The sequence below is a fragment of the Andrographis paniculata genome, unplaced genomic scaffold (genome assembly GCF_009805555.1).
Source record: "Andrographis paniculata isolate CXL003 unplaced genomic scaffold, ASM980555v1 Contig38END, whole genome shotgun sequence".
Classification (NCBI taxonomy): Eukaryota; Viridiplantae; Streptophyta; class Magnoliopsida; order Lamiales; family Acanthaceae; genus Andrographis; species Andrographis paniculata.
Window position 1 is genome coordinate 739,092 of NW_026137571.1, and position 265,908 is coordinate 1,004,999.

General features: G+C 30.1%; 36 protein-coding genes, 2 non-coding genes and 1 pseudogene across 57 annotated transcripts; 29 read left to right on the forward strand and 10 right to left on the reverse strand.

The window, feature by feature from the left end:
* The first annotated feature begins 21,334 nt into the window (after positions 1 to 21,334).
* On the forward strand, positions 21,335 to 25,699 carry LOC127251059 (rop guanine nucleotide exchange factor 7-like). Of its 2 annotated transcripts, XM_051274615.1 has the most exons (10): positions 21,335 to 21,403; positions 21,570 to 21,625; positions 22,313 to 22,382; positions 22,801 to 22,881; positions 22,966 to 23,082; positions 23,186 to 23,340; positions 23,473 to 23,547; positions 23,625 to 23,918; positions 24,720 to 25,076; positions 25,182 to 25,699. In XM_051274615.1, exons 1-10 carry the CDS (start codon positions 21,358 to 21,360, stop codon positions 25,506 to 25,508), a joined length of 1,578 nt encoding a protein of 525 aa, XP_051130572.1. In that variant the 5' UTR covers positions 21,335 to 21,357; the 3' UTR covers positions 25,509 to 25,699. The 2 variants fall into 2 exon arrangements, with proteins under 2 accessions (XP_051130572.1, XP_051130570.1); XM_051274613.1 differs by lacking the exon at positions 21,335 to 21,403 and having other exon boundaries at positions 21,521 to 21,625; positions 22,313 to 22,881.
* Positions 25,700 to 27,161: 1,462 nt separating this feature from the next.
* On the forward strand, positions 27,162 to 27,233 carry TRNAD-GUC (transfer RNA aspartic acid (anticodon GUC)). The gene has a single exon. It is a non-coding gene; the product is annotated as a tRNA-Asp (tRNA).
* A 1,624-nt stretch (positions 27,234 to 28,857) lies between these two features.
* Positions 28,858 to 31,364, reverse strand: LOC127251060 (uncharacterized). Its single transcript, XM_051274616.1, has 6 exons — positions 31,023 to 31,364; positions 30,164 to 30,233; positions 29,916 to 30,076; positions 29,339 to 29,399; positions 29,193 to 29,238; positions 28,858 to 29,092 (listed from the first exon to the last, which is right to left on the reverse strand). The coding sequence occupies exons 1-5, from the start codon at positions 31,149 to 31,151 to the stop codon at positions 29,222 to 29,224; spliced, it is 438 nt and encodes a 145-aa protein (XP_051130573.1). The 5' UTR covers positions 31,152 to 31,364; the 3' UTR covers positions 28,858 to 29,092; positions 29,193 to 29,221.
* A 3,784-nt stretch (positions 31,365 to 35,148) lies between these two features.
* LOC127250819 (ras-related protein RABB1c-like) lies at positions 35,149 to 35,775 on the forward strand. Its single transcript, XM_051274245.1, has one exon. It carries the CDS (start codon positions 35,149 to 35,151, stop codon positions 35,773 to 35,775), a length of 627 nt encoding a protein of 208 aa, XP_051130202.1.
* Positions 35,776 to 44,976: 9,201 nt separating this feature from the next.
* Positions 44,977 to 46,236, forward strand: LOC127251140 (uncharacterized). The gene has a single exon (XM_051274739.1). The coding sequence runs from the start codon at positions 45,095 to 45,097 to the stop codon at positions 45,971 to 45,973; it is 879 nt and encodes a 292-aa protein (XP_051130696.1). The 5' UTR covers positions 44,977 to 45,094; the 3' UTR covers positions 45,974 to 46,236.
* Positions 46,237 to 61,311: 15,075 nt separating this feature from the next.
* LOC127250773 (protein NRT1/ PTR FAMILY 5.6-like) lies at positions 61,312 to 67,521 on the forward strand. The gene is made up of 5 exons (XM_051274192.1): positions 61,312 to 61,612; positions 62,589 to 62,806; positions 63,549 to 64,102; positions 65,408 to 65,960; positions 67,045 to 67,521. Exons 1-5 carry the CDS (start codon positions 61,426 to 61,428, stop codon positions 67,345 to 67,347), a joined length of 1,815 nt encoding a protein of 604 aa, XP_051130149.1. The 5' UTR covers positions 61,312 to 61,425; the 3' UTR covers positions 67,348 to 67,521.
* A 2,746-nt stretch (positions 67,522 to 70,267) lies between these two features.
* LOC127251022 (protein MIZU-KUSSEI 1-like) lies at positions 70,268 to 71,384 on the reverse strand (the record flags this gene model as incomplete). The annotated part of the gene is made up of 1 exon (XM_051274551.1): positions 70,268 to 71,384. A coding segment is annotated over one exon (819 nt), but the record flags the coding sequence as incomplete, so codon positions are not given.
* Positions 71,385 to 74,493: 3,109 nt separating this feature from the next.
* On the forward strand, positions 74,494 to 77,698 carry LOC127251134 (PRA1 family protein A1-like). 2 transcript variants are annotated; one of them, XM_051274731.1, is made up of 8 exons: positions 74,494 to 74,871; positions 75,207 to 75,247; positions 75,780 to 75,858; positions 76,648 to 76,734; positions 76,809 to 76,897; positions 76,986 to 77,057; positions 77,149 to 77,273; positions 77,358 to 77,698. In XM_051274731.1, the coding sequence occupies exons 1-7, from the start codon at positions 74,714 to 74,716 to the stop codon at positions 77,250 to 77,252; spliced, it is 630 nt and encodes a 209-aa protein (XP_051130688.1). In that variant the 5' UTR covers positions 74,494 to 74,713; the 3' UTR covers positions 77,253 to 77,273; positions 77,358 to 77,698. The 2 variants fall into 2 exon arrangements, with proteins under 2 accessions (XP_051130688.1, XP_051130690.1); XM_051274733.1 differs by having other exon boundaries at positions 77,390 to 77,698.
* Positions 77,699 to 81,917: 4,219 nt separating this feature from the next.
* LOC127251050 (uncharacterized) lies at positions 81,918 to 82,928 on the forward strand. The gene has a single exon (XM_051274605.1). It carries the CDS (start codon positions 81,934 to 81,936, stop codon positions 82,777 to 82,779), a length of 846 nt encoding a protein of 281 aa, XP_051130562.1. The 5' UTR covers positions 81,918 to 81,933; the 3' UTR covers positions 82,780 to 82,928.
* Positions 82,929 to 84,783: 1,855 nt separating this feature from the next.
* On the forward strand, positions 84,784 to 86,848 carry LOC127250966 (CASP-like protein 5B2). Its single transcript, XM_051274479.1, has 3 exons — positions 84,784 to 85,340; positions 86,298 to 86,430; positions 86,517 to 86,848. Exons 1-3 carry the CDS (start codon positions 85,210 to 85,212, stop codon positions 86,715 to 86,717), a joined length of 465 nt encoding a protein of 154 aa, XP_051130436.1. The 5' UTR covers positions 84,784 to 85,209; the 3' UTR covers positions 86,718 to 86,848.
* Positions 86,849 to 86,859: 11 nt separating this feature from the next.
* LOC127250967 (wall-associated receptor kinase-like 20) lies at positions 86,860 to 89,450 on the reverse strand. Its single transcript, XM_051274480.1, has 3 exons — positions 88,542 to 89,450; positions 88,390 to 88,446; positions 86,860 to 87,940 (listed from the first exon to the last, which is right to left on the reverse strand). The coding sequence occupies exons 1-3, from the start codon at positions 89,329 to 89,331 to the stop codon at positions 86,865 to 86,867; spliced, it is 1,923 nt and encodes a 640-aa protein (XP_051130437.1). The 5' UTR covers positions 89,332 to 89,450; the 3' UTR covers positions 86,860 to 86,864.
* A 9,417-nt stretch (positions 89,451 to 98,867) lies between these two features.
* On the forward strand, positions 98,868 to 104,607 carry LOC127251061 (transcription factor LHW-like). 2 transcript variants are annotated; one of them, XM_051274617.1, is made up of 11 exons: positions 98,868 to 99,075; positions 99,876 to 100,429; positions 100,803 to 101,009; positions 101,589 to 101,676; positions 101,767 to 101,808; positions 101,922 to 101,981; positions 102,208 to 103,416; positions 103,506 to 103,610; positions 103,792 to 103,938; positions 104,067 to 104,192; positions 104,314 to 104,607. In XM_051274617.1, exons 2-11 carry the CDS (start codon positions 100,332 to 100,334, stop codon positions 104,371 to 104,373), a joined length of 2,142 nt encoding a protein of 713 aa, XP_051130574.1. In that variant the 5' UTR covers positions 98,868 to 99,075; positions 99,876 to 100,331; the 3' UTR covers positions 104,374 to 104,607. The 2 variants fall into 2 exon arrangements, with proteins under 2 accessions (XP_051130574.1, XP_051130575.1); XM_051274618.1 differs by lacking the exons at positions 98,868 to 99,075; positions 99,876 to 100,429; positions 100,803 to 101,009; ... (1 more) ...; positions 101,767 to 101,808; positions 101,922 to 101,981 and adding an exon at positions 101,997 to 102,122.
* A 5,437-nt stretch (positions 104,608 to 110,044) lies between these two features.
* LOC127251047 (zinc finger protein 11-like) lies at positions 110,045 to 111,216 on the forward strand. Its single transcript, XM_051274603.1, has one exon. It carries the CDS (start codon positions 110,277 to 110,279, stop codon positions 111,048 to 111,050), a length of 774 nt encoding a protein of 257 aa, XP_051130560.1. The 5' UTR covers positions 110,045 to 110,276; the 3' UTR covers positions 111,051 to 111,216.
* A 7,546-nt stretch (positions 111,217 to 118,762) lies between these two features.
* LOC127251041 (uncharacterized) lies at positions 118,763 to 121,648 on the forward strand. The gene is made up of 3 exons (XM_051274596.1): positions 118,763 to 119,713; positions 120,636 to 121,187; positions 121,305 to 121,648. The coding sequence occupies exons 1-3, from the start codon at positions 118,856 to 118,858 to the stop codon at positions 121,416 to 121,418; spliced, it is 1,524 nt and encodes a 507-aa protein (XP_051130553.1). The 5' UTR covers positions 118,763 to 118,855; the 3' UTR covers positions 121,419 to 121,648.
* A 1,435-nt stretch (positions 121,649 to 123,083) lies between these two features.
* On the forward strand, positions 123,084 to 126,514 carry LOC127250821 (ribulose bisphosphate carboxylase/oxygenase activase, chloroplastic-like). Its single transcript, XM_051274246.1, has 5 exons — positions 123,084 to 123,563; positions 123,659 to 123,764; positions 124,751 to 124,836; positions 124,904 to 125,376; positions 126,222 to 126,514. The coding sequence occupies exons 1-5, from the start codon at positions 123,241 to 123,243 to the stop codon at positions 126,512 to 126,514; spliced, it is 1,281 nt and encodes a 426-aa protein (XP_051130203.1). The 5' UTR covers positions 123,084 to 123,240.
* A 297-nt stretch (positions 126,515 to 126,811) lies between these two features.
* LOC127250916 (L-type lectin-domain containing receptor kinase S.4-like) lies at positions 126,812 to 129,271 on the forward strand. Its single transcript, XM_051274390.1, has 2 exons — positions 126,812 to 128,297; positions 128,376 to 129,271. Exons 1-2 carry the CDS (start codon positions 126,911 to 126,913, stop codon positions 129,035 to 129,037), a joined length of 2,049 nt encoding a protein of 682 aa, XP_051130347.1. The 5' UTR covers positions 126,812 to 126,910; the 3' UTR covers positions 129,038 to 129,271.
* Positions 129,272 to 130,246: 975 nt separating this feature from the next.
* Positions 130,247 to 131,227, reverse strand: LOC127251042 (subtilisin-chymotrypsin inhibitor-2B-like). The gene is made up of 2 exons (XM_051274597.1): positions 130,729 to 131,227; positions 130,247 to 130,614 (listed from the first exon to the last, which is right to left on the reverse strand). The coding sequence occupies exons 1-2, from the start codon at positions 130,778 to 130,780 to the stop codon at positions 130,394 to 130,396; spliced, it is 273 nt and encodes a 90-aa protein (XP_051130554.1). The 5' UTR covers positions 130,781 to 131,227; the 3' UTR covers positions 130,247 to 130,393.
* A 1,959-nt stretch (positions 131,228 to 133,186) lies between these two features.
* Positions 133,187 to 135,685, forward strand: LOC127251081 (L-type lectin-domain containing receptor kinase IV.1). Its single transcript, XM_051274647.1, has one exon. The coding sequence runs from the start codon at positions 133,676 to 133,678 to the stop codon at positions 135,683 to 135,685; it is 2,010 nt and encodes a 669-aa protein (XP_051130604.1). The 5' UTR covers positions 133,187 to 133,675.
* On the reverse strand, positions 135,568 to 139,661 carry LOC127251085 (hsp70 nucleotide exchange factor fes1-like). 4 transcript variants are annotated; one of them, XR_007838834.1, is made up of 9 exons: positions 139,344 to 139,661; positions 138,986 to 139,128; positions 138,836 to 138,886; positions 138,550 to 138,771; positions 138,355 to 138,457; positions 137,699 to 138,265; positions 136,208 to 136,730; positions 135,969 to 136,060; positions 135,568 to 135,706 (listed from the first exon to the last, which is right to left on the reverse strand). XR_007838834.1 is itself a non-coding variant. In XM_051274655.1 (7 exons), exons 1-6 carry the CDS (start codon positions 139,427 to 139,429, stop codon positions 137,740 to 137,742), a joined length of 1,131 nt encoding a protein of 376 aa, XP_051130612.1. In that variant the 5' UTR covers positions 139,430 to 139,661; the 3' UTR covers positions 136,155 to 136,730; positions 137,699 to 137,739. The 4 variants fall into 4 exon arrangements, 2 of the variants coding, with proteins under 2 accessions (XP_051130612.1, XP_051130613.1); XR_007838833.1 differs by having other exon boundaries at positions 135,969 to 136,083; XM_051274655.1 differs by lacking the exons at positions 135,568 to 135,706; positions 135,969 to 136,060 and having other exon boundaries at positions 136,155 to 136,730.
* LOC127251086 (thaumatin-like protein) lies at positions 135,854 to 136,915 on the forward strand. Its single transcript, XM_051274657.1, has 2 exons — positions 135,854 to 136,000; positions 136,067 to 136,915. Exons 1-2 carry the CDS (start codon positions 135,946 to 135,948, stop codon positions 136,744 to 136,746), a joined length of 735 nt encoding a protein of 244 aa, XP_051130614.1. The 5' UTR covers positions 135,854 to 135,945; the 3' UTR covers positions 136,747 to 136,915.
* A 181-nt stretch (positions 139,662 to 139,842) lies between the features above and the next one.
* LOC127251087 (uncharacterized) lies at positions 139,843 to 140,846 on the forward strand. Its single transcript, XM_051274658.1, has 2 exons — positions 139,843 to 140,218; positions 140,572 to 140,846. Exons 1-2 carry the CDS (start codon positions 139,929 to 139,931, stop codon positions 140,714 to 140,716), a joined length of 435 nt encoding a protein of 144 aa, XP_051130615.1. The 5' UTR covers positions 139,843 to 139,928; the 3' UTR covers positions 140,717 to 140,846.
* A 150-nt stretch (positions 140,847 to 140,996) lies between these two features.
* LOC127251082 (amino acid transporter AVT1D-like) lies at positions 140,997 to 144,572 on the forward strand. Of its 5 annotated transcripts, none has more exons than XM_051274651.1 (11): positions 140,997 to 141,396; positions 141,738 to 142,006; positions 142,292 to 142,506; positions 142,612 to 142,635; positions 142,729 to 142,909; positions 143,001 to 143,220; positions 143,325 to 143,460; positions 143,585 to 143,750; positions 143,851 to 143,894; positions 144,002 to 144,067; positions 144,157 to 144,572. In XM_051274651.1, the coding sequence occupies exons 1-11, from the start codon at positions 141,212 to 141,214 to the stop codon at positions 144,244 to 144,246; spliced, it is 1,596 nt and encodes a 531-aa protein (XP_051130608.1). In that variant the 5' UTR covers positions 140,997 to 141,211; the 3' UTR covers positions 144,247 to 144,572. The 5 variants fall into 5 exon arrangements, with proteins under 5 accessions (XP_051130608.1, XP_051130609.1, XP_051130605.1 ...); XM_051274652.1 differs by having other exon boundaries at positions 144,005 to 144,067; XM_051274648.1 differs by having other exon boundaries at positions 144,002 to 144,572.
* Positions 144,573 to 145,227: 655 nt separating this feature from the next.
* On the forward strand, positions 145,228 to 146,933 carry LOC127251084 (aspartic proteinase PCS1-like; annotated as a pseudogene).
* A 2,620-nt stretch (positions 146,934 to 149,553) lies between these two features.
* LOC127250778 (probable protein S-acyltransferase 16) lies at positions 149,554 to 153,261 on the forward strand. Its single transcript, XM_051274196.1, has 7 exons — positions 149,554 to 149,976; positions 151,556 to 151,648; positions 151,741 to 151,842; positions 151,922 to 151,990; positions 152,339 to 152,437; positions 152,517 to 152,612; positions 152,693 to 153,261. The coding sequence occupies exons 1-7, from the start codon at positions 149,704 to 149,706 to the stop codon at positions 152,825 to 152,827; spliced, it is 867 nt and encodes a 288-aa protein (XP_051130153.1). The 5' UTR covers positions 149,554 to 149,703; the 3' UTR covers positions 152,828 to 153,261.
* A 1,159-nt stretch (positions 153,262 to 154,420) lies between these two features.
* LOC127250781 (protein FAR-RED-ELONGATED HYPOCOTYL 1-LIKE-like) lies at positions 154,421 to 156,118 on the forward strand. The gene is made up of 3 exons (XM_051274202.1): positions 154,421 to 154,621; positions 155,181 to 155,797; positions 155,880 to 156,118. Exons 1-3 carry the CDS (start codon positions 154,569 to 154,571, stop codon positions 155,951 to 155,953), a joined length of 744 nt encoding a protein of 247 aa, XP_051130159.1. The 5' UTR covers positions 154,421 to 154,568; the 3' UTR covers positions 155,954 to 156,118.
* A 673-nt stretch (positions 156,119 to 156,791) lies between these two features.
* On the reverse strand, positions 156,792 to 159,035 carry LOC127250963 (laccase-17-like). The gene is made up of 6 exons (XM_051274473.1): positions 158,916 to 159,035; positions 158,676 to 158,827; positions 158,361 to 158,605; positions 158,157 to 158,285; positions 157,121 to 158,083; positions 156,792 to 156,930 (listed from the first exon to the last, which is right to left on the reverse strand). The coding sequence occupies exons 1-6, from the start codon at positions 159,033 to 159,035 to the stop codon at positions 156,800 to 156,802; spliced, it is 1,740 nt and encodes a 579-aa protein (XP_051130430.1). The 3' UTR covers positions 156,792 to 156,799.
* LOC127250964 (probable WRKY transcription factor 49) lies at positions 158,930 to 164,780 on the forward strand. Of its 3 annotated transcripts, none has more exons than XM_051274477.1 (6): positions 158,930 to 159,036; positions 159,826 to 160,703; positions 161,603 to 162,166; positions 163,317 to 163,527; positions 163,634 to 163,795; positions 163,985 to 164,780. In XM_051274477.1, the coding sequence occupies exons 4-6, from the start codon at positions 163,373 to 163,375 to the stop codon at positions 164,451 to 164,453; spliced, it is 786 nt and encodes a 261-aa protein (XP_051130434.1). In that variant the 5' UTR covers positions 158,930 to 159,036; positions 159,826 to 160,703; positions 161,603 to 162,166; positions 163,317 to 163,372; the 3' UTR covers positions 164,454 to 164,780. The 3 variants fall into 3 exon arrangements, with proteins under 3 accessions (XP_051130434.1, XP_051130432.1, XP_051130431.1); XM_051274475.1 differs by having other exon boundaries at positions 161,709 to 162,166; XM_051274474.1 differs by lacking the exons at positions 158,930 to 159,036; positions 159,826 to 160,703; positions 161,603 to 162,166 and having other exon boundaries at positions 162,255 to 163,527.
* A 1,385-nt stretch (positions 164,781 to 166,165) lies between these two features.
* Positions 166,166 to 170,659, forward strand: LOC127250788 (ATP-dependent zinc metalloprotease FTSH 8, mitochondrial-like). Its single transcript, XM_051274208.1, has 8 exons — positions 166,166 to 166,496; positions 166,574 to 166,793; positions 167,009 to 167,080; positions 167,161 to 167,285; positions 167,542 to 168,024; positions 168,114 to 168,881; positions 168,957 to 169,184; positions 170,027 to 170,659. The coding sequence occupies exons 1-8, from the start codon at positions 166,440 to 166,442 to the stop codon at positions 170,471 to 170,473; spliced, it is 2,400 nt and encodes a 799-aa protein (XP_051130165.1). The 5' UTR covers positions 166,166 to 166,439; the 3' UTR covers positions 170,474 to 170,659.
* A 7,184-nt stretch (positions 170,660 to 177,843) lies between these two features.
* On the forward strand, positions 177,844 to 179,767 carry LOC127250954 (uncharacterized protein C24B11.05-like). 5 transcript variants are annotated; one of them, XM_051274452.1, is made up of 9 exons: positions 177,844 to 177,917; positions 178,128 to 178,207; positions 178,321 to 178,386; positions 178,470 to 178,605; positions 178,689 to 178,776; positions 178,861 to 179,145; positions 179,214 to 179,279; positions 179,368 to 179,556; positions 179,641 to 179,767. In XM_051274452.1, the coding sequence occupies exons 2-8, from the start codon at positions 178,144 to 178,146 to the stop codon at positions 179,521 to 179,523; spliced, it is 861 nt and encodes a 286-aa protein (XP_051130409.1). In that variant the 5' UTR covers positions 177,844 to 177,917; positions 178,128 to 178,143; the 3' UTR covers positions 179,524 to 179,556; positions 179,641 to 179,767. The 5 variants fall into 5 exon arrangements, with proteins under 5 accessions (XP_051130409.1, XP_051130410.1, XP_051130408.1 ...); XM_051274453.1 differs by having other exon boundaries at positions 179,647 to 179,734; XM_051274451.1 differs by lacking the exon at positions 179,641 to 179,767 and having other exon boundaries at positions 179,368 to 179,609.
* Positions 179,768 to 179,831: 64 nt separating this feature from the next.
* Positions 179,832 to 182,452, forward strand: LOC127250952 (uncharacterized protein At5g02240). The gene is made up of 7 exons (XM_051274450.1): positions 179,832 to 180,112; positions 180,729 to 181,000; positions 181,107 to 181,143; positions 181,229 to 181,326; positions 181,427 to 181,488; positions 181,948 to 182,071; positions 182,161 to 182,452. Exons 1-7 carry the CDS (start codon positions 179,866 to 179,868, stop codon positions 182,281 to 182,283), a joined length of 963 nt encoding a protein of 320 aa, XP_051130407.1. The 5' UTR covers positions 179,832 to 179,865; the 3' UTR covers positions 182,284 to 182,452.
* A 2,675-nt stretch (positions 182,453 to 185,127) lies between these two features.
* Positions 185,128 to 186,571, forward strand: LOC127250955 (expansin-A4-like). Its single transcript, XM_051274457.1, has 3 exons — positions 185,128 to 185,331; positions 185,432 to 185,756; positions 186,076 to 186,571. The coding sequence occupies exons 1-3, from the start codon at positions 185,178 to 185,180 to the stop codon at positions 186,383 to 186,385; spliced, it is 789 nt and encodes a 262-aa protein (XP_051130414.1). The 5' UTR covers positions 185,128 to 185,177; the 3' UTR covers positions 186,386 to 186,571.
* Positions 186,572 to 189,921: 3,350 nt separating this feature from the next.
* LOC127250908 (probable serine/threonine-protein kinase PBL10) lies at positions 189,922 to 192,550 on the reverse strand. Of its 2 annotated transcripts, XM_051274384.1 has the most exons (6): positions 192,171 to 192,547; positions 191,694 to 192,007; positions 191,454 to 191,589; positions 191,239 to 191,381; positions 191,020 to 191,143; positions 189,922 to 190,502 (listed from the first exon to the last, which is right to left on the reverse strand). In XM_051274384.1, the coding sequence occupies exons 1-6, from the start codon at positions 192,226 to 192,228 to the stop codon at positions 190,033 to 190,035; spliced, it is 1,245 nt and encodes a 414-aa protein (XP_051130341.1). In that variant the 5' UTR covers positions 192,229 to 192,547; the 3' UTR covers positions 189,922 to 190,032. The 2 variants fall into 2 exon arrangements, with proteins under 2 accessions (XP_051130341.1, XP_051130340.1); XM_051274383.1 differs by having other exon boundaries at positions 191,239 to 191,589; positions 192,171 to 192,550.
* A 2,213-nt stretch (positions 192,551 to 194,763) lies between these two features.
* LOC127250909 (uncharacterized) lies at positions 194,764 to 197,320 on the reverse strand. Of its 2 annotated transcripts, XM_051274386.1 has the most exons (3): positions 197,155 to 197,320; positions 195,063 to 195,567; positions 194,764 to 194,991 (listed from the first exon to the last, which is right to left on the reverse strand). In XM_051274386.1, the coding sequence occupies exon 2, from the start codon at positions 195,538 to 195,540 to the stop codon at positions 195,085 to 195,087; it is 456 nt and encodes a 151-aa protein (XP_051130343.1). In that variant the 5' UTR covers positions 195,541 to 195,567; positions 197,155 to 197,320; the 3' UTR covers positions 194,764 to 194,991; positions 195,063 to 195,084. The 2 variants fall into 2 exon arrangements, with proteins under 2 accessions (XP_051130343.1, XP_051130342.1); XM_051274385.1 differs by having other exon boundaries at positions 194,764 to 195,567.
* A 924-nt stretch (positions 197,321 to 198,244) lies between these two features.
* On the forward strand, positions 198,245 to 201,768 carry LOC127250976 (kinesin-like protein KIN-10B). The gene is made up of 12 exons (XM_051274491.1): positions 198,245 to 198,606; positions 198,701 to 198,869; positions 199,200 to 199,593; positions 199,680 to 199,885; positions 199,969 to 200,249; positions 200,330 to 200,393; positions 200,463 to 200,514; positions 200,596 to 200,822; positions 200,901 to 200,947; positions 201,052 to 201,073; positions 201,262 to 201,324; positions 201,423 to 201,768. The coding sequence occupies exons 1-12, from the start codon at positions 198,380 to 198,382 to the stop codon at positions 201,519 to 201,521; spliced, it is 1,851 nt and encodes a 616-aa protein (XP_051130448.1). The 5' UTR covers positions 198,245 to 198,379; the 3' UTR covers positions 201,522 to 201,768.
* Positions 201,769 to 203,320: 1,552 nt separating this feature from the next.
* Positions 203,321 to 203,393, reverse strand: TRNAK-CUU (transfer RNA lysine (anticodon CUU)). Its single transcript has one exon. It is a non-coding gene; the product is annotated as a tRNA-Lys (tRNA).
* A 5,475-nt stretch (positions 203,394 to 208,868) lies between these two features.
* LOC127250786 (probable protein phosphatase 2C 4) lies at positions 208,869 to 211,851 on the forward strand. Its single transcript, XM_051274206.1, has 4 exons — positions 208,869 to 210,359; positions 210,462 to 210,575; positions 210,724 to 210,988; positions 211,540 to 211,851. Exons 1-4 carry the CDS (start codon positions 209,019 to 209,021, stop codon positions 211,653 to 211,655), a joined length of 1,836 nt encoding a protein of 611 aa, XP_051130163.1. The 5' UTR covers positions 208,869 to 209,018; the 3' UTR covers positions 211,656 to 211,851.
* Positions 211,852 to 222,451: 10,600 nt separating this feature from the next.
* On the forward strand, positions 222,452 to 223,223 carry LOC127251006 (uncharacterized). The gene has a single exon (XM_051274525.1). The coding sequence runs from the start codon at positions 222,617 to 222,619 to the stop codon at positions 223,070 to 223,072; it is 456 nt and encodes a 151-aa protein (XP_051130482.1). The 5' UTR covers positions 222,452 to 222,616; the 3' UTR covers positions 223,073 to 223,223.
* Positions 223,224 to 228,600: 5,377 nt separating this feature from the next.
* LOC127251052 (uncharacterized protein At3g17950-like) lies at positions 228,601 to 232,194 on the forward strand. 2 transcript variants are annotated; one of them, XM_051274608.1, is made up of 5 exons: positions 228,601 to 228,790; positions 228,942 to 229,172; positions 230,582 to 230,790; positions 230,877 to 231,014; positions 231,703 to 232,194. In XM_051274608.1, exons 3-5 carry the CDS (start codon positions 230,779 to 230,781, stop codon positions 232,192 to 232,194), a joined length of 642 nt encoding a protein of 213 aa, XP_051130565.1. In that variant the 5' UTR covers positions 228,601 to 228,790; positions 228,942 to 229,172; positions 230,582 to 230,778. The 2 variants fall into 2 exon arrangements, with proteins under 2 accessions (XP_051130565.1, XP_051130564.1); XM_051274607.1 differs by having other exon boundaries at positions 228,954 to 229,172.
* Positions 232,195 to 232,217: 23 nt separating this feature from the next.
* Positions 232,218 to 234,564, reverse strand: LOC127251051 (putative E3 ubiquitin-protein ligase XBAT31). The gene is made up of 8 exons (XM_051274606.1): positions 234,291 to 234,564; positions 234,139 to 234,198; positions 233,950 to 234,021; positions 233,711 to 233,832; positions 233,488 to 233,628; positions 233,295 to 233,402; positions 232,870 to 233,131; positions 232,218 to 232,782 (listed from the first exon to the last, which is right to left on the reverse strand). Exons 1-8 carry the CDS (start codon positions 234,468 to 234,470, stop codon positions 232,408 to 232,410), a joined length of 1,320 nt encoding a protein of 439 aa, XP_051130563.1. The 5' UTR covers positions 234,471 to 234,564; the 3' UTR covers positions 232,218 to 232,407.
* Between the last annotated feature and the right edge of the window lie 31,344 nt (positions 234,565 to 265,908).

A 265,908-nucleotide genomic window follows, 5' to 3' on the forward strand; every position in this document is an offset into this window, starting at 1 on the left:
AGTGTTATGTATAGTAGTAGGAGTAATTTTTTTAAAAATAAATTTTTAATTTTTAATTAATTTTGAAGGGAAAAAAATTAAATAGAAAAGGAAGGGTAATAGAGGTGGCGACGTGTAGGCGCCTATCGTAAATAGTGGTACACGAAGGAACGGACATTTGTCGTGCCTCATCCCACGTGGCAGTAATTCTTCGTAAGTAAGCAATTACATTCTTCACTTTGTTTTCTTTTATTTTTAGTTTATTAAATAATCTTGTATTGTATAGTAGAATTTGTTTTAATCCGTTTATTATCGCATCGCATCCGTATTAATCGTATATATAATTAATTTAAATTAAATTATTCTTTATCTTGTTATTTAATTTTTATTGGTTAAGTTTAATATACAAAATAAATTAAATTAAATTATTTAAAATTTAATTTAATTTAAATTAATATATGATAAAATTATTAAATAATTATTATTTTAAATATATAATCAATATTAATATATTATAATCGGATTGTTATACTGTATTTGAATTGAAAGTCTCAATTCTAACCTAATATGTTTATTATCGTATCAGGTTTGTGTTAATCCGTATATATAATCGGATTGAAATTTTTTATCAAAACTCAATTATTTCGGGTTCAAGTTGAAAATCTCGATCCTAATTCAATCGGTTTATTATCGGGTAAAATTTGTGTCAGTTCATATACATAATTGGTTTTAAATATTTGACTTAAATCCAATTATTTTATATCTGACAATTTTTGCCAGCAGTACGAATTAGAGAACGTTCTAGTGTGATTTATCTTAAACTATATTTGAAAACTATTAGATTTAGTCAATAATTTATTCTAAAGCACTCGAAAAATAGTACTTTGAATTCTCACATCATGCAAAAAATATATATTTCCCCGTCCAACTTAAATTGTCATATTTAGTTTAGATACAAAATTTAATTTTAGGTATGAGATAATTAGTAAGTAATTAAAAGATATATTAGTAAAAGTAAATATAATTTAATAAAAATAATTATAATTAAAATTAATATGACTAAATAATTTAATTATAATAAAAAAATTATAAACTATGAACTTTAAAATGTGATTATAATTTATAATTATTTTTATAAAAATAAATAAACAAATTATGTAGAACGAACAAAATAGTTGATAAATTAAAAAAATATATAATTATATTTTAAAAAAAAAGAAAAATTATATAGAACAAGGAAAAATAGTTGAATGTAAAATAAATTTATAATATAATATAAAAAATAATAATTATTTGATGTGATATTTTTGGAGGAGAAAATCTGAATAGTAAAAATATATTTTTAAAACCACAAAGAACATAACCTTATGGTGTGTTTGTTTGAAGAATTTTTTGTGAATTTATACTAGTTACACAAAATTTTCAACTTAAAAATATCAAATTAAATATCTATTTTTTATTTTTTATATTATAATAAAAATAAATTTTACATTTAAAATATTACATCATAAAACTATTTAAATTCAAACTCAAAATCCAAGCATCCGTACAAACACAACCTTAATTAAGGTTGTAATCTAAACTTGTGTCTAGAAAGATCGGAGCCGTTGACTGAGTGGGGCCCAATGCCGGACCATGCGCCAGAGAAAAAAATCTACGGTTTAGATACCAGCAATCCAACGGCAGGGATAATTCCGGTCCCGAGATCCATGGAGCTGCTGAACATAGCCTCAGGGATTTTTGTAGTGTACAGTGGTGCAGTTAAAGCAAAAGGGGTCTGCAGAAAGATACTGTAATTTGGAGTCTGCACATACACCACACGGATTTGGCAATCCCACGGCTTAAAGCTGCCTCGCGATCTGTCCAATTTGCTTTAATTCAGACCTTCTTTTCTCATCGTCGTCTTCGTCCTTACCGGTCGCCGGTCGGTCTGTTTTCAGGTAACTATCGACTATTGTGTTCGGACGGGATTTCTACTAATGTAATTACTTTTTTACTTTTTCCGCATAATTAATTATTAATTCGATTGAACTTAGCGGCGGTGGTTAAAGAAACGCCGGAAATGGTGCGTATGTTGGAGATATTCTGGTCAGATCGAAGGAATCTAGCCATGTTAAGGTTTTCCTGTTCGTTGATTTGATGGTTTTATAATTAATTCTATTTTGCTGTTATTGTTCCACTAATCCTTGTCTGATCTTGAGTGTTGTCTATACCTTAAATTAATCAATCGATTCGATCCTGTTCCTGTTCCTGCTGCCATGTTGATTTTCGAATTTGCTGGAATGTTGTCGTGTTATTGCATTACAGTCTACAGAGCCTGAAATTTGAATGAATGGTGGGAAAAGGAGGAGTGTTAGAAGGACAGTAGGAGTTTGTATGCTAAGATATTTTTTCAGACAATCTCAGTATATATATATTTCTATTTTTATTATAAAAATTAATATTAAATCTAAAATATTAATTTTATATTATTGGTATAAATTTTTATATTTTATATAAAAAATAAAAATCAATCAAAACACTGAAAAACAAACTCTGGTTTTCTTTTTTTTTAATTTTTTCCAAAAATTATAATTTTATTATTAATACTCCCTCGGTCTAAAATAATACTTTCACTATCCAATTAGAAAACATACGAATTTATTTTGGTACATTCAATTACAAAATAAATATTTTATTATATATCTGATTTTTTTTCTTCACAAATATCCTTATTTTACATTATATCATTACTTTTACATAAAAAAACAAAGGCAAAAATATCATTATTAAGTATCTATTATAATTAAAAGTAAATGTTTACTTTGTATGTGAATCGAGGGAGTATGTGTTACTGTAGATACTAAAATTTAGGTAAAATATAATTATTAAATAATATAAAAATATAGCATTAAAAAATAATTATTGTATAATAAAAATAATTATAAATTAACATTAATATAACTAAATAGTTTAATTATGATTAAAAAATATAAATTATAAAATTTAAAATGTAATTAAAATATATAATTATATTTTTTTTAAAAATGACAAATTATGTTAAATAAAAAAAATAAACAATATGAACATTTTATATAAAAAGGAATAAATATATAATTATTTTTTATTATATCAATACAAATACTTTTAAATAAAAATGTATGGAATATAATATTTAAAATAGTATGAAAAAAATCTAAAATATATATATTTTTATAAAAATAAAATAAACTATATATATAGATGTATTGATTCGGCAAAAGATATTTATATTTATTTTTCGTTAAAATTATATTACTCTATTTCCTTTATTGTCCATTAAGTTCGTATATAGTTTATTTATAATAAAGAATTTGTATACACCAACAATTTTATTATTTTTATTTTAAATAAATAATAATCAAATTTTTATTACTATTATAATAAATTGTTTAAATATAATACTTTCACTTTATTTTTTTTATATGCCATAATTAAACATTAAAATATTTTCAGTTTGTTTTTAAATTTTAAATAGTTTAAAAATATTTGTCTGGGTGCCTTTAAATCCGGCGGCTCAGACCGCTTTCCGTCCGTCGTTGTCACTGCCGGCATCGGACGGCGCGCAATGCTTCCCGCCTTTTCTCGCGGACGCCAACCGTCGCACTTAAATGGATTGCATCATTTTATTTCGCGTACGCATTCTTTTTTGGAAATAAATAAATAAATCTAACGTAAATATTAAAATAATAATATTCCTATAATTTTATATATATATATATTTGCCGAATTGGAGGCGGAAATTGTTACTAAAATGGTTAGCTCCTATTGCAATTTCCAGTCAACGCTTCAGTGGTTGATTGCTTTTGCTTTTAGGGTGTGTTTGTACGAGGGATTTGTTTGAATTTTACTGTTCATTCTATTTTTTTTGTGTTTGTACGAGGGATTTGTTTGAATTTTTACTGTTCATTCTATTTTTTTTCTAAAAATATCAAATTAAATATCTATTTTTTATTTTTTATATTATACTAAAAATTAATTTTACATTCAAAATATCACATCAACCCTTATTTATATCACATCATACAACTATTCAAATTCAAAATTTTTACTATTCAAATCTCAATCCAAAATCCAAACCCCCAAACAAACACACCCTTAATAAAAAAAAAAATACATATGCTTTGGTGAAATTACTTTGAAGAAATTACTTTTAAAGAGATACTCACTTTGTCGCCTTTAATTATCGTTTTGTTACATTGTATTTAGCAATAAAAATATTTTTATAAAATAGAAGTATTATAAGAAATTAATATAAATATTTTTGTAATTTTTTTTAATTTATACTATATTTTGATATAATAATTAATATTCAAATATAAAACATGCAATATAAATGAGACATTTAGATTGGACGAATGTAGTAGTTTTTATATTTGGTATAAAAAATTGTGTACATGATAACAAAATTACAATATAAATAAAATAGTACTCCCTCCGTCCGTCCCACGTTCCATATCACTTTTCTTTCTTGAAAAATGATTACACACTTTAATCTCGTTTTAAACTTTTTAATTTATTTTTTAATTTTAATTAATTTACAGTTATCTTAATCTTAATTTATAATTATTTATATTACAAGAAAATTATTTTTATTAATACATTTTAATTATCTACTAATTACACCCATTCTAAAATACCGTGTATACAGTGTAACAGACACGATATATGAGACGGAGAGAGTATTAATTTTTTTATAGAAATATATATATACATACTAGCATTTAAACCCGTGTTATGCACGGCTGTATATATAATTAAAATATTTTAAAAATAATAAATACAGTATAAATAATTATTATTTAAAAATAATGTTACATTATACATGTATATTTAAATATTAATTTTTATTTAAAAAAATTAAAAATTAAATATATTTATTATTAAAGTAAAAATGATATTTTTAATTTCAACGTAAATATAAATTTATTAAACTATTATCTATGTACTTTTTGTATACTAATACATTCTAAATAAAGTTATTACTCGATTATGTCTAAATTAAAAGAGATAAAATAACTGCGATGAAGGGAGTATTAGATAATTAAAATACTAATATAAAATTATAAGATTGCATTATCGATCCAAATAAAACATGCAAACAACTTATTAATGCAAAAAAAATAAAAAATAAAAATAATAGAAGTACTTATCATTTTATATATATATATTCTTTTTTTTTTTTTTTTTCATGTATTCTAACAAATAACACATTATAATGTATACAATGTATATATAAATATATGTAATAAAAATAAAACATATTTTTTATATTTAATTTTAATTTATCAAAATAGTAAATAAATATTTGTTTCAATTTTATATTGCAGATATTTAAATAAGTAAATTATCAATTTAAAATATATAAAATTATTAGTAGATAATCATATAACACTTATTCAAAATTGCAAAAATCACAAAAATATATCAAATAATTATATTTATTATGAATGTTATATTTTTATTTTCTATATATATTTCACAAATAACAAACTACATATTATAAAATCATAACATAAAATAGAATAATTTCAAATTAATAAAAAAAATTTAATTTCAATTAAATCTATTACTAAAATTTATATTCAATTAATAAATATATAAATTTAATTTGAAATAATAGATAATTCATTATCAATTAAAATATTTGAATGATAAAAATATGTAAGGTATAATTAAAAAAATAAGAGAAATAAATAAAATAAAACAATCTTTATCAAATAAATGTTGTCTATATTATTGTTTAAAATAAAAAAATAATTTATATTAAATAAGAAAAAAACTAGTTTTTCTAAAAAATTAATATATATAAACTAACTAATATTATTTAATGTGTTTAAATATTTGTATTTTTATATAAATTATTGTTTATCAATCTTAAAAATTAAAATAATTAGGCATAATTAATACTAAAAATAAAATAAATAAATAAATTTAATTTTAATTTTAATTGTAATTTTTTAATTCAGTAAATATAAAAATATACCAAAAATAAAAAAATTTAAAATACATAGAACAATATTATATTATCCAATATCTTTATATATTTGTAGACAACAAAAATAAAAGTTATATAGAAAAAATATAAAACATAATTATACTTCCTCCGTCCATTAACAATCTATTCATTCTTCATTTTGGTCCGTCTCATAACAAAGTATCAATTTTTTTTAGTAATTGTACAATCTACCTAACATTACAAATATCCTTCCAATTTACAATTTACAATATATTAAGAATATCATATCATACTAATAAAGTTAATTTAGTCTTTTTACCTTTATTTATACTTTATCCCAATATAATAGTAATATTTCTAAAACTCCGTACAAAATATAAATATGGAACGAAGGGACTATTATTTAATAGTTATAATTTATTAAGTATATATTCATATGAATATTATATTTATATTTTATTGTATAAATATTAGGTGTTTATCTTCCCCTTGTATAGATGTGATTTGTTTGCAAAATAAATAGATTAAAAATTATCCGTAAAATATATCAAAAAATAAATGAATATTATGTATTATCTTCTTCTTCAATATATCGTGATTTATTTGCAAAGCAAATAAAATAGAAAATATTGGCAAGTGTTCACCTTCTTTTAATTCTTTAGATCTTAATTTATCTGCAAAATATATTAAAAATAAAATTTATCCAAAATTGATTAATCAAATCTAAAAATAAAAGCAATTTTTCTTATAAAGAATGCATTTGAAAATAAATGTAGAAAGGGTGGAAGAGAGAGTCACCAAATCATTGCCGAGCTTTTGTCGGACTTTCAACACACCTTTTCGAAATCCAAAGCCGGAGACTAATCGTTGATATTCTAATTTTGCTAAATTATTGAGAGAATACATATGTGCATTCGTATTACCGTATTTTATAAAATATGATACACAAACTGAATTAAAAAATAAAAATAAATTAAAAAGCTACTCCAATATTTCATTATTTAAAAAATAAAAAATAAAAAAAATTGTAATTGATTAACTGGAAATTGTATCTATATATATATGTTCTAAAAAAAATTATTAGAAAATATTTTAAAAACCTAAAAAAAAAAAGGAAGATCGCATAAATTAGAAGTATGGAACCCACGCCCTTGTGCTATAGTAATATATTATATCTTATAAATACGAGTTTGTACGGATCTGCCACTTGAAAAGTCTATCTTACCCCTCATTTCAAAAATGACAATTTAGCCCTTAACCTACCTTTGTACTAGCTTGAAAAGACGTTTTGGAACCGTCGTCAACCGTCCAAGACGAAACGTTTTGGAACGTCGTCAGGTCAGTTACATCAACCGTCTCGCCAAACGCTTCCACCAGTTCCAGAACTCAAATAGCCCACCAAACCAATCCAGAGACCAATCGGTAGACCAAAAGACTCCTTGGCCGCACCCACCAAGCGACCTGTCTATCCGCCTGCGGACCAGCTGATTTGCCTTTGCGACCGCAGACCAGCCGACCTACTTTATCCGACCGCAGACCATCAGAAATGTCTGTCCGACCTTCTGACAATCAGACATGTCTGTCCGAATGCTAACCATCCGACCGAGGACCAACCGACCAGATCAACCGATCGAGGACCTTCCGACTTGCCTATCCGACCGCTAACCAACCGACTTGATCATCCGACCGAGGACCAACTGACCAGACCAACCGACTGAGGACCTTCCAACCTGCCTATCCGACCGCTAACCAACCTACCTGACCATCCGACCAACCGACCTGAGCGCAAATTTTTCTCCTTTTCCACCCGACTTCGTGTCTAACTTCCTTTAAGATCCTGCTATCCTTATTATTATTATTATTATTATTATTTGTGCGTAACAATTATCAAAGTTGAAATATCATTGCTATTTTTGACATTTCAAAACTCATAAAGAGATGCAGGGTCACCCTTCTTATCTCAGTCTACCCGCCTGCGGACCAGCTGACTTGCCTATCCGACTGCAGACCACCATCAGACCTGTCTATCCGACCGCTAACCATCCTACCGAGGACCAGCCGACCATACCAACCGACCGAGGACCTTCTGACCTGCCTATCCGACCGCTAACCAACCGACCTGATTATCCGACCGAGGACCAACCGACCGAGGACCTTCCGACCTGAGCGCAAATTTTTCTTCTTTTCCACCCGACTTCGTGTCTAACTTCCTTTAAGATCCTGCTATCCTTATTTTTATTTTTATTATTATTATTTTTTGTGCGTAACAATTATCAAAGTTGAAATATCCTTGCTATTTTTGACATTTCAAAACTCATAAAGAGATGCAGGGTCACCTTCTTATCTCAGTCTATCCGCCTGCGGACCAGCTGACTTGCCTATCCGATCGTAGACCAGCCGACCTACTTTATCCGACCGCAGACCATGAGACATGTCTGTCCGACCGCTAACCATCCGACCGAGGACCAACCGACCAAGGACCTTCCGACCTGCCTATCCCACCGCTAACCAACCGACCTGATCATCCGACCGAGGACCTTCCGACCTGCCTATCCGACCGTTAACCAACCCACCTGACCAACCGACTTAAGCACAAATTTTTCTCTTTTTTCACCCGACTTCATGTCTAACTTCCTTTAAGATCCTGCTATCCTTATTTTTATTATTATTATTATTTTTTGTGCGTAACAATTATCATAGTTAAAATATCCTTGCTATTTTTGACATTTCAAAACTCATAAAGAGATGCAGGGTCACTCTTCTTATCTCAATCTATACGTCTGCGGACCAGCTGACTTGCCTATCCGACCGCAGACTAGCCGACCTACTTTATCCGACCGCAGACCAGCCGACCTACTTTATCCGACCGCAGATCATCAGACTTGTCTGTCCGACCGCTAACAATCCGACCGAGGACCTTCCGACCCACCGCTAACCGACCGACCAGACCAAACGACCGAGGATCTTCCGACCTGCCTATCCGACCGCTAACCAACCCATCTGACCATCCGACCAACCAACCTGAGCGCAAATTTTTCTCCATTTCCACCCGACTTTGTATCTAACTTCCTTTAAGATCCTGCTATCCTTATTTTTATTATTATTATTATTATTTGTGCGTAACAATTAGCAAAGTTGAAATATCTTTGCTATTTTTGACATTTCAAAACTAGAGATGCAGGGTCACCCTTCTTATCTCAATCTATCCGCCTGCGGACCAGCTGACTTGCCTATCCGACCGCAGACCAGCCGACCTACTTTATCCGACCACACACCATCAGACCTGTCTGTCCGACCTGCTGACCATCAGACCTGTCTGTCCGACCGCCAACCATCCGACCAGACCAACCAACCGAGGACCTTCCGACCTGTCTATCCCACCGCTAACCAACCGACCGAGGACCAACCGACCGAGGACCTTCCGACCTGCCTATCCGACAGCTAACCAACCGACCAGACCAACCGACCGAGGACCAACCGACCTGAGCGCAAATAATTCGATTGTATTTTTGTTTTACAGTTTATATTTCAAATAAATAATGTTTCACTACATTACATTATAGAATAGTCGCGCGGTATACCGCGCAAGAGCGTGTTCTAGTGTGTATATATATATATAGAGGATATATAGGATTTTCCAGAATGAACAAACATTTGCACAAATTATCATTTAAATAAGTACATATATAATAAATACTATATTCTTTCACTTTATAAATATATAATCTATCAGTTCACTCAAAAGGTCTATATTACTTTAATTATATGAACTTTTAAAAAATATAATTAATAAATAATTAAAAATAATTATTATATAATACAAATAATTATATATTAAAATTATGATAACAAAATTGTTTAATAATATTAAAAAATGATCCATTTCTAATTTTAAAATATTATTAAAATAAATAGTTATATTTTAAAAAATAATAAATTATGTAAAATGTAAAAAAAATACAAAAATTAGGTACTTTACGTGAAATAGGGGGATTACTTACCAATTTTTTTACATATAATTTAATAAATAATATATTTTAATACTACCTCCGTTCCGTCTAAATTTTCTTATTTTATTCATATAGATAGTTTTAGATATTATATAGTTACTAAGTAATTAAAAAGTGTATTAATTAAAATAATTATAATTTAATAAAAATAATTATAAATTAAGATTAAAATGACTAATAGTTTAATTGAAATAAAAAAAACATATTATAAGTTATAAATTTTAAATATGATTAAAGTGTATAATTATATTTTAAAAAATAGATATAATTATGTGAGGCAAACCGAAATAGAAAAAAAAAAAAAGACAAATTAAATAGGACAAATGGAGTAATAATTTGTGATGATTTTAAATTTGTTTCTTTAATCCCAAATTCCAAAATTTTATTATTCAGATGTTGAAAAATATATATATATATTTTTTTTCATAAAACATCTCATTATACATTATTTTAATATAAAAAACAAACCAAAATTAATTACATTAAAAAGAAAACATACTCAACCTTATATAAAAAAAACTAATTTACCCCCACGATATATAAAATTGTTGTAATTACATTGATGTAAATTTATATATGAATTGGAAGGTATCAGTAGCATGTAGTGGAGTCAATTATTATTAAAAAAAAAAATATTTTTTATTTTAACAACAAAAAATCATAAAAAGATATATTATGGTCCGTAAGGGATGATTCGGTGGCGTACGGGTTGGACTTGTGACCGTAAGGACATGAAGTTCAAACCCTGACAACTCAAGTCACCTGCCACACATGGTTCGTATAGTGTAGTTTTTTGGATAGTACGAATGCAATTAAACTATTTTGATATATAAATTTTAGAGTTATAAAACAAATTAAAATAATAAAAAGTTAAGTATTTAACGTAATACTCATTCTATTTAAAAAATATTGCGTCACCCCTAAAAAAAGATTAAAAAATTTAATATAATTTATATAATTTTAAAGTTACATGTAACAAAAAAATTTAAAAAAAAAAATTATATATAAATTTGTTTTTGTACCAAATTTTTTTATCTTAAAAAATACTAAAATTTTAGTGTATTAGAATTTTTAGTGTGATCTAATATCATATTAAACTTTTTTAATACAGTAACAATATATGATTTAATATTTTTAGTATATTTGTATATATAAATAACTTAATATATTGATACCAAAATTAATATTTTAAATTTTAATATTCGGATATGAAATAATATATATCGATACTGTATCAAAATTTTAGTATGATATCAAGATATGCATTTATTATACCATCAATATTTCGGATTTTCAAAAAAAAATATAAATTAGTCTCTCTTTATTTCCGTTCTGATTCTGACGCTGTTTACTAAAGGTGTCAAAAGTAAACTCGATCCGAAAAATCGAACCCGTTCGACCTGAAATTTTTCAGGTTCGGGTTTGGGTATTTCGGGTTAAAAAAAATCAGGTCGATCCAAACCTAAAAATTCGTGTCGTATTCGGATTGACCTGAAATTTTTATTATTATTATTTTAATTTATAATATTTATATTATTTTAAATATAATTAAAATAAAAATAATATTTTTTAGGTTAATTTAATTTTTTTAAATTTTCAGGTCTGATCGTGTCGGGTTCGTATCGGGTTTGTTCGGGTTTCGAGTGACCTGAAACTAATTCAGGTCAACCTGAACCCGACTTGAAAGAATTCGTGTCGTGTTCGAGTTTAGGACTTCAGGTCAGATTTCGGGTTCGGGTCGGATTCGGATTGACAATTTTTTTGTTATCCTCGTTGCTCAACCGGACATTAACACGAATTAATAAAATCATTATCTTTTAAATTATTACAAATATATATATATATAGAAACGTTGAGTTGGATCATCAAAATTTGGAAAAATACGTACATAATAAAAGCCGTGGATTTTGTGGCCAAACTGTGTTGCCAGAAAATCCTAATTGGGACGTTACGACAATGTCTACAAATTTGTCTGAAATTAAAAAAAAGCAGTTCCATGTGGGTGGGCCCTACTAGACTACACTATACTAATACTATTATGCTACTGCTACACTAGACTAGACACAATTCATTTGTTGAATTGAAAGTAACATTTTTGTGCCGTTTTATAATTAATTATCCGTTTGTCTTTTATATGAATTTTAATATATATTAATATTATATTAATATATAATATGAATAAAATAAAAATAATTAAAATAATCTTATTAGCATTGTGCGATATAAAGGTAATATTATTTGTGTAAATATATTGTAAATTATAAAAATATTTGTAATACTGGGTAAATAATATAATTACTAAAATAGAAAATTGATATTTTGTTGTGTGACAGATGAAATATTTAAAATTATTTAGTTTTTTTTATACTATAAAAATAATCATAAATTAATATCAAAATACCCGAATTTTTTACATAAATTAAAATATACAACATCTCTCACAAGAGATAACATGATACTGTAGAGATCGCTTGACTGTAAATTATGGATTTAAACTCTGATGGTTACAGACTCATATAAAGGAAATATTATTACACATATATAATACCGAAGAGAAAATTATCAAAACTATCTTATATATTTTTATCAAATAATAAAATATTATTACTTTCGTTCGATTTTAAGAGTTCAATTTACTCTTTGCATATTGATTAAAAGAAAATGACAAAAATATTTTTATTAGTGTCTTATAATATTATTACAAAGACATTTGTGCAAAATATTATACAAATATAAAAATCTTTTTAATGTTAAGTAAAACGATGCAATAATAAATTAGAACTTTAAATCCGGACGAAGAGAGTATTATTTTTTTTAATTTACCATAAAAAAAAGGTAATTAGTTTAAAGTGTGATTGTTTTGTAAAATAATTTGAATAGACCTTCTTTTCGGATGAAATATAGAAAATATAATACTCCCTCCGTCCCAAATACCATGTCCCCGTTGCCGTTTATATCCATCCCACATACCATATCACTTTTCTTTTTTGAAAAATGATTACATACTTTAATCTCATTTTAAATTTTTAAATTTTATTTTTTTAATTTTAATTAAACTAATTAGTTATCTTAATATTAATTTATAATTATTTATATTATAGCATAATTATTTTCACTAATATATTTTTAATTATCTACTAATTACACTCATCCTAAAATACAGTGTCTACAGTGTAGCAAACACTGTATCTGGGACGGATGGAGTATATTATTATTTTTATTTTTTTAAAAAAAGTGAAAACAACACACCATTACTACGAAGAAGTACTCCCTCCGTCTCAAACAAGGTGCAACATTTACTTTTGGCACTGGTTTTTAGGTGGGTAGTATTAAGTAGGATAATTTAGAAATTAGGTGATGTGATGAAGAGAGAAATATATATTTTATTTTTTTATTTGAATGATGCGAAGGGGATAAAATGTGGGGTACAAATTATATAATTACTTATTTCTAATTTTGAAAATATTACAAGGTGTTTGGGACATATAAAAAAAAAATATTTCATATTTGGGACGGAAGGAGTATTATTTAAGAAATTGATAGGGAATTTATATCCAAGATTCACAAATTTTGCTTGACGGACAAGATACAACTTGAAGTTGATAAGAGTTATCAATCATTCAGCCACAATAATTAATTAATTAATTAATATATATATATATATTTTATGAAGGAGATCGAATGTCTGATTTTTAAGAAAACGATTGACATTTATTTGTATTTTGCTTTAAAGAATCAATCTTGTCTTGTCCCCATATGATGATCTCTTGTAATAATAACTTTTTAATATAGGGTTTGCAGATTTTATTTTTGCAAAACACTGCACAAAGATTGCGGAATATATATATTATTTTAATATAAGTATGATACAATAAATATTATATTATAATTCAATATATAATATCTTATAATATAAGATATGTTGTATTATAAAATATGTTGATTATTTTTATATAATATATTGATCCACTTCTAAACAAAATATTGTATTATTTTTAATAAAAATATTATTATTATTTTTTATAAATATTTGATTAGAACGAAAACAAATGGTTCTTATTTTTTTATTTTTTTATTCATTCAATTTTTTTTTTTCAAAAAACATCAAATCAAACATTTTTTTTTTATATTATATTAAAAATTAATTTTACATTCAAAGCATCACATCAACACTTATTTATATCGGATCATATAATTATTCAAATTTAAAATGTCTACTATTCAAATTCCAACTTAAAATCCAAACCTCCAGACAAACACACCCATATTGTATTATCTTCGCCCCGTAATAGAAGCATCGTTTGTTTTTATACATAATTTTTTTAATATTAATCTTATATTGGTTTATAGTAAAAAAGAATAAAATACCGCTATTAATATTGTGTAATATACAAGTAATGATATTTGTGTAATATATATTGTAAATTGTAATAATAATATTTAAGTTAGGTAGTTAGGCCATCTCCAATCCATCAACTCCATTTATCCAGTTTTAACTCCAAATATACAGTTGCTACAGTATTTTTACTTCAACTATAATTCTATTTTTCACTATTATTCTTAAAATATTCATTTTTTTATACTCCCTCCGTCCAGCTAGAAAGTATACATGTTTCTATTTTGGGACTTCCAATTACAAAGTAAACATTTCATTAAATACCTTATTTTTTTCACAAATACCACTACTTTACATCACATCATTACTTTTACACCAAAAAGCAAGGGCAAAAATGTCATTACACTACTTTTAACCACCCATTATAATTAAAATATTATTATTTCTTAAACAGCGCAAAAAGTAATTGTATACTTTTTTTGTGGACGGAGGGAGTATTATTTTAAACAAATTTTTATTTTTATAATTTAAAATAAAATTTTTAAAAATTAAATTTAAAAATTAAATTTATAATTTTAAAAATTTAAAAATAAATAAATAAATAAATAAATAAAACACCGTCAATTCTTTGCATTGGATTTTGCATGGATTGGAGACAACCCACGCCAAAAAAGCCAAATGGCGCTGGGTTGGAGATATACTTAGTGCAATTATTAAATTATAAAATTGTACTCTTATTTTGAGACGGACAAAAATATAAAATTATGTCGTTGTTTAAGACAAAGTAAGTATTACAATTTGCTTACTTATAGATCATTAATTCTATTTTTACTATTTAATTAATTTATCTAATTAAATATATATACACATAACACAAATTTCCTACTCAAGACATCAATTTGAATTATATCTACATATAAATTTTATATAAAATTATTATTTTTTAATAATATATATGAGTATAATTTATTTTTTTTTCATATAATAATAATAATAAAATCACCAAAAGATTTAACAATTCACAGGTCTATATTCATGTCATGCGTTATTATTTTTTGCAATTAAAAATAAATATTTTGTTTATACATATATTTCTAACTTTTTAGCAGTGTTTATCAATAATATATATCCAAGAAACATTAAATTAAATATTTTTTCAACATAATATTATATTAAATCATCATTTTTTTAGTATTTATTTATTTTTTTATTCAAAATTTATAAAACTCCGAAAACCGTGAAAGGAAATAATTAAAACTCTGAGCGTGGGGGGGCAAAATTATTAATATTATTATTTTCCACATAATTTATTTACTGTTTTTGCAAATTTGTTTTGGCGGATGAGCAGAAATCGTGATTACAAAATACTGCTGTTGTAAAAAGCGTGCTAACAATTTTAATTTAAATGAAAAATAAAAGAAACTAATTAATTAAGCGGCCCCACGCAATCAGCAAAAAATGGCTAAGGAAGAAGTGGGGTGAGGAAAATAAATAAATAATACTCTCTCCGTCCTGTGTAAGGGTGACGTTTATTTTTTACATATAAATTTTTGAATATTAGTATTATATTAGATTGTAGTTAAAAAGACAAAAATACTCTTATTAATGTAGTGTAATATAAAAACAATGACATTTGTGTAATATAATGTAAGTTGAAATGATATTTATTATGTTAAGTAGAGGTAGTACAATGACTAAATTAAAAAATCGTAACTTTGTTTTGGGACGGACGAAAATGAAAAATAGTAACCTTTTGATCGGACGGAGGGAGTAAATGACAAAAACAATATTCTTAGTTAAAAGTGTCACGATTGATATGTTGTAAAATTATTACTCCTTTCGTCCCAAAAGAAGTGTCTTATTGAGAGTTGGCACGAGAATTAAGAAATAATAATATTTAATTTAAAGTGAATATAAAATAGAATGTAAATAACTAAAATGCCTTTGCTTTTTGAAAGATTTGAAAGAGTATGTTAGAGTAATAATTAGATATAGTATGGAAAATTATGAAAATTTTTGTTATAAAGTGGAGACCACGGCTACTAAATAAGAAAATAAGATAATTGTTTTGAGACAGACAAAAATAAAAAAACAAGACAAATATAGTATGTTAGTATATGTATTTTTTATTTTTTATTTTTTATTTTAAAAAAGCAATCATAATAAAGGTAATAATCAAACATGAATAATATCAATTTTCACGAAATTCATTAAACCACTGGCCCACAAATTAAATAATCCACTAGTTGCCAGATTTAGAAATATCTAATAAATAAGGGATCGTAATGAAATTTAAGCGTCATATCAATGGGACCATTTATATTAAAATAAACATCCCATCATGTGTTTTATTTAATATATTGAAGATTGATTGGTACCATGTTATAGTATATGATATTGTTTAGATATTATTTTTTTTTAGTCTTCAAATTTTGAATTATTAAAATAATAAAAAATATATTTTTGAAAAATTTATTATTAGTGTTAAATCTGGCACATGACTGTATGAATTGAATAGAATTGATGGGTATAAAGCAGTGAGTGGTTGTACCTGCCGGCCGTGCAGAGCATGTTGTACGTAGTCCATCGCACGTTAATAATGTATATAGAAATATGAAATTTAGATTATTAAATTAAATTAAATAAATTTATGGATAGGTTAGGTGTCGTGTAGTAATGGGACAAAATTGCACATGGGAATGTATCCATTTGCGTTAGATCTGCCTCTCTATTTTTGTGTTCAATGTTTCTGCATTCATTTGTCCGGAATACACTTTCGTTTTTATTTTTTTATTTATTTGTGCATATTTAAAAAATATTAGGCTTTTTTTTATATTATTTATTTCCTTTCTACAAGTTTTTCCCCCAAAATTAATACACTACCTATATTCACTAATTTTATATTTTTTATACAATTTTCTATACTTCATATAAAAAAATTATATTATAATAATTTTACAAAACAAACACACCTCTTTCTGTTTTATATTATTTGTCAATTATTTCTATTTTTGTTATTTTTTCAGTCCATTTCACTATATTTGTCATTTATTTTTCTAAGAAAAATAATTATATATTTAAATATATTTTAAAATTTTTAATTAATAATTTTTTAATTAAATTAATAATTATCTTAATTTTAATATACAATTATTTTTTATCGATATATTTTTTAATAATTTATTAATTATACTTTATATAAATTATCATATCTATAAAAAATTGGACATAAAAGGTGAGACGGATGGAGAAATATACTTCATTCGTCCGCCTCTGAAGATCTCATTTATTTTTTGTGTGTTAATATTTAAATATATTGTGCAAGAATACTGTATTGATTAAAATATTTTTAAAAAACACAGTTGATAATGAATTCTAAAATTGTAATTTTAAGTTAAATCTATACATATTTTATTATTCATTTTGTCCATCAACTTCAACTTATTTTCTCTGTAGATTTACAAAAGAAGGAATACAATTAAAGAAAGAACTCCATCCGTCCAAAGGATAGTCTTATTGTATTGGATATGAAATTTAAAAAATATTAATATTATATTAATAATCGGTAAAAAAAATAATAAATGACTTTTTTACTCTTGTGAGTATATTAGTGTAAAAAGTAGTGACAATTGTATAATAATAATGAAAAAGTAGAAATAATTTAATGGTAATATAATTATTTATGAAAATAATACTATTGTTTTTAGACGGACAAAAGTAATAAACAAAATTAGTATATTAGAACGGAATGAGTAATATATTAAAATCATATTTACTAAATTAGAAATTTGACATTGATTGTAGACAACTCTAGATACATTTATAGTGGACAATATTACTCCTTCAATCCCACATAATTTGTCTCTATTTTCTATTTTCGTCTATCCCACATAATTTGTCCTTCTATTTTTGGAAATATAATTATGCACTTTAATCGCATTTTAAATTTTATAATTTTTTTAATTTTAATTAAACTATTTACTTATCTTAATCTTAATTTATAATTATTTTTACTAATATACTTCTTAATTACTAACTAATTATACTTTACTTAATTCTTGTGTCTACAGTAATACACCCATATTACATGGGACGGAGGGAGTACTTATTTTTATAAATATATATACATATATATATATATAGTCAATTATTATTGACAGGATTTATGTTGGGATTTTATTTATATACAATGTATTTTGAAAAGGATAAATACATCATTCCAAATGTATTTAATTTTATTTTACAAAGCATGATATTAATGTTTAACCTTTCAATTTCCTTGAAAAATTCAATTTTTCTTTTTTTAAAATTATATCTAAACTAAGTATGAAATCAAAATAAAATTCTAAAATAAATTAAGAAGTAATATAAATTGATTGTATTTTACAAATATAAAATATTTGTAAAACTTATTCTTATTAATTTTGTTAATTTTTATTTTTTAAAATAAAATCAAATTTTAAAATGTGTCTGCCACGTGGCGATGACTTGGCCTACGTGTGTCCGCCAACATGCCACGGAAGTGCCACGTAAGCATTCAAGACTATTTCAAAACAATTTTTAGTTACAGAATTTAAATAATAAAAAAGTTCAGTTACAAAACAAAAAATAAACAGTTTACTTCTGTACAAAATATATTTTTAAAAAAATATCTCAAATTATAATTTAAAATGTATATTGATCAGATAATACAAATTTAAAATTATAATCACTGTATAAGGGATTTATTTTATTTTATTTTTTTTTTTATTTTTTTTATTTTAAAAAAACTATTTATAAATTTGTGTTAATACATATAAATTGTAGATCGAGTAGACATGAACAGTTTCTATTACAAATTCAATGTAACCAAAGTTACAGTTCAATGAATACCCACTTATCAATTTTATATTATTCTGTATCTATCCTCTAGATGATTTATATATATTTAAATAAAAGCTAAATATTAAATAATATTTAAAATTACAAAAAAATATTTAGAGGGTGTTTGAGAAATAGCTTGTTAGAGAGTTTTTTAGCTTATTGAACAACTTTTAGCCGTTTGATCGGTCAAAAAACTAATTTAGGTATTTGGTAAATTAGTTTTTTGAAATAGTTTTTTGGACCTAAAAAAACTAATTTCTTAAAATCTAATTTACCCAAAAAGCTAATTTTTTAAGAACTAAAATATATATACGCAAGATTTATTATTTTATATTTTACATAATTTTAATAAATTTTTTTCTCAAATCTAAATAATAAAAAATAAATATTTTATAATATTTTTATAATTTTTAATAATTAATAACAAAAATTCTCATAAATTTCAAATTAAAATGAACAAAATTAAATATTTTAAAAATAACATATCAATGTCCTTAATAGTCATTTTATGTATAAATAGTTAATATCAAACACCTATTTTACCAAACACTTGAATACAAACCGCTAATTAAATCAACTAGTTAAACAAGTTAATTTATTCAGCTAACAGTGAAAAACTATCAACTAATTGATAAACGCACCTTAATGTAACCTTATTTATCATGTCTTTATTAGCATCCAAGAACATATTTGTATTGTTTGATTTGTATACTTAAGGGTGTGTTTGTTTGGGAGTTTGGATTTTGAGTTGAGATTTGAATAGTAAAAATTTTGAATTTGAATAGTTGTATGATGTGATATAAAGAGGCGTTGATGTGATGTTTTGAATGTAAAATTAATTTTTAGTATAATATAAAAAAATAAAAAATAGGTGTTTAATTTGATTTTTTGGGGAGAAAAAATTAGATGAATAATGGGATTAAAATCCAATCCCCAAACAAACACAACCTTAAAATATTTGATGGATCCAAATTTATTAGTTTAGGTTTAGAAGTGTTGGGGAACTGTCCCTCTTTGCACCCGCCAACCAATTAATATTAGTATTATTTTTCTTTATTTTATTTTTTTTAAATTTCGTTTTATACAAAATTGTACTTTAATCATAATTCATTCATATATTTGGCAATCCATTTAATTAAAAATTTATAAAATATCATATTATAATATTAATTATATTAAAACTTAAATAAAAAAAACCTAAGTTCAAACCTCAAGCAAATGAAGCCATCATGTTTTATAATTGTATTGTCTCGTGAATAGTTATATTGTAAAATGAAACATATTTGTTGTATTTTTTATTTTATTTTATTTTTATTTTGAATACTTTATGTCCCATAATAAAATATCTATTTTTCTATTTTAGTTCGTCGCATAAAAAAAATATTTTTTTAGTAATTGTACTATTTATCTAACATTACAAATACCCTTACAACTTATAATATATTATATAAATATCATTACATTTATATCACACATATTAATAAGATTATTTTAGTAATTTCTACTTTATTCTTACTACATCCTAATATAATACTAATATTTTTAAAATTATGTGTAAAAAACAAATAAATATAATATCTAATTATGGGACGGAAGGAGTACACTATTTTATATGAAAAGATTAGGTATGTTTATAAAAGAAAAGTATGAGCTACTTATATTACAGAAACTCTCATTCACCAGATATTTGTTCGTTTGGATTGAACATGAGTTTTAATAAATATATTATTATATTAATTAATTGTGATATAAGGTAAAAGTATTTTGAAAAATATATGAGTAAGTTAATAATGTGAGAATTTTTTTTTATAAATTAAATGTGTAAATAGTAGTAGCATATTTATAAATAATAATTATTTATATATAAATAAAAAAAATACACATATATTTATATTTATCGATAAATAGAAATGAAAAACAGGCATAGCGGACGTGCATATATTGTAAATTGCAAATATTACTTTGGGTCAATTTGAAACAACCGGGCCGAATTTATAATATGGTCTAATTAGGGGACCATTAGAAAAATTGAATTAGGCCCAAAATATTTACCGGACGAGGCCTGGTTCAGTTTGGCTACTTACAGCTCGACACGTGTCAAGCCGTTCCCGCTCTGAATTTTGCCGACGGAGGATTGAATGGCAGTAGCGAAGAACACGACGGAGAAAGGCAGGGAATTCGTGGGGGCGGCTATGGAAATCGGAATCGGAATCGGAATCCTCATCGAGGCGGAAAGAGGTATCGTAAATGCATTTCTATGAAAGTATAATTGAATGGAAATTTTGACTACTGTTGATCGATAGATATCGCGACAATAATCAGATCAAGTTTTGAGCACCGGCAGCGCCGGCGCCGGCGAAAACTGCGTGAAGCTTATGGTGAAATTTTTCATGATTTGAAGCAGGACTTGCTGGTAGTTACTGGTTGGATATGGCGAATTCGGTGGACCGTGGACAGTCAGTAAGTTTTATTGATCCTAGTAGAATTTTCATTTTTTTTTTTTTTAACAATCATCAAGTTAAAAATTAAAATAAATCTGATGAGTAATATACGATCTCAGTGAATTCCAACGAACATGGTGGAGGTGGTTGGGTATAGCAATTTCTTATTAGAACTACCAGCACCATTAGGGCTAATTGGTAACTTAAAAGGCAAGATTTGAAATCCGATTGGGTGTACAAATCTTTGATTTCAATTCATGGATATCATATGAACACAATGTTTCTTCCTCGAGAAAACTGTGATAGCATTGATTACTAGCACTATGTTTGTATGTAAATTGGAATGAATTAGAATCATGAATAGCTGTAATACTTTTGAATTCTTGGTTACAAGATTTAACAGAAGACAGTAAATCCTCAATAAGTGAAGAAATACTTTTGAAAGTTAGAGAAACAATTCCATTCCACAGCTTTTCTATATTTTATAAGTGATGAGAGTGTAGAAATACTCAATAAGCACTTAATTCAAACAGGGATCTGTAATAATTATGCGTGATATGATTTTCACGGCTGTTTTGTTTCCTCACTAATTAAATGACTGTTCATAAATCCTTCAATTATCACTCTCAAGCATTCTTACACTCCATAGCTGACAATTATTACCATTTTTATCTGATTTCTGTTTTTTAACTTCAACTCTTTGAAGAGCCAAAAATGGTTGAAGCCAAAGCTGGGGCCCTATGGAAAGAGGTTTTTCAGCCGGAGAGGCAAGGGAGGTCGTTGTCATGAACCAACCTGAGCTTCAGACTTCATTTTATTTGAAGCAATCAAATTCGAAATCCTCTTCTGCATTGTCATTTTGGGTCTCAAAATCAGCCAAATTCTTGAAAAATAGAGGTGGGTTGTTCCAGAATAGGATTTGCAGTAAGAGGTTTCACTTTGATGGAATGGTAGTTAATAACTCTATCTATTCTGCTTCTCCCAATTGTCTCCAAATTGAAATGGAGGCTTTGGTGATCGAAAATGAAATAGAGGAAACAGAGGGGATATGTGAGAATGGATCAAAAGTTGCCAAATTTGGGGATTCCAACGAAGAAGAAAGTGGGGAAATTAGTTCAAGTTTGAATTCTGAGTTTTTGGCTCTGCAGAATTATGATCATAGTAGCTCTGAGGATTCATCTTCTCCCTCTTCAGTTACTTTCAGAGTTCCTGAGGAAATGGATAAGCCCAAATTGGACAAAAGGCAATTAGAGAAACAAGGTTCATCACTTTCAGGTGATTTTTCTTCTATCCCATCTTTGATCACTGCTTCAAAACTTGCTTGTGATTAATTCATTTTTTCGGATTCGACTATTGCAGAAACTGAGATGATGAAAAAACTATTCTCAAAGTTGCTACTTGGTGAAGACATGTCTGGTTTTGGCCAGGGATTTTGTCCTGCATTGGCCATATCGAATGCTATAACTAATCTCTGCGGTAATTTAGTTCCTTGTGGTTATATATAAACTGTGCATTGGTTACTTTTGTATGTCTGGATGTTCTACGGTTGTTGATCTTTTAGTCCTTTCAATTATACTAGCTACAATATTTGGTCGAGTTTGGAGATTGGAGCCTATATCGTCTGAGAAGCGCGAAATGTGGCAAAAAGAGATGCAATGGCTTCTCTGCGTTAGCGATCACATTGTGGAACTCGTACCCGATTTTCAGACATTTCCTGATGGAAGCAAACTTGAGGTGAATATGGTTTCACCCTCATGACTAGCTCCATCATTTTCGGCAAATATATGCAAATGTTTATGGTTTGTGCGTAGATTTTGAATTTGAATTTAAATTTTGTCACGGCTTAACATCTTGTTCTTGATTCAGGTCATGACTTCGAGGCCGCGATCAGATCTATACGTTAACCTTCCTGCATTGCGCAAACTAGACAACATGCTACTCGTAAGAAACAAGACTAGTCAGCGTGGATTCCTCGATACATTTGTAATAATAATTCTGGTTTTGCCTCGTTCTTGTAGGAGATACTTAACAGCTTCAAAAATTCAGAGTTTTGGTATGTCGATCAAGGAATATCATCGGCTGTTGATTCTGATGGATCATCCTCCTTCCACAAGCCCCTTACAGGTCAAGAAGACAAATGGTGGCTTCCCGTTCCTCGTGTTCCACCTGGTGGCCTCGGACAAGACGAGCGAAAAAGGTTGGATGACAAGCGCGATTGCACGAGCCAAATCCTCAAAGCTGCAATGGCGATCAACCGTATTGTTCTAGCTGAAATGGCAGTACCCGATTCATATCTACAAGCTCTCCCAAAGGTATCAACCTTATCATCCATTTCCATTTTCAAGAGAGGTCGTTATTTACTCTTTAAATGACTATTTTACCTAAATATTTAAGTTAGTATAAAAATACCTCCTCACGTTCATCTCATATGAACGTTGTCATTGGCTAACTTCAATCCGTCGAGTTAACCGTACTCCCGTTAGCAACTTACTCTATCGGCTATTTAGGCAAGCTTTTCGACTTGAGTAGACACCCGCAAAAGGCTAAGGACTTTTTAGAGAGAGAAAGTATCGGAGAGAATTTGAAAGATTGCATTGCAAATGAAAACTTTAATGTATTTGTTTGTGAGTTTTGGCTCTTGGATTTGGATTTTTGAATAGTAAAGAGTGAATTTGAATAGTTGTTTGATGGGACGTTTCGAAGGTAAAATAAATTTGTAGTATAATATAAAAAAAAAAAAGTAATTATTTAATTTGATATTTTTGGAGAGAAAAAAAAAATCTAAATAATAAAAACCAGCATTAAAATTTACAAAAGACCACAATAGTTAATTACAAGTGAAGGGATTTTATTGATGAATGAATCTACAATCTTCTAATCTATATGTACAACTATCTACAAGAATCCATGGGGTCCAATTATTCGACCTAGAATTTTCTAAAAAGTTAAAAAGTTTGAGTGAATTCTAGTGCACAATAGAAAGTTCTAGATAAAAATAAACTGTCGGATCGAGACTCCTTCCGTGACAACATGGCGAAATCTCCTAATTTGATATCATGTTAAATAATCATTTCACATCTTAATTTATTTGATTGTTACTATTGTTTTTGCAGAATGGAAAAGCAACTGTGGGAGACGCAATCTATCATCAACTAACTTCGAACAATTTTTCGCCCGAATGCGCGCTTTGTTCCCTCGACTTATCCTCCGAGCATCACGCCATCGAGATTGCCAATAAAATCGAAGCAGCCATTCACGTGTGGCGCCAGAAAACGAATCCGAAACATCCACACACCACGCAAAGATCCACCTCAAAGTCGTCGTGGGAATTAGTCAAAGATTTTGTAATCGATGCCGACAAAAGGGACCTTCTTGCAAGCCGAGCAGAGTCCCTTCTCCTTAACTTAAGACATCGATTCCCTGGATTGCCTCTGACAACCTTAGACATGGCTAAAATCCAATTCAATAAGGTTCGATAAAACTTCAATCCCGGTTTTTGATTCGATCTTTAATTTGCGCTTACATTCGTGTCCCCATTGTGTATGTTTTTTTTTTTTTTTTTTTTTTTTTTGTAGGATGTCGGAAAGTCTATCTTGGAGAGTTACTCGAGAGTCGTCAAGAGCATGGCGTTCAACATTGTTGCGCGCATTGACGACGTAGTTTCGGTGCATAACTTGTCGAAGCATTCGGATCAGGTCGTGTCGATATCGAAAATCGGAACAATAACTCATGGGGGTAAGATGAGTTCATCGTGTCCTAACTTTTGGTGTTCTTCGCCATTGATGATCCACCCTGCAAGTTCAAGCTCAAGCTCAAATGATGGTGAAGGTAGAAGAATTAACCTTAGCAGATTTGGTGTGGGAAGAATTTTCACAGGAGGTTATTTGAATACCAATCTATAACAACCATTATTATTACTACCTGAAATTTTGCTTGTATTTCATTTATGAACTGTTCAGTAAATAGTATTATTATTATTATTTTATTTTTTTATAACGTTGTTGTTGTTGTTATTAGTAGTAGTGATATTATATGGTAAGTAGTAATTTTTTGTTTTTGTATTTAAATATTAATTTTATTTTTTTTCGTATAATAATAAGGGCGTGTCTGTTTTTGAGATTTTTATTTTAGTTTTATTATTTATTTTTATTTTTTCAAAAAATCAAATCAAAATATTATTTTTATTTATTATATTATATTAAAATTCAATTTTAAATTCAAAATAACATATTAATACTAATTCAAAACTTTAAGATTAAAATCAAAACCAAAATCAAAACTCACAAACAAACACCCACCAATAACATGATATTTGTGAAATGGATACTTTGTTATAAACGCATTCGGGACGGATTCTTCAGGCCCCGAGACCCGCCCCGCTAGAAAATATTAGGCTCCGAGACCCGCCCCGCCCCGAACCCGGAGGGTTTGGGGCCAACCCGGCAAACCCGTTTTTTTTAAAATATATATAATAATAAATATTTTTTTAACAATCGAATACTAAAACAAATAGCATTAAAAGTAAAAAAAAAAAAATCTAAAAACAATCAAATATTGATCCATAAAAATAAGATAAATAAATAAATAATATATTTTTATTATATAAATATATATATATTAGGTATAATAATTATAAAAAATTATTTGGAGCAGACGACTAATTGAATTTTATATTTAAAATTATTTAAATAAATAAATAATATATTTTTATTATATAAATGTACATATATATTAGTTATAATAATTTTAAAAAATATCTGGTTTCGGGTCCGGGTCCAGGTTGGGGCTAGTTTTTAATAAAACCCGTAACCCGCTCCGAACCCGGCCGAATTTAAAATTTTAAATCCACAACCTGCCCCGAAATATATTATTTAGACCCGAATCCGCCCCATTAAGAGCGGGTCTGAGCGGATCCAGGGATAACCCGCCCCATTTGACATCTCTAATTAAGGGAGTATATTATATAACATAATTTTTATTTTTTATCTTAAATTGTTAGCTTTTGCTAAATCTTTGTATCATGTCAAAAAAAAGTAAGTCTAAGAATCACACAAAAAAAATTGCTCCCCTACTGTAAAAATAAAAGTATCTTCAAATATAAATATATATTAACTTACACAACAAGAGCAACATATTATTTACATACCAAACTACTAATAACAATTACTCCATCCGTCTCAGATACTATGCCCACGTTGCCGTTTTTGTCCATGTCACTTTTCTTTTCTGAAAAATAATTACACACTTTAATCTCATTTTAAATTTTTAAATTTTATTTATTTATTTTATTTTAATTAAACTAATTAATTATCTTGATATTAATTTATAATTATTTATATTATAGGATAATTATTTTCATTAATACATTCTTAATTATATACTAATTACATCCCTCTTAAAATACCACGTCTACATGTAGCAGACACGGTATCTGGTACGGAGAGAGTATTAAAAACCTGATATTTATTAAACTCCCCATCAAAAAATTGTAAATATATACATTTCGAGAAATACTAAAACTCTATATATAATTGAGCTTAACGTCTTATCAACAAGTCGTTGTAGTATAGTGGTGAGTATTCCCGCCTGTCACGCGGGTGACCCGGGTTCGATCCCCGGCAACGGCGAATATTTCTATTCTTTTTTTTCGCCGGAATCTGTCGCCGGCGCCGAGAAGAACGGAACGGCGGCGGAGCATTTGGCTTCAGAATGACATTTGGCCATTTCTTCACTATGTTAGAAGATTAAATAAAACTAAACTCCACCAGCTTTGGCAGAATCGACCAATCGAACTGATAATTTAATTAAATCAACAAACATTTCTATGGTTAGGGATTTGGGAGAGTCGTCGTCTTCGTCGTATTCAGACATTATTATTCATTACAGTATCCAAGCAATTAGGGGATGCAAATTAAATTAAAATTAAAATTAAAGCACCAGATTCCAGACTGTATTGTTAATTTATTATTCCAAGCCACCAAAAAAAAAAAAAAGTAGCAGCGATGAAGATCCATCCGACAGCAATCCTCAAATTCTGGTGGTCCTGAATTCTGATTCCTAGTCAAACCCCCTTTCCCTGTGGCTGTTCATATCCCTAGGGGGCGGTTAGGGCAGTTAGGTGTCTAACCCTAACAATAAATACGGGAACGTATGAATTCAATAAAATTATACTCCCTCCGTCCACTCACAATGTTTACATATTTTTATTTTGAAACTTCCAATTACAAAGTTAACATTTTATTAAATATCATACTTTTTTTCCACAGATACCTTTACTTTACATCACATCGTTACTTTTAAAAAAATAATAATAATAAGGGCAAAAATATCATTACACTACTTTTAACTACTCACTACAATTAAAATACTATTATTTCTTAAACACCACGCCAAAGTAAATGTAAATTTTGTAAGTGGACGAAGGAAATATATATATTACTACGTCCACCAGAGTCTTATTTACTTTTCGCTCAAAATATAATAGAAATTTTTAAAAAATACAAAAATATTTTGACCAGTGTTTTATAATAGTATTAATAGAAATGACATTTTTATAAAAAATTATACAAATACTTGCTCTGTCCCATTAAAAGCTTGTTACTATTTTCTATTTTTTTCGTCCCAAAACAGTATTATCATTTCTTAATTTAATAATTGTACTACACTATCTAACATAATAAATATATTTTCGACTTACACTATATTATACAATACTAATAGGTATTTTCGTCTTTTTCACTACAACTCATTATAATACTAATATTAAAAAATCACTAAACAACATGATGTGACCTTAAGGATTGAGAGAGTATTATATAGACTATTACCACAGTTATCCAAGTGTCAGAATATATTGTATAAATTGTTAATATCCATAATTTAGATTAATTTGTAGTACATGTTTGGATAGTATGTAAAAGTAGTTTACACGACATATACTATACATTTGTATGTTATAAAATGCACAAGATGCTGAGATCAATTGCACGTATACTTTATACTCACTCTGTCCCGTCACAAGCTATTAATTTTTTCATTTTAGTCCGTCGCATAACAAAGTATTTATTTATTTTTTTTTTTTAGTAACATTACAAATACCTGTCGTTACATTTATATTACACAATACTAATAAGATTATTTTAATAATTTCTACTTTATTTCTACTAAATTTCAATATAATACTAATATTTCTAAAACTCCGTATAAAAAACAAACGAATATCTAGTTATGAGACGTAGAGAAGAGAGTATATGTAATAAAATGATCAAAGGCAGCACTTTAAAGCTACATATATTATATGTATGTATATATATATATATATATATATATAAAACTCTCATTGTATATGTATCTACTAACTCTGTTCTCTTAATACAGAGACACGATGGATATAAGCTGTTCTTGCTCTACATATATAAAATATACATACACATACCTACATATATTTTAAATATATATATATATGTATATATGTATATATAGCTTCCTGCAAGACAACAAAAATAAAGCATATTTTAAATATATATATATATATAATACAAGAAACTAATAAATAGATGAAATTGTGGTAGGAGTTCTTCGGGTACCTAGATGAAGTTCTTCATGGGAAGAAATCTCAGTAGTAAAGAGATCCTGCCACAAAAAAAAACAAAAATTAATAAAAATGTCGAAATACAATTAATATTTCAGTGTCTGTTATGGTAATATTATTACAAGCGCGATCGGAACATACCCTGCCACCAGTTCCCTCTCGAAGCACTTCCGGCGTCGTCTTCTCCCCCGTCTTTACTGAACTAATTAATACAACAAACACATATGTCCGAGAATAAGTTTGCGGCTCGACAATTATAATCATAAATTCTCTCAAATGCATATATATATATATATATATCAAAAGGTGGCAATTATTATTGTACCGAATTTTATAATCCAGCACAGTGCTGACAATATAGATATAATGACAGCCAACGTCGTAATTTATGTTGACATAATATAAAAATTATTCATACAGCACACAAACACGACAACATCTATAAATATAAAGTGTTAGCATATTAATTATACATATGTTGTGTTAATTGAAATCATATGATGTCTGTCTGTTTTTATGTGGCGGCTAGGGCAAATCTATTATGGGGTGTGTTTGTTTGTGAAATTTTAGTTACGATTTTAGCATTTCAATTTTTTTCCCGCCAAAAAATCAAATCAAACACACAACCTATGCTGATTTGCGCTGGTTAGCGCATAATTTCTATCAAATTGAATTAAATTTTTTAAATCGATTGGATAAATAAGAGAATTTCACTCACGGTAGTTAACCCCGGGTTTTGAGGATCTTGCGGCCGAGAATACACATCCTGACCACCATAGTATATCGAAGAGCTGTAATGAAACGGCTGCACTTTCTGCTCCTCTTGATAATACGGCGGCGCGTGGCTTTGGCCTTCTTCACTTTGTAAAGGATTTTTATCTAAAAAAAAAAAACAAACATAGAATTGAGACATCATTGTATCATGTCTATAGTCCTAAATTATACTTAAGATCATTCGAAAACTACTTGAGATTGAAGGATTCCTCGACTCGTTGTTCTTCGTCTCGGTTTTTGTTGAATGTTCGGATCCCAAGCCCTGTTCCAAAGACAATGAGTGTCTTTACTAGTGAAATTTGATTTTCGATTTTACTATTCTAATTTTTTTTCCCTCAATTAAATATCTATTTTTTATTTATTATGTTACGGCTAAAATCAATTTTTACATTCAAAACATCGTATCAATATATATTTATATCACATCAAATAGCTATTTCAATTCAAAATTTTACTAATCAAAATCGTAAACACACCCAGTGAATTAACACAAGAACATACACAAGAACATCCCAAATTCAATAGGGATCAAATTCAAAAAAAGTTCATTAGGACAACATGAAATCAAGTGTAAGAAAATGGCTAATAAATGGAACTTTGAGCAACAAGTTTTTGCTCTTTCAATTCTTTTGGACCAAAACAACATAGAAGATCTTCAATTAGTGTTCTTATTAGTACAAGATTCTCCAAAAATACTATAAAAAAAAAAATCAAATATATACATATAACAATAAAAGTAGCTTTGCGATTATTCACACATGTCCATATTCACGAAAACTACAAATACTAAACAAACACTCGTTACCAAACAATAAAAGCTATATTCAGTCAACCTTAGGAACTTAAGGAAAAACAAGGAAACAAATCTAATCATTACAACTGATTCTACAACAAACTGAAACAGAATCTGTTCATCAGCAACCAAAGTTCAAAATCAAGCCTGTAAGAAATCAAATTAATTGAATAAATAACTAGAAACTTCCAATTGCAAATTACAGCAAATAAAGGGGGGGAAAAGTAAAACAAAGAGGGGTTTAATTTTGAAATTTACCTTAGGAGGAGGGGCAAAAATGGAACCGAAAATTCCAGAAGAAGAAGAAGGTGCAGAGGAGGAATCCTTCGAACCGAAAAGATCAGAAGCAAGTGAAGAACCAGACGAGTTCTTTCCCCCTTCTTCCATTGATTCGGAAATTTATGTAACTTGTTGTCCTAAAATTAACGATGTAAGAATGCGATGGAGGAGAGAGGTGTGTTTGATTGAGAGCAGAGCCCCACTGATACATACATATATAGATATAGATATGTATGTATGTATGTATAGAAAGCCCACCGTCAAGAAAACGTAACCGCCGAGAATCTTTTCACAGAAACAAACAGAAACCTCTGAAAGAAGAAAAGGCGAAATCGAAGAGAAAAGGTGAAAGCAAAATCTCAAAATTGATTAATAGTAATAAATAAGTCGGTAATTGTTTTATTTTTATTTTTAGAAAAAATAAAATTATATTATCTCTGTCCAAAATATTTATGCATTTTTTAGTTCGGGCAAAGAACTAATGAAATTTAATAATTTCAAAATTTTCAAATTTTACGATTTGGACTTTGCGTTTCTCGAAAAAAATATTGTTTTTTTTTTTTTTTTCACAAAACATCTTATCAAACATTACTTTAATACTAAACTCAAACCAAAATTTTACCAAACTTATCAAAAGAAACATACCCTTAACTTATTTGAAATTGGTGCCGACATTAAAAAAATAATATTTTATTGAAAAATAAAATGGTATTTGAAATATTTTTAAAATTTTAATTAGTAAATTAAGAAAAAAATATAAAATATGCTAGGAAAAAATTAAAAGAAGATATTATTGATAATTTATTAAAAAAGGTAATGTAAAAATATATATATGTAGTATCAAAGATGGAACAAAATTCTAAGTGAATAATAATTATTTTGAAATAATAATTATTATTATTATTATTTTGTTTTTATTGTTATTACTATTATTATTATTTTTTTTTTTTAAAGGGGGGAAAATAGAAAAGAAATAATGCAGCGGGTTAGACACGTGAATGATGTATTTTATTTTTATTATATTGACAATAATTATAGAAAAGAAATGTTCCCAAGAGGATGAAGAAAAAGAAGGCTGTATAAAGGTGGGCTTCTTTTATTTAATTTAATTTTTATTTTTGGCACGATCTAAAAGATGTACTTTTATCTATTAAACTTATCTAACTATTTTCTCGCACTTCATTAAATTTATATATTTTTATTTATAATAAAAAAATTATTTATTTACAATGTTATTACCATTCTGTTAACATATTAATAAAAATTTTACTAATGTGTTTTTTAATTAAATTTTATTAATTTTTTATTATTCATTAATTTTTTTTTAAAAAAAATAACAAATTAAACACATATTTTTTATTTTTCATATTATACTAAAAATAAATTTTATATTCAAAATATTGCATCAACACTTATTTATATCGCATTATACAACTATTCAAATTAAAATATTTTACTATTTATATCTCAAATTAAAATCCAAATTCACAAACAAACACACATTTTACCTATCTTATTTTTTACAATAAAATGCTACTCCCTCAATCCATCTCTAAATCTCTAAAGTTACATTTATCGTATTTAATACTAAAAATATATTTATATGTGTATAATTTTTTATACAAATATCATTACATTAATATTATAAGATACTAATATAAATATATTTTTTAATATTTTCTTAATTTGTACTACTTTTGATATAATAATTAATATTTAAAAAATATCACCCTTAAAGTCGGACGGAGGAAATATTACGCCCTTCGTTCCATATCTATTTATTCATTTGTTTTTTTGCACATAGTTCTAGAAATATTAGTATTATATTTTGATGTAATAGAAATAAAGGTAAAAAACTAGACTAATATTATTAGTAATATAAAGGTAAACATTTGTTCAATATATTGTAAATTATAAATGTATTTGTAATGTTAGTTATACAGTACAATTACTAAAAAAAAATAGATATTTTGTTATTGGACATTGGACAAACCAAAATGAAAAATAGATAAATTGTTAAGGGACATAAGAATATTTTTTAGTCTTCATGCCTAAACTGCCACACAAATCTACGGGTGTCTTTACTTGTGAAATTTTGCTTTTGGGTTTCGATTTTACATAGTAAAATTTTGAATTGAAATAGTTATTTGATGTGATATAAATATATTTTGAATGTAAAATTAGATTTTAGTTTAATAAAATAAATAAATAAAAATTGAATATTTAATTTGATATTTTTTTAAAAAAAATTAAAATAATAAAATTATAAGTAATATCCCACTAAATAATATTCACATGATCTGGTTATATATATATATATATAATATTTAAAGTGTAAGTTTGCAACAATTAAAATATAAAAGAAACTTTCAGCGATTATTCATAAATTTTATTAAAAAATAAATATATATATTATTAATTCACAAAATTAATAATTTAATTCAAAAATATTACATTTTATATTATCAATATAATTTTTCATATCTAACATAAAAATACATTCATTCAAAATACAAAAATACTTTTAAGTAATAACTAATACAATTATTTTATTAAATTTATCTATTTCGTACTACTAAAAAAAAAAGTTTACTATTTTTTAATATTTTAAATTATTTAAAATTATTACTCCTCGTACCATAACAAAGTATCAATTTTTTCATTTTAGTCTCTCCCATAACAAAGTATCCATTTTCTTTTTTAGTAACTATACTATTTACTTAACATTACAAATACCCTTACAACTTACAATATATTACACAAATGTTATTATCTTTATATTACACATACTAATAAGGTTATTTTAGTCATTTTTATTTTATTCCTACGACATCTCAATATAATACTAATATTTTTAAAATTATGTGTAAAAAGCAAATAGATATTTAGTTATGGGACGAAGGGAGTATAATATTTTGGTAATAATATATAAGTTTATAAGATTTTTTTAAAAATATATATATATATGTGGAAAGTAACAAAAAAATAAAACAAATAAATTAATTTGGAAAGAAGCAAAATGATAAAATAAATAAATTAACTTTTGATAAAGATGATACTCATAATAATAATAACAATAACTCTATTATTTATCTATATCTGAGTGGTGGACGATGATGTTTCCTTTCACATCTCAACCTACAATTTAGTTATTTTATTTATTTATTTATTCTAAAGAAACAATAAAAGAATATGGTTAGGGTTGTTGTTCCATTTGATTACTTCTTCTCTGTCCAATTTTTTGCTTATTTGATTGGTCCGAGTTTTAAAAATAAATAAAAAAGTAGAAAAATTTATTTCTTTATAAAGAAAAATTAGAAAAATAATATTTTTATTAAAAAAATAAAAATAGATGACAATTAAATAAATAATAAAAAAAAAGAGATAATTTTATGGTTCAGTTACGGTTAGTCAGTCGACGTTATTTGTTCCATCCATCGAATCAACTCACAAACCTGTCCGAAATCGAACAGAGACTCGCCACGTCGACCAATAATTAATTAATTATTTATTTATTTATTATTATTATTTGGATGGTACGGTGGGGTGGGTCGTAGGTTTCACCTCCCAACCTTTTACTGCCACGAATACCTAATGGATAATAACCACTTTCTTATATCTTAACAACCATCATCACGTCTTCTCTATTCTTTTTCTCATTTATTTTTTAAAGTTTATAAATTTAAAATATATATAATAAATAAAATAATACCCGCTAACGTATATATTTATTACTTCCTCCGTTCAATTTTTATTATCGTAAAGTATATTTGGACGGTGATTGTCTTTATGTTATGAATAAACAAATTTGTCCTTAAGTGTATATAGTCGATATTAAAAGTAATCAATGAATGAGAGATAAAAATGTAAAATTTGTGTTTAAAAAAAAAATATAGGATATTAGTCTGTGGACGGATAAAGTATTTTACATATATAGTTGTCACATATTTTAGATATTTAATTTTTGATTTGATAGATTTAGATTTAAATTTAAATTTATCAAAATATCTTTTAACGATGCCTGTATATAAGTTGTCCGGAAACTAAAAAAATAAAAATTAAAAGTTGCATAGTTTAATTTCGAAAAATTTGATTTAGAGAAAACATGTCTAATTATGCCTACCTCTTCAAGTACATTATCATCGGTGACACGGGTGTCGGAAAATCATGTATGTTATTGCAATTTACGGACAAACGGTTTCAGCCCGTGCATGATTTAACGATTGGTGCTGAATTTGGGAGTAATACGGTGACAATCAACAATAAACCAATAAAGCTACTGATTTGGGACACGGCTGGTCAAGAATTATTCAGGTCTATTACAAGGTTTTATTACAGAGGTGCTGCCGCGGCGCTTTTGGTTTTTGACATCACGAGGAGAAAAACCTTTGACGACTTGACAAGTTGGTTGGAAGATGCGAGAAGAGATGCGAGTCCGTATATGACCATAATGCTGGTAGGAAATAAATCTGATTTGGCCGATAGAAGGGTCGTCAGCGTGGAAGAAGCGGAACAGTTTGCTAAAGAACATGGATTGATATACATCGAGGCTTCTGCCAAGACGGCTCATAATATCGACAAGGCATTCGTAAAGACAACCTCGACCATCTACAAGAAAATTCAGGATGGAATTTTCGACGTTTGTAATGAGACTAACGGGATCACAATTGGATATGGAGAAAGAGATAGTGTTGTTGCTGCTAAGAGACGAGGCTGCTGCCGCTGTAGCTGAACACTTTAAAGTATTAAATTGTTTAGATTTAATTGTTTTGATTTGAATTTATTGAATCTTGCTTATACATAGGCACCTATTCTAATTACGAATATAATATAATTTTTTGAATAATTTGCAATTTCTTTCTCACATTCTATTTTGCTATCGTATCATTACAATGCGCTTAAATAATAGTAACGCCAGATTTTTCATGTAATATACTCCCTCAGTCCCAAAAGAAGTGTGTCTTATTGAGAATTGACACGGGAATTAAAGAATAATAGTATTTAATTGAAAGTGTGTATAAAGTAGAATGTAAATGACTAAAATGCCCTTACTTTTTAAAGAATTTTAAAAAGTACGTTAGAGTAATAATTATGGATAGTATGAAAAAATAAGAATAATTTTATTATAAAGTGGGGACCACGGCTACTAAATAAGGAAACAAAAACAATTGTTTTAAGACGGACGAAAATGGAAAAACAAGACAAATCTTTTGGAACGGAGGGAGTATATATATATATATAGTGGTTTGATGATATGGGATGAATCCGTAGAATTCGGATTTAAATCCCCTAAGCAGCATCTTAATAGACTCCCACAAAACTTAACTTTTCTACTATTTGAATTATGCGTTTCTCTAAAAAAAAAAATATTTTTTTCTCTCACAAAATATTTTATTGTACATTATTTTAATATTCCCTCCATCTTACTTATCATGTCCATCTTTCCATTTTCGTCTATCACACTTATTTTGTCACTTTTCTTTTTTGAAAAAAAAAAATTATACACATTTTAAAAAATTTAATTTATAATTTTTTTAATTTTAATTATACTAATAAGTTATTTTAATTTTAATTTATAATTATTTTTATTATATAATAATTATTTTCACTAATACATTTTTAATTATTTATTAATTATATTCTTCTAAATTTATGTATTTATAAAAACGGACAAAATATTCGAGACGAATGAAATATCAAATTTAAACCAATTTTTTTCAACATCGCCAAAAGAAACACACCTTAAATAACGTTAATTAGGTCACCTCCTCTACTGTGTGACGACGAATTAAAACAAGCATTAATTATAGGCACAGTCGATCACAGCAGCACCCCTCGTGACTGTCTTGTCTTCGTTAATTACAGTATATATATATATAATAATGCCGAACCATAATTAAGTTCAATAAAATGATTTTTAAATATTAATTATTATATTAAAATATAATAAAATAAAATAAAATTCAATCCCATATATGACACGATTTTAAACCAGGTTCGGTCATTCTAGTTTTTAATTTTCTTTTATTTTAAATTTGTTTTGTGTACTTACAATAAAAATAAATTATATTAATTTAAATAATATAATTATAATAAAACAATATTTTTATTATTTATTACAATTTTAAATATTAAATATATAATTATTTTTTAATTTAATTTTATATTTAAATATATAAATACAAAATTTATTTGATAAATCGTGCCAAACCATACGCAACCCGGTTAATGGCCCGGCGCAATTTGCACAAGCCCAAACAAGGTTTGGATTTTCAACAATGTCGGGCCAATCTAATCCGTAAATTTTTCCGGCATAATTTTGAAACCCAATCTTTATTTTTTGGGTCGTGCTCGGATCGATTTTTCGGATCGACTTAATTATTTTTATCAGCTATACAAATATTAGACTTCTATATTATCTTTAATGAAAACATATTAATAATCTACATAATACTCCTTTCGTACCGATCTAAATGGATATGTACGATTTTATAGTAAATTAAAAAATAAACAATATTTTATTATTTAGTGAAAATATTTATTATAATTTTACCATTTTTGCCTATTGTATTTCATATATAAATTAATTGTACAAATAATTATATATTTTTAATTTATGTAAAAATTAAAAATATTTTAATATTAATATATTTACTTTTATTATAATAAAAAATTAATACTTTTAAGTGAAATAAACGAAAATAATATTTTAATTAAAATATATAATAGTATAATATAATTGATTTCAACATAAGATTATACGCTAGTATAATAAAACCATAGCATAAACTGATAACATATAATAAAAATTCATATAATATAGTACAATATTAATATTCTATAAAATTATACATATGTTTATAATGTTAATACTACCTTCATTCCGTAAAAGTAACATTATTTTTTTTTAACGTAATTTTTTTTAATATTATTATTATATTGTTTTATAATAATAAAAAAATATCTCTATTAGATTATGATATAAAAATAAATAATGTTTATATAATTACTAAATTAAAAAATAATATCTTTATTTTGAGACACACAAAAATAAAAAATAATACTATATTTATTGTGGGACAAAAATACTATATTTTTTTTTTGGATGACGTGGGCTGCAGTCGCTACCCGAAAGTGCACACTGAGTAAACCCCGACTGAACCTAATACTTTGCAAACCAGGTTCGACAAAAAAGTCACACTAAAGTCACAAATCCAACATCTACACCACCAGACCATCCCTTACGGGACTATATAATATTATATATTGATTTATGAAGATGGACTCTTAGTTAAGAGATCATAAAATATTGAAACCATATACATGGGCCTATATTATTCTCCCTCCGTCTCAATACAATAGTCTTGTTTACCATTTTTATCCGTTTCAAAATAATAGTCTCATTTTCATAAATAATCATGTCATTATAAAACTATAATTACTTTTTCATTATTATTTCACAATTGCCACTACATTTTACCCTAATACACTCACAATGGCAAAAAAAAAATTTACCTGTATTTTTTATCAACTACTAATATAATATCAATATTTCTTTAATCTCGTACCAAACACAATTCAGACTATAATCCTGGAACGAAAGAAGTATTGTTTATGTTTAAAATAACTTTACATTTAAATTATTATTTGAATAAAAGAATAATTTTTTTAAAAGAAAACAATCCATATATATATACAACATTTGAAAATTCTTAGTATGTTTTATACTAATTATATTTTTCTTTTGTTAGTAAGATTTGTTCTTTTTTTTTAATTTTTTTTTATCAATAATTTTATCTAATTACTAATTGTGATAAATTTAATATATTAATATTTAACTATTATCCATAATTTAATATTTATTTATAATAAATATCACCGTCATTATTATACATTATTTACATTCTTTCAATTCTTTTTAAATTTCTATAAATACATTCACCTACCTTTATACTTTTATTACATTTTAATAAAACTATTTATTTTTTGAATTTTCATGTCAATTCTAAATGTGCTAGGATTACCAATGACTGACGTGTCATTTAATGATTTAAGATCGTGGATTTGTTTTGTTCTCATTAGAAATAAAATTAATACCATTAAATTAATATGATTTTCAATAAAGATGTGTTTGTTTGGAAGTTTGGATTTTAAGTTGGAATTTAAATATAAAAGATTTTGAATTTGAATAGTTGTATGATACTCTTTCCGTCCATTTACAATGTTTACATATTTATATTATGTGATATCCAATTACAAAGTTAATATTTCATTAAATACCCTATTTTTTTCCACAAATACTCTTATTTTACATCACATCATTACTTTTACACAAAAAAGTAAGGGCAAAAATGTCATTACACTACTTTTAACTACTCACTGAAGTAAATGTAAACCTTGTAAATAGACGGAGGGAGTATAATATAAATAGGTGTTGATGTGATGTTTTGAATGCAAAATTGATTTTTAGTATAATATAAAAAATAAAAAATAAATATTTGATTGATATTTTTGGGAAAAAAAATGGGATGAATAACAAACACACCCTAAAAATATATTATTTTATTTAATAAATGATTATATTAAATATTTAAATTTAAATTCAAATCAAAACCAAATAAATTAATTTTAATTTGTGTAGTTATCCTTATGATCTTTGCTTTTTAATCCCATTATATAATAAAATTATTTAGATGTTGACAATAGAAATGACTGTATGATGCATGTAATAATTGAGTTAATTAATAAGAGTCTGCTTGAATGTATATTGGCTTCGATACTGTTATGTTTTGTTTTTGTTTTTAATTATATATATATATATATTTATCAAATTAAATATTTATTTTTATGATTTATAATCTTCTTTCTTAATGCCTGGCCAGTTGTGCACTTGAATAATCAATCTTATCAACTATTATATATATATATTAAATTGTTTATCCAATAAATTATTGCTAACACATTATTTCCATAATAATAATAAATATATATATATATATAAACATCTATATAATATAAATAATATATTATTATATTTTCTCATCAAAATTTGATATTATTTTTTATCTTATAAATATTATTTTACATATCTTAATAAATAATAATATATAAAAAAGCTTCAATATTTCATATTTAAATTATTGGTTTTTTTTCCTCAACGTTTTTTTATTAGATTGATTTTTTGTATGTGGTACGAAAATTTGTATTCCGTTCGTTCAATTACTAAAAAATATTATTTTGGAGTGGAGTTTGTGTGGTGTTTTGTGGTATTTGTGTATTTTTATTATTTTTTGGGATATATTGTGTAATTATATTTTTTTTGAAAAATTATGTATACTTTTATTTTTTGAAAAGTGATATAATTTTATTTTTTTAAAAATAATGTATAATTTTATTTTTTTAAAAGTGAGATATAATTTTATCTTTCGAAAAATGATATATAATTATATAGTTTTTTAAAAATAATGTGTAATTATATATATTTGGGTTATATTGTAAAAATAAAATAAAATTGGGGTATAATTTATAAATATAAAAAGTTATGTAAAATAATATAAAAGAAGAATATATATGGAATATACTTTTTAGAGTGAAAAATTGAAGTTTATGGTTGGAGTAAAATTACTGTAGATCAACTGCATTTTTACTATAGCTACTGCAAAAATGAAGGAATGGGTTGGAGATGGTCTTAATATGTGTGATATAAAGGTAATTGTATTTGTGTGTAATATATTTTAAATTGTAAGAGTATTTGTAATGTTAGGTATATAGTACAATTACTTAAAAAAAAAAGAAATTGATACTTTGTTATGAGACGGAAGATGTATTAAAAATATAAAAATATATTCCGTATTATTGAATATTTGACTTTTTGTAATAAGTGTTAATTTTTATTTTTTTGAATTTTTTTTATATATAATGTAGATAATTGTGTAAAAAAATATAAAATATTATTTTAAAAAAAATCGCAATTAAAAAAAATTGAAGAAACCCATTAAATAATAATAATAATAATAATAATAATAATAATAATGATAATAGAGAGTAGGTGCAGATTGGTTGGTTATATTTACTTTGCACCACTGAGAATCGCCGCATGCTGTCCTCGTCATCATTATTCATTATACTTTTAATTATATATATATATATAAATATTTTCTACTAAGCACAATCATATGTGGTCTAAATAATTCATATAGTTTAAGATATTTTATATCTAATTCAATAAATTTTGTATTAGCGAGTGTAATTATTTACTCCCTCCGTCAACTTATAAAGTTTACATTTATTTTTGGCACGATATTTAAGAAATAATAGTATTTTAATTATAGTGAGTAGTTAAAAGTAATTTAATGACATTTTTGTCGATGTGATGTAAAATAAGGGTATTTGTGGAAAAAAATAAAGTATTTAACGAAATGTTAACTTTATAATTGGACGTCCTAAAATAAAAATATGTAAACATTGTAAATGGACGGAGAAAGTATTATTCAACAATAATTATACTGTATTTAATAATTTAATATTATTATGGTTTTAAAAAGTACTAATATAGTTGAAACGTTTTTAATTTTATTTTATATTTTAATAAATTTATCGATTTTAAATATATTTTATAAATATAAATCAATTTAATTAAATTTTTAAAATTATATAGAATTATTAAAAATTTATTTATTTATGTTAATTATAAATAAATAAAAATATTTGTTTATTTAATTGTATTATATAAAATTTTATTTTTTTTACAAAATAATATCTATATTATATATATATATTTTAAGATATAGAATATTTAAAAATATTTGAACATATATTCTAAATTTTTTTATTCATATATATTAATATTTATTTCAAGCATACCAACAACGCTAGTTGCACATCAAATAATAAAATAATATTGTAATATATTATAATTAATTTATATTTATTTTTTAAATATCGTATCACTAATCAAAATGATCAAATGCATCAACTATTCCGATAGGAGGGATAATATTTTACATAATTCAATTTATTTTGAATAAATCATGACAATATATTTTAAAATTAAATCCAACATTGTTGATATTATAAAAAAAAAATAAAAATTAAAATATGACATACATAGATAGGAAGGAATTAAAAAAAAATAAAAATTATTGGGTATTTAATGCTCTCCACCTAACACCTAAAAGTTGAAATGAATTTCCTAAGTTCAGTTGTTATTATCAAAACGACGACGTAACATTAATGATGTCACACTATCTTTTAGAGCTGGCAAGTTTCTTGCCACACTTCAACGGAATTCTAATTAAAAATATACTCCCTTCCGTCTCATATACCGCGTATGTTACACTGTAGACACGGTATTTTATGAGATGTATAATTAGTAGATAGTTAAGAATGTATCAGTGAAAATAATTATTTTATAATATAAATAATTATAAATTAAGATTAAGATAACTAATTAGTTTACTTAAAATTAAAAAAATTTAAAATGAGATTAAAGTGTGTAATTATTTTCCAAAAAATAAAAGTGACATGGTATGTGGGACGGACAGAAACGGCAACGTGGACATGGTACCTGGGACGGAGGGAGTATTAGTGAAAATAATTAACCTATAATATAAATCATTGTAGATTAAAATTAAAATAATTAATTAATATAATTAAATTTTTAAAAAATTAAATTAGAAAATTTAAAATTAGATTAAAATATTTAATTTTTTTTTTTTTTAAAAAGTGACATGACATGTGGAACAGACATAAATGATGGGACGGAGGAGTGCTATTTTATTTGAAATTTTTGGAAAAATTTTATGTTAATTATAGAAAATAATGAAAACATTGTGGAAACTTGTTTGCGTTAAGTAGTTTTTTATTATTTTAATTATGAAATAAAATATTGTATATTATTGAAAATATTGGTAAATTATTTTTATTGAAATTTGTCTATGAAATACAGTTAAATAGTTCTTTTGGCTTTATTTATTTATTTTCATAATATTTACAATTTTATGTAAAATATTTTATGCTCTATTATAAAAAATATAACATCTAAATATATAATTACTATCTAAAGAAATTAAAATAAATACAAAGTAACAAGTGGGCATCGATCAATTATAGGTCAGAAATTCACCACTTAGGTCATTTTTTACCAAGTACTCCATACTTGTAATTGTATGTTGATTTGATGGATATAAATTTAATAAAAATAAGTAATAATTGTTATTTTTTTATAGTAAAAAATATAAAATATTAATACTTTTTTATTTTAGAAAAAACGATAATATTTTTTATAAAAAATTAAAAAAAATGAATATAATTTGAATGGCAGAAAAATATTATTTCAGTAAATACATATTTTATAATTTCAGGAAATATAAGTTTTTTTTTTTTTTTTTTTATTATAATAATCTATATATTATCAAGTAAAAATATCTTTATTATTGTTATTAATCCATCCCTTTTAAACAAGGAGCAACATTTGTTTTTGGCACGGGTTTTTAGGTGTGTAGTATTAAGTATGATAATTTAAAAATTAGGTGATGTGATGAAAAAATATATATATTTTATTTTTTTATTTGGATGATGTGAGGGGATAAAGTGTAGAGTAAAGATTAAGTATAATTAATTATTTCTTATTTTAGAAATATTGCAGAGTATTTGGGATGTAAAAAAAAATGTTACAAGATGTTTGGGATGTACCCAAAAAAATTAAATATTGCAGAGTGTTTGAGACGGAGGAAATATTAATTTTTTGAGCTTGATTATTTGTTACCTCTAAGTTGACAGTTGAGCCCATTTTAAAGTAAGAGTCTTTTGAGATATGGTACACTTTAGTATTATCATGAACTTATGGGCTCAAACTCCAAATTTATTATTTGTTTATTTTCATAATTCATTTCGGGTGTGTTTGTTTGAAGGATTTTGGTGGATTTTTACTATTAATCCAATTTTTTCCCCCCAAAAATATCAAATCAAACACCTATTTTTTATTTTTTTATATTATACTAAAAATCAATTTTACATTCAAAACATCACATCAAACCCTATTTATATCACATCATACAACTATTCAAATTCAAAATTTTTACTATTCAAATCCCAACTCAAAATCCAAACCCCAAACAAACACACCCTTAGTCTACAAAATCTATGTATTTTTTTTTCTCCACAAAAATTATGGGGTTTAGGATTTTAAGTCATAGTCAACCTTTTATTTATTTATTTTATTTTTCACATTTAATTTATGTTTATTTGTTAATTTTATTTACTATTATTTAATTTTAATGATTTTTATATTATTAAGATTTTGTAAAATAACATATCTAATTATTAAAATAAATTATCAAATTAAAACTCTAATTTAAAAATACAATAATATATTTTTCATCCAATTTATCATTTTTAGTGGTCGATTTACTTTTTTTAACTATCAATATATAGTATATTCTTTTTATATGTTGTAACTTATATATAGATATATATATATTTAACAACTTAATTATCTTTTTACTAAACAAAATAATCCATTTTTATTACTGAATTTCTTTTGTCTCAAATTCCATTATCTGCTATTATTTGTCTGCAATTTTATTTTTTATATCAAATTCATTGTAAAATAATAATACTTTATTCGTTATGTAAGATTATGTCTATTTGATCCGATACGAATTTTAAAAAAAATAATTAAAAATATATATTTTTTCTTTTATGATAAAAAAGTAGAAAAAAATAATATTTTGTACGAATAAGTTTGAATTATAAAAAAAAAAAGAAAAAAACTTAAAATAAATTTAGATCACATAGAAGTAAAAAATAAATAAAGCCCATATTACAATTTAAATAATCCCCAATTAAAAAGCCCATAGCGAAATTATATCAAAGCCCAATTAAAAAGCCTATACTATAAATAATCAAAGCCCAATTAACTCTCGCCAAGAGATTATGATTTTCCATTGTTCGTCGTCTTCGCCACGCCATCGATGCCTGATCTCGTCTCCACTGCAAATTTTCTACCGAATTGAAGGTTTAGTTCATACGATTTACAGAGAGAGTTCACGATGTCGATTCCGATCTCTGTACCGCTGCAATCTCTTTCAGCAGTGAAATCCATGTCGATTTGCGGCGATTCAGTTACCCTAACCCAAAAACTCTCGCATCTATCGATCACTCCTTCTGGTTCAATCCGTTTCAAATCAATGCCGATTCAGATGGGCGGCGGGCCTCGGACGTACCCCGGAGGTGTCTCGAAGTGGCAGTGGAAGAGAATGCAAGCGAAGAAGGCGAAACAGCTGCTGAAAGCTCGTTTGGCTCGAGAGCGCCAAATTTACGAAATGAGGAAACGCGCGGAGCTTAAGGCCGCCGTTTCCGAACTCGAACGCCCTTGGGAAGTCGTCGAGAAGCCACCAAATCTGTTCTCCGTCAGCGCTGATGAGCAATTGAAGGTGCTTGCGGATAGGTTTCAAAAGCCGGGCGGACTCGATTTGTGGTCTGAAAACGACGGCCCCGAGCTGTTTCGGCCTGATAATGGCTTGCCGTCGATGAGGTTTTTCCCCAAAGGCGTTGTTCATAGCGCCAAGCCTTACGGGAAAATTGATACAATTGATGCTACTCCTGATGCAATTGAGCCTTCTGGTTTGGAGGAAGATTCGGTAATTGCAGGGAAAATGGATCTGCAACGAAAGAGGAATCGTAGAAACTCTAGGGCCAGCCATGGCAGCTCAAGTAAGGGAGAAAATGTGAATGGTAATAATCCTGAGTGTAGAAATAGTTTGGCAAGTGTAGCAAAAGAAAAGGTTCGAATTAAAGGCGGTAGGAGAAAGTATTTAGGTGATTTAGAAGGGAAGAATTATGAGATGAAAATGGATTCACAAGTGTTCGACATGAGTTTGCAAAACGATGGGGTTTATGGATTCGAATTGGATGACTTAATTGAGTGATGTTTATGCAAATATGGAGCTGAAGTCGTGGCTTGATCTTCGATAATCTTTGTTAAATGAAGTGTTATGGCCGAAGATACAGATTGTTAATACAAGTTTGTTCAGTTCTTAGCTTGTTCTGTCGAACGGAGATTGGATGATCAGGTATCGTTGGCTATTCTAATGTATTGATCGTTGTTTTGGAAGCCATAGATGTTCATGTTCAACTTTATACCTAAAGCTCACTTTGGAATAATATTTGTGCGGAAAGTGTTTATAATTCAGTGCTTGATCACATTGTTGCTCTATTTTGTGCTAATAAACAACATTATATGTTTGAATCCTAGCTGCGAATCACATTAGTCGTAGCATATGATTAGTGCTCCACTAAATTGCTCGGCGCCCTTAGTCAATTTCAGTGATTATTGAATTCGATGGACTAGAGAAAGATAATATGTAGTTTGAACCTAGAAAGTTGTCTATATCTATTTAGTTTTTATAGTTTAAGTATTTTTATTGCAGAGGTATGAAGAATCATCAAAATATTATAGAGAATGATGTTTTCTGTACATTTTTATTGATATTTTTGTGGCATCGGCAATTTAAGTGATTATTGAATTCAATAGACTAGAGAAAGATAATATGTAGGTTGAACCTAGAAAATTGTCTTTGTCTATTTAGTTTTTATAGTTTTAAGTATTTTTATTTCGAGGTATGAAGAATCTTCAAAGTATTATAGAAAATGATGTTTTCTGTACATTTTTATTGATATTTTTATGGAATCGTCCACTTATGTGATTATTGAATTCGATAGATTAGAGAAAGATAATATGTAGGTTGAACCTAGAAAATTGTCTATATCTAGTTAGTTTTTATAGTTTTAAGTATTTTTATTACAAGGTATGGAGAATCGTTAACATATTATAGAGAATGATGTTTTCTGCATTTTTGTTAGACTTTTATTGTTATGTGTTTATATTGTACATTTTTATTAATATTTTTGTGGAATTGCGTAGAAATAAGGCATTAAGTGAACTCACAAGACTATTGTAATTTTCTAAGTGATGCTTCTAAAAATTTGAAAAATAGAAGCCCAAACTTGGAGTCTTTTATTTTTATGTCTATATATTATATTTTATATTAATATTTTTTTATTTTTTTTGTGGAATTGTGTAGAAATAACATATAATAGGGTGTGTTTATTTGGGAGTTTGGATTTTGGTTTGGAATTTGAATAGGAAAAATTTTGAATTTGAATAGTTGTATAATGTGATACTTTGAATGTAAAATTAATTTTGTTTAGAAAATAAAAAATAGGTGTTTGATTTAATATTTAAAAAAAAAAATTGATGAATGGTAGAAATTCGATCAAGTTTGATATAAGAACAACACACACGACTATTATAATTTTCTTGGTGATGCTTTCTTGAAGCTAAAATATGAAGAAACACTTGAACTAGTATACTACAAATCTGTGGGCAATTTTACAATATAGAAACTCATTTCTTTTTCATCACGTAAGTATTTTGTTCGATAATGGTTAGTCTGCAATCGTCTTAGTGTCTAAATTGTCGCAACAATGATGGCTTAATGTGGAACACGGTCAATCCCCGCATGATGCCCTTCCCTTTCTGTCGGATTCATTCCAAAGTTTGTGTCATGCAATCATGATGATGGCTTTTATTTATGATATTTGTATCGAACTTTGTCTAATTCTTCAGCTTACTGCGGATAATGATCGATAGCGAGAATTCGTAGGGGATCTTACCTATATTTTGCTACCATTAGTGGTACCATGTAGGGCTGCTGCACTTGCTAAAATTTTTGTATATTATAAGTGATCCTGAGTTTGACAAAATTTGATCTTAATGATTCTCCATTATATGGAGTGGCATATCCATTGTTTTACAGCTTGCAATTATGCAATTATTTCTTGGATTAGTGGGGGACTAATATTTAATCTGGTTATGGATCTTCTGTGTCGAGCAATGTGTCGTAATTTCTTTAGTTTGGAGATACTTTTTGATTAATTTCTGCAGATTAGCTTTTCTGTGAAGCTCTTTACTTATATAGATTTGCTGTATTAATATATTTTTTGCGCCGAAATCTACTGTTGTATTGTGTTACATGTGACTGCTGCGACTATGTTAACATAATTTATGTATTGTCTGTCTCTATATGTCTCTATATGTGGCTGACTTTGTAATAATTACTTTGGTTGTGTTCTTTCGAGGGTTTTACGACATATTTTTACTATTAAGATTTTTTTTTTCTTTCAAAAATAGCATATCAAATACTACCTCCGTCCGGCTCTAAGGTCTCATTTACTTTTTGTGTATTGATTATTATATCAAAACGTAGAGCAAATTAAGAAAAAATTGTAAAATTATTTCCATTAGTGTCTTATAAATACTAATAGAATGACATTTGTAAAAAAAATAAAAAAAATAATACAAATATAGAGATATTTTTAATATTAAGTACAATGATACAAAATGTAAATGTGACCTTGGAGGCTGATGGAGGGAGTAATTATTATTATTTTTTTAATATTATACTATAAATTTATTTTATATTAAAAATATTATATCAACCTCTGTTTATATCACATCAAACCAATTTTTTACTATTCAATTTTTACTATTCAAAAATTCAAATTCAAAAACGAAAACTCACAAACAAATTCGTCATCAATTCTATCGGTTGACTTCATAATAAATAAATAATGTATTTATATTATGTTAATAATTCGTTGAATTTTATTTCATTATATCTCAATATTGTAACGTCATTGTTTAACTCATATAAAATGTGTAATAATATTCTCTCTGTCCTACCTTATTCGGTTGTCTCATTTTATTTGTTTTGTTTTTTAGAAAAATAATTTAATCATATTTTAAATTTATAATCAATCATTTTTTTTTATTTTAATTAAATTAATTAATTATCTTAAATTATCGTATTTATGGCATAACAAGTGGGATGAAGAGAGTAGATTATGGGCAGATCTTCTAAATACAAATCTATTGTGAAAGAATATATGAGTATGTTCTTTTAACAATAAATACACACATTTTATAAAAAATATTAATATTATTGTACATATTCATTATTTTTATTTTTTTAACATAATTTTTTATATTCCACGTTCAAATTATTTAACAAAACAAATATACCATAAAATTTCTAAAGTGAATTCATACCACATAATGTGAAAGGGAAGAACAATTGTTGTTTCTTTTCCGAGTGTTTATTTTCATTTATTTTTACTTTTATTTATTTATTTTTTTAACAGAGAATATGTGATAAAAATGCAGTGGCAATTGCCACATGAAATTGGGTCGAATGTAGAGTTGTTAACGATCCGAGTCGAGCCAAATTTTAAGTATTTGTTAACGTTTACGAACAAGACTCGTGTTTGTTCGTTAAGCTTTCGAGCTCGTTCGTAGTGTTCGAGTTCGGCTCGTTAAAAATTTTTGTTATTTGAACTTGTGTTCGTATTCGCTTCGTTTAGGTTCGTTCGAGCTCGTTTGTCTTATTTTTTAAAAATTTATATATAAATTATAAAGAAAGTTTAAAATTATTTATTTTATTTATATATTTTAAATTAATATTTTATTTATTTATAAATTATAATTTTATATGTATATATAATATTTATAATAAAAATATTATTTAAACGAACGTTCGCGAACAAAGCTCGGGCTCGTTTGTTAACCAAACGAGCCTGTTTATGTGATTCGGCTCGACTCATTAACGTTCGGGAACAAGCTTTAGCCGAACCGAACCGAGTTCAAGAACGGCTCGTTTCGTTTAACACTAGACGAAGGTTAAATTCAATGGTGGGATATAACAGGAGCCATTGCTAACATTGTCGGAGATTCAGTGAATCGGTGCATATTTTATCACATTAATTTATGTCTGAATAAAAACGTGTTAAATGAAAATAAAGTTTAATATAATATAAATATAAATATATATTTAATTTAATATTTTACATATATTTTTTTATATTTTTATACTTCTTCCGTCCAAATTGAAGGTACCAATTTTACCATTTTCATATGTCCAATTTCAAAGTTTTTTTTTATTTTGAAAAAAATAATTCGAATACGAATACTAAAATATCATTAACTTTTACTTACATTATAAATATACTATTATATGTACAATTACTTTATACAGACAAAAATATAAAATCTCTTATACACTTTCGTTAACTAATAAACCCTTATATGATCTCTTGCAGTTTTTTAGAATTATGAATATATTTGCTTGAGTTTATTAAATTGGATTTTTGTATTATTATTTTTATTATTGCTACATGTTAATCTTTCTTTTTATTTTTTTATTTTTTTATTTTTTATTTCTCTAAAATATCACTTTTAATATATATAGGTTTAGTTCATCTAACTATTTTTTTTAAACATGATTTTTAATATATATAATATTTAGTATATTATATTATCTTTTAATAATTAACATAAAAGATTATTTTTTATATTATTGATATGATTTTTTACATTAAAAATTATTTAAATTAAAGTATTAAATAAATAATATATTATTATTTTATTTTTTTACGAAATATTGCATCCAATAGTATTATTTATGTTAATTAATATATATGCAGCATGCTTCTTTGTATTTCTAATCTTATTTTTGCATAATATTATTATCAGTATTAATAGTAATAATATTATTTAAATATTAAATTCAATATTCTTTTATAAAATATAATATTAAATATTCCTTTTTTTAGTATTTTAAAATATTTCAAATTTTCAAACATTTGTATTTAAACTTAACCTTTATATTCATTTTATTTAAAAAATAATTTTACTTTTTAAAATTAGTACAAAGTATGGTAAAATAGTAAACACAAACAGGCACATCCTTAATTTCGACTATTTTGGGATTTGAGATGCAATGAAAGTCAAGGCTGGTAATGATTTAAGAAAATGAATAATAGCCACACATTTATGGTCACGTAGTCACATTTCTGAGTTGCTTAGGGAATGTTTTTTTACTATAATTTTTTTAAATTTTTCTATTTGAAGTATGTCTTTTTCGAAAAAAATATATATATACTATTTTTTATAAAATATCTTATCAAATATTATTTTTATATCGAATCTAAATCAAATTTTTTTAAATTTATATAAAAAAAAAAAACACACCTTTAAATTCTCGTGTTTCGAATATTTTGATTGTGAATTTTGTCCGGGTCAAAACTTTTAGATGTAGATTTTGAACATCAGCATGCGTTATATGTACAAACAACACACATTAGTATTATACATAACATATGTTGTATATAATAAATGTACGTGTTGTTTTTAATAATAACAAGTGTGTTGTATATAAGTATATTATGTGCTAAAATTAACTGTTTTGTGTGTTGTATAAAATTATAGCATTTGTTGTTATTTCATATACAATGTGTTGTCTGTAATAATACTGTGTGTTGTTTGTACTAATTTTTTATGTTGTTAAGACTATAGCATGTGTTGCTATATTTGTATTATATTAACATATACTATGTGTTGTCTGTAGTGTAATATGTTGTGTTGTTGAGACTATAGAATGTGTTTTTTGTTCATGTGTTGTATCTGTATTATATTAACATATACAGTGTGTTGTTTATAGTAATATTATGTGTTGTCTAATAACATACGATGTGTTGTTCAGTACAATACTGAATTTTAAATTCAATACTGTAGCTGTCGCCGTAAGTATATGACTTTGTGTAAATCTCTTTGCGTCTCTGTTTGTATTGTTTGATCATTTTTATTGTTATTTGCTTGTTGTGAGATATTTAATCGAATTTATAATTTACAATATGTAAAATTAATGTAAGAATATTAATGTAAATAAGTACAAATATAATAATATTCGTAATATTTATTAATGTCATATATATATATTAAAAAAGAAAATAAATATTTTATAGTTAAATTATAAAAAAAATAGTAAAAGTATATACTTATCAAGTAAATGGAGTGAGCTACATCAAATTCTTTAATTTCATTTAGTACATACAACAAATTTTGATTTTCAAAATCAATTGTTAATTTTCAATTCATATTATTTAATATTTTAATTATTAGCAAATTTTAATTATAAAATATTTTATCAAGCCCTCAAATTTAAATAAAACAAGCATTAGTTAATAAATTAATTGGCCATTAATTAGTGGGTTATTTCTCCCACTTCAATTTAAATTACTAATTTCGTAATTAGCCACAAAAATCACGTGGGATGGAGTAATAAATTTGTATATTAAACTAGATTATGTCAATTGAATTATAAAAAAAATAAATAATTATTTGTCATCATTGAAACCACACAAATATTTTTTGTTTATATTTCTAGGTAATGGAAAGCATAATCATTACTTCATCTCTCTCCTATACTTTGTCTCTATTTTCTATTTTATTTTTTTCCACATAATTTTTTTTAAAAAAATAAAAAATAAAATTACACTTTAATCATATTTTAAAATTTTAATTTTAATTTTTTTTATAATTTTAATTAAATTATTTAGTTATTTTAATCTTAATTTATAATTATTTTTAGTATATAATAATTATTTTTACTAATATATTTCTTAATTATTTACTAATTATACTTTATCTAAATTCTCGTTCATATTATTTTGGACGGAGAAAGTATATTATTCGCTGCAATAATAATAATTATTAGTATATAATAATAATTATATCAATTTTAGGGTTTGACAATTAGGTGGTGGAATAAGTACTTTGATGGCATTATCTATAAGTTGCTGAAAAAGGCTTATAATTGAATCCCCACTCTACCATTTTTGGTAAGTTTGGACAAATTAAAATAATACTTATGTGGATGAAAATAGCCACTAATGAAATTTTTTTATAATAAAATTAATAATGCACCTACAAATTGTATATATTTTAATTAGGGTGTTGATGAAGATTAATTAATATATAATTAATTATTTTTTAGTGTATATCTAGACACTAAAAATATATGTCTAAAATCAATTAAATATTATATATTTTGGAAGAAAATAAAATTCTAATAAAATAAATATATGATTTTTAATTATGCACATATGTTAATTTTTGTACAATAAATATCAACCATTAATGCAAAAATCTGCTTAAAATGGAAGATATCGTACAAATATTACGTACATAAATAGAGCCATAATAAATTTGGCAACAAAATAAATTAATCTTGTCAATAAAGGAAGTATATAAATTAATATCTTCCAAAAAAGGCAATGATATAAAGATTTTGGCGAGAAAGGAAGGTGCACAATCAAATCCGTCGAGAATGGAAAACATCATCTGATGAAAAAGGAAAGATTATAAAATCTTTTCATATACGTGGCACCATCCGAAAAGGAAGCCAAGGCCATCCATCCCCTATAAATAGGAGCCATGGCCAATTTATTTGAGACACCGAAGTTCATTTGAAGACTCGCGCAAGGGTAAGTCTCTTTAGACTATTTGCAATGTTCTTCATTGTTCTTCGTGTCCTTCGAAGCGTTCTTCGTCGACAAGTCACCAATTTGGACAAATGATCTAATATTGGTTGACGAATCGATAGAGTTGACGTTCTTCATTGTATGTCCGAGCCGAAAGGAGAATGAAAAGATCCATTTAGAAAATAGGATCCGCTTTAAATTCAAATCAAATATAATTTGTATAAATTTTGTGTTTATTAAAAATAACACAATTTTTTATCCACTGTATGAAATTAAAATTATATATGGGGTTTGAATTACTATCAAATATTATTTGTTTATATTATTCGTTCGTGTTATATTAATATATACATTATGATGAGATCAACTGTAACATATATTGTATAAATTATTATCTTATATTGTCGCTCAAGATCCAATACAAATAGACGGTTTATTATATATTTATATTAGGGTAAATTATATAACATATTCTTATATTCTAGTGAAAATGCACAAATACTATGTGTTTTACTTATTGTTTGAAATTCATTTGTGTTAATATAAAATTTGCATGTAACACCATCTTTGTCCAAAATTGATATTTAGTTGTAAATTTGAACATAATTATAAAAATTTTATAAAAATAAAAGAGGTAAATATATTAATTAGTTATTTCTGAATATAATAAATAAGTAAATAATCGATTAATCCTTTATTTTTATAGTAAATAAGTAAAATCATATTCTCATCATACAAAAATATTAAAAGAGATTTAATACAATATTTTTTAAAGGATACGAGACGTTATACAATTTTTAAAATATACGAGGATATATTCTGAGTTTTGAGATCAATGAAAATTATGAGCAATTTTACAAAAAAATATAGTATATTATACATATATATTATAATAATATATATCCAAAAATACTAAATAAATAAAGTCGTATTCTCTACTATGATATTATTCAACAGTAAAATTTAATTTCCAATTAACTTCCGACTTACAATCATAAGCACTTTTAGTCAGATATAAATATTACATATGAATTTAATTTCAATTAATTAATAATGATATCACAAAATTAAAATGTGAACATATATCACTAAATTCAATTTTGCTCATAAAGTCAACCAAATCCAATCATCATCTCCAGTTATCCACGTTTATTAATATTTTAAAATATATGAAAATATTTTATTGTGTTTTTGTTAAAGATAAAAATAAAAATTGTAAAATTCAAATAAATTTTGGAATTTGAATTTAAAAAAATGAGGATGTATTGTAAAATAAAGAATAAATGTCCTAGTGTGATTTTCCCATCGGATTTGGTTTGCAGGGTATTAGGTTCGGCCGAAGGTTTACCCAGTGCACACTTTCGGGTAGCGACTGCGGATTCCACGTCATTAAAAAAAATCAAAAATAAAAATAAATAATTGTCGGTAGGCTTCATTTTGACCATTGCGATTAGTCAAAATCTACTCAGTCAACATACGCCGTATTGTAAAAGATACGGCGAATATTTTTTTATATAAATTTATTTCTTAAAATTTATATTCCTTTTATATTTTCTTTTTAAACTTTTTCTTTTATCATTTAATTTATCTACCAAAATATGCTATGCCATTACTTAAAAAGGAAAAAAAATACTCTCTCCTCTCACAAACTAATGTCTTACTTTTCAATTTGGGACGTCCAACAACTATTGTCTTACTTCTTTTTTTTAAATATACATTTTACATTTTTACCTTTCATTCATTTATTAGTTTTAATCTCTACCATACAATTAAGGGCAGATTTGTCAATTTATAACAAAAAGACAATCACTTAAAAAACTATACAAATATACTTTAGGATAATAAAAATTAGACGGAGGGAGTATTTGTTTAAGATTTTCTATGAATAATATTAATAAATACTAGTATAATATATACACATTCATATAATATCCCACTTGAATCTAACTTTCTAAAACTTTTTAATAAATTAAAAAATAATAATTAATAATATTTATATATTAAAATTAAAAAAATTAACTACATTACCGTAAATACGAGGATTTAGTAATATATGATTAGTAAATAATTAAAAATATATTAATAAAATTAATTATAATATAATACAAGTATTTATATATTAAGATTAAGAGAACTAACCATTTTAATTACAATTTTAAAAATATATATATAAATTATAAAATTTAAAATGTGATTATAATATATAATTATTTTTTTAAAAAACAAAGCTACATAAAATGTGAGATAACAAAAATAAAAAATGTAATATTATATGTGGAAGGGATGGAGTATTATATCGGTTTATTATCGCATAAAATAATAATATTTTGGGAATGGAGTATTTTGGAAAATATTCAATTTTTATTATAATGAAAGTAGTCTATATATAAATATCAAATACTCTTTTAATTTTATATAAAAATATTCATTCATATGTACTTGTAAGAATAAAAATATCAAAATTATCTTATACATTGCAATTAATCAATAAAATATAATCATTTTTTAATCTTATATATATAAAAAAATAGATACTTTGAATCGCGGTGGAACAATAATAATTAATTTTTCACTATTTTTTCTACTAACTACTTTATTGTTAACTTTTTATTAAATTTTCTAGAAGAGCACCACTTTACTTTATATATATATATATATATCCTAATTTTACATTAAAATAAAATTATTTTTTAAGTTTTATGTTCAAACGTTATTGTATAAGAAAATTCAACTCTGTGCTGAAAAATACGCTATGTGCTAACGAACATCACACGGTATAACTACAAACAACATGTGTATTAATATAATACAAATACAATATATGATATATTCTCAATAATACATACAACAGTTGATTTTAGCACATAGCATACTTTCATACAATACACGTTATAATTATGAACAAACAACACATGTCTTTATTACAAATAGCATGTGCTATATGTAATATAGGCATGTGCTGCTGTTTTGTATTTTTTAAATTCAGCACCTTAACCCTTTCCCATAGATTTATACTTCTTCCGTTCTAATTCAAAGTACTCTTTTTATTATTTTCGTCTATCCTACTTCAAAGTATCTCTTTTATATTTTAGAAAAATAATCATAAAATAATACCAAAATCCCATTGACTTTTACTTAAATTACAAATATATCATTACAACTAACATTAGTTTATATAGAAAGTAAAAAAGACAAAAATATCAAAAACTCTTACATATTTCTACTGACTAATAAAATACTCCCAAAAGAGTTCTCTTGTTTTTCCATTTTCGTCCGTTCAAAAACAATTGTCTTATTTCTTTATTTAGTAACCGTGGTCCTTACTTTATAATAAAATTATTTATATTTTTTCAAACTACTCATAATTATTACTCTAAAACGTTCTTTTTAAAATCCTTCAAAAAGTTAAAGTTAGGGCATTTTATTCTTTTACATTATACTTTATATCAACTTTCAATTAAATAGTACTATTTCTTAATTCTCGTGCCAACACTAAATAAGACGTCACGGAGGGAGTATTATTTTTCAATTTATTATAAAATCTTAAAAGACCCTGTCGGCCTGGTTTGCAGGGTATTAGATTTGACCGGGAATTTACCCGACGCGCACTATTTGAGTTATTAATTAATGGTCAAATTATGCTTACAGGAATTTTGTTTTTTTTTTTGTTTTTTTATAAGTAAAAATAAAATTTTATAACCACTCATATGGTGTGGCAGCTATCAATATATATAATGTACTATAAAATATTGATAGAAACAATACGAACAGCTTTAAGCTAGATTTTGTAGGGTTTTGTATTTCAATACTTTTGAATAAAAAATATTTATTTTTAATTGATAGTGGAAAAACAAGTATAAAAATAAATATGAATGCACACCAAAATATTCCTTTTTCTTGATTGGAACTAATCAGTGGTGGATATGATTCCAAATCTTGTAAAGGCGAGTTGGAAGAATAATGGTGGACGGAAATTAAGAATAAATAAATAAATAAGCATAAAAAAATTGTAAATTTCTATTTATTATTATTATTATTTTTATTGGAGAAGAATTGGTACAAGCTTTAATAATTTATAATAATATTTATATCATTAAATATAAAAAATATTCGGAAAAACAATGAGTGTGAAAATTTTAGATGTGATTTTATTATTCTTTTTTTTTTTTTAAAAAAAAATCAAATCAAACACATATTTTTTATTTATTATATTCTACTTACTTCGTTCGTCTCTAAAGATCACATTTACTTTTTGCGTCATTGTACTTAATATTAAAAATATTCTTATATTTGTATAATTTTTTTTTGTATAAATATCCTTCAACTAATATTATAAGATACTAATTAAATTATTTTTGTAAGTTTTTCTTAATTTGAATTATATTTTGATATAATAATTAATATTCAAAGCACAAAAAGTAAATAAGACCCTTAGAGCATAACGAAAATAATATTAAAATTTAATTTTATATTTAAAATATCATATCAATGTATATTTATATAACATCAAACAACTATTTTTATTTCGTAAGTTCACTTAATAAGTAGTATATCTTTTTTATTTTACTTTTGGTTATCCAAACACAAAGTACCACATGATGAATAATGCAAATGTGAGTTTGAAATAATAATAATAATGATTATAAACCACAATACTTATGAAAATTTTGATACTATTCGATTTTTTTTAAAAATATTAAATTAAGTATATTTTATTTTCTACAAAAAAATTTTATCAATTACTAACTTTTTTTTATTTTTATTACACAAATTATCACTATTTTTTACACTAATACACTCATAACGAAAAAAATTTCTTTTATTTATACTTTTTACCGACTACTAATATAATATCAATATTTCTTAAATCTTGTAATCAACCCAATTAAAACTATAATTGTGGAAGAGGAAGTACTATTTTTGCATCTCAATTTATTTGTTAATTTTTATTCTAGTATAATAATATAATATTAATAATTTTTAGAATTATTTTGGCCTTAATTTTTGTTTTGTAGCAATTTGATAAATTGCATCAATAAGAATATATAAAGTAAAAACTAAATAAAAAATTTATAAATATTTTAGAATATTCCAAAATGAAAGTAATGGTACACTTGGTGAAACCAAAGTAAATATTATAATGAAAAGTTTCTAGAGGTAGATCAATAGAATCAACTAGATCATATCATGTTATTTTATAATGATATATTTCTTTCATCTCCCATAATTATATTTATTTTATTTTATTACTGTTACTTAAATTTATATATAATTTATTTATAGAAAAATATTTTATTCACTTACAATTTAATTACTCATATTTTAAAAAACATAATAAGCGAATTGTCATCTTTTTTTTTATAGTTATTTCATTTTTTTTATTATTTTAAATAAATTTTCTCTAATACTCCAATTTTATTTTTATTTTATTTTTTAATACAACTTTTATATTAAAATACTACTCACTCGGTCAAAGAATAGTCTCATTTTTTTTATTTTTTTTTTCATTCGCTTCCAAAATAATTCGATTTTAAAAAATAACAATATCATTTTAAAATTATCACTATTTTTTAATCATTAATACACAAATCCTATTACTTTTATACAAATATATTCACAAAAATATTTTAGTCTTTAATTTACTGCTATTTTATACTCAATTTCAATATAATATTATTATTCCTTAAATCCCGTGTCAAACTTTATCGAGACTATTAATATTATTTCTTTTTGTACCCAATCAAACAAATATAAACATAGCAGGCGGAGATAGTATTATATATTGTTATATATTGATATACTCTCTCCATCTTATATTTATATATCCATTTGTTTTTTGTACGGAGTTTTAGAAATATTAGTATTATATTGGAATCAAGTAGAAATAAAGATAAAAAGACTAAATTATCCATATTAGTATTGTATGATATAAAGTTAATGACATTTTTATAGTATATTGTAAATTAAAATGGTATTTGTAATGTTAGGTGGATGATACAATTACTAAAAAAAAATGAAATGAATAATTTTTTATAAAACAGATTAAAATAAAAAAATGAATAGATTGTCAAAGGGACGGAGGTAATATAATATATTCTGAAATCGTATATTAATATAAAATGAAATTTGTATAATATATTCTATATTAATATAAAATGAAATTTGTGTAATAAGTCTGTGATAGGATTTGATATGTATTGATATCAACAATAATATGTGTAATGTAAACTATTGTTATGTTATTATATTTATATAAAATTTATATTGTCTATTTATTTGTTATATGTTACCCATATATATATATATATTTAATGTGTTGTTAATAAAATGTTCAATGGTATCACTCACCACCCAACGCCCCAATTAAAGTACTATTTTTTTTTTCTTTTATCAAATTTATCTATCATCAATTTTATATGTCACATTCAAAATTATTCATTATATATCATAGTAAAAATAATTACATAATAATACTAAAGACAATTAATTTTATGTAAATTACATATATCTATATATATCATTATACATATACAAAAGTAAAATATCAAAACCATCTTACATATTTCTCATAACTAATAAAATACTCCTCCCTCCGTCCAGAAGCATATATATATTTCAATAAATATCTCACTTTTTTTTTTCCACAAATACCTTTATTTTACATCACATTATTACTTTTACACCAAAAAGTAAAGGCAAAAATGTCATCACACTACATTTAACTACCCCGCGCCAAAAGTAAATGTATATTTTATATGTGGACGGAGGGAGTATTATTTATTAATCTAATATAAAACCCCAGATATATACTTTCATTTGAGACAATATACTCCGTTCGTCCTACAAAAAAGTGTCTATGTTACTGGAGACACAAGAAATTAGGTAAAATATAATTAGTAATTAATTAGGAAGTGTATGAGCAAAAATAATTATTATATAATAAAAATAATTGTGTATTAAAATTAAGATAACTAAATAATTTAGTTAAATTAAAAAAATTTTAAATTACGAAATTTAAAATGTAATTAAAATGTACAATTATATTTTCAAAAAAAAAAGGATAAATTATATGAGACGGACGCAAATAAAAAGAATATACACTTTATATGTGACAAAAAGAACATTTATTTTTAACATGGAGTTTAAAAATAATAATATTTTAATTAAAATTATAATTAAAGTACAGTAAATATAATTTTATCTTTATTTTTTATAGAAAAATAATAATGTAATTATAAAATAAAAATATTTATATAAAATAATAAAGCTATAATTACTAAAAAATATATATATTTTGGATGAAAATGGAAAAAAAAATACATTAAGACGAACACACAAAGAGTATTACTATTTCCGACCGGTTCTAAGCATCTAATTTACTTTTAACATGTTGATATTTGAATATTAATTATTATATGAAAATATAATATAAATTAATGAAAAAAATAAAAATACTTCTATTAGTGTCTTATAATACTATTACAATAACATTTGTGCACAAAATTATACAAATATAAAAATACTTTTAATGTTAAGTACAACGATGCAAAATATAAATAGGACCTTTACAGTCGGATTAGAGAATATTTTTTATCTTACTGTAAATTTGTCTAGTTTATTTTTTTTATTTGATTATTTATTATTTATTATTTAATATGTATATATATATATTTTAATAATAATACAAAAATACATTATTTATTCAAATAATAAAATAAACGGTCACCAACCAAACCAGAGATCCTTGAAATCTAACAACGAGTCAATAGTTGAATAACGGCCCATCACAGTCAGAAAACAAGATTCGCCACCGAGATTCCGCCCTGCCCGCCCTGCCCTATAAATACTGCCCGCAGTTTCCAATCCTCCACTCAATCTCTCTCTCTCACTTATCCTCACACGGATCAGATCACAAGATTTATTTTATTTTAATTTCCGGTGGGTATTGTCAGAACCAGACAAAAAAAAAAAAAAAAAAAACCCATTATATATATATATAAATATGCAAATGGAGGAAATAACCAAAAAGGAAGCATCAGCAAAAGCAGCTCCCGCCGCTATCGCCGGCGCCGTCGCCGGCGCCGGCGTGGATGAGAAGAAATGGGTGTACGATTCTTCAACTGATCGGAAAGGAAGAATTCCTCTCCGGGCGTCCACCGGCGCGTGGAAGGCCGCCTTCTTCATTATCGGTAACCAATAATTAATGGATTGCTCTTAATTACGGTTACACTTACACCCATCTCAATTCATTTGATCTTATATTAATTATTACTCCTCTTGTTTACAAAAACTAAAAATTAGTACTTTTTTTTTTTCTTTTATATATATATATATTGTGTCTATTAAAGTGGGTTAATATCACATTTAATTATTATTGAGCACAAAACTTAAAAAATAATCGTATTACTCCATTTTAATATAAAAAAATAAAAAAATAAAATAGAAGTATTATAATAAATTTATTATAATTAGAAAAAAATAGTTAAGTAAATAAAAATATAGTAAAAAATGATTATTAATTATTAACTAATAAGATGATCCGACGTTATCTATTAAATTATGCATTTAATCGATAATAAAGAAAACTGCATAATTATCCTAAAAAAGGGAGTATTTTTCATTTATTTTTTTTTTAAATAATTAACTTATTACATATATATATATATATAACCTATAATGTTATCAACCTTACTTTAATTAAAATTAACCCTAAAAAATTTAATTTTATATTTATAAAAAATTATTATTAAAATATAATTCAAGGTACTATTTTTATCATTTTTGTTTATCCCACCACTTCAAAGTATCCATTTTTTATTTTGGAAAAATAATCATAAATTAATACAAAAATATTTTTAATTTTAATTTAAATTACAAATATACAATTAAACCTATAATTAATTTATACATAAAATTAAATGATAAATATATTCAAATTTTTTATACACTTTTACTAATTAATAAAATATTATTATTTCTTAATAGTAAAATTCCAAAAGACCCGTTTGATTTGATACGGAGGGAGTATATATTTTCTATGTTTTTAATCAACTTGTCCATAATTATATTTTTTTCCATCGCTCATAATTTGTCCATTTATTTTATTTCTATCCATAAGTAATTTGTTATTTTATTTTTCTGAAAATATTTTTATTGTACTGTCAGGAATTGAGTTCAGTGAGAGGTTGAGTTATTTCGGAATAGCGACAAGCTTAATCATATACCTGACCAAAGTGCTGCAAGAAGACCTCAAAACTGCCGCCAAAAGTGTCAACTATTGGTCGGGGGTCACCACTCTCATGCCCCTCCTCGGAGGCTTCTTAGCCGACGCTTACCTCGGCCGATTCGCCGCTGTTCTCGCCTCCTCCATTGTCTATCTCCTGGTATCATTAATTACTTCATTAATGCTGATAAATAAATAATTGATTAATATTTTTTTTAAATTTTTTAAAAATAAATTATTATATAATTTTTCGAAATAATTAAAAATAAATAATTGATTTATTGTTTATTTATTTATTTATTTATCTTATTCAAAAATCTTATATAAGATATTTTTTATTTTTTATTTATATAAAATTTACGTAATTTAAATATTTATTTAAAATCAAACATCAGTTTTGGATAACAATGGTATTTCATACAAATTTTACATTAATACAAATTGTTTCGCGCAATAAATAGGTATGTTCGTTTATAGTATTTTTCCAAAAATTTACTCCCTCCATCCCATATCTATTTATCCGTAATTTTAAAAATATTAGTATTATATAAGATGTAGTAGAAATAAAAGTAAAAAAAAAAGACTAAACTAATTTTATTAGTATTGTATAATATAAAGATAATATCATTTTTGTAATATATCGTAAATTAGAATGATGTTTGTAATATTACATAGATAGTACCCTTAATAAAATAAATAAATACTTTATTATGATAGATAATTTATTAAAAACAAAGAGAGTATTATTCATAGAAAAAACTCTCCTAAACAAACACAGTCATAGTTGTTTGAGCATTTTTACTAAAAAACAGTTATATAATTTACCTTAAATTAATTAATGACCTTCTATTCGATTTACTCGTGTAATATTAATTACTAATTGACACTTAATTAATTAACAGGGTTTGACTCTCCTAACGTTGTCAAGAACGGTCCCAGAACTGAAGCCCTGCAGCAATGAATCTCCGGCGGCTTGCGCCGAGCCGCGCCGGATCCACGAGATATTCTTCTTCCTGGCAATATATTTGATTTCAGTCGGCACCGGCGGGCACAAGCCGGCGCTGGAGAGCTTCGGCGCCGACCAGTTCGACGACGACCACGCCGAGGAAAGGAAACAGAAGATGTCGTTTTTTAACTGGTGGAACTTCGGGCTTTGCTGCGGGCTTCTGATTGGCGTCACGGCCATCGTTTATGTCCAGGATCACGTCAGCTGGGCCGCCGCTGACGTCATTCTGTCGGCGGTGATGGCCGTCAGCATCGCCGTGTTTTGGATCGGAAGGCCCGTTTATAGGTTCAGGAAGCCCGCCGGAAGCCCGCTGACGCCGCTGGTGCAAGTTCTAGTGGCGGCGATAGCCAACCGGAATATTCCTGCTCCGGCGTCGCCGGAGCTGCTCTATGAGGTTCCTGAATCCGACAGGTCGCCGGGGAGGCACCTGGTTCACACGGACAGGCTCAGGTAATTAATTAATTAATTAATAATGGAAAGAGTTTGTTTTTTGTTCGGTATATATCAGTCAGTACAAAATCAACTGTAATAGTAATTTTATTATTTTTTAATAAGAAAAAAATCATAACAAATATATTTATGTTTTATCACAAAACATAATTATATAAGATAATATACTTTTTATTATTTCTAAGTTTTTCTAAAACTCAGAAAATTGAAACGCACACGAATTTGAATGAAAAAAAAAAATATAAGATGATTACTTTTGCATAATCCACATATACTATACATTAAATTTAGGTTTTGATATATACAATTTTTTGAAATTTTATTATTAAGATTTAAAAAAAAAAATATCACATCAAATAATTTCTCGATCTAGCCCGTATATTCCCTTAATTAATTAATCAGTTCGAATAAATTTAAAGTGTGTTTTTTTACTTTTATTTTATTTTTTCAAATCAAAATCAAAACTATATTACATTCGTCATTGAATGCAAAAAGATATGAGAAGATATTTAGATGATAAATGAAGTATTTATTAAACCTTTAACAAGTGTATTATTAAAAATAATTATGATTTACTAAAAATAATTTTAGATTAAGATTAAGATGATTAAATATTTTAATTAAAATAAAAAAAATTATAAATTATAAAATTTAAAATGTGATTAAAGTACATAATTGTATTTTGAACAAATTATATGAAACGGATAAAAATAAAAATAATAGACAAATTAAGTGAGACGGAAGGAGTATAATAAAATATTAAATCAAATATCTTTTATAATGTGAAAATTGCTCAATCATTTGCTGATATTTGAATATCAATTATTATATCAAAATGTAGTACAAATAAAAAAAAAGACAAAAAATACATTTATTAATCTCTTATAATACAAATATAATGATATTTTTGAATTAAATTATACAAGTACAAAAATAATTTTAAAGTTAAAATACAATAGCCCAAAAAATACATATTTATTATAGCAAAATCCCTCTATGGAGCCTATTCTATTGCTCAATTAATTAATTAATTAATCAATTCGAATAAATTAAAGTTAGCCTGGGCCCTGAAATGCTGTTCTGATTAGACAGAAGTTTGCGGAGAGTTTTAAAATTTTGAAAATTAAAAAGAAAATAAATAATATTAATATTTAATTTGATATTTTGTTAAAAAAAAAAATTGAATAAAATATTTTTTTAAAAAAATAGTGTTTTATAATTAAAAATTGTTTACGTAAACAGAGCTGAATCAATGTATCAAACCCGACAACATGGTTGATGTAATAATAATTACAATTTGTACAGGTTTCTCGACAAAGCCGCCATTGTAAGAGACGTGGAGGAGAAGAACAAGACAGACATCAATCCATGGCGTCTAGCGACTGTAACAAAAGTAGAAGAAATGAAGCTGATCGTAAACATGATCCCGATCTGGCTCACCACAATCCCCTTCGGCATCTGCATAGCTCAGGCGTCCACCTTCTTCATCAAGCAGGCCGCGACCCTCCGCCGGAATGTCGCCGGAACTGAGTTCGTCATCCCGCCGGCGACCATCTACGCCCTGGCCGCTATCGGAATGATCTTTTCCGTCCTCGTCTACGACAAGATTCTCGTCCCCTTTTTGCGACGGATTACGGGGAACGAGAGAGGGATCACGATTCTTAAACGAATCGGCATCGGAATGTCCTTCTCCGTCGTCACGATGATCGTCGCCGCCGTCGTCGAGAAAAAGCGCTTGGATTCCGTACGGTCGCCGGCGCCGGCGATGAGCGTTTTCTGGCTGGCGCCGCAGTTTCTGATCATCGGAATTGGTGACGGCTTCGCGCTCGTCGGCCTGCAGGAGTATTTTTACGATCAGGTGATATTATTACTATTACTATTTCTTATTTTTTATTTTTTAAAATTATTATAAAAATCATAGCATATTCTTATAAAACATACTCCATCCCTCCCAAAAAAAAGTACAATTTTTTATTTTTGTCATAATATAATTAATCTTCTTATAACTTATAATATATTACACAAATTTCATTAATTTTTTATCACACAAACTAATATGGAGATTTTTGTCTTTTTTTTTTACTATAAATCAATATAATACTAATATTAAAAAATCTACATCCAAAAAGTAAATGTTACTCTTCTTTCAGGATGGAGGTAGTACCATATTTTATTCGTCTCAATTCAAAGTATCATTTTTATTATTTTAGTGAATTTCACATGTATTTATTTCCTATTTTTAGTAAAAATAATCGTATAGTAATACTAAAATAGCTCAATTACAAATATATTATTACACATGAAATTATTTTATTTAAGTAAAGTTAGAATGCCAAAATTTCTTACACATTTAAATCCATTACAAAACTCCAAATAGCCAATTTGGAGTGAGACGAAATGAGTAATACTCCATATTTTAATAGAGCACACAATTTTAAATTTGAACAGATAATGGCATGCTCTTATTTTACAGAAAGTATGCTACTTGCAACTTTGATCTATGTTATCTGCACTTCTTAACTAGTACTGTCGAATCCGTCAAATTTATTTTCACTTTTTCTTTTTAGTCCATTCTTCAAATTTATCCTTCAACATTTATTGTTAATTTTTGCAAAGTCAACTAATAAAGATTTAATTATTATCATTCATTCAACATTTATTTACAACAAATACCGTTAACGTTATTACATTATATCTCTTCATTTATTTTAGTAATTTCTAACTAAATTTCCCAAAATACTTCAATTATCTTTTTATTTTTATCAATTTTTTTTATAAAAATATATATATTTTTTCTTAATTTACATTTCGAACATAAATGTCTTGTTAATTTTAATGAATGAGGGAGTACTATTTAAAAAAAATTAAATGTGTTGATTCTAACGGTAATCGAATCGCATATCATATCTTTAGTATTGATAATAATATTAATATCTCAATAGGTTCCGGATTCGATGCGAAGTTTGGGGATTGGGATGTACCTGAGCGTGATCGGCGCGGCGAATTTTGCGAGCGGCGCATTAATAACGGTGGTGGATCGGGTGACGGAAAAGGGGGGAAAAAGTTGGATAGGGAAAGATTTGAATAGCAGCAGGTTGGATTATTTCTATTGGCTGTTGGCGGGGATCACGGCGGCGAATCTTGGCATATACACGGTTGTCGCGCGGCGATATTCTTACAAGAATGTTAAGAAGATGGTGGTGGCGCCGGTGGCGGATTGTGGGAATATCGAAGGAATGGCTTAGATAATTATTACATCATCTGTCAAATATATATTTATATGTATGGCGCAGATTTTAGTATTGAATCAGCACTTTTATATATAAATGATACAAAATATTTATCGTGTTTATTAATATATGATACAAATACATTATATGAACTCGTAATACATGGCACTGTATTATCATTAATTTCAATATATAAAATGACAACAGTTATTATGATTAATTTTAATTTGTTAGATTATGTTTTAATCTAAAATATTTAATGATTAATTAGTTGGTAAAGATGTAATATTTTGTCATTGTTTTTCTAAATCTCCTTGGTTAGCTATAAACTCTAATATTGTGTTCCTTCATTTCATGTATTTTTATGAATTTCTACTATTTATTAAATTTTTTTCTTAAAAAATATCCAATATAATATTTATTTTTATTTTATCAGCAAAATAGTATAAAACTTCTCTATGGTTTGATGAACTCCGCTGAAATCCTCTGTGCTCTAAAAATTCTATAAAATTTTGTGGTTTTAAAAAGGTTGCAAAAAACCTCATTTATGATAGGATTTAACGGAAAATGCACACGCACAAACTACGATTTTTATTTTTTATTTTTTTACAAAACATGATAAATAAAATGAATAGACGAATGTACGATTTTTATTTTTTTTTTTATTTTTTATTTTTTAACACCGTAAGTGAAATGAATTAACGAATGTACAATATTTTAAAAACCACAAGTATGTTTTATAAAATTTTAGAATTTTCAGAAAATTCATCGAATCACCTGCTATTTTGCCTATTTTTTATATTACACCATAACCTTTTCTTATTACTATTATTATTTTTGTTAGCTCCTTATTTTGTTGATCAATAACACAATCTCATTATCTTCCCTCCAAATTTGTAACATGGTATCAGGACTTATTTTTTCTCATTCCGTAGATATAGCCTACCAACCCGTGTTTCTCCGGGTATATTCAACCTGGATAGTACCCGGAGGTCTTGTGATTTTGAGTTCATGCCTTTGCAAGTTGTCTTTTTGCAAATCTGTCTCGTCTCGTCTCTGATCTGTCATCTGTCCGCTGCTTGTTTGTTGCTTCTATGCAATCTGAAATTTTCGCTGCTTGTCTGTTGCCTGCGAGCGATCTGAAACGATTTGTCATATGTTTGTTGTCTGTCTGTTGCTGCGTGCGATCTGCCATTGTTGTTACCTGTTTGTTACCTGCGTGCGATCTGCCATTGTTGTTGCCTGTCTGTTGCCTACGTGCGATCTGTCATCTTTTGTTGCTTATTTGTTGCCGAAAATCTGTCTATGATCTGCCATATGTCCGTTGTTTTTCTGTTGCCTACATACGATTTGATCTGTCCGATGTTTGCGATTTGTCTGTTTTCGGCTTCGGTGAAGTCATATCGTTTTCGGCTCCGGTGGAGTCATGTCGTTTTCGACTCGGGTGGAGAGTCATCTCGTTTTTTGCTCCGATGGGTGGAGAGTCAACTGCTAATTTTATTTATTTTTTTTTTTTTTTTTTTTGCATTTATATTCAAATTTCTTATCAAACTCAAGTTGGTTTCGGTTATACCACTTGAGTTTGAGGGGATGTTGAAATATTTTAGATATTCAGATTTAGATTTAGTAGATTTATATCTAAATTTGATCATATTCATAGACAGATTACTTAGATTTGAGTCTATCAAGTCTGTTTTGTATTACCTATATAGCTCATCAATAACACAATTTTATTATTTTCTCCCCCAAAATTTCTATCATATATTATTATTATAAAGATGTAGGGATGATAGTCTCATTGCAGAAAGAATCTTCTGCTTTTAACAAAGACGAGAGTTGAGTTCTTTTTTATAAATTAAAATGAAACACATGACAAAAGGGTCTCTTTACGTGACATGAATAGATTTGAAATTATTAAAATTAATTTAATAAATAAATAAATAAATAGCAACTTTTGCATGCAAATAATTAAGGATATATAGACAACTCATATAACTTATTTAAAACACACATCACATGCAAGTGTGATAATCATCCTTCAAAAGCAACCAATCTCCGCTTACCTCACTTCCCTTTACAACCATACACATAAATAATAATAATTGTTTATATTTTGGGGGATGAATATTATAAATTTTGAATTTTAATAATCGTTTGATATAATATAAATTGGTATTAATATAATGTTTTGAATATAAAATAATTAATTTTAAATATAATAGAAAAAAAATTAATTTGATATTTTTTAATGAAATAAAAATAAAATAAAAATTGTGAATGATCTTTAGTAAAAGTATCAACCAAGTGGATCTTAAAGAATTAGTGAATTACTGAACATTCATGCCCAACATGAAAAGTTTTTATATTTAAATAGTAAGAAATGCAATATATTTAAAGTGGAATACAATCAAAACGTTTAAATAAATTAAAAAATCCTATAAATTTCTCAAATAAATATCATAATTATAATATATATATATAAATATATCTTAACAACGATAATTGAACAACATATTAGGTTTTAAATTAACTTCTATTAATTTTTGTCAAAATTTTGGTTGATGCATACTAGTGAAAATATCTTATACTCCCTCCGTCTGGTTGGAAAGGTGACGTTTGCTTTTTACACGTAGATTTTTGAACATTAGTATTATATTGGATTGTAGTAAAAAAGACAAAAATACCCCTATTAGTATGGTGTAATATAAAAGTAATGGCATTTGTGTAATAAATTGTAAGTTGAAAGGGTATTTATTATGTTAAATATATAGTACAGTTACTAAATTAGGAAATGGTAACCTTGTTTTTGGACGGACGAAAATGGAAAATGGTAACCTTTCAATAGAAATAAGGGAGTATTTATATATTTTGATGGTTGTTACTGTACTGATTTTAAAAATTTACAAAATATTAACAATACATCATATGATATTATCACAGACAATATATTGTTTGTATTAACATAATACAAATATATTACATAAATTAACAACACATGATATACTCTAGAAGCAACTGAGTTTAGGACATAACATAATTAACAAAATTGTGCACAATATTGATATAAGTAATTTAATCGATCCACCCTAATTTCGGAATTTCACTAGTGTGGAGTAATAAAAAATAATAAAAAAAACCCTCATTTCATCATTCCAACCAAATTGAAGAAATTTCAGACATGATTTTTTGATCATCTTACAAATAAATTTTAATTAATTAATTAATAGGATGGATCATCTGGACCTGAGTAAGAAAACACTGAGTTCCTGACCAGGACCTTCATCAGGATTAATCAAATGGAAAGATTCCGAATCTGCATTACCCACAACACACTCATAATTCGCCCGTATGTAGCTGATCTCGCCCGAACCCGACCCGTACCCGCACCCGGGAATCATACCCGCCCCGACTGTAATGCTCCGCATCGTCTTCAGCATCGCTTTGTTCTCCGGCGTCGCCTTTCGCCGGACGGCGAATCCGAGCTTTTTTCCGTTGCAGTATAGCGTCCAGAGGGGGATCGATCGGAGAGGGCAGTGGCTCAGCTCCGACGCGGCGGCGACGGCGGCGGCGGTGAATTCGAGGGCGATGCGGACGAGGCCGCAGCGCATTTCGTGGATCAGAGTGGAGATTGGGATGGAAAGTTCTAGAAGGAGGGCCGGTCTGGAGGTGAGCCGGTTCAGCTGTATGCAGAAGAACACATGGCGGCCTCTCCGGTGGCCGAAGATTGTTCCGATCACCATTGTCCGGGAGGGGCGCGGCGGCGCGTATGGGACGGCGGCGGTGGTTGTGGTGGGGCTTGTTGACGATGAGGACGACGGTGAGTGTTCTAATTCGAAGCTTTCGTCATTGTCGTCGAGATCCACGCGGAGGGAGGAGCTGAGGCGTTTTTTGGCGACGGCCGGAGAGTTGGTGGGAGCGGCGGCGGTGTGGCGGAGGCAGGGGAGGAGGAAACGCCGGAGAGCCTCCATCTTGTTTAATAGTAACTTCTTTTTTCTCTTTTGGATGCAGATTAGGGTTTGTGATTTTGATTGTGCATGTATATATATATTTGATTCGAAGAAATGTATTTTGAAAGTTTTGATAATAAATAAATATAGAATTCTGTACACTACGAGTGTAGTATTTTATATAATAATATATTTATAATTTATATAAAAATTAAAAAAAAAATATTTTAATATTAGTGTGAAATAAAAGTATTATTTAATCTTAATTCCAAAATAATAATTTTACTTTTTAAATTGTCTGTTTTAAAATAATTATCCAGTTTCAAAAAATAATCGTACAAAATTAATAATGCATTAATTATACTATTTTCATTCCATAAATAAATAATCATTTGCTTTTTGTAAGAATAAAATAGAAATAACTAAAATAACCTTATTAGTACGTGTGATATAAAGGCAATGATATTTGTGCAATATATTGTAAGTTGTAAGGATATTTGTAATGTTACGTAGATAATACTGTTATTAAAAAAAAATAAATAAATACTTTATTATGAAACAGACTAAAAAAATAATATTTTATTATGGGACTGATTACATAACTAAATAAAATACTATATAAACATAGTATTTTTTTATATTATTTTTTAAATATACTATGTGCTTTGTTAAATTAAAATGTATACAATAATATTTTATTATATTATATATGCTGACTAGAAAAATCAATTTAATGTTAGTTTGTTCAATATAATCATTCCAAAAAATCAATAATAAATTTTTGAAAAAAAAAATAGGTCAAGTATAAATACACTGACCAAGATTCTATCATCAGGACAGTGGTGTTTGACCGTTGACCAAATGTCAGTACACGTGTCACCTTTCTGTAGGGGCCCTTCATTACAATGTTCACACTGTTGAACATTTTATTTACTTTTATTTGTCGTTTTTTGTGTGTTACAATTTAAAATTAAATTTAGATAAAATAATATAATACTCTATAGGTATCAATACAATAGTCTTATTTACTATTTTTGTTCATCTCAAAATAATAGTCTCATTTTCATAAATACTCATGTCACCGTAAAATTATCTTTACTTTTTCACTATTATTACACAAATGTCAATTACTTTTTATACTAATACATTCACAAGGGCAAAAAAATATTTTATTAATACTTTTTACCAACTATTAATATAATATCAATATTATTTAAATACCGTGTCAAATTCAAATAAGACCATAGTTTTGGGACGGAGGGAGTATGATGAATTATTCAATAAAATTTATATAAACTATTTACTATTCCCTCCTAGGGCTGGCAAACGGATCATGTCGAGTTGAGTTCAGGTTCGGGTCAGCTTAAACGGGTTACAAAACTCTTGATCTGAACCTAACCCATTTAATTAAATGGGTTGATATTTGCCACCTTAACCTGACCTTTTATTAATCGACTCAACCTGAATCTGACTCATATAACCCGTTTAAATCTAAAATATTTAAATTTTAATTTAAAATTATAATTTATATTAACAAAAATTTTAAATGCATAGTATATATACATATTAAAGCAAAAAAATTATTTATTCATATCATGAAACCGATATTCAAGAATTGAATTAACAAACACTACATAATAGTACACAACACAATCCTTTATTTTTTATTATTTATTTTTATGAAATTGGCCATAAATATTGAATTGTATTGATAAAATTTAAAAAATATATTTAAATTTAAAATAATATTAATTAAACAAGTTAGACGGGTTATTTTTAGGTCGAAAATGTAGACCTTAACCTGACCCATTTAATTAAATGGGTTAAACGGGTTTGACCCAATTATTAATTAGGTCCAAAATCTCAACCCAAACCCAACTCTTTCAGGTCAGATTCGGGTCGGGTTATCACGTGGGGTTAATTTTTGCAATGCCTAATCCCTCCATCCCAATACAATAGTCTTGTTTACCATTTTTATCCGTCTAAAAACAATAATTTTATTTTCATAAATAATCATATCACTATAAAACTACCATTATTATTACAAAATTGTCACTACTTTTTACACTAATACACTCACAAAGGCAAAAAAAAATTTTACCTGTACTTTTTACCCATTATCAATATAATATCAATATTTCTTAAATATCGTGTCAAACATAACTCAAACTATAATTTTGAGACGGATGGAGTATTTGTTTATATATATATATATATATATATGTTCTCTTGAAATAAAAACCCTTGCTAATAAGTATAAGTAACAGAATAGTACCTATTTATGTTATCCAAATTTTTGCTTTTTAAAAAATAATAATAATAATTTTGTTTTTCTTTTCAATAAAATTTCCTATCTATTTTTATTTTTTAGTTTTTTTGTATTATTTTTATTATTGAAGAAAAAAATTGTCAATCATTACTCATCCACATTGAAACTTATCTCATACTCAAAAGTATGTGTATGATTTTACATGGAGAGAGTATTGGCTTTCCAAAAAATACATATTACTTTATATCTTCATCAAATTTATATTTATTTATTTTTATTTGTCCATAAAATATATATTTTATATTTATAACAAAAAAATTTTTACACACTTTTTGTTTTTATCTTTCAGAATTAAATTTATTCACAAATGTGTCACAATCATTTACATATTTAATATATAAATATATATATATATATAAAATCACTTCATTAGCTTATACATATACTTCCTAAAATACTATTACCTCACATCTCAAATAATAAATACTCTATTCGTCTCAATTCAAAATATCTTTTTACCATTTTATTTAGTCTCATTTCAAAGTATTTCTTTTATATTTTAGAAAAAATAATCATATACTAATATCAAAATATTTTTTAACTTTTATTTAAATTACAAAGATATTATTATATATAATAACTTTATACATAAAATCAAGAAAAAAAATATCAAAAATTCATACACTTTCACTGATTAATAAAATATTATTATTTTTTAATCTATTATAATTATTTTTTATTAAAATCCACGAGCATATTTTTTGAGGAAACACTTCAATTAAACGAGCCAGTGGGTGGGCTAACTTTAATGTTTGAAACCCTAATAAATAAATCAGCCCAAATTTGTATTGGGCCATTTTAAAAATTAAAAAGTTGGGCCGACATGATGTGTATTGGCCCAATGTTGAATATAATTATTAATTATTAATTGAAGAAGTTGAGCTGCGTCTCAGCGGCCATCTTCAAAGCTTCGCAGCGATCTGCAATCCCCAAATTGATTTTCGGAGAGAATTGGCGGATTATTCCAAATCGCAGTTTCTCGAACTCTCCTCTACCGAACCGATTTCTTCTCTCTCTCTCTCTCTCGATTGTTCTTCGCTTTTGTTCCAAAACCTGAGGTTTGTGGCGGTAAATTTGTCCGTGATTTTTTATTTTTTGGAGTTAGATGGATTGGGGCAACGTTACAGCTGAGGACCTGATCGAGGCGCTACGAGAAGTCGACTGGTCATCTCCGCCGCGTCCGCTCTCGGAGTTTTTCTCCAGATTCACTTTGCCGCGTTCTTATGCTAAATGGAACAGTCGCCTCAAATGCAACCTTTATTAGTACGGTTGATTCCTTATACTCTTTAAGCACAATCGCATATTTTTGTTTCGGAATATAGAAGAAGAGTTTTAATTTCGTTTTATTTAGAGTATGTTCGTGTGTTTATCACTGTATATTCCTGATTTCTATATGTGTGTAGTGAGGATGACGAGGATGTTCGTTATCTTGACATCTTGAATTTTGTGAAGTGCAGAACTAAAAGTGAATTACAAACTGTGTTTTGTTGGTATTGAAATGATTTGGAAATGTTTTGTTTTTCTTCAGATTAATTACTTCGTATTGCTGACTTGCAATGATTTTGCTTGAATTTTTTTCATTTTTTTTGTTTTGGCAGCTATCGGACGAACTATTTCATCATGATAGTGTTCATTCTTGGTAAGAGGATTAAATGATGATCAAACCTTGTATTGATTGATTGTAATAATATGTTGGCAAAATTGTTTATAATTCACTTGGAGTTTTAAAAGTTTGTACCATACTCTTGTTAGATTTAGAAACTTAACAAGAGGTCGGAATTTAGAAAACACTACAAGAATTCCTTTTTAGGGAATTTTGCACAATATTTTCTACACTTTTCTCTCTTATAATTTAGATAATGCACGAGACTCACGTAATTTTGTAAAACTGCATGGTTCTCCCTCATAATTTAGAGACCGTATTAGGCTTCTTCGTACTTTAGAAAACATCGCAGAATTGTACAGTTTTAAAAATTGCATGAGATTCTTTTTGTATTTTCGAAAATATTGCATAAAATCCCCTCAAAAGGAGATCTGTACAATGTTTTTGGAAACACATCGTGAGGGAGAATGGTGCAAACATTTCAAACAACATGGTGTGTTATAAGCGATTTTACCTAACATGTTTTATGATGTGATTATTACTGATATTATCTTTGCTGTTTGTTCAGGATTGGGCTTTCTAAGGAGGCCACTGTCAATTTTAGCTGCCTTAGCCACAGCTCTGAGCATTGCCTTTCTAAATGATAGGTGTGCATTTAAAAGTTCTGCTCTCTTAAACATGTCTATTAGTGCGTTTATCCATTTTCACAAAACATTCTGTTAACGTTCACGAAGAGTACCAGTGTGTCTTTAAAGTTTGAGTTTGTGGTTCCGGAATAGTAAGAATTTGAATTGATTTGAGATGTTTTAAAAGAAAATTCCTGATTGAGACCAAAACTTGACCTTAAAGAAACAGACCCTCGAATTCAACCTTGAGTTTGCTGTACTCCCTGCCGTACATTCTAGTTTTATATAATATAGATGACAGACTCATTTTCGATTCAATAGAAATCCTCTATCAAACAGTAAACCTACAACCTGATGATGAATTAGACTTTTAATTATCGGCAAGTATGAAAATTTATAATTAGTCCTTGGCGCACCTACTAGAACCCACGACCGTTCAATCTACAGAAAATGCTTTGTTCTCCATATAAGCAAGCATGTCACTTATGGTGAGGTAAACTGAGGATAACTGAAAAAAGTGTTGTATCCAATTTCCATGTTCTGAGTATTGTCTACCCAACAACCCCATTAAATTATTTACCAGAATTTTCAGGAAAAAAATGCTAACTCACCTTTTGTCTCGGTTCTAAAATCCTGAAAATCGCGAATTAAAAAAATTGTAAAATTTGTTACTATAGCCCAGGTAAAATGGGATTATAGCAAGTCTTCATTTTAATTAATAGCTCACTATCTTGTGTCACAACAATGGTAGAGTGAACTTTCTAGCACTGTCATTTTTGCTTTCTTATGTTTCGATGTTTGCTTCTTTAGCTTTGCAGGCACATTTAGTGAGAAGGCCACAAGAACTGTCAGACAGTTTTCTCCACATCTAGCTGCTAAAATGAGACCTCCGCTAACGTAAATACATTTGGAGCACTTCAATTCTAATCATTTCAACCCACACTTTGATGTTTGTTTTTAATTTTATTCAGTCCTGTAATTCGGGGGCGACCATCTGCAAGAAGAACAATACATATTTGTGGGCAGCCTCGATGGATGTTTGTTTTGATATTTTCTACCGGTAATTAATTACCCTCTTTCATGGTCTTTTAAACCCTCCCACCCCACCCCCTTTTTATAAATAAGGATCAATGATTGTTGTCCTGCAGTGAGTTTCATCCTCTGGTTCGTCTCTTGTGGCATTATTACGGTCTCATGGGCACTCGCTGCTGGTCTTATTGGTAATCTATGCTTCAGCTCGAGGTTCCTTTTTAGTTTCCATTTTATTCACTGTTTCTATAACCCGGCTGTGTCTCTTTCTCCTTCTCAAAGCCACTCTCGTCCATGCAAGCTTTCGGACGCCAAACCTAAAAGCTCGTTTGAACACATTCCGTGAAGAATTCCGCGCTGTGTGGCGCAACTACAGCGAGCTGTAATTCAAGAATGATAGTTGGCGTGTTAGTTTCTGTTTTCTCTGCCTCAAACTACATTTACCGATTTCTCCTCAATACATTATGTCATTTCTTGATGTTTTGTGGCAGTGTTAACATTTTGTTTACCGCAAAACTAGCAGAGTTTTGGTGCAATCCGAATGAATGTTGGGCCGAAGGGGAAGGTACGGAAGCTTCTAGAATTCACCCTATAGAATTAGTTTTACTACTACTGCTTGTAGTGGATCTGGAGCCATGAGCTAGAGTTGGCTTTGGTTGCACCATTGTTTGTGAAGAAGATCGAACCATTTATTTCTATGGATCGATCTTTTGGTAATGTTTTTAGTGCTGCATCTGCTTCTAGATTAGATTCTGCTTTGTTTTTGGGCTTTGGTTTCATAATAATATATGACGTTGACGATGGAATTAATGAATGAATGAATAGTTATTGATGTGGGAGACTTTTGATTTGAGTAATATGTATATGTAAGATGCAGTTAGGACTAATCAGCACATAGCACATGAACAATTACTTCTTTTGTGTGGTTGAAATGGTTGAAATTCGAACATGATATACTGTGTCGATTACTATTGCGTTGTCTGCTTGGAATTAACTACCTGAAAGTGTACACTGGATAAACCCCCGACTGAACCTAATACCCTGCAAACTAGGTCCGACAGATAAGTTACACTAGGCAAACAATGTGTGGCAGGTGACTTGAAGCGTTGGAGGTTTGAACCCATGATACAAGTTTAACCCCTACACACCGAGCCATCGCCATCCCTTACAGGACAAACGGATTAGTGTTTTGATTTGACCAAGTGTTGATGGTGTTTCTAAAGTAGGTTCAATTGTTTGTTTGGTATTGTCAACTTGGATTATTTATTACTCTCTTCGTTTCAAAACCGTCTCCCTAATTTTCATTTCGACATTCAAGGGTTTGTTTGTATTGTGTTTTAATTTAGGATATATATATATATTTACATGACATATAGAAAATTATATAAATAATATTTTATACTCTTTCCGTTCGTGTCCGTTTTACCGTAGACACGAGAATAATCGAAAATTTAGGAGAAATATAATTAATAAATTATTAAGAATGTATTAATAAAAATAATTATTATTTTATAAAATAATTTTAAATTAAAAAAATTAAAATAATTAATTAGTATAATTAAAATTTTAAAAAAATTAAAATAAGATTAAAGTGTATAATATATTTTCAAAAAAATAATAATAATAAAATAAGTGGGATAGAAAATAATAGAAAAATGGACACGATAAATGAGACATAAGGTATATTTTCTCATGTAGAAATATTACCGTTTACTTTTTGTACGGAAGAAAGTTTACTTTTTTGTACCTAAGAAGTAGTACAATTACCAAATAATAACTTTATTATAAGAGAGGAAAATGATTATGTAGAACTATTGGAAAACCTCGGTGGCTGGAAAACAAGAACATGTCCAAAATAGGAAGATGAAGTAAATTCAAACAAGGAAACTGGGGTACACGTGTAAGCACATTAGTGGCTGCTGCAGACCACCTAAAAAGGCATCCTTTTTACATAGATTCTTCTCGTTAGCTTTGCCAGCTCTACTGAGTTGTTTAAATCACAACAATCAATTAAATAATGCACATACATAGAGAAGAAGAAATAAATCAAGTGTTACTAATTTAAATTGAATTATTATTTTCCACAGCACTGGCAACTCTGACGCAATGTAATGCATTGCTTCCAAGCATTACATTACATCAAATATCTATCTCCTAATAATCAAATAGCATTACATTACCAAGATTTCATCTTTTGCCAGGTCTTTAAACACATAGATTTCAATTAACGTTCCCCACAGCCTGGCCAATCCTTTCTTCCTAACTTTCTAGCTAGGCCCATGTGCCCCCCCCGCCCCCCGCCCCCCCCCCCCCCCCCACATCAATTCCTATTCTCCACACACACAGTCACACAACATATATATACACGATTCTATAAGAAGACTTAATTCAATACAACCATTTCTCCAACCATTTTGGGGCACAATGAAGGCATAGAATTTGAGATTCAATATAAGACACACAACATATGAATAGCTAGAGAGAAATTATGGTGTATTACTTACAGTGGGCTCAAGCTTTAGCCACTGCTTGTGGCTTCATGCTGTTGATCGGCTTAACTTGCTGCTGCCTTAGCAGCAAACCACGGTCTCAGGGCGACAACAGCGGCAGCAGCACCGGAGCTTGTAGCTGTGATGGTGCTTATTTTGGCGTCTAGCCTCGTCGGTTTGGTTTCTTGATTCTCTCATTTCCTTTGTTCCGTCATCACCTGTATAGATTATTTGGTATCAATATGAATACAATTAACATATATTCAACAACAGCAAGAACTCAATCAATGTTTGCACTATTGCATTGATCCATGAAAGTTTTTAGATAGGAAGATTTGTTTCTCGATTTCGCCTGAATTTACCACCAAATGTATCGATTCACAGATTCTGCATCAGACAGCACATAAGTTTCATCACAGAAGATTGGTACAATATCTCAAACTATGTTGATAAAAGTTTGAAACTCCAATACGAACCGAACTTTAACTCTACGTATTTGATGAGTATTCGACCCTGTCTTTCTCCAATAAATTATATATAGCATCAGCTGCTGCTATGATCTTGCAGAACCAACTTTGGACATATTTAGGAAATGGTTTCCATTTTTCACAGTTATTTCGTAACAAAAGAATAAACAAATGAAATTCAAATCATAATATCTGATTTCCTTTAGAACTAAGTCCACCACTGCTGATTTTTTATGGTTTCTCTGGTGAGGGTTGTGCTGACATTGTTACAAGCTGAGGCGAAGTATTTGCCTAACTGTTAGAGTCACAATTCATTCAGTTCATAGTTGAGGCAGAATACTAGATGCCACACTTCCATGAAAGGATACTAACTGTTTTTCAGGTAGAAATCTATTTCCATGTATTTCTTAGATTGTGCAATTGGCATTTAAATAATAGGTTCAGCCATGGAAGGGCTATATAGAATTTTCTATTGACATGTTTTTCTATTCCCAACCTCGCTAGAATAGTTCAACAAGAAGAAAAATTATACAGCTTACAGCATGAAAGCAGAACCAGAGCATTGCAATTTGCATTTCATAGTCAATGGATTAGGATGTAAAGGAATTAAGAAATACACTTGAAATATATAATAATCATCTATGTAAAACGTCAATTTCATTGTCCAATTCCGTTGCTCAGCAGTCAATGTCGAGAGAAATCGATCGAACAGAAGGAGGCTGGTAATCTAACTAATACTGATGAATACATTACATCTACATATTTTCACATACAGAAATTGAACTTACGGAAGATTACGCCATGCGTAAATCCAGTGCTTGATCAACGAATGCTTCGCCCGAACACCTACAGATAAAATCCAACACAAGGAAGAGAATTTTCCCTGAACCTAATTCAAAAATTGAATGAACAAACTTCAAAACCGCCCCTAAAAACATAAGACTCCCTCCAATTCGCCATGAAAACAGCAAGAAGGTGAAAGAGATGAGCAAATTAGGTCTTTTAATTTCTTAAATTCATGGAGCGTAATTAGAATACAATTTTTAACATTACTAATTATATTAAAAGAGGTGGAATCAGGTGCGGCGAGGTGCAGGGGAAGTTACAGAGTAGATGAAATGAGAGATGATCGAACGGCCACCAAAGCACGCGATGGATCTGCATATTGTTCACTTTTGGTATATATGTACACGTGTTTCTCACGTGGTTTTCGCTAAAGTCGCTATTTGCTCTCCTGCGTTTTTGAAGTTGTCAACAACCACGACTTTAATTTGCCGTGGACTTCAATACACGCCAATTTGCAAAATAAGTAGTCGACAAATTCAACAAGGTCTATTTTCTTGATTATATTTTTAAAAAATAATAACATTACAATATTTTTATATTTTAGATTCTATTGGGAGATTTTTAAAGTTCTAGCCAAAAAAATTGAAAAAATAATAAAAAAATTATATATTGGATATAATATTTTATAACATATATATTTAATAGAATATTTTGTGAAAAATATTAATTATTATATTGATAAATAGTACTAAAAAAAGTTTAAATCATTATATTTTCAAAATTATTGGATGTACTTAACAAGTCAATTCAAAGTTGGATCTCAATAAGTATTTAAAAATATATTAATTGGATTCAAATAATAAAATTACTATTAAAATTATTAATACATCTAATTCCAACTATTGTAAATTTAAATTTGCATTTAGAGTTTGGACTAGAAAAATTTGGATCGAAACAATATTTTAAATATTTGAATGATATTTTAAATGATAATTTACTTTTTATGTGATATATAAATTAATAAAAAAATCTAATTAAAAAAATTGATATAGTGTAACACCAAATTCAACCCTTTAAAAACACACATTCTACGAGCCCCCCGGACCCCAACGCCCAGTTCGATCTACACCACTCATTCAATGACGTTACACCAATTAACGGCCGTGATCTAATGTGGAGTCGCAGTCCCATCCGATCCCAATCCAATCTAACAAAGTCAACCTCACAACAAAGTCAACCAAGTCTTCGTCTCCAACTCTTACAAAACAGCCAAACCCTAAATTCGATCTGTAACCCTAAATCCATCAGACCAGAGAACTTCTCCAATGGCTCCAATCCCCCCAAAAAACTCCATCAACCATTTCACCCATCCAGGCCACCAACTAACCCCCCTCGACGGCGCCGACTACCTCTGCGACGGCTGCCGGACCACCGGCTCAGGGAGGAAATTCCGGTGCAGCCACGGCTGCGACTTCGACCTCCACGAATATTGCGCCACGTGTCCCCTCCAACTGATCGCCTCCACAATGCACCCGGCCCACGCCCTCACGCTGGTGATGCGCAAACCGGACGGCTCACGCCGGCTCGACCGGGTCTGCGACGTCTGCTCCGACCCGGTCGAGGGGCTGTTCTACCGGTGCAAGGAGTGCGAGTTCGACGTGCACCCGCTGTGCACCCAACTCCCGGACCTCCTGAGCCACGCCCTCCACGCTGTCCATCCCCTCCACCTCAGCTCTCCGGGAAACCCTAGTTTCTGCGCAGTCTGCAGAGGCACGTGCGACGGATGGCGGTACACGTGCCGGGGATGTAATTTTGATATCCACCTAGAATGTGTCCTCGTACCTGTCGTCGTCCCTGCCGTGACACGTCAGCGTGGCGTTCCGAGGAGGTATGGAAATGGGAATATTCCTAATTTCGGGCCTGGAGGAAATGGGAACTTCTTTAATCCGTACAACAATGGTGATCAAATGAATTATTATTATTATAATAATTATAATTATAATTATCCAGGTTTTATTAATTATTACCAGCAGGTGGGTGGTAATGGTAATGGAAATGGTAGTACTGGGAAGAAGAGGAAGTCGATGTTTGCTCTGGTAGGACAGCTGGGATTTGGTGTGATATCGAATATGGTATTTGGAGTCGATTTAACTTCTCTTTTTACTGGTTGACAAAATTAATGATGTTTCTGTTGGGACAGGATCAACTCAAGACTAGTGGAGTTTTGGTGGGATTTATAAGGTGTTAAATTTTTCACTAATTTTTCAATGTGAGACTTGAATTTGCATTCCTACAGCTTCCTTCCGGTTGTATGATTTGATTTGTCCATTGGTTCGATCAATTTCGTTCATATATAATATGGTTTTATCTATATTAATACTTCCTCCAATATATATATTTGATATCGAACATGAATATTAATGTTAGTTGACTCCCGTTCGTAGATAAATAAATAAATAATGTGTATCTTAACACTCATTTATATCAGCTAACATGATATCAAATGCTTAGGTCTTATGTTCGAATCTTGATCACCGATTGTAAATGGCCGGATCTTTGATATTTTTAAACCATATAAAACTACTGCATAACTATCCAATAACTGCTTTCATCGATTATTAACTACTCATTCAATTTCCTTTAAATAACTAATGGCGATAAAAAAAAAAGATTATGCATCTTCAATCACACGTTAGTTTTTTGAAGGAATTTATTAGAGATCATCATTTTAAATTATTGCATCATTTACTTTTTCGTATCTCTATAATAGTTTAGGATTTCCTTTTCTCAAGTTATAAAAATCAAATTTGAGCTTTTTATCCAAAATTTACTATTTTATTTTTAGATTTTCTCATTTAACAACATGACATTAATTATAAGTCAAAAATAAAAATTTACATTAATATAATAATTATACAACAAATGGACTTGACAATATGTGACAATAATTAGCACAACACATATTATCATTAGTCTCAACACATTATATCAATATAATACATCTTACATATTGACTTTGGATTCTCACGTTATTAAATAATAATAATAATAACATAACACCTATATATATTTGTTGTGGGACAACAATTTATCTTTTTTTTTTTAAAAAAAAAAAGGGTAAAATTTTACAAAATAATATTCATATTTGTTTTGTATTTAAATTTGAATTTTGAATTTTAATAATAATAATCATAATAATAATAATAATAATGTGTTTTTAATATAATTAATATTTTGGGTCTTAATTATTATTTATATTATTTAAAAAATATAAAATAAATATTTAATTTAATATTTTTTCAAAGAATAAAATTATGAATAATAACATTTAATTAGGTAAAGAAAATCCGCTTCCGCGAATAATAATAATAATAATAATCTATCGTTCAAGTGATGATTACTTTAGTAAATATGTTTACTTTAAAATAATTGCAATAGAAACAATTACTACTAAAGTAGCTTATTTTTTATTTTTTGAAAAAAATAAAAAATTAATATTTAATTTAACATTTTGTGAAAAATTTTAATTATTTAATATAAGTATTTTTTAAAATATATATATAATTAGAGTGTATATATGTCAGATGTGAACTAAATATCTAAATAAAATATAATGACTTACTATTTAACCCTTGCCGTATGTTTGTTTGGATTTTGGATTTTAGCAGTAAAAATTAGAATTGAAATAATTATATAATATGATATAAATAAATTTTGATATAATATTTTTAATTTAAAATTTAATTTTAATGTAATATAAAAAATAAAAAACAAATATTTAATTTTATTTTTTAAGAAATCAATCAAAATCTTTCAAACTAACCCACAATTTGAGTATATATCTCACATGTGAATTCAATATATCTAAAACCTATGGCAAAATTGGCAATTAGTTAAATGTAATGGGGTACAAATAATAAACGACCGAAAAGATCCAAACTTTGTCCCGACAGAAAGTGGGACCACATGCCAGCGTGGCAGAAAGAGATTCCAGCTTCAGCAAAACGACACTCAAGTAGGTTTCCGACACTTACTCACCAAAAACTATATAGAAACGTAAAACCAAATAACCAGAAGGTCCTGGGTCCTCACTCCCAAAAACCTTACAATCCGAGGTCCACAAAATCAACGGTCCAGATTCATCCGGCAATCTAATTCCACGGAGCAGATAATAACCCCCACAAAGCCCAACTGCTAAAGCAAACTGTTACAGCTCAAAATCGAAATCGAATTCGCTCAAAGAAGATGGCCAACAGCTCGTAATCAATCCACTGCTTCAAAACTCGTGACTACGGATTAATTTAATCCGATTAGCCAATAATTACGAGTACAATACTCCCAAGCCCATTCACGATTCAGCCATTTTTAAAGCAGTTTTGTTCTTATCGCAATCGTGGGGATGAATCTGCAAATTGACCTCTGATATTCGAATTCGATTCGAGATTGGGATATTATACAAATCAGAGTGCGCGATTGACGCCGGACGGCGGCGATTTTCACCGCGGAATAGTATGTTGAATGTTGCGGAAATCTAGGGTTTGAAGGGGGCCCTTTTTGGATTTTTAGGGAAAGGGCCCTTTTCGAGGAATTTAAGGAAGAAGATGAAGGAATTGTTGGGTAGTCCGGGAACAGTGAGTGGATTGCTGTTAAGATCTGGCCAGTTTTTGTTCGCTTCGAGTTCGATTGGAGTTATGGTTTCTGCTCTTGGTTTTTCTAATTACACTGCTTATTGGTACGTGCTTAGCCTTTTGTGGTACTTTAGCTAATCATAGTCTCTTGCATCCTGTTTGTCTATAATTTGTTTCTCAGATTTGATTGAAAATGAATGTTTCATTTTGTGGTTTATCTAGATTTGGATGGATTTACAAACTTGGTTATGGCTGTGTGAAAATTGGGGATTGTTAGGTTGTCTTTAAATGTCTGTTGGATTTGTTTGTTAATAGAATGGTCTCAATTTTGTGAAAATCTACATTTGTTGTTTTTAAAAGTCGAGAATCCTTATGTTGTTTCTTCAATTGTAGTTTAGTTTCCGAACATCTGCACAAAGGGTGAAGTTTCTTATGAACAATTCTGCCTTGTCATCGAATAGGGAATGAATCTTTAAGTACATTTCAAATACAGCTATTTGATTGCTTCAATTTTCAGAAAATCTGCAAAAGGGTGAAGTTCCTTGTGAACAATTTTGCCTTATCATCGAATAGGACATGAATTTTTAGGTGCTTTTCAAATACAGCTCTTTGATTGCTTCAATTTTCCGAAAATGTGCACAAAAGGGTGAAGTTTCTTGTGAACAATTTTGCCTTATCATCGAATAGGGGATGGATTTTTATGTGGTTTTCAAATACAGCTCTTTGATTGCTTCAATTTTCCGAAAATGTGCACAAAAGGGGTGAAGTTTCTTGTGAACAATTTTGCCTTATCATCGAATAGGGGATGAATTTTTAGGTGCTTTTCAAATACAGCTCTTTAATTGCTTCAATTTGCCGAAAATGTGCACAAAAGGGTGAAGTTTCTTGTGAACAATTTTGCCTTGTCATCGAATAGGGAATGAATCTTTATGTGGTTTTCAAATACAGCTATTTGATTGCTTCGATTTTCCGAAAATCTGCACAAAGAATGAAGTTTCTTGTGAACAATTCTGCCTTATCATCAAATAGGGAATGAATCTTACTTTGGTTTTCGAATACAGCTATTTGATTGCTTCGATGGGGCTTCAAGCATTGTGGAGCTTTGGACTTGCTTGTCTTGATATCTACGCTCTGCGCGTTAGAAGAGATCTTCGCAACCCGGTGTTAGTTAGCCTATTCGTAGTTGGCGATTGGGTACACTTTCTTTTCACCGTTGTTTTAGTTTCCTTGTAATGTGTTTTGAATTCTTGATAACGGTTTGTATGTTGTTGTTAATGTAGGTGACAGCTACGTTGTCGCTTGCTGCTGCTTGCTCGTCGGGTGGGATTGCAGTTCTGTATGCGAAAGATTTGAAGTTCTGTACAGGTCCATCAAAGTTCCCGTGTAGCAGATACGAGTTCTCCGTAGCTTTGGCCTTTGTTACGTGGTTTCTTATCGCGATTTCTTCTCATGTGATGTTTTGGATCTTAGCGTCGTTATAAATGTTTTTGTGTGTGCCGTTTGTATATCTGATTTGCTGCTGATATTATAACTCTTTGTTTCGTTGGTTGTTGGAATTGTTTGATGTTTCGATCTTCCTTGGTAAGAAGAAGTTTTCGTAGTATTCGGTTTACATTTCTTGCAACTGACTATGTTTTCGAAGCGTTTGCCGCGATGATATTAATGATGATTTGGAGCTCTTCGGCGACTTCTTTCATCGAAGGACGATTCTGCCTCCGATCGTCGAGACATGCGGCGGCGAGGTTCCCAACAGCTTTAATTGTCTCGATTTCGATTTCAGACGCCCCATCTCGAAGGATTGGATCGATTACGGACAAGAGCTTGTCTTCGTGGAAAATCCGTTTCATGTACACCACCAGGTTAACATCCTCTTCTTCTCGATTAAAATCGATGGCTTTTTTACAGGTGAGGAGCTCGAGCAGCACGACGCCGAAGCTGTAGACGTCGCTCCTGTCAGTTAGCTGAAGATTGAGGTAATATTCGGGGTCGAGGTACCCGAGCGTGCCCTGAGCCGAGGTGTGTATGTAAGTCGAATCGTTTTCGCTAATTTCGGCGAGTCTCGACAGCCCGAAATCGGACACTTTAACGTCGAGGTTGTCTTCCAGGAGTATGTTGCTCGATTTGACGTCGCGGTGGAAGATCGGGGGCACGGCGGAGGAGTGGAGGTAGGCAAGGCCGTCCGCCGTTTTGTGGGCGATGAGCAGCCGCTGCAGCCACGTCAGCGGCGTTTTCTTGCGGGTTTCGGGTCGATGCAAGTGGTCGAAGAGCGTTCCGTTCGGGACGTACTCGTAGATCAGGAGCGGCTGCTCGAGGTCGTCGACGCAGCAGCCGAGCAATCGGACGAGGCTGCGGTGGTTGACCTGGCAGAGGATCCGAACCTCGTTGAGGACTTGCGCCGTGCCTTTGGCGTTACCCGGCTTGGCTCGCTTGACGGCGATGTCGGTGCCGTCCTCGAGGATTCCCCGGAAAACCTCGCCGAACCCGCCGGAGCCGAGTAAGTTCTTGCTGCAGAAATCGTCGGTCGCTCTCTTGATTTCTTTCCCCGAAAATAGCCTCGACGATGTCCCGCTGGCGCTGGCGGACAGGATTTCCTCGCGCTCTTTGATTAGTGACTTCCTCGCCGCGGCGATGGTGGTTTTGTGCTGCCGGTGTCGCGACACGATGAATCCGATTACGGCTAGGATCGCAATCAGCGCTGCCGCGGCTGGAGATACGATGGATTGTGTTATGATCAACAGGTAAATGTAAGTTTGGATTAGTACTAGAGCTAGTTCGGTATGATATCGAATTTTATATCGCATGCAGTATGTCGTATCGAGATTTTTTATAACCGATACGGTACCAGAAAATCGATATACCAAAAATTCTATATGGCAGTATATGTACCATATTGATATAATTCGGTATATCGAATTGTTCGTACAACATCGGTACATACCGTTTCATAGTGATTTTTTTTTTACCTTTTTTTTTTTTTAAACCTGTCTAATGAGTACACAATTGGACAAAATAAGGGAATATATTAAAAGTTGTAAAAATATTAATTATGTTAATTAGCATAGTATTATTTTTAAGGGACAGAGGGGAGTGAGTAATTCGATATCTTTTTCCACCCTTATATTCGACTAATTATCTTAGAAGTTTCGTACTTACATCCATAGATTGCACCTTGGCTCTTGTGGCGTTTGCAGCCTTTCTCTTTACGACATCCTACGGTAAGCAAATGACATCGTATTATATCCTCAAATCTGCTAACAAAAGAGTTCATATTGTAAGAAAAAAATGAAGTCTTTCGACGTCGAAACCTTGACATTCGCCATTTACAGGATCCCAATTCCGGCCGTTCTTACAGAGGCACCTTCTTTGACGGCCGCCGGCGGGGTCCGGCGAGCACTCGGAGAATGGCAGGACATTACAGTCTAACGACGTCGTGCAGACAGGCTCTAACGGCGCAGTCCACGTCACTTCCAAACTCGGCGCTGGCCATTCCGAAAACGGCCGCGCCGGATCCAAATCGACGTAGCTTTGGTATGCCAAGCAGCCATTGGCGTCGATTCGGACAATGCTCGCATTGTCCGAACCGCCTGTCTGAAAAGAGCAGCACGGCGGCGCCGCCTTCTTACAGGCGGCCGCCGGCGGCGCGTTGTCGGTGTAAGTCCGGCAGGGGGAATTGTTCGAACAGTCGATCGGCGAATGCCGCGTGTTTTCAGTGCAATTCAGTAATAGAATCGTGTTGCTGCCGGAGATTTCGAACGGCAGCGATTCGTCGAGGCGGAAGCCGCCGCCGGCGAAATCGGCGGATAAACAGGCGCCGGGGATTAGGGACGGCGGCCGGAGAATCATCCGGCGGGAGTCGGCGGAGATGGACTCGATTGGATACAACACGCCCGTGTTGGATATGAAATGGAGTTCGGCGGTTGTGGAATTGCAGTGGAGTTTGTAGGCCTGGTCGCCGCAGTCGGCGGCGGTGCTGAATGGGTACGGCACCGCCGTCTCGCCGCCGCAGAGGCCGCAGCGCAGTTCGGCGGCGGCGGCGGAAGCCGATGAGAAGAGAATGAAGTGAAGGAGGAATGGGTGGAATTGAAGACGAAGCATTATGGAAATTGTGCCACAGCAGCGAGATCATCCATTATATATGATATAAATAATATATGCATGTATATATATATATATATATGTGTGGAATTTGGAAATGGTTGTCTGTTTGGGAGATTGGAGCGAGCCAGCTGCAAGTGTGGTGATTCCCATTCCCGATGCCTTGAGATCGAGTCGGGAGGGGAACTCGAAGAAGATGAGATGAGATAACCTAATTTTAATGGAGGGGAGAGGAGACAGTTAAGGTCCGCCATGGATGGATGAGATGGATGGTTTTCTAGGGTTTCTTTCAAAACCAGGCGACGATTTTTGAGGAAGATGGTGCTGATCAGAAATCAATTATCAATGTCCACGTTGATCGTTTGTGTTGTATTTGGGAGAATATAAAAATTTTAAATTAAAATAATTATCTACTACGATATAAATTGAATAACTAACGAAACTCGTCGAGTAGTGCGATAACAGTTAGCCTTTTTTTGTAAAACTCACTCTCTTCATGTACAAGCACTGTCTAGACAAAATTGCGTTTCCCAAATTAAATTAAAGTGGTTGTTAAAAAAATAAATAAATTATAAATTAGGGTTTATTTGATTTGAGTTTTAATTTAAATAAAATTTTGATATAATATTTTATAATGAGTTTATTCATTTTATATATTTTTTTTAGATGTAAATGTTTTTTTATATTAGTTATTAAAAATTATATTAGTAATATAAAAAATAATATTTTGTATAAATTATATTTAATAATATTTATGAAAATTTATTTTATTTAAAAATGTTAATGGAATAAACCCAATCTATTTTTATTAAGGACACATTACATAGTATAGTTTTGGAATTGAAATGCAAAATGGACACTCTTTTAGTTTGCTTTGTCCGGTAAGGAATAAACCCTAAACCCGTGATTCGTCAAATGTGATTTTCCTGTCGAACCTGGTTTGCGGGGTATTAGAATTGTTTGTTGTAGACTATAAAATTTTATATTATATAAATAAATAAATAAATTATATTACATTATTTATTATTAATATAAATTAATTTTATAAATAGAGTATTTTAAATTAAATAAAAATATTTATTTACTCCTGAAACAGATAAAAATAAAAGAGTTTGAGTGATTTCTACATAATATATGATACTCCCTCCGTCCCATAAAATATTCATTTGCTTTTTCACATAATTTTAGAAATATTAATATTATATTGAGATATAATATAAATAAAATAAAAATAACTAAAATAACCTTATTAGTATGTGTGATATAAATGTAATAACATTTGTGTAATATATTGTAAGTTGTAAGAATATTTGCACTGTTAGGTAGATAGTACAGTTATTAAAAATAAATAAATGGATATTTTGTTATGGGACGGACTAAAATGAAAAAATGAATATTTTGTTATGGGACGGATAAAATATATAATATTATATATTATAAAGTTAATTAAATTGATTGATATTTATTAAATATATTTTAAATTAATAAACATTTTGTTACGAGACAAAATATATTAGTAAAAAAACAGATAAGAAAATGCAATTGACCCTAAAAAATTTACTATTATAAAATTTAAAATATTAGTAAAATATATTAAAATTTAAATTACTATGATTGCTATCCATCTGATAGCCATTATTCAGATTACTATGGTGGCCCATTGCGCCCTACTGCTTCTTGGGAGCTCCGGGATCCCAACACCAGACCAACAAAGATTATCTTAAAACAAGCTTAATTAATATTCCCTCCGTCCCAATATCGAGTGTCAGCTACACTTTAGACACGGTATTTTAGGAGGGGTATAATTAGTAGATAATTAAGAATGTATTAGTAAAAATAATTATTCTATAATATAAATAATTATAAATTAAGATTAAGATAAATAATTAGTTTAATTAAAATTTAAAAAATTAAAATTAAAAAATTTAAAATAAGATTAAAATGTGTAATCATTTTGCAAAAAAAGAAAATAACATAGTATGTGGAACGGACAGAAACAGCAACATTGACATGGTATCTGAGGACGGAGGGAGTAATTACTATTTGACCACGATATTAATAATTAAATGCACTAAATAATTAATTACAATTATTAAATATATATCCATTATGGGCCCAATTATGATTGTAAGCCCACTTCTGTAATATTCATTACACAAAATCATTGTTGGCCTTTTATATGCTATTTTAACTATTCCTACAACATTATTTAAATGCTATACTGTATTTCATAAAAATATATATTTAATTTATTATATTAAATTTAAGAAATATAATATTTAAATAATAATCGGGCAGGTAATTTGTTTATAAAAATTTTATTGTCTTTGTATTTTAATACTCTCGGTCTCAAACACCGTGCAATATTTGTGTTTGGCAAAGAAATTTAGGTGGAGAGTATTAAGTACGGTAATTTGAGATAATTTGGATATTAAGTAATGTGATTGGAGAGAGAAATAATTATTTGTTTTTTATTTGAGTGATGTAACGAGATAAAGTGAATTGTATATTAATATATGTATATAAATATTACTCCCTATGTCCCAAAAGTATAGTCTTATTGTGTTTGGCACGAGATTTAAAGAATATTGATATTACATTGATAGTTGGTAAAAAATAAGGATAAATGATTTGTTTGCCTCTGTGAGTATGTTAGTGTAAAAAGTAGTAGCAATTGTGTAATAATAATGAAAAAGTATGGATAATTTTATGTTGACATGATTTTTTATGAAAATGAGACTATTGTTTTGGAACGAACAAAAATGGTAAACAAGATTATTGTATTGAAACGGAGAGAGTATTAATTATTTCTAATTTTGAAAATATTGTAGTGAATTTGAGACAAACAAAAAAGAAAATTTTGCAGCGTGTTTGAGACGGAGGGAGTATAATGTAACTAAATATTATAAGTTTAACATATTTGTAATACTTCCTCCGTGATGCAAATGTGCGCTCATTTGACCAGACACAAATTTTAATAAAAGTAAGTAATAATTGTTATTTTTTCATTTTATAGTAAAAAAAAAATACAAAAGTGTAATCATTTTTTACTTAAAAAATAAATGAGAATATTTTTATATGACAACTCTAAAAGAAAAATGAACATAAATTTGAAGGATGGAGTATATAATAGAGTTTGTACTTACTAAAAATATATAATGTGTTTTGACAAATATAAATAGCAAAATTCATATTTTGCGAATAAACGAAAACAATATTATTTGTATTTAATTCAATATATATTTAAATTCTAAATAATTTAAATAAGATTTTCTTATTTAGTCTCAATAAATTTATTATATCATACATTATAGATAGAGAAAATGGTATATGATGATGACTACTTTTGGGGATGGTCAGAAATCCAGACAACGCATCATTTTTACCTTCAAAAAGCTAAACATTAGCTTCAATTAAAGCAGCCCAATATAAATAAATAAATAAATAAATACACCAGCATGCACTAATAATAATAATAATAATAATCCAGCTATTTCTAAAAATGTATCGATTTATTATTTTTATGTCTCTTTAAAAAAATATTGTTATTATTTTTATTAAATAAAAATAATATAATATTTTTATTATAAAAGATAAAAAATAACCAAAAGTAGCAATCGAAATGTCACACATTAGAATTTGTACTGAAAATTTGTTAGAATTTCCGCTGTCCCACCACAATTGACACTATTTTTATTTTTGTATGTCTCATAATAATTGACAATTTTCTATTTTTGGTAAAAATGATTAAACAAAAATATATTTAACAAATATAAATCAACTTAATTAACTACATAATATACAACATCATAAATGACATAGACCCACTCAAAACCCTTTTATTTATACATTTCTCTTAAAAAAAAATAAATATTTTTATCTACATTTAAAACTACACATCTTTTATAAAATTATATTAATTATAAATAAAAAAAAATATTTTTTTATTTACTTGTATTTTAGAAGATTTTATTCTCTGCAAAATGATATTCATATTGCATATATTTTTTAATTGCTATATAATTTTTAAATATTTAAATATATATTTAATTTTTTAATCATATATATTAAATTTATTTTAAAAATATAAATATTATTAATTATACAAAAAATAATATAATAATACATAACTAATTATTATTAACTAATTAAACATCCTTACCTTAAATATTGTGTCCCTAATCAAATGGTTCAATTCCTGTAGACGGATGGAGTATATTTTTATGAGATAGAAAGAGTAATATTTTATAATAATAATAATAATAATATTCAAAATCTATTATATACTATATATGTTTTCAAAAGAATATCAGTTACAAGTTCTCATGCCTTCGAAACAATATTTTCTTCTAAGAAGTTTACCCAGTGCACTTTCGAATGGCGACTGCGGATTTCCACATAATAAAAAAGATAAATAAATAAATAAATAAATAATTTTTCTAATTTTATATTCAAACATGATAACACAAATTTTAATTAGAGTTAAATATAAATCAATTTTTTTTCTTCAATTGATAACATATAATATCATTCTATTATAATTTAAAATCCATTCAAAATCTTTTTATTTGCATTTTTATTTTTAATATTCAAATATTTTTATTTGTTTTCAATAATACAAATATTTTTATCTATATTTAGAATTATATATATTTAGTTTATGTTGATTATAAATAAATATATATTTTTATTTATTTGTATTATTTGAAATTTTATTTTTTACAAAATAATATTGAGTGGATTTATTTATACAATTTTCCACATAATTTTACTATTTCAATTTTTTTTTAAAAAAAAATTAAATCAAACACTTATTATTAATTTATTTTATTACAACAAAATTTCATGTTACATTCAAAACATCAGATTAATACATATTTATAGCACATCAAACAATTATTTCAATTCAAATTATACTATTCAAAATCAAAATAAAAAATCAAAATGCTCTAAGTAACCACACTGATTCATATTACATATATTTTATTAAGATATCATATTTTAAATATTGAAACACATATTTTAAATTTATTTTAATTACACATTAAAATTTTGGAAAAAATTATTTTTGGTCCCAATATAACCAAAATTCATCAATTTTGGTCTTAATATAAAAATATTATCAATTTTAGTCACAATATAACCAAAACTCATCATATTTGGTCTCAGTATAACCAAAACTCATCATATTTGGTCCAAATATAAATAAAACTCATATTTTTGGTCCCAATATAATCAAATCTTATCTTTAATTGGTCTCACCGTCAACAGACCGACAAAAAATGCTGACGTGTACTTGCAAGATTGTGCAATTTTTTCAAATATAAATATAAGATAATGTTTTCACGTCAATATTTTCCGTCGGTTTGTTGACGGTGGAACAGAAAAAAGATAATGTTTGATTATATTGAGACAAAAAATGATGAATTTTGGTTATATTATGACTAAAATTGATAAAAATTTTATAATTGGACAAAAATGATGATTTTTTGTTATATGGGGACTAAAATTAATAAATTTTAGTTATATTGAGACCAAAAATAATTTTTCTCCTTAAAATTTTTATTTTAAAACTATAAAAATATAATAATAAAATAATATCAAAATTTATTGTTGCTAATTAATTAAATATTCTAAAGTGTCTCCTAAATCAAATGAACCATTTGAAATAAGACAAGTGTAATTTTATAAATATATTTTATTATTTGGCTATGTACTACAAATAATCCTACATAATTAAATTTAAATAAAAATGATCACTGCCACTAGATTATAATTATTACAATTAAATTGACGGTTTAAAAATTAATTAGAACCACCTCAGCGTATTTTTTATTTTTATTTTTTTTATTAGTTGAAAATTATTAATAAAAAAAAACATTTATTTATTATTATTTTTTTTTTTTTGTAGAGTGATGTAATGATGGAAAACGAATACTGCTTTATTTTCTCTTCTTATAAATAATGATAATTATTAATGATGTCGATGGCTTTGCTGGGCCAGGCTCCTCTCCTACTTGGCGTACATTATAATCCAACACCACCCAATCATATTCCGCCACGTGTTTTACCAGCATAGTGGTGCATGCACCGCACTGCTTACCCACTTGTCCCTTTAAATTTTATTTATTTATTTATTACTCTGACTTCGATTAATTAATTACTAATTGATGTTTTACTTGCACTTTGTATTATCGACTTGATTTGGATATAAAAAAAATTAAATTAAAAACATATTAGTTGTGATAGTAATGTTTTTATGTATTTAAAATTATAAAAATTTTAGAAGTAAAGCAATGTTTTGATGTGTTAAGTTTTGAATTAATTTAAATAATTGTATGATTAAGGGTGTCTTTTGCTGTAATTTGAATTTAAAATCAATTATTGGTTATGTAGATAAAATAAATAAATAATACGTTCTAAATAGCTTAAGTTTTTAGGTAAAACAATTATTTACATCATTTAATATAATATCATACTTTTAAAAAAAATTAAAAGTATTTATAAATTGTATGAGTGATTTGATTTGGATATTTTGAGTAAAAGTTTACATTGAAATAATTAATTGACCTGATATAATAATAAGGGGTATGTTTGTTTTGTGAAATTGTTAAATTTTTTTTTTTTTTTATTATTTGATAGTATTGAGAATTATGTAAAGAATATAAAAATAATGAATGTATATAAGTATATTATTGTTTTTGAAAAAATATGTAAGAAAAAATTATTAAAAGAACAAAACCAAACTTTTGTATGAAACATGCATAATTAAATACGTATTTATAATCACATCCGTCCCATATCTATATATTCATTTGCTTTTTACACGAAGTTTTAGAAATATTAGTATTATATTGAGATAAAGTAGAAATAAAGTAAAAAGATTAAATTAACCCTATTAGTATTGTATGATATAAATGTAGTGTCATATGTGTAATATATTGTAAATTTGAAGGATATTTGTAATGTTAAGTAGAAAGTACAATTACTAAAAAAGTGAAATAAATAATTTGTTATGAGAAGGATCAAAATGGTAAAATAAATAGATCGTTAAGGGACGGACCGAATATTAACTTTGAACGAAGAAGATATTTTATGTATATTTTAATTTAACACAATTTTTTTTTTTACGTAATAAATAAAATACAAGTATTTTATATATATTTATACTAAAATTCAAGGAAATGTTAGTATAACTTACCTTTCAATGTATAATTATTTTGTAGTTTTTTTTTTTAAAGCCACAAAAACACGTCAATGCACTATTGCACTCTTTATATTTGTTAAAACGACGGCGTTTTGAAGTGGAAAAAGAAAAGGTAAACTGGTAAAGTTATGGTGGAAATTTTGTTCGTTGACTAATGCATCAATAAATATGACGTAGAAATTAATTATTAAAAATTAATGACGATTAGTTCATTATTAATCATTAAATGCAGATATCACTGTTGGTTGGGCGGCGACCAACGGCCCACTCTACTATATTTTATTTTATTTTTTATTTATTAGACTGTGCCAGCATTACGTCAAATATGAAAATGACTGTTTATCAATTTTATTAAATAAAATAGGCAGATGTATGGTAATTCCGATTTTTTTTTTTAAATCTAATTAACTGTAAATTCATAATAATTTAATATCTAAATTAGAAATGAAATGAAATTCGATATTAATTGCTTTCAATAAAATAATAATAATAATACTCAGTCCGGCCCATTAGAAAAGTAACGTCTGTTTTTTGCACGAAATTTTTTGAATATTAATATTATATTAGATTATAGTATAAATGACAAAAATACCTCCATTAGAATGGTGTAATATAAAAGTAATAATATTTATGTAATATATTGTAAATTGAAATGATATTTATTATGTTAAGTAGATGGTATAATTACTAAATTAGGAAATAATAACATTGTTTTGAGACGGACAAAAATAAAAAATAATAACATTTCAATGGAACGGAGGGAGTAATAAAAACCTTCTTTACCAAATTTATTTGATATTCTTATTATGTCAAATATTACTTCCGTAAATTCATAAAGCATATATTTATATTTTGAATTCTTCAATTATAAAATAATTATTTTAAAAATATTTTATTTTCTTTATATTTTCAGTTCACCAAATACTATATCAAATATTAAAAATATATTAAAAAAATATCTAATACTCCATCAGTTCACAAACTAATGTCCTTTTTTCCTATTTGGAACGTCCAACAACTATTTTTTTATTTTTTTTCAAAACACAAATTTTATATTTTTATTCTTTATTTATTTATTACTTTTAATCTCTACCATACACTTAGGAGCAAATTTGTCCATTCATAACAAAAAGACAATCACCTAAAAAATCGGTGCAAATATATTTTAGGACAATAAAAATTGGACAAAGAAAGTATCATAATTTGAAAAAAAATATAATAATAGATGTTTTAAAAATATTTATTACAATAAAATCATAATTCTTTTTAGCAGAAAAGTTATTATATTTGAATTATTACATAAATATTTGAAAAACTTGAATTATTACATAAATATTTGAAAAACTAAAAAAAAAATCTCATTAATTTGTCAGCGGATAGAGAATTAGTTGACTGACTTATATACAATAATCGGAGCGACGACGTCGTTTTGCAGATTAGGTCAATAGTTATATTTTATCGTGGTCGTGATTACTTTAAACTGGACATTTATTATTAGGTGACGCATTATTAATGAAAGAAAAAATTAAAAAAAAAAATTGAAAATTTATCGAAAAGTAAATAAAAATATTCTATCTCCAGTTCCACATATTATGTTACTGTTCCTATCACTTTTTATTTTTGAAAATAACATATTTTTTAATTATATTTTAAATTTATAATTATAGTTATTTTAATTTTAATTAAATTAATTAATTATTTTAATTTTAATTATTTATTAATTATAACATTCCTAATTTTTTTTTTGTCTAAAGTCATTATGATTATTATTATATGTAAAACAAAGGAAATACTCCGTCTACATGAAATAATTATATTTTTTATTTTTGTCTTTTTTATATAATTTATTTTTTTAAAAAATATAATTATATTTTAATTTTTATAATTTATAATTTTTTAATTTTAATTATAATATAATTATTTTTATTATATATTCTTAATTAGTTATTAATTATATTTTATCTAAAATCATGAACTATAGAAATTTCCGTATACGAAGAAATGAAAATAACAATTTATATTTTTCTGTAGATGAAGAGGGTATTTTTTGAATTATAATTTCATAAAATTAAGGTAATTGAATAATGAGAAATTAATTGAATTAAAATAAATTAAAATGAAGTTGGTGGGCCCGGAATCCCACTTCACTCGAGGAATCATTAAATCCAATTTTGGACAGATTTGAAATCCGGATAACGACAAGAATGGAAAGCAAAAGGCCTTCAGCCAATCACTATTCGCCCAGTTTTTGCCTTTTGTTTTTTTGTCGCAATTAATTAATTAATTAATTATATATATATGTATGTATCTATTTATCTATTTATGTGTGTGTAAATTGTAATGCAATGCGACTTAGAGCATTTTTTGTCGAAGTCTAACCACCAAAAAGCGCAAAAGCAAGTCGCTGCTTCGTTCCGTTGAGAGTCTGTGATCGTGCCTAAGTGAGAACGCCAAGATTCTGCGTCGAATTGTTGGAAAATGGAGGCCAATGAGTTCGAACTTTATCACGATTCCGTTATTTGAAGTGTGATTTCAGCGTAAGTTTCATATTTCTTCGTGTTTGACGATGAATTTCGCCTTTTTTTTTTTTGTTTTTATTATAATTAAAATTAGAGTTTTCACGCTTTGTGGTGTCGATGAATGGGGTAAATAGAGAATGCTTTGCCTGTATCGTTTATATATATATATATTGTGGTGGATGTACTTGTGCATTATTATTTATTACTGTTTGATGCATTTATTCCTTGGTGACGTGTTGGTTTGAAGATTTTCAGTGAATATGCAATTGAGATTTGGGGAAAATTTGTTGTCTAGTATTGGCGAGTGAAATTCTGCAATTTTTTGGTGGATGTGCTTTTGACATTTGATTTACTTTTGGTTCAGAACTGAAGCTCTACTGAATTGTTTGATTGAAGTAACCCATTCTGTTCTGATTACTTTATGCTTTTGCCTGTCAAGATAGATACTTTGTAAAAGAGTCCATGATTAAAATTAAGATTTTCCGTTGCTATCATTCGATCAAGGCTTCAATCTATTATTTAAGGTAATGAATATATTTCCATGGTCTTGGTTTCATCATTTGAACATAGGTAGGTATGATTTTTGGAAGAGAATTTTATCACTCTGAATGACTTTATGAAGAAAGGAAGTTTTGTTAGCATAAGCTTCATGTTTCCGAAGAAATTTTCTTAATATTTGTTCTCTGGAAGAGAAAAAGACAGAAACATATACAAACTGATTCCCTGATTTTTAGAATTTGGTTTAAAGTGTAAATACTTTTTTTTTTTTTTCTCTCTCTCTCTCTCTCTAATTCCTTTTTATTTTCTTTCATTTGCAGCTAATTGTGCTAGTACTTTGTGGTTCCAAGTTTTATAGTTTTGCTGGTTCTTAAAACAGAAGCAGATTTCGTGCTAGTCATTATCTTACACAAAAAGCAGTTCTTGGATGCTTTTGGTTGATTGAGTTTGGATCTTGTTACACACCATCAGTTTCTACAAACCAATTGCCGACAAGATCATGGAGATTTCTGGGAAGAAAGCCTATGCTCTGTCCTGCTATTTATTTAGCCTTTAGTAATCTTTACACTGTGCGATCAGCTTTATTCGTAGTGGTAGAAGGGTCTACAATGTTGGAGTTATTGAAACCAATGGAACCACCTATGAAACGGAGAGCTGGTTTATTTATTGTCCAAGCAGGCAGAGGTTCATATCGAGGAAGTTAGTAGTTATTCTGGTTTAATTGGTTGATTATTTGTTTTTATTGGAAAAGTATTTATTTTTATAACCTACAATCGATGGGGACTAGTTTCTTGCGGCCATTCCTGCACAGCCTTTGCTGCAATTCACCTTGGAGTTATGCAGTTTTCTGGAAGCTTGAGCATCAACATGAAACGTAAGTCAACTCTTGACTTACTATTGTTTTTGTCTGTCTCCGTACCTTGGCTGAATATGGTTCATGAAGACTTTCCCATTACAATTCTCAATTCTCTTCTTTTTCATGCTAGGACACTATATTTACCTTCATCACGCATTGGTTCCTCAAAATAAATATTTGAAAACTTCGAATGACTTTGTGTTAGGTGTATCAATATTAGAGAGCAATCTGTTATATATGTATGTGCTTGCATTGGTGGAGTTTATGGGTCACCTCTTGAATCATTACCAGGAAGCATATTTTTGGTGGAACTCTAAGATTTTCCTGCACCATAATAAGATGGTTTCCCCCTCTGATGTGAAATTAAAATAAAATGTTGTTTAAATTTCAGGATTTTGGTATGGGAAGATGGCTTCTGGGATAATCCCAAGCCAAGGTATCCCACAGAAAAACGAATAGAAGGCTTTTACTTGGAAAGATCCAATATGATCAATCCCTCTGGTTTTACTTCAAGTATGCTTGATGAAACTCCAGGTGACTATCCCATTGGATTGGCAGTAGCTGAAATGTCAAGAGCTTCTCATGTAGTCGGAAAGGGGTAGGTTTTTTGTTCATTATTTATAGTAATTTGCAACTAGAATTGATAGGGATGTGGCTGATATCCTTCGTGTTGTGATACTATCTTTTAAGTTTTTAATGTGTTATACTTGTGTCTTAAACTTAGGCTTAGATTATCCTGCGTAATCTTCTTCCTTTTTTTTTTTTTTTTTTCTGTCAAAGTGATGTCAACCAAAGCTTCATTACATCGTGACAAGTTGAATTTGATTATCTTTGATTTGCTTGTCACAAGCCAATGAATTGCCTGACATTACAGACTGAGTTATATATTTGGCTGGGTATTTTTAATTCAAAATATTTATGGAATGTAAACTCAGCTTTGTCATTGCATGCGTAAAAACATGGGAAGCGATGTTTCATGCCTCAATTCAACAGCACGTGGTCTATGGTTGCCATATTGTCTTGTTTACACTTTTTTTATGCTCAGGGAATGATCTTCATGAACATTAGGAGGCAGAGATAGCAAGCACATTCATAATGCAATGCATTGCTTGCCCTAAAAATTAGATAGAGGAACCATATGTCATTTTATAAATTCCTATTGTTCTGCAATGAACAGGATTATTGGCGAAGTGGCATTAACAGGGAATGCTCGCTGGATTTATTCAGACGCCTTAGCAACCAACATATTTGATTTGGTTCCTGAGGTTAGCCTTTTAATACAAATCTGTGATTTTCATTTGCTTTTATGTCAATCATGAAATAAATATTTTTTTGCCCCCTTTGTTTCTCAACAGTGTCCAAGTGAATGGTTGCTTCAATTTGATGCTGGCATTAAGGTATCAAATGACCTATGAATCTTGTGCTTCAATTTCATGCTGGCATTAAGTCTTGTGGGTTGAATAAGAACTATTTAATCAAGGCATAATGATTCGTATCTGTGCTCATGCAGACAATTCTGCTTTTGCCTGTTATTCCATATGGGGTTCTCCAGCTTGGATCAAATGAAATGGTTTGTGTTTCTCTTTCATCAAATGTTTTCTAATTTATGGATGATATATATGATATATCATTCTGTTTCTGTTGTCCAGTTATGGTTCTTTACGATTCAAATTGTATCAGATCAAAACATCGTTTTCTTTCTTTCTTTGAGGTAATTTTTTGTGTAGGTTGGGGAGTAGGAGTAAAATAATCTGCCTTTGCTTTGTTGATCTTTTGGTTTTCTAATGATCAAATAGGTTTTGGAAGATGAAGCATTAATTGCAAATGTCAAAGATAAGTTCGAGTCTCTTAACAAACCAGAAGGAGATGGCTGGAGATATCCAATTCAGCAGTTCCCTTTTGGGTCTACATTCATTGACAACTTAGAGGAACCATCAACTCTTACCTCCGAGATGATACTGGAGGGTCAAAGTGCCATTCATTCTTCGAGGACAAAGGATTGCAACTTAATTGCCAATCATATGATGCCGATGTACATGATTCAAGATTTTTGCAATACATCCATGAGGCAGGGGACAGATACTCTTGGAAATGCTTCTGGATGTGAATATAGTCAGCACTCATTGGGTTTGATTCATGTAGCCGGATCATCGTGTCACCTATCATGTGAAGATTATACATCTTTGATAGCAAAGGATTGCAATGTGGATCCATATTCTGACAATTTTGAAAGGAGGATATATGGGAATATCATGAATGAATTGAAGGACATTCACTTTGATGAAGGTGTTGTAGAATCAATTTCAGTTATCAATGACTTTGATAGTGGTATTTATGACAGTGGAAACAACTTTTTGGGCTTTTCTGAGGACTGTGAGCTTCAAAAAGCAGCTGAAGCAGCTGTAATGGGTAATCCATACGAAGGCACCTATGGAATGGGCATCTCAAGTCATGATGTAGATTACTGGTCAAATGGTAATGTAGAGCCCCAATATACCATGAGCATTTCCGGTGGGGAGTCTGTTGGTTTTCACATGAAAGAACTGGAAGTGGAGCACCTCTTAGAAGCTTTTCTTACGAATTCGAGCAACAGTTCTGATAATCATTCCTCTAATAACTCTGATCTGACTTGTTTTAGCATGCCCTCAGAGAAACATTTGACTTCCTCCAAAAGACGTCGCCAATCAGAAGACAGTGCTTCTTTAGAACACGATAAACTTCCTAGCAACTTCTCTGCATCTGGATTAACTGGCCTTGGAACAATATCTGCATCCAATCTGTCATCTTCGGTATCTTCTTTCAGAAACAATGTTTGTGAGTTGAACGAAAAACCACCACATAGAAAAGGATCCGATTCTCTTAAAGTGGGGAAGCTATCAAGGCCATCATATGCTAATAAGAGACGGTCCCATGCTGGGAATAATCAAAGATCTAGGCCACGAGATAGACAACTGATTCAAGAGCGAATCAAAGAGCTTAGGGAGCTTGTCCCAAACAGTGAGAAGGTAATCACTATATGCCATTTTAAGTATTTTCACTTAATGTATTTTATCTTTTCAGATTGTTATTGATGTATCCTCCATGTTGAATTCAGTGTAGCATTGACGGGCTTCTTGACAAGACTTTACAGCATATGCTTTTCTTAAGAAGCGTAACTGATCAAGCTGATAAGTTGAGACAACAAGAAGATTTTGAAGAGGTATGAGTGTTGCAAAACAAAACCTTTATATTATTCTGGAAGACTACCCCGGGATGTCACAGGGATCTTGTTATTGCTTTCAAAAAATCATGACTGTTATCCGTTCTGATAGAGTCCCCATATTTCTTCGACCGTAGGACAGCTTTTATGGTGGTGCTCATTTTATTGTTTTGCGTCGTAGGAAACTGATCGAAAGACAGAGAGAACAGGTGAAGCCAACTATAGCCATCAGAACGGCACGAGCTGGGCTGTAGAATTAGGAAGTGATCAAAAGTTGTGCCCCATAGTTGTGAAAGATCTTGACCGCCCCGGCCATATGCTTATCGAGGTGTGTTCTAGTGATCATAACCAATAACACCATTCTTGTTATCTTTCGTAAGGCTGGAAAATGAAAGGCATTTTTCCATTTTAGTATTTGATACACTTGCATTAAATTTAATCATGTTGTTTCGCCAGATGCTGTGTAGTGACCACGGTCGCTTTCTGCAAATCGCTGATGTGATTCATCGTTCGCAATTGACTATCCTCAAGGGCGTGATGGAGAAATGCAGTCACAACCCAATGGCCCGCTTTATTGTTGAGGTATCACTTTCGTCTAGTTGCAATTTAATAGTTACATAATTTGAGCATCACAAATTCATTAGTTTCAAACAAGCACGCCTGCAATTGTGTAGCTCATCGACTCACATCCCATTGACTGCAGACTTCTGGAAGCTTCCATCGCCTCGACATATTCTGGCCATTGATGAAACTCTTGCAATGAAGCTAGCAACTCCTCCGATCCCATCCTGGGTACGTCCGTATTTTTACATCCTATCCGGTGTCGATAATCTAGTATTGTACGTGCTGTTGGTTGTGTTATTAAATTGCATAAAATTCTAGAACCAAGAAAACTAAACTACTGATGCTGTTATTGTGTGGTTTGGGTGTAATTAAATCAACAGCTCTAGTTGTATGAACTTCTAGAAATTCTTGATTGATTTTCTTCTCAAAACCATCAATCTTAGCCACATATTTATACATTCATTAGGATAGATGATATGAACTTACCTGTTTCATTATGTGCCGACAAATTCAATCTAATCTCTAAGAATCAATGTGTAAGTGCAGAATTAATTTAAATTTACAGTCCCCACAGAGGGGATATATGAATTTTATACGAGGAGGGTACAATGATAGCTTGTCTAAAATATTCATATAATTATGGGTATATACTGTTTACCTACCTGTCTTTTCATCAGACAAAACAAGATTCGGATTATTTGTTTATTAGATCACAATTTTGAATATGTGACACCTAGAGGCTAAATCAATTACTGTCACATTCATTACATGTACATTATCATATATATCACTGACCCATAAGTCTTGATTAGTTATTATTGAAAATGGATTGATGGATGTGTGTAGTGTTGTTTGTTTCTTGTTTGAGAAAAACAAGAAAAAATGAATTTGAACAGTAGCTAGCTAGAGGGGGTTGAATTGGGTCAACTGGCAGCAGGCATTTTGTTTATTTATTTATTTATTTTTATTCTTACAAGTTGAGAATGAAGACATGCGTGTTCAGTGGAATGTCCTAATGGTGACAATATTCTGTGTACCATATTTTATGTATATATATATATATATAATTAGTATATACATTTGAGGACAGACAGACAGACATTATTGAGAGTTTTATGTATTAGTTTAAGTGTGCAGAAAATTGGGTGTCTCTATTGTGTCTTTTCTTCTGGATTTGCTTTTACGAAATTGACCACTATTTTATTTTGACTTACTCTTAGATATATATGTTGAGATTAATTGTGTCATATTTATGTGTTCCTGTTACTATTTTATTTTTTATTTATATACGAAAGAATTGGTTTCCAAGATTAATTGTTGAGTTTGGTGCCTTATATGTTTTTTTGGAATAATTTATTGCTGATGGTAAATTGTTAAATTGGAATATTTACTGTTTCAGTGGATTTATTTATTTTGAGGGGTTTCTTGTTTTAGTGTTTTTTGTCAGTAGTGATTTTTCTATGTGACTTGTGTCAGTGTTTCTTGTTTTAGTGTTGTATTTTATTGAAGTACTTCCAATCTGTAGAATCTTTCTTACAACTCTTGTGATTATCTCTGTTTCCTTCCAACATTACTATGTATCGAATCTTGGATTAAAAATGGAAATTGAACTAAATTGTACTTTTATAAAAAGGGTTTATATATATATATATATTATATTTTAAATTTATTTCAGAATGGTGCTATTGAAACATACAAAAGATATTTCTGAATTACATGGGAAATACTTTGGACCACATTTATAATATATTGCACAGTATAAGATATCAGTAGAGTGCAAATTTGTCTAATATATTCAAGTACATTGTAAATTTATTGAACCATAAAAAATAATAATGAGATGTTATCTTTTATATTTTGCAATTAACAGCCTTTCATTTTTAATAAAATAATAGGCGTGTTTGTTTTTTGTTTTGTTTCCATTTATATAATACAAATATATATGCATTCTATTATTCTATGATTTGCATTAAATAAATATATATATATTTCTATAAAATACTTAATTTTCAATAATTGTTTTCACTTAAAAATATCAAAATTAAAATAAATTAAGAACACACTTACATTTCATGTATAAATTCATTATATTTAGTTAAAGAGGATTGAATCTCCAAATCAACAAGGCACTAATTTCCTCCATAATTTTTCTTAAATTACAATTGCCAATTAGTAAAAATATACTTTCCATTTCCGCTTAATAATTTTTCATTATCTTTTGGTTTACAATACTTTTTGCATGTAAAGGATTTTTGTCAGTGTATTTTAATTTAATATAATGATATTAACTAACAGCGGTTGCTCATCATAGCAGCAGGAACCGCTCATCATAGCAGCAGGAGAAGAGTAAGCAACAACTATAATTTAAAATAAATTATAGAACTGGCAAAAATTGACCCAATACGACAACTCGATATGACCTAACACGAAATAATTGGATTTGAGTTCAAGATTTCAACCCGATTATATATACGGATTGACACGAATCCGACACGATAATAAACGGGTCGGGTTAGGGTTGAGACTTTCAACTCGAACCCGATACGACAACCTGATTATAATATATTAATATTGATTAATATATTTATTATATATGTAAAATAATTATAATTTACTAATTTTCTCATAAATTAATTTAAACTAAATTCAATTTTAAATAATTCAACCGCTCAAACTAATAAAAACTAACATAACACGACAACACAATAAAAAATTATTTAATTTGAATCAAGAAATTCGACTTAATTATGTATACGAGTCAACACGAGTCAACTCGAACTCAACACGATAATAAACGGGTTGGGTTAGGGTTGAGTAATTTAACCCGTTTAAAGTATTCAACCCGACATGAATTGACCTATTGCCGGCTCTAATTTAAAATGTTATTCATTATTATTTTTACATTTTAATTTTTAAAATTAAAATTAAGTTTAATTTTAAATTTATATTTTTTCTTCTTCGTAATTATCTAATTTAATTTTAAAATTAAAATTTAAACTCTAATCATATATTTTTTTCCTATTTGTTCTTCTTAATCATACATCACTCTATATTTTCAAATTTCATGATCGTTTATACTTCTCTACCTCACACAATGTTGCACTGTGCCCACCAGCTCACACCAAACCGGTCTCACCTTCTCTCTTCTCTCTCTCAGTTTTCGTTTTTTTTAACCTCCAGACAATTTGTTTTTTATCTTCTTTTATTAAATCGACACTGTTCAAACCGTCACGTTCAACGTCTACTTCTGTTTATTAAGTTACTGAAATAAACAAGATAAATATATCTACTTCTGTTTATTTATTATTTGTACCAAATACACCATCAATTAAATAGGATTGCATATTAATATAATATAATATTTTATTTATTTATTTTAATTCAAATATTATTTGCATAACAGCTAAAAATATTCAAAACACAAACAAACATTCATCAAAATCGCTTCAATATATACACGTAATTGGATTTTGATTTGTTCTTCCTTGATTATCATATGTATTATATAATTTAGAATATGAAACCCAATATATTTCTTCCACGTAGATTTTTAATATTAATATTATATTGAATTATAGTAAAAAAACAAAAATACCTCTATTAGTATAGTGTAATATAAAAATAATGATATTTGTATAATATATTGTAAGTTGAAAGTGTATTTATTATGTTAGGTAGGTAGTACAATTACTAAATTAGAAAATGATAACCTTGTTTTGGGACGAATGAAAATAGAAAATGGTAACATTTCAATAAAACGAAGGGAGCATTATTTTTTTATAAAAATTATAATATAAATTAGGCTGTATAAGCCTGAAAAGAATTTGCATGTGCATGGACAGTGGGATGATTCCAACAATTAAGATGATCATATTATCCTCACCAGACTGGAAAATTAATATAATCTGTTAATTATTAATTAAATAATTTCAAGTTAATTTGTCCTTAGGGTAATTAAATTAAATAAAATAATTTTTAATAACATATACATATATATATGTGTTGTATATATCGTCAGCCAACGTGCATGTATATATATATATATATATTAACCTAATCAATTCTCTTGCTAAGCTTTCACTACATTGGAATAACAGAAGAATGTAATTAGAATATTTAAAATTCGAATTAATTTAATTAATATAGTATAAAATGAAATGACTCTAATTATAAATTAAATAATCCATAATTCCACATTTTAATTTATTATGTCAATAACTCCCATGATCTGAATTTCTACAGCAGGGACCCACACGGAACCCACGTTTAGAGGGTGTTTGACAAAGAGTTTTCCGAGAATTTTTAGTTTATTGAACAGTTTTTATCTGTATTAGAATGTCCTCAATTGTTATTTTACGTATAAACAGCTAATATCAAACTGTTGTTTTACCAAATATTTTCATACAAATTAAATAGCTAATCATATCAGATAGTAAAACCAGCTAATGAATTAGCTAACAACTATCAACTAGTTGAATCAGCTAACAGCTAACAACTAATTATCAAACACGCCATAACCAAATTCCAAGTTCTAAACACCGCTTATATACACATTTTTTTTTTTTATATTATTCATAAACAATGATATATAGTCACTCGATCGCCTTTAAGGTCACATTTATCTTTTGCGTAATTGTATTTAACATTTAAAATATTCTTATATTTATATAATTTTTGTACAAATGTCATTTTATTAGTATTATAAGACACCAATAGAAGTATTTATGTAATTTTTTCTTAATTTGTACTACTTTTGGATATAATAATTAATATTAAAAAATTAATACGCAAAAAGTAAATGAGATCCTTAGAGACGGATATAGATAGTATAATTTTTTTCATAAAATATCATATCTTATATCAACCTTGTTCTAAAACTTTTCATTAAACACGCGTCTTTTTTTAGAAGAAAATAAAAAAAAAAATTTATATGAAAAAGCATACTCACTTGTCTCTCAAATTTGTGCTTAAAACTTTTCGACACAAGTTAATTTAATGTAATGAAGTTTTGATTGAGATATATATATATATTTGTTATTTTTTGATTTTATAATAAGAAAATTATAAAAAATAGAACAAAATTGTACTAAATAAAAAATAATAATAATATTTTTTAAGAGAAACAAGAAAATAAAAAAGAGCACATTTATAAAAGACAGAAAAGAATATTTTCTACTCACTTTTAACTATTTAAAAATTATGTATACACATTTAATAAATTTATATATATATATTATAGAATAAATATGTTTAATAAATTTATATCATTAAATATATAGTATTTTATCTTCACTTTTTTTTTTTAAAAAAAATCCAGAATTCTAAAAGCATATCCCTTTACTGTATGAGTTTTAAGTTTTAAGAATAATAAAAAATTTGAATTGAATTAATGTTTAAATTTAAGTGTGTTTGGTTTTGATTTAAGTTTGAGACTTTATTTTGAATTTTTTTAAAAAATATATATTTTGATGTAATATTTTAGAAAATAAGATAATGTAATATTTTTATTATGAATCCAACATAATAGCAAATAGATTTTGGTTTGACTAATAAGTAAACATATCCTACCCATTTTTTAAGTAATAATAATAATAATAATAATAATAATAATAAAGGACTAATAGATAGTGCAAAAATAAATCCAAACCCTTAAAAAAATAAAAATAAAAATAAAAATAAAAATAAAAATAGTCCACTTACTTTCAAAATAAATCTAAATACAATCCTCCCCTAATTCAAAAACAAATAAAAAAATAAAATAAGATAAAATAGTGAATTAATGTGTCCAAATTAAGACAAATAAAAAAACCCTACTAACAAACAAATATTAGCTGCATGAAAACAGGAAAACTTAGAATAGAACACCTCATTTCATTTTCAATTTTCTTTCCTACATCGATCTTCTCATCTCTCTCATGGATTCGAGCACTGTGAATTAACTCATCCCCCTCATTAATCCAGACGTCGACACCTCGCCAAACATCCCTTCATCGAAATCGATCGATCATCGATCCTCTTATAACAAACCCTAGAATTACCCCCAAATTCCAGTTAGGTTTTCTTTAAATCAATCAATTTCTGCAGTTCAATTACTCGATTGAAATGGAGCAAACGAAGCAATGGATTTGGGGAAATTCCAGAAACCCTAATTTCAGCCCTCTTATTTCAGCCCCAGCCATGAATTCTTCTTCTTACAGCGATTCCAATTGGGAAGAACAGGCGTTTGCAGAAGATGCAGCAGGAGCTCTCGGAGGATGCGTATGGCCGCCCAGATCTTATTCTTGCAGCTTCTGCAGAAGGGAATTTAGGTCTGCTCAAGCTTTGGGAGGCCATATGAATGTCCATAGAAGAGATAGAGCTCGATTGAAGCAATCATCATCATCGTCATCATCTCCAGTTCTTGAATCTGATCATCACCATCTTCATCGTCTTCGTCGACCTCAGATTTCGAATCCTTACTCTTCTGAACATATAGCTGCTTTCTTGTACAACACGCCTCTTAATTCCGATTATTCGACGCCGCTGAAATCGCCTCCACTCCGGCGAGTAATTAGGGTTTCTTCGTCTCCTCCTCCGGTCGGGAATGGCGATAAGGGCTTGAAAATTTCGTCGTTTTCGGAGAAAATCGATCGTTGTTTTGTTGTCGATTCGATCAAGAAACCCTCGATGGACTTGAATTTAGTGGTGTGTAGAAAGCGCGCGAATATGGAGAGTGATCGCGGGGAAGAAGATAGTTGCAAGAGGAGGAAAATTGAGGGGAAAGACTCGGGTTTGGATCGATATCGATTGGAGGAGGTTTCGAAATCGTGTTCGGGTTCCATTTCGGGGGAAGTTTTGGATCTTGAATTGAGGCTTGGGAATGGTCTACAAAGGTGAAAGTTAATTTAACTTTGGAAGAATTGGAAAAAAAAAAAAATTGTTACTTTGATTTGGTGTTTGTGTGTGTTTCTAATTATCTCAACACAAATGAATTCCTCTTTTGTTTTTATTTTTTTAGTTGTTATGGTTAGAATTGAAGATCATGAAGCCTCCATGATCATTTTATGGAAGATTATTGTTAGTGTTATATATATATATATATATATAAATGACGAATTTTCTTGTTCATATCTTCAATTTGTGTAAGTAAATGATTTACTAGTGTGTATATATATGTGTGTTCAAAATAGTGTTTGAGATTAATTTACAAGTTGAGGGGTTTTTTTTTTTTTTTTTACCATCAGAACTCAAATTTTTATAATTCGGATTCTATATTTTTAGAAAAAAAATATTTCATCGGTCCCATATTAGTATTATATTGAGATGTAGTAGTAATAAAGTAGAAATGACTAAAGTATTGTGCGATATAAATGTAATGACATCTGTATAATATATTATAAGTTGTAAAAGTATTTGTAGTGTTAGGTAGATAATACAACTACTAAAAAAGGAAATGAATACTTTATTAAGAGACTGGACTAAAATAAAAAAATAAATAATTAGTTATGAAATGGAAGAAGTATATTTTTTTTCTTCTCACAAAATATTTCAATGATATATTATTTTAATATCCATCCAAACTAATTTTTTCTCAGACTCACCAAAAGAAACACATAGCCATCTTAGAAGAAGATATATATGTAGAGAGAGATAATTAATAAGGATCTATAAATTGTAATTTTTATTTTTTTTTACTATATATGAGTGAGAAAGAAATACAAATAAATCATATATATGGCAATCTCAAGTAGGTACATATACAACACAACATGGATTCCCTTTTTCTTTATTTTGTTATTATTATTATTATAATATTAATTTATCATATTTGGTTCCTTCATTCATTTATAGCTTATTATGTTAATTATTCTTCAATTATAAATTCCCAATATGATGATATCCTTCCAAAAATTGGCACCAACTACAAAGAGAATCAGTGGATTTAAGTATTCCTATATATATATATATATAATTATTTTATTTATTTTTTTTGTATTAATTCAGAGAGAATAATATTATCACTCACACTTTACTATGCTTCTTTTGTTTCTTCCTCTGTACACACTTCACATCCATATCATATATATATATATATATATAATACTGCAGTTTTCAGTTTCCATTATTGAATATATATATATATAGTTCTTAGTAACTAATTAACTCAGAAAGAATAAAGAATATTTGGTATTCCTCATCAAACCCTATCTCTCTCTATATCTAAACCCAACCCCAATATTAATTAATTTATTTATTAATAATTAATTAATTAATTGCAATATACTATAAAAATACAAACCACAAACCCTAGCTACGGTTTGTTTCTCATACAAAATGATAATAATTCTTGAGTTGGTTAATGATATTATTATTTTTTTTTCTTTGAAGTTTGGTTTTAATACTTGTTTAGATGTAATATATTTTGTTAGAAAGAATAATGAGAATCATAAAAATTAAATAAATATAAATATAAAGATATTTGTAATATGTTGTTGAGTCTGTATATTAAAAATAGAAATAAATTCTTTGTAAATAATTGGGATTTACTAATTTCCATGCACAATATATATATATATATATACATATCAATTATATTTTCATAAACATTTTGTTCAATATATTCTTATATATTACTTACTCATCACAGGTAAAATACTGTCTTATTTAATATTTTTCTATTTTGGTATTTTTTTCACATATTCTGCAATATTTTTAAAATATAAAATAATTAATACAATTTATTTCATCACACTATTCAAATAAAAAAATAAATATACAAATTTATATCTCATCACATCACATAATTTTCATTTTATTCTACCCAACTAAATTCTCGAAATTCAAATATTACTTCTTATATAAGCCGGGGAGTAATATTCTAAAATTTTAAAAATAAAGGGATACATAAATTCTAACTAATACTTCATCTGTCTCTTGACAATTTATCTATATTTATATTTTGGCTTGTCTCATAACAAAGTATTCATTTCTTTTTCTTTTTTTTAGTAATTGTACTATCTACTTAACATTACAAATACCCTTTCAATTTACATTATATTACACAAATGTCATCACCTTTATATTATACAATATTAATATTAATATGATTAATTTAATTTTTTACCTTTATTTCTACTTTATCCCAATATAATATTAATATTTCTAAAATTCCGTGTAAAAAGTAAATAAATACTCCCTCCGTCCCTTAACAATCTATCCATTTTTCTATTTTGGTCCGTCCCATAACAAAGTATTTGTTTCTTTTTTTTTAGTAATTGTACTATCTACCTAACATTACAAATAGCCTTCTAATTTACAATATATTACACAAATATCATTACCTTTATATCATATAATACTAATAAAGTTAATTTAGTCTTTTTACCTTTATTTTTACTTTATCCCAATATAATACTAATATTTCTAAAACTCCGTACAAAAAGCAAATGGATATATAAATATGAGACGAAGGAGTATACTGAGAGCGTATTTGCACTACCTTAATATGTCTCATTGACATTAATTACCTCGAAACGCACACATATATACATATACATATCTATATCGATGCCTATATATGTATCATCACTTTGATTTTGTTGAAATTTAATTTCGCCCCACATAAATAAATAAAATAAAATAAAAGCGAAATTAAAGAGGTAGGGTTTTAATTTTAAAGTAATTGAGAATTGTCTGTCCTCTTAAAGTAAAGAATGCAAAAAATGGTTCTGATCCAAGGCAGAGAGATTTTAAGTCCTTATTATTATTATTTTTATTTTTGTAATAAAAGAGATCTCAGAACCACATGGGAGTATCAGATCCATGTCTCTTTCCAACCTATTAATTTATAAGTATTTATTTATTTATTATTAAAAATTTTATTTAATGCAGTGAAAGGGAATGGTAAGATTATAAATTATAAACTGAAGAGTATTTTCCAAATTCCAAGATATTCAATTCATTAAAGTATGAAAGAAACCTACAGGAATTATTACTATTATCATTTGATTCCATAATTTAATTTAATTTAATACTAGTCTTTCCTTCTCAAGGGTCTTTTTTAAAAAATAATTAATTAATAAATAAATAAATAAATAATAAAAATCACAGGACTAACTAGTTAAGATTTTACTATTAAAAAAAAATACTATATCAAATAGTTTTTTTTTTTCTACTAAATTTTACATTTGTGCTATTTTCATATTGAATGAGTGATCCTTATATTTTAATCCAAATGATAATATGCCGATTTATAAAAATGTTTAAATAAATGGGCCAATGTTTTTATTTTGGGCTAAAATTATTTTTCATCCTGGCCCACAATTTTTTTTATTGTACATAAACCCATATTGTGTAAATACTTTATTATATAATTGATAAAATTATTATTATTATTATGAAATATCATTATCTTTATTATAGGTGTATTTTTGTATTTTTTATATTGTACTTATATACAAATATAATTATAATATTAAAAAATTTATGTATAAAAAGTAAATGAATAATTAGTTTCGAAATAGAAAGAAATACACAATTCCTCCCTTAATAATTTATCCATTTTTTTATTTTGGTCTGTCCAATTATACAATCTAACTAACATTGCAAATATCCTTTCAATTTACAATATATTACATAAATATCATTACCTTTATATCATACAATACTAATATGATTAATTTAGTCTTTTTACTTCTATTTCTACTCTATCCTAATATAATACTAATATTTATATAGATGTGAAACTGAAGGAAGGACTATTATTTAAATAAAAACTTTAATTGAAATCAATACTAAATCAAAAAATATATACTATTTATTCTTTGAAAATATTTGAAAAATAATATTGCCTTCTGTCCACTGAAATTGATCTCACTTCATTTGTAAAAATACTTAAGAAATAAAAACAATTATTTCAAACTAAAATATTTTAACAATTCTCAACACACTTTTACCAATATCTAAAATAGCAAACGACCAATAGCGTTGACGTTTGCATTAATTGGGTGTCAATGCAGGCACGCGCGCATTAATTAATTAATAGTACATAATAAATGAAACCACACCTGGGCTTGGTCGGATTTATCAACTCCAAATTATTAGCACGCTTCCTTTTGACCTAATACCATAATTAATTCCATTGCACTTTCCCTTTCTTTCATTTTTTTTTTTAAAAAATAAATAAATTGATCGATTAACCATATTTACGAACATGCTACATTTACTTAGACAGTCAATATATTAAAAATATATATCCGCAAACAGGTAGTGATTCGAACTCGAAATTTAAGGCTTTGATACCTTGTCGGATACACAGAATTATCATCTCACTAAATTAAAAGTTTAAATTATTAAAAAAATGATCATTAATACTCCCTCCGTCTCATTAATAAGTATCCAATTACTTTTTACGCGTAGTTTTATATATATTAGTATTATATTGAGATATAATAGGAATAAAGTTGAAATGACTAAAATAACCTTGTTAGTTTGTGTGATATAAAGGTACTGACATTTGTGTAATATATTGTAAGTTGTAAGGGTATTTGTAATGTTAAGCAGATAGTACAGTTACTAAAAAAAAAAAAAAAAAGAAAATATATACTTTGTTATGGGACGGACTAAAATGAAAAAATAGATACTTTGTTATGGGACGAAGGGAGTATATTTATCCAACCAGAATCACCAACATCAATATAATATTGAAAATTATAAATTAAAAATATATATAATTATTTATTATTATTATTATATGCTACCATGCATTTTTGGCTTTTTGCTATTAGTATACTTATATTTTATATCAGTTCGTCCCACTTAATTTGTTCGCTCTTTTTATTTTCGTCCGCCTCATATTATTTTTTCTTTTTTTCTTAAAAAAATATAATTATACACTTTAATCACATTTTAAAATTCATAATTTATAAACTTTTTATTTTAATTAAATTATTTAGTTATCTTAATCTTAATTTATAATTATTTTTATTAAATCATAATTATTTTCACTAATATATTTTTTTAATTATTTATTAATGACACAATACCTAATTATCTGTATCTTAAACTAAATAACTAAATAAAACAATATAGCTTGGACCAAGGAGTAACATATATATATATATATATTATTGTAATGTATTGTTCTTTTATATTTTATGTATTAATTAATCCACGCCAACACCATAGCAGCCTCTACAAATAAAACATACAAACAAATCCTCAATTCAGTGTCCAAATCATTACAAATCTTCGATCAATAACAATAATTTCAGAAAGTCTATGGACAGCAGCAGCAGATTTTCACTTATGAAGATTATGTTTCCATTTCCATGGAACACCAACCTTAACGGCGACGAAGATCGAAATCTTGCCCGAAAGACAACAACGACAACGACGACGAAGAAGAAGACAATAACGACCGCCTGCATTAATTACAGATGCAGTTTCTGCCGGCGACGGTTTCCGAACGCGCAGGCCCTCGGCGGACACATGAATGTCCACCGGAAGGACAGAGCTTCTAGAATCAACCGCCATCCGCCGGAATATTCTTCCGTCACCGCCGGCCACCGGAAAATGGAGCTGCCAAAAATGGAAGAGGTAAAGCTACAAGTTAGGGATATTGTCGATCAGAAATTGGATCTTGAGCTTCGATTAGGGCCCGGGCCACAACTTAATTTAAATTAAATTAATTAAAACATTACTATATATATATATATATATATATTCGTATGAATTAATGTATTAGGACGAAATACATATAAAATAAAATAATAGTAACAACAATCTACACAACAAATATTGTATTAATGCTGAAAGTTTAAATTACAGTGGTTATTAGTTCTAAGTAATGATGATTTGTTTGATTTTGATTTAAATTTTATTTTAAATAATATGAATGATTTTAAAGCCTAAACAAAATAATTCTTCACAATTTTGATTTTGAGTTTTAATATTAAATAATAATATTTTCAATAAAATAATTATTTGATGCGATAAAAATATGTATAGATGTTGTTGGATTTGTGTTTTGGTTCGACCAACCCAACCCAACCCAACCCGATCCGATACATACTTGACCCGATTTGATTTGAGATTATCTCACAAATCATCTTGAATGTATCTGTCGAGCGTGAACGAATGGGTGAAGGAAAGGGATTGAGTTCTTTGTGCTTTTTTGTTAGACCTTGTTCTTACCTAGTTTCTTTATTGAAATTCATTTTCAACTTGTTTGGTGCTTGTCCTCGGTATTTCTTGTTTTGCCCTAAACACTTAGGTTGTATTTTTTGGATTTTATTACATGTTTTTACTATTATAATTTTTTTTTAAAAAATAAAAAATAAAAAATAAAAAATCATATTAAACAATTATTTTTTTATGTTATACTAAAAATTTATTTAACATTTAAAACATCACATCAACCTCTATTTATATCAAATCAAACAACTATTCAAATTCAATTTTTTACTATTACAAAATCCAAACCCAAAAACTAAAATCTATAAATACGTTTGTGTTTGTTTGTCCGATTCTTTGTAGATTATCTTGGGTTAGTACTGCTTGTTGTCGGTACTGGATCAATTTCTTCACATCTGTGTTGTTGCCTCGTAGGAATATTTGGAGATGATGCAAAGTGAATTGTCATCTAAGTTTACCAAAATTTTTCCATATATCTCGTTAGATTATAGTATTATGTTTTCCTTTCGATTTTTTTTTTTTTTTGGTTCAAATTAATTGTTATTTATGGACTAATCTTGCAAGTAAGCTTTCTTGGTAAAAATTATTGGTTGCATAAACATCTGAGTCCATCCTATCAAATTAGAATTTCTAATTAATACTCCATTCGACACACATATCATGTCTACGTTGCCGTTTCTGTCCGTCTCATATTCCATATCACTTTCCTTTTTTGAAATATGATTACACACTTTAATTTCATTTTAAACTTTTTAATTTATTTATTTTTTAAATTTTAATTAAACTAATTAGTTATCTTAATCTTAATTTATAATTATTTATATTATATGATAATTATTTTCACTAATACATTTAAAATTATCTACTAATTACACCCCTCGTGCAACTAAAATACCGTGTCTACAGTGTAATATGAGACTATTAAAATACCGTGTCTACAGTGTAATATGGGACAGAGAAAATATAATATTTTAACATAAAATTGAAATAGCAAAATCAACATAAAATCTTACAAGTCAACGCACTCTTGTAAGTCCTAATAATTACTCTATCTATTCTTAATGAATATATATAATCATTTTTGTGTTGAGGATTATTAATGTTCCATAATTACGAGTGGTAATGGTTTCCTTCATTCAACGGATATTAATTACACGCATTAATTATATATATATATATATATATATATTAATTGAAGTAGATATAAATAAAGAAGCTAACTTTAGATTTTCATTCTTGGAGAATAATCAGCACCCCTAAGTCCACTGAATATCCATTTTCTTCCACATACTATTTTTTCCCGATTCCAAACCATTAATTAATATGGATCGCAAAAAAACAGGCAACCAATAGATAAAGCACCTATTCGATTCTTCCTTCCTTCCTTCCTTCATTCCCAAAATTATCTTCCCACAACAACCTCGTACTTCCCGCATGTCGAACATCCTCATCATTAATTAATCAATCAATCATCGTCTTCTCCGAACAAATCCATTAATAAATACGAGATGCCTCATTGCTCCGCCATTGACGACCCTGTAAAACCCTTCAGACACCTTTTCTCCCCACGCTCCAAATATTCCTCGTACTCAACCGCCAATTTGGTCAAATTCGTTTTTCTAGCGATTTGCGCTGCCGCATTTTTGTCGTTTTGCTATTTCTCAATCTCCACGGGATCGAAATGCGGATTCAGCGCCGCCAATTGCGAAAGGAACATCATCCATTCCTCATTCCATGAAATTAACGGTTCTTCCGCCGCCGGCGAGACGACAATTTCGCACATCCTATTCGGAATCGGCGGCTCCGCCGGAACGTGGAGCCGCCGCCGCGAAATCTGCGAGCTGTGGTGGAAGCCCAACGTCTCCCGCGGCTTCGTCTGGATCGACAACGAGCCGTTGGGCGGCGCTCAGGGGTGGCCGGCGACGTCGCCGCCGTACCGGGTTTCGGCGGACACGGCGGCGTTCCGGTACACGAGCTGGGGCCCGCGGGCGGCGGTTCGGATCGCCCGGATTGTGAAGGAGAGCTTCGAGCTGGGTTTGGACGGCGTGCGGTGGTTCGTGATGGGCGACGACGACTCGATCTTTTTTACCGACAACCTTGTAACGGTCCTCAATAAATACGACCACCGGCAGATGTATTACATCGGCGGCAACTCCGAGAGCGTCGAGCAGAACATCGTCCACTCTTATTCGATGGGCTACGGCGGCGGCGGCTTCGCCGTCAGCTACCCTCTGGCGGCGCAGCTCGTCAGGATCCTCGACGGCTGCATTAATCGGTATGCCGAAATGTACGGCTCCGATCAGAAGGTCGGCGCGTGTATGGCGGAGATCGGCGTGCCTCTCACCAGAGAACTTGGCTTCCATCAGGTCATTACTCTACGATCTTAATTTATATATAAGCGAAATTGCACAAACTTCAATTGTAATTTGTAATTTTAAAAAATTGTGTCAAATTTTCTATATTTCTAAACTTACTTTAAACTTTATCATTGTTTTATAAATTTTGCATTTAACCACTTGGTCATTGTTATTTAACAGTGTTTAAGTGCACGTATCCAATCCAACCGGCCAATAAGTTTGAGAATGTTTATTTCTAAATATGTGAAAATTACAAATATACTTATTATTCTTAGTTTAATATCAAAGAACAGTAAATATAATCAAAAATAATTTTTTTCTCTAATTTTAAAAGTTTTTTTTACTGTTCTTTAAAAATAAATACAAAAGAGAAATGAATATATTTGTAATTTTAAAGGTTTATAAATAGAAATTCTGAAATTTATTGCAATTTGAGCACATGTAGGTCGAACACCCTTAAATAAAGACAACCGGGGTTGGACGCAAAATTTAAAAAAACTATAAAGGAATTTGACGAAATTTTAAAAATATAAGCTATTTGACGCAATTTAGTGAAACTATAGGTGGGTTTTATGCAATTTAAAAATATATACTACCTTTGGCCCTTAACTATCTATCAATTTTTTTATTTTGATTCGTTCCAAAACAAAATATATATTTTTTTAAGTAATCCTAGTACGTAATGTTAAAATTACCTTTAAATTTACAACATAGTACAAATATATCGTTACAATAAATTGTTACTTTGAGAATATATTAATTTTTTTTACTTATATTCTTATAATATCTCAATATTATCCTAATGTTATTAAAACTTTCGTTTAAAAAAATCAAAATATGGATAGATATGAGACTATTTTTTTGTTCAAATTTTTATTATTTTATATATTGATGATATCTTATCGTTACATGGAATCTTGTTGGGGGACAGCTGGACATACGAGGAAGTCCGTACGGAATCCTATCGACGCATCCATTGGCGCCATTGGTGTCGCTGCACCATCTGGACTACCTCCAGCCCCTATTTCCGGGTACGAATCGGGTCGAATCGATTAAGAAGCTGGTGCAGGCGTACAAGCCCGATCCGACCCGTATACTTCAGCACACGTTCTGCTACGACCTGACCCGGAAATGGTCCATTTCGGTGGCCTGGGGCTACACCGTTCAGGTCTACCCGTTTCTGCTGACGGCGAAGGAGCTGAACACGCCGCTTCAGACATTCCTCACGTGGGGCACGTGGAGCCAGGAGCCCTTCACGTTCGACACGCGTCCCATGGCTCTCGAGCCCTGCGAGCGCCCGGTGCTGTTCTATTTAGACGGCGAGGTCCAGAGGTCCCGCGACGGCAGAACGACGGCGTCGTGGTATCCGAGGTCACGCGCCGTCCGGTGGAAGGAGTGCGAGAGGGAGCATTACAAGGCGGCGTATGTGGTCAAGGGATTCAATATCACCGCCGATGTTCTCGATCCAAAGTATTACTACAATGTAAGCGATTGATTTTTATCAATTAGGGTTTTGGAATTTGGGGATTAGGGTTAGGGTTTTTTTTTTTATTTTGGGAATTAGGGTTTTGTGATTTGGGGATTTTGAATTTAATTGCAGGCGCCGAGGAGACAGTGCTGTGAGATAACGAGCGGGTTGGAGCAAGGAAACGGCGTCGTACAGCTGAGGATTAGGGATTGTAGTGAGGAAGAATCAGTGACGATACCATTTTGAGGATTGATCATCGATCGATCGAATCGGACGGACGAGATTTCTCGGGATGGATCATTAGGGTTGGTTATTATTGTTAAGTCTGCCATGGAAGATTGATTGATATATGGCTCTCATGATGATGGAAATTATAAATTAATTAATTACTAACATGAAACGATTGGAATATACTGTACAGAAAAAATAAATTAGGCTAGCTAGCTTTCTAATTTTGTAATTAATTTATAATTGGATTAACCTTCGTAACTAGTTTCGTTTTCGGACATCTTTTATACAAATATAAACATTGGTTGTATAATTGACAATACATTTTATTGAGTATTTATATATATATATATATTGATACTATCTATCAATATTAAATAATATTATTTTTTAATCAATTCTCAAAATTTTAAAAAATATGCATGAACAACAATTAAAAATTAATGGAATTAAATTTACGAACAATTTGATTGATTTAAGACTCTAGTTGCCATCCTACGTAAGCTCAATGACAGGAATACTGAATACTTCCAAAAATCAAACAAACTAACCATCAAACTAATCACTATTGCACACTTCGATGCAACAATATTTGCTTTTATAAAAAGTTGGAAATACAATATTACAGCAATAAAAACCACATCGTATCGTGTGTTATATGGCAGTATAAAGTACTCTCTCCGTCCCAGATACCACGTCCACGTTACCATTTTTTTCCGTCCCATATACCATGTCACTTTTCTTTTTTGAAAAATTATTACACACTTTAATCTTATTTTAAATTTTATTTTTTTAAAATATTAATTAAACTAATTAGTTGTCTTAATTTATAGTTATTTATATTATAGAATAATTATTTTCACTAATATATTCTTAATTATTTACTAATTTCATCTCTTCTAAAATACGGTGTATACAGTTTAGCAGACACGGTATCTAGGAGGGAGGGAATATTATTATATATAATGTTAATATTCTTTTTGTTTTTTAATAATTTATTTATTTATTTTAGCAAATATATTTTCTATTAATATTAAAAATACTCTTACAACTTACAATATATTACACAAATATCATTACATTTTTATCACACAATACTTATTTTAGTCTTTTTTTTTTCTTTTTACTTATCAATGCTATATTTCAATATAATACTAATATTCCAAAATTCCATAAAAAAAAAAAACAAACGGATAGATAGATAAGGAACTGATGGAGTATAATATAAATATAACACATAAACTAACAACATATGTTATAGTTATATATATATACAGTACACACAACAATTATTTTAGCATATGATATATTCTTATACAACGATTATAAACAAACAACATATTTTTTTATTACTCACAATATGTGTTATATATAATAAGAACATATACTCTCTGTTTTATATCTATGTACCCATTTACTTTTTGCAAAAAGTTTTTAGGAATATTAGTATTATATTTAGATGCAGTAAGGATAAAATAGAAATAACTAAAATAACCCTATTAATATTGTGTTATATAAATATAATGACATTTGTGTAATATATTGTAAATGATAAATGTATTTATAATATTATATAGATAATAAAATTACTAAAAATAAATAAATATTTTGTTATTGGACAGACAAAATGAATAGTTTGTTATAATCATTCTCTTGTAAGAGCCCCACTCACGAATTCACACCTACATTCAAACATGGCTGCCATTCCTGGATCACCATTTTCCTCGAAAACATCGATCTCTCCTTCTATTACAAGAAACGCCCCCTCGTTTTCATCGAGCAAAATAAACTAATTAATTTCTTCATTTTTCCATCGATCGATCGATCCATTAAAATTAAGATGGCTAATTCTATAGCAACCACAAACCCTTTTCTCGGCAGCTCTCTGAATAATAATAATGCGAATCCACGACGAAACCGAACTTCCACCGCCGCCGTCAGAAGCTTCCAGGTGGTCGCCCGCAGCGGCGGCGGCAGCGGCGATCGGAAGCCGGCGGCGGACGGAGACAGGTGGCGGAGCCTGGTGACCGACACGTCGGACGACCAGCAGGACATCGTCAGGGGGAAGGGAATGGTCGACGCCCTCTTCCAGGGCCCTGTCGGCGGCGCCACCCATGATGCTGTCATGAGTTCATATGATTATGTCAGCGCCGGTCTCCGACAGTACGGACGCCTAGGAATCTTTCCAGGGAAATTGAATTCCAATTTTAATTTTGATTCGATCCTGCTGATTAATTGCTGTTTGTTTGGTTTTTCAGGTACCAAATTGACAACAATGTCGATGGATTCTACATTGCTCCGGCGTTCATGGACAAGATGGTGGTCCACATCGCCAAGAACTTCATGAATCTTTCCAACATCAGAGTACGATGTTGTTTTGATTATTTGAGATTTAAGTAATTATTGTGTCCATAGTCAAATTTGTTTTTCTAAATGCACTCAACCCGGAATATACCTAAGATTTCCTAAATTTGATTTCGAGCTGCTCGATCTCACAAAACTTTTATTTTTATTAGGGTACACTGTTTTTTAATTTTGTATCTGAAAATAATTTTGTAAGTAAAATTTTTTCTCTAAAATAGTCGTCTGATGCCGGATTCGCCACATTGGACCATCGTTGCTGATATGACGCTAACGCATCTGATATCAGTGACACGTTGAATGAACCATTTTAGCGAAAATTATTTACTTGGACTATTTTTACACAATGTCCATTTAAAGATCTAAATTAATAAACAAGAAGACTAAAAAATAATTTATCAAGACATCTTATAAAATAAAATAATAAAAATTTTATGTGTCGTTAATGTGGCATTACGTGGCAATGACATGTCAATCACATCGTCACCATGTTAGCAACAGCGGATCAATCCGACGAATTTGGCACGAAAAACTATTTTAACAAAAAAAATTTAGTTTAATATTATCAGATATTATCTATTTAAAATGGTAAAATAATTAAATATGTGATTTAAAAACAGTTTACTCATATTATTATTAATAATACTACAAACTTTTTAAATTTTATAAAATGTAGTTTAGGGTGTGTTTGTTTGGGGGTTTGAATTTTAAATACACTGTTCATCCTAATTTTTTTATCCAAAAAATATCAAATTAATCACCTATTTTTCATTTTTTATATTATACTAAAAAATCAATTTTACATTAAAAATATCACATCAACACTTATTTATATCACATCATACAACTTTTCAAATTCAAAATTTTTAGTGTTCAAATCCCAACTCAAAATCCAAACCCAAAACAAACACACCCTAACAATTTCCTTCAATTCTTGGTAACAAGAAAGTCCCTGAATTTATTCCCCTGTAAAAAAAAATATATTTCAGGTCCCACTGATTCTTGGCATCTGGGGAGGTAAGGGACAGGGCAAATCATTCCAATGTGAGCTAGTTTTTGCCAAAATGGGAATCAGGTAAAAATCCACTTCAACTAATCTTACTACAAAGCCAATCCACCTTTTATAACTGCCTTAATTCCAGCCCCATTGCAATGAGCGCCGGAGAACTGGAGAGCGGCAGCGCCGGCGAGCCGGCGAAGCTGATCCGTCAGCGCTACCGCGAGGCGGCCGACAGGATCGCCAAGGGGAAAATGTGCGCGCTCTTCATCAACGATCTCGACGCCGGCGCCGGCAGGCTCGGCAGCGCGACGCAGTACACGGTGAACAATCAGATGGTGAACGCAACGCTGATGAACATCGCGGACAATCCGACGAACGTTCAGCTCCCCGGAATTTACAACAATCGGGAGAATCCCCGAGTCCCCGTCGTCGTCACCGGAAACGATTTCTCGACGCTTTACGCGCCCCTCATCCGCGACGGTCGTATGGAGAAATTCTATTGGGCTCCGACGAGAGATGACCGGATCGGCGTGTGCTGCGGAATCTTCCGGACTGACGATGTGCCGCGGCGCGATGTCGTAAAGCTCGTTGACTCCTTCCCCGGACAATCCATCGGTAAAGCATAATATTTGTTGAAAGATTATACTCCCCCATCTCTTAAGTAAATATCCGTTTGATTTTTGCATGAAGTTTAAGAATATATTAGTATTATATTGATATATAATATAAATAAAGTATAAATAACTAAAATAGCTTTATTAATATTGTGAAATATAAATGTAATATCATTTATGTAACATATTGTAAATTGGAAGTATATTTATAGTGTTAGGTAAATAGTAGAGTTATAAAAAAATAAATATTTCGTTATAGGACGGATCAAAATGAATAATTTATAAAGTAACAAATAAAGTATATAATATATGTTGAAAATATTGTGCTAACTCTGAAAATTTTAGAATAACACATTATAAATAGATAGACAATACATAATTCAACTAATATAGTTTATGCTGACAACTTGTGTTAGTTGAAATGCTAATAATATCATATTAATCATAGGAAGTGTCTGTTTACTTTTATATATAAAATAATTGTAATAGTAACCACACGTTTGTAGTTTAGGTAAAAGTCAAAGAGTATTTTGGTACTTTGGTACTGGTGTAAGATTATTTTTATTAAAATAAGAAAATAATATTTTGAAATGTAACAAACGAAAATAATAAAAAATTGTACTTTAAATTGGGACGAAAAAAATATTATTTTATTTGTTAGTAAAAATATGCAAAATATTTGAGTTGAAATAAATGATAATATATACTGTTGTAAATTTAAAGATTCAGCAGCCTAACTGCAATTAAAGAGTAATAATGCATATCCTTATTACAAGTATAAATTTATAAGGTAAGATCGCTCATTTAACATTATACGATAAGCCTTTTTCTTTGATGAACATTCAGATTTCTTCGGAGCAATTAGGGCAAGAGTGTACGATGAGGAAGTAAGGCAATGGATTGCGAGCGTAGGAGTCGAGAACATCGGGAGAAAGCTCGTGAATTCCCGGGAGAAGCTCCCGGAGTTCAAGCAACCAAAAATGTCACTCAACAAGCTCCTCGACTACGGAAACATGCTCGTCGCAGAGCAAGAGAATGTGAAGAGAGTCCGCCTATCGGAGAAGTATCTTAACGAGGCAGCCCTCGGAGACGTAATCGACGATACGATCGAAATCGAGACCGAAACGTTCCTCGTTTAATTCATCACAATCAATTTCTTGAAGACCCGTTTGCGGATATATATAATTAATGGTTGCGTTTATCCGACAGTTCTAGCTTTTTAGGCGAAATGATGTGAATAATTTGATTCCAAACAATGAATCCAAAGTCCAACCTGGCAGAAATATGGGCAGTCATTCTTCAACTTGTAATAAAAAAAAAAAAATCAGAGACAGACCTGACAAAATTGATGGTCGATTGAATGTTAATCTGTACGAAAGTCTTTGAATCGCACAAAGACATCACTACAAAGATCTCCTGCAATCTCAGCCGTTGAATCACAGCCGTCGCCATTAAAGCTCCCAACCTAACACCACCACTTACCTGAATATCTCCTTAGTTTCATCCTTCAAAGACTCTGTTTGAATTTCTTTCCCATGGCTGTTTACCCCGTACTCCTCGTCTCCACCCTTTTCGTTTCAGTCCAACTTTCAGTGTCCCAATTCGATGATTTTATCTACGAGGGTTTTCGAGATCCCAAAACTAACCTGACCTTAACAGGCGTAGCCCAGATCGACCACAGAGGAGTTCTTCAGCTAACCAATGATACCAGCAGATTAATCGGCCACGCCTTTCACTCTTCTCCGATCAGATTCAAGAACTCCACCGCCGGTGCCGGCGTCTACTCCTTCTCGACAGCCTTCGTCTTCGCAATTCACCCAGAGTACCCCAAGCTCGGCGGCCATGGCTTCGCCTTTATAATCTCGCCGGACAACAATCTCAGATCAGGTCTCCCCAGTCAGTACCTCGGAATGCTCAACTCCTCCGACATCGGAAATTCCTCCAACCACATCTTCGCCGTCGAATTTGACACCGTCCGAGACTTCGAATTCGACGACGTTAACGACAACCACGTCGGCGTAGATCTCAACAGCTTAAAATCCACCCAAGCCAAGCCGGCGGCGTACTTCGCCGGCGCCGGAGAATTACCGACTGAAATCAATCTCAAAAGCGGAAAACCAATCGTAGCCTGGATAGACTACGATTCAACCACCAATTTCATCAATGTCACAATCTCCCCAACCTCATCCAAACCTAAAACCCCTCTCCTCTCCTTACAGTCAGATCTGTCCCCAATTCTTCACGAAACTATGTACGTCGGCTTCACAGCTTCCACAGGCCTCCTCGCAAGCGCACATTACATCCTCGGTTGGAGCTTCAAAATGAACTCTAATGGCGGATCCCAATTTCTAGACCTAACCTCTCTCCCCTCCGTTCCAGGCCCCAAAAAAAAACCTAATTCCACATTCATCATCGCCCTATCAATGGCGGCAATCCTATTCCTCCTAATTTCAACCCTAATTGCACTTTACCTAATCCGAAAATTCAAAAATCGCGAAGTAATCGAGTCATGGGAGCTCGAAATCGGCCCGCACAGATACAAATACCACGAGCTCAAAAAGGCGACCAGAGGATTCAAAGACAGCGAGCTTCTAGGGTTCGGCGGATTCGGCAAAGTCTATAAAGGAAAATTCCCAAATTCCAAAACCCTAATCGCCGTAAAACGAATTTCTCACGAATCGAAGCAAGGCCTCCGCGAATTCGTGTCGGAGATTTCCACCATCGGGCGGCTCCGCCACCGGAATCTCGTCCAATTGCTCGGTTGGTGCCGCCGCGGCGCCGATCTCCTCCTCGTCTACGATTTCATGCCTAACGGAAGTCTCGACAGATTTCTGTTCGATAAACCTAATTCTGTTCTTAATTGGGCTCAGAGAGTTTTGATCATCAAAGACGTCGCTTCGGGCCTTTTATACTTACACGAAGGTATTATTTTTTTAATTTTTTTTAAATATTTATATTTTAATTATTTTAAGTAAAAAGAGCTATTATATTCGGCCGAAGGTTGTGAGCAGATCGTAATCCACCGCGACTTAAAGACAAGCAACGTATTGCTCGACGGCGAAATGCGCGGCAAAATTGGCGATTTCGGACTTGCAAAGCTCTATGATCACGGCTCGAATCCGAGCACGACCCGCGTCGTCGGGACGTTGGGTTATTTAGCACCTGAGCTGCCGAGGACGGGACGTGCGACGACGGGATCGGACGTGTTCGCTTTCGGGACATTATTGCTAGAAATGACGTGCGGGCGCCGCCCAATCGAGTCGAGACCTGGGGGCGGCGACGATTCCGTGTTGGTCGATATCGTTTGGAATCAATGGCGGGAAGGACGGATTCTCGACGCGGTAGACGCTCGAATGGAGGGCGATTTCGACGAGAATGAGGCAGTCGTAATTCTTAAGTTGGGGATCATGTGCTCGAGCAACGATCTGGCGGCGAGGCCGTCGATGCGGCAAGTGGTCAGCTATCTCGAGGGCGAGACGGTGGTGCCGGAGAAGTTGCAGCCGCCGTCCGCCCCCGGGGACGAGAAAGGGTTCGAGGATTACGTGCATTCGTACGCATCGTCGTCTTTCGACAAGACGAGTAGTTCGATTGTGGATCGGAGTTTCCCGTCGTTCTCGACTTCGCCTCTGACGCCGCTCGGCGGCGCTGAGGCGGCGCGATGATGGATTGACGGTTGGTTTCATATTGTTAGTTGTGTCAAAAGATTCAAAAGCATTTATTTATATAAACGCAAAGATAAAATTATTAAACAAATATCGGTGGCGGAACCAGAGATTTTTTGTCGACAGGGTTTAAGGGTATTTTTTGTCAAAAAATTAAATATTTTTATCAATTTGAAGTAGAATTGATGGTAAGAAATGTATTAGTTTGTTTGGGAGTTTGAATTTGAATAGTAAAAAAATTGAATTTGAATAGTTGTATGATGTGATATAAATTGGTATTGATGTAATGTTTTGAATGTAAAATTGATTTTTAGTATAATATAAAAAATGAAAAAATAGGTGTTTAATTTGATATTTTTTAAGAAAAAAATGGAATCAACAGTGGATTGAAAATTCAATCCTCCAAACAAATACTTAAATGTATTTAATTAATATAAAAATATTGTTTTGATAAAATTGTTCGAATCTGACTGAACGGACAATCTGTATAGTCAACAATATAATCGACGTATATGCCATGGTTGGGGTGGCTCGTTAGTGACAAATAGGATATATAGACTGATAACACAATACAGTAATTTATATGGTATATACTTTTGTTGATCTCATATTACAAAATATATTTCATACACTACACCTTACGACAAAAACATACAACATTTTATTTAAAGGTATTTATTGTTAATAATTTATTTTCGATGTCCTCCAAAAGGCCTCGTCTCAACAATTCTTCCCTCAAAACAAGAACTAACCAATAAACCTTCTATGCCCACCTTGTATGGATCCGGTCCGTTTTGGGCTAAGTCCATACGGATTTCTTTTTAAAATTCACTTAGACTTATAAAAGTGTGTAATTTTCTTGACTTAGATTTGCACCCCAACAATAACAATATATACAAAAATATATAAATATATGTTTATCGATCAAATCTGCATAAGTGTCCTTTATATCAAGAGAGACCAGTTGATTGTGTCCCCTTTGTATACATTTACAACGTTAAAATGATCCAACAAGCCTACAACTGCCGACACCATTAGATGGACGACACGTGTGGGTTTATTTTGATCCAACGGCGCAGAACAATCAAATCCAAGAGCGTGCAATTCCGCCGGAGAATCTGTCAAAATTAAATTGATTCCGCCGGCGTTCGCCGGAACGATTCAATTTCAGGCACGACAGGTCAAAATCTTTTCCACCCAATTCCCATATTCAAACCTCAATATTTGAAAATATTGTCACATAAATTTAGTTTAACTGCAACTGAATTATCACAACAAATCTCCATTATTGGGTATAATAATTGCAACGACAAGACTTTTCAGACACCAACAACCAAATAATTATTTTTTTATTTATCACCCAATTCTCGGCGGCTTCGCAACTTTTCCGGCCGGATCGGCGAAGATCCGGACCCGGTCAACCCGGTACTCGGATGTGGTAAAGGATCCGGGCGGAACCACCTGGACAATACGGGTCGCCGGTGATTCTTCCTTTATCTTCGTCTCCGCTGCTTCTACTGTCTGCCCTACTAATTCGGGCCAAGTTGATTTCCCCAAAATGCCCCTCACTGTTCCTTCTATAATCCTCACGGCAAAAAACGTGTTACCAATTTGTATGAGAAATAGAAACGCGATTTATGTAATAAAGACAGTAAAAGCGTTATTGAGTATTTCGTGTTGTAGTAAATAACCTTCATCTTTGTGGGAAGCTTCCTCTTGTTGATGAATTTCCTTCTCAGCCATTTCAATTTGTAGAAAATTTAGATAAACTGCTGATCTACTTATAAGATTTTGACATTTTCAATAAATGGTTTATTTTATTTTATTTTATTTTATTTTAAATATATATATTAGCTTCGATTATATCGAAGCTAAAATCAGAAAGTTATTTTATCTTGTAAAATAGTGCTAGTAAAATAATAAATGATACCGCGCGGCATTCGTAAATAACAATGCCAAAATTCAACAATTCATATAATTAAAATTTTGTTTAGATAAAAAAATTTGTATGTTTAAGAAAAATTACAAAATTTTAAAATTTGTTCATAAATTTAAATTTAGTTTGTCACTTCGCTGAGCTTTTACAGGAATTTCACTGAGTTCGTCTGATTTATTTTTTTGGTTTATTTAAATAGATTTAAAGATATAAAATTTGTGTCTTTTTACGTTCTGTTTTTTATTGATCACTAATCTTAATCTGTTACAATAAAATTTATATGCAGAAAGAAATCGCAATTTTTGAATTGAAAATGCAAATTACAGCCTTTTTTTTGGATTTGGAGTTTTTTTTTTTTAAAAAAAAAAATTAAATTTATATTTAAATAATATTTTGTTATTATTATTATTTTTTAAAATACAAAATTTAAATAATAAAATTTATGAGAAAAATATCAAAAAAAAGAAATTACACGTCTCATTCATTGGACATATTATTTAATCTCGTCAATTAATTTAACTTTAAAAAACAAGGCATAAAAGTATTTTATTGTATTTTAGTTTTAAACCTTCTACAACAAAGTGTTCAAATGGTTGGACCAGTTGGTTTATACTTCTAAAACTTTTTTAGATAATAATTTAAAAAAAAATAGAGAAATTCTGTTTGTAAAAATATTAAATTGAAATTAAACCTTAAATTTTGATTTTGTTTTGAATTTTGGTTGCAGTTCCAATTCAAACTGATAAATAGAAAGGGAAATAAAAAATTTATCAATTTTTTTTTTTTATGACGCAGCAACTCGCAGCCGTTATCGAAAGTGCGCGGCCGAACATAATACCCTACAAATCAGGTTCGACGGAAAAGTCACACTAGGCAAACCGTGTGTGACAAGTGACTTGAGGCGTCGGGAGTTTGAACCTATGACCTCACTAGGTAAACCCCCAGCCGAACCTAATACTCTGCAAACCAAGTCACCCTAGACGAACCATGTGTGGCAGGTGACTTGAGGCGTTGGGGGTTTGAACCCATGATCTCACTGGATAAATTCCCGGCTGAACCTAATACCTGCAAATCGAGAAAATCACATTAAACAAACAATGTGTAGTAGGTGACTTGAGGCATCGAGGGTTTGAACCCATAACCTCACGTGAATTTAGTAATATGAGTTTGAGAATCTGAATCGATCATCTCAAGTGATAATCTATTTTCACACCATCAGATCATTTTTTACTGCACATATAGTTTAGTAATATGACAGTTGGTTAGAGAAGCCTTTCCCACACAACTACCCTTCGATGCACAAATAATTAATACTCAGAGGAAATAAATAGCATAAACCAACTTATGAAATAAGTTTAGATTTAGTCAAGAAGTTCTGCCTTTCCACATAGTTCTGGAAGGTTTATGGTGTATTTCTTTTATCTAAATTTTATTATTTTAACTTTGTGTTTAAAAAATATATTTTATATTTTACAAAATATTTTATAAAATATTATTTTAATATCAAATTCAAATCAATTTTTTTTTTTTATCAAATAAAAAAAACTCCCACGATTTCGATCTCCCATACTTAAACTAGACATTGTCTTTAATGACTTGAATTGGTAGAATTGCCATAATCTATCAGTTAGGGTGTGTTTTTTGGGTTTTGACATTAGTCTCTTAACATTACAAATATCCTTCAAATTTACAATATATTATACAAATGTCATTACTTTTATATATACAAATATCCTTCAAATTTACAATATATTATACAAATGTCATTACTTTTATATATTTCTAAAATTTCTTGCGATAAGTAAATGAATATGTAGATATAGAAAGAGAGAGTATAATATAAAAAAAAATAAAAAATAAACATTTAATTTGATATTTATTTTTTTATAAAAAATACTATAAACAAACAACCTGTTTCGAACTTGGATGATCCCCAGTTTGAGAATGTGAAGTAAGCACAAGAATAATTAAAATAATAATTTTTTATATATTATAAAAATAAAAATAAAAAAATGATTGAATATTGCTAAATATATGAAACTCTCCATAATATTAAATTGTTGAATATTGTCTTGCTAAATATATGAAACTCCCCATCACCTTTTTAATATGATATCAAAGTGAAATGTCACTCCATATATCACGAATTATTTTAAGTCGGATGTGGATCCTTTGTTAACAAAGATATTTTCATTTTTTTCACTTAGCAACCATTAAAGCAATATTTGAACTCAATGATTCTTCTCCGCCATGGTCAGACCAAACCATCCAATCATCTCTCTCACCTATTCTATATTACTCCTACTACCGCCATTAAAACACCTAGCCCACACCTGCACTCCGTTTCCCACAAGGAATCCATGGCCGCCATTAATCCCTCTCTCTCTCTCTCCGCCATTGTCAACACGACACACGTCCTTTCCTCTGCCTTCTTCTCCGGTCAATCCTTCGATCCATTTCTCACCAGGTAAGGTAAAAATTCAATCACAACTTAATTTGTTCACCAGTCAATTTCATACGATTTTGTTTATATTATCCATCTCTACGTCTCCCCTCCTTTTTCCTGATTTTTAACCCTCTCTTCTCGAAGATCTCCATTAACGTCCTTTTCATGATGTAAACAACGACACCAAAATTCAATCTCCCTTCACAATAATATTCATAAGAAGAAGAAGAAGAAGAAGCAACTCACAGTTTCAACAATGTCTGCACTAATCATGCTTTTACCATTTCTCCACTTCGCACTCGCAGCTGCAGATCCTTCCTCCAGCTTCATCTTCAACGGATTCGAATCCGCCAATTTGAGCCTCTCCGGCTTAGCCAGAGTAACCTCCGGCGGCCTCCTATGGCTATCCAACGCCACCAGACAGCAAACAGGTCACGCCTTCAACCCTACCCCTTTCATCTTCAAAAATTCCTCCAATGGATCCGCCTTCTCTTTCAGCACATATTTCGTCTGCGCCATAGTCCCTGCCTCTCAGCTCCTCGGCGGCCACGGCATGGCTTTTGTAATCGCTCCGGCGCCGGCGCTCCCCGGCGCGCTTCCGAGCACTTACCTCGGCCTGTTCAACGAATCCAGCAATGGCAACAACTCTACACATGTTATAGCTGTTGAATTAGACACTCTTAAGAGCACCGAGTTCAGAGATATCGACGACAATCACGTCGGCATCGATATCAATTCTCTCGTCTCCGTCGCAGCGACTCCAGCCGCATATTACGACGAGTCCGGCGTCGTTACAAATATGACGCTAAACAGCAGTAAACCAATGCAAGTATGGATCGAATACGACCAGAGTATGGCTCAATTGAATGTGACTATAGCTCCAATCCATATGGTTTCCAAGCCAAGTATTCCTCTCCTGTCGTTGGATCGCGATCTTTCGCCGGTTTTGAATCAGATTATGTACGTCGGATTCTCCGGCGCGCCATTGCTCGAGTCGCATTACGTGCTCGGATGGAGTTTTAGCGTCAACGACACAGCTGCGCCATTAGACATCTCTCGACTGCCAAAGCTGCCGAGAATCGGGCCTAAGAAAGAATCCATGTTCATGAGAGTCGGTTTGCCGGTGATCTTAGCCGCTTCGATCTTGCTCGGGATTTTCGGATTGGCTTACTACATTCAACGGAAGCGGAAGTTCGCCGAAGTGATCGAGGCGTGGGAGCTCGACTACATGACGCATAGGTTCCGATACAAGGATTTGTACGTCGCGACGAAAGGATTCAAGGACGACGGGTTGCTAGGAGCCGGAGGATTCGGGAAGGTTTACCACGGAGTGATGCCGGATTCGAAGATAGACGTCGCCGTCAAGAAGGTCTCCCACGAGTCGAGACAAGGGATGAAAGAATTCGTCGCGGAGATAGTTAGCATCGGCAGGCTCCGCCACCGGAATCTCGTGCCGTTGCTCGGCTACTGCCGGCGCAAAGGCGAGCTGCTTTTGGTGTACGAGTACATGCCAAACGGGAGCCTCGACAAGTATCTTTACGCCCAGCCAAGATCGATGCTCACTTGGGATCAACGTTTTCGGGTCATCAAAGGCGTGGCATCAGGGCTGCTGTACCTACACGAGGAATGGGAACAAGTCGTGATTCACCGCGACATAAAGGCGAGCAACATCTTGTTAGACAGCGAGTTGGAGGCGAGACTAGGCGATTTCGGGCTGGCAAGATTGTACGATCACGGATCCGATCCGCAGACGACTCACGTTGTTGGAACGATCGGGTACTTGGCGCCGGAGCACACTCGAACCGGCAAGGCAACGACGAGCACCGACGTGTATGCGTTCGGAGCGTTTCTTCTCGAGGTCGCCTGCGGGAGGCGGCCCGTCGAACCAAACGCGATACCCGAAAAGACAGTCTTGGTAGAATGGGTGTTCAATCTTTGGAGTAGAGGCGACATTGTTGCAGCAGTTGATCAAAACTTGGGCAGCAACTATGCCAAGGGAGAAGCTGAAATGGTGTTGAAACTAGGCTTGTTGTGCTCGCATTCGCGGCCGGAGATGCGTCCGGGAATGCGAGAAATCGTCCGGTTCTTGGACGGGACGGTGGCCTTGCCGGAGCTGTCGTCTTACGGTGTCTCCGCTGACGGCCTTCCGTTTGTGTATTTCGAAGGATTCGACGACGTAAAGGTCTCGTATACCTCGTTTGGAGGGAACACCACGTTCTCCGGATCGTCGTCCGTCACCCATTCCCTCCTATCGTCGGGTCGATAATAAGATCGAAACAGCAGCAGCCTACAAGAAGAAAGTTTTTGTGTAGTGTTAGAATAAGAATGGTATCAATGACTTGGCAGATGTTTGAGCTACAAGAAAGGAATGAATGAAGGCAAGATACTAAACCTAAGTTAGAAGGAATGTACTAAAAAAGGGAGAAATAAATATGTTTAAAATAATGGTTACCTCAAATTGAAGTTTGTGTATAAATCTGATGCCAAATTGCAGAAAAATTAACAATAAGCAGGCTGTGTAGAAATATGGCAATTTTGTCCATTATTACCTGTCTGCTTCTTCTCTCCATCACTACCACAGGTAACTGATCCATCATTTTCTTGAATCTTGACAAGCAGGTTCTTTAATGGCTTTCTTTCTCTGCAGATGGGAGTGGGCATCAGCTGATATTAGTAAACAACTGTAATGAAGATATCTGGCCAGGAATTCAGGGCAGTGTAGGGCAGGAAGTACCTAATGATGGAGGGTTCCTCCTAAGCAGTGGCCAAGAAGTGGTAATGAATGTACCTGAGAAATGGTCTGGCAGAATATGGGGAAGACAGATCTGCAACTTTGATCGGAATGGGAAGGGCACCTGCGCCACCGGAGACTGCTCCGGGCAGCTGCGCTGCCGGGGGCTGGGCGGGGTGCCGCCAGCAACGGTGGTGGAAATGACTCTAGGCTCGGCCACTTCGCCGCTGCACTTCTATGATGTGAGTCTGGTCGATGGCTTCAACTTGCCAGTGTCGATGAAGCCGGTCGGCGGAGGGATTGGCTGCGGCGTGGCGTCGTGCGAGGTTGATTTGAATGTCTGCTGCCCGTCTGCGCTGGAGGTCCGGGTAGGCGGGAGAGTGGTGGGCTGCAAGAGCGCGTGCTTGGCGATGCAGTCGGCTAAGTACTGCTGCACCGGGGAGTATTCGAGCCCCAAAACTTGTAAGCCAACGGTTTTTGCAAATCTGTTCAAGGCCATCTGTCCCAAGGCTTATTCTTATGCATTTGATGATTCCTCCAGCCTCAACAAGTGCAGAGCTTCGAGATATCTCATCACTTTCTGCCCTCCACATTGAAGATGAGATTAAGAAATAGTTTCAGAAAACAGCAAGAGATGCAAGTTAGCATTTAGCATGTATGGAAAGTATTGATGTAATGAACAAAAGTATTACATTTTGCACAATTCTGTTTTTATTATTAAAAATGAAATCAGTTGCCTATTTGCAATACAAACACTAACTAATCTAAATAGTAAAAATATCTTAACATCCAATGTTAAAAAGTCATTTTGTTTGCTAAGAGAGATCGAATATGACGTAGTCAAAATTAGAATTAGAAGCAACACTTACAACTGAGTTAAAATCGAAACAGAACTCGCTCATACCTGAGTAGAGTCAGAAACATGACACTCATAACAGTGTTAAGAGTCGAAAACAAAATGTTAAAGTCGCAAACACAACTCAATCACAACAAAGTTAAGAGTCGGAAAAAAAACTCTCAACGCAGTTCAAATAGAACTTTGAATGGAATCACAACAAACAATCAAGGCCGGACATAAACTTAATTGAAACTGAAAAACAACTTGACATACGAATAATTGCAGGGAGAACAAAGTTAGATAGATGCAATACACGCAATAAAGACTCGATAAACTCAAATAATAACAATTTAATCTAATAGAAATAACTAAATAATAACGAACTAATCTCAATAATAAAACATATAATGTAAACCAGAATTTAAATATCTAATATATTAACAAAGAAAAAGATGTTCCAAATTACACACTGGCTATCATTGCATCAGTTCATTGTAGCATTTGATCATACAATCATAGAAAGAACCAACAATCTTACACTATACAAACCAGCTTCAAGAACATATTAACCCACATATCGAAGTCAGATAGCATATTGCTTGCTGGCAGATGAAAACGTAACCATATATAACCTATGGTTATCGCGCGCACAAACCAGATGTAATAATCGTGTAGCATATGAAATAACATCAAAAGAGTATAGAAAATACCAAACCGACTGTGATATCAGTGCTCTACTCCTACGGCAGCATCAAGAAGCACCGTTTGCTGGGGGTCCAGGACCTATTAACAATGGTGCTGCTTGTTTTTCCTTGTTTGATTTTGAATCAGGGTTCCCATTTGCAGCTGCTGCCGCTCTCAAACGTGGTTGAAAATGCTGGCTGGCGACATCCGGTGGAAGGTCATCTTCCCCGGGGAGAGAAAGAAGTCCTTTCTCATGAAGAGAAGATGGTTCGTTATAACAGGTTTCCCAAAGGGAGTCCACAAGCTGTCTTTCCTCTCTGGCAGCCCCGAGATCATCAAGAGACATCTCACCAATAGCTTTAATCCGTTCTTGAAGAATTCGCTTCAGTTTATCGTCTTCTTCAGATGATATATCATTAGCTTTCTCCCTGTCTCGTGCTAGCTCAAGGAGCCCTCGAAGGGCAGCTTCTCGTACATCAGCATCCTCACTCGATGCTAGGTGCAATAGTATGCGAGGAATCCCAAGCTCGGTTGCGATTACAGTGTCTGATCGGTTCTCTTGAAGTAAATAATGAATCAAGTTCAGAGCTTTCCTGCAGATGATCAATTTCACATGAATTTGCTACAGAGATTCATTCATCTATCAAAAGATATTTCTTGAGAAGAAAAATCTAGTCCCTACCTTTGAAATTTCAAATTTTCGGAACTTAAAGCATCTCTCAGAGCTGCATAACCATTAGCCAGGCGGAATGCTGCAACCCCGAGCTTATTATGCCTGATCAAAGCTGAAGGCACAACACAGATAGAACAGAACATAAAAAACTGATCAGCCATACATCGCATCAATGAATTAATATTCAATCGAGAAGACACTTACATGAAACTGCACCAAGTGCTTTGGTGCGAACAACAACATCAGGATCAGAACTGAAATTCGACAAGAGCGGCTCAAGTCCATTGTTTTCCATGACCAATTGTTGACTCCTTGGGTTGTTCTGAACGATTGTGGTGACAACTTCTGCAGCTTTTGCTCTGATGCTAGCATGAGAATTCTTTAGGTAACCAAGAAGAGGAACCAGACCTCCAATGGAGTGAAGATCTGATAAACAACAACATACAGATTAATAAGAAACCAGTTAAAAACAGAACAGCAGGAAACTAACCATTGGCCATGTCAATGGACTCCACGTGTTCTTGCAGTTCATCCAACATATCTGAAAGCAAGAAATAACATTAATCAAGATTCCAATTATTTAGGAAAGTAATCAAATCCCAAGCAGCATAGCAGACACCAAATTTTCGAAAATAAACACCTTCAATATCTTCAGCTGTCACTCCCTGAGACTCCAAAACCTGCTCCGGCGTCTGCATAACAACTGTAATCTCTTTCATTCTCTTCACAACATCAACTGTCTGCGCTTGCATCGCCTCCATAAACCATTTCCTATCCTCCTCACTGATCCCCCAAAATTAACCAAAATTAAGAATCAATCCACTTTGAGAGGATTACACACACAACAATGCACACGTTTACAACGCAAACTACACCAATACGCACACCACAATTCAAGAACCAGCGCATCCACACCAATCCATCAATATAACCGAAACCAAGAAACAAACGTTGCTTGAAAAACGAACAAATCCAAAAAATTACACAATAAATCATACCTTAAATTACGAGAGGCACTAGTACCATCGGAATGAGAAAGACTCCACTTCAGCAAGCCTTCCCAATTAGGACCTTCCTTCGCCATCTCCACTCCAAATCAACAATACAAAGTCCAAAAATATCTTCCAGAACTAAAAGCTAACAAATCAGCTTTCTTAGAAATCAACCAAACATATCCCAAATTTATAGCTTCTGCAAGAACTCGCAGAGGACTTCTCGAATATACTCGAACGCTCGAGATTGCACAGCCTAAATCCACCGCCGCCTTCAGCGAAGAAGTCACAAAGGCGATTCAGTATGGGCCGCAAAACCCCATAGGCCCAATAACTTGTAATGGGCTATAGTAATAGGCCCAAATAATAATTAATGGGCTTTTTATTTGGGCCTAATAAAATAGTATCTTGAAAAAGTGGGTCCCACTTTATCCAATACGATTGGCTAATGGCTGTCACTGATGTGTTCTTATCCACTTTCTTCGTCTCCAAAAATCTGTGATCGACTGATCGCTATCCGTCGTGAAACGCTACAAAACTAGAGTCAATTTTGTGTCAGTTCAATTTCGAGGAACCGAGGAAAGGTCGTCCATGGCGTCCATCAGCGTTAATCTCGCGAAACCAGCCGTCTTCGCCGCCAACTCAGCCAGGAAGCCTTCAGCTCCGTGCAGCTCCGCCGATTGCAGAACCACAGCGTTCCTCGGATCGAAGATCTCTTTCTCGCGCGACGTGATGCTGAAAAATAAACAGAGAAAGCAGATGACGGTGGTTGCCGCAGCCGGCGACGTCTCGGCGAACGGAACGACATACCTGATCGCTGGCGCAGTCGCTATCGCGTTGATTGGAACCGCCTTTCCGATTCTCTTCCAGCGCAAGGATCTGTGAGAAACATATTTTCAAATTAAATTGGAGAATGCACAAAACTTATTACTCATTCTAAATTATGTAGAATGCACAAAACTTATTACTCATTCAGATTTATGAATTTGTGAATGCACAAACTTATTACTCATTCAGATTTTTGACTTTGTGAATTCACAAAACTTATAACTCATTCAGATTTATGGATTCGTAAATGCACAGAACTTACTCATTCTAAATTATGTAGAATGCACAAAACTTATTACTCATTCTAAATTTATGGATTTGTGAATGCACGGAACTTACTCATTCCAATATGTAGAATGCAGAAACCTTATTACTCATTCAGATTTACGGATTTGTGATTGAGCAGGTGTCCGGAGTGCGATGGAGCAGGATTCGTGAGGAAATCAGGATCGACGTTGAGGGCGAACGCTGCGAGGAAGGACCAGGTTCAGATCGTATGCGCCCGGTGCAATGGTCTCGGCAAGCTGAACCAAATCGACAAAGTCAAATAAGTCACAGATATTCTGTATGTAAAGTTTCCGTACAGTACACGAGTACAGTGTGATCTCAAGTTTGTATAATTGTACGGTACTTTTGTGAAGAGTTTATTTAATTAAGGCCCAATTGGTAATTTGCATGAAAGCCCATTTCTATATTGGGCCCGGCCCAACATGGGAGTTGGATGGTTAAGCATCAAGATAGCGAGGGGAAGGCGGAAGGCTTGTTCGTTGACTGGGATTCAGTTATTTTTCCCACCATGAGAAATGGGAGCAGATGAATTATCCTCTTTTACGTTGCCTTACGTTTCTCGTTCTGCATTCTTGTGAATTTAGTGTCACATTGGATTCGAGTGCAACTGGAGGCACTAACGTCTGTTGTTCTTTCTGTTCATCTCTTCGAAATTTGTGGATTTTTCGGTTTTCGACTTTTTGTGGCGTTATTTGGTGACGTGTACGTGTGTGTGTGTGTAATGGTTGTTGAAAAGCAGTTTATTGAGAGAAAAAGTTATGAAGCAGCTGGACCAGGAATTCGGTCAGGATCGCGCGATCGAAATTGAGACGGATGATGAAGAAAACGAAGCTCAAAGGTTTTGTGATGAGAACGATTCTGAATCTGATACTTGCGCCTCCCGTGGATGTTCGAATGAATGTCTCGCCGGTGATTCTCAACCTCCTTGGCCTCAAAGTTACAGGTATCTTCCTGCATTGCACAGTTATGAGCCTTTCTTAACCTACAAAGTTTTTTATTTTTTCAGTGTTGAATCTCTGTAGTGATATGATTCCATACATTCAAAGGTGCATTTCTAGTAGATTATACGCTGCATGTATTCTGTTTAATAAAATTGATTGTTTTTAACTTCCTTTGTTAAATTGTTGGTTCTATAAACATATGTATATATACATATATATTGACAATTGTGGATAGATCAGTACATTTGATGTTCACACAGATAAACATAAATTACTAGTAGCTTCATGATAATAATTTTTTTGACGCTACAGCCAATTGATGATCTTCTGTTCAATAATGAAGGCGGTCGATGGACATGTATACAAGTATGGCACCTCCACCTCTCAGCTACCTTAAAAGCAATTCTTTTGTGGCTTCAGCGGACAAGGGATCGCCGAGATCAGGTCCTGAATCTTTGTTTCAGCCCCTTGTACCATCAACATATTCGGATGAGGAAGATGTGCCTCCCTCCATACTTCCCGTAAGCCTGTCTGGCACTTCTCAGTCAAGAACTTCTGTTAGTGAACTGCCCTCATCTGAGCTGTGTTCATATGCGCAGTCAGTTCTTAATGGTAATTTTCAAGCACTATCATGATCTAGGGAGTGTTTGCTTAAGAAAAATTCTATTTATCTCCTGCAGTGAATAGCTTTATGTACATGCACAATTTCATAGAAATTAGAACCATACATTTTCTTCAAGTAATTGAATAGCTCAAAAGCAAAGGTTCTGTCTTTAATAGTCCTTTTAGAATAATAGTAACACTAAATTCTGGATGAAATTAAAAGCTGGATACATTTGCATTGATCTATTTGCATTTAAATCATAGCATATGACTTTCGAATTCTTTTAAGTGCAGCCACAAATGTTCTGTCTGGCATTGGAATCCTATCCACGCCTTATGCGCTTAAAGAGGGCGGGTGGCTCAGCATCCTGCTTCTCTTTATATTAGGAGCTATTACATGTTACACTGGGATCCTGTTAAAAAGATGTTTAGACAGCTCTTCTCTACTCCAAACGTATCCAGATATTGGACAGGCGGCGTTTGGCTTTGGTGGTCGAATATGCATTTCTGTGAGTAAAACTTAAGCCTTAATAGTACCAAGAACTTATTTCTATTAACAGGTATATATGAAATATTTGACGACTCACTTACTGAGTTGATTTGGAAAATTGCAGGCCATCCTGTACATAGAGTTATACGTATGTATACTTCCCATCTGGTACATAGTTTAAGATTTCCTTAATTTTTTTTCATCTTCTGTCACATCTAAGCTCAAAAGTTCCATGTTGTAGTCTACATGTGTGGAATATTTGATCATGATGAGCGACAACCTGTCTGCCAATTCCCCGAATCTTCATATGGATGTTGCTGGATTGCATTTGGACTCTTATCAAATCTGTGCAGTTATTTCCACTCTTGTTATTCTTCCAACTGTTTGGCTCCGAAATCTTGGCTTGCTTTCATACATTTCAGGTTTCATTTTCCTTCACATCTTAGGACCAGCTTTTAAAACATGTTTAGAAGGAAGCTCAACTTTTATCTGTTTCAATTTTCATTATTACAGTTGGCGGAATTGCGACTTTGATCCTTGTAGCGTTTTGCTTGTTATGGGTTGGAGTGACTTCTGAAGTTGGATTCCATGCAAGTGGAAAAGCATTGAACCTCACGAGGTTACCCATCGCAGTTGGCATATTCAGCTTCTGCTATGGTAGCCATTCAGTATTTCCGAATATATATTCCTCCATGAAAGAGCCTTCTAAATTTCCTTCAGTTTTGATCATCAGGTAAGCTATTGGCATTGACATGTCCTTACTTCTTAAAATTCTTTCAAAACTTGTTTGGCTGTCTGCTATCGTGTATGTTCCCATAATAGATGATGGAAATGCAGCTTTTTAGCGGCTGGCTTACTATATGCGGGCGTTGCAGTATGTGGACTTCTGATGTTTGGTGAAGACACAGACACTCAATTCACACTAAATCTGCCCGAGAATTTGATCGCCTCTAAGGTTGCTGCATGGGCTGTGGTAAGAAGAGAAGACTATATGATCTTTCCATATCTACAACCATTTATTTTGCTATTTTCCATAAAATACTCTCCAATTAAATTTCGATTGTCTACATACTAACTATGTCGAACCATGTTCTCAGGTCATTATCCCTGTAACGAAGTTCGGGTTTACAATCACCCCTGTTGCACTAGGCCTGGAAGAACTACTTCCAGCAGCTAAACATGGATCATATTTCGCAAACTTGCTCATCAGAACATGTTTGGTTGTTTCAACCTTGCTTGTGGCATTGACAGTTCCATATTTCGGTAAACACCTCCGTAAATGCATTAACGTGCGCGTTTAACTGCAAGAAGTCTGTCCACTCCCTTCTAGATTTACCCATCCATTGCATTTGACAATTTGCAGGGTCTGTGATGGCCTTGATAGGATCCTTTCTGGTGATGGTCATGGTAAATTATTATCTACCTTTACCCTTTTTTCGTTCTATGGTGAACTCAGTCGACTTAATTTAACCTTATTCTAACGCATATTTATCGATCCCCAACATGTTGCTCAGCAGTCTATAATCCTACCATGTGCTTGTTACATGAGATTAGTCCAAGAAAGACATGGTAAACTCCAGGTACACATTTCTATCCATTTCTTTGTAGATTCTTTTTCTCTATTAGACAAAGTTGTCATTTTTAAAACTTTCCCTGATTTAATCCTCAGATTGCGACTTGCTCCCTGTTAATTTTTGTGGGAATAATCTGTGCAATAGTTGGCACATATTCAGCAGTCTCTAGCATGAGTGGTAGATAGCAGGATCTTAGTCGAAAAGGTAACAGAAAAAAAAAAATCAATATTACAATACACACCAATGTTTTGTTTAGCCAATTTCAATATTGTAAAGAAATGATTTCCCATTTTCATTGATTAGCTGAGGCATGAATTGGGCACAAATTGTTCCTGATAGGACCACCCCACCCCACCCCACCCCACCACCCCACAGCACAGGCAATTATGTGTTCATTCTGTACTCAAACCAAACACGTGCCTAGGCACGTGCACCGTATGCACACCAGATTCTGGCTAAATGTATTGTACGAGTCGAGTCCTGTGTTGAATACATCGATCTTTTCATTTAATCAGTAGCAGTTTTAGGTCTCAAGTAATAAGTGAGATGCCTGTTTTAGGTACCTAACATAAGAGTGAGCGAATGAGTGAGGTGACAGACACAGACAGAGACAGTAACTAATAAACATCTCCCTCCCACTAGCCACTAATTTTCTTTCCTTTTCCTTCTCCAGCATTTAATGCTCCCAACTATCTTCTTCCCCAACACTATATGAATAATGAATTGTTTTTTTTAGTGGTAGTATAAAATAATATATTCCAATTTATCAGTTCATTTTATTTTGATCCGTACAAAATTAATATTTTCATGTTTTTTTTTTTTTAATTATGTCTCCGCAGAAAAAAATAAAATTAAAATTTCAATTATTATTATTATTGTTACTACAATATAATTTTAACTCATTCAAAGGTAAATTTGTTAATTCTATCAATTTATTACATATAAAAAGTAAATGGATATACTAATTCCAGAAACAAAAGGCATATATATTGGCCGCTGTTTTTTAACATAATACTTTCGGCCATTCGATATATAAAGCAATAATAAAATGTCCGACTATTCCAAATTTTGCCTGACACATTTAGTTTGTACAGAGTAATTTGTTTTTATTGAATCTAATTTTCAGATTATTAAATTCGATAAATGTTTATTCAGAATATAATTTGTCTAATGTAATTTATTTATTATTAGATTCGATCGAAAAATCTATGAAGGCGCCGTTCCCATGTAGTCATATTATTAGTACACTCCTCTCAAGTCACAATCAAGGAGATGACGTATTGTCACATGGTCCCTGTCACCAAAATCTTGAACTAAAACCCAAACCCAGATCCATTTCAATCGATCAATCTCCTCCCCCCTGCCCTCCACCATGAACATCCAAACCAGATCTCAACTCTCCATTTCTCCATTATCCCTATTATCATCACTATTATTCATCTCACGTAAATCTCTGGGCTATAAGCCCCTGGCCCTCCCTCTCAAAACCCAACACACACCCATCCCCACCAACCTCCCCTTCCTCCACAACGCCACCCTCATCGTCACCATCGCCGCCGGAACGCCGCCGCAGAACGTCACCATGGTGGTCGACACCGGCAGCGAACTCCCCTGGCTCCACTGCAGCAACACCTCCTCCTTCAACCCCACCATATCCTCCTCCTACTCCCCAATCCTCTGCTCCTCCCCCACCTGCACCACCCAAACCCTAGGCTTCTCCATCCCCACCTCCTGCGATTCTAGAAACTTCTGCCACGTCATCCTCTCCTACGCCGACGCCTCCTCGTCGGCCGGCAATTTAGCCCTGGACAATTTTACCCTCGCCGGCGCCGCCGTGTTCGGCTGTATGGACTCCGTCTCCGGCGCCGAGACCGCCACCGGACTTATGGGTCTGAACCGTGGGTCCCTCTCCTTCGTCTCGCAAATGGGTTTGGGTAAATTTTCGTATTGTATTTCCGGGTCGGGTTCGTCGGAGGTCCTTCTCTTCGGTGAGTCCAACTTTACGTGGCCTTTGAATTATAAGCCTTTGATCCAGATTCCGACGCCTTTGCCTTACTTTGATAGGGAAGCCTACACCGTCGAGGTGGAGGGCATTAAGGTCGCCGGCGACTGGCTCCAATTGCCCAAATACGTATTCGAACCCGACCACACCGGGGCGGGTCAAACCATGGTCGATTCGGGCACCCAATTTACTTTCCTCCTCGGCCCGGCCTACGCCGCTTTGAAAAACGCCTTCGCTAATCGGACGGCGGGTGTTTTGCGACGATTGGACGATCCAGATTTCGTCTTCCAGGGGGCGTTTGATTTGTGCTTTCTTCTGGCGTTGAATGCGCCGGCGCCGGCGGCGCGGAGATTACGGTTTCCGATGAGCGGTTGCTGTATACCGTCCCCGGCGAGGTTAGGGACGGCGACGAGGTAAGATGCTTCACGTTTGGGAACTCTGATTTACTTCCGATTGAGGCGTACGTCATCGGGAATTATCATCAGCAGGATTTGTGGAGAATTCGAGGCTTGGAGTAGGTCGAGCTCGGTGCGATTTGGTTGGGCAGAGATTTGGAGTTTTTGGTTGATTCCTCCGCCATTTTTGATTTATTGGAAAACGTAGGCATAATCTGCCATTTCCGGCGATAATGCTGCCGGAGACGAAGAGAAGCAAGTGTGCAATTGCTGATGTAGGCAGACACGTGTGTTCGTTTATAACATTTTACTTCTATTTTTTCATAGAAAATTTTATTTTAATACTAAGATATCAAATTTATTTATTTATTTTTTTTTTTTAGTGACGTGGGATCCAAAATTAGACTCATAGGCGAACCAGAGGCGTGGGAATCTATGATCTCCCGATAATATGTCCACCCCAAGCCACTAGACGGGACAATATTTACTTTTTATTTTTTATATTATATTTAAAAAAAATTAATTGTGGTCTTATTATAAATTTTTTTTTTTTTATCAATTTTAGTTCGTTATAAATAATTTCAATTCATTTTGGTTTAATTATAAACAATTTCAATTAATTTTGGTTTCACCTCTAGAAAAGTAACGGAAATGGTTGAAGCGGACATAATGAAGGTGACGTGACAGCTGATCCTGAAACTACACGACCATGCATATTTCAGTGTATAATTATACATGATCATGTTGTTACATAATCGTCATGTAGCACATGTCGGGTACATTTCTGTTTTGATCTAAAAGTTTATTTTTTTGTTATATTTTTTAAAAAAAAATTATTTTGAATTTAAAATAGTTGATACGGTTAAAATACACAAAATCAATAATAATTATGATATAATTAAATATAAAATTTTATAATATATATTCTTTTAAAAGATTTTGTCTAAAATTTTATTATTCATTAAAAAAAATTCTCTTTCAAACATCCAATTACACATCTATTTTTAAATTTTGTATATTATAATAGTATTAAAAATTAATTTATGAAAAAAAATCAATTTTGGTCTCAGTAATTTTGATCTCAATCATCAATTTTAATCAAGACGTAAATGTGACTGTTAGAGGCGGATCAGTGGGACGAATGAGTATCAGTATTAATTTTTTTAAAAAAAATTGCAATTGATAAAATAATATTGAAAGAACAAAGTGTACTTGGTCATACTTATTAAAAAGAAATTTGATAGTATTTTTTCTTTTTTCTTTTTTTAATTTAGGCAATAAAAGTGACAAAAATTAGTATATATTCATCTAGTTGGATTGAAAGAATATATTTTTTTATATTAGGTGTTAATTAAAATTATGTATTTGACAATTTAAGTTTATTGTTCTGTAATTTCAAATTAAAATCAACATTGTTCATTCTTTGTATTTTTATTATTCTTAATAAAGATATTATTTTATTTTATTTTCACAAAACTTTATATTAAAATATAATTAAATAAAACTTCAAATAATATTTTCTTTTAAATCAATTTCAAACTAATATATTTTTGTGTTGAAATTAAATATTGTAATCGTACCACAGATACATAGGTCAATATACAATCTTTTAACATGTTTTTGTCTTCACTTATGCGTACATTCACATGATTTTGGCAAGTGGACTTTTGAAAAGAAATTTGCATATTTTTAACATAAGAAATTTAATCAATCTATTTAATATATGTTTAATAATTTAATTTTTATTCAATCTTGATACCTAATTTCGGTTGAACTCCTAGGTATCATAATAAATGTCTCCATTACAATTTTTTATTTTTTATTTTTTATCAGAATAGTTGATATATTTTTTATTGTAATATGTTTAGTAACAATTGATATGTTTATAATTTTAGTAAATTATAATTTTAAATATAATTAACAAATAATATAAATAAATTTAATTAAATTCTTAATATTTCAAGGACTGATTCAAAATCATTTTATTTGTATTCTTCCATAAATAATAGTAGTATGTTAAAACTCTTCATTTCTAATACAATTAGTTTATATTAATTATAAATTATTTCATATAAAATATTATTCCTTCTGTGTTAGTTCATATTTTTTATTTTAGTTTATCTCATGTATTCTTTTTTTTAATAAAAACTAAATTATATTTTTTTAATTTAATTTAAATTAATTAATTATCATAATTTCAATTTACAATCATTTATATAATATAATAATTATTTTCATTAAATTATACTCGCTCCTGTCCATTTCAAAAATATTTTTGTGATTTTATAGTAAATTAAAAAATAGTAGTATTTTATTATCTAATAGAAGTGTGTAAGTGATTTTGACATTTTGTCATTTGACTCATGTATAAAATAATTATATTTATAATTTAAGTAAAAATTAATAATATTTTAGTATTAATGTATGATATATTTTTTTAAAAAATAATAATATTTCAAAGTGAGGCGGACGAAAATAGTAAAAATAATTTTTTCAATTGAAACCGAAAGAATAATATTTTTAAATTGCAATATCTACGTAAACTTGAACAAGTAAAATAAAAAAGAGAGAAAATTATTTTATATTATCAATATAGTATTTTTATTTAGCGTAAACTGTTTTTAATCTTGTAATTGGACCCTTATCATTTTAGTCCGTAAGTGAAGCATGTCACAAATTAGTTTCATAAGTGAAAAATTTTCGATGTTTTAGTCCTCCGGCGTCGGAGACCCTATGTGGCTTGCCGGAGTCCACGTGTCCGACATTTGGCGGACATGTAGATTTTATTTTATTTTTTATGTTTTAATTTTTTTTAATTTTATTTGCATTTTTTTTATTTGATCCAATTGAAAAAATTTTAAAAAGATTTAAATAAAATCCACGTGTCCGCCCGGTGTCGCTGACTTTGCGTCTCCGGCCGCGGAGGATTAAAACAACGAAAGACTCTACTTACGGATTAAAATGACAAGGTCACTTACGAACTTAAAAAAAAATAGTTTATCCTTGTTTTTAATATACATTTAATACTATAAGAAAACAGACCACATTGTAAAATTGAAACAAACACATCTTAAAGAGCCTGGAAACCCAATTATAGTAAATAAAGCTTCTAAATTTCCATCCCAACCCAAACCACGCCACCGGTCCACCGCACCTTCCACTAAACCCCAAATCCAATTCCCCCACCGCCGGGGACGCCGTCGTAATCCGCCGGTGTCTCCGCCGAGGAGAGGAGAAGATCCCAAATGACGAGCCGCTGCAAGTTCTCATTACCCGTCGCCGTCGTCATTGTCGCGATTATATATATCTATTTCTCCACCGTGCTCGTCTTCATCGACCGCTGGTTCGGCCTCAGATCTTCTCCCGGAATGTTACACGCCGCCGCCTTCACTTTCCTCGCCCTCATGTGCGTCTCCAGCTACCGCCTTGCCCTATTCGCCGATCCGGGTCGGGTCCCCGGGACCTTTATGCCCGACATTGAGGATTCCGATAACCCGATCCATGAGATCAAACGCAAGGTTTCTTCTTCTTTCTATTCCATTCCATTCTTGTTTGCTTCTTTGATTCCCGCATGTGTTGTGTTTCCTATATATATATATATATACATATATATTGTGATAAATTTGTAGCTCGTATGTGTATTTTTGGGGGTTTTGGTTGATTGAGCATTATTGTCAGATTGATTATAGGTTTCTGTTAAATATCAATTTTGTTGTTTAGTTATATGCTTTTATTTGCTATTGAATCAATATATTGTTATGATCAATTTTATTATTTAGTTTTCAGCTATTTATGAACTAATTTGTAGGTTTCGAATGGATCGATTGTAAATTTGGGATCTAATACTACTGTATGATGCATATTGGCGTTGGCCTCCATTTGGTTTTTGAATTTTGTGATCAGGGATTGATACTTGCCTTAGAATAATGAAATTGTGCTCCATTTATGTTGATTGATTAGTTTTAAGCTATTTATGAACTAATTTGTAGGTTTCGAGTGGATTGACTGTAAATTTTAGGATCTAATACTACTGTACGATGCATAGCATTGGCCTGCATTTGGTTTTCGAATTTTGTGATTAGGGAGTGATACTTGCCTTAGAATAATGAAATTGTGCTCCATCTATGTCGATCGATTAGTTTTAAGCTAGTTATGTACTAATTTGTATGTTTTAAATCGATTGATTGTAAATTTAGGACCTAATACTATTGTGTGATCCATATTGGCGTTGGCCTGCATTTGGTATTTGAATTTTGTGATTAGGGATTGATACTTGCCTGAAAATAATCAAATTGCACTCCATTTACGTTGATCGATAGCTATGGCATTTCTTTGTTATGAAAATTTTGGAATGCAGTAGGTGAAAACTCTTAAATCTTAAATAATGTAATAGTCTTGTCATGAGTTGCTGTAGCTGTTGTTGGTGTCTTCTCTTACGGGTTAATAATGGTATCTTTAGATTCTTGGTTTATCCATCTGCCTTGTATCACCCACTAATGTTTTCGATCAAGCTGTAATGTCGGGTTGCTGGTATTAGTTCCCAACTGAATCCTGTTTCCAGAATCAACGTTTCCCTTTTTCAATATGCTGTTTTTGACCTTGGAGCAAAGATTATTAAGTGATTGTATTTCTTGATTATGTGTTGAATATAGCAATTGACTGCTAAGAAGTTTGTCTCCTTAAATTTCTTCTTTGAAAGTTAAATGCCTGTTAATTGATGTATATATATATATATATATTTTGGAGATTTGTAAGTGGCTCAATATCATCAAGGGCCAGTCAAAGTCTAATAGGTATAGGCATTGGGTCGGATGAAACCTCCTGGATTCGGGGGGTGCAGGGTGGGTCAAGTGACCCGAACTTGTGAACTTTAGTGTTAGGGTTTTTCTCTGTTGCTATTAGCAACCCTAATACAGATACCGAGGATGTAGGTAGTTTGCCGAACTTTGTTAAAACTTGTTTCCTTTCATTTTTTGGTTTTACTTCCATTTTAGATCTTTCTTGAACCCTTACTTTTACAACATGAGATCTTATTGAACAATAAAATGATACTTGAAGTGCAATAACTAAATAGTTTCGGGAAATAATTTTGTGCAGGGCGGTGATTTGAGATACTGCCAAAAGTGTTCCCATTATAAGCCCCCTCGGGCTCATCATTGCCGCATATGTAATCGGTGTGTTTTAAGAATGGTATACCCAATCCATGTTAGTGTTCTTTGTTTCTCTTTCTTTTTTGGAATTCTTCGATAATGTTTTCAAACTCTTGCTCTGTGTGATGCAAGGATCACCATTGCATTTGGATGAACAATTGCGTCGGACATGCAAATTACAAGATCTTCTTTGTTTTTGTGGTTTATGCCGTAACTGCCTGCGTATACTCCTTGGTAAGGTTTATTTCCTTCCAATTCCGTTCAATTTCAGAAATCATATTATTCGATTCCGTTAATACGCCTCTTATTTCAGGTATTGCTTGTTGGTAGCATGACCGTCGATTCTCAGCAAGATTCCGAAGACTCTTTAAGATACATACATGTATGTGCTCACGCATTGTTCATTTTCCGGTTCGGTTTTTTCCTTCCAGGAAATATATGTGTTTACTTGTAAGATTTTGGTTTTGAATAGTAAAATTTTAAAATGAAATAGTTGTTTGACGTGATATAAATATGTATTGAACGTTCATGTTTTGAATTTAAAATTTAATTTTAGCGTAATATAATAAACAAAAAATAGGTGTTTAATTTGATATTTTTAAGGAGAAAAAAAGTTGAAATAGAAAAACCGAAAATTAAATCCCCCAAGTAAACACTCCTTAATTGCCATAATTGCACATTAGAATACTTGATGTTTATGTTATTTAGCTCCTACATGATTTATATTCAGGTCATTTCGGCATTACTCTTGATCCCGTTAAGTTTGGCGCTGGGGTTTTTTGTCGGCTGGCACATCTATCTCATCGTGCACAACAAGACGACAATCGAGGTTTTTAGTGCTATTTGGCGCCGTTTACGCGTTCCGATCCCGATGCATTACAGTTAATTCCGTTTACGTCTTGTTGCAGTACTACGAAGGCGTTAGGGCCATGTTGCTCGCAGAAAAAGGCGGTCATATCTATTCAAATCCATACGATATCGGTGTGTACGACAATTTGACATCAGTAAGCGATTCCCCTCAACAATTCATTCAAATCGAGTTAGCACTCTCGTTCTTTATCTTTAATTTGTTCGACTGCTGCAGATTCTTGGCCCGAATCTTCTCTGCTGGCTGTGCCCCAACTCAGGGCATGTCGGTTCCGGCACTCGGTTCAGGACAAAGTACGATAAACTCGTCGGAACCTCGACTCCTGATCCTTTGTCGAAACCATACTCATGACAGTTACATCTGCAATCCACTCACCTCATTCTGCTTGTACCGGGATAAAAGGTTAGGTTTCGGACATCCTTAATTGTGTTGTTTTATGTTTTCTTTCACGGCCATATCTCGACTTACTGGAACCCACGAGTATCGAGCCTCTGTTTTTCTGCTCCGGAGGCAACCTAGACTAGATAGGGTTCCGGGTTATATATATATATATAGAAATGTGTTTCTGTATGTATAGAAGTTCATATGCTGACCCCAATCCGATTAACCCGCAAACGCTAAAAATGTGAGTAAAGTTAAAAACTTGTCGAACTGTAACATTGTCGGCTATACATATTTTGTTGTAGTATTCTGTTGTGTTTTGTTCTTGAGCTCTATGAGTCGAATGAGACCACTTGGGATTGGATTTGTTGCTATGTAATGGTATTTAATCTCAGTATTTTTTTATGTATGTGGTTATATTATCATGTCCAGTTAATTTTTATTATAAAATTGAGCTGTTTTTATTTATTTCGTATTTTGGATTTAATTATAGTATGTGTTGTATAGACTACACATTTTGTTACCGTTTATGTCTGTTTATATATTGTATTTATATTCTGTTAATATATGTATTGTGTATTACATCTGATTGTTGGATTATATTTCATATGTTTGTATATGTAATACACATGTAACTGTGATTGTGACCATGATGTATGAATATGAGCCCTGTTAGTGTTGTTTCGGTTCGAATTTGTTCTTGGATTTTATTCTTGCCTTTTACATTTTTTTTTAAAATTTTATAGCGGGGAGTGGTTTACCTATTATATCAGGACTATTTTATCGAGTGGAAGTTAAATTATGGTTAATATATATATAAGTAAAATGAATCTAAAATATAGTATTTCTGTGCACAGTCTAAAGTTTCATTTACTTTTTTGCATTGGAAAAAGAGAAAAATGTTTATTAATGTTAAACACAATAACGCAGGTAAATGGACCCTTAGAGCCGAACTATGGAGTATTTGAAATGGTTAATAATTGTATTTTCAATAAATTTATTTAATATGAATATTATATTTAAAAAATAAAAAATTATAAAATAATTTATATAAATATATACTTTTTATATATAATTCATGTAAAATTTATATTTGGAAATGTAGCACTTGCAGAATCTCTTTTTTTTTTTTCCCCACTTTTTCTACAAAATTAGATTCGATAAAAATAAAAGATAAAAATTTAAATTGGATAAGATAAGTCATATTTAACATATGATGTGTGGCAGACAAAATAAATCATCAATTGCAGATGTCCCTCGAAAATTCTTCTATTTGTCATTCATTATATGATGTCCCATTTTCTATCACTAACTCATCCCTACATACAATTATTTGTGAACATAAGGGTTTGTTTTTTTACTGAAAAATTAATCTACTATATATTTTTATTATTTTTATAATATCTACATAATTTTTAGGTAAAAAAATTTAAATCAAAACACAAAACAAACATAGGCCACATAAATAGACCACAAAATATTGTGTGTTACGTTATTTAATTTTGGGAGAACAGAACCAATTAGTTGGAAGGCTGGGAGTATTAATTTACAGTTAAGGCGGACACGTGTGAGTTGTGAGATGTAAAACTCCATCCATTCCCCCATGGACTTCTTCACGTGGTCGTGTCCTGTCGCGTGAACGCCACTCTCACTCAGCTCGAGGCTTTCTAACCAACTTCGATCCGCCGAGAAGACGAATTTGTTTCTACTCATGGAGGAGGAGGAGGAGGAGGAGTTTGAAACCAACTCATCTCAAATCAAAAGGTCGATTTTCTGATTACTTTACTTGGACAGTTGCTCTCTATTTGCGCATAGCTGGTTCTGTAATTTTATAAGTATTTTATGCTGTGAATTAGTGGAAGAAGGATAGCACCGGGAAGTTTGATGCTATGTATGTCGAGCTGTTTGTCTTATGTATATATGTGCGTAGAATGTAATATCTGATGAATTTCTGATATATGGATTGATTTAGGAGGAAATTATGTCGCCGGTTTGTTTCTTCTTTATTTTAGTTACTGGAAACAGATCTTGTAGAACATGTTTGTTTGGTAGGATTTTATCACATTTGCAGTCTGTATTTGTTTTATCATGCTTTAGTCTCCATGGAAGTTGAGCATTTAGGGTTTTTTTGCTGGTTTATGTGTATGTGGTTATAGTCAGCAAATTGAGGTGAAAAAATCACAACCATAAAACAGTTTTGTTAATCGTGTGCTTTTGTCTTGTCTGATTTCTGATTCCAAACTATGCTTGGAGTATTCATTTCTTGCCTAATTTGCTTATAAAATTTTGGAACGGCTATTTAATTCCTTACATTTGCTTCCAGGTTTATAGATTGTTGTAGCTGTTTGGATGTGCATACTGCGATGGATACAAATGTTGCTTACTTGTACAAGAAAAGGAAGCTTCGATCTGAGTTTCTGGAAACAAACTTTCCAAGGCATGTGTGTGGTGATCAAATGCTTGAATCCGATGCATCTGAATTGAGCACGAAGAAGGTGAAAAGTAGCTTGTACGATAAAGGGGTTAAATCAAATTCAGATTCTGCAGATAGCTGCATCACGTGTCCACCTGATGGCCCTAATAGTTGCATCTTATATTTGAAAATGCCCACGCCCTCAACTATCAAGCCTTTTACTACATCGGCTGGTTGTGATGGCTCCTCATCTGTGATCATTCCTGACCCTTTAGAGAATCAATTGCTGGAAAAATCATCTTCAGGCAAATTAGAGTCATCATCCATCTGTGAAGAAGCTGAATGTCACGGATTACAGCAAACTGATGGCTACGAGGAACTTGTAGAATTTGGAGGTTATGCTAATTGCAATTGCTTAGAATGCCTGAAAGGTGGCATTGAGTACTGTACAGATGAGGAACTTCAAAACCCACAGCTGGCACACCATGATTACGTCCTTTCATCTGGAAGGTGGTCTGTTTGTCAAGGTAACATATTTTGTGTCCTGAGGCCCTTACTCATTACTGTGCATATCCATTTAGGTATTCATTCTTATACTTTTGGTTGCAGACACGCAGCAGGACACTAGGAAACTAACAATTGACAAGGAGTTTGAAGAGTACTTTTCAATGCTCATGTTGTGACATGTGATGTTGATGAATAAGGGACGAATGTCTAAATTATTGCTCCATCTGTGGTCTGTTAAGAGTTCCTGTGTGAGGACAAAGCTTTGGGATCATACTTATTATCATCTGTTGTATACAAATGATTCATTGCATATGAATGAATTTTACATTAGATGCCTTTCAGTTTTCAGTTTATGCCTTTTCCATGTATCATATTCTGGTTTCTTCTCATTTTCAGTTATCATGTTTGAATGCTGTTTTTTGTGATCTGGTACCGTGTAAAATTTCAATTATGTTGTTCTTTACAAGTTCATATTAGTCATTCTTCCAGAAAAGGAGCTCCTCAAGCCATCCAAGTTGAAATGAGGAGGACTGCTATTCTAGAAGCTCGGGAGATTGCTTATCTTGTCTGAAGATGGCTTTTCTGAGCCTCAGGTGTATTTCTATGACATAATCCTACATTGTTCTTATTAGTTGATATTTCTTTACTTGTGCACTGCCCTTTTTATTTTATTGTTTTTTATTATTAATATATTGCAGTTGGTTGTTTCTTGTATGAGTTTTGTCTGATTCTATGGTTAAATTTTCTCCTGGTAATGGTTGGATCTCATTCTTGTGTTATGCTATAAAGATAGTAAGTTATGAAGATTGTTTTCTTCAACAGTAATAGCACCTCAATTTTTGTTTCATTTCAAATGAACACATTGCTGCTTTTATTTGACAACCAAAATATCAAAAAGATTACAGATACAAATGTTTCTTCAATGCAAGAGGAGGCTCACAGATAAAGAATTGAACAATGCCAAGGGAAAAGAAGATAAATAAACTCACATTCCAAGGCTCCACGCGAATTCAAGGTCGTTGTCAACACTTTGGGAGATCAGATGGTGGCGGCGGCAGTGCTTGGTTTGGTTGCGGTCCATCCTGTACAATCCAGGCCATTCTCAACCCCCAACTTGTGTGAACATCGAAGTGGCAGTGCATCAACCATACCCCTGTTTGGCAATAACTGTTCAGTACCGGGACATTTCAACTGCCAGTCATATTGTTAGAATCTTACATCCTTGTTTGCAGAAAATTATGTCCAAATTTAGGCTATGTTTAGTGCATCTGAGATTTATAGCTGAATTTTCAAGTACTAATTTATGCTTTTGCAGTTGAAGGACTTAAGTTTGTATGACTCACCTGGATTGTCAGCTCGGAATCTTATGGCAACCCAGCCACCGGATGGAACCCCGACCGTGTTTCTTTCAACAGGATCTCCCAGATTAAACTTTGTTGGATCATTCTGCGGATCATAGTTTCCAAATCCTTCGCCTACAACGAAGAAATTATTACCGTGTAGATGCAGAGGGTGACTTTCAGCTCCAAGAATACTTGTATCCTGCAGAACAAGTTCGACACTAGTGTTGAATGGCAGAATAACCACTCGAGTTCCATTGCTCACCAAAGTGTTGTTGGGTGGAGTCCCTGTGTAGTTAAACGGATTCAATGGATTGCTTGGGAAATCAGGGATGTACACTCCATAGGAGTTTCTGAAATAGTGGGCTTGTAATAGAGCTGTCAAGGGAAGAGGGAAAGATACGTTATTGAATGAAGCGGCGAATTTTGTCCCATTAGGTCCTTGGCATGTCCCATTTTGTGAACACGGGCTTGATCCGAGCCCCACAGTGAAGAAATAACGTTTGTTCACTGTTTGTGGAACACTTGCTGCTGTGTACTTCGGATTATTCAGGCCTCGGAACTTCTTGGTGAAATTGGCAACAAAAGCCGTGGCTGTTATTGGTGGTAAGGTAGGAGTGAAAACGGTCCTGTTCTTATCCAATAAGTGATCTGATGTTTGTTCATATTCGAGGAATCCTGCAACTGTCGAATTGTCAAAGGTGCCTTGGCCTGTGAAATACGGCCTTGCAGCCATGAGGAAAGTGGCATTAGGGTAGTGAGGTCTGGTTTTGAGTAGCACATCGGTGGTTTGTCCGGGGGCTATGGATAAGACACTGGTCTGAAATGGTTTCACATATGTGGCGTCAACTCCCACGATGGTGAGACTATGGTTCGCAATGCTAAAAAACAGTTCATCATTCATCGCAGCATTTATTAGCCGGAGCATGTACGTCTTCCCTGGCTTCACCTTCAGTTTGAATGTATCTGGAATATTGTGGATATAAACATTCAGTAGGATTCGATTTTTAGGAACTTGCAGCATGAACATTGTGGTTACCTTTAGAGGAGCAATTGTACAATGGACCAGGCAGTCCATTAATAGTGTATGCATCCGAGACATTTGGACCTCCACCGGTATTCAAAGCCTGGGTAATAACTGCCTCAGGGTCTGCCTTCCACCACTCCCCTGGAGATCGAATATGTCAGCTCAATGCCATCACAGCTACTGTGAAAATAATCGAAGGTGACATTCTTTTGTTACCAAATAATATTGTAACTTCCTTGTATGGTTTTCTGAAGGGATAGCTTTCATTTTTTTTAGGGAGGATGATGATCGGTCCGTAAAGTGTTGCTCGGAGCCATGATATGTGAGCGTGCCAGAACAGTGTGCCTTTCTGGCCTGTGATGGTGAAATTGTATGTGTAGCTCTGCCCTGTCTGAATCGGACACTGAGTTATGTATGCCGGCCCGTCATACCAGCCACTTCGAAGTTGCTGAACCCCATGCCTGCATCAGTGGTAAGGTAAGTTTTCATTTGTATTATTACCAAAGCAAATTTACCACTTCCTTTTCTTACCAGTGGATAGTAACATTGTTTGTCACTTTGTTGATCACCTTAACTACTACCCGATCGCCTTCTCTCGTGACAACTCTAGGGCCTGGAAACTTTCCGTTTACTGTAATAATACTCTTTGTGCTGCACAATCGTGTCATGTTTTGCTGCACAATCTAGAACAACAAATCAAGCAACGTGCATTTTAGTATACTCTGTTGTTTTCTCGAATCTCTTACAAACAAAAACTCACATGCTACATACATTGAATGTATAGTGTCTGGTCGCGGCAGATCCTAACTCAGGTAAAATTGACAAAGCAAGAACGAAGAACAGCATAGCAGCAGCCATTGCTGTTCGAGAAGAGATATGACGCCAATTCATGGTAAGAACTTTTGTTTATTTTACAGCTGCTATGTTTGTGTTGGTCTCTAAATAACAAGTGGAGTAGGTGATATTAGTGTTGTCATTAGCTAAGAACAACAAGAATGTTTCAGGGGTTTAGACTGCTTTTGGTCTAGCTTAATTTTAGAGTGAAATTAAAGTAATATAATGGCTCTATGTTGTGTCATAACCTGCGTAGGAATATTGTTTTTCCTTCTTTAGTTTATATTCCTGTGTAGCTTTGAGAAATGAATTATTAGTGATGAGACTGTTTATCTTGAATTTTGGTGAGGTTGGTTTTCCTTCTTCTTTCTCTTCAACCATTTATTACATACATTGCAACTTTTCTTATTTCCAATTTAAGAAAGTTGAAGACTTACTTCTCTGTTCTTTTTCTGACCCATCTTAATTTATTCATTCATAAAATGATTTTATTACAAAAGGGCCCAATGATATTGCAATGATAACTTTGTATTATTGTATTTTCAAGAATTTGAGCAAATTAGCTATGTAGCATATACAGTCTTGCAGACTGCAGAGAATTGTGTTAGCTGACTGAAAGGAACTAAAACTAAAAGGTACAAAACAATCGTTAATGGTGTTGGATACAGGAGTTTGTTGTGCTGCAATTTTCAGCCAACAGACAAAAGGAAAAGGATGTCGTAACCCTAGACACTCCCACCTTTCATGCATGAACCTGTTCATGTGTATTATTCAACATTACACCTAACAATTACTGTTAGATTCGGATTACCCACCCATCAAAGAATCCTTTTTTTTTTTTTTGCAGATTGGACATTTGGAAAGAAGATGATGGAAACAAGAACATGGAGGACACAAATCCCAATCAGCATAATGCAGTGTAAGAATTTCTTGATATGTTGTTCCATGAACTTTATGAGAAATTTAAATGACAATCAATAGAAGGAGACTTACATGCAGCAGCCTAGAATCGAAATTTTATAAACCTAATTTCTAATACCCTAAAACGTGTTTTGCTCTTGAGAAATTGGGAGAAAAGTACAGCTATGTCCAAGCTACTCTTCCCCGGAGGGGAGCTGTTCGGAAGAAGGCGTCGAGCTCCGGCGACTGAAAATATCCATTCATCGGCGGCGCCCTCTTCGCTCCTCCAACATGCTTCTTCCTCGGCGGCGGCGGAGGACACGACACCGCCGGAGGTATCTGATACTCCTCGTTCTTCGGCGTCGTGCACCCTTGATCTTGATCCTCTTCCATTTCCTCGACTGCTGCAAAATGGCGAAGCTAAATTAGGAATGGCGAACAGGACCTGGCTTGGCTTATATACAGAAGGAATTCGGAGCAGCAGCAGCCATTAATGAAGGGATGGATGTTTTTTGAATTCCGTTCCAAAAAATGGAGGGTAATCGAATGAATTCTTATTTTTTATTTTATTCTTTCAGAAGCCACTGGAGACTGCAGAGAGAATCGAAGGGTGGGTTTCTGCATCAAATGCAATGCAAAACGTGGAGCGGTGGAGGGGAACAGTTATGGTGACAGTTAAGAATGGGGTGGCACCGACTACTGCTGGCAGACGTGGCGGTGGCCCACCGCGTCGGTTCAAATAGGGCGGCGCCGGAGTTTTGGAGGGAAAGGAAATTTAGGGTGGCCCTGTTTGAATCTCAGCCGTCCGATTACGGAATTTTGGAGGTACTCTTTCTAGCCTGCCAAATTTTTCTATGAGTAATTAATGAGAATGTTTTTTGTTAATTATTTATAGTTAGCTGATCATAATTATTTGCTAGTACACTATTGTATGAATAGGCATGTTAAATGGGCGGGTTAGCTCCGGATTCATTCCGGATTCGCACTTAATAGAGCGGGTTCGGGTCTAAAAAAAATATTTCGGGGCGAATTGTGAATTTTAAATTTTAAATTCAATCGTGTTTGGGGTGGGTTAGGAGTTTTACTAAAAATCCGTCTCACTCCGGACCCGAACCCGATCCCGAATATTGTAATAATTATTAAAGTTAATATATTTATATAATATAAATCATATTACATATTTATTTAAAATTTTAATTATAAAATTAAATTTATTTTTTCTTTTTTTTTTCTCAATTTTCTTCACAATTGAGGCTACAGCGGTCGCTTAGCCTGCCTGCGGCCAACCACTATCACTTTGACTATCGTCAACATTTGATTATTTTTATTTTTTTAAATAAAATTTGTTTAGTGATTCAATATTTACTTTTTTTTTAGTATTAAATTATTAAAATAAATTATATTTTATTTTTTTATAAAAAATTCTGGGTTGGCTTCGACCGAAGGGTTCGAGGCAGAGCTAATCTTAGGGCCGGGTTGAAATGGGCAGGTTTCAGGACTTGCAGAACCATCCCGAACCTGCCCCGTCCGTATCCCTATGTATAAAACTTCACTAAGAGCAGTACCCATTGGTTACAGCTTATAAATAATTTATTTATAATTAAAAATAAAATAAGAAAAGCAGACATAATAAAATAATTTTAAATTTTAATTTAATAAATGAATTTCGTTTTTGTTTAATTTCATTGGGCCTATTAAAGGGGAGGTTGAAAAGTTCGCTGCAGGTTTGGTTGATATGTACATCTCCTGAAAGAAAGTTTCAAGAAGGCCTTGTTAATATATTTAGCCCAAATTCTATAAGGCCCATTAAGCCCAAATTGCTCTTGGCAGATCGGAATTCCAGGAGCTGCCAAAACAATCCATGTGTTCAATTAGGATGATCACGGAGGGAGGGAGGGTCCAGCAGGTTTAGGCTTCAGAAATTGGGGTTGGTTGCACCGTCAAATTCTTATGGATGGAGACAGACAGGTCCACCGGCTCCATTCCCATCTTGCAGCATGTGACTCTGCCTCCGGCAAGGATGGCGGGAGGGGAAGGACGAAGATGGAGAGGAGAGGAGAGGAGAGGAGAGGAGATGTGGTTGGTAATGGTTGGGTTGACTTTGGGTTTCCTATACAAAATCTCCCATTCATTCATTAACTGCTGGGGTTGCGCTGAAACCTAAGCTTTCTTGTCCTCATCTGCCCCCACATAATAAGTCAACCCAAGAACAAACAAGAATCGAAACCTTCCCTCTTCTTGAAGCAACTCTAATTTGGACTCTTCCGCAGGTACACGCGCCATCACAGGTAATATCAATGCTTTAGGTATTTTTCTTAACAATTGTGTGTCTCTAAATTGCTTCTTGCTGTTGAAATTGCTCGGTTGACTGATTTAGAATTCAATAAGCAAAAAAATTAAAAAAATAAAAATGTTCCTGTTCTTGTTTTAGCTTAGTTGGATTATGTCTGCTCATTAGGTGTTTGATGAAATGCCTGAGTGAAGTAAAACATACCTAATTGCATTTGGTTGACTGATTTGGAATTCGATAAGTAAATAAATGTTCTTGTTTTAGCTTAGTTGGATTTATGTGTGCCCATTAGGTGTTTGATGAAATGCCCGAGTGAAGTAAAGTATACCTAATTGCATTTGGTTATTTTGGCTACATTTCTGTAGGGGGTGCTTCCATTTTAGCAGTTGAAAACTTCTTGATTCATACCTGAAAGAAAGAGCATGGTTTAGGTTAAAAGTTTGATTCTTGTGCAAATTAATTAATGAAATAATAGTTGAGAAAATGATAACACCTTGGTATACGTACAAAAGATCTTATCTATACATTGTAACAAGACAAATTGGACAACAGATGGAAAAATATAATACATGGAGAATACAACCAATTCAAAGATGGGTACTTGAGATACAGTTGTGAATGATGATCGATCATCATCATCATCATCTCTGCTTAGATAGATAATATTCAAAATCCCGAAAAAGATGAAATTCTCATAAACAAGAACATTAAGGTTAATCAGTATGTCCCAATTCTGTACCCATTTGTCTAGTTTTTGTTAATGTGTTGACACTTGACATGGATGGAGCTTTCAGAAGTCAAAATGTGCAGAAGTCAACCTAGTTACAGAGTGTTTTGAAATATAATTTTTATTTTTATATATTTAATTTAAAAGTTTGTTAAAACAGTAATGTATGCTACACCTTATCTCCTAGTTTATTCAGTATAAGTAGCAGCCACCAACTAAAGCTATGCTATATTATGAACTTAGAAGAAGGCGAAATCAAACCTTCCTCTTCTTCATCTGCTCCACTCCAACCTAATCTCTCTTTTCCTACTCACTATATTTTATACTTTTCGATATACGTTATATATATATGCTCTTGACTTGTAAACTTATTATCTTAAGCACATTTCCATGGAGGAATTGATTATTATGTCGTCAACAGGGGGGACTGAGGACGAGCTAGTGAACGAACTTCTTGACAATGATTCGCCGTTTCTCATGCTGCCCAATGAGGGAAATATTATGTCTACTTCGCAGCTTCCCTCACCAACTTATTTCGATCCAACTGTCGAAGCTATAGAAAGCACGTTATTGTATAGCAGCAACTATGGAATCCGCAATTTCAATAGCGATGTTAGATCAGAAGCCCACAGGTTTGCTTACAAAATAGCTTCTTCTTTTTCTTTTTTTTTTTAACTTACAATTGAGTGTCATTTATTTCAAAGTCGCAATTGTTTTTGTCAAATGTTCTGTTTGTAGGATTTCGGTATTGGGAAGTGGTTGCAATTTAAACAAGACTAACCCCGATCAGAACAGTAAATATACATTGAGAATCAAGAACTGCGGCAATGTGATGGCGGATGATGGGTATAAATGGAGAAAATACGGCCAAAAATCCATCAAGAATAGCCCGAATCCCAGGTTTAACATTTCCCAGCCATTCTTTTCATTTGTTGTCATTTTTGTACTTAAGTTGCATTTTTCTTGACATATAGCGCAATTTTCAATTCGTAAGCAAACCATGCAAAAAAAAACATAAGAACCCCCCCACCCCCCCTCCCACCCCAACCCATCTAAATTTTATCTTATATCGATAATATATGCATGCAGAAGCTACTACAGGTGCACGAATCCGAGATGCAGTGCCAAGAAGCAAGTCGAGCGATCCACGGACGATCCCGACACTCTCATAATCACCTACGAAGGTCTCCACCTCCACTTCACCTACCCACTCTTCTTACTCAACAACAACACTCACTCCCATCCCGTAAAGAAACAAAAAGGGCTCGTATCCGAAGCTCATCCCAAATCTCCAGCTCAGTCGGGAAACGATCTCGAAGAAGCCGGCTACTCGAGTCCCATCCCGCAAATCGAAACAACTGAAGCGTTTGAATCCGGTTTCATGGACCAACAGGGACTTCTCGAAGACGTGGTGCCACTTATGATCCGTAAGCCTTTTATCGATGCTTCATCCTCCGACTCTTCTACTTACGCCCCTCATGAATCTCACCCTTCTTCGCCTGCTTCTTCGAATTCATTTTCGTGGTCTTCTGGTTATACGTATTTAGGATTTGTTTGATTTTGCATCGAAATTATCGAACCTTGGTAATAGTACAATGTTTTGCATTAGTATTGTCCAAATATATGTAGGAATGCAATAAGCCATATATAGTCGAAGGTTCTAAGCATTTAGTGTTGTGTATCTTTATAGTGTGGTGTGAAACTTATTTTTTTAGTACAGTTTGAGGTGGCGATTAGGATGCTGACTGGTCTTCACCAGCAAATAGTTTGAATTAAATCAGGATATGATTTGTATTATGTTACGTCAGAATAAATATTATATTTGTATTTGTATTATATGAATATGAGAAATATCATTATATAAATTGTGAGGACTGTTATTATATATATAATATGTCACTATAAATTCTTTTGAATTGACTTTAGATTTTATCTTACATCAAATATATATAAATGTATTATCTCAATGAGCTTTCTCTAGTGATGCATATTCCACTCAATATTTTTCTAGTAGTCTTTGGAGTGACTAGTGAGCTCTAACTAGTCAACCTACTTACACGAATGGCTCTATATCTTTTTTTTAAAAAAAAAAAAAGAAAAAAGAAAAAAATAATAAATAATAAATCTTATTCAAATTTATTTATTTATCTTTTTAGTTTGTCAATTAAATTTATAATATTATTAATTTTGACAAAATAAACAAATAACATTAAATTATTAATCTTTATTCAATACTATTTAAAATAAATATCAGTACACAAGGAGAGTATAATAATATAGAATATTATCATGTAATTATGTAATTATTCCTGAAATTGTTTTAATTTTTAATTTCATATTTAATTCATTTCTGTAAATATACATAATTTTATATTACTCTCTCCATCACAACTATCGTTTCTTGTTTAATATAGACATGAGAATTTAAGATGGTATAATTAGTAAATAATTAATAATGTATTAATAAAAATAATTATGGTATAATAAAAATAATTTTAAATTAAATTTAAGAGATCAAATTAGTCTAATTAGGGTGTGTTTGTTTGGGGGATTTAATAAGATTTCTACTATTCATCCAATTTTTTTCCCCCAAAAACATCACATCAAACACCTATTTTTCATTTTTTATATTATACTAAAAATCAATTTTACATTCAAAACATCACATCAACACCTATTTATATCACGTCATACAACTATTCAAATTCAAAATTTTTACTATTCAAATCCCAACTCAAAATCCAAACCCCCAAACAAACACACCCTTAGATTAAGTGGGACAAATAAAGTTGGACACAGACAGATGGAGTATAAAATAATACTTGATTCGTCTACAAACTAAACTAATGTCCTACTTTTTTATTTATAACGTCAAACAACTATTATTCTATTTCAGTTTTTTAAACACAAATTTTACATTTTTTCTTTCATTCATTTATTACTTTTAATCGGATAAATTTGTCGATTCATATCATAAAGACAATCACCTAAAAAATCGTACAAATATAATAAAAATTGGACGGATGAAGTCCTATTTAGATAAAAATAAAATAAAATAAAAACAATTTTAAATCAAAATCAATCAAATCATAGGATTCAATGTTACCAATCAAACCATTTGAAATTCTTGTGAAATTCTAAAATGTAGACAAGGCCCAATAATTATTGGGCCGAAGTATAAAGCCCAATAAACGAGTTGATCGATTATCACTATCCTCCTTTAACCCCAAATTACCAAATGCCCAACCCAAAACCCACTGAAGGAACGAATTTCAGGGGTAAAATCGTCACTGCATATAACCCCTCTCGCTTCTTCTCCGGCGGTCCGTCCGATGGCATGTATGGCTTCCCTCTCACCAGACGCTTTTCCGTCTCTGGAAAATGTACGCGTACGGGACTCGTGGAACACCATTGAAGGAAGGAACGACGCCGGGAGACCAGTCTACTTTCCAATTTTCTCAAATCATCCCGTTTAGAACGAGTTCATCGCAGGAATTTTTGTTTGGCGCGATTCTGGTTCATCGATTATTCATGCCTAACAATCATGTTTCCGCGAATCGGACGATCCATATATCTGCAATCTCGCGCCTCTCTCGGTAAAGTAAGCTGGAAATTCACGTTTGAATTCGAAATTACCTTCGTCGAAAATTCGGCGCGTTTTCTAATTTCTGCTTGCAGGTTGCTTGTTCCGGCGGTTATCGAGTTCGAGCAACGACGCTCGCCAATTCCTCTGCGAGCAACAACGGATTCGCATCATATGGAAATGGCAGGTCTGGATTCCTTGGGAGCTATTTAACATCGATTGGAGCCGGTAAACGTGTTTCGAAGGACTTCGACTCCATTTTCACAAATTCCATTCTGCGGAGGCTTTTCTGCAGCAAAGTGCCGAAGAATAAGAGTAAGAAATTAGGGCTAAATGCATATTAGAATTAATCAATAATTGATTCAAGGAGTAGGAAAAGAAGATCCATTAAAGTGCCTTTGAAGCTCTGCTAGTGACATTAGTTTATCGTCTTGGTTATATCTTTTTGTTGCCATTCTTTGGTTAATGTTGGCTTTGAAAGCATAGTTTGATGTTCCATTATCAATTATCATCGAATGCACTTCTTGTAGATTATAATAACTATCGTCCAAAGAAGAAATTCAAAGCTCCAAAAACAAGAAATCAAAAGGCTGAGGTTAAAGGTAGTGAAAACTGGAATAAGTTTCAATAATGGATTGTTTCAAGCTTTTACTTCACTGGTAATAAGTTTTCTTTTATGCAGAGGACGCCGCAGAAAAATGGAATAACTCTGAAACATCAAAGCAACTCCGGCAAAGCCTTATGCCGTTGTTGCTGATTGCTTATGTCTTATTTGTAGGAGCTTTTGTTCCCGATAATCACACAAAGGTACGTCTTCTGAGAGATTAAAATGCTTATACAGTGTGTGCCGATAATCTGTATTCGAGCTTAATTTCTTGTACGCAAACATTGCATTGTGTAGGTGAGATTAGCTTCATAGAACAGCATGTCATTTGATTGAAATGAATGTAGGTAGTTTGTTAATCTAAGTTTGAAAATTGTGTATAGAAGAAGGCGTACGAGTTGTATGCTCAGGAAAAAAGTACTGAATAGAAAACTTTGTGTTTGTTATACATTGATTCAGATAAGTTTCCAAGAGTTCAAGAACCAGCTTCTGGAGCCGGGGATTGTGGATCACATTGTTGTTTCAAATAAATCAGTCGCAAAAGTATACCTAAAGAGCTCACCTTCGAATGATGGTCAAAACAGAGACAAACATGTTGATGGTCGAGTTGGGGATACGAATCCTTCCAGAACTGCAAGCCATTATAAATACTACATTAGCATTGGAAGCGTCGAATTTTTTGAGGAGAAGCTTGAGGAAGCACAGGCGGCATTAGGGGTCGATCCTCACGATTACATTCCGGTCACTTATGTTTCTGAGGTGAATTTGGTTCAAGAATTATCGAAATTTGGCCCGACATTGCTGCTTCTCGGAGCTCTTATCTACCAGGCAAGGAAAAATGGCGTTGGAGGTATTGGAGATCCTGGTGGCAAAGGGGGCCGAGGAATTTTCAATATTGGAAAAGCGAAGGTCACGAAGATGGATAAGAACTCCCCGAATAAGGTCGACATGTCGAATACTTGCTTCTACAGATGGTAAGTTTTTAGCTTCAATAAGAAAGCTGAATCGACGATTATTTGCTTGATTATTAGGTGTACTTTAAGGACGTCGCCGGCTGCGATGAGGCGAAACAAGAAATTATGGAGTTTGTTCATTTTCTAAAGAATCCGAATAAGTACGAAGATCTTGGCGCAAAAATTCCAAAGGGTGCTCTTCTTGTCGGCCCTCCCGGGACTGGAAAAACGCTTCTTGCTAAAGCAACTGCCGGAGAATCCGGTGTTCCGTTTCTCTCGATATCCGGATCAGATTTCATGGAAATGTTTGTCGGAGTCGGGCCATCTAGAGTTCGAAGCTTATTCCACGAGGCGAGGCAATGTGCGCCGAGCATAGTCTTCATCGACGAAATCGACGCAATAGGACGAGCGCGAGGGCGCGGTGGATTCTCTGGAGGCCACGACGAGCGCGAGAATACGTTAAATCAATTGCTCGTCGAGATGGATGGGTTTGGAACCACCGCCGGTGTTGTTGTGCTTGCGGGCACGAATCGCGCCGATATTTTGGATAAAGCCCTGTTAAGGCCGGGGCGTTTCGACCGTCAGATCAGCATCGATAAGCCTGACATCAAGGGCCGCGATTGTATCTTCCGTATCTATCTCAGTAAGCTGAAGCTCGATCAAGATCCGTCGTATTACTCACGCAGGCTTTGCGCTCTAACGCCGGGATTTGCTGGGGCTGATATCGCCAACGTTTGTAACGAGGCTGCTCTAATCGCCGCAAGAACCGATAGCACGGTGATAACGATGCGGCATTTTGAGGCCGCGATCGATCGCGTCATTGGAGGACTCGAGAAGAAGAACATGGTACTCGATGCAACGAATGGTTTTTTATCGAATCATATTCTTGTAGACATAACTTTAAAGTGTTTCCTGGTTCAGGCTATCAGCCAGATGGAGCGTCGAACTGTCGCCTACCACGAAGCCGGCCATGCCGTCGCCGGATGGTTTCTAGAACACGCCGAGCCGTTGCTTAAGGTCACGATCGTTCCCCGTGGCACGGCAGCACTCGGGTTTGCTCAGTATGTTCCGAACGAAAACTATCTGATGACAAAAGAGCAACTCTACGACATGACGTGCATGACGTTAGGCGGCCGCGCGGCCGAGCAGGTGAGGCTTTTGTTACTGTACTGGATTTTATACATGATATAGGAACATGCGATAGAGACATACAACACGTGATTTATGTTAATATTGTTATGGCCGGACATTGATCAGCTGTCGATCCGGTCAAGTCAGTATGGTGCTAGTTTGACCGGATCAACATATACTATACAAGTAATCAACGTATACTTATACATATCTCATCATATTTATAATACAATATATGTTTTATTATAATTCAACATATGTTATATTATAACTCAAAATATGTTGTACTACGTGTGAACATATGTTGATTATGTGTATGACATAATACTGATCCAGTCAAATTAGCACCATGCTAACGATTGATTTGACCGGATCAGCATATGCTATACAGGTAATCTCTGCATATATTTATACATATCTCATCATATTTATAATACAATATATGTTATATTATAACTCTAAATAGGTTGTACTATGTGTAAATATATATTGGCTATGTGTATCACATAATGCTGATCGGTCAAATCAGCATCATGCTGACTTAGTCAGATCAATACATGATCCTTAGCTTTTTATGAGCATTTCATCTAAAAAATTAGGTAAGATGATCTTTTAACACATATATAAACGGACAGCACATAACATAGTTTCATATAACACGAAAAAATATATTCATACGACAAACCTAGAAGTATGAACTAACGGCACACCCTTTAATGTTCTCTAAACCTTTATTCAACGTCATACTTATTTGTTTCGGTCAGCACTGTAATCATCCTCTTTTTTCCATCTATACTAACTTCAGCAATACCCGAGTACCGAACCAATAGTATCGATATTGACATGTTTTTCGTGCTTAGGTCTTGCTCGGGAAGATCTCAACTGGCGCACAAAACGATCTCGAGAAGGTTACGAAAATGACGTACGCTCAAGTCGCTGTCTACGGTTTCAGCGACAAAGTTGGGCTACTCTCCTTCCCTCAAAGGGAAGACGGTTTTGGATGGACCAAACCTTACAGCAGCAACATGGCTGCAATAATCGACGACGAAGTTAGAGAGTGGGTCGGGAAAGCGTACGCTCAAACAGTCGAGCTGATCGAGGAACGCAAAGATCAGGTCGCGCAAATTGCCGAGATGTTGCTGGAGAAAGAAGTATTGCAGCAAGAAGATTTAGTTCGAGTGCTCGGCGAACGCCCTTTTAAAAACATCGAGCCAACAAATTACGATAAGTTCAAACAAGGATTTGTCGAAGACATTGAGACAATAGACGGCCCAAAACATGAAATCGCGCGTGACGATGGTTTGTAGCCATTGCGACCGGACTTCGTCGCTCCTCTTTGATCCGGCCGTCCGAGCCATCGGTTCGACGGTGAAGATCGCGCGTTTTTTAAGTTTGTATAAAGTTTTTGTAAGTTTTTTTTGTATAGCTAAAGCGAAGACTTGCCCTGTATATAGTAACAATGTTTGTATTCATTATGCATCGTGTTCGTATTGTTGTTTATGGCTTTCATATTATATTTTTTTTTAAAAAAAAATAATTACATATATTTTAATAACATTTTGAATTTTATAATTTATAATTTTTTTAAATTTTAATTATATTAAATAATTATTTTAATTTATAATTATTTGTGGTGTATTGCAATTATTTTTATTAATACATATTTAATTATTTACTAATTATATTTGTTTAAATTTCTATATCTACTGTAATTGTAACATTATATGTGGAATGAGAGAGTATATAATAACAAATTTGTGGCACGTATCACTAGTGATTTTATTATATCAAAAAAAAATAAAATTATAATTTAATAAATCTATTACCACTAAAAAAATTATAGTATCTCATTTAAAATTTAAAATTGCATTATTATCTTAAAAAAATGAGGTGAATTATTTAAAATTTAAATTTTAAAATATCATCAGCACCCAATAATTAAAATTTAATCCAATTAAAATAATTAATTTATATTTTAAAACATAAATATACAAAATAATATTACATTAATATTATTTTTTAATAAATCAAATCTTATAATTTATTTTATTTTTAAGTTTATATATTGTGCAATCAGTAAAAAAAAATTTCTAGATCGGCCCGCTGTTGTTTTGTTATGTAGTATCAGTTAAACACGTTTGTTAGAATTCGAAAAAACATTTGACTGTAATGTTAGAGTTCCATACATAGATGATTAGATGATGCTAAATTTCATGTTGTACTATTAACAATATTTTAAAAGTTTTGATATTATATTCTTTTTAAAGAAAAAAAAAAAGAATATATAAGATCGTGTGTATATATATATATATATTGTATCTCAATAAATATCGTATTAAATATTTTAGTTTTTATTAAGTTTGAAATTATTTAAATTAAAATTCTAAAATTTTCAAAACTCTTTATCCAAACAAAGCCTAACATATTCATTAAAATAATGTAATAATTGGTTGAGATTGAGATTTTATCACGCCACAATGAGTTTGTAGTGAAAAATGAATCCAAGAAAATACAACATGGACGATTAGGTTTTGTTTGATATAAGCATATTTTTATTAAATTTTAATTTAAATAATATTTTATTTATTTATTAAAAATTAAAACAAATTAATTAAATGATGGATATATGTGTAATAAGTAATGATTGGAATAATGATAGATGTACAAGTGGATTCATGGATAACTTAGTATATATATATATATAAAGAATTTGTGTTTTAAATAGCAAAGCAATGTAAGAGAGCTACCAAAGTGTCTATCAAGTCCACCTGTCACCTAGAGTTTTGTCTATACTTCCTCCCTTCTGTATCTATATATTTATTTACTTTTTGCATGAGTTTTAAAAATATTTGTATTATATTATGATAAAGTAAAAATAAAAGTAAAAAAACTAAATTAATCATATTAGTATTGTATGATATAAATGTAATGACATTTGTGTAATATATTGTAAATTAAAATGGTATTTGTAATGTTAAGTAGATAGTACAATTACTATAAAAAAAATAGATATTTTGTTATGGGACGTACCAAAATAAAAAAAAAATAGATAGATTGTTAAGGGACGGAGGAGGGAGTATTTTTTTTTTTTCATCTCACACATATAATGTCATGAATTTTATTTTTATCTATTTCACATTTTATGTTTTCTTTAAAAAATATATATTATATATATTATATAATTTAATCACATTTTAAATGTTATAATTTATAATTTTTTTAACTTTAATTAGATTAATTATATATTTTAATCTTAATTTATAATTATATGTACTGTCTTCGTCTAAGAAGAGATGTCTTATTAAGTGTTGGCACTGAAATTAAGAAATTATAGTATTCAATTGAAAGTGAGTATAAAGTAGAATGTAAAAGACTAAAATGTCCTTGTTTTTCGAAGGATTTTAAAAAGTATGTTAGAGTAATAATTATGGGTAGTTTGGAAAAGTAACAATAATTTTGTTATAAAGTGGGGACCACGGTGACTAAAGAAAGAAACAAGAGAATTATTTTGGGACAGACGAAAATGGAAAAATAATACAACAGAAGAAGTATAATATTGTAATTAATTTATTAATTCAATATATTTTTAATTATTTATTAATTATATTTCTATTAAATTTTTGTGTATATATAAGAAGTATGATTTTCTTGGCTATAGTGGTTTGTAGGTCATGGCATTTAATTTGGAATATATTAAGTGTTCATTTAAAAAAAAAAAAAAAAAAAAAAAAGAATGAATGATAGCAATTTATTATATTACTCTATCTATCCCACTTATCGTGTTCATATTGTCATTTTTGTTCGTTTCACATCTCATGTTACTTTTCTTTTTTGAAAAATGATTATATATCTTAATCTTATTTTATAATTTTTTAAATTTTAATTAGACTAATTAGTTATGTTAATTTTAATCTATAATTATTTATATTAAAAAATAATTATTTTTTCTAATATATTCTTAATTATCTACTGATTATAGTTATCATAAATTAGTCTACAGTAGACCGGACACGGTACATTGGACGAAAAGATTATATATATATATATATGTCTAATGATAATCTCACCAATAATTGGTAAATGATGAAGATGATAGTATAAATTTAATTATATGCAAAACAACAACAACAATTATAATAACAATAATAATAATAATAATAAATCCAACATAGGCATATAGTACATATCTATAAATTGCATTATTGGCTACAAACTTCCAAAACTGCTTATGGCACTGTGAATTATAATCAAGTATGAAATACCCACCAACGAATTTCTTATTTATTTATTTATTTATTTATTTGTTTTTAATTATAGACCCCTTTCATTATTATTGAAATAGATTCCATCACACATATATATATATATATATAATATAATAATATACTATATTGATCAAATTAAATCAGTAATAAGTAAATATTTATTAAAAAAATAACAAATATTAATATAATATATATTTAAATAATATATTTTAATTTCAGTATAATAATAGTTTGATCCGATAACAAATAATGTAAAGAAACTAGTAAATATTAATGAAATAATATTCATTTTTTAAAATTGTACTTCTCACTTAAATAAAATAATATTTTTACACTTTACGCAATATTAAAAAAATGTTGTTAAAATAAATAAGTTTAAAGGTAAAAAAATCTTTTTATCATTTAATTGTACAATTATTTATAAAATACTAATATTCTATAATTTACTACGGGTGTGTTTGTTTGGGGGTTTGGATTTTGAGTTGGGATTTGAATAGTAAAAATTTTGAATTTGAATAGTTGTATGATGTGATATAAATAGGTGATGATGTGATGTTTTGAATGTAAAATTGATTTTTAGTATAATATAAAAAATGAAAAATAGGTGTTTGATTTGATATTTTTGGGGGGAAAATTTTGGATGAATAGTGGAATTTAATCCAAATCCATCAAACGAACACACCCTACATGTAAAAAGTAAACGATTATTATGGCAGTTGAGGACATAAAAAGTTTTACTATTTTTTTTTATTAAAATATTATTTAAATTAAAATTTAATTTCAAATTAAAACTAAACTGAGTATGTTTCTTTAGCAATTTTTTTTTTAAATTTTATTATTTAGATTCTACATTTTTAAAAAAAAAAAAATAATAAAATTGTTTCTTATCAAATCCAAATTAAATTTTTTACAAAATCGTCAAAAAGAAACGTAGAATTAAATAAACAAGCCGCCTTTGTGATGATGAGATTGTAATATATTTAATTCTAACTTCATTAAAATGTTATGTAATCATATAAATTAGCATGATAATCATGGATTTAAAGATGATTTATAAACTTTAAAGTACATATATATTATTAAAATAAATAAAATAATGTATCTGTTGCATAGTCATCAATAAGTAATACTAATAAACAATAGTACCTCCGTCTCACGTATCGTGTTTGCTACACTGTAGACACGGTATTTTATGAGGAGTATAATTAGTAGATAATTAAGAATGTATTAGTAAAAATAATTATCCTATAATATAAATAATTATAAATTAAGATTAAGATAACTAATTAGTTTAATTAAAATTTAAAAAAAATAAAATTAAAAAGTTTAAAATGAGATTAAAATTGTGTAATCATTTTCCAAAAAAAAAAGTGACATGGCATGCGGGACGGACAGAAACGGCAACGTGAACATGTTATGTGGGACGGAGGGAGTAACATTTTTTTTTTCTTTTTATCATCACGAATTTTGAATATTAAAATTCTTTTTAATAATTTTCAATAATAATAATAATAAGACGACAATTGCAATAATAATTTAAAAAAAAAAACGGTTATATAAAATGTGTCACAATCAGCCAATCAAAGGTGCAAATAATTGAGGAGAATATTTGTATATTGCAGTTTAATTTGTTTCTTCAACGTAACTCAAATTGTGAAATCAACTTAAATATATATATATATATATACCATTTTTTTTATATATAAAATAATTAGTATAAACTAATGCTCTGTTACCTAAGTGGGGTAATAATAAAATAATTATTAATTTTAAATGATGTGATTTTCAATTAATATTATAAAATAATACACTCCTTTCCAGATACCATGTCTACGTTGTCGTTTCTATCCGTCCCACATAGATCTTTCGTTTTTTGGAAAATGATTACACACTTTAATCTCATTTCAAACTTTCTAGTTTATTTTCTTTTTTAATTTTAATTAAACTAATTAGTTATTTTAATCTTAATTTATAATTATTTATATAATAGGATAATTATTTTCACTAATACATTCTTAATTATCTACTAATTACACATCTCTTAAAATACCGTGTCTACAGTATAACAGACACGGTATGTAGTATGTGGGACGGAGGGAGTACAATATATTATATAAAATAATGTATTATATATTTTTCATTTATTAAAAAATCTATAACTTAATTATTTTTATATCATCAATATATTTAATATTCATTTTTAAAAAAAAAAAAAAAAAAAAAAAAAAAAAAACTTAACTAAAAATACAAAACAAACACGTTAATCCAGAGTGTAACGCTACAACAACAGCTGTAAAGCATATGTACGAATTTATAAATTATACACTAATTAAGGTTACCAAAAGCCATTGAATTGCTCACAGCTATTTTTGCCAAACTTAATTTAGCTAAGATGCTTTTCCATCTGATTTAACGTAAGTCTAGTTTGTCCACTAATAAACTATATATATATATATATTTCGAGTTTGTTCATTTTGTATTTTTGGATTGAATATATTTTTTTACGTTCCGTATGAAAAATTGTATCAATAATATAAAAAATAATACTATATTCCTTTAGCTCTAAGGATCTTATTTATTTTTTTTATGTGTTGATTTTTGAATATTAATTATTATATCATAATATAGTATAAATAAAAAAAAATTACAAAAATACTTTAATTAGTGTCTTATAATACTAATAAAAGAATATTTGCAAAATAATTATACAAATATAAGGATATTTAATGTCAAGTACAATGACACAAAAAGTAAATGTCACCTTTAGAGACCGAATAAAGTAATATTTTGTGTTGAATTGTTAATTTTCTTTTAAAGTAAATATAATACTCCTTGTGTTCCATATGTATATATTCATTTGCTTTTTAAGTTTTAGAAATATTAATATTATATTGGAATAAAATAGAAATAAATGTAAAAAAGACTAAATTAATCCATTAGTATTGTATGATATAAAGACAATGACATTTGTATAATATATTGTAAATTGGAAGAATATTTATAATATTAGATAGATAGTAAAATTACTAAAAAAATAAATAAAAAACTGATACTTTATTATAGAACGGATCAAAATAAACAAATCATTTTTATTTGTCCAAACAAAATGTATATATTTTTTCTTTTAGTTAGTAAATTTTGTCATATTAGACATTATAGATATTTTCAAATTTATAGTTATTTATATAAATATCAGTATACGAAATTAAAATATAAAAAGTAATGAAAAGAAACTTAAACACGACTATTATTTTTTAGTTTATATTAAAAGATATATATATATATATATATATTATCAGTAGACACGGATGAAGTATTACATTTAAACCAATTTGTAAGCAAAAAAAGAAAAGGGCCAAAAAATAAAAAGTCAAAAATCAAACTGTTTATTTTGTATTTGTTGATGTATGTATTTTTATTTCAGGTATTTTATATTAATAATATAAAAAAATATTTTATATTGAATTATTAATTTTTCGTTGTATGTTAGTATTTTTTAAAACAATATTTATGAAAGAATCATTCAATCTAAAATAATCTTTATGGATGTGTTTATTTGAGGGTTTGGATTTTGACTTTTGAGTTGAAATTTGAATAGTAAAAATTTTGAATTTTGAATAGTTGTATGATGTGATACAAATAGGTGTTGATGTGATGTTTTGAATATAAAATTAATTTTTAGCCTAATATAAAAAATAAAGAATAGGTGTTTGATTTAATGTTTTTTGGAAAAAAAAAATAAAAAGAATAGTATGAAAAGTGGATTGAAAATCCAATCTCCGAACAAACACACATATGTATTTATTTATTTTTTGTTAAATAAATTAAATAATATTTATATGTTACATGTAAATATACATAAAATAATAAGATGGTTTCAAATTAATTTCAAATGGATTATTAATTTGATTTTTTTTAAATAATATTTTTAATATAGTGTTTAGTAAGACGAACTAATGTATTTTTATTAAAAAAATATATAAAATGAATAGTATATATTAGTTTGAATTTGAAATTGTAAAAAGAATAAATTCAAACTAAACTAGTGTCATATTTGTAATTTTAAAGAAGTAATTAGTCAAAACAAACAGAATAATATATATTTTGTGTAAATATATATTATATTTTTATAATATTAATAAAAAAATATTAATGCTTTTTGTGACTTCTAAAATGTTTTTTGTTGGAAGAAATGTGTCAGTAAATTTTTACACGATTGTGTTCGGACCTAAACTAATTTTTTTCATCCCATGTTTTAAACGTTGATTAATATTAAACGGCATTCACACAATGGAAACTATTATTATTATTATTATTATTATTATTGTACGGTAATTTATTTTGAATTTTTGTTTCAACGGTTATTTTTCTAGTTCTATAAAAGGAAGGCAGCGCTTCAGTCTTTCATTACAAGCGCAGAACGCACACTTACTATATTGCCTGTCGGTCTCCGCCGCCTCCGATCGATTTCTCCGGCGTTGTTCTGGTAATTCCTTTCTCGGTTTCCTCGATCGAATATGTATACATGTCTTTGTTTATGTATATATGAATTAGAATCCTGATTAATATTCTTACACTCGCTGACGAGAAGGCATTTGAAATGACTCGAATAATGCTGTCGGAAAATGCTAGGGTAATTGCTTTCGCTCCGACGATGATGTATAATTTAGTGTCTGATAATTTATTTGTAATGAAGCTTGTTCCAGATTGAGATGGCTTACGAGGAGCAGTACAGAATGCAGGTTCAGGCACCGAAGTACGAATGTCTCTTGTTTGGTAAGATTTCGTTTCTACAACCTCAAAACACGTGGTTTGATTTTCCGAGATCGATTCCGAGGGAATAAATTTTTGTATGATGGAACGGACAATTCGTGTATGTGTTTGTCCAGATCTCGATGATACGCTTTATCCTCTGAGCTCTGGTCTGGCGGCTTCTGTTCTTACCAACATCAAAGGTAGTAATTAATCTGATAAATTTCATTACGTTTGTCTGAATTGATTTCTCCTTTCATTAGTGTCTGAATTTATGACGTTTCAGTATATATGGTTGAAAAATTGGGGATAGAAGAGAGCAAAATTCCTGAATTGTGCGATTTACTGTACAAACATTATGGCACTACAATGGCTGGTCTTAGAGCAATTGGCTATGATTTTGACTATGATGAATATCACAGGTAGAGACATGAATCCTGTGTGTAATAATATATATGTATATCTAATTGTATGGATTCATGAATATCCTCGAATTCTGCTGCAGTTTTGTCCATGGAAGATTGCCTTACGACAACCTCAAACCAGACCCTGTCCTGAGAGGCCTTTTGCTCAGTTTGCCCATCCGAAAACTCGTGAGTCGTCTTCTTTCTAATTACATTCGTCAAGTGCACAGCACAATCTATAATGGTTAATAATGTCTGAATCGATGAAAGCAGATCTTCACCAATGCCGACAAGGCGCACGCCGTCAAAGCGCTTAGCAAGCTCGGCCTCGAAGACTGTTTCGAAGGTATCATCTGCTTCGAGACGCTAAATCCGACCAATCATCGCAGCACCATGTCCAAATCAAGCTCCGAGATATTCGACCTCATCGGACACTTCTCTCGTCCAGACACAGCAAACTCTTCATCCACTCTTCCCGACAGTCCTGTCGTCTGCAAACCATCAGAATCCGCCATTACCACCGCCCTCCAGATTGCCTGCATCGATCCTCATAGAACAGTAAGTACTCCAATCTCAAACATCATTTTCTCCTACACATCGATCCTAACAATGTTTCTCCTCCGCAGATCTTCTTCGAGGACAGTGTCCGAAACATCCAATCCGGAAAACGTGTAGGACTCCACACAGTGCTGGTAAGATGTCTTAACCTAACCGACCACACAGAAACTTGTCTGCTTCAGACACAAACATACTTAAAATTTGTCTGAATTTGTAACGCAGATCGGAAAATCTCAGAGAGTTAAAGGAGCAGATTACGCACTGGAAAGCATCCATAATCTCCGGGAAGCCATTCCTGAGCTCTGGCAAGCAGCAGACAATCTTAACCAAATCAATTTCTCTTCAGGCATTGCTGTCGAGACTTCTGTCTTAGCTTAGCTTAAATTTTCATCACTTCATCATCAATGGCCTGTAAATAAATGTTCCTACTCTCTTCTTACCATAAATAAATTCCGACATATCCATTTTCTGAAATTCCATTCTAATCTTTGTAAGAATCAGGCCCAGCAAAAGCAGCAGCAGCAGCCCAGCTCAAAATTGGGCTGTGGAAGATAACAATGGCGATTATTTAGACAAAGAGGATAAGGAAAAAAAATATAATTAAACGTATATGAAAATCGATTGATTGATTGTTCAGTGTGTGCAAAACTTTCGCAGGTTCGAGAATCGTCCCTTTCCCGTCGACCGCCGGATTGGAAGAAAGATCTGACCAACGGGAGAATGACACGTGTCCCCTTCGGTGCCTCGTGCTCAGCGCTTGCCCCAAAATGCTGTTTAGTCAATAGACTGGGTTTGTTGGGTGCTACAAAGCTTCCAGAAATTTCCACATTCCCAAATTCATCAGCAGCGTCTTCTTCTTCTTTTCCCCTTCCGCAGGCTAAAAGAATCTTCAGGCGAATTCGTGCGTCGGCGATGTCGGATTTCAGCAAATCCACCGTCCTCGTCACTGGTGCCGGTGGCAGAACTGGTAATGATTCTCTTCCTTTCTCTAATTGTTTCATTCTCAACTGTTCTTCGTTCGATTGCGCTCGTGTTTTGGGGGAATTTATTTAATAATAGAATTACTCTAGGGTTTGAATTTTACGATTCGCGAAAATCGATTGCAGCTTGATATGTATATACGCATCGAGCTGGTGACGATGCTATTCCTTTCTCTAATTGATTCATTCTCAATTGTTCTTCCTCGTTCGATTGCGCTCGTTTTGGGGGGGAATTTCTGTAATTAGGACTGCTTGTAGCTTTAAATTCCATAATTCGCGAAAATCGATCGCAGCTTGTTGATAATGCACGTATAGATCTCGATTTCTGTAGTGAATTGAATTGAAATAATGTTCACACACACTCGACACAATATTTTGGGGGAATTTCTGCAATTAGCTCGACACAATATTTTGGGGGAATTTCTGCAATTAGATTGCTAGGGTTTTAAATTTCATATTTCGCTAAAATTGATTGCAGCTTGTTGATAATGCAAGTATAGATCTCAATTTCATTAGTGTATTGATTCTAATTGATATTCACGTCGAAACTGTTAAAGTACATGTGGAAAACTCCATGGATTGAAAATGATGGTAGTGTTGCAGGCCAAATTGTGTACAAAAAATTGAAGGAGAGATCAGAGCAGTATGAAGGCAGGGGATTGGTTAGGAGTCAGGAGAGCAAGGAGAAGATAGGGGGAGGAGATGATATTTACCTCGGGGATATTCGAGGAATCGAGACCATTAATCCAGCAATGCAAGGAATCGATTCTCTCATAATCCTCACAAGCGCAGTGCCGAAAATGAAGCCTGGATTCGATCCTTCAAAGGGCGGAAGGCCTGAATTTTATTTCGAAGATGGAGCATTCCCTGAACAGGTTTTGGTTATGTATGATTTGCTTGCATTGTGATTCAATTTCTGTCGAAACATCGTTTGTTTGTTTGTCCATTAATCCTTTGCTCTTGTCTTGTTTGATAATTTAGATCGACTGGATTGGGCAAAAGAACCAAATCGATGCCGGTGAGTGAATGTGTAAGAATCGTAGTATTGGTTACTTTGCTGCGAGGTATTTTTGTTGCCCTGACAAGGCGTGTTTGTTGAACAGCGAAAGATGCTGGCGTGAAGCATATCGTGTTGGTTGGATCGATGGGAGGAACGAATCCAAATCATCCCTTGAATAGTTTGGGAAATGGAAACATCCTGGTATGTCGTAAGGTTTCTGTTTATTACAGAAATTAAAATATGTGCACTGGTCTGAGCCCTGAGGCTTTGTCTGAATGTTATGTATCGATGATCATCGCAGATATGGAAGCGCAAGGCCGAACAATACTTGGCAGATTCGGGAATTCCTTACACCATCATCAGGTACATATATTTTTATGTGCAATTATCGATAGCGAGGTACTTGACAAAAATACCGAGAACTTTTACTCCGATAGCCTAGATAAAACTCATAAGATAGACAACTGAAATCTCTTTGTATTATATTAAAATAAATGTAAAATATTTTAAATAGCCATTTTTTTATTTATTTTATTATAAAAAAATTATTTGAGATATTTTACGTCTTTTATTTGTGCAAAATTTGTATAATTATGTTTGTATTTATACTCAAACATCAGCTTTGAATGAAAATGGTATTTTGTGCAAATTTTAATATAACACAAGTGGATTTCACGCAAAAATATATATATTTTTACTAAAATATAAGCGGGTGTTATATAATTTGTCCTTTTATCTTTTTATGATTAGTGATTATTAAGAAAATCTCGAGCTTAAAAAATGAGATAGTTGAGTCGAATAATGACGGCTTATATGGTCCAGGGCGGGAGGCTTGCAAGATTCGGAAGGTGGGAAAAGAGAGCTACTTGTGGGAAAAGACGACGAGCTTCTTCAGACAGAAACACGGACAATACCTCGAGCCGATGTTGCGGAAGTCTGCATTCAGGTAAGACATCCATCCGACTCTTGAATTTTTACCGAGCTTTTTTTAAAGGTTTCGGAATGACAGCAAAGTACGTAAATGTCTCGATGCAGGCGCTCAACTTCGAGGAGTCGAAATTCAAGGCGTTCGACCTGTCGTCAAAGCCCGAAGAGTCGGGCTCTGCGCCGACGACGGATTTTAAGGCTCTGTTTTCCCAAATCACTACACGTTTCTGATTGAATGATCTGATCTATCCGATGTGGTGAGAAATTCATTGAGGTATGTCTTGAATCGTGTTTGTTATGGAAGGCATCTTTTGCACTACTTCTCTGATTTGTAATGTTAAAAACCAATAAATAAAATATGTCTTGCGGTGTTCGAAATAAAAATGCGATTTTGTTGATCCCTGTATTTGTTTTTACAAGCTTGCAGCAACGACGTTGTCGCAAAGCTACCTTTATCTTCTTTTATAATTGTGGAATGCCTATTGCTATTGCGGTAGGAAAATTGTCGTTTGCTTTTTTATAGGTGAATTTTTTAATATTAGTATTATATTTGATAGCAGTGAAAATGACAAAAATCTTCATATTACAATTGTTAACAAATCAAAGCAAGAAAAGAAACAAGCAATTATAACCTGAGGACTTGTAACTAATGCATAAATACAATTTTATTTTTTACTACTACTTCTTCCGTTCCAAATACTCTGTAATTTTTATTTTTTTTTTACCAAATTCACTGTAATATTTTTAAATTTAGAAGTAATTAATAATATTTATATACATATATATTAATATACACTTTACTTTTATCATATCACATAACTCAAATAAAAAAAATTAATAATCATTTTTTTCTTCAATCATATCACTTTTCCATAATTTCATAATATCTGTGCCAAACACAAATATTGCTAGGTGTTTGGAACGGAGGTAGTATTACTTCTCCGTAATTTCATTTTATGTTCACCAAATCTTACATGTTTAATATCCATCGCCTCCCACTGTAATAAAGTATTTGAGTGTACGCTATTAGGACAATTACAAGTAGCCAAAATTGGTCATGTATTATTATCATTATCATTATATTAGTATTTATTTATTTATTTATTTTGCCAATTATAATGTGCAATGAAATTTCCATCTGAAATTGGGAAATCGTAAGAGATGAAATGGCGATAAAATAATCCTGTAAAAAGAATGCATATATTATTTTCTGCATTTCAAGTAACTTTTAATTTTCAATATTTCGGGAAAGGTTGCCAACAAAAAGAGTATATTAAACTCTTTTGGCAAATTCTTCTGTGTATCAATTAATGTGTGGTTTTTGATTTTTGCTTTATTTTGGGATTTTATTCCTTTCTTGCCCAGATTCCTAATTAAATATTAAAAGAAAAAAACGTGCATTAATTAGGGGTGAAATGAAATTACTCCCTCCAGACCTGGATTGCGACGCCAGATCGATCCGCGACGATCATTACATAAACCAACGGTTTAGATCTGTCTGGCGTTGTGGTCCTGTGACCTCCCAAGATTCAACTCTTATGTAACACTCCAAGGCCGTGTTTGGAGAATTTGGAAGGATCTTTATTCTCTTCCTATGCAAAATCTGATTATTGGTCTGATTTGTTTATTTCACAAAAAAAAAAGAAATATATTCCCATCGTCCAATTGTGTGCTCCGTATACAAAATAAAAACTTTTATTTTTTCTGTTAAAAGAAAATGGTATTTTTTACCTAAAAAAAGAAATTGGAATAAATTTGAATGAAAAAAAAAAGTGATAATAAATTTAAATGACTGAGGAGTATGTATTTTTTTAATTTATATTAAAAGATAATATGTTACATCGTTAATTTATATATTTTAATAATATATTTATTTAAATATATTATAATTATTTACCCATTCAATATTCTTTTTATATCTCATTATCCCATATATATATATTTCACAATATAATTATTTTATAGGAGTATCATAAATTCCTACTATCAATATAATATTATACTTATTTATTGAAATAAATGTTCATTTCAAACAAGTTAACTTTGTGTTGAAAGAGGAAGAATACACTACTACTATTTTTTTTCATTGAAAATCAAATTAAATATTTGTTTTTTTTTTATTAAATATGAATTTAATTTTATACTTAATATATATTATATATTATTTACTTATATTATACTTTTTCATTTCAAATATAGTGTAATATTTATTTTCAATACGAAAAGTTAAATAGATAATATTAAATAGGATAATTTAAAAATTAAATGATATAATGAAATAAAATATGATATAAAAATTAAATTAATGTGAGGGGATTAGATGTTGATTTTTAAAAAATCAGCACACATGATAATAGTATAACAATTAGTTATATTAATCTATTTTATTAAATTATATAATTAATATAATTATGTGTAATAATATTTACACTACCAACATGATGCTAATTTAAAATATATCAGCATCCAATCCCCTCTCATAATTAATAGCATTTCTTATTTTAAATTTTTTGCGAATTTAAAATATATCAACATCCAATCTCCTCTCATAATCAATAGCATTTCTTATTTCAAAATTTTTGCGAAGTGTTTGGTCGGAAAAAAATTTTATATATTTTTTTATAACGAGAGAATCCGTCTCTATTATTTGAAAATGTACACTAGATAAGCTTTCTCTGAATCTAAATATATACAAAAGGAACATTTGCAATGAATACAAGAATTAAGAAATAATAGTATTATATAGTGTAAAAGTATTTTTAAAAGACAAAATGCTCATACTTTATGTAATAATTATAAAAAAAATGGGGATAGTTTTATAAAAAGATTGAGAATTTATTACTAAAAATAAAAAAAAAATGAGACTATTGTTTTGAGACAAACAAAAATAAGGAAATGGGAAAGGAGGAAGTATTTGTTTATATATATTGCATGTATTTGGTAAGAAGTAGTATAAAATAATTATTTAAATTTAAAATTTTATTATTCAAAATAAAATCTTAAAATTATCACAAAGTTCAAACAAACGCACCTCAGTTTCAGACAACCTTTCGTCTTCTCCATCGTATGTTATAAATTCACACAATTGCGTAGCGATTCTCCTAATAGTAATTAAGAAATTTTAAATGGGGCCCACCGTCGAACTCCTCCTCCGCCTTGCCGGAATCCTCTGCCTCCTCACCTCCGCCCACTCCCGAATCCCCGGCGTCTTCACCGCCGGCCCCTGGCAGCCCTCCCACGCCACCTTCTACGGCGGCAGTGACGCCGCCGGCACAATGGGTAACCAATCAATCACATTAAATTCGAATTCAAATTAACAATAAAATTTCTCAATTCGAACTAATAACGTAATTCCTCTTTCCATCCGACGTCGCGGCAGGCGGCGCGTGCGGCTACGGCAACCTGTACAGCCAGGGCTACGGCGTCAACACGGCGGCGCTGAGCACGGCGCTTTACAACAACGGCCAGACCTGCGGCGCGTGCTTCGAAATCAAATGCGACGCCGGAAAAGTCCCCCAGTGGTGTCTCTCCGGCGGACCCTCCATTTTCGTGACGGCCACCAATTTTTGCCCGCCGAACTATGCCCTACCCAACGACGCCGGCGGGTGGTGCAACCCGCCCCGGACCCATTTCGACCTATCCATGCCCATGTTCACCACAATCGCCCGGTACCGCGCCGGTATAGTCCCCGTTAACTTCCGCCGGTAAGGCTATTTTCGTCTTTTCAGTATCTAGCTTCTGTAATTCCAAAACCACCCCTGTGGAGAAAACTAGCGAAAAAATTTATCGAGGGTAGGATTGTAATTTACCGTCCCCGCCTCGGTATTAGTACAGTCTAATCCCGTGGGGCCCATGGCGACGGTTACGAATCCCAGCCGGTCAGTTTTACCGGAATTACCGGTTATTGTAGGTTGTCGTCTTCCTCAGCCTACCCGCCGGAGTAATTGTCTGGAGATTCTGATTTAAATAAATTGAAAATTAATTTTTAATTTAATTACAAAAATAATTATATTCCTTTTACAGGGTGCCGTGCAAGAAGCGAGGGGGGATTAGATTCACGATGAACGGATTCCGTTACTTCAATTTGATTCTGATAACGAACGTCGCCGGCGCCGGCGACATAGTCCGGGCGAGTGTGAAGGGTCCCGCCACTCAGTGGCTGCCCCTCCGCCGGAATTGGGGGCAGAATTGGCAATGCGACGTCGTTTTGGTGGGGCAGGCGCTGTCGTTTAGGGTCACCGGCAGTGACCGTCGCACGACGACTTCGTTTAACGTGGCGCCGGCAAATTGGCAGTTCGGACAGACATTCGCCGGCCGGAATTTCAGAGTCTGAGATTATAAATATATATATATAGTTATTTAATTCTAGGATTTGGGTTCTGTTTGTTTGTGTTTAATTTAAAATATAAGAAATGGTGTTTTTTAGTCTTGTTGTTGGGAATTGGAAGAGGCTGAAACAAACAAAGTATAATGTAGCTAGCCCTCACTCCCAATTTATTGTATCTTCCAATATATTACAATGGAAGCTATTTGTTACTAATTTTCTTGAATTATTTATTTACATTAGTATTTTAATATCAATAGATATGTTTTATATAATTCAATTTCAAATCAAATGATTAATTAAATTAACAAGGTTAAATTAATTGATAAATCTGTAATTAATTACTCTCTCCATTCCACATAATTTGTCCCTATTTTCTATTTTGTCCGTATCACATAACTTGTCATTTCTATTTTTGGAAATATAATTATGCACTTTAATCGTATTTTAAATTTTAAATTTTATAATTTTCTTAATTTTAATTAAACTATTTACGTATCTTAATCTTAATCTATAATTATTTTTACTAAATAATTATTATTTTTACTAATACATTTTTTAATTATTTACTAATTATACTTTACCTAAATTTTTATATCTACGGTAATACATTCATATTATATGGGACGGTGAGTGAGTATTTTTCAATCCATACTATTTTTTCACGTGCCTATTACTATTGGTAGTCTATTAATTCAAACTAGTTTTTTTCGTGGATCCTAAAAGCCCATTTACGTTGTCCTGTAAGCAAGAAATTAAAAACACTAATTTTTGAATTTTTTTAAAAAATAATATTTTTATTATGATATATTGTAAAAAAAAATACTATTTACCTCCAGAATAAATGTCTCATTTATTTTTTACATATTGATCTTTGAATATTAATTATTATATCAAAATTTAGTACAAATAAAAAAAATTATAAAAATACTTTTATTAGTGTCTTATAATATTAATAAAAAAATATTTGTAAAAAAAAAAAATATTAATAATACTTCTATAGAACAAACTCATAAAATATGATTTAAAAACAAGTCTTGTGTTTGTAATTGAAATATATACATTATAGAAAATATACCCTCTTCATCACTTAACAATAAATGCATTTTGCTCTTATGCCTACAAATAATGCAAATATTTTACTCCCTTCGTCTCATAAATATAATTTTAATTGGGTTGAGTACGAAATTTAAGAAATATTGATATTATATTGGTAGTTGGTAAAAAATATGGATAAAAAACTTTTTGTCCTTGTGAGTGTATTAGTGTAAAAAATAGTGGCAATTGTGTGATAAAAATGAAAAAATAGAGATAGTTTTATGGTGATATGATTATTTATGAAAATAAGACTATTGTTTTTGGAACGGACAAAAATGATAAACAAGACTATTGTATTTGAACCGAGGGAGTAGTATAAATTCTATATATTGATAAAATAAATATCATACTCTTTTCATTCAATTTCTATTATCTTACAGTATAATTGTAAGGTTTGTTAGGTATTGTATTTTTTTTTTTTTTTTTTTGTTATAAATTGACAAATTTATACTTTATTGTAATTTAGAGATTAAAAATAATAAATAAAAGAATGGTAAAATCATAAAATTTGTGTTTTTTTTCAAAAAAAAAAAAACAATAACATTAGTTTGTGAATAAATGGAGTATTATTTTGTATAAAATATCAAACTATTTTATTTATTTATTTATTTGTTTGTTTAATCAGACATGTTTAATTAGAAGTATTGCAATTCAGTTTCTATACACTTATAAAAATCAAACAAAACAAAACTTTAGCAAATCATGAGTGCCGATCAGCTACTTCCAAACGAACGTAATAATCTGCAAATTATGCTAATAAGGAAAGTCAAATTAGACAAATTTAAGAGACGTCAAAAGTTTTTAATCAACGATCTTATGATTACAAGTTTATCTCAAACCTTTATTAATACGGCCTAAATATTGTATGTATGAATCAACAATTTTATAAAGAATAAAGATTGTTCTATTGATTAAGACTTTAATTGAACTCATGATCTCACGGTCACGAATCTATCCTACACCACTGAATAATCGAGATATTATTATTATTATTATTATTATGGTAAACTGTTTTTTAGTCTCGTATCTAGACCCCTTTATCATTTTAGTCCCGTAAGTGGAGCCTGTCGCAAACTAGTCCCATAAGTGAAAAATTTTCGCTGTTTTAGTCCTCCGGCGCCGGAGACGCCCGTGTGGCTCGCCGTAGGTGACGTGTCCCGCCAGGTCAGCGACACCTGGCGGACACGTGGATTTATTTATTTTTTTTAAATTTTTTAAATTTTTTTAAATTGGACCAAATAAAAAAAATACAAATAAAATTAAAAATAAATTAAAATAAGTTTAAAAAAAAATTAAAAAATTTAAAAAAATAAAAAAATCTACGTGTCCGCCAGGTGTCGCTGACCTGGCAGAAGCGACACCTGGCGGACACGTCACCTCCGGCGAGCCACGCGGGCATCTCCGGCGCCGGAGGATTAAAACAACGAAATTTTTTCACTTACGAGACTAGTTTGCAACAAGCTCCACTTACGAGACTAAAATGATAAAGGGTCTAGTTAAGGAACTAAAAAAACAGTTTATCATTATTATTATTATTATTATTATTATTATTATAATATAGATGATGATGATTATTATTATTGATTATTTGGAATCCAACTAATCCCACTTGGACTACTAATCTTGTCACTTTTGACTTATTACATAAAGACACATATCTTAAATTTCAACTCAGGTCATCAATCACATTAAAAATAAAATTAATAAAATATTTTAAAAATATATAGTTTTAACAAAAAATCATTTAATATCCATTCAAAAATTTGTGTGGCACTATCCAATGCACGGAGTAGATTTTCACGTCATAAAAATTAAATAAATAAATTTGTGTGGCTATTTTTAGTTTCCACTCTATTTTGTAGTATTTAGATTTTATATTATATATATATTTTCATAAAATATTAAATATTATTTAATTAAAGAAACACAAGCTTTCTTCATATAATTTTTTTGGAATTTTGGAAAATATTTGGAAATAGTAGAAAGTTTGGTATTTAGTATGATGTCTTATTAGAAAATAAATAAATATTCAATGTAATATATACATATATTTTTTAAAAATTACTATTGATAGATAGTTTTAAAAACTTCCAAAATTATTATATAAACAAAACCTTAATACTCCTCATAATTTATCCATAAAGAAAAATTACAAATTTTTAAAATTCTAAATTTAAAATAGTTCTATCATTGAATGGATAATCACATAAGCTTTTCTTTTTTCATGTCATATAATCTTTAAAATCGCTACATAATATAGCCCACATGGTATACATATATTATATCTAGAACTAGAACAAGAAATTTGACAATTATATATATTTTTGTTTATTTTATAATTTTTTTGGTCAAATTTTTCTAGAGAAAGAAAAGTCAAATTTGGATGACTCAGTCAACCACTGGCAGTCAGTCGTCTAACCAAAAAGTCAATATTCCCTTACAGAATCTTCCAAACACCTCTCAGAATCATTTACCAGAAATGCCAAACTGTACAAACATCATCATACATAAATTTAAAAAAATTTTAAAAAATAAAAATTGAAAAAAAATAAACTTCTTTAAGCATAAAGAGCAGAAGGCCTCGGATAGGCCGCCGCCGCCGCCGCCGCGGCGGTGGTGGCGCGCTTTTTTCCGGCGGCATTGCTCCGCCACGACGACTTATTTCCGGTGGCGGCCGATTGGCCGTGCCGATTTATCCGATGGCCCTTCTTGGCCGCATCCTTGCCGTTGTGGAGCTGATCGACGGCGGTAACGACGTCGTCCATATTGGGCCTCGACCGGGCGTCCATCGACAGGCATTGTAGAGCGAGGTTCGCCAATTTCACGGCTTGGGTCGTTGAATATTGGCCATCGAGACGGGCGTCGAGAATGTGGAGAATTCGACGTTTGTTCGTTAGGTACGGCTTGGCCCACTCGACTAAATTGTGCTCTCCCGTGGGTCGATTCTTGTCGATCGCTTTCTTACCGGTTAGAATCTCCAGAAGAACTACGCCGAAGCTGTATACGTCGCTCTTCGTAGTTAAGTGACCTAAAAAATATATGAAGTGGTAATTTGATCCAATCAGCACATATAATAAAAGTTGGGCGGCGGCTACAATATTGAATTTTAAATTCAACATTGTGCTGAACAATACACTATATAATGACAAACAACACATCATGTAATAACAAACAAAACACCGTATTACTTCTGGCAGTACATTCTTTATATTAATATAATACAAATATCGCACATGAACTAACAACACATGTTATAGTCACATACAACACACACAACTATTGATTTTAACATATGATATTATCTTATACCGCACACATAATTCTAGACAAACAACATATGATTTTATTACACACCATACAACTGAAAAAGTTGTCCTTTAAAAATATGTTTATTGCGTTAGAAATCAATAATATGTGAAATTATATTGCGAGCGGTTAAGACAAAGGTATTTAAGACAAGGGTATTTTAGTCTTTTTACACTATATGTCAAATATGAAGTAATATTATTACTTAATTAACATGCAAAAAGTAAACGTATTTGTACCTGTGGATAGATACTCAGGCGCGGCATATCCATAAGTTCCCATGACCCTAGTCGAGACATGGCTTTTATCACCGGTAGGACCGTCCCTCGCCAACCCGAAATCCGAAAGTTTCGCATTGTAGCTCTAAAACAAATGAAACCAATCAAAATTTCAAATCCAAATCAAACGACAAAATACATTATTACAACCACCGATCCAAGAACATAGTATAAAATTACCGAATCAAGAAGGATGTTAGAAGTCTTGAAATCCCGATAAATTACTGTTGTCTCGGCACCATGTAGAAACGCAAGCCCCTTAGCGGCGCCAAGCGCAATTTTCAATCTTAAGCTCCACGACAATGGTTCGAAGTAAGACCCCCCTGTAATAACCTCAGTATAACATACCCGAACAAATACATACATATATATATATTCACGCGGTTTTAACTTACTTCGAAATAAATGATTCTCCATGCTACCCTTGGGCATAAACTCGTAGACTAAAAGTCTATGATCGTCTTCGAGACAATATCCGACTAATCTCACAAGATTCGGATGTCGAAGCTGTCCTAAATAGTTGATCTCAGCCTATAGTCGAAAAAACAGAGCAAACCACCAAATTCAGACAACACTTGGATCCTTAAAAACAATCGAACTTATAATCAATCAATATTAATTATTACGCCGCGCACCAGCCATTCCTTGTGCCCTTGCCACCCGTCTTGGTTGAGCCGTTTGACGGCGACGACCATGCTCGATCCGGGCCTCGACGCCGCCAACGTATGCTCGTCAATCCAACCTTTGAAAACAGATCCAAAACCTCCTTCACCTAGTATGCTGTCTGGACGAAAATTCCTCGTTGCTGCCTTAAGTTCTCCGAATGTAAAACTTTTCAAGTTCGATGATTGTAGAATATCCCCTTCGCTCCGGGGAGCCGCCGGCGGCGCCGCCGGCGCCGGCGATGTGCCGTCACCGTCGCCGGAGACTATTCTAGACGACGGTACGCCTAGTTTTATTGCACAATTAAACAGCCAACATTGTAATGAAATTCATCAGATTCAAACATTGTAGGAGGAAAGATTTCCCAGAATTTCCCCAAATTGAAGAAATTAGGGTTTCTGATTTGGCAACCAAAATTGGGGGAAAATAATTAATTAACGATTGGTTACCTGTGGAGGTGTGGAAAGGGCTCTCAGCCTTGATTTGGTTGCTGAAGCAGATCCCCATGGATGGATCGATTGATCGTCTTGTCTGAAACTGATATATTATCCTCAAACAAAACAAGGTATATGTAAGAAGCTGAAAATGTAATTAACTTTTCTTGAGCTAGCTATAAGCTTGAAGAAAGCACAAATTTCGAAATTCTTTTGGGGAAGCTTCTTCTTGTCGTCGTCTTCCTCTGCAAAAAAATGTAAAACCCTAAAAAGGTTGGGGATGAAGGAACCCTAGAAATTGGAGATGGTGATGAAGATGGGAATTAAGGGTTGGTGGGTGGTAATAATACAGCAATGTCCTCTTCTAAGGTTGTTGGTTTCTAGTGATTGATTGATAGATATATATGTGTATGTATTTGTATGTATAGGTGTATGTATAGGTAAAGGGTGCTGTTTTTTTGGACCATTGTGGTGTGGTGTGATAAATGGCATTGAAGGATTGACTTTTCTTATTTCTAGCTGTGTAAGTATCTTGTGATTAAAGGTTTTTACTTTTAAATACTCCATATGCTTAAAATAATAATAAAATAAAATAAAATAAAAGGTTAATTAATTTATTGAGTTTCTGTTTTTTAGCTTTGAATTTGGAGTTTGTAAAATCTGCTCTAGAAATGTTAATAAAATGGTGACCCCACTGCTTAGGGTATTTAAGACTCATTTTGTCATTAAATTTATATACTCTTTTTTAATTTTTTCTTTTTTTTTTTTTTATAGTAAATTAACCACAATTACACAAAAAATAAATAGATATTTTATTTAAAAACGAATGAATTATTTTTGTAAAGAGAATATAATTTAAATATATTTTTAACTAAATTTTTAGATGCACTCTTTTTTTTTTGTTACACTCCCTTGTAATATATTCATCTTTCTATTTTTCTGTCTATCCACTTATAATTGTTTTCATTTTTTAGAAAAATAATTATACACTTTAGATTACCTATTAAAATTTTGAATTTTAATTAGACTAATTAATTATCTTAATTTTAATTTAAAATTATTTTTATTATACGAGACACGATAGCCAGGATGAAGAGAGTACAATTTTATTCCGATCAAAAAAAAAAAAAAAAAAGAGAGAGTACAATTTTATATAATTATAAAAATATAATTATTTTATATATGTAAACACCATATAAACCTATTACTTAAAATACAAATACAAACTAAAAACACTCTATATTATTGCATATGTATAACAGATATACTAAAGAATAATTGAAGCATAATGTAAATCTATTATATTGAGTTATGTACGAAATTTAAGGAATATTGATATTATATTTGTAGTTGGTAAAAAATATGGATAAAATATTTTTTTTGCCTTTGTGAGTGTATTAGTGTAGAAAATAGTGACAATTGTGTAATATAAATGAAAAAACAGGGGTACTTTTATGGTGATATAATTATTTATGGAAATAAGACTATTGTTTTGAGACGGACAAAAGTTGTGAATAAGACTATTGTATTGGGACGGAGGGAGTATTTAAATAATTAGCAAAAAACTAATTATACATTAGGTGACAAACATTTTACAAAGAGTCATTAGAAGATTCTCATGTAAGATCACAAACAAACAAACAAATTCTTAGAAAATTTATATCAAATAACTTATTCAATCAATTTTTTTATTTATAATTTTTTTTTTTTAAAAAAAAAAATATCTTGTAAATTTGTCATAATTATTATATATATCTATGAAAAAGCAAGAAAGTTGTTAGAATATTTTTGACTTTGAGGCACGAATGTTAGGGTCAGCAACATTTGATTAATTTAATTTAACTTGTTATGATTCGATAATTTCTATTATTAGTGACCATTAATAGAGCGGACATCGATGTGTTCTACGATGTTTAATTAATAAATGCCTGCATTTATTACAAAAAGTGTTATCCGTTGGCCATTTATTCGTTGTCCACGAGTCATCAAATTATTGGGTTTCGGACATGCTATGCGGTCATCTTCCGTACAAATAATTTGCCACCGTTGAATTTATTGGACCTATCTCTGTCCTAACACACAATCCAATATTGCATTATAGAATAACTAATTTCTCTTTACTACGAAGTTAGGAAAATTTCCTTCTATATAATCATATTAAATATATATTTTTTTAAAAAAATATTAAATTTAATGCTAACTGTTTTTTTTTTTTTTTTTTTTTTTTTTTTTTTTTTTTTTTATCAAATTTTTAAAATTCAAAAGTCTCTAAAAATCTTCGTCTAAACAGAACCTATATTTTTTCGTAAGAAAAACAAAATTAAAATTATCTTGTCTATTTTTACAATCTAATTAGCATAATACTGATTTAACTCAATCAATATATATATATATTATATACAAATCAAAAATTTATGACATAATATATATATTAGTATAATACTTCTTTCGTCCCGCAAGCAGTTTACTTTTGCACGTAAATTTTTAAATATTAATATTATAATAAGTTATAGTGAAAAAGACGAAAATACCCCTATTACTATTGTGTAATATAAAAATAACGACATTTGTGTAATATAGTATAAATTGAAAGGGTATAAAAAAAATATTGTGTTAAATAGGTAGTACAATTACTAAATTATGAAATAATAACCTTGTTTTGGGACGAACAAAAATGAAAAATGACAATCTTTCAATGGGACGGACATAGTATATTTTTTTATAACACAATATATGTTGTGCATATACTCTCTTGAGTTGTAACTTAGGCATAGAAATATTTAAAATGATGTCAAAATCCGTGCATGTGTTCAAACTCCGACACCTCCAGGTCGACCTGTTACATAAGATTCGTCTAGTATGACTTGACTTGTCGTAAATTGCAATCGATGATTCCAAAACACATACCTGAAAATTATGATACACAAAATTACTGCAATCTTTGGCCCTGAGGTTGAAGATCTGAAGGATCAACAAGACCTTCCATGACCACAAGATCATCCAACAGAGAGTCCTTCTCCTCTTCAAGGGCCTTGATCTCGTCTTCCACAGCCTTCAACTCTCGTCCCAATCCGAAGCTTTCCTCCTCCAAGAGCAAGTACTTTCGCCTCAGAGCTCTGTAATCATTCCCGGGAGTGGAATTATCTGCCAGGGAATCTGTGGGTGTGGCCATTCCTTCAGGGAAGGATGGGGATGCATTATTGTTCTTGGCGCCCCTTTTGGAGGCCTTTTGTCCCTTTTGATCAGATGCAAGCCGCATCTCATTAGCCCTTTTCATATTTTCGCCGGCTGACTGGAATGATTCGGGTTCTGGTAATGTGGATTTCTTTTTCCTCGGTTTATTTATCAGTACCCCGTTTATTGGAGCTTGATTTTGACTGTCCATCTTCTAACTATTCGAGTGAAGTTTATACTGAAATACAAAACAGATATGCATATGGAAATTAAGAGTTGAAATTAATTGAGTATCAGAGTTGGTTCGCGAAACCAAAAATTTTAGCTCATAAAAGAATCATCATAATCGAAAAAGGCTTAATCTTGTTGTTACAGAGAAGGAAGCTGATGAAAAATGCAATCTAACAGAATGGGAGCTCTAGATATACATCTGAGGTGTTCTTGAGTTCCCACTAGTTCGAACCATTAAAATAATGAGTTAATATTAACAGTATTAGATTTCATCTTCCAAAAAAAAACAAACAAAAAAGCTCATAATAAAACCATCATAATTGAAAAGGGCTTAATCTTATTGTTACAGGGCAAGAAAGTGACGGAAAATGCAGTCTAACACAGCAGTAAAATAATGACTTGAAATTAATAAAGTATCAGATTTGATCCTCAAAAAACAAAAATTTAGCTCATAATAAAACCATCATAATCGAAAATGGCTTAAATCTTATTGTTACAGAACAATAAACTGAAGAAGGATACAATCTAACAGAATGGGAGCTCATAGATTTACACCTGAGGTGTTCTTCACTTCAGATTAGTTTGAACCAGTAAAATAATGAGTTGAAATTGATAAAGAATCATATTTAATCCTCAAAAACCAAAAATTTAGCCCATAATAAAAACATCATAATCGAAAAACGCTTAATCTTGTTGTTACAGAGCAAGAGACTGAAGAAAAATGCAATCTAACAGAATGGGAGCTCATAGATATACATCTGAGGTGTTCTTGACTTCCGATTAGTTCGAACTAGTAAAATAATGAGTTGAATAAATACAGCATCATATTTGATCCTAAAAAACCAATAAAAATTTAGCTCATAATAGACTTCTGCTAGTTGTAAAAGGGTTAATTTTGTTGTTCAGAAGCAACAAACTAGGGAAATATGCAATCTAACACAACAGCCTGCTCATAGATATACAACCTTACAAATATCAGCTGTGGATCTTAGGTATGTTCTTGACTTTGGATTAGTTCGAACTAACTGTAATCGAATTCACCCTATAGAAATAAGGTATGAAGATGGACACTCAAATGCATACATATGAAGTAGCTTTTGGACAGCAACGTCCAATTGCAAGTCTCACAAAAAAAAAAATAAATAAAAAACATATAAATCAAAAGGCAGTTACAGTAAAGATTGCAGAATTAAAACCTAGATCTGCCAAAGCACATTGTTTACTAACCAAGATAACGCTGCAGAGATTAAATAAACCTTAAATTGTCTTGATTCCGCATATATTCGACAATGAATGGTAGTAATAAGAGTGGAAATACTTGAGCACACACCAATTTAATTTGAATTTCAGATTTCGACAAAGTACCTCCATAATTCACGCGAGCAAGCGCCTCAATTAAACAATCTACAATCTTTTTCATCCAGAAAGCGATCATATTCGTGATTGGACCAGTAACAATATATATATATATATTAAAACAAAAGCAAGCGCCTGGACCGGTCAGGCGCCGATCACATACTAGCGATGGACAATTGACATGTAAGGGGTAAAAAAACCCTAATTTACAGCTGGTCAGGAATAAATTACAACATACCGAGCGACATCAAGCCCTCATCGGCGGCGGATGAGGTGAGGGAGCTCCAGAGGCGGCGGCACACGGCGTGGCGATCTCTTCGTCCTCCTTCCGATCGTGTTCTCTTCCGGCTTTCTGCTTCCGCTAAGGCCCCTACGCATTTATAGCTTTCTTCAATACGTCGTCGTTTTTATTCAAATTATTTCTAACCTAAATAATTTTTGTTGACGCAATCAACATATATGTCAGGTAAGGATAACCTGCTGGGATTGGACCAAGTCATCGTGAGTTACGAGTTAAAATATTTTTATTTTTATATATTTATATATAATATAAACAAATAAAATTTTATATAATAAAAAATATATAGAATAAAAAGTAAAAAATCTCTTAGACATACCTAAAAACTATACTCCCTTAAAAATTGAAATTGAATCATTTAATTAGGGACATAGCAGGTAAGATAAAAATGTTTAATTAGTTAATAATAATTAGTTATAATATTATTTTTTATATAATTAATAATATTTATAGTTTAAAAGTAAATTTAATATATATGATAAAAAAAAATCAAAATATATGTTTAAATATTTAAAAATTATATAGCAATTAAAAAATATATGTAGTTTTTTTGTTTATTTATAATTAACATAAATCAATTTTATAAAATATATGTAATTTTAAATATAGATAAAAATATTATTTTTTTGAGAAAAATGATAGAAATACATGAGTTTTGAGTGAGTCCTACGATCATTTATGATGTTACATGTTATACAGTTAATTAAATTCATTTATATTTGTTAAATATATTTAGATTTAATAATTTTTATCAAAAGACAATTGTTAGGGGCGGAGGAGTACTACATAATTTTTTCTTTTTCCTTTATCTTTTTGTCACGGTTGCGGTTTCCTTTGTGTTACCTTAATTTAAACATGGCTAAAAGTTGGCTACTATTATTCAAAATTAATCAAAATCGATTATAGTTATTTAATTTTTTTTTTTTAAAAAAAAATCCCCTATTATGATTATTATTATTATTTTATATTTTATTTTTAAAAAGAGGTCTTTTAGTAAGCACTATATTAAGGAGGAGCTGAGGACTTCCCAGACTTTTCAATTCAAACGTTCAAACTCCAACGGTCACTGACGCTCACACTTTCCTTCTTTCGAATTTCTGCATCGTTCTTCCTTTCTAAGCCACAGTTCGTCGTGATCTTGTGTTGCAGATCCGTCGGTGATTTCATGGAGACTAAAGCGGAAGTGAATCAACCCGGTAGCTTCAGCACTCCGGTGAAATTTCATCCCCAGACGTGCTCGATTTCGAAGGTGCGAGTTGTCGTTAGGGTTCGACCGTTTCTGGCTCACGAAATTTCTTCCAGGAATGGAAATGCTTCGTCCTGCGTTTCTTTGTTAGAGTCGGAATCTTCTTTTGAAGAAGTTACTCTTCTTCTCAAGGATCAGGAATCCAGGTTTGTATTTTGTCGGATTTTTTTGTTCCCCCTAAAGATCTGGATCGTGATATTTCGCAGTAAGATTTATGTCTTTGTTTTCTGGTGGATGTAGTCGGAAAGAGTGCTACAAATTGGATGCATTTTTCGGGCAGGAGGACAACAATTTGAGTCAGATCTTCGAGAAAGAAGTTGCGCCACTTATTCCAGGCTTATTTCAGGGTTTCAATGCGACTGTGTTCGCTTACGGAGCTACTGGCAGCGGGAAAACTTACACTATGCAGGTTTCACTCATAAATTTTCTTCACAAAGCCTTAAATCAGGGGTTTTAAACTATCACTACTGGTATCTTTCCACACTTGTTTCCTTATATTTGGCTAATTCTGAAAATTGATTAGGTTTAATTACAATAACAGTTGTTTAACTCAGTTGAGTGTCCTGTCCTCTGCGTGTTTGGTTTTAAACTACCTCTACTGATATCTTCCCAAATATGATTCCATCTATTTGGTTGATTCTGAAAAATGATTGAGCATAGTTACAATAATAGTTGTTTAAAGTGTCCTCTGCGTGTTTGTTTTGTGAATTGAATTCTATTCGGAATATGGCAAATGCAGGGGAGTGAGCATCTGCCTGGTTTAATGTGGCACGCCATGACCAACATCTTGGCCATGTGCAAGTTCACGGGAAGTACTATAGCGATTTCTTACTATGAGATATACCTAGATAAATGCTATGATCTGATAGAACCCAAAGAAAAGGAAATCATGGTTTGGAATGACAAAGATGGGCAGATGCATCTCAAGGGACTCGGTCAGGTCGAAGTGGACACCATAGCCAAATTCAACCAAGTTTTCTCCTCAGCTATCCAGAGGCGTAAGGTTGCACACACCGGCCTCAACGATACATCGAGCAGGAGCCACGGCGTACTCCTGATTAACATCTCCACCCCTTCCCATGATAAAGCTAGCCATGTTATCACCGGGAAGCTTAACCTCATTGATTTAGCAGGTTTAAGATCATCTACAGTATTTGAATCCATGTCATTTTTTTGCAAGTTTATGAAACTCATTTGCGTGTATTTTTCACTGCCATAGGCAACGAAGACAACAGGAAGTCGTGCAACGAAGGAATTCGTCTCCAAGAGAGTGCCAAGATAAACCAATCTCTGTTCACCCTATCAAATGTGATTTATGCACTTAATAACAACAAGCTGAGGATACCATACAGGGAGAGCAAATTGACGCGAATATTGCAGGATTCTCTCGGAGGATCTAGCCGCGCTCTCATGGTTACCTGTTTGGTATGACAAACATTCTTCAAATATAAATACTTCTATCCAATTCTATGGCATTTATTGATTTGAATTTTTTTGTTCGGCTGTAGAATCCAGGAGAGTACCAGGAATCCGTGAACACAGTTAGCTTGGCAGCCAGATCCCGCCATGTCTCCAACTTTGTATGCTCAGCAAATAAGACTGCCAATTCCAAAGTGAAAGTAGACATGGAGACAAAGCTCCAAACATGGCTAGAATCCAAAGGCAAATCTAAGAGCACTCAACGGATGGGACTCTGCCATTCAGCTATCCGTGGTAAAACACCGAGCTCGGTTATTCCTATGAGGAGATTAAATACATCTGCTGTTAAAGATCAATCTGCAAAACAAAGGTAAGAATTTTTGTAGCATTTTTCCACTCCAAAAGCTTACACTAAGACTCGATATTCAGTTCTCAAGTTTTGATCTACAGAAGTCCAACCACAGCAAGCAGAAATCTATTTCTTGTTGAGGGTAGCACTGATCATATCGACAAGGTAAACTTTATTTAGAATGTATACAACAGATTGCCTAATTGATTTACAATACTTATCTCGTTTCGACAGGCTAAAACTGAAGCTGCTGCTGAAACTAACAAGAAAAGGGCTTCTCTAACAGGTATGTTGTAATCCTCAATCTGTTCATAAGAACAAACTTCCAAATTCATTTCCACGATGTGCATTCGACTCTTCTTTGCAGATGAATCATTGTTTGTTGATGATAACGAAAAAGAAGAGCTTTATAGCCCCCAAAGAAAAGCCCTTTCTCCTATAAACTCCAACGTCGACAGCATAAACTCCTGCCTCATTATCCCTTCAGATCCCAAGACTCCTAATTCACACGCCGTTCTCAGAAGCGGAGCAAACAATATCCAGTGGTTTGGTACCCCACTCGATAAGTTCACTGCTCGAAGCTCTAACTTAAAGGTACCCATCATCATATTATTCGTCTATCTCCTAATTTAACTCAAAATCAACACTGATGCATCAAATGGCGATGAACAGAACTCTCTTGTCCAAGATTACATCGAGTTCTTGAATACAGCCAGCAGGTAATTACTTAACTAAACACACACACATATTAACACATACATTCTATATATATATAATTTTTTTTTTCATTGTCTAATCATAATCAATTCCACCATCCCTACAGGGAAGAGCTCCTGAAGTTGAAGGTAATAATAAAACCACAAGCATATCTGATAGATACATACATATATATATATATAACTCATGGATGGTTTGTAAAATTTAAATTATTCTTCTTCGTGATTAAGAAATTGCATGAAACTCTGTATTTTACAAAACATTGCACAAAATTCTAATGATTTAGGAGATTTATCTCAAAATTGTTGTTGTTCAGGGAATCGGGGAGAAGATAGCCGAGTACATTGTGGAGTTAAGGGAAACAAGCCCTTTGAAATCGGTAAGCAAACAAACTATACATAATATAAGCGTGTATTGATTCATTCGATAATGAAAGTTGAGATAATACGACGATGACGATGATGATGATTGGTGCAGCTGAGTGATCTTGAGAAGATAGGCTTCTCGACAAAGCAGGTGCACAACATGTTCGGAAGGGCCGCTAGAGGAGTGTTCTTCGAAGGCGACGCCGTCTAGTATGTATGTATGTTTGTGTTTTTTAAGCTTCATCATCAATCTTTATTGCTATCAATGGAGGATATACATATACATACACACATACAGTGTAAGTGTGTATCTATTATCTTTATGTGTTTTGTGTCTTCTCCTTGCTCTAGTATTTATCAGTGTGTGTATTTTTGTTGTAGGCATCAAAGGCTCTTTGTATGTTTCATTGTAATATATATATATAGTTGTTTAAATTAAATTACTAGTGCTTGATGAATTTTATTTATTATTAACATGTTTGAACTGGTTTTTTCGTTTGTCTAAATTATAAAACTCCCTCCCCGTAATTAGATATTATTTTTTTTTCAGGTAGTTTTAGAAATATTAGTATTATACTGATATATAATAACAATAAAATAGAAATGACTAAAATAACCTTACTAGTATATGTGATATAAAGGTAACGATATTTGTGTAATATATTGTAAGTTGTAAGGGTATTTGTAACCTTAAGTCGATAGCTGTAAGGGTATTTGTAACATTAGGTAGATAGTACAATTGCTAAAAAAAATAAATAGATACTTTGTTATGGACGGACTAAAATGGAAAAATAAATACTTTAATATAAAAAATAATATTTTATCTAGACTTGGATTCCACGTAATTTGTCCTTTTTAATCTATTTTAAATTTTAGAATTTATAATTTTTTAAATTTTAATTATTTAGTTATTTTAATTAATTTACAATTATTTTTATTAATAAACTTTTTAATGATTTACTAATTATGCTATCTAAATTCTCGCACCATTGTAACGTAGATACTTTAGTTGAGACAGAGGGAATATAATGAATTATCGTGTGTATATTATATACTCCATCCGTCCCATATCTATATCCATTTGTTTTTTATACGGAGTTTTAAGAATATTAGTATTATATTGAGATAAATAGAAATAAAGGTAAAAAAATAAAATTAACCATGTTAGTATTGTATGATACAAAGGTAACGACATTTGTGAATATATTGTAAATTGGAAGAGTATTTTTAATTTTAGGTAGATAGTATAAATACAAAAAAAAGAAATAAATACTTTCTTATGAGACGGACCAAAATAGAAAAATGGATAGATTGTTAAGTGACGGAGAGAATATTTTTTTAATACTTTTCCGTATCAATTTAATGTATATATATTTTTTCACTAATAATCTTTTTGTTTACTGTTTGGCATGCGAATTTAGTATATAAGTATTTTATTGAAATATAACATAAATAATATATATGAAGGTAGGTTTTGCTATTACCTTTTGTATAAAAATAATAATGTAATTTAAAGTAAGTATTTTTATATTTATATGAAATGTGACATTATTACTTTATATTTTGAAAAAAAAAAAAAAAGAAATTAGAAAATTTGAATGGAGATTCTTCCGCACTTCTACTAATTTTTTAAAATTGTTATGAAAAATAATATTTATCAAAAATACACCACCATTGTTTGGCTTAATTTGACTTTATGATTTAATTTGAAATTTTTAAATGATATTTTAATTTAATATTTTATTAAAAAATATTTGTATTAAAAATATTTTAATAATAATAATAATAATAAATGGATTGGAATTGAAAACCACACAAACCCCAAACGCATTTCTTTTCCGCCGTGAACGTTTGGAGATTTATTATTATTTTTAAAATAGTAACATATTTTGTAAATATATTTATCTATTATTACGTTTTTTTAAAAAAGTAAAATAAAATAAAGACCAAAATAATAAAAGATCAACATAGAAACGGAAAATAAATAGAAAATAATTAAAAAAGATTAAACGCCCACCGTGGGGCTCGAACCCACGACCACAAGGTTAAGAGCCTTGCGCTCTACCGACTGAGCTAGACGGGCTTGTTGAATAATTTATACATTTTACTATATAAATATAAAAACCTAAATCTTGATTTTCTTATTTCCTTCTTTACTTTGTATTATTTACATATGTTTTATTTGATTCGTATTTGAGTTAAGCTTTGGTTCAATTAAATATTTTTATGTAATGTTTTATAAAAGAAAAAAATATATATATATTTATTAAAAATTATGCAAATTAGATAGTAAAAAATTTAGTTTGGAAGTGAAACTATACAAACTATAGAGTTTTAAAAATAATACTAAAAAATTGATAATGTAATACTCCCTCTGTCCGCTTTGAAAGTTTACATTTACTTTTTGCGCAGTGTTTAAGAAATAATAGTATTTTAATTATAATGAGTAGTTAAAAGTAGTGTAATGATATTTTTGCCCTTACTTTTTGTGTAAAGGTAACGATGTGATGTAAAGTAAGGGTATTTGTTGAAAAAAAAAAAAGTATTTAATTAAATGTTAACTTTGTAATTGGACGTCCCAAAATGGAAATATGTAAACATTGTAAATGGACGGAGGGAATATATTTTATTTAAAAAAATGTTATTAATAAATAATAGGCAAAATAGTCCAAATATTCATTTGCAATATTATTTGAACTACATATAGGTAAAATAAAATTTGATGTATTATCAGTAAATTGCAGATTATTTTTGTTATTTTGTCTAAATAATATACTCCTTTTGTCTCAATTCAATTGGGTATTTTAAAATTTTATAATATATTAAAAAATAATAATATTTTATTGATCATTAAAAGTATATAAAAATTTTTGACATTTGATTTTATGTACTAAAGTTATTGTACAAAGTTAATGATATTTTAATATTAATATATATTTATTTTTTTAAAAAAATATTATAGTTTCTTTTTTAAAAAAATAAAAAAATACTTTGGAGTGAAAAAAATAAAAATAATATTTTAATTAGAAATGACGAAGTATAAAATAATTTATAAATTATACATAACAAAACTTGATTGGTTAAAAATAGAATGAAAGAATGCATAGCTCAAAAGATACTATCCGATTATTATATTGTAGAATTATGCTTTTTCCGTATTAATTTTGGTTTTATTTTTATTTTAAAAAATATATTTTTAAATATATATATGTATTTTTTTATTTTATATTTTTCTAAACACAATTAATAATATCAAAATTATACCATAGAGATCATCCCAAAAGTAAAATTAATATTCCCTCTGTTCCACATAATTTGTTCCTATTTTCTATTTTCGTCCGTCCCACATAATTTGTCGTTTTCTTTTTTAGAAAATTGATTATACACTTTAATCATATTTTAAAATATAAAATATAATTTTTTTTAACTTTAGTTAAATTATTTAGTTATCTTAATTTATAATTATTTTTACTAATACACTTTTTAATTATTTACTAATTATATTTTACTTAAATTCTTGTATTTACGATAATACTCCCGTCTTATCTAGGACGGAGGGAGTATTATTAATATTGAGGTGTTGTAGTACTAATTGGCAGTTCAGGTCAACCCATTTAATTAATTAATTAAACCTAATATAATAATTTTTATTTTAATGGGTAGTGCGATCAACTATACATAATTATATATATATATATATTATATTAATTAATTAATTGATTTTTAATTAAAAGTAGAAGAATATTATCATGATATTCCCATATCAATAAAGGAGTTATGAATCGAATATATATATATATATATATTTGTTACATTAGTTTTAAGTTTAAGATAGTGATGGAAAATAATTAGATAAATATCAGTATTTATGGGTATATTTTTTGAAGTTTACTTTAATTTTTGTAAAAATTTGATTATTTTTCTATAATTTTTTTTTTTCAAAATATATTTCAATTAAAAATAAAAACTAGTTCAAACCAAAAGAACACTCAGTTTGACTATGAAATTTCTGCCCAAAATAATTATTTACTCCAAAAGTCAAATATCATAAAATTCAAACCATAACATAACACCTGTGGAAAAACAATATGGGCCTGCTCGTTAATGTTTGAATTTGAATTTTATTTTATTTTAATGTGAAATTAATTTTAAAATATAAGGTTTAAAAATAAATAAAAAATAAATACAGATTATAATACTCATTTCGTTCCAGAAGCATAGTCTTATTGTATTGAGCATGAGATTTAAGAAATATTATATTGGTAGTTGATAAAAAGTAAAGATAAATGACTTATTTGCCTTTGTTAGTATATTAGTGTAGAAAGTAGTGGCAATTATGTAACAATAATAAAAGAGTATTGATAATTTTACGGTGATATGATTATTTATTAAAATGAAACTATTGTTTTAAAACGGATAAAAATGGTAAACAAGACTATTGTAATGTGCCGACTTAAAGTTTAATTTTATTTATTTTTTTTATTTTTTAATAAAAATAATCTTATTTCACAAAACGGTAGAAACCACTGTTCAAATAAAAGTCCACAACTCTACACAGCCTTTTGAATCATATTTCTCTACATTTAAGGGTACACTTTATTACATATACTTGAATGACTGATAACTAATTTATAACCATTTTTAATAAATTTATTATTATATTCTACTTTATTTTTTTTACTTATTTCATACTTACGTTCAAAAATAATTATTTCTTAATTTTCATGTCTAATAAAATTGATATAATCGGTTCGGACAAAGAGAGTATATATATATAATAGTATGTATAAAATGCTAAAATAGTATGTAGGGTTTTTTAAAAAAATAAAAAATAAAAAATCAGTTATTTATTTGAATTTGTTTTCAAACATATTTTGATATAATAGTTTATTATAAAAAAAAAAATCTATTATTTTGAAAAAAGTACAAATGGGCTAAATAGTAAAAAAATTTATTTAGGATACAAACGGATAAGTTTCATATTATTCTTTTCGTAATCTAAATTATCATATTAAATATCTATTTTTATTTAAAATATTATGTAAAAGTATTACTTTTATTCAAACTATAACATTAAAATTATATATTTATATTATATAAAATAATCCATTCAATTATATATTCCCTTCCGCCACAGATGACTATTTCTTTTTTAATACGTCCCACAAAAAATGATCCATTTCCATTTTGGTAAGTTTATCGATCTTAAATATATTTAACAAATATAAATTAATTTACTTAAACTTCTAACATTTTATAAGTAAGACCACTCAAAACTCCTTTATTTCTATCTCTCTCCTCAATTAACAAATATTTTTATCTACCTTTAAAACTCCTAATTTTTTATAAAACTAATTTATGGTAATAATAAATAAATAAATATATTTTTTTTATTCATTTGTATTATATAAAATTTTATTGTCTACAAAATAATATTCATATACATATATTTTATTGAGATATAATTTTAAAAATATTTAAAATACCAACAATACTATACATATAAAAAATAATAAAATATTATCATAACTTATTATTAATAACTTAATAACCCTACACTATCTAAAATCTAAAATACCGTGTCCCTGACAAAAAGGTCCATATTTCGTGAGACGGAGGGAATACGGGTTTTTATAAACAAAGCTATATGTGGGTTTTTGTTTTTTTTTTTTTTTTTTTTTTGTTAGAAACTTAAAATTAAGAGATAGTATATGTGTTCTTGATAGGGAAAAAAATTAGTGTTGAATTTTTTTTTTGTTTTTTTGGGAAGCAAAAGGAATGAAGCAAGATGATTGATTGTTATTAGGATTAGTTTTGTTCTTACTTTAGAAATATATATATATATATATATATAAATAAATTAATAAATTATAACGATTGGGTTTGGAAAGTTTGAAAATTGTGACAGGGAATAGATGCAAAATTATAATCAAGGCATATTTGTATTCATTATCAAATTATTATTATTACATTCCAATTTCAAATGAAATTTAAAAAGTGCAATAAGACTATTCCTATGTAGATATATTAACACTACTATGTTTATTTTATTTTAAAACAAAATTTTTATTATTGAGTTCACACTAACTTAATAAAAGTATATATATTTTTTATTTATTTTTTGCACGTAAATTTTTAAATATTAGTATTATAGGATCAATTTATAGTAAAAAAAAGACAAAAATACCCATATTAATTTGTGTAATATAATTATGTTAGATATACAATACAATTATTAAATTATAAAATAATATCTTCTTATGGGAACAGAAGAAATTTTTAAATCAAAATATAAAAACCAAATAATTAATGATGTACTAGTAAAATTAATTATAATATAATACAAAAAATTATAAAATTAAGGTTAAAATAATTAATTAGTCTAATAAATTTAAAATATAACATAATATGTGAAACGGATGAAAATAAAAATGGTGAGATTATATGTAAAATGGATGAAGTCCTTGCTTTTGCAAATATCTAATCACCATTGTAAAATACTCTCTATGTCGTGCAAATGTGTGCTCATTTAACCGGACACGAGTTTTAATAAAAGTGAGTAATAATTGTTAATTTTTTCTTTTATAGTACTCCCTCCATCCCAAATAAGGTGCAATATTTGCTTTTGACACGAGTTTTTAGGTGGATAGTATTAAGTAGGGTAATTTAGAAATTAGGTGATATGATGAAGAGAAATATATATATTTTATTTTTTTATTTAGATGATGTGAGGGGATAAAGTGTGGAGTAGATATTAAATATAATTAATTATTTTCTATTTTAGTAATATTGGAGGGTGTTTGGGACGTACCAAAAAGGAAATGTTGCAGGGTGTTTGAAACGGATGGAGTAAAAAACAGTTCAAAAATTGAATAATTTTATTTACTTAAAAATAAGAATATTTTTTTATGACAATACAAAAAGAAGAGTGAATATAGATTTAAACAACGGAGAGTGTATAAAATACGAAACCAAATACCAAAAAATAAAAAACATCCTAAAACTTTTCTTGAAATGAATTTTTTCTGAATTTAGTTAAAAATTTATTATTGAATAATATGAAATATCAGTATACTATTAAATTAAATATAACAATGTAAAATATTTGTGCCTTGTAAATAAAAATTAAAATGAATGTGGGCAATATATATATATATATATATGTATATATTAAAAATTAAAATTAAAACTAAAATGGGCATCTGAATCAGCATTCCACTTTTGTGGTTGGGGTGCAAATTGCTAGTGGAGCATTTTGACTTCCTCAGCCAATCAAATTCAAGTCTTTTTAACAATATTAATATTAAATTAAAAATATTTCAATTAGTTCGGAAGCTGAACACCAGATTAAATCCACACCGTTCGTTTTTTACATCAACGATGAAAAACCGATCTGGCGCTTGAGATCCCGGGACTTCCTGGAATTACACAATTATTCTCTATTACATCTAAATTACATACACAAAATGTATGTATATAATATTCATAGTCAATGCTCTCTCCAACTTCAAAACCAAAAAAGCATCGAATATTAAACCACCCTCCAAAGTCAACTCTCTCTCTCTCTCTCTCTCTCTCTATCTCTCTCTCTCTCTAAAATTCAACCACTGTTTATACTCTCATCTCTATCTTCCTCTCATCACTTACAAAAGAAAGAGCAAAAAAAAAATAGATGCAAAAAAAATATATATATATATAGTTTGAAAAAATGGGGAATAAAATTGGGAGGCTAAGCCGGTGCTTTGCCGCCGGCGACATCTCACGGCGGAGGAACGACGTTGCCGCCGCGGAGTACCTACCGGACGAAGGCTTCGGACACTCCTTCTGCTACATCCCACCGGAAAACACCTCCCCTTACAAGCCCCCATCCGCCCCCCCCAAAACGACGGCGTACCGTACAATTTCCGGCGCCGCCATCTCCGCCAACGCCTCCACCCCTCTCTCCACCGCCGACCCCTTCTCCGGCGCCGCCGACAAGGCGGCGTCCTTCGAGAGTACCAATTTCTTCTCCTCCATCCCCCTCCAGCCCATCCCCCGGAATTCAATCGACGCCGCCGTCAAATCAGGCCCGATCCTCCAAAACCCTGCCGCCGCCGCCGCCGCCGGATCCGGCCCGATCGAGCGCGGGTTCTTGTCCGGCCCGATCGAGCGTAGCTTTCAATCTGGACCGTTGGATCTCTACAGACCCCAATCAAAGAAACGGGCTTTCGTCAAAAACGTGAAACGGGCAATCCACAAGTCGTTTTGGACTTTCTCGAAGCACCTAAACGCCATCGAAGAGCGCCGCCGGAGCTCCACTCCGGCGACCGGAACCACCAGCAGCGGCGCCAGCAGTGACGTCAGCCTCGTCGACGAAAACGACGACGTTTCGAACGAGGAATCGTTCGGTAGCCCCAGCGTGCAGTGGGCCCAAGGAAAAGCCGGCGAGGATCGCGTCCATGTCGCCGTCTCCGACGACGACGCCGGCGCCGGCGCCGGTTGGGTGTTCGTCGGAATCTACGACGGATTCAACGGTCCAGATGCAACCGATTATCTCCTCACCAATCTCTACCCCAACGTCCGCCGCGAGCTTAAGGGGCTGCTCTGGTCGGAATCCGACATTGTCCGAATGCCGCCGCCGCCGCCGGATTCCTCGAAAAGCTTGGATTCCGCGGAAAGGATCGATCTTGATCGGAGATTACGAGAGAAGCTCGACAATTTAGGCCCCGACGGTGTGGCCGGAAATAATTCGAGGATCAACCATGTCCGAGTGTTGAAAGCTCTGTCCGAAGCTTTAAAAAAAACCGAAGCCCTGTTCTTGGAGACATCGAATTCGATGTTGTTAGAGAATCCCGAGCTCGCCCTAATGGGGTCGTGCGTCCTCGTGATGGTAATGAAAGGCGATGATCTTTATCTAATGAACGTCGGCGACAGCAGGGGAGTTTTAGCGCACCACGGCGAGGATTGTCCGCCGGAAGAAAAAATTCAAGACGGTTACGAGTACGACGAAAACATGGATGGATTGTGTTCTTGGCAACTTACAATGGAACATAGTACTTGTGTTAAGGAGGTGAGGAGGAAGACACTTTTTACATCCTTAGTTTTGTTTTCTTGATCTTAATCATATCTTGTAATAACATATCGAAATCTTTGTCTCGTCTCGACAACTTAGGAAGTGAGAAGGATCCGAAACGCGCATCAAGACGACGCCTTTGCCGTCATCAATGGCCGCGTGAAAGGCTCCCTTAAGGTCACTCGCGCATTCGGCGCCGGCTTTCTCAAGCACGTACGATCACTTCTATTACAATATTTTTTGCGACATAGTACTGAACTTGTCTTCAATGCTAAAATGACTTTTATAGGACAGTGTTCGAATAGTAAAAACGATGATAGATGGTTCGATTTTGTAACTTTGGCATGTTTTCTTTTTGCAGCCTAAATGGAACAATGCACTTCTAGAGATGTTCCGAATCGACTACGTCGGGACATCACCATACATTGTGTGTTCACCGTCTCTTTGCCATCATCGGTTGCGACGTAAGGACAAGTTCTTGATCTTATCCTCGGACGGGCTCTACCAATACTTCACGAACGAGGAGGCCGTGTCCGAAGTCGAGATGTTCGTGTCGACATTCCCTGAGGGCGACCCGGCACAACATCTCGTCGAGGAAGTGCTATTCCGAGCCGCTCGGAGAGCGGGTAATTTTGATAAATCGATATCTTATTAAATCGAAGTTTATATTAATTTTTTTCGTCATTCAAATTTATTTATTTATTTTTTTTTTTGATTATCATCTAAATTTATTCTCGTTTCCTTTTTTAGAATAAATATACTACTTCTGTCCAGCTCTAAGCGTCTTATTTACCTTTTGCGTGTTGATATTTGAATATTAATTATTATATAAAAACGTAGTACAATGTAAGAAAAAATTACAAAAATACCTCTATTAGTGTCTTATAATACTAATGGAATGAAATTTGTACAAAAAATTATACAAATATAAAAATATTTTTAATGTTATGTACAATGACGCAAAATATAAATGTGACTTTTAGAGTCGGACGGAGAGAGTACTATTTTTTCTACTTTTTTCTTTACCCTAAAAAATAAAACTTTCTATTTTTATTAAAATTTGAAGTTCGGTCAAATGAGCATACAATTGGATAACAGATGAAGTATACATATAATACATCATATGTTTTGCGCTCATCGATTTTCTTACAACATAGTGTTTCTGTTAATTCGATAGGACTTGATTTTCACGAGCTTCTAGCGATTCCACAAGGGGATCGGCGTAGGTACCACGACGATGTCTCGATTGTCATTATTTCTTTCGAAGGAAGGATATGGCGATCTTCGGCATAAGCCCGGCCACGGCGGCGGGGTTCGATTCTTACCGGAAGTTGGAAATGATTTTTGATATGTAGTACAATCTTTGTGTGTATAGATAGTGTAAGAAACTAGCTAGACATCAAATGGATTTTTGGTTGTACATGCAAGTTTTTGTCACTCTTATTTGTGTTCAAATTTTTGTCATATATACATAGCCATTCTGGATAAATTTTCGGGTCCAACGCAATAATATGTAATTCATATTTTTCGGAAAAAGCCATATAAGGTAAGTGTCGATTGACAAATTCGACTAAGAAATTGTTAAACAATGTTTGAACCAATAAATTTGTAGCCAACAATATTATATCACGCTAATTCGGTCATTCATTTTGAAGCGTTCATAGTCTAAAATAGTAAAAAATTATACTCACTCCGTCCCATTGAAAGATTATTATTTTTTATTTTCGTCCGTTCCAAAACAAGGTTACTATTTCCTAATTTAGTAATTGTACTACCTACTTAACATAATAAATACCCTTTCAACTTACATTATATTACACAAATGTCATTACTTTTATATTACACCATACTAATAGGGGTATTTTTGTTTTTTTACTATAATCCAATATAATATTAATATTAAAAAATCTACGTGCAAAAAACAAATGTCACCCTTCCAACAAGACGGAGGGAGTATATGATTTACGAAATTTGCTGAATGACCGCTTCATCCTAAAATTACATTTCTCTAATAATATATTGTAATATTTTTGTTACTTCCTCGTCTGTTATATGTGAATTTGTAATAATACTCGCAGTTTAAATGCCTCAAACATTATTTGAACCATATGTAAACAAGCCTTAAATTTTCAAAGAAACACTATTTAGTTCCAAATATGCAAATTTGTGAACAATTCTTTAAATTTACATTTTCTTGAAAATTAGAAAGAAAAATAAAAAAATGTTAGCATGCAATCATTGTTCTTTTATAAATATATTATCTAGTACAATTATTATTTAAATCAAAACTTAAGTTCAAACACACTTTATTATCTTCTTAGTAAATAAATTCAAAACATATGCATTTTAATTTTTTAATTAATTTTATGTATATATATACAAGGCATTACAGTCGACTGTTATTTCCCTTAATATATATTTGAAAATTTTATACTTTTTTTTATAAAATATTTTTTTTTAAAAAAAAATAACCTAAATATTTTTAATAACACTTTTTATAATTTTTTAACATACTATTACAAATTTCAATAATTAAATATTGAAATCCAAAAAATTTAAATCCCAATCGTAACAACTCCAAATATAATTGACTATTTTTTTTGGATAAAAAATAATAATAAATATAATTAATTTTTGTAACTGCTCTGGATCAATACACTAATTCAAACAAACAGAAGCAAACAATAATAGTATAATACCATACTGACTCTACTCAAAATATAAAACAAACTCTAGTGTAGTAGGCACTTATTATTATTATTATTATTATTATTATTATTATAATATTGAACAAATGAGGTCTATTTTTAATGTGTGTGTATTTTTTTAATTTTTTTTTTTTTGTATTTATAGTATATATATATATATATATTTCTGCTGAAATAGTTCAAGTTTTATATAGAATAGTGATAAAAAAAAAAAAAAAAAAATTATGAGAAATAACAGGTGTGTTTGTTTTGTGAGATTGTTGAAAATGAATTTTTTTTCATATGAGGTATAAAAAATTATGTAAAAATATAAAAATAATAAATGTGTGTAGTGTATTTACTTTTTTGAAAAAATATTTGAGAAAAAAAAATATAAAGAGAACAAAGTTATATTATACTCCCTCCGTCCATTTTCTAATATCCTATTTGATATTTACACGTATTTTTAGACAATTAGGGTTTTGTTATAAAATGACAAATTTGCCTTTAATCTTGTGTATAGAAAATGAAATAGTAAATAAAATAAGAGAGTAAAAGAGTAAATTTTGTGTATAAAAATAGAAAGAAGAAAATAATTGTTGGACATTCCAAATAGGAAAGTAGGATGTTAATTTGTGGACGGAAATGAGTAATATTAAAGAAATTTGAAGAAAAAATCGGGCTACTTTTGGAGCTTCCAATAAAATTCTCTTAATATTGATAAATATTGTGTAGAAAGTATTGTCGGAGTTAATTCACATATAATTTCATTCTTAATTGTCACAAATTTAGGTATTGAGATGAGATATTAAACCTATGAATTCAATAAATCGATAGGAAATTAAGTTTAGAATTCAAATGTGGATTAAACATCTAGCCCAAAATATGAATAAGAAGTTTGATTTAAGATTCGATCATCAACTTAAAATAACTTTGTTAGATACGATCATAACATTCAATTTTTCTTTACTTTGTTGGCAGAAATTATACGATTGATTAATCACATCTCTAATCGAAAAAATAAACTAGGTATGATCATAGAATAATTTTTTCAATAAAAAGTAGAACGAGTAAAACCCAATTAGAATATTCACTCGACTACAAAAAGATTGAAATATTTGATCATACAATTTTTAGGTCAAATTTGTCAACTAATGTATCACTTCATCAAACAAGTACACAATTACTGATGTAACGTTCGATTAGTGCATAATTGGTAAAACAATCTAAATTTCGCCTATCATAGAAGATTAAATAAAAACAATCATATTGCACAAATTTCAATTTATTAACAAAATTCAATTCAAATCAAAACCACATCTCATAAATTCGAATTCAGAATCTAAATTCAACAAAAATGATAAAATTATGATGACGGTGATATTTCAATGACTCTTTCTCTCTGATCGTCTCCTTCAATCGTTCAACTCAAGGTATGATCATATGCCTTGATCCTCGTAATTTCTCATTTTTAATAATTTTCTTTTAATATACAAAATTAATTCAAGCATTTTTCTAATTTTTTAACTCAAAAAATTGACATAGACCGTGCATTATTTCACATCGACAATATTGTTGATTATATAAATCGTTTGTTTCTTCAAATTCTATTTATTTAATAATTTAATATTTTTATACCGGTAGAATACACATAATAAAAATATTTGATTTTTCGGCCTCAGTTATACATTTAGTCCTCTCGACAAACGACTTTGGCTCCACCACGAAAGTTGTACCAATCAAAATTGGATTATAAATAAATAGATTTTTATCTAAAATATGAATTATAATCGCAATTAATTGACAGAAATATGTTAAAACAAATGATTGATCAAATTCAAAATAAACAAACCTCAATATATAATTTATTTATCAAATTATGGATTAACAAGAGGTAAGATTGGGCTATATGTATTGGGCTGTGTTGGATTTGTTGGCTATGACACATATCATAAACTCCAACACATATAATTTTTTTAAAAAAATAAAAATAAAATAATTAAAAATTTATAAGATGACTTAATTAAAATCACACACAATATAATAAAAATAAAAAATACACAACAAATATTTGTAATTCTAAATGTAAATCAACCGTGTCTTAATTAAAATTACACACAGTACAAACAATATATAATGAAAAAAAGAATAAATTTCTTTTTTAAATATATGAAATATTTAATAGTGTAGAAAATATAGAGATTTTAAGAAATCTTTTGATGTGGGTGTAAAATTTAATTGAACGTGACACAGAAGAAATATGATTAATAAGTTTAATTATATACTACATTTTATACTTGTACAAAATTTAAATACAAATAATTAATGTATAAGTAACCTACTCTTGCATATTAATATTCTCCGTACAATCTTATCTTTATAGTTTTAAGTTGTTAGCAAGAAAATATAATAATTTTTTAATTTGATAAATCTTTTTCTTATACAAATAACCAAACACTTTTATATTTCACTTAAAATTATCCTATATTACAATTTATTCACAACAGTACTTTTAATAATATTTTAGTCAATAAGTTTTTATATACTCCCAACGTCTCATAATTAAATATTTATTTATTTTTTTCACATAATTTTAGAAATATTAGTACTCCCTCCGTCCCATAAAGAAGTATCCATTTGCTTTTTACACGTAGTTTTAGAAGTAATGGGATATAATAGGAATAAAGTAGAAATGACTAAAATAACCTTATTAGTATGTGTGATATAAAAGTAATGACATTTGTGTAATATATTGTAAGTTGTAAGGGTATTTGTAATGTTAGGTAGATAGTACAGTTACTAAAAACTGAAATGAATACTTTGTTATGAGACGAGCTAAAATGGAAAAATGAATACTTTGTTATGGGACGGAGGGAGTATTATATTTGGATGTAGTAAGAATAAAGTAGAAATGACTAAAATAACATTATTAGTATGTGTGATATAAATGTAATGATATTTGTGTAATATATTGTAAGTTGTAAGCGTATTTGTAATGTTAGGTAGATAGTACAGTTACTAAAAAATGAAATGGATACTTTGTTATGGAACGGATTAAAATGAAAAATATATACTTTGTTATGGAACGGAGGGACTATTAGACTTGATCTCGCACTATTAATAAATAATTTTCCCCACAATCATCAAATTATATACTCCCTCCGTCCAAATACAATAGTCCTATTTACCATTTTTGTCTGTCCTAAAACAATAGTCCAATTTCCATAAATAATCGTATAACTATAAAACTACATTTACTTTTTCATTATTATTATACAATTGCCATTACTTTTTACATTAATACACCCACAAGGACAAAAAAAATTTTTATCCGTACTTTTTACCCACTACCAATATAATATTAATATTCCTTAAATCCCGTGTCAAACCCAACCCAAACTATAATTGTGGAATGGAGGGAGTATATTTTTTATTTAATATATAACTTAAAAATATAATATCAAACATCTCTGTATCACAATTTTATTTCAAATATTTTCAAATTAAAACCTTAAAAACAAATCCCAAATTATGCACACATGAATAGGTTTAATTAGTGGATAAGAGTTGGTAAGAGATTCACCAAATCCAATTTTATCATTTCATTTCGAATCTTAAGTTATTACTTGCACCCACGTCCAATATAATTAATATTTTAATTAAATTATTATGCTTCCAATTTTTATTTTTATTTTTATTAAAAAAAAACAGTAAATAATTAAATTATATTTTCTTTAAAACTATAATTTTGATTGTATTAGATACAAAATTTAAGAAATATTAATATTTATATTAATAGTCGAAAAAAAAATATAGGTTAAAGATTTTATTTTTTTTGCCCTTACTAGTGTATGTATAATAATAATAAAAATATAAGATAATTTTATAGTGATATAATTATATATGAAAATAAAATTATATATTTTTTAAATAAATAAAAATAATAAATAATACTATTGTATTCAAACAGACGAAATATTATTTATTATTATTATTTTTTATATAAATAGGTCAATTCCAACATAATGAATGAAAGAATAACTGCCGCTAAGAGCCGTTAAAGTAAACCATACATTTATTGAGGGTTGACTAATTATTTATCTCTTTTTCCGTTTGACTTACTTTACCGTAAAAAAAAGGTCAATTTTGAATTCAAAATTTTTTATTTTATTTTTATTTGTTTTATTTAAAAGTATCAATATTTTTTTTTAGATCAATATAATAATATATTTTTTCCGTCCCAATATAATAGTTTTGTTTATTATTTTTTTTTCGTCCCAAAATAATAGTTTTATTTCTATAAATAACTATATCACCGTAAAACTACCCTACTTTTTTTATTTTTATTACATAATTGTCACTATTTTTTACACTTATATACTCAAAAGGGCAAAAAAGTTTTCTACCTATACTTTTTACCAACTACCAATGTAATATCATTATTCTTTAAATGTCGTGTTCAACCCAATTAAGACTGTATTTATGGGACATATGGAGTATATTATATTATAATAATTCTTACATGGGATGGACTGTTTGAAATTAAATAGTGAGCGATAGTGAGTTGATTTAATTACGTCGAAATCGGTTGTAAATGAAAGGCAGCCAAAAGTCAACAAATCAATTAAATGATATTTCAAATTCATAATTAAATGATATTCGAAGCTTAACCTATCGATATATTGACAAATACAAACGTTGTCAGTTTCATTGCAACATATATTCATAATAAATTATGCCCCGTTTATAGAGATATATATATATATATTTAAGGTGTGTTTGTTTGGGGGTTTGGATTTTGAGTTGGGATTTGAATAGTAAAAATTTTGAATTTTAATACTTGTATGATGTGATATAAATATGTGTTAATGTGATATTTTGAATGTAAAATTGATTTTTAGTATACTATAGAAAATAAAAAATAGGTGTTTGATTTGATATTTTTTGGGGAAAAAAAATGAGATGAACAGTGAATTGAAGATCCAATCTCCCAAACAAACACACCCTTAAAGTTTTGAAAATAATAAAAATAATACTCTCTTTTGATTGGTAAAATTACTTTTATCGAGGTCTATACGGATTTTTTTTAAAGTTGGTTATTTTATTGAGAAAATAAAAAAATTAAAGTGGAAATTGAGAGTATTTATGAAAATAAAGAAAATGATAATAATAAGGGAAAAATTATTTTTTGTCCAAATATAATTAAAATTTATTAATTTTGGTCTCAATATAAAAATTTTATCAATTTTGGTTAAAATATAATCAAAACTCATTATTTTTGTCATAATATAAAATTTTTATCAATTTTAGTCTCAATATAACCAAACTCATCATTTTTTTTTCCAATATAATCAAACCTTATCTTTTTTGTCCCAATATAATCAAACCTTATCTTTTTTGGTTCCTCACCGTCAACAAATCGACGGAAAATACTGACGTGAAAAGAAATCAAACCTTATATTTATATTTGAAGAAATTGCACAATCTTGTAGCATTTTTCGGCGGTTTGTAGACGGTGAGACCAAAAAAATAAAGTTTTGATTATATTTGGACAAAAAATAATGAGTTTTGGTTATATTATGACTAAAATTGATAAAAATTTTATATTGAGACCAAAAATGATGAGTTTTGGTTATATTATGACAAAAAATGATAAATTTTGATTATATTTGGACCAAGATTGATAAGATTTTTATATTGAAACCAAAATTGATTAATTTTGGTTATATTAGAACAAAACATAATTTTTCCCAAATAATAATAATAATACATTGCCAAAATGAATAGTACGGTAATTTTATAAAAAATTATATTTATATTATTTTTAACTATTCACTATAGTAAAATACTACTCCCTCCGTCCGCTTACAAAGTTTACATATTTCTATTTTGGACGCCCAATTATAAAGTTTACATTTCATTAAATACCCTACTTTTTTCCATAAATACATTTACTTTACATCACATCATTACTTTTACACAAAAAAGTAAGGGCAAAAATATCATTACACTACTTTTAACTACTCACTATAATTAAAATACTATTATTTTTTAAACACCGAGCCAAAAGTAAATGTAACCCTTGTAAATGGATGGAGAGAGTATTATTTTTTAAACTTCACACCAAAAACAAATATAGACTTATAAAATGTACAGAGAAAGTATTATTTATATTGTATTAATGTGGATCTATATTGTATTTATTTAGTGAATTTTGTATGATATTTTGTGAAATTAAATAACTATTTGATATGATATATATATATATATATATTTTAAAAAAAAAACTATTCATTCGGTCCGCTAAAATTATATTTACTATTTTATTTTATTTGTTTGATGTTATCGATCTGTGTTGAATTGTTGTGTGCAAATTTTTAAATATTAATTATTATATTAATACATAATACAAAGTAAAAAAAATAAAAATAAAATGTCTAGTTTTTTATAATACAAATACAATGACATTTGTAAAATAAATTATACAAATATAAAAATATTTTTAATATTAAATAAAATAATAAAAAAAAACAAATGGTACTATTCCTGTGTTATATTTATAAACTATATTACCTATAAACTTAAAAATAGATAATGGTTAAAGGTGGTATAATTTATATTTCGGACTTTCCATTTATTAGATAATAATAATAATAATAATAATAATAATAATAATAATAATAATAATAATCAACTGTTGAGATTTAAGAAATATTAATATTATATTAATAATTGATAAAATGTACAGATAAAAGATTTTTTTTTGCTATTGTGAGTGTATTATTGTAAAAAATAGTGGCAATTGTGTAATAAAAATGAAAAAATAAAGGTACTTTTATGATGATACGGTTATTTATGGAAATAATATTATTGTTTTGGGACAAACAAAAATAATAAATAAGACTATTGTATTGGGACAGAGGAAATATTATTTTAATCTCGTAACTAATCTCTGTATAAAATCATTTTGGAAGTGAAAATTCTTTTGGAACAATTGGTTTTCCGTTACTGAAAATGCCTATATAACACCTGTCTGAAATGGTGGAGCACATGTGGAATTTTTTATTTCTTATTATCTTTTTGGCTAATTTTTAAATTTCACCAAATTTCAAAAAACAATTGTTTAAATATATATATATATATATATTTCCATGTCTCAGTTAAGCTGGTGCCACATGCGTATCTTCGGGATCAGATGATGAATTATTCCAAAAAAATTCATTTGTGGAACGATTTCTATATAAACTTCTATTACGATATTAAAATAAGGGTAAATTGTTTTTTTAGTCCTGTAACTAGACTCCTTTATCATTTTAGTCCCGTATGTGGAGCCTGTCGCAAACTAATCCCATAAGTGAAAATTTTTTGTTGTTTTAGTCCTCCGGTGCCGGAGACGCCCGCGTGGCTCGCCGGAGGTGACGTGTCCGCCAGGTATCCCGCCAGGTCAGCGACACCTGGCGGACACATAACCTCCGGCGAGCCACGCCACATCTCCGGCACCGGAGGACTAAAACAACGAAAATTTTTTACTTATGAGACTAGCTTGCAACAGGCTCCACTTACAACACTAAAATGATAAGGGGTCCAATTACGGGACTAAAAAAATAATTTACCCTTAAAATAATTAAGAGTCACTTAGGCGACTAAAAATCGATTTTATCTAATAATAATAAATTTTGTTAGGCAGCAAGTGAGGATCCACATGCCATGCTTATCTTATTTATTGAATTTTTGTATCACTACTTCACACCTAAATAATTTAATTAATAAATAATTTCTCCATGTCGAAAATTCCAAAAACATACATGACTACACGTCCATTAATTCCCATTTTCGAACTATTTCTATAGAGACAAGCTCCAATTGTCGATGTGAAATTTTTTCAATTTTTTGTTATTTAATTAAATAAATAAATTATCATCACCATTAATTAATTAAAATAATATGTTCAATCAAATTGCAATTTGGATGGTATAAAAATATAGTATAATGTAATTTGTTTGAAAACGACAAATTGTATAGTAAAAAAAAATATATATTAAAATAATAGAACTTTAAAACTATTTAATGATAAGAGATCACGTCCAACTCAATATTTTATTTTTTTCAGCAGCTACGGTAAAAAAATGTAGTTGATTTACAGTAATTTTATTCTCATTCTAAACTTCAATTCTCATTATAAAAAGTATATTCTCTATGTATTTATCATTTCACATTATTTTATGTAACTTTTTTATATTTATAAATTTCACTCAAACTCTACAAAATAAAATAAAATTATATAGCACTTTTAAAAAATAAAATTACACATTATTTTCAAAAAATAAAATTATATTGTATATCATTTTTTTTTAAAATAAAAAATAAAATTACACAATACACTCCAAAAAAATAAGAAATATACACAAAATATTACAAAATACTCTACTGAAAAAATGGAATGAAGCTACATCAGTAATCTTACAAATAGCTGCAAAAAATTGTAAAATTGTAATACAATGAAGCAAAAAATTATACAAATATAAATATATTTTTAATGTTAAATACAATGACACAAAAGGTAAATGAGCTCCTTAGAGACGGACGAATGGAGTATGATATTTTCAATGATACAACATTTTACCATAATATATTAATTAACGGTTTCTTTCTTTTGTTCCCAAATCCAAGTTTTTATTATTTACACTCTGTGTTTCCGAAAATATACGTTTTTCTCTCACAAAATATCATTTTTTACATTATTTTAATAAAAAAAATAAATCAAATTTTTTTCAAACTCATCAAAAGATATACTTTAAATAAAACAAATATCTTATACTATAATTCGTATTAAAAAATAAATAAATAAACAAGCTACTATATGTTAAAATAAATAGAAAAAAAAACAATCAAACTAATTATGTATTCTTACTTAAAAAAAAAAATCAAATGAAAAGTACCATAAAACATTAAAAAAAAAAAAAAACTATGAAAACCACATATAATATTATTTAATAAAGATGGAAACAAAACAAAGCCAACTTTCTTAATCAACCCTTTATGTTGTTGAAAAAATAGTACAATAGCTTCCAAGACAATCCAAGCATAAAAATAAAATAAATAAAAATAAAAATAAAAATAAAATTTTAAATAAATAAACCATAAAATGTACTTTGTGACATGTAACAGATAAAAACGGGTGGGTGGATTTTGCATGCATGGTCCCCCCACGTGCCAACGCCACGTGCATGGGATGCATCAAAGTGCGTAAAATATTACTTTTTTTCCAGAAAATATCCAGCCGTCCATCCATAAGGTGGGCCCAGAAAATCCAACGGCCCACCCCTCCCAGGACTTCAACGCCCGGGACCGTTACAAGAACCAGGAGCCAGCGGATTTAATACAGCAGGATTATATGAGAGCGTGTGTGTAGGCGCATCGGATCCTTCGTCATTACCACTGTTCCTTCCGCCTCCACCTAATCCATTTTCTCCGACAGTTTTTGTTCTTTTCCGGCGACCTTTTGGAGGCTCCGATGACCGGTAGGTCCGAATCTCCGGTCGAATTCGGTGGTCGGAGCTTTTGACGATGTCTGGAGATGAAACCCCCAAATCTGATCCTCTCCGGGAAGAACAAATTCAGTCGTCGGAATCGGCGTCGGAAATTCCAGAAATTGAGAAAGAAATTAACGCCGCCGCCGGTAAAGTTACAGAGAGTTCGCCAGGAAAGCAAATCGAAGGCGGCGATGGTGGCGGAGACGGAGAGGACGGGTTCAGAACGCCGACGTCGTCGGAGAATAAAATTCCGCCGGTAACCGACTGCCCGCCGGCGCCGCGAAAATCGAAGAACCAATCGTCGAAATTGAAGAGAAAGGCGTCTTCTTCTTCGCCTCCGCCGGCGCCGCCGCAAGCTCGCCGCCGGATTCTCGAATCCGACGCCTCTACGGAGGTGGAATCGATTTTCCGGCCGGATTCCGGTCAGGATGATAGCGTAGAAGATCAACGGCCGGTAGCGAAGAAAGCGAAAACGGACGGCGAGGATTGATCGAGATTAATACATACATATATATACATACATACATACATGGCCTCCATTTGTGGTACGGAAAAAATTAAACGTTATACAGTCACTTCTTTCATTTCATTTCACTTTGTCAAATGTTACAATAATATTATGATTTTTATTATTATTATTATTATTTTTTTAATTTTTATTTTTCATGGGCAGATAGATATTTCTAACGTCTATATTTATAACTGAACATTTTGAAATTAAACTAGGGTTAATTGAACCTACCACGTGTGTCTTGAGCAAACTATGATGATTGCAATTTGCAAGCCAAGAAAATTAGATACAGAAATTTGTGTGTATAGCTTTCTGAAACATCTTTTACATCAAGGGGAAAAAGAAATCCTTTTTAGGTTTCACCTTTTCTGGCTTCTTTTTTTTTACATTTAGAAATTTAGGATGCAGTACGAGTACGATGAATGATATATATATATAAATTTATATATATATATAGAGAGAGAGAGATGGAGAGAGAGAGAGAGAGAGACTGCAGTTTCTACTGCAAAAATATTCTAGTTTGGAATCTTGAAGGATGTTTGCATTGGCTTGGGAATTCGAGAAGACGATCTTACACTTCATAAACATTCGAATTAGATTTTAATGATTCTATGTTTCAAATTAATTTGATTATTTTTTTAATTTTATAAAATACTCCCTTGGTCCTGGATATTTTATCCGATGATAATTTAGGAGGGGTATAATTAGTAAATAATTTAAAATATATTAGTAAAAATAAGATTAAGATTAAGATAGCTAATTAGTATAATTAAAATTTAAAAAAATTATAAATTAAATTTTTTAAAATAATATTAAAGTGTAATTTTTTTCCAAAAAAAGAAAATGACAAAATAAGTGGGACGGACGAAAATGAAAATGTGGATATAAGAAGTGAGATGAAGAGATTAATATTTTGATACAAGTAATATTTTAAGATATAAAAATAAATTGGCAGACATGTGAATTTTTTTTTCAATTGGCAAAATTGTTCATAACTCCCTTGTGGTTTCGAAACTCAGCGTAAATTCCCCCTCTACTTTAAAAATTGCATGACGCCCCTTTATACTTTAAAAAATATTGCATGAAACCACTTTATGGTTTCGAAACTCAACATATATTCTCATTTACTTTAAAATATTGCATGACATTCACTTATACTTTCAAAAATATTGCATAAAACCCCCCGCCATGCAAAACATATAGATATGAAATCATTTTCTTATCACACGAGAAAAGTTTCATGGTAGTGGGGTTTCATGCAACGTTTTTTAAAGTATAAGGGGGTACCATGCAATTTTTAAAGTATATGGGGATTTTATGCTGAATTTTGAAACCACAAGAGAGTTATAAGAAATTTTACCTTTTCAATTTTAATTTTTTTTTTTGTTTTTATTACGTGTTAATGGATACGTGTATTCCGGCGTATCATATGGGTGTCATTTGTGTATCTCCGGCGCAATGAAACCAATTGCGTAAAAAAAAAAATAATTACAAGGCCATTTTATATAAATTTCAGGTATAAAACTAAAATGATAAAACTACTCCCTCCGTCCCATGTAATATTACCGTAGACACCGAAATTTAGATAAAGTATAATTAGTAAGTAATTAAGAAGTGTATTAGTAAAAATAATTATTATTTAGTAAAAATAATTATAGATTAAGATTAAAATAAGTAAATAGTTTAATTAAAATTAAAAAAATTATAAAATTTAAAATTTAAAAATGCGATTAAAGTGCATAATTATATTTCCAAAAATAAAATGGAACAGACAAAAATAGAAAATAGAGACAAATTATGTGGGACGGATGGAGTATTAGTTACAATAATTTTGTAGAAGTATCTTTTATGTCAAGAGGACCACATGTGTAAAAAAAATTCACTTACAAAATTAAAAATATAATTTGCAATTTTATATTCATTTTATTTTTTTACTATTTAACTTTAATAATTTTTTATGAAATAAATTATTATATTTTATAATATATCACATTTAAATTATTATCATTTTATGTTGAATTCGTTTTTTTGTCTTTTTATTTTACAGTTTCATTTTTTACCATTATTTTTTTGTAATTTTATTCTAGGTAACAAATGCACCCAAAAGTCATCTGGACTACTTTTCAATAGCAAGCAATTTATTTTAATTTTGAAATAATTTAACTTTTTTTTTTTTTCTTTTTCAAATTCAAATTCAAATTCATGGGACCAAAATAGAGTTTTAAATTATATTTTATTGTCCCAATTTAAAGTACTATTTTATTATTATTATTATTTTTTTTTATTTCAAAATACTATTTTTATTTTTATTTTTAAAAATACTCTTTTAACATTTATTTAAATTAACGAGGAATCTTAATAGTTATAGCTAACTTTGTTCGGTGCCTTTTTTTATCTCCTAATAAATTAGGTTATGCTTTAAAAAATACTTTTGAAATTTTTTATCAATGATAATTTTTTTAAAAAAATATTATACTCCTCTCGTCCAGCTAGAAAGTATACATATTTTTATTTTGGGACGTCGAATTACAAAGTAAATCCAAAGTAAACATTTATTAAATATCTCAATTTTTTTCCACAAATATCAATACTTTACATCATGTCATTACTTTTACACCAAAAAGTAAGGGCAAAAATGTCATTATATTACTTTTAACTACCCACTGTAATTAAAAATACTATTATTTCTTAAACACCGCGCTAAAAGTAATTGTATGTTTTATGTGTGGACGGAGGGAGTATTAAATATATTTTTTATTTAAAAAATATTCATTCCATCCACGGATAAAGTAAACGTTTACTTTTGGTGCGGTGTTTAAAAAATAATCGTATTTTAATTATAGTGAGTAGTTAAAAGTAGTGTAATGACATTTTTGCCCTTGCTTTTTGGTGTAAAAGTAATCATGTGATGTAAAGTAAGGGTATTTGTGAAAAAAAAAATAAAGTATTTAATGAAATATTTACTTAGTAATTTAACGTCATAAAAATAAAGTAAGTGGACGGAGGGAGTATTATATTAAATATTAAAAATTTATTATTCCCTTATTCTCTTAACAATCTTTCCATTTTTCCATTTTGGTCTGTTCCATAACAAAGTATCAAATTCTTTTTTTAGTAATTGTACTATCTACCTAACATTACAAATACCCTTTCAATTTACAATATATTACACAAATGTCATTTATGATACAATACTAATAAGGTTAATTTAGTTTTTTTTACTTTTATTTCTACTTCATCCCAATATAATACTAATATTTCTAAAACTCCGTGTAAAAAACAAATGAATAATAACACGTGCGACTAGTGATTTTAATTCACCATGTGGAAACTTTTTTTTCTAACTCCGCCGCATCTAATAATGATAAAATATTATTTTGAGCATATTTTCTTTAAGATTTCAACCATAAAAGTTTATATTTTGACTTAAATTGAATCATCATTTTTATTAAAGTTCAGAAACCGTGGATCTTTTATAAAGGGCTCGAATAAAAAGTTAAAAAACTTTAGGGTGTGTTTGGTTCATATTTTTATGAGTTTTGATTTTTTTTATTTTTTTATTTTTATTATTGCCTAGATAAAATAATAGTTTGATCTAATATTTTAAATATAAAATTGATAATATATTTTTATTGAAAACTGTAAATATAGAACGACATAGATATTGTTAGTCTGTCCCATAACAAATTATTCATTTTTTTAATAACCGTACTATTTATATCTAACATTACAAATACTCTTAAACAACTTATAATATATTATTACACAAATACCATTATCTTTATATTACATGATATTAATAAAGTTATTTTAGTTATTTCTACTTTATTCTTACTATATTTCAATATAATACTAATATTTCTAAAATTCTATTTAAAAAACAAACAGATACATAGATATGAAACTGAGAAAATATGAAATTATATAATGCTAACATATATTGAATATTAATGTGTGAGTTATATATTGTGTTGTATAATTTGTTTATGGGAAAAAATTATTTTTGGTCTCAATATAATCAAAATTCATCAATTTTGGTCCCAATATAAAAATATTATCAATTTTGGTTCCAATATAACCAAAACTCATCATTTTTTGTCCTAATATAACCAAAACTCATCATTCTTGGTCAAAATATAAAATTTTTATCAATTTTAGCCCCAATATAGCTAAAACTCATCATTTTTTGTCCCAATATAATCAAATTTTATTTTTTTTGTTCCACCGTCAACAAACCGACGGAAAATGTTGACGTGGACTTGCAAGATTGTGCAATTTCTTCGAATATAAATATAAGGTTTGATTTCTTTCACGTCAACATTTTCCGTCGATTTGTTGACGGTAAGACCAAAAAGATAAGGTTTAATTATATTGGGACAAAAAATGATGAGTTTTGGTTATATTGGGACTAAAATTGATAAAATTTTTATATTTTGACAAAAAATGATGAGTTTTGGTTATATTAGAACATGATAAATTTTGGTTATATTGGAACCAAAATTGATAAAATGTATATATTGAGACCAAAATTAATCAATTTTGAATATATTGGAACTAAAAATAATTTTTTCCCTTTGCTTATTGTGTTGAAATAAAAATATATTATGCTACATCTAATGATTTAATATGTTATCAAAATATATTATATTAAAATGTGTTATCAAATATATGTTACTTTTTTTTTTTAATAAATACGTGCAGATTGAATCAAAACAGCACAACGCTGATCTGATCCAATTAGCATATTAACCAAAGCAGATTAAAAAATAATAATATTTTATTGATCAATAAAAATATGTAATTTAGTTTTAACATTTTTCTTTTAGTACTCTTTATGTATAAATTAATTTTATGTATAATGATACAAAATAATTAAAGTTCGGTTGAAATCGATTTATATATTATATTATTTTAAAAATTAAAATTTAATATAAAATATTATATTTTATTATGGATGTAATTTTTTATATCTCATATATATATATATAATCTCAAACCTAAATAAACACACCATATGAATATGCTCATTTAGATGAATATGCTCATTTAGAGTTTTTACATATATAATTTCCAAAATATATTAATAAAAATACAATAAATATATATATATATATATTAAAAATAAATAAGCAGTAAAATAAAAACACATAAATTTATCTTATTTTTTAGGATGAAACAACTAAAAAATTATAAATATTAATAAACACGTTCTATGAATCTCAATAAAATATATATTCAATTTGCATATTATATCATAAAAATATATTACATATAACTCAACTCTATATATATAATTAATATAAATTATTAAAAAATAATATATATATATTTATATTTATTCAAAAGAAACAAGTAGGGCATAAATACTCCGCGATTTGTGGGTCGTTGTCATATTAATGGGCCATATGTGCAGTGGCCCAATGTAAAATCCTTTGGCCCATTATTAAAGATCCAATAGACATGATGCGACGCCGTTTTGGGCCCCCTCTTTCTTCGCGCTTGAGCTCTACTCGCCGATCGATCGCCGCCCGGCATTCGCAAAAATTAGTGCCGCCGCCGCGGCCGATGGTTATTGGGAATGCCGATGGGGAGTTTGTTTCGTCTACCATTACGCCTCGAAAATTGGTACCGAGCGATGGTAACTATTGTGAATTTGCAATTTCTGACCGAGGAGGCGGCTAAGAATCGGATGATCGAGTATGATTTCATGCTGTTTGAAATGTTTTGTGAATCTGTAGAGATTTATCTCACACGTATTTGAGATTATTTATCGTTCAAGCTCTAATCGGTTTCACGTACGTATGTAAAATTGTGATTAATCAATTGATCTTAATTGCTTGTTTGTTAGTGGATTTTTCAGGGCGATCGGTTTGATTATGGAATTACAGTTTGGAATTGCTTTGAATTGTTGAGAGGTGTAGCGAGGCTATGGGAGATGAGTTATCTGCTAATTCCTATTCCATATTTTCTGGACTTAGTTTAGCGTAATTATGGAGAGTCCATTGAAAGAACACTTGATTCCATTACCAGTAATAGAAGATTGTGCATTATGAACGTTCATGGTGAAAAATGTTATAAGGTGCGTTTGCTTTTCAGCGACTTCAAGCTGTTTCAGAGATTCAATTCAATTCAATTCAATGTGAACATAGACTTGTATCGTGTTTGCAAGCACAAATTAGATGTTACCATATAGTTATCACTGCCCTTTTTTCTTTTTATGCGAAACTAGTTTTAGTGTCTTCATCTTTGATGTTTTGGTGTTAATAAGAATGTCAATGTGTGATCTTCTTCTGAATAGATTAATTTCTTGGTAGGAATCCTGCTAAAATGTGTAGTATTTGTTTGGAATTGCTGATTAAGCATATTGGGATAAGATAAGGTTTGGCGTTCATGTACAAAATCGAACTCAACTGATTATGCATATTCACTATTGCCACATTGAAGAAGGTTTTAGAGTTTTATAGAAACCAAGTACAGCTTCTATGTGCTTAGAACAGAGCTGAAAAATTTGTTAGCACCTTAGGCTAGATGAATTAGTACTCCAACTAAGACAAGTTTCGATTATTCAACCTGCAAGATAGCAATATGTTGGTGGGATTAGAGAGAAGGAAACTTTTGATGACAAGGGATTTAGAGCTTGTTGATTTTTATTCAATTTAAGCTGCTAGCTGGAAATTTGGTTCTTACTTTTGCATGGCCCTTTTTAGCACATTGAAAGAGAAGTTTCATTATATGTTTGACAATTTAGACCTTGTCATTTTCGTAATCCATTGCATTGCATTGCATTTATTTAGAATTTGAAACACAGTTTTCTGATTTCTGTGGTAATTCATGGGTTGGAGATAAAGTGGGATTTTGTCTGGGAATCTTGTGTGATGGTGTCTATCATCTGAGTGGACCTCCACAAATTATGGCTTCTGTACTCTCTTTCCTTACTCATTGATGCACCGACACTGCAGCTCTATTTTAACTTTTATCCAATTTTGAGTGTAGAGTTCATATCTCGTAAAAAGCCTTGGCAACCTTGCTTGGAAGCCATTCTTTAATTGGGAATTAAATTCTGATTCCTAGTTTTCATGAAATGCACATGAATGAACCCTTTCTGTATTCATTGTTATAGATCGTACTAGAAAGCTTGCAGCAGGTACAATAATGGAATCCTTGCTTAGGTTTTCTACTTCTAACCCTACAAATAAAAGACCCCCTTCTTGTAATTTTGGCTTCAATGCAATACCACTACAGTCCTTTCACTTTTTTCTCTTTGCAGGCCCCATAGTCTGAATATTTGCCCACCACCCCCCCCCCCCCCCCCCCCCCCGTCTACTTGATGACAATCCAACCCACATCCCACTTACCTACTTAATTCTTGACAAATCCCACAAATAAATTCTATCCTTTGCTAAATCACAAGATTAAATTTTTTTTGGTCTTTTTATACGCATATTGTGGATACTGACAGCTCCTCTTTTGTTTAATCGAAAAAAACAGAGTAAAAAACTCTGTTAGAGTCAGGCTCTCTCACCATTTCTTTACTGGGAAAGAGAAAGCAATGATGCAGCAGGCAATGTCTTCTCCCAAATGAGGTCACCTCCTAAGACTTCCCCACTTCGTGTAATACTTAATACCCTTTTTAAAAGCTTCAGTGGCCATTAGCCTTCCATAGCTGCTGCGCTCAAATCAAGGAAATGGCTCAACAGGTAGGTATTTATACAATCTTTGTGTGCTTTCGATTAAATCTTTGGGAGCAATTGATTGCAAATTTTATTTGCTTTTGATATTGCAGGAAGAGGGGTGGCCATTGGGGCTGAATCTGAGAGCTGGAATGGTGAGGAATCGTGACCCCAATGGCTCAATCTCGTTCAACACTCTACTCACTGGTTCTATTTCTTCCTCGGATTCGTCTTCTGATCTTGACACTGAGGTCATTTTCTTTCTCGGTTTCCCCCCAAATCGAATAATTTCTAATTTTTTTTGTCGTCGCTCTCTCTATTAGTTTGATTCCCAATTCAATTGCTGCTGCTGATTTGTGTATGTATTGTTGTTGGCATTTCATTCGTTCTGGTGATTTGGTAAGAAACCATTTGAATAGGAATACGTGATATTGTTAGGGATTTACAGGTAAAAAAGAGCCCCCCACCCCCCTCCCCCCCCCCTTCCAAAAAAAAGAAAGAAACCATTTCATGTTAGTTAAACAGAACATTCTAAGTCCCATCAAGAATGAAACTAGCTGTTACTGATGATGGATTCTTGCATCAAGAAAGGCTGTAATGGGAGACATTTGTCTGAAAAGTTGGTCTCTATTCTTTATGCATGCTCCATGTTTGATGGCTTTCTATGTCAGTCTTTGAGGTGAGGCTGCTCTGTGTGTTCGAAAAAAAAAAATGTTCCCAACCACCACTTTTTACTTCTTTCTTTCCTTTCCCACATGATATTGTTTGTCATTCCTTCTTGCTTTCACATTGCCCTTTCTTGCATTCATTTATTTGAAATTAAGAACTCTTAGTTATCATGTTGAAGAAAAAATGGCCATTTGATCAAAATTCAACAAGAAAGATGACATTTTGTTGTCGATTAGAATTGCTATTGAGTAAATGCAGCTTCTTTTGTAGTCGACGGGCTCATTCTTCCACGACAAGAGCATTACCTTAGGGAGCCTTATCGGCGTCTCAAGCCTTCTCGAACTGTCTCGAAGATCAGGAAGAGGACGAGCATCCGAGCCCGCAAGAACCAAGAAGAGCTACAAGACGAAACCGTGGTTCTTGTCATTGTGCTCGAGGCTAACCACCGATGCCGTGAGCATCAACACCGCCGCCCCGTCTCTCGGTCACTTCCTCGAAGCAGAAAGAAGAGCTGCCGAAAGTTGCAGAAGAAGCCCGACCCCGAACACTTATGGCCCCGATGATTTCTCCCGCCCGAATTCTTCTAATTCGTTGTTCGTTGCAGGTCAGGTTGCTCCTCCTCATACAGCGGCGGCACCACCACCTTCTCCTCCTCCCGACACCACCGGAGAAATGGTTCTAAGTAGGGACTTGCTTATACATGAGAATGGTGATGACCCTCCATTGATCCTCTCATGTTTGTGTGGAAATCTCACTTATTGATTCAGAAAAAGACCTAATAAGGATGATGATGATGATGAACCTCTTCATACTCTCCCCATTTATATCATCTTTGGTACAAAATGAATTGAGTTTTCACTCGATTCAAACATATATATATTAGTTTCGACGACAACGAGGAGCTCGTTCGAGGCTATATGGTTGCGACAATCTCCATCCGATCGAAAGGTGAGTTGATGTCTTATATGTCTTATACTAGGGCTTGTCAAATTCGTCGTTGAGATCAACCTTTCCCGAACTGCGTCCGAGTCTTCCAAACGAAGCCCCGATTGTCGACAAGCTCTTGAAGTTGCTATCGCTGCATTCCCCGGGGTTGATCGATTTCCTCGCCTTCCTCGGCTTGGACTCCGCCTCGATTTCCGCGCCAGCTCGGCTCTCGGCGACGACCAACTGCGTGATGCTGCTGCGACAAAACGGGCAGACCGGAGTTTTACCGGCGCTCGAAGCGTTCGGTTTGCTGTGGCAGCACAGAGCCAGAACGCAAAGAGCACACATTTGATGCCCGCATCGTCGAACCTCGATCGTGCATGCCTGGTCGAAGCAAATGCAGCACAGCTCGGGTTCGCTACCCTGTCGATCGATAAAATACGCAATGCAACGTCAATTTTATGATACCGTAAGCTTCTATTCGATTTTATCGACTTAGCAATTTTATACCTCTGATTCATCGTCGTCGTCGTCAGCAACGCACGGGTTTGGAATCGGTTGCGTCGAGCAAGGGTTGTCCAACAAGATTGCCTTTTCCCTCTTTTTATTCGCGTCGATTAGCGCCGACTCGAGCAACGCTTTCGCTTCGGGGCTTAGCTCGCTAATAAACTTCAACGGCGACGGCCACGTCAGCGGCTCCGGCGCCAACGGGTTAAGCAACGCCGCACACGCCTCGTGCTTGTGCTTCACGGCAACCAAGTACGGTATTTTCCTACGCCACATCAAAACGAAATTAAGCAAAATTGATACAGAAAGTTACTGCTGATGAATAGTATCAAAAAGTTTCAAAAGTATCCGCGGTAAATCGAAATTAGCAAAATCGATAAAGAAAGTTACTACTGATAAATAGTTTCAAAAGTATCTGCGTAAATCACCCCGACGAATCTCGTTGAAGTCGATCAGCGCCCCAAGCGAGCAATTCCCGGACACAATCCAACGATCCTCCCCGAGCCGCAAGATGAAGCGGCGTACTCCCAGGATATCTACAACATTAAACATACATTTGCCACATTACCGCCGAACATCGAAATCCAACTAACTTCGACAAAAATAACCAACAACGAATACCTATATCCACCGGTGGACGCGCAAACAAGTGCCCCGTTGCTTAACAATATCCGGACGCAGCCGGAAAACCTCTGACGGGCCGCCAAATGCAGCGGTGTCGCGCCACTCCCGTCCCGTATATTCACAAACCTTGAGAACCCCCTGCAATAACATGAATTAAGCACAATAATAATACCCGAATAATCGATTTCGACCAATTCCAAAAACAGATAAAAATGGCTACCAAGATTGAGCAACTGGATTAGAATTAGCTGCAGAAAGTATCATTTGAAGGCAATCTGAATGACCATAGTAAGCTGCATAGTGCAGACAAGTTCTTCCACACAATGTATCAAACAACAATATCTGAAGAAGAAAAATCAAATTTTGCCAACAATTCTGTATCAGATTCAGAAATATATTCTAAAAATTGAAATAATCGGTCAAAATTATATATATATATATGTATGTATGTATGTATACATTAGCTCCTGATTGAATCAGTTTCTCCACACAGGCGAGCTTGCCGTGCATTGCAGCTAACATTAATGGAGTCTGAACACACCAAAAAATCCCCAAATTGAAAAATTAGGTCAAGAAGATTGCGCCTTGAATTAAATCTTGATCAGATTGAATGAATGAATTTCAATTTTAGGGTATTTAATTTTCTACCTGTTTTCTTCGATTCAATACATCTGGATTGCCACACCGATCTAAAAGCATAGAAAGCACCTAACATTCGAAATTAATAAATAAGTAATTTTTTCAAAATTGGTCATGAGAGAGTAGTAATGGTGGAAGCAAGGAGATCAGTGAAAATGGACCCCGATCTGGCCGTTGGCGGCGGCCACGTGGAGGGCGGAGAGCCGTCCGTGGAGGGTTCTCAATGTGAGGAGCTTAGGGTCTTCATCCGCCATTGTTGCGACTGTGTGAAGCTCCCCATTCTGGACTGCGCTGAAGAGGTCGTTCTCGTGGGATTCTCTGCAACTGAAGCCCTGACCCATGCTCCCGGCGGAGGGGCCACCCACCACGGCGGCGGAGGGGTGGTGGGGGTGGGGAAGTGGGAAAATGTTGGTGGAGGAGGAAGAAGGGGACAGAAGGGACAGTAAAGGTGGAGGAGGAGATATTGGAGTTCGGACTGCCCGCCGGAAATTCGGGCAGCGGACTGTTGGCGTTAGGTGGGTCTTCGGGCAGCTTTTGGATTTCGTTTTCGGGCAATTGATTTTTGGTGTTTTTTTTTTAATAATAATAATAATTTGAGAATTGTAGGTTATTTATTGAATACAGAATTGATTTCTTTGCAAGATTCCTTTGTGTACTGTGGAATTTCAGAGTGTGTTTGGTTTGCATTATTTGAAATAAAAGTTTACTTGTATTTATTTTTTATTACTCATAAATTTAGAATAATGATATCCACAAGAATATTTTAAAAAAATAATATTTTATTTAAAAATATTTTAAAAAATTTAGTTAGAAATTTAGAAAAAGAATGAAAGATGAGATAATAAAGATCATCATATTTATTGTAAGCAAGTGTCGTTGATTTGATGACTTTGTCAAAATTAGTAATAAATTAAATTTGGCATAATCATACTTCCTCCGTCAGTCTTGTTTACTATTTTTTTTTTCTGTTTCAAAACAATAGTCTTATTTTATAAGTAAACATATCACAATAAAACTATCCCTATTTTTTTTTTATTACACAATTGTCACTGCCTTTTATACTAATAGACTCACAGAGGCAAAAAAAAGTTTTTTTATCTATACTTTTTACCGACTACCAATATAATATCAATATTTCTTAAATTTCATATCCAACTTCTGAAACGGAGAGAGTATTTTATAAAAATACTATGAAATTTTATATAATTTCTAAATCACAAAGAAATAGTGTAGATTTTCGAAATTACAAATAAATAATAAACAAGTGGGATAAAATAATATATGTTGAAAATTGAGTTTTTTTTTTTAAAAAAAAACTATAAAATTCAATACTCGAAAATCATAACAACCAAAACTTGAATCATAAATGTTTTATATACACAAAAGTAAAGTTTCACATTAATTTTTTGACCTTTTTTTCCTTACAATTGTCGACAAAAAGTAAAATTTTATTCTAGTTTACATTGTGATGCCCATAACTTTCCATGTTTTTGTGAAATCGAATTGATATTTTTTTTAGGATGATATATAAAAAATTATATAGTTAATATAAAAATAATAAATATGTATAATATATTAAATTTTTTGAAAAAAAAAAAAGAAAAAAAACACCCAAGAATTCTACAATCAATCCTACCATATATATTTGTAAATTTACTTTACATTAATATCTAATGATTAGTTTTTTGAAAAATATTGTATTCACTATCACAAAAATATTATTTTTCCAACGGTTAAAATTATTGTGTAAAATATATTTATTTTTGTGATAATTTTAATAATTTTTTGCGGAAGTAGTTCTACATTAAATTTTTTGTGCTAATTATAATTATAGCAGAAGATTGCAATGAATTATTGCATGAAGTTGCAACGAAAAATATAAAAATGCAATATTTTTATGGTATAAATATTTGTTGTGAAAATTAAGGACAATAAAATTGTATATTTTATTTTTCTTGTAATTATAGTATTATATCGTAATAATATATTCAACTGCGTCAAATATTTCACAATATTTAAACATTTTCTAGTAGTAATTGAAATTTTTTTATTTATAAAAAATATCACATTTAATATAAATCGAACAATAATAAGCACAATTAGAACATTTTTACAACAAACTACATGCTTTTATTTAACAATTCATGTATTGTTTATTTATATCGTGACCCAAACATTCCAACAGGCGTTCAAAACGGAACTCTAAACTCGACAGTTGTGTGAAAATTTGAAATCAAATTTTTTTCATCTGAGTTACAGGTATTCATTTTGTTATTTTTGTCTGTCTATATCAAAGTATTTTTTTCATTATTTAAGTAAAAGTTCCTCCAAATTAAATAATAATAAAAAAATATTCTTTCCTTATTGTCTTTATTTTGTAATTTCAATAATGCCAGGAGTAAAATAAGTTTTATATTCCATCAGAAAGATTATCATTTTATATTTTCGTTCATTTCAAAACAAAATTTTTATTTTCTAATTTAGTAATTGTACTACCCACCTAATATAAATAAATATTCTTTCAACTTACAATATATTACACAAATGTCATTACTTTTATATTACACTATACTAATAGGGGGTATTTTTGTCTTTTTTACTACAATCCAATATAATATTAATATTAAAAAATCTATGTAAAGAAACAAATATCACTCTTCTAATGGGATGAAGAGAATATTATTTATTATACAGTAAAAAATTATTATTATTGAAGAAAAAATATCATATTAAAATAATATTTAAATCAAAATAAAAAGAATCCCTAAAATTTTCTACTTTTTGTTTGAAATTTCATTCAAAATTTTCGAATTGCTGTACATTATTTTCCATTAAGTTAATATAACAATTATTTGCAATTATTTACTTTAGAAAAGTTTTTGAAGAAATACAAATTTTTACTATTAAGGAATCAGATATGATTGCCTCTTCGATAAAATTAATTAATTAATTGCACTTTGTCAAAAATCCTCTTTTATTGTGCTACTGTCAGATATATATATATATAATACTTATCCGACTTGCTAATAAATTGTTAAATACTTCATCCTCCATGAATATGTTTTAATTGAGTTGGACACGAGATTTAAAGTAAAAAAAATATGAGTAAAATTTTTTTTATCCTTATAAATATATTAGTGTAAAATATAGTGACAATTGTATAATAAAAATAAAAAATAATGATAATTTTATTGTGATATAATTATTTATGAAAATAAGACTATTGTAATAAAACAGGAGGAATACAAATAAGTTGAAAAAAACAAACTTAACAAATCCTATATATAAGTATCAATGACAATCAATGAAAAAAACCTTTTTCCTGTTATAATAAGAAAATAAAAAAAGTTCAATTTTTTTTTTACTTAGAAAAAATATTTTTTTTGTTTTATATAAAAAAAATATAAAATTAAATGACATAATAAATAATATTCCCGCCCGCTATAGATGAACAATTTTTTTATCTGTTCCATAAAAGATGATCAATTTCTAATTTTTAGTAAATTTATTAATTTTAAATATATTTTAACAAGTATTAATCAATTTAATTAAAATTTTAATTTCTTATAAGTAATGTCTATTCAAAATTTTTTTCTTTTTATATTTCTTTCCAATAAATAAATATTTTTATGTATATTTAATTTTTTCAATTTTTTTTTATAAAATTAGTTTTAGTTTAATTATAAATAAATAAATAAACATATATTTTTGTTATTCATTTGTACTATATAAAATTTGATTGTCTAAAAAAATGATATCTATATTATATATATTTTTTTGATATATAATTACAAAAATATTTAAAAATACCAACTATACTATTCATATGAAAAATAATAAAAGAATATAATAACTATTTAAAATACCTTAGCTCTAATAAAAGAACTCATCTTTTATCAAAAAAATGTATTTTTATTAAACATTATATCAAATAAATAATATTTCATCCGTTATAATTCAAAGTATTATTTTTACTATTTTTATCTGTCCCATTTTAAATTTTTTTTTGAAAAAATAATTATACACTAATATCAAAATATCTTTAATTTTTACTTAAATTACAAATATACTGTTACAAATAAATTTATTTCATACATAAAATCAAATGGCCAAAATGTCAAAAATTCTTATATATTTTCACTACCAGATAAAATATTATTATTTCTTAATACTACAAAATTTCAAAAAGACCTTTTGAAATGGATTGGAGATAGTACTTCCATAATAAAATACATATTTTTTTAATAACGATAATAGTATCATTACAAGTTACAATATATTACATTAATATTATTATTTTTATATTATATAATACTAATAAAAGTATTTTAGTCATTTATAATTTATTTTTATTATATATTAATATACGTTAAAGTATGTAAAAAAAACAATAGATACTTAGGGTGTGTTTGTTTGGAGGATTTGATTAGATTTTCACTATTCATTCCATTTTTTTTCCCCAAAAATATCAAATCAAACACCTATTTTTCATTTTTTATATTATAGTAAAAATCAATTTTACATTTAAAATATTACATCAACACCTATTTATATCACATCATACAACTATTCAAATACAAAATTTTTATTATTTAAATTCCAACTCAAAATCCAAAACCCCAAACAAACACACCCTTATTTAATGCAACGAGGGAGTATATAAGATTTTTAAATTTTAATTAATTTATTTATTTATGCAGACTGTGAAAATAAAAATTGAAAATCTGCAAAGACATGACGTGTGATTGGACTTGGACATTTTCGAAATATCAACACGCTTCCGTCTTTTCAGACAGTTACTGACTCACTCGCTCACTCTCACAATAAATTTCCTAATATATATATATATATATCATGTACTCCCTCGATCTTTCTTATAGTAAAAAAAATATAAAAGTGAAATAATTTTTTATTTAAAAAAATAAAAATATTTTTCGATAACAATTCAAAAAAAAGTAAACATAAATTTGAATGACAAAGAAAATATTTTATTTATATTATAAATAAAATAATTTAAATAAAATATAATTAATAAATAATTTTAAAATATATTAATAAAAATAATTATAAATTAAATTTAAAACAATAAAATAATTTAATTAAAATTAAAAAAATAATAAATTATAAAAATTAATGTGATTAAAATATACAGTCATTTTTTAGAAAAATAAAAAAACAAAGTATGTTAGAAATGCAAAAATAAAAAAAAAAATATGTGGGATGGAGAAAATATTATTTTTTATTATTTATTACTTGCGGTTTTATGGTATGTTTATTTGTGAGATTTTGATTTTGATTTTTTGGTTTTGAATAGTAAAATTTTGAATTGAAATAAATTTTTAATGTAATATAAATATATATTGATGTGATATTTTAAATATAAAATTAAAATTTTAGTGAAATGTAATAAATAAAAAATAAGTATTTGATTTGATATTTTTGAAAAAAAAATTAATTAAAATAATAAAATTATAATCAAAGTTTCACAAGTAAACACAGTCTTAATTTTTATACTCATTTTTATTAAATTGTTTAAATAACACAAAATATTTATTCATGTTTAAACAATTAATTAAATACTAGTTCATGTTCAGTTTTAATTTCAAAATTACCATTAGTAACTAAACTTTCATTAAAATTTACTCTATTCTTATATTTGAAAAAAAAAATATATTTAATTAATATTTTTAATTAAACATTTATTTATAACAAATTCAACTAGTTTTATTATATTCTTTTCTTTTCATTTTTTTAATTAATAATTAAATTTTGAAAAATACCTACAACTATCTTTTTATTTATTTTTATTTCTTTAATAAAATAATAACTTTTTAAATTCTCGTGCCCTAATGGATTAAATATGGTGGAATGAGGGAGTATTATTTATTTATTTATTTTATATAAAATATTAAATTTTATTAATACTATGTAATTTAAATTTAAAATTTATTTTCAACCAAAATCAAATAAATCCAAATGACTATATCAAAACCTTTCATAAAGCCCACTAAGTTTGGGCCTATTACCTAGTTGGGTTGAAATATTAAAAATTCATAATCAGTTAATGGACTATTTGTAAGCCCACAGTGACTTTGTATTTATTATTATTATTATTACCAATTGGACGTTATGTTTGAAGCCCTACTCTTGCAATTAAATAAATACTCCATTCGTCTCGGAACAAGGGTGACGTTTGCTTTTTACACGTAAATTTTCTAATATTAGTATTATAATGGATTGTAGTAAAAATGACAAAAATATCCCCAGTAGTATTGTGTAATATAAAAGTAATGACATTTGTGTAATATAGTGTAAGTTAGAAACAATATTTATTATGTTAGGTAGGTAGTACAATTAGAAAATGACAACCTTTCAATGAGACGGAGGGAGTATACTAATTAATTGTTTTAATTGTGATTAATAAAAAATAATTTTATAATGTCCCAAGATAATGGTCTCGTTTTGCCATTTTTGTCCGTCTTTAGACAATAGTTTCATTTATATTTTTAGTAACTAATTTCTTACATTTTTAAAAACTATCCCTATTTTTTCATAATAATTACATAAAACAATTATATTCTAGTATTTTAGAAACACTTTTACAATCACTATCAATATAATAATATTATTGGTTAGTTCTCGTATCAATTTCAAATGTCCCTATTGTTTTGGGACGAAAATAATATATATATTAACTAAATATCTATATATTTGATAAAAATATAAAAATAAATTACTATAGATACGTCTATAGCCGCCAAAATGGATTGACGGGGCGGATTAACCCACAATATACTATAATTTTCAAATAAGCAGGTTATTTGTGGATCAATCCACAGCGAATTAAGATTTAAGTAGTTTAACCCAACCTCCGGCGAGTGGCAAGCCGAATGAGCCAACCGACGGGCTTTGAAAAATATTAAAAAGATTACTATATTCTATTTATTTAATATAAAAAACAGTTATATTTTAAAGTTTAAATACTAAATATTTCAAAACAAATAGTATGTAATACTCCCTCTGTCTTATATCTATATATCTATTTGTTTTTTTGCATTAAATTTTAGAAATATTAGTATTATATTGGAATAAAGTAGAAATAAAAATAAAAAGACTAAATTAACCCTATTAGTATTGTATGATATAAATGTAATGACATTTGTATAATATATTGTAAATTGGAAGAATATTTGTAATGCTAAGTAGATGATACAATTACTAAAAAAGAAAATAGATACTTTGTTATGGGACAGACTAAAATAGACAAATTGATAGATTGTTACGGAGAGAACTATTTGATTTAATACTCCCTCCCCTTACATTACCTCTTTGGTTAAGGATACAATATTTTAAATATTTTTAAATTCATAAGTTATTAATAATAAATTATTATATTAATTTATAATTTTTTATATGAATATCATTGTTGATATTTTAAATATTTTTTACATTATATCTCAATAAAATATATATAATATGAATATTATTACGTAGATAATATAATTTTATATAATATAAATAAATAAAAAAAATTATTTATTTATTTATAATTAACTTAAAACTAAATTTATATAGAATTTAGAGTTTTAAATATAAATAAACATATTTGTTTATTAAAGAGAGATAGAAACAAAAAATTTTTGTTAAATATATTTAAGATAAATAAATTTACTAAAAATATAAAAATAAATCATATTTTATGAAACAAACAAAAGAATGAATTATCAGTAACGGAATAATGAAGTATATAATATTATATATTAATATCATATTTTTAAAATAAAATTAAAAATAAATATTTATTTTGATATCTTAAAGATATTATTATTTTTAATAAATAATAAAATCAAATAAAAAACCTATAAACAAACACAAAGGTTTTGGACTTAATCAAGAAGGAATACATATATTTATTTATATATATATATATATAATTAAATACACATCAATTTGCTTAACGAACAAGTCTGAGACATTTGAGTGATTATATAATATATATGTGTTGTAAAAGCTGACCTAATTTATGTGAGTGACACTGACAGCATAGTACCTAATTACCATTTGGATGAACATACTTTTCTATAATATTTTTACATAATTGTTATTTTCTCTTTCTATTTTTGTTATTTTTACATAATTGTTATTTTTTTTTAAAAAAAATATAATTATACTTTAATTATATTTAAAAAAAATTTATTTTTTAATTTAATTTAATTTAATTTAATTATTTAACTATTTTAATCTAAATTTATAATTATTTTTATTAAATTATAATTATTATTACTAATATATTTTTTAAATTATTTTTTAATTATATAATATCTAAAACTCTGTATTAAACAAAATGAAATAATTTAAATGGAATGGAACGGAGATAGTATAACTTAAAGAGGTGGCAAATTGGACCAGTTTGATTTTTTCTGTGCCGGCCCAGTTGATAATATTTTGAGATTGGACAGACATGGCCCACATATAAATTGGGCCTGAAAACCTAAGCCCAAGTGGCTCGTTTTGACCGATTATAATAGTTTGGGAACTAAACACATAATTTCATACTCCCTCCGTTCCATATCTATATATTCATTTATTTTTTGCACGGAGTTTTAGAAATATTAATATTATATTGAAATATAGTATAAGTAAAAGTAAAAAGACTAAATTGCCCTTATTAGTATTGTATGATATAAATGTAATGACATTTGTGTAATATATTGTAAATTAGAAGGATATTTGTAATGTTAGATAGATAGTACAGTTACTAAAAAAGAAAATGGATACTTTATTATGGGACAGACGAAATGAAAAAATAGATAGATTGTTAAGTGACGGATAGAGTATTATCTAAGACAAATAAAATCATTAGACTATATATTCATACTTATATGTATATTATATATTTGTTAATATCTTTATAAAATTATTTATAATTTAAAAATTAGGCGCACAACCCGATTTTGATGGGTTCAGACACGGCTCGGTTCATGCTTGTGTTGAGTAAGGCATAATCTGAGTAAGGCCCAAATACGATTATTCATACCGAGTTTGGATTGAATAATCGTAATTATCATAATTATACAATACGATGTATACATATATTTACTAAACCCTATGACAAGACAAATTATAGTCAAGAGTCCACCCCACATCATCAGACTATTTTTAACGAAACTATTATATTATCTTTATATGTTATACTCCCTCCGTCCAAAAAATATAGTCTTATTGCGTTGGACACGAGATTTTAGGAATATTGATATTATATTAGTAGTTGGTAAAAAATAAAGATAAATGACTTTTTTGCCCTTGTGAATATATCAGTGTAAAAAGTAATGGCAATTGTGTAATAATAATAAAAAAATAGGGATAATTTTATGGTAGTATAATTATTTATGAAAATAAAACTATTATTCTAAGACGAAAAAAAATAATAAACAACACTATTATGCAGAGACAGAGGGAGTATTAATATATACCTTATATTATTAAGGGAGTGTGTTGTGGCAATGGATTTTTAGGGTGTCCTTTGCTGCTAAGGAAAGTTTATTAATCGTCTAGGGGGATTTTTCCTTAAATACATTATTTATCTAATTTTTTTTTTCTTCTGAATATATCAATTTATATATTTATTTTTTATTTTTTATATTATATTAAAAATTAATTTTACATTCAAAATATCACATACACTTATTTATATCACATCATATAATTATTTAAATTCAAAATTTGTACTATTCAAATCTCATCTCAAAATCCAAACCCCCAGACAAACACACCCATATATATTCTATTATTTTATTATATATATATTTATATAAACACTATTCATGATTATGACTTATTTTATTTCTTCTTCACAAAGATAAATATTTTGATGTAAAAATTTGCTAATATTATTTTTGAGTGATTCCGAATAAATTTATTGTTTTTTGAGTAAATATTTAACTGAACTTAATAATCTATTAAGTAGTATTTTAATTTAATATTTTTGTGTTAAAAATGAAGTATTTTATTTGATTTTAATTTAAAATTTGTATTAAATTTTTAGTTTAAACATTATTTTAATATCTTCTTTTTCATTTTGAATTTAAAACAAAGATTAAAAGAAAAAATTATCAAAAAATGAAAAAAAAGTTACAAGAATATTTAAAATTACTTTTGAAAATTTAATTAATAATTAAAATAAATATAGACACAATGTATAAAAATAGTAATAATTATAATAAATAAATATTGAATGAATAATAATGATAATTAAATATTATAAATACGATTTCATCAAAATTAGTAATGCACTAAATTTGACGTATGAACAAATATAACTTCTAATTATATTATTTTGATCTCATATTATGCATTTTATTTTCACTATATAAGTATAAAATTAAAAGTTATCAAATCAAGTATATATATATTTTTATTCGATTTGATTATCGGTTAACTTAAAATGATGCTGATTTGACCTAATTAATACATTTTAATAAAAAAACATAACACATATGAATATAATATATAACACATAAACATATTACATAATTATTTGCATCACAATATATTACTCTCTCTGTTCCAATACAGTAATTTTTGTTTACCATTTTTGTCCGTCCCAAAATAATAGTCTTATTTTCATAATAACCATATCATCATAAAACTACCAATTTCATTTTTATTACACAATTGTTACTACTTTTTACACTAATACACTCACAAGGGCAAAAAAGTTTTTTATCCATACTTTTTACCCACTACCAATATAATATCAGTATTTCTTAAATCTCGTACCCAACCCAATTAAAACTATATTTATGGGACGAAGATAGTATAATTTTAGCATAATATCACAATATAATATATAACACATAAAAAATATTAATACAATGTATAGTATCACACGTTATAGAATTCTATGTAGCACAATATATGATTCACATAACACATATATTTATATTTAACAAAATATAGTATATCTATTTTGTGATAAAATACTAATTATTTGAAGTTTGTGTGCCAACTTTGATATTTATGTATACATTTCAAGTAGATTATATAAAAATTAATTTTATTAAAATTATCAAATAAATAACTATTTTAAAACATAATAGGAGTATATATTATTTTAATTTTAATTTTTCCTATTTTAGAATTTCAAATATGAAGCATATGTTAACAAATTTTAATCAAATATAGAAACAAATAAAAAGACATACATGTCATTTCAGCCTATCAGCATATATCCTAGAATATACATATGCCTTAAAATTTGATGGATACTTAAAATTACATTAATATCCTTTATCCAATAATTTATTTTCTTCCTCACTCTTTCTCTAAAAACTATATTAATATAATTATTTATTTTGTTATAAATATTTCATTCAACATTATTAACTTTATTAATTCTATTATATAACAATATTAAATTTATTTTAAGTAGGATTTATTTATTATTATAGTACAATAAAAATTAATGATAGAGACTTTTTTTGATTATTTTTATTTTTATAATTTTTTTTATTATGTAAAAAATTAATCTTTGTTTTATTCGATAAGTTCTTTTCAGTCATTAAGTTTTCTATAAACTATTATTGAAATAATACAAAATAAAAATAATTAATATATATGATCGTTCACTCTTATTTATTTATTTTACTTCTTCGTGACTGTATTATTAAACTAATAGTCAATTAACATAGTAAAAGAATAAAATACTTTACTATTTGTGTAAAAAATACTACTAATATATTTTGGAATACTATTGTACTAATAATGGATATAAGCTCTATACTTTCTGAAATTAATTTATACTCCCTCCGTCGTATTTATCATATCTAACTTTCTATTTTCATATGTTCCACTTATTTTGTAATTTTTTTTGAAAAAAATTATATATTTTAATTTATTTTTTTTATTTTAATTAGATTAATTAGTTATTTAATTTTAATTTATAATTATTTATATTATATCATAATTATTTTTACTAATACATTTTTAATTATTTACTAATAATTAGTATTGATATTAATTACACTCGATAGAATTAGTATTGTTTTGTTGGTGTTGATGCATCAGGCATGTTGCCTTCGGCCTTTGCTACTTAGACTACCTTGGCTTGTCTGGTATGTTTTGTTTGACTTGGACTGTATAGTCTGTATTAGGAGAACTACGTATGGCTTGATCCCATTTGGGTACGTAGGCAGCCCACTTTGGGTGCAGCCATTCGATTGAGCGTACCATTCTCCCAACATATATCACTTCGTCGATCAAAAGTCTCTTTCGAGCGGATACAGATGGTCACCCGACTTTCCATTTCAGGTAGCAGGTTTCCCCCTATTACTTGTTTTTTGTGACACTTAGTGTTGATATTACTTACACTTGATAGACTTAGTATTGTTTGGTTGGTGTTGATGCCTCAGGCATGTTGCGTTTGGCCTTTGCTACTTATACTACATTGGTTTGTCTGGTCTGTTTTGTTTGACTTGGACTATATAGCCTGTATTAGGAGAACTACGTATGGCTTGATCCCGTTTGGGTACGTAGGCAGCCCACTTTGGGTGCAGCCATTCGATTCAGCGTACCCTTCTCCAATGTATATCACTTCACCGATCAAAAATCTCCTTCGAGCGGATGCAGATGGTCTCCCGACTTTCCATTCCAGGTAGCAGATATCACCCCATTACTTGTTTTTTGTAACACTTAGTGTTGATATTACTTACATTTGATAGACTTAGTATTGTTTGGTTGGTGTTGATGACTCAGGAATATTGTCTTGGGCCTTTACTACTTAGACTACCTTGGATTGTCTGGTATGCTTTGTTTGACTTGGACTGTATAGCCTGCATTAGGAGAACTACGTATGGCTTGATCCCGTTTGGGTACGTAGGCAGCCCACTTAGGGTGCAGCCACTCGATTAAGCGTATCCTTCTCCCAACATATATCATTTCGTCGATCAAAAGTCTCATTCGAGCGGATGCAGATGGTCTCCCGATTTTCCATTTCAGGTAGCAGATTTCACCCTCTTACTTGTTTTTTGTGACATTAGTGTTGATATTACTTACATTTGATGGACTTAGTATTGTTTGGTTGGTGTTGATGCCACAGGAATGTTGCCTTGGGCCTTTGCTACTTAGACTACCTAGGCTTGTCTGGTATGTTTTGTTTGACTTGGACTGTAAAGCATGTATTAGGAGAACTACGTATGGCTTGATCCCATTTGGGTACGTAGGCAGCCCACTTTGGGTGCAGCCATTCGATTGAGTGTACCGTTATCCCAACGTATATCAAATCGTCGATCAAAAGTCTCTTTCGAGCGGATGCAGATGGTCTCCCGACATTCCATTTCAGTTAGCAGGTTTCACCTTCTTACTTGTTTTTTTGTAAAACTTAGTGTTGATATTACATACACTTGATAGTCTTAGTATTGTTTGGTTGGTGTTGATGCGTCAGGCATGTTGTGTTTGGCTTTTGCTACTTTGACTACATTGGCTTTTTTTAGTCTGTTTTATTTGACTTGGACTGTATGGCCTGTATGAAGAGAACTACGTATGGCTTGATCCCGTTTGGGTACGTAGGCAGCCCACTTTGGGTGCAGCCATTCGATTCAGCGTACCCTTCTCCAATGTATATCACTTCACCGATCAAAAATCTCCTTCGAGCGGATGCAGATGGTCTCCCGACTTTCCATTCCAGGTAGCAGGTTTCACCCCATTACTTGTTTTTTGTAACACTTAGTGTTGATATTACTTACATTTGATAGACTTAGTATTGTTTGGTTGGTGTTGATGACTCAGGAATATTGTCTTGGGCCTTTACTACTTAGATTACCTTGGATTGTCTGGTATGCTTTGTTTGACTTGGACTGTATAGCCTGCATTAGGAGAACTACGTATGGCTTGATCCCGTTTGGGTACGTAGGCAGCCCACTTAGGGTGCAGCCACTCGATTAAGCGTATCCTTCTCCCAACATATATCACTTCGTCGATCAAAAGTCTCATTCGAGCGGATGCAGATGGTCTCCCGATTTTCCATTTCAGGTAGCAGGTTTCACCCTCTTACTTGTTTTTTGTGACATTAGTGTTGATATTACTTACATTTGATGGACTTAGTATTGTTTGGTTGGTGTTGATGCCACAGGAATGTTGCCTTGGGCCTTTGCTACTTAGACTACCTAGGCTTGTCTGGTATGTTTTGTTTGACTTGGACTGTAAAGCATGTATTAGGAGAACTACGTATGGCTTGATCCCATTTGGGTACGTAGGCAGCCCACTTTGGGTGCAGCCATTCGATTGAGTGTACCGTTATCCCAACGTATATCAAATCGTCGATCAAAAGTCTCTTTCGAGCGGATGCAGATGGTCTCCCGACATTCCATTTCAGTTAGCAGGTTTCACCTTCTTACTTGTTTTTTGTAAAACTTAGTGTTGATATTACTTACACTTGATAGTCTTAGTATTGTTTGGTTGGTGTTGATGCGTCAGGCATGTTGTGTTTGGCTTTTGCTACTTTGACTACATTGGCTTTTTTTGGTCTGTTTTGTTTGACTTGGACTGTATGGCCTGTATGAAGAGAACTACGTATGGCTTGATCCCGTTTGGGTACGTAGGCAGCCCACTTTGGGTGCAGCCATTCGATTCAGCGTACCCTTCTCCAACGTATATCACTTCACCGATCAAAAATCTCCTTCGAGCGGATGCAGATGGTCTCCCGACTTTCCATTCCAGGTAGCAGGTTTCACCCCATTACTTGTTTTTTGTAACACTTAGTGTTGATATTACTTACATTTGATAGACTTAGTATTGTTTGGTTGGTGTTGATGACTCAGGAATATTGTCTTGGGCCTTTACTACTTAGACTACCTTGGATTGTCTGGTATGCTTTGTTTGACTTGGACTGTATAGCCTGCATTAGGAGAACTACGTATGGCTTGATCCCGTTTGGGTACGTAGGCAGCCCACTTAGGGTGCAGCCACTCGATTAAGCGTATCCTTCTCCCAACATATATCACTTCGTCGATCAAAAGTCTCATTCGAGCGGATGCAGATGGTCTCCCGATTTTCCATTTCAGGTAGCAGGTTTCACCCTCTTACTTGTTTTTTGTGACATTAGTGTTGATATTACTTACATTTGATGGACTTAGTATTGTTTGGTTGGTGTTGATGCCACAGGAATGTTGCCTTGGGCCTTTGCTACTTAGACTACCTAGGCTTGTATGGTATGTTTTGTTTGACTTGGATTGTAAAGCATGTATTAGGAGAACTACGTATGGCTTGATCCCATTTGGGTACGTAGGCAGCCCACTTTGGGTGCAGCCATTCGATTGAGTGTACTGTTATCCCAACGTATATCACATCGTCGATCAAAAGTCTCTTTCGAGCGGATGCAGATGGTCTCCCGACATTCCATTTCAGTTAGCAGGTTTCACATTCTTACTTGTTTTTTGTAAAAGTTAGTGTTGATATTACTTACACTTGATAGTCTTAGTATTGTTTGGTTGGTGTTGATGCGTCAGGCATGTTGTGTTTGGCCTTTGCTACTTACACTACCTTGGCTTGTGTGGTATGTTTTGTTTGACTTGGACTGTATAGCCTGATTTAGGAGAACTACATATGGCGTGATCCCGTTTGGGTACGTAGGCAGCCCACTTTGGGGGCAACCATTCGATTGAGCGTACCTTTCTCCCAACATATATCACTTCGTCGATCAAAATTCTCCTTCGAGCGGATGCAAATGGTCTCCCGACTTTCCATTTCTGGTACCAGGTTTCACCTTCTTGCTTGTTTTTTGTGACACTTAGTGTTGATATTAGTTACACTTGATAGACTTAGTATTGTTTGGTTGGTGTTGATGCCTCAGGAATGTTGCCTTGGGCCTTTGCTACTTAGACTACATTCGCTTGTCTGGTCTGTTTTGTTTGACTTGGACTGTATAGCCTGTATTAGGAGAACTACGTATGGCTTGATCCCATTTGGGTACGTAGGCAGCCCACTTTGGGTGCAGCCATTCGATTGAGCGTATCCTTCTCCCAACATATATCACTTCGTCGATCAAAAGTCTCCTTCGTGCGGATGCAGATGGTCTCCCGACATTCCATTTCAGGTAGCAGGTTTCACCCTCTTACTTGTTTTTTCTGACACTTAGTGTTGATATTACTTTCACTTGATAGAATTAGTATTAATTGGTTAGTGTTGATGCCTCAGGAATGTAGCCTTGGGTCTTTGCTACTTAGACTACCTTGGCTTCTCTGGTATGTTTTGTTTGACTTGAACTGTATAGCCTGTATAGGAGAACTACGTATGGCTTGATCCTGTTTGCATACGTAGGCAGCCCACTTTGGGTGCAGCTATTTGATTGAGCGTACCCTTCTCCCAATATATATTACTTAGTCGATCAAAAATCTCATTCGAGCGGATGTAGATGGTCTCCCAACTTTCAATTTCAGGTAGTAGTTTCACCCTTTTACTTTTATTTTGTGACATTTAGTGTTGATATTACTTACACTTGATAGACTTAGTATTGTTTGGTTGGTGTTGATGCCTCAGGCATGTTGCCTAAGGCCTTTGCTACTTAGAATACCTTAGCTTGTCTAGTATGTTTTGTTTGACTTGGACTGTATAGCCTGTATTAGGAGAACTACGTATGGCTTGATCCCATTTGAGTACGTAGGCAACCCACTTTGGGTGCAGCCATTCGATTGAGCGATCACTTCGTTGATCAAAAGTCTCCTTCAAGCGGATGCCGATGGTCTCCCGATTATCCATTTCAGGTAGCAGGTTTTACACTCTTACTTGTTTGTTTTTGATACTTTGTGTTGATATTAATTACACTCGATAGACTTAGTATTGTTTTGTTTGTGTTGATGCCTCAGGCATGTTGCCTTCGGCCTTTGCTACTTCGACGACATTAGCTTGTCTGATCTGTTTTGTTTGACTTGGACTATATAGCCTGTATTAGGAGAACTACGTATGGCTTGATCCCATTTGGGTACGTAGGCAACCAACTTTGGGTGTAGCCATTCGATTGAGCGATCACTCCGTTGATCAAAAGTCTCCTTCGAGCGGATGCCGATGGTCTTCCGACTTTCCATTTCAGGTAGCAGATTTCACCCTCTTACTTGTTTTTTGTGACACTTAGTGTTGATATTAATTACACTTGATAGACTTAGTATATTTTTTGTTGGTGTTGATGCCTCAGGCATGGTTCATTCGGCCTTTGCTACTTCGACGACATTGGCTTGTCTGGTCTGTTTTGTTTGACCCTGACTGTATAGCCTGTATTAGGAGAACTACATTTGGCTTGATACCATTTGGGTACGTAGGCAACCCACTTTGGGTGCAACCATTCGATTGAGCGATCACTTCGTTGATCAAAAGTCTCCTTCGAGCGGATGCAGATGGTCTCCCGACTTTCCATTTCAGGTAACAGGTTTCACCCTCTTACTTGTTTTTTGTGACACTTAGTGTTGATATTAATTACACTTGATAGACTTAGTATTTTTTTTGTTGGTGTTGATGCCTCAAGCATGTTGCCTTCGGCCTTTGTTACTTAGACTACATTGCCTTGTCTGGTATGTTTTGTTTGACTTGGACTGTATAGTCTGTATTAGGAGATCTACGTATGGCTTGATCCCGTTTTGGGTACGTAGGCAGTCCACTTTGGGTGCAGCAATTTGATTTAGCGTGCCCTTCTCCCAACATATATCACTTCGTCGATTAAAAGTCTCATTCATGCGGATGCAGATGGTCTCCCGACTTTCCATTTCAGGTAGCAGGTTTCACCCTCATACTTTTTTTTTTGACACTTTCTGTTGATATTACTTACACTTGATAGACTTAGTATTGTTTGGTTGGTGTTGATGCCTCAGGCGTGTTGCCTTTGACCTTTGCTACTTGGACTAGATTGGCTTGTCTGGTCTGTTTTGTTTGATTTGCACTGTATAGTCTGTATTAGGAGAACTACGTATGGCTTGATCCCGTTTGGGTACGTACCCACTTTGTGTGCAGCCTTTCGATTGAGCAGACACTTCTCCCGACATATATCACTTCGTCGATCAAAAATCTTCTTCGAGCGGATGCAGATGGTCTCTCGCCTTTTCATTTCAGGTAGCAGGTTTCGCCTTCTTACTTTTTTTTTGTGACACTTAGTATTGATATTACTTATACTTGATAGACTTAGTATTGTTTGGTTGGTGTTGATGCCTCAGGCATGTTGTCTTTAGCCTTTGCTACTTAGACTTCCTTTGTTTGTGTAGTCTCTTTTGTTTGACTTGGACTGTATAGCCTGTCTCAGGAGAACTACGTATGGCTTGATCCCGTTTGGGTACGTAGGTAGCCCACTTTGGGTGCCGTCATTCGATTGAGCGGACGCTTCTCCCAATATATATCACTTCGTCGATCAAAAGTCTCATTCGAGCGGATGCAGATGGTCTATCGACTTTTCATTTCAAGTAGTAGGATTAACTCTCTTACTTTTTTTTTTTTTTTAAACTTAGTGTTGATATTATTTTTACTTTGTAGACTTAGTATTGCTTAATTTGTGTTTATGCCTCAGGCATGTTGCCTTTGGCCTTTGCTAGTTAGACTACCTTGATTTGTCTGGTCTGTTTTGTTTGACTTAGACTGTATAGCCCGTATCAAGAAAACTACGTATGGCTTGATCTCATTTGGATACATAGGCAGCCCACTTTGGGTGCAATCATTCGATTGAGCGGACGCTTCTCACGATATATATCAGTTCGTCGATCAAAGTCTCATTCGAGCGGATGCAGATGGTCTCCAAACTTTCCATTTAAGATAGCAGAATTCACCATCTTACTTGTTTTTTGTGACATTTTGTGTTAATATTATTTAGACCTGATTGACTTAGTATCGCTTGATTGGCGTTGATGCCTCAGGCCTGTTGCCTTTGGTCTTTTCCACTTAGGGTGTGTTTGTTTGAAGGATTTTGGTGGATTTCCACTATTCATCCAATTTTTCCCCCCCAAAAACATCAAATCAAACACCTATTTTTCATTTTTTATATTATACTACAAATCAATTTTACATTCAAAACATCACATCATAAAGCCTGTATCAGGAGAATTACGTATCAGGAGAATTACGTATCATAATTGTTTCAGGTAGCAAGTTTTACCCTCTTACTTGTTTTTTGTGACACTTAGTGTTGATATTACTTACACTTGATAGACTTAGTATTAATTGGTTGGTGTTAATGCCTCAAGCATGTTGCCTTGGGCCTTTGCTACTTCGACGACATTAGCTTGTCTGGTCTGTTTTGTTTGACTTCGACTATAAAACCTGTATCAGGAGAATTACGTATGGCTTGATCCAGTTAGGCTACATAGGCAACCCACTTTAGGTGCAGCCATTCATTTGAACGGACGCTTCTCCCGACATATATCACTTCATGGAATCAGAGTCTTTTTCGAGCGGATGCAGATAGTCTCCCGACTTTTCATATCAGGTAGCAAGCTACATCCTCTTACTTGTTTTTTGTGACACTTAGTGTTGATATTACTTACACTTGATAGACTTAGTATTGTTTATTTGGTGTTGATGCCTCAGGCATTTTGCCTTTGCCCTTTGCTACTTAAACTACATTGGCTTGTCTAGTATATATATATATATATAAATACTCCCAACGCAATTGATATTTTTTTTATTATTAATAACTCAATATTTAAAATAATAATAATTAATTAATTAATAATAATAAATTATTATATTATTTTTTATAATTAATAATATTAATAATTTTAGAATAAATATAATATATAATTAAAAAAAAAATTATATATTTAAATATTTTAAAAATAATATCACAAAAATATGAATATTAGTTTGTCAAAAATAAAATTTCATGTAATACAAGTAAATAAAGAATATGTTTATTTATTTATAATTAATATTTTTTTCAACCGGCTCTAAGAATTTTATTTATCTTTTGCGTAATTGTATTTAACATTAAAAATATTTTTATATTTGTCTAATTTTTTTGCACATATATCTTTATAATACTCCATCCGTCCCATAAATATAATCTTAATTGGGTTGGGTACGAGATTTAAGGAATATTGATATCATATTGGTAGTTGGTAAAAAGTATGGGTAAAAGACTTTTTTGTCCTTGTGAATGTAATAGTGTAAAAAGTGGTGACAATTGTGTAATAAAAAAAAATATACTCCCTCCGTCCCAAAAGAATTGTCTTGTTTTTCCATTTTCGTCCGTCCTAAAACAATTGTACTGTTACCTTATTTAGTAATCATGGTCCCCACTTTATAACAAAATTATTCATACTTTTCCAAACTATCCATAATTATTACTCTAACCTACTTTTTAAAATCCTTAAAAAAGTAAGGATATTTTAGTCTTTTACATTCTATTTTATACCTACTTTCAATTAAATACTATTATTCCTTAATTCTCATGTCAACTCCTAACAAGACGTTTTTTCTGGGATGAAGGGAGTAGGTAGTTTTATGGTGATATAGTTATTTAATGAAATAAGACTATTGTTTTAGGACGGACAAAATGGTAAACAAGACTATTGTATTGAGACGAAGGGAGTAGTATTATAAGACACTAATATAAGTATTTTTGCCATTTTTTCTTAATTTGTATTATGTTTTCATATAATAATTAATATTAAAAAATCACACACAAAAAGTAAATGAGACCCTTAGAGCCGGACGGAGATAGTATAAACTAATTTTATAAAAAAAGTGGAATTTCAAATGCGGATAAGAATATTGTTTTTTTTAAGAGATGAATAAAAATAAAGAAGTTTTGAGTGAATCTTACATGATGTATGATATTATATGTTACGTAGTTGATTAAATTGATTTATATTTGTTAAATATGTTTAATTTAATAAAATTTTATCAAAATAAAAATATATCAAAATTATTATAAAATAAAAAAAAATATATATATATATATATCACTTAATATGAAACAAAATGATTATTATTTCAAGGGTGACTTTTTTAGTGAACTTTGACTAAAAAAGTCTCCGACAAATTAATAAAGAAATAAACAGCGGTGTTGCACGTTTTGGCCTTAGCTTCTTCCCGGAGGCTCCGTTTACGTATTTTTGGACACTTTTTGAAATTATAAATATTTGAAAAGAAAAATAAAATATTACTCCCTCTGTCTCAGATACCGTGTATCTATAGACACGGTATTTTAGGAGAGGTATAATTAGTAAATAATTAAGAATATATTAATAAAAATAATTATTCTATAATATAAATAATTATAAATTAAGATTAAAATAACTAATTAGTTTAATTAAAATTAAAAAAATAAAATTTAAAAATTTAAAATGAGATTACAGTGTAATCATTTTTCAAAAAAGGAAAGTGACATAGTATGTGAGACGGACAAAAACGGCAACGTGGACATGGTATCTGGAACGGAGGGAGTAGTATTTAATTTGATATTAAAAATATTACATCAAAATATAATTATATCAAATTAAATAACTATTTTAATTTTAAATTTTACTATTTAAAATTGTTTTAAAAATTATGGGATTTTTTTAGTTAATTATCAAGAATTTTTTTAAATTATGTTGTTTGGATGAAATTATTTTACTACTCTTTAGTAAATATTTAGTGAAATATATACATATATGAAAAATATTAGAAGAACAAATCTTAAAAAACACAACCAATCACTTCAAGAATTTATTGCTTATCTGTAAATTCGTGTGTTTGTTTTATATTTTTGATATTTTTTATGTGAGATATGAAAAATTATTTAAGTAATATAAAAAAAAAAAAAAAGAGTATGTGTAATATATAAAATTTTTGTGAAAAATGTGTTAAAATTTATATTGAAAGAAGAAAACTTTTATTCAATTGCAAGTTCGGTATGAGTTATAAATTCAAATATAATCGTAGTTCAATTCGTATTTTTTCCGACTATTATTAAACTCAAAATTCGAATTACAATTTCAAAGTCAAAACAAAATCAAAATCTTTCTTAAATTACATTCAATATCTAATTTTACAAGATGTATATGATTAATTTTTTATTTAAAATAAATTTTTGATATTTATTTTTAATAAAAATATTTTAATTAGGTTAATATATTTTTATTTTCTATATTATTATAATTTAATATTTTTATATATTCCAATTTATATATCTAATTTTAGAAGAACTAAAATTAGTAAATACTTAAAAATATATAATTAAAATTAAAAAAATTATATTAAATTATTTAAATGAGATTAAATTGTATAATATTTTTTTTAAAAAATGACATAATAAATGGGACAAACGAAAATAAAAAATTGGACGCAAGTAAGAGTAAGTGGGACTGATGGAGTAATCCGTCCATATAATAGCCCATTTGGGCTCCACAAAATAATTAAAAAGACAATGAATATTTTATTAAAAAAATAAAAGAAGTAAAAATATAATTAAGGATATTTTTAGAAAATTTATTAATAATTAAAGATAATGAATTAAAATTAGTGATATTTTTTTTAAAATAAGTATTAAATGAATGTTGTAATTAAATATTAATTTTTTTTAAAAAAAGTAAAAATAAATTTCACCGGAGGGAAAATGTAGTTTAAAATATATATCCATTGACTATTTCATAAGAATAATAATAATAACAGCATATACATACAAGTAAATAAATAAAATTTTATTTTAAAAAAATATAAAAAATAATAAGAGTTAATTTTTATTTTTTATTTTTTAATTTTTTATTTATTTTTTTTTTAATTTTTCACTTTGTATAAAAATTCACAAAAATATAAAACAATATTATTTCATTAATTCCATAGGCCATATATTGTGTCATGTATCCGTCCATACAAAATTTCAAAAGTAATATAATTAATAAATATAAAATTAATTTTAAAATATGTATTAATAAAATTAATTATATATTAAAATGAAAATAATTAGTCAATCTAATTAATATTAAAATTTTAAAATATAAATAAATTGTATAATTTTTTTTTTTTAAAAAAAAATTGAGAGATAAAATGTATGGCAATCGAAAATAACAACATGAACCTGAGATATATGTAGAACAAACGAAGTCCGCTTATTTTATATTTGAACTTTTTTAAAATTATTTTACTGTACATTTTTTTTTTATAAATTTTTCTATAATATACTATTTGTTTTTATAAAATATTATATTTAATTATTATTTAAATAAAATTATAAATATAAAACCAAAATAAACAATTTGTATAATCGTTAATTATTTAAATTTTTTTCTCCTCATGCAATGCAAATCGACAATTCATATCTGTGGTCCAATTGGTAAGTGGTCCTACACTCCCGGGACCTCAGTACCATCCCCAGCTCAAGAAATTTTGGCTGCGTTGTCCGGTAGATATTTTACAAAATCTTTATTATTAATTTAAAATTTTCTTTTAAAAATATCAATTTTATATACTCCTTCGTCCCGTAAGCAAGTGCTATTTATTTTTTGCATATTAATATTTTAATATTAATTATATATTATATCAAAATGTATTACAAATTTAAAAAAATGACAAAATTATTTTTATTAGTGTTTTATAATATTAATATAATAACATTTTTATAAAAAATTATACAAATATAAAAATATTTTTAATGTTAAGTATAATAGCACAAAAGTAAATTGATACATAGTTATGAGACGTAGAAAAAATAAAACATCACATTAATATTTATTTATATCATATAGAACAAGTATTTAAATCTAAAATTTTAATATTCAAAAACCATATTTTCGAACAAACACACTTTTGGATTTGTTTGTTTGGATATTTATGTCACATTTAGGCAACTTCAACCGACTTTGTATTTAAAAAAAAAATATAATATAAAATCAAACAGTTAAAAATTGTTTAATAAACTAAAAAAAAAAATTAATTATTATTATTTATTTATTTATTTATCAAACCCCTCTAAATAAACAAAATTTGGTGCATGCATGACATGCAATTCGTAGAACTCAAATTAATTAAGAAACAAGTAGTCGTCAAGAATAATTAAGTATAATTATTATATATTATAAAATATTCAATTTAAATAAATAAATAAATAAGATCATTCCACTGTCATTTTCGTTATTTTGTTTTGCATGCACTTCACGACAAGCCACTAACAAAAAGCCCCCACCAATACATACGTAGATATATATATATATATATTTATTTATATTTTTAAACTTACCTATATGCTATTTAAAATAAATTTTAAAATATTTATTATAATACTCCCTCCGTCCCACATACCATGTCCACGTTGCCATTTCTATCCGTCTCATATTTCATATCATTTTTTTTTTTGAAAAATGATTATACACTTTAATCTCATTTTAAACTTTTTAATTTTTAATTTTTTTAATTTTAATTAAACTAATTAGTTATCTTAATCTTAATATATAATTATTTGTATTATAGGATAATTATTTTCACTAATACATTTTTAATTATCTACTAATTACACTCCTCTTAAAATATCATGTTTACAGTGTAGCAGACACGGTATGTGAGAGACGGAGGGAGTATTATATTTACACATATATTTACATTAAATTTAAAATAAAATATTTTTATAATTTAATAATTGTGCTGCCACTAAAAATTTAAATTATTATCATTATAAAAAAATTTAAAAAAAATAGTGGACTATTAAAAACTTGAATTTTAAGTGTCATCAACACTTAAAATTATTAAAATTTAATTCAATTAAAATAAATAATTTATATTTTAAAGATATAAATATACAAAAAAAATAATATTTTATAATTATTTCTTACATTATTAATAATAATTTATTTATATTCATATTAATATTATTATTCTAATATATTTTATTTTTAAATTCGCATGTGAAATAAATAATGATATGTTTGTAATGTCTATCAAAGCAACACCAATATAGAAGGCAATGTCTAATAATTAGATAAATTAGTTATTTAATCTATAATTATTTATATTATAGAGTAATTATTTTTACTAATACTATTTTTATTATTTATTAATTATATTTTTTCTAAATTTTTATGTCTATAGTAATCCAAACATGATTGTCGGGACATATGAATTACTATTTTAATTTATTGATTGATGAAAATGTATAAGATAATTTTGATAGTTTTGTCTTTAAAAATAATTACTTTTATTATAATTAAAAATTGATATTTTTGAGTGAAACATGACCGTGATCTCTATAGAAAATAAAAATGATGTATTGAATTGGAACAAACAATATCCAATTAAAATCTATATAAAAAAATAATAATAAAAACCAAAATTGACGCTGTTAACCAAAATTGAAGACAACACATCTATTTTTCTATATATTGACCATAAATATAAGTAATACTCATTCCGTCCAAGTAAGAAGTATATATTTACTTTTGACGCGAAGTTTAAAAAATAATAGTATTTTAATTATAATTGATAGGTAAAAATAGTGTAATGATATTTTTACCATAATTTTTTGGTATAAAAGTAACGATATGATGTAAAGTAAGGATATTTATAAAAAAGTACGAAATATTTAATAAAATAATTACTTTATAATTGGATGTTCCAAAATAAAAATATGTATGGTCTCTAGTTGGACCGACGAAAGTATTAACTAATTTTGGGCACACAATTGCACATACCAAGGAAAGCTAATTGCTTTATATATAATTTAACCCAACCACCACCCCCCCCCCCCCCCCACCCCCCAACCAAAAAGAAGAAAAAAACATAGGATTCTTCTTCGGACATCCCTTTTGAATAAATTAAAGAGATAGTTTTTTACCTTTTATTTTTGATCTATGAATACCATATATAATTAGCACAGTCCTAACAGTATATGAAATATACTTCGATAATACTTGAGTTCTATATCGATATTACAAAATATATATTAACATATTACAAATACAATATATATATATATATATGCTGACAATAGATAACAGTAATCAATATTACAATATATATTATGATTAATCTCAATACATAATATATATTGAGGTAAACTGTTTTTTTTAGTCCCGTAAGTGGAACCTGTAAGTGAAATTTTTTTTATGTTTTAGTCATCCGGCGCCGGAAACGCCTGCGTAGCTCGCCAAATGCCACGTGTCTGCTAGGTCAGCTACACCTGGCGAACGCGTGGATTTTATTTTATTTTAAATTTTAATTTTTTTTTTCAATTGGATTAAATAAAAAAATTAAAAAAAACAAATAAAATTAAAATAAATAAAATAAAATCCACGTGTCCGCCAGGTCAGCGACATGGCCTCCGGCGAGCCACGCGGGCGTCTCCGGCTTCGGAGGACTAAAATAGCGAAAAATTTTTACTTATGGGACTAGTTTGCGACAAGCTCCACTTACGAAACTAAAATGATAAGGGAGTCCAGTTACAGGATTAAAAAAAACAGTTTATCCTATATATTGACATACTACGTATATAAAGGGTGTGTTTGTTTGGGGGATTGGATTTAATTTTCACTATTCATCCCTTTTTTTTCTCCCAAAAACATCAAATCAAACACCTATTTTTCATTTTTTATATTATACTAAAATCAATTTTACATTCAAAACATCACATCAACACTTATTTATATCATCATACAACTATTCAAATTCAAAATTTTTACTATTCAAATCCCAATTCAAAATTCAAACCCCCAAACAAACACACCCACCCAAAATATAAATTGACAATAAATAATTACAATATACACAGCTCACACTATAACAATTCAAGCCATATATGATTGAATATATTTCATGTGTTGTAACACCCTAACTATTGTTATAATATATATTCAAGAAAAAAATTTCTTATTTTGAAAATTTTTTCATTGTTTTTAATGTTTAAATCTACATGCAAATTTAAATAATGGGAAAGAACAATCAATGCTAAAAGCCATTGTCAACCAACAAAAATACCACTGATGTAGATAAAAATAATTGGTAGCATATTTAATTTAATTAATAATATAACCTATAGAAAAAATTATATTTTCACAATTTCATAGTATTGATTAAAAGCACTTTAAATAAATACTATTCAATTACATGATTTCAAATAAAAATATATTATTTATTTCTCACAAAATATTATATAGAATAGTGTTTAAAACAAAACTAAAATTAAACTCCAAAATTCAAATAAAAACCAAATAAATTATCTAACTCATGTTCGTTATATCATATTCATAAAATATTCAACATATTTTATTTATTGCAAAAATATTTTACATCTGGCATTTTTTTTTATTATTCAATATGGAGTATATAGTAGACAATTATTTTACATTAAAAATATCAAAATACAAAATAGCAAAACAAAATAAAATAAAATTTCAAGTAGTAAACATTAACCTTGAGTTTTAAAAACAATTTCTTTTTTTTTTAAAAAAAAAAAAAACAATAAAAAATAAAAACTCGAGGATTATAGTTTAAAATCAATTTAAAATAAGATGTTGATTTGATTTGATTATTATTTTTTAAAAAAAAAAATTGTATAAGCACTATTTTAATTTTCAATATATTTAATTCAAGTGAGAATTAATATTTGAGAATTACATAGCATGCAGGTGGGACAATGAAATTAATATAATTTATAAATAAAATAAAATAAATAAATAAAAATTTGGGTGCAGAGGGAATCAGATTCCATGGGGACACATGTTACATGATTGAGAAAAAATAAAAAAGAAAAGAAAAGAAAGAGGCAACGTGAAGATAATGACCCTCTTCCAATCCACTTTACTATTATTATTATTATTATTATTATTATTATTATTATTATTATTATTATTATTTAACATTAATTAATTTAATTTCCCATATACTACAATATAATTTTAATTAATTAATAATTACCAATATCTTTGAAAATATAATTGATAGTACACAATTGTAATTTTATATGTACCAACTATTATTAGTTATTTTATTAGTATGTAGAAATTATATTTACTGAATAAAAAATTAATATATTAATTATAGATAATTTAAGACACTATAAAATGATATACATATAATATTTTTGTATTGGTAGACGTTATTGTAATAAAAGGTGGCGAAAGCTGACGCTGCATGTCTAATTCTGAACAGAGATGAGTGGAAGACTGCGTGTACTCTGTGTATGTACTATTCTATATACGTACTTATATACACATTTTAATATTAAATTAATTAATTAGATATCCCAGTGGGCATGCACACTACAGTACTGTGTATATATATATATAACTGAAGTGGTAGAACATCCATGCCAAGATCCAATCTCTCTCTCTCTTTCTCTCTCTCTCTCTCTCTCTCTATATATATATAAATATATACTCTCTCCGTCGTGCAGATGCGTGTTCATTTACGGATACGAATTTTAATAAAAACAAATAATAATTGTTATTTTTTTTTATAGTAAAAAAAAGTACTAAAGTGTTATTTTTTATTTAAAAAAATAAAAATATTTTTTTATGATAATCTTTAAAAAAAAAAGTGAACATAAATTTGAAGGATAGAGAATATATATATATATATATATAATTAATGTAGTAATAGAGTTGTGTGTGCATGTGTAAGAAAATAGAATATAAATTAATCTTGGGATGGTAATATATATACACCAGATATGGGGATATTCTCGCGCAGATTTCTCTCTATATAACAGACAGCGAAACTACAAATTATCAGATCCATACCAACACAGACACTCTCTATATACCATTTTTGCTTTTTGGGGGGGTTTTTGTAATAATTAAAAAATAATATTTTCTTCGTTCCGGTTCAAATGAGCACTTTGAATTTTGTAGTAAATTAAAAAATAATAATATTTTATTAATCAGTGAAATTAGGTAAAATTTTTTGACATTTTTGTTATTTGATTTTACTTAAATAGTAATTATATATTTGTAATTTAAGTAAAAGTTAAAAGATATTTTAGTATTGGAGTATGATTACTTTTACTAAATGAAGAAAGATATTTTGGAGTGGGATAGACGAAAATGGTAAAAAATGTGCTTTGAGTTGGGACGGAGGGTGTATTCTTTTTGTTTCATATAAATTGTTATATTTTTTATTTTGGTTTCTTGTTATATATAATTATTAGTTTTTTTTAAAAAATATATATAATTTATGTTTTAATTACATTTTAAATTTTATAATTTTTATTTTTTAATTTTTATGAAATTATTTAGTTATCTTAATCTTAAGTTTATTTTTTCAACATTTTTTTTCAACACGATTCTCAATACATATATATTTTATCATCTCACAAAAAATCAATATTCAGCATAAAATATTATTTTCATACTCCCTCCGTCCAAGCTAAAAGTATACAATTACTTTTGGCGCGGAGATTAAAGAATAATAGTATTTTAATTATAGTGAGTAGGTAAAAGTAGTAAAATGATATTTTTGCCCTTACTTTTTTTTTGTATAAAAGTAATGATGTGATGTAAAGTATGGGTATTTGTGGAAAAAATAGAGTATTTAATGAAATGGTTACTTTGTAATTGGACGTCCCAAAATAGAAATATGTATACTTTTTAACTGGACGGAGGGAGTATTATTTACACAATATCCTATACCTCACATAAAAAATTTATCTCAAACAAAAATACTAACAAACAAGTCTTATACATTATTTTTATTATATCATAATTATTTTTATTAATACATTTTTTAATTATTTACTAATTATACTTTAACTAAATTATCGTAACATACAGTAAGATAGACAATTTATCTGAGATGGACAAAGTAATATTTTATTAGTTACTGAAAATTGATAAAAATGTTTTATTATTTTTGTTCTTTAACTTTATATGTATAAGTTATATATGTAATTGTATATTTGTAATTTAAGTAAAAATTAAGGATATTTTGATATTTGTATATAATTATTTTTACTAAAATAGAAAAAAAAAGTATAAAATAAAAAATAGTAAAAAAATAATTTGACGTGAGACAGAAATAATATATTATTTGTAAATTGTAATATATTATATATGTATAGGTACTACAAGGAAGAATTATCCACATTTTATAAATTCCAATAGAGATTTTTTGAAGTAATCCAAATATAAATTTGTGTATATTAGACCCAAATAGATAATATTATAGATCTACACCAAATTAACTAATTCATTTTCATGTTATTTATAATTATTTTCTAAAATAAGTTATCTAACACAATTTTCATTTGAAATGATATATAAAAATTTAGGCTATAGTTAGTTGTAGTTTCAAATTACTTTGCCATTATTTATCAATAATAGTTTTTTTTTAAAAAAAATATATATATATATATTACACCAAATATTTCTTTTTATTTATTATTTTCTTTCAAAACTAAACACAACCTTGTTCTTTTATACCAAAAATAAAAATTAATATTCTTTTCATTCCGACACAAAATATTTTTTTACTTTTTCATAGTAGATTAAAAATAGTATTTTACTGGTCAATAGAAATACGCAAGATAATTGCCCTTGTAAATACAAAAAAAAATGAATATTTTTGTAAATATTAGGAGTATTTTGGTATTTATATATAAATTAATTTTACTATAATAAAAAAATATATTTTGGATAAAACAAATAAAAATAATAAAAATAGTATATCGAGTTAGAATGGAGAGAATACTTATTTAAATCATATCAAATATAAGTTGCTTATTTTTTACTAAACTCTTTACTATTTCTATAACTCTACAAATTTAGAAACCATATCTAAATACATATTTGTTGCTTTGTCATTGTAATTTCTAATACTCTTTTTTTTTTCTTTTTTTTTTTATGTATTTTTAAAAAAAACAATTTACAGTAAAAAGAAAAGAAAAAAATAGAAAATCAAATTCAAAACAATTAAAATATACAAGAAAATACACCCTACCCTGTATATATGTATATATATATAAGATGAAACTTTATTGGATCCATTTATTTATTTATTTATATTTTATTTTATTGGATACAATTTTTGTAATTAGCCTAATAGATTGAGTTGTTACAAAAAAAGTTACTTCAAAGATTCTTTTCTTCCCTTCAACATCATCCATGACCACAACAACTTTAGGTACCTAAGACAAATTGATAATTATTTGTTAAAGTAAATTTACTAAAATTATATGTGGATAAAATTATTTACTATAAATAGATTGTTTATAAATTTAACAGACAATAAAGAAAAATAATGACATAATTTTAATGGACAGAGCGAATAATAAATTTATAACATTGAATGAAAAAAATTATTTTTTATTGATGTAATTATTTTTTTAAAAAAAAATGTTGAATTTGATTCATTTATTGTAATAATTTTATTATAAACTTTTTAACAATAAACACTTAAACAATCATTCAACACAAATAAGTATGTACTTACAAATGTGGATTTTGTTGAAACTTTTTTACACTCATTAACAAAATTCCTATTGTTTTTTAATATAGTCCCTCTGTCCCGGGTGTAAGGTTGTCGTTTAATTTTTACACGTAGATTTTTTAATATTAATATTATAATAGATTATAATAAAAAAGACAAAAATACCCCTACTAGTATTGTGTAATATAAAAGTAACGATATTTTATGTGATATAGTCTAAATTGAAAGAGTATTTATTATGTTAAGCAGATAGTACAATTACTAAATTAGGAAATAGTAACCTTGTTTTAGAACAGATAAAAATAAAAAATGTCAACATTTAAATGAGATGAAGGGAGTATTATAAAAATATAAATATATAATAGGATAAAATATTATATTTTTGTAAATTACCATATAATTATATAATAAGAATAAAAT

Coding starts and splice junctions, on each gene's coding strand:
- LOC127251059 (XM_051274613.1), top strand. CDS start 22,347: ATGGAAAGAGGTTTTTCAGCCGGAGAGGCAAGGGAGGTCGTTGTCATG. Junction 22,882..22,965: donor ACAAGGTTCATCACTTTCAG/GTGATTTTTCTT, acceptor CGACTATTGCAG/AAACTGAGATGATGAAAAAA. Junction 23,341..23,472: donor CTGATGGAAGCAAACTTGAG/GTGAATATGGTT, acceptor TTCTTGATTCAG/GTCATGACTTCGAGGCCGCG.
- LOC127251060 (XM_051274616.1), bottom strand. CDS start 31,151: ATGGAAGAAGGGGGAAAGAACTCGTCTGGTTCTTCACTTGCTTCTGAT. Junction 30,234..31,022: donor TTTTTGCCCCTCCTCCTAAG/GTAAATTTCAAA, acceptor TCTTTGGAACAG/GGCTTGGGATCCGAACATTC. Junction 30,077..30,163: donor GAGGAATCCTTCAATCTCAA/GTAGTTTTCGAA, acceptor TTTTTTTTTTAG/ATAAAAATCCTTTACAAAGT.
- LOC127250819 (XM_051274245.1), top strand. CDS start 35,149: ATGTCTAATTATGCCTACCTCTTCAAGTACATTATCATCGGTGACACG.
- LOC127251140 (XM_051274739.1), top strand. CDS start 45,095: ATGTCGATTCCGATCTCTGTACCGCTGCAATCTCTTTCAGCAGTGAAA.
- LOC127250773 (XM_051274192.1), top strand. CDS start 61,426: ATGCAAATGGAGGAAATAACCAAAAAGGAAGCATCAGCAAAAGCAGCT. Junction 64,103..65,407: donor GTTCACACGGACAGGCTCAG/GTAATTAATTAA, acceptor CAATTTGTACAG/GTTTCTCGACAAAGCCGCCA. Junction 65,961..67,044: donor AGGAGTATTTTTACGATCAG/GTGATATTATTA, acceptor ATATCTCAATAG/GTTCCGGATTCGATGCGAAG.
- LOC127251134 (XM_051274731.1), top strand. CDS start 74,714: ATGGATTGGGGCAACGTTACAGCTGAGGACCTGATCGAGGCGCTACGA. Junction 76,735..76,808: donor AAAATGAGACCTCCGCTAAC/GTAAATACATTT, acceptor AATTTTATTCAG/TCCTGTAATTCGGGGGCGAC. Junction 76,898..76,985: donor TGTTTTGATATTTTCTACCG/GTAATTAATTAC, acceptor GTTGTCCTGCAG/TGAGTTTCATCCTCTGGTTC.
- LOC127251050 (XM_051274605.1), top strand. CDS start 81,934: ATGGCTCCAATCCCCCCAAAAAACTCCATCAACCATTTCACCCATCCA.
- LOC127250966 (XM_051274479.1), top strand. CDS start 85,210: ATGAAGGAATTGTTGGGTAGTCCGGGAACAGTGAGTGGATTGCTGTTA. Junction 85,341..86,297: donor TCTAATTACACTGCTTATTG/GTACGTGCTTAG, acceptor TTTCGAATACAG/CTATTTGATTGCTTCGATGG. Junction 86,431..86,516: donor TATTCGTAGTTGGCGATTGG/GTACACTTTCTT, acceptor TTGTTAATGTAG/GTGACAGCTACGTTGTCGCT.
- LOC127250967 (XM_051274480.1), bottom strand. CDS start 89,331: ATGCTTCGTCTTCAATTCCACCCATTCCTCCTTCACTTCATTCTCTTC. Junction 88,447..88,541: donor TGTAAATGGCGAATGTCAAG/GTTTCGACGTCG, acceptor TGCTTACCGTAG/GATGTCGTAAAGAGAAAGGC. Junction 87,941..88,389: donor CCAAGGTGCAATCTATGGAT/GTAAGTACGAAA, acceptor TCGTATCTCCAG/CCGCGGCAGCGCTGATTGCG.
- LOC127251061 (XM_051274617.1), top strand. CDS start 100,332: ATGGGGACTAGTTTCTTGCGGCCATTCCTGCACAGCCTTTGCTGCAAT. Junction 101,010..101,588: donor TCTCATGTAGTCGGAAAGGG/GTAGGTTTTTTG, acceptor TGCAATGAACAG/GATTATTGGCGAAGTGGCAT. Junction 103,417..103,505: donor TTGTCCCAAACAGTGAGAAG/GTAATCACTATA, acceptor TGTTGAATTCAG/TGTAGCATTGACGGGCTTCT.
- LOC127251047 (XM_051274603.1), top strand. CDS start 110,277: ATGGAGCAAACGAAGCAATGGATTTGGGGAAATTCCAGAAACCCTAAT.
- LOC127251041 (XM_051274596.1), top strand. CDS start 118,856: ATGCCTCATTGCTCCGCCATTGACGACCCTGTAAAACCCTTCAGACAC. Junction 119,714..120,635: donor GAGAACTTGGCTTCCATCAG/GTCATTACTCTA, acceptor GTTGGGGGACAG/CTGGACATACGAGGAAGTCC. Junction 121,188..121,304: donor ATCCAAAGTATTACTACAAT/GTAAGCGATTGA, acceptor ATTTAATTGCAG/GCGCCGAGGAGACAGTGCTG.
- LOC127250821 (XM_051274246.1), top strand. CDS start 123,241: ATGGCTAATTCTATAGCAACCACAAACCCTTTTCTCGGCAGCTCTCTG. Junction 123,564..123,658: donor GTCAGCGCCGGTCTCCGACA/GTACGGACGCCT, acceptor TTGGTTTTTCAG/GTACCAAATTGACAACAATG. Junction 125,377..126,221: donor CTTCCCCGGACAATCCATCG/GTAAAGCATAAT, acceptor ATGAACATTCAG/ATTTCTTCGGAGCAATTAGG.
- LOC127250916 (XM_051274390.1), top strand. CDS start 126,911: ATGGCTGTTTACCCCGTACTCCTCGTCTCCACCCTTTTCGTTTCAGTC. Junction 128,298..128,375: donor CCTTTTATACTTACACGAAG/GTATTATTTTTT, acceptor ATTCGGCCGAAG/GTTGTGAGCAGATCGTAATC.
- LOC127251042 (XM_051274597.1), bottom strand. CDS start 130,780: ATGGCTGAGAAGGAAATTCATCAACAAGAGGAAGCTTCCCACAAAGAT. Junction 130,615..130,728: donor AGCTTCCCACAAAGATGAAG/GTTATTTACTAC, acceptor TGAGGATTATAG/AAGGAACAGTGAGGGGCATT.
- LOC127251081 (XM_051274647.1), top strand. CDS start 133,676: ATGTCTGCACTAATCATGCTTTTACCATTTCTCCACTTCGCACTCGCA.
- LOC127251086 (XM_051274657.1), top strand. CDS start 135,946: ATGGCAATTTTGTCCATTATTACCTGTCTGCTTCTTCTCTCCATCACT. Junction 136,001..136,066: donor TCTCTCCATCACTACCACAG/GTAACTGATCCA, acceptor CTTTCTCTGCAG/ATGGGAGTGGGCATCAGCTG.
- LOC127251085 (XM_051274655.1), bottom strand. CDS start 139,429: ATGGCGAAGGAAGGTCCTAATTGGGAAGGCTTGCTGAAGTGGAGTCTT. Junction 138,887..138,985: donor GACAGCTGAAGATATTGAAG/GTGTTTATTTTC, acceptor TCTTGCTTTCAG/ATATGTTGGATGAACTGCAA. Junction 138,772..138,835: donor GTCCATTGACATGGCCAATG/GTTAGTTTCCTG, acceptor GTTGTTTATCAG/ATCTTCACTCCATTGGAGGT.
- LOC127251087 (XM_051274658.1), top strand. CDS start 139,929: ATGGCGTCCATCAGCGTTAATCTCGCGAAACCAGCCGTCTTCGCCGCC. Junction 140,219..140,571: donor CTCTTCCAGCGCAAGGATCT/GTGAGAAACATA, acceptor GTGATTGAGCAG/GTGTCCGGAGTGCGATGGAG.
- LOC127251082 (XM_051274648.1), top strand. CDS start 141,212: ATGAAGCAGCTGGACCAGGAATTCGGTCAGGATCGCGCGATCGAAATT. Junction 143,221..143,324: donor CCTTCAGTTTTGATCATCAG/GTAAGCTATTGG, acceptor ATGGAAATGCAG/CTTTTTAGCGGCTGGCTTAC. Junction 143,751..143,850: donor ATTGACAGTTCCATATTTCG/GTAAACACCTCC, acceptor GACAATTTGCAG/GGTCTGTGATGGCCTTGATA.
- LOC127250778 (XM_051274196.1), top strand. CDS start 149,704: ATGACGAGCCGCTGCAAGTTCTCATTACCCGTCGCCGTCGTCATTGTC. Junction 149,977..151,555: donor TCCATGAGATCAAACGCAAG/GTTTCTTCTTCT, acceptor AATTTTGTGCAG/GGCGGTGATTTGAGATACTG. Junction 152,438..152,516: donor ACAACAAGACGACAATCGAG/GTTTTTAGTGCT, acceptor GTCTTGTTGCAG/TACTACGAAGGCGTTAGGGC.
- LOC127250781 (XM_051274202.1), top strand. CDS start 154,569: ATGGAGGAGGAGGAGGAGGAGGAGTTTGAAACCAACTCATCTCAAATC. Junction 154,622..155,180: donor AACTCATCTCAAATCAAAAG/GTCGATTTTCTG, acceptor ATTTGCTTCCAG/GTTTATAGATTGTTGTAGCT. Junction 155,798..155,879: donor AAGGTGGTCTGTTTGTCAAG/GTAACATATTTT, acceptor TTTTGGTTGCAG/ACACGCAGCAGGACACTAGG.
- LOC127250963 (XM_051274473.1), bottom strand. CDS start 159,035: ATGAATTGGCGTCATATCTCTTCTCGAACAGCAATGGCTGCTGCTATG. Junction 158,828..158,915: donor CCAGACACTATACATTCAAT/GTATGTAGCATG, acceptor TTGTTGTTCTAG/ATTGTGCAGCAAAACATGAC. Junction 156,931..157,120: donor ATTCCGAGCTGACAATCCAG/GTGAGTCATACA, acceptor ATTGCCAAACAG/GGGTATGGTTGATGCACTGC.
- LOC127250964 (XM_051274474.1), top strand. CDS start 163,286: ATGGAGGAATTGATTATTATGTCGTCAACAGGGGGGACTGAGGACGAG. Junction 163,528..163,633: donor GTTAGATCAGAAGCCCACAG/GTTTGCTTACAA, acceptor TTCTGTTTGTAG/GATTTCGGTATTGGGAAGTG. Junction 163,796..163,984: donor AAGAATAGCCCGAATCCCAG/GTTTAACATTTC, acceptor ATATGCATGCAG/AAGCTACTACAGGTGCACGA.
- LOC127250788 (XM_051274208.1), top strand. CDS start 166,440: ATGTTTCCGCGAATCGGACGATCCATATATCTGCAATCTCGCGCCTCT. Junction 166,794..167,008: donor CAAAGTGCCGAAGAATAAGA/GTAAGAAATTAG, acceptor CACTTCTTGTAG/ATTATAATAACTATCGTCCA. Junction 169,185..170,026: donor GCGGCCGCGCGGCCGAGCAG/GTGAGGCTTTTG, acceptor TTTCGTGCTTAG/GTCTTGCTCGGGAAGATCTC.
- LOC127250954 (XM_051274452.1), top strand. CDS start 178,144: ATGGCTTACGAGGAGCAGTACAGAATGCAGGTTCAGGCACCGAAGTAC. Junction 178,606..178,688: donor GACTATGATGAATATCACAG/GTAGAGACATGA, acceptor ATTCTGCTGCAG/TTTTGTCCATGGAAGATTGC. Junction 179,146..179,213: donor GCATCGATCCTCATAGAACA/GTAAGTACTCCA, acceptor TCTCCTCCGCAG/ATCTTCTTCGAGGACAGTGT.
- LOC127250952 (XM_051274450.1), top strand. CDS start 179,866: ATGACACGTGTCCCCTTCGGTGCCTCGTGCTCAGCGCTTGCCCCAAAA. Junction 181,144..181,228: donor AAAGAACCAAATCGATGCCG/GTGAGTGAATGT, acceptor TTTGTTGAACAG/CGAAAGATGCTGGCGTGAAG. Junction 182,072..182,160: donor TTGCGGAAGTCTGCATTCAG/GTAAGACATCCA, acceptor GTCTCGATGCAG/GCGCTCAACTTCGAGGAGTC.
- LOC127250955 (XM_051274457.1), top strand. CDS start 185,178: ATGGGGCCCACCGTCGAACTCCTCCTCCGCCTTGCCGGAATCCTCTGC. Junction 185,332..185,431: donor TGACGCCGCCGGCACAATGG/GTAACCAATCAA, acceptor ACGTCGCGGCAG/GCGGCGCGTGCGGCTACGGC. Junction 185,757..186,075: donor GTCCCCGTTAACTTCCGCCG/GTAAGGCTATTT, acceptor TTCCTTTTACAG/GGTGCCGTGCAAGAAGCGAG.
- LOC127250908 (XM_051274383.1), bottom strand. CDS start 192,228: ATGGGGATCTGCTTCAGCAACCAAATCAAGGCTGAGAGCCCTTTCCAC. Junction 192,008..192,170: donor CCCTTTCCACACCTCCACAG/GTAACCAATCGT, acceptor CAATAAAACTAG/GCGTACCGTCGTCTAGAATA. Junction 191,590..191,693: donor AAGGGCACAAGGAATGGCTG/GTGCGCGGCGTA, acceptor TTTCGACTATAG/GCTGAGATCAACTATTTAGG.
- LOC127250909 (XM_051274386.1), bottom strand. CDS start 195,540: ATGGACAGTCAAAATCAAGCTCCAATAAACGGGGTACTGATAAATAAA.
- LOC127250976 (XM_051274491.1), top strand. CDS start 198,380: ATGGAGACTAAAGCGGAAGTGAATCAACCCGGTAGCTTCAGCACTCCG. Junction 198,607..198,700: donor CTCAAGGATCAGGAATCCAG/GTTTGTATTTTG, acceptor TGGTGGATGTAG/TCGGAAAGAGTGCTACAAAT. Junction 200,515..200,595: donor GAAAAGGGCTTCTCTAACAG/GTATGTTGTAAT, acceptor TCTTCTTTGCAG/ATGAATCATTGTTTGTTGAT.
- LOC127250786 (XM_051274206.1), top strand. CDS start 209,019: ATGGGGAATAAAATTGGGAGGCTAAGCCGGTGCTTTGCCGCCGGCGAC. Junction 210,576..210,723: donor GCGCCGGCTTTCTCAAGCAC/GTACGATCACTT, acceptor TTCTTTTTGCAG/CCTAAATGGAACAATGCACT. Junction 210,989..211,539: donor CCGAGCCGCTCGGAGAGCGG/GTAATTTTGATA, acceptor TTAATTCGATAG/GACTTGATTTTCACGAGCTT.
- LOC127251006 (XM_051274525.1), top strand. CDS start 222,617: ATGTCTGGAGATGAAACCCCCAAATCTGATCCTCTCCGGGAAGAACAA.
- LOC127251052 (XM_051274608.1), top strand. Junction 231,015..231,702: donor CTTCTGATCTTGACACTGAG/GTCATTTTCTTT, acceptor CTTCTTTTGTAG/TCGACGGGCTCATTCTTCCA.
- LOC127251051 (XM_051274606.1), bottom strand. CDS start 234,470: ATGGGTCAGGGCTTCAGTTGCAGAGAATCCCACGAGAACGACCTCTTC. Junction 234,199..234,290: donor CCGCCAACGGCCAGATCGGG/GTCCATTTTCAC, acceptor TTCGAATGTTAG/GTGCTTTCTATGCTTTTAGA. Junction 233,403..233,487: donor GCGTCCACCGGTGGATATAG/GTATTCGTTGTT, acceptor TTAATGTTGTAG/ATATCCTGGGAGTACGCCGC.